The sequence below is a fragment of the Marmota flaviventris genome, chromosome 1, assembly GCF_047511675.1.
Source record: "Marmota flaviventris isolate mMarFla1 chromosome 1, mMarFla1.hap1, whole genome shotgun sequence".
In the NCBI taxonomy this organism is placed as follows: Eukaryota; Metazoa; Chordata; class Mammalia; order Rodentia; family Sciuridae; genus Marmota; species Marmota flaviventris.
In genome coordinates, this window is record NC_092498.1 from 66,036,807 (window position 1) to 66,325,164 (window position 288,358).

At 32.4% G+C, this 288,358-nt stretch overlaps 1 protein-coding gene across 2 annotated transcripts; it reads right to left on the reverse strand.

Moving 5' to 3' along the window:
- Window positions 1–43,352: 43,352 nt before the first annotated feature.
- Sema3a (semaphorin 3A) lies at window positions 43,353–234,958 on the reverse strand. Of its 2 annotated transcripts, XM_071613509.1 has the most exons (18): window positions 234,921–234,958; window positions 234,241–234,434; window positions 184,621–184,778; window positions 179,959–180,021; window positions 164,448–164,567; window positions 128,210–128,303; window positions 119,788–119,907; window positions 88,301–88,443; window positions 86,138–86,252; window positions 85,978–86,047; window positions 81,908–82,052; window positions 78,087–78,306; window positions 75,053–75,144; window positions 66,453–66,494; window positions 61,545–61,702; window positions 57,940–58,007; window positions 46,244–46,386; window positions 43,353–44,853 (listed from the first exon to the last, which is right to left on the reverse strand). In XM_071613509.1, the coding sequence occupies exons 2-18, from the start codon at window positions 234,350–234,352 to the stop codon at window positions 44,398–44,400; spliced, it is 2,319 nt and encodes a 772-aa protein (XP_071469610.1). In that variant the 5' UTR covers window positions 234,353–234,434; window positions 234,921–234,958; the 3' UTR covers window positions 43,353–44,397. The 2 variants fall into 2 exon arrangements, with proteins under 2 accessions (XP_071469610.1, XP_027782223.1); XM_027926422.2 differs by lacking the exon at window positions 234,921–234,958 and having other exon boundaries at window positions 234,241–234,908.
- Window positions 234,959–288,358: the final 53,400 nt, after the last annotated feature.

Consider the following 288,358-nt stretch of genomic DNA (forward strand, 5'->3'; position numbering starts at 1 on the left):
CTTGAATGACAGCTTAGGTTACTACTAGATTCTTTCAAGGTAAGGAATTAAATTATGTAGCATTCACTTTTTATGGCTTTTTAAAATTTAAGTTGTATTTTTAAGTTATTTTACATAACAATAGTCAAATATATAACATCTTATTTGAATAAAAATTATATGATTTTAATGGTTAAATGTTTACTATTCTTAAGGAAATAAAGTTTTGTGATGGTTAAGCTTTCAATATGAATTTTGCTATCATAGTTTCTAATTTCTTAATGTGGAGCAAGACTTTCCATTGCTTATTATTCCTTACTTACATTTAACCAAGTTCAATCATCTTTGTGTGTGTGTGTGTGTAAAACTGCCATATTATTGAGGAAAGAAAGAATAGGAAGACATTGGACAATGTTGAAAAAGTACACATCAATTTCTTTACAAATTCTTAGTTGCCTTATTCATAAGAACAGTATACATGAGTAAACTATGAATCAAATATGCACATAAATTATAAAAGCAGAACACCCTTTTCTGTTAAAATAATTCACATTGTGGCAGCCCTTGTTTATTTCAAATCTTGCTGCTACATAAATATTTATATCGTAAGTGCAAATCAAGAAGAAGGTCTTTTTAAAATTAGTGTTAAGTTTGAGAATAGATGGCAGCTCAGTTTCTGGAAAAAGAACATTCTCTGGTGCTTCCAATCTGATTTCTGAGAATGGCAATCTTCATGTATGCTCACTGAACTTTTTCCAGGAAGGGCTTCTTGAGTAGGGCAGCTGATTAAAAGCTGGCAACACATTTACATTCTTTGGGCTGGCCATCCTTGGGAGGAGGATTATTAAACAGATGTATGGGAAACCTTATATTTACATTTGATGATGGTAATTCATATGGGATGGTAGAGATTAGGCCTTTCTTTCACCTTTATAAGAGCCTAATCTTATTTAACTGAAACAATTTTCTTTTGTTTCAAACAGATAAAACAAAGTTATACCATTATAAATAATTGAAACCAAATAGAAGCTTTCTTAACCCCAGCTAAACAATCTTGTGTGGTTCTCTCTCTCTTTTCATTTCTTCCACTGATGAGATTTGTATTCTCAGAAGGAAGCTTATGGAATGTTAGTTGAGCTCACTGAATCAAGTATTTTGGCTAAAAATACCTCCAAACAAACAAAACCTCAAACCTGTATTTGTGTTTCTATTTTTGCAATAGAAATTATGTTTTTGATTACAATTAAATGACTTAGAAACAACTAATTCATTATCTTGATACTTCTGGATCTTTATAAAATATATTCTTCTGGCAGGAGTATGGTATTTAATAATTTAAAGAAAAATTAAAGTTATATAAATCTGTTGTGTGCTGTAAAAGTACAATTAAATAGAATGTAATGCAAATACATTCCCCATGACCTTCAACTTAAAGGACAACATTGTGTTAGTGTTTGCAGGGCCACATCTAATAGCAGATTTCAGACACTAATCTTTTGAGTGGTCAAGTGCCAGAGCCTATGTTATTGGATAGGAGCTGACATTTAAGTTGAGACTCACTGGATAAGAAATGTATGGCTAAGAAGTATTTCGAGGAAAGGAGCATCAAGTTACATATTCATTGATTCATTTATTCAATGTCTCTTTGCAAAACTTCATATAAAATCCTAATGGGTATTGGGAAGTAAAAAAAAAAAAGGCAAATAAAACAATTCACTTTCCTTTAAGTCATTTGAAATATAAAGAAAGGAATACTTATTTGCATTTAATGCAAAAGAAAAAAAAGAAGTATACAGAGTTGAGGTAGGAGAAACAATTTTAGTAAGGAAATGAGCCTAAAAGTGACAGTCTCATGGTTCCACATTATTATGGTATGAACATATCTGAAATCTCATTTCAGGAGCAATGCTAGAGAGAATGCCAGAAGGTGAGGTGACTCACCATTCCCATCTCAGGGTCAAAGTTGATGACCAAATATAATAGATCTGGAAGAAAGAGGTTAAGCTGGATAGAAAGAGCATTTCTAACATACAAACATGCACTCTCTGTTTTAGAATAACTATAATTCTGCTGTTTCTTTAATAAATCATGACTATTGTGTCTATTTTCCAAGCATAATCTTTAAAAATTAAAAGTATTAATATTGAGAGAACTACCATTGTAGCCTTATGCTAAAAAGAGTTATGAAACTTGATTTGTATATAAAGCATTGTAATATGCTAACTCAATTAATCAAGTGGTAGTAACAGTGATTCTTGATGTTAGTATTAATGACCTTGAATCAAACTCTTCGTTATAAAAATATTCAGAAGATTTTTACCCTCCAAATCCTCATCTTTTCTTGCATGTTTAAAGGCAGTCTCCTCCTTGGTTAGTCTACCATTCTTAGGTAGACCTTTAGATTTATGTTTATTCAAGTCAAAATTCTTTGCAATATCTGTTCCCCTGAAGTGTGTGGTCAAGATATCTGAAGATCCTAAATCAGTGACAATGCATTCATTACTGTGTTCATATGAGAGTTCAAGAAACTTCAAAATTATCAACAAAAGCAATAACAAGGGCTGGGGATATAGCTCAGTTGGTAGAGTGCTTGCCTTGCATGCACAAGGCCCTGGGTTCAATCCCTAGCAACACACACACACACACACACACACACACACACAATAATATGTAAAAAGGTCACAACAATAAAAATAGTAAATTAAAACCAAAATGAAAAAGACATAGTCAACTAATGTTTTACATATATCCATCTGCAATAAGGAATTTAAATCAAGTATACTGAAGGAAGGAAGTAAATTATCTGAGGAGAACTGACACAAGAAGGAATAACAAGCAAAGAAACAGGTAGACATGTAAGTAAATATATTTTCTGTAAGGTAATAGTATAGTGTTGTCTAAATTTTAGATCTAAGAAAACATATTAATGATTTAGATAAAATTTATATAATTTATAAAATTGAGACACTAAATTTTAGAAAATGATTGTTAGTATATAAATAGTAAAATTTCAAAGTATTCTTATTCAAAGGGAAAAGATTAACAAGTAAAAAGTCACATCAAAAAAGTAAAATGTCAGAAAAATATAAAAATACAGAAACAGTGATATACCAAAAATGTGAAATAAAAATGGCAGTAGTAATTCCAGTGGTAGTAGTAAGTAAGTTGGCCAAAATTGACATAGGTTGCAGGTGAAATAATGACATGAAATTAGCTATATTATACAGACAATATGGAGATGTAGAAGCATTCAGTGAAAAAAAAATGTGAAGAAATTAGCCAACATGACGTTCTAGAAACTACTGGGCACCAATCCATGCATGAAATTGGTGGTGGAGTTAAAGTGGGAGAGATCATTTCAACAGTAAAATTCATTTAGTTATGCCTTAAGTTATATATACAAATGAATGAAATATTTGTACTCTGTTTCAAATCTGATTTAAATAACTTAACTCTTAAAAAACCAGACATATCTTAGAAAATAAGGAGAAATTTGAACAGGACAAAAGAAGTAAAATTAGGACAAGCTACGTTTTTAGAACTGCATTACTACAAGTTTACGGATTGTTTCAGAAATTGAAATTATGCATTCAGAGGCAGAGGTGGATACAAGCATGGCAAAGTCATAGACTGGATCTTCAGCAACAGAAAAAGGAATCATAACCCAAGAGGCCAACAGCTTTGTGTAAATGGTGTATGCATGGGGAACACTTTCTTTCTTTCTTTGACCATATGTTTATTTGTCATATTTCAATTAGATTATAACAAGGTTATGTATCTTTGTCTAAACTATATTATGAACCTCCCTGTAGAGATAGCTCTACAGTTAGAGTACTTTTATTACTCTGATGATAAATCTTTTTAAAAAATACTCAGTGTTTCATTTAATATGAAATTGTTGAGTCAATATAATCTATTCAATTCATTTAATATAAAAATTATAGTATTGTTTGCTATTGTATGCAAATTGCCCATATGTATGCCTATATATAAATGTATATATATATATATATATATTTCTTACAACATAGAGGTAATTTAATGTTACATAATATAAATGGAAAGACTGCATTTTGTAAAGTAAAACTCTAACATGGACATATTGTATCCATAAGGGCTCCCTCTTTCTCCACAGAATAAATCACCAACATTCATTACACGGTTTCGTGTTATGGTTTGAATATGAGGTATCTCTCTAAAGCTCCTATGTTAATGCAGGAATATTCAGAAATGGCATGATTAGATTATGAGAGCTATAGACCAATTAGACCATCTAGTTAGAATGGAATAAATGGGTGATAACTATAGGCAGGTGGGGCATGGCTAGAGAAGGTGGATCTCAGGAGGTGTGCCCTGAAAGGATTCACTTTCTCTATGGTTCCTTCTTCTTCTTTGTCTGCTTCTCAGACACCATGTGGTAAGTCGTTTTTCCTCCATTAATACTTTTCATTATGATGTTATGCTTCATCTTGGGACCAGAACAATGAAGCAGGGCAACCATAGACTAATAAATCTCTGAAATCATGAGCCAAAATACTTTCATCCTCTAAGTTATTCTAATCAGTGTTTGTTTTGTTTTGTTTTTGTTTTTGTATTTTTTCTCTTGTTTTAGTCATAGTGACAAAAACCTAACTAAAAAACTACCCAACCTGCATTCAAGGTATATTTCCAGGCTAAATTTCAGCATCCAGTTCATTCCTTCTGTACCTTTATTCATGATGAATCCTATGTCTGAAAGCTTCCCCTGTTTTGTCTGGACCATTCGGGTGACACCTACATTTGTGTCCAAATATCGCTTAATGTTATGTCTGTCTTATAACATATTGTCATCATTTGCTCTATCTCCCACTGAATTGGAAGCCTCTGATACATCTTAATTTTCTTAATGTCTGTTATGGATTCAACATTTAATGTGTCCCTGGTAAATATTTATTGAAAATATGAAAGAATAAAAGACTGAATAAATGATAGAGTGTTTTTGCAATTTATAAATGTATCACTGTTATATATTTTGTTTGTTTTTTAAAATTGTGCTGCCTTGACTTAGTTTAGAGGTCCTAACTGGAGGCCATTCAGTTTCTATTCTTGAGCAAGTGAATAAAATCATATACTCAATCAATTTCCTTGTTAGGCTCTCTCTCACTCTCTGGGCCAATGTGTACCAGCCATGATCATCCCAGGGGCAGATACTAGACAACTGAGAAATCCTGCATGCAAGAACACTCACAAAATCATTCAACTTAGCTAATCTGATGGAGCTGGAGAAAAAAAAAGCTAGCTAAATCCATCCTCATACCTACATAAGCTGCCTCTTACAACTCTAGTTTACCATTATCCTGTGCCAGGTATAAACCCCCCCCCCCACCACCACCATGAGACCCTGCTGGCAGCCTTCTCCTTTGGAGCTGCAAATTAGAAAATGCTTTGCCTCTCATCTTATGGAGGCTTACTGTGTTATGTCCTACCGTCAAAAGAATCTTGAAACCTTATGAAACATATAACAACCCTTACCTGAAACATATGAGCATCACATAAAAATAATTAACTTTATATTCAGGACTCCAAAGAAGAAGGATTCTTTAGGAATTTCAAACAAAAGATATTCATAATAAAAAATCATAAAATTATTTCCCTAGAGAGGACAAAGAAAGTGTAGACAGTTACCATGTTTAACTAGCTTTTGAATTTATTAAAAGATGGAATCATGCTTTAATTCTCATATAATGCCTAGCACATACCTATGATCCATAATAAGAACTTAAAAATGATTACCAATTGATTGAGTTCAGGACATATGATAGATCTTTTTTAGATCTGTCTTTCCAAGAAAACAGTTCTTAGTGTTTCATTCATTGTGTGTGAACAATTTAATACAATATAATTATATTAATTTAGGGTGGGCTTAAAAAACCCTGAGATTAAATAACAGACTGAAATTGTAATTAAATTAAGACTCAAATAGTATTTTATTGTTTTAAACCAACTAAGCTGATTGCAGCTAGTCTTCTTTTCTGCAGTTTCTAGCATCTGCTGAATTTCCTCTGTAGGTTGTATTGTCCTTACATTTTGGCAGAAACATAAGAGAGCATATTTTCCTTACTGCCCCTCACACTCTTTGATTGGAAGGTTCCACTACTTTATTTGGACATTTTCCATTATACTTCTTATAGCATCCATATGCTAGCTTTTTATGCCTATTAATGTTTTCTTAACTCTGGGCTCTCTTCCAAACACACTACTTTGAAATATGGAACTCCTTACTTAGTTATATAGCCAATATCTAAAAACTTCAACCAAGAAAAGATTTTCACCAGAATTTTCGAAGGTGCTGTTAAGATCAATCAATGCAGCCATTCAATGAGTGCAGAAAAGAGTCTTATATCAGCTCAGGAAACCCACCCCATAAAGCCTCTACCAAGGAGAACATATCAGAAGACAGAAAATACAAACCACCATGAGGGAAAACTGTAGCCAAACTCAGCGGCAACAGATGTAGAATAAATGCACTTATTGACTAACTTCGTTGTGAAGCTATATTTATGTTTCTACTTACTGGGTGCAGATTCTACTTTCCTGCCAATGTTAAATGCTATTGATTTAATGCATGTGACAGCTCTATACCGCATTGTAGCCCTGTGAGATGTAGGGGTGGAATAGAAACATTGACTTCTTTTTCTCAGAGAGAGAAGGTAACCCATATAATGCATGAGCACTCTTGATCAAGAAAGGCTTATGGCTAAGAAGTTGTATATTATCTTTTGGGAAAAAGCATAGACATGAAGCAAAAATACATTTTGGATGGGGATACATAATATACTGCTTCATTTCTAGATGTCTGCCTAATATCCTTGCCAGAAATTTCAAAGATTTGTATAAAAATTTTCTTAAAAATATGCTTACCAATGTTCTGTGAAAGAAAAAGCAAGGCACATAATGGCTTCATCATCTCAGAGTGAATCATAATGAACCAGATACTGCATCATTAGTGAGAAAATGAATTCAGAGAAATGAGACATCAGGGGTCTGGCCATTGGCAGAGCCATGCTGGCTAACACAAGCAGAGGCCTTTGATCTGATTGTATATTTGCTCCTTTGTGATGATGACATTCCATCTCCAGCATTTAGGATATAAACATTTTAAAGTAACTGGTTATGTCACTTGGAAACAAAATCCCAGAAATACTGGCTAGAAGCCAAGGAGTTACCCCTAAATGCATAAGAAAGTGGTTGCAGCATATAATTAGGTTAATGCTGGACTACACTCTGTTTTTGATGAGTTGGCATCTCCCAGACTGCTTTGCTTTAAGTGGGCTAGTGCTTGGGAGGAAAATATACCTATGGGACCTAAAGGGAGGCAAGCACCAGAAAGCAAACAAAGGTCTGGGGTTTCACAGACATTTCAAAAAAATGGAATCACAAGACAGAAAGATCATCTGTTTCAGTTCCTGAAACTACCTGGGTTTTAAGACTAAATGATAAAATATGTTCTTCTTTTCACTATGTCTCCATAAAAAAAAGACTCCGTCATGTTCTTTAGTGAAGGTTTAAAGCTATGTTGAAAGTTCTTCCACACGACTCTTTAAACTCTCTTCGTTGTAGTTTAGTCCAGTGAACTATTTTCTCATAATCTCTTTTTCATGCATGCATATTAACTGTTCCAATATCTGTACTATTATAGGTACTTTTCAATGGCTCAAAAATTAATCATGATTTTATATAACAAAAGGGTTGATCTAATTATGATTTGGCAAGTATTATACTCTAATTTGCAAATTTTCTACTAAAGTTCTGATCACTTGCAAAAAATAACATTCTATATTCTTTGGCACTTTGTTCAAGTGAAAGATACTGTAAAGGGCGCCTACTATACAGTTTGCCCAATGTCAAATTGTTGTTAGCTAAAATCAAATTGGTCTGAAAGTGATAATGTAAAAAGTATCAACATGTAGAAAGAATTTCTTACATATAAGAAATTCTGATTTTTAGATAAAATAAAAATTTTATTTAATTTTATTATTAAGTATGTAAAATTATATATATCATGTTTTAACATTTTAGTGTTGGGACATAAAATTTTCAAAAACTTTAATTGGAGTAATATGCTTCAGTTGTTTATTGCTATTAAAATATTAAAAACAGAATCATTTTATTTGAAAATTTTTATGCACTGTGAAATGTCAGGAAAATGCCTTCTAGTAGCATGTTTTTTTAGAAGAAAATTTGGATGAAAGACCCATATTTGAGAAAATCGCAAGAATACATTGACCTGAAATTTTGAAAATGATTAGCAAACTATAGCAATCATTTTGACCAGCTTTTTGGTAAGAGTGTTAGTCTCTATAGACAGAAAATTATGAGAAATTCTCTTAATTATTGTGATTACACTATTTTGAGTTTTGTTGAGAAAGAACAAAAATGTTGTTGTACATTTGTTTCCTTATCCTCTCTTTGTTTCTTTAAACATTAGATTCTTTATTCTATTTGGATCTAAGTTGCTTTGTCAACTATTTTAAATACATAACCTTAGAGTTTTCCTCCTATGGAATTTCATGTCTATGATGACATTCTACTTTTAAATTATTATGAGAACTACTAAATAGATTATGTTTTTTTTAAATAGTTATGGCCTAAATGAAGTGGAATAACAAAATATTAAGAATTTATTAAAATTAAATACTGTTTGATTAGTGCAATGAATTTTAAAATTTAAGACAATTCTATAAAGACTAAAACTAATCTATATAGTCATTCCTCAGCTCACAGAGATTGGTTCCAGGACCCTAATCTCCCTTGGATACCTAAGTCCCTTATAAAAAAATACTATAATACTTGCATATAACACAATACTTGCATATAACCCTTACATGCATTTTCCCATGTACTTCAAGGCATCTCTATATGATGATATTAGGTACAATACATATGCTATGTAAATAGTTTTTACATTGTATTGTTAAAACAACAAAAAAAATCCATACATGTTCAGTATGAATGCAGTCATCAAAGGCCCAACTACATAGGACCAGTCAGTAACATTATCTTGTTTTCTCATTTTTTAAATATTTTCAATCTGTGGTTTGTCAAATCCATGTATTTGGAACCCATGGATATAGAAAGTCAACTATAATTAATTTCTACAGTTTTGGTAATAAAAACTTGTCACCTTAAAAAAGGGATATATTTTTCCTATAATGGCCAAGGTTATACGTTCCACCTTTTAAAGTTTCATGGTATCTTTCATTTTGAAACTTATTACTTTTGTTTTTGCATGTTAATATCTTTCATGGTCATAATGAATTATCGCAGCATTTCATTGTTACAAATTTGTGCCCATGTGTGTATATATTAAAAGAAACATTTATTTCCTAAAAAGAGGTCTTCTTCAATTCTAGCAATGGTTTTTGTTTGTTTGTTTCTTTTGAGGCCCTGGGGGTAGAATCCAGGGCCTCACTCATGCTAGGCAAGCACTCTGCCACAGAGTTAATCCCCAAACTTCAAGCCCCTGTTAAATGGACCTCCCAAGGGCTACACCAGACTTCACTCATTTTTTTTGTAGTAGTCTAGGCAGACCAACTGCAGTGTCCTTGCATTTACAATATTTTTTGTCTGTTTTTCCTTTGGTTTCTTCCTCCCTTCATTTCTTTCTTTCAACTACTTTATTAATGTAATTTCACCCATGTGAATAATCCAATTACTTCATTTAAGCTGTATAATACAATGGAGTTTAGTGTATTTATAGTTATACATCATTTCACAATCAATTTTAGAACATGCCATCCACCCAAACTATCCTTCATATGCCTTGGCAAATTTCCCATTTCCTCCCAACCATCCCAGCCCTGGGCTAATCTACTCTCGGTTTCTACAGCCTTGCCTATTCTGGATATTTCATATAAATGTAACTATACAATATGTGATCTTTTGTGACTGACTTCTTTCACTAAGTGCAGTGTATTCAGGGCTTATCCCTAATGTAACATGTTTAAATGCTTTACCTGTGTACTGCTAAATGACACTTTGCTGTAAGTATATAACACATATTACTTATTCAGTCATCAGTTGGTGGATATTTGTGTTCTTTCTATTCTTTGGCTGTCATGAATAACACTGCTCTGATAATTCATGTAAAAGTTTTCATGTAGACACATGCTTCAATCTCTCTTAGGTATATACCTAGAAGGAGAATTGCTGGGCCATAGGGAAACTCTATGCTTAACATTTTGAATAACTGACAGACTGTTTTAAAAAGCACTGTACCACTTCACATTGCCATCAGCAGTATATAAGGGTTCCATTTTCTCCAATTTCTACACAACACTATTTAGAGATAATTTTAATGTAGCTATTAATGTGTTAAGTGGTATCTCACTGTGGTTCTGTTTGGTATTTTCTAGTTAATCAATGATCAATAATTTGAGTACATTATATGCTTGATAGCCATTCATATATCTTCTCTGAAGAAATATATAAATATACCTCTTGTTCTGTTTTTTAATTTTTTTAACTATTGAGCTATGACAGGCCTTTTTTACATATACTGTATGAAGACCCTTATCAAATATATGATTTGTACATATTTTCTGCTATTCTTTGGCTTATCTTTTCACTTTCTTGGCAATGCTCTTTGATGCACAAAAATAAATTTATTCCCCTTAGTTGATGTCTTATGCAAGGTTTTGCCTAACCCAAAGTCACAAAATATATTCATATATTTTCCTCTAAGAGGTTTATTGTTTTAGCTCTTGTATTTAGGTCTGTGTACCATATTAAGTTAATTTTTGGGTGTGGTATAAAGAAGATTCTTTTACTGTCTCAGCATCATTTTTTTTTAAAGAACTCTTCCTTTCCTGTTGAATTTTCTTGACACCATTGTCATAAATTAATTGACCACAAATGTAATGGTTTACTTCTAGATTCTATATTATATTCCATATTTCTATACTAACATATGCCAGTATCATTCCCATTGCTACCAGCTATTCTGTAAGTAAGTTTGAGATTGGAAAGTGTGACTTTTAATACTTTGTCCTTATTTTTTATAATTTTTTGGCTTCTGGGTCCTTTGCAATTTTATATGGATTTTAGGATAGACATCCATTTGTACAAAGAAGGAAGCTGGGCTTCTGATATGCATTGTTTATTCAGCCATGTAAATAATCAAGAGAACACAGCTTTCACCACAACTCTGAGGAATAAACTTGATAGGGGAGCCCAGCATCCTTGAAGAGCTCTGTGGTCACTTTTCTCTGTAAGTCAGAAATTACAGCAGGACATGCTTCCGCTAATGTGAGATTTTTAAAGTGTAAAGTGGATAACTGGATCCAGGATGGCAGGGGCCAGGTGGTGTCACTTAATTGCCAAAGATAAAGTGATTGTTGTTTCTGTAATGGACAGCTGAGTTCCCTCCTTTAAGTGAAATAGATAAGCAGTTTTTAAGATTCTTATTTGTTCTGTAGAAGTGGAAGAATTATAGTTCAAGAATAAATGTCTAATTTCAGCCATAAAAACAGACGCAGATCCTCAATCAATTTTGAGATTTTGGCCAGTTTAGAGATTCATTTCTCCTTAAATGAATGGGAAGCCAGTTCCCCTTGAAGAAGAAAATGCTACATTATATAAATAATGTATAGACAAATAGTTGTACTTTTAGTCTTTCCCTAGCTTTCCCCAAATGGATCTATATATTTTAACAAGGATGCCCTATCTTTGGAGAAAAGGAAATAATCTCACTTTTAAGGGATTACCAGGTAATGATTCTGAACTGATATTTAATTCCAAATGACCCCAAATGTAACTGAGGTCCCCCAGAATTAGTTTGAGCTTATGAAAGTCAGGAGATAAATAGAATTTTAGCTCAGATGTGTCTCTCAGTAAATTCGTAAGTCTGTGAATCCTTTTTCATCTCATTTCTTGAGTATGTCTATTCCCAGTATGCATACTGGGAATGCATAATGGGAATAGACATACTCAAAAATTGGCAGATTTTCCATTTTTGTTTTCTGACATGTGGAGTAAGAGTGATTATGGTAGGAAAGACTGAGAAGAAGCCACTAAAACTGCCCATATCTAGGAAAATAGCTAATCAAAAGCAATATTGCATTTCTAGAGTGACTGCAGAACCTAGCATCATCATCAGGTACTTGATAATGTAGGGGTGGTGATTCTCAACACGAACCCTTCAACTCACCTATTTTGCCTGTACACAGAAGACATGAATCATGGAGAATGAAAATGACAGTGGATTAATTTTAACAAAGAAGTGACTCCAATTACAGCTTTTGTACCAGACGTGATTTCATTGCTTGAGAAAATGATCCTCAGTATCTGGCAGCTATTGATCTGGCCAAAGGTTTTGTTTAAACTATCTGCTACTAAAGAATACCAGAGCACCTTGAATTCAGTTGGCAAGGCTAGCAATATACCTTTATTGTCCCACCTCAAGTGTATATTAATTCTCTATCCCTAAATCATAGTAAATTCATGGAAATCTTTTTTATTTTGAACCCAGGAACCCTTAACTACTGAGCCACATTCCCAGCCCTTTTTTATATTTTAGTAGAGACAGGTATCGCTGAGTTGCTTAGGGCCTCACTAAATTACTGAGGCTGGCTTTGAACTCACAACCCTCCTGCCGAAGCCTCGCAGGCCACTGAGATTACAGGCATGTATCACTGCATCCTGTTTCATGGGGATCTTGATCACCTTTTCCTACCACATCAATAACCTTATGCTAATTAAACCTGGTGAACAAGAAGTAGTATCTACTCAGACTTAGTAATAAGACATGTGCATGTCAGAGGTTGGGAAGTAATTCCAACAAAAATTGAAGAGTTTTCTACCTTGGTGAAATTTCTAGGAATCCAATGGTGGTGTGGGACCTGATAATATTCTCATTAAGGTGAAGATTTAAATTATTGCGTTAGCCTTTCTTACAATAAAAAAGGTGCAATGTCTCAAGGATCTCTATGGATTTTTAGAGGCAAAATATCCCTCATTTAGTTTTGGTACTCTGGTCCATTTATGAACACAATAAAAGTTGATAATTTCAAGCAAAAGAATAAGAGAAGGTTCTGCAACAGGTCCAGACTGCTATGCAAACTCTTCTACTTCTTAGGCCACATAACCCAGCAGATCCAGTAGTGATCGAGGTGTGAACTGAAGTTAGAGATGCTGTTTGGAAGCTGTAACAGTACACTTGTTTGTGTGTGTGAATCACAGCATAGACACAAAGGATTTCAGATTAATGCCATGCCATTTTTTTTGTGGATGACTCTTCTCCTTTTGATAAACAATTTTTGGCTTACTATTTTTCCTTAGGCAAACCAGACCCACCCACAAACTATGTATGTGTTTCTGTGGGGATGTGCATGCACATACCAAGGTACTTCAGGCTCCACTGACTTTAAGATTAATTATTTCCTTATCTGCAATGTAACTCAAATAAAAAGGCACTGGACCAACTTCTTAAAGCATATGCATTAAAGAACATTAAATTCTATTTTGATCAATGAAAAACATTTCATCTATATATGTTTAGGTGAAATACATTTGCTCTCCATGGGCAAGATGAAAGGAATGTTCTTCAAGTAATGGAAATTTTATGAGTTAGTGAATTAATTGCTGAACATGATCTATCCATTTTTTCCACAAACACTTAGAAAACATCAAAATGAGAAAACTGTATTTGAAAAATTTCTTAAGAAATTTAATTGAAATGATGAATAATGTAAAGGTTAATGATAAATAATCAGAAATCAGTTATTTCCTAGATGTAGATTTTTACATCATGCAATAAATGGCACTGATTGCCTATTACTTAGTCTTGCTCTTACAATGGAAAACCTTATGATGTTTTAAAAATGTCTTATCAATAGGCAATCAGTTATATATAACTTTATCTAACACAGTATGATTGTAGACCACCTTCAAATCATCTTCACAATCTGTTATGTGATAATGCTACATTTAAAGCTGGAATTACAACCTAAAAAACGATGATAAATACCAAACCTATGTGCCATGAGCAGGTCCTAACCTTAATGTCATAAAAGGAAAAGCTACTACAATGGTATCAAAAACACTGCTTTGCTATTTTGCCACAATTATGAGTTTTACTTTTGGATAACCTTTTAAAAAATTTTATTGGCACATTATAGTTATACATGATAGTGGGACTTATTGTTACATATTCATACATGCAACCAACAGAACAACATAATTTATTCAATTTCATTCCCCGATATCTCCCCTTTTCCTCACCATGTCCCTCCCCTGCTCCCTTTCCTCTATTTAGGTCTCCCTTTTATTTGCATGATACCCTTCCCTTTCTTTTTCTTTTTTTTCTCTAGCTCCCACAAAACTTTCTGAGTTTGGCTTATTTTGTTTAACATAGTGTTCTCACATTCCATACATATTCCTGAAAATATCTTAAACACACTTGACAACTTGGGTTTTTCTCTAAAAAGAAAGTTTGCTCTCTATTATAAATCTATAAATATTTTTGAAAGTTTGAAAGTCAACCCAGAACGTAAAGGAAATGTAAAACTGCATTTAAAAGTTGATAAAGCTTAAGTGTTCTGTTTTAATTGCACATAGGGAAGATGGTTAGGAATGTTTAATAAAACAAGGGAGAAATCATCACTGGGGTATGTTTGAAGAATACCTTCTTTGTCATTTTAAAATGTGTTCATTAAAAACAGAAATTTCAGAACAAGAATGGAATATCAAAAGATCACAAACAATAACATTAGTAGGAAGCATTCTAAAATTCAGATGTGAGTTGTAATAGAATCATTTAGATCCATACCATGAGCAGTAATTTAAGAGGAAGAGAAAAATTTTGAGTGTAAGTCATTAATGGGCTCTTTGAGTATGTGATTATCAGGTTATTTAAGAGAAATGTATCACATTAAATTATTTAGAAGACTTTTGGTATAAATAATATAAAGCCCACAACACACTGCTACAGTGAGAATATGGAATATTTAAGAAGCTCTGATAGTCCCTGAAATACTGTGGCTTATATAGAGAAGAAACTTGGTAGATATTACCCCAATTTGGCACCAACCCTGACAAGTATATGATATTAACTGATAGTTATAAAGGTAAAATATGTTTTAAAATGTTAATAATGTGGAGATATTTTCTATTATCTCTATAGTAAATGCTAGTATACATTTTTGCTAAATTAAGGGACAACCAGAAGTATCTAGATAAATATGTAAGGAATAAGTGTTACTGAAGTGTGTCAATCAATTGATTATTAAAACATATTTGTTTACTAGTTAATCAGGCTCTGAACTTCCCAATAGTCCCCTCAACTATTAAAAAGGACACTGCATTTTTCATTTTCCTGACTCAATACAATGTTTCTCTACTTCATTAATTGTTTTCTAAATTATCCTTTGTGAACCATTAAAAATTGATGCTCTCATTCATAGCATATGGGAAAAGAGAAATACTTATCAGGAAATGTGCACAAATACATTACAAATATGCTTAAAAAGTAAAAAGAACAGATTCTTTTGATACAATAATAAATCTCTCCCCATTCATTTTCATGATTCATCAGTTATGTGGTATTTACTAACTTCTCAATCCCGGTTTCTGAGTCATTCATCGGTCTAGGCACTGAGAATATATTTATGAAAATACACAATCAGGTTCAGTAAGTATACCTTAATCAGAGGTATTCCAAGTTGTTCTAGCCTGAATAAAGCCTAGAGACAGTATACTTTTTTTCCCTATTGTATCTGTAGATGGGCATGTCTTCTTTCTTTTCATTAAAAGTAAAGTCTCTGAACCAGCAACACAGGCATCATTTGGAAGCTTGATAGAAATTCAGAATCTCAGACCCCATGCCAGACCATTCTAATCAGAATATGCATTCTAATAATTCCTCAAATTATTTTTGTGCACATTAAAATGAAATAGCACTGGACTGATTCGCTATGACTTTCTGTCTCTTTAGAGCATTTCATTGGTCTGATACATGTGTATCTGACATCCCAGCCAGACAATACTAGAGTTGGTTAAACAGTCACTCCACAGAGAAGCTAGATCCCTTGAGATGTTTCATTGAACTGGGTGATGGTAGGAAACACAAAATACATAAGGAAAGACACTATAATATTGTGAGAGATTGAGGAGGGCATCATTAATACTTTAGTGGCAGAAAGATGCTTTCATGAGATGTCATCTGACCTAGAATTATAAGAATAAAGAGAGGCATAGAAACATTTCTTGGGCAAGGTCTGAGAAACATGGCAAATCATGATGCATCTGGGACAACATTAGTTATTACAACAAGAGTGGATCTTAGTCTGCACGAAAGATTGAGTGGGATGAAGTAACCACAGATAAAACTGATGGGAATGTAGCTTAGAATCATCAGTGTATATCAAGAGAAGGTCATAGAAAAAAGTTATAAATATAGTACTTTCAGATTTGAGTTTTAACTTAAATGCATGGAAGAAGAAACATTATTTCTATGGGTGATTAATGTTGTACAATGTATAGCCAGCATCCTGGATACTCTAATGGCATTGAAAACTCTCCTTCTTAGAAAAGATACACATAAACAAAGTACATAGTTTTGTTTATTCTGAAAGGTGTGTTAGTCCACAGCTCCAGTATCCAGAACAATCTCCCCATTGCTAAACATTCATCATAAGTGAGAACCCAGGATTCCTTGTGTTCAATTTTGATATTTTAACACATCTGATCATTCCTCTACATATCTTCTACTTGAGCAAGGCTCCCACCTATTTAAATGCAGTAGACTTTAAACTATTATCCCATTTGCCTGACCTCAAGTGTGGAATCCCCAAATTCAGTCAGTATTTTGCATTAAAGCTATATGTACAAAATATCCTACTAAAAACATAACTGAGGTAAAACACAGAGATAACAGTAATTTAGTTGATATTTCAAGAATGTAGATTATTTCATCAAACTTTTTTTTAAACTAAGCATTTTGGAGAAAGTTTTGTTAAATTCATTTCCATGTTTCAGGAAAAAGAGATTTGAAGTTCTTCTCTTGCTACTAAATTACAAAGCTAATGGCTGAATATATTCTGAAATGTTATGACAAGGAGGTGTAGCTATTCTCCAGTTCTGTTTCTCTTCCCACCTGAGAATAATGTAGGTCCACAGGTGTGGCATGAGAATGGGTTCTGACCACAGGATGGGAATGGAAATAATACAATTGACTTCTGCAGGCAGCACATAACTTCTTTCTGATTTCCATTCATATTTCCTATTGCTAACTGAATTTTGATGCCCAAATTCATCCAAGAGAGCAGGAGTTGAAGGTGGTAGAACTTTTATCAGCCAAGACACTGTGGCAATTTCATGCAATATACCCCTTCCATATTCCCCCACTCCTGATCAGAGGCACCTGACTGGACTTTGGACAGAAAGTAAAGAAGGGCCTTTCTATTTTATCATGCTACTGAAATATCAGGAGTTATCTCCTACAGCTACTATCAGTTTCCTGACTTGAAATACTTAGAAGAAGACTAGAGGTGGCAAAGTGTAGTTGAAGAGATTAAAATCATCATGGATCAATTTAAAAGCAATAGGTCAAATCTCTTCTTGGAACTAAATTAAAAATTTGAAAGGAGCCAAAGAACACTGATGATGGAGGCAGTGGGATCTTGTAGGCTCTTTAAGAAGTTTGTTTTTCTTTTGTCTGAGAGGATTATATGGGGATTTCCCTGAGCTATTTGTTTCCTTATAGTAATGAGATTATGTTCTTATGTTGAGAGGAAAGCTTTGAATTATTATGTACCTGTGTATAGCTCCTACTTGCAAATACAATAATTTCTTCTTTGTTATTTTGCAAAACCTCAAAAATTTTTGTAAATAATTTTCGATTGATCGTGTATATAAATTAGTTTTCCAAGATATCTCTGGACAAGCAATTGAATTTTGAACTTCCTTTTGGATTTAACATCCTATTTTATACACTTTTAACTGTTGAAAATAAAGTTACAGACCCAACCACCCTTAGTCCAAAAAATAAAAAGTAAAAGATTGATACTTCCTAGAACTACAGGGATAATCAAAGCAATGATTAAAGCAAGTTTGTCCTCACTGATCTCTGTCTCAGAATCCTGGTTTTTTTTTCTTCACCTTATCCACTAAATATGAAATTATTTTGTTTTCTTTATTGAACTTCTCTAACTCTCAGTATAATGCACATTAGAATAGGTCTTGCACCCTTTTTATTCTAGTTGATTGTTTTGAGTCTAGCACAGCATTCAGACTATAATAGGCACTGAAAGATTTTTTTACACAAAGTAATGAGTTTAATGGTTTTAAGATAACTAATTTTATTAAAATATTTACCACTAGAGGGCATTTTCTTTCTATTTTAAAATCCTAGTTGCCCTTTTTTTTTTTACTTTTTAAACTGAAAGTATTGAGTAATCTGCAAAGAAAAATTTCAGATAAGTAAATCATCTGAAATTATTATTAAATTATTCTTTGAGACACATATTACCTTAAAATACATATATTAAGAATTCATATTCTATAGTTATACTAGCTAGAATTTAAAACACTGATTCAGTAAAACACTCAGGCTTTATAATTTAGACTAGTATATGAACACACTAATATATGAACACATGAATACTCACTTACATACACATGTAGAATTGTGCAAAATATTCCAATGACATAAGTGAGGCACAAAGCCCCAGCATTATGCATTTTGTAGTATTTTAGTCATCTGAAAGCATATTATACATTTGATAAGATTTGATAAGAGATAAAGACATTTTGATGAAGTTAAAGAACAAGTGTATTTTCATTAAAAAGGACAAAGGAAAATAAAGTGGTCACAAAAATACTGACTTACAGTTTGAGTTGCTGGCTGGGTTCCCCTGTGAGCAGCCCCTGAGGTGGAATTATTCTGCAAGATGTTCCTCAGAGAGACAGAATGCCACTGGGGTCAACAGGTAGAAGGGAAGGGATGGAAGCAGACTTGGGGCAAGGCAGAGACCAAATTCAAGTTATAGAAGTTGACAGAAGTTGGACTTCCTGATTCTGCCTCTAGCAGTTTTGGATGTGAGTCTCTAAGGAGCTGAGCATCCTTGAGAGAACCAGCACGTTGCAGTGGAGGACTCCCTGAGTACACTGCCAGTTGTAGAATGGGAAAAGAAAAGCTTAGAGGGAGGTTTGGGAAGTGCCTGGCCCATGTCTGTCACAGCTTAATTTTATGAAAAATTTATGTAAACCGCTAGTTAAGTGGAGGTTCTGGAATTAATAGGTATGTTTGGGAACACAGTGCATATTGTAGATTAAGTAGAATTATTTCAATTTAATGGTTTTGAAAAATTAATGCATGAATGATTAAAGTATGATATTAATATTGCAGATCAGAAATTGAGAAAAAAATGTAAAGGTACTTTGAATAAATGAGTGAACATTTAAGTGGAACAAGGAAGTTATCAAAATAATTTAACATTAATAAAGCCATTAAAATTTGTTATATATATGCTTGCTATAATCTAAATGTTGATATTAATGTTCTTGAGTAGAGAACATTATATTTTAACTGTCAAGAATTTCCATGCTACAGCTAATTAACCTGAAAAAAAACTTACAAGAAAATATAAATATCTAGGTAGAAGAGGTGGGAAAAATCTCTCTGACTTGTAAAGTGAGAACTTCATTTTAATTGTTCTTTGTCAAAACATTTTCCTTGTTCTCCTTTTCCCTTCATCCCATTTCACATTTTAGAGTGAATTCTACATAACTTTGTGCAACCTTAAGTGAAGTAAAATCCTGAAAGGGCAATGATAGTTTGAACAATTCTGTAATTCAGCTTCAAAAAAAGGAAAACCCTCTAGGTAATGATTTTCTTCCCTACTAAGTTAAAAAAAAAAAAAAAAAAAAAAAAATTCTGCATGTTCTCCACACTGTTGACCAGCAGATGGCATTCTTGCTCCTCAGAAATGAACCTAGAAAAAGAGAAACTTTTCAAGATTATCAGTCAAATATCTCTTCTTGAAAGTAGTATAATAAAGAAGGTGCCTTTAGCCCATGTATGGAAACCAGTTGAGATTCTTTATGTGCAGGTGCAACTAATCCTTTCAAGATGTAATGAAGCTCAATAAATCCTCCTTCTGCAATATCTTCACTGGTCTTTGAGGAGGATTTTTTTTTGTGTGTGTGTGTGAGACAGTTCAGAATGGCTCAGCACAATGCTATATGTTTAAGCAATAAGGAGAATGACTGCCCCATTGTCTCATTTCGAGCTGGTTGGGATGTAATTTCCTTTTTCCCGTTCTCAAAATTAGCTTATGAGGACAAGTTCCCCAGGTGAGCATAAGTTCTCCAGATTTTTCCCTGCCTCAAAGTAGATGACCAAAAGACCATGCCTTTGCTAGCTGTTTCTCTTCACTTTATGTGCTGGGAAATTCGCTTGAGCATGACATACTGTCCTTCATGTCTCCATTATTGCTTCTGGTTTGTAGAACAAATTATTTATCCCCTGTTATTCATTGCCTTTTAATGATTACATAAATACTAGGGCTCTCCTTTTGAAATTTTCAAAATTATTATAATTAGGATTGACAAGTTTTTTTTTATATACAGCTAAGTTATCTTTTTGTGTAATTGAAAGCAGCTAACCCATAGGACAAGCTCTCTAATAACAATCATTTCAAGATTGCATTTTTAAGCCATTTTTTAGGAAATCTCAAATTCTCAGAGTTAAGAATATTACTGCTAACTATGTTTTTCTGAGAAATAGTATAAATAATAAAATCTCAGAGGTTTTCTAAGTTATTCTTAAAGAAAATTACAATAATGTCAACTGATGAACCATCTAAGCTTTTCACCACACTTTCAGTTTAGAAAACCAGTAGTGCTAGGAAGAAAAGATAAAAGCAAAATTCAGAGGAGGTCTGTTACCCTTGACAGTTACTTGGAGTTTACATCTTCCTTCTTTTATAGCCTTCCATTTTCCTCTTGCCATTTAATTAATAAGAAAACCTGCTAGGAATAAGAATTAGGTCCAGAAATGGCATGTTGTACCTACCCCAAGTCATCCCTCTATGACCATATGCTAGTCATTTAAGGACCAACCACACAAAATACATTCTTTCACAGCAACTAAAGGCAACATTTAAAATCCCAAACGAATTGAGTCTATTTTCTGCTTATTTAAAAAAAATTCTGTATGAAGATATGAATTTGATGTCAACCTACCTTATATACAATCAGAGATATGATAAATTGTGGTATAAAGGTGTATTAAGAATTTTAACACAAAAAAAACATATTTCTCATTCCACAGATCAGAGCTCATGTGGGAACCATGAAATAAACTGGTTATGTTTATATTAATTCTTTTTAACTTAAAAATTGATGTGGAACACATCCTGATGATACCAAGTTTTTATGTGCCTGTTCAAAACTCCCAGTAAAAATTTTGGTAGTTTTCTTAAGTAATTTATTTTGCAACATTGATTCAAGATCTTAAGAAGTCATCATTGATGATTACAATTTTTGTTTATTTTGCCCAAGAGTTTTCATGAAGTCTGATTTTCTCTCTCTGGTCAAATGGTTGTTTTACATTTTTACCCTTAGCAATATTAATCCAGAGTATTACTGCATCTAACATTCTGGCATTTGGAATAAAGAAAAAAAAATCACACTTAAAAAAAAAATTCTGAAAACTCCATGAACATAGACCATTGTTAACACTTAGGTGTTAAATCAACATAAACACAGACCCCCATTTTTATCATCTAGATATTTTAAGTAGGTGCATGTTGTCTCAGGCACCTCTTTTTCACTTAGCATTTTACTATGAATCTCTTTCATTCATAAATATCTGCACACAATTCCACTGTTGAATTGTACTGTAGTTTATCTTACCAAAGTCCTATTTTTTTTGGTATTTAGGTTGTTTTCAATATTTTTTCTTATTAACAATGACTGTGTACTAAAAATTTTTTTTCTATATTTTCAAATTGCAATGAAAATCAACATCTGTATCAATTCCTATGTTTCATACAACTTACATTCCTCTTTAATCTGTCATCTACCTTTCTGCCTTCAGCCGATTGAGCTCTAGACTGATTCTGGTTTCTAAAAGAAACCACAGTTGTTATAGTCTTAGAATCTATGCTGTTGCCATTTCTTCTATTTTGAACGTTCATTCTGCTTATCTTTTTGTGGCTGACTCTTTCTTTTAATTAATATGGCAGGGTAGATGTAATTCTATCATACCATTCTCTTAATTCTTTGTTATAATCAATTTCTGCTACATTAGTTCCTAGGGCAGCCATGACAAAAAAAGTTGTAGAGGCCAGAAGTCTGAAACTAAGCTGCTGATAGTCTATGCTCAGGAGTAAGGCTCTAGGGACAGTCCTTTCTTGTCTCTTCCAGCTTCTCTTGGTTCCTGGTATTCCTTGCCTTGTGGAAGCATAGCTCCAGCCTCTGCCTCTCTCCATCTGCACATAGCCTCTGTGTGTGTTCTGTCTTCTCATCTTAAAACAGGCACTAGTTTAGGGTTCATTCCAATCTCACACAACCTCTACAACATCCCTATCTTCAATTCTGAGGTTCTAGGTAGACATGGACCTTAGAGGAACATTATTCAACATCTGTACTCATTATTTGATATTTTCCTTAATTTATGAGATAAATGACTGATTGTCTTTCTCTCTGTACCCACCATGAGCATGTTGGCTCCCTGAGACAAGAAACATTATCTATACGTTTGTCTCATATGCAGATGCGTAATAGAAACTCAAATCTTTTTTACTTTTAATAAGTGAATGAATACTTGGTGCTTCAAATAATCATAGTCCGGGACTATCAAACATTTCAGTCATATGACTAATTGCCTTTGTTCTGATACCATGTTAAATAAAAACATCCCCTATAGGTTTCTCTCTTTCACAGTGATATTTCTTTTTCTTAATTAATAAATTGTCATATTGTATTTTGTAGGCTGGCGTCAGTGTTCCTGAGTACAGCAGCTCTGGAAATTTGGAAGGTCAAGTTTCTAACATTGGGCCTTGTTGAATACAAGAAGGTAATTCCACTTTGTGTGGCCTTTGTTCGATTAATCTTTAGGATATCCCCTGGAGATACCCGAAACTTACCAGATCCTCTTTTTATTAAAACCTCTGTTTTCCTCCAACAGGGGAAAACCAGCAGAGGATAAGATAATATCAAAAATCCTAGAGGGCTCTTTGAATATCATCCTAGGCATCACCAACTCAAATCTCTTCCTTAACTGGATGAGGGTCAGACAGGTTTTAAATTCCTGTTGTTCACACCCTATCACAGAGGATTTCATACTTGGTTACACATCAAGATCACTTCGGGAACTTGAAAAAATTCTGATCCCAAGCAGCACCCTGGACAAATTATATTATAATTTCTTAAAATACTTCATAAATGTAACTTGTATGTATTGAGTAGCATACCACATGCTGATTGGATATATGTATCCACTGTGCACTGATTACCACAGTCAAATTAACGCATCCATCCACACATACAGTTTCCTTCCTAAAGAGATCTCAGTGCAGCAGTGTTTGATGATTACTGCTCTTTCTGTCTTCCTGGTTTCTGTTCTTCTCATTATTTTTTCTTTTTCATGGGGCTGATATTCTAATGTACTCTGTGATTCTTTTGAAGGGTCCTTATTTGTAGTTCAACTTTCCTTTCAGTTGTTAGGAGGGTATTTAGCATATCAAGTCTGGGAAAGAACAGAAACTACAGCTCGTCCTTTTACTACACACATAACATCAGTGATTCTGGTAGAAGACTAATGTTGCCTTAGGTAGAGTATGTCTGTTGTGCTCTTTTCTTCTGTGTCTTTTCTTTTTCCATCTTCCTCTAGCATTACCAGAGCATTGTCATTTGTCTCCATACATTGGAGGTCTGCCAAGAGACACACAAAAGCTTCAGATCATATTGGCAGAGAGGGATGTGTGGTGTGGGATGGCAGAGGAACAGGAAATGGGCTTGGACTAATGCACATTTATTCCTTTTGTGGTCTCTCAATTAATTCTACTGTGGTTGTATCTGCCCATTCCAGGAGTCTGTCCTAAAATTTCTGTGGCTTTGTTCCTAGGAAGTTTTAAAAAATCGTACTCTTGCAGAAGTATGTTCAGGTGATATTTTTTGTCTTCTTTCTGGCTCTTAGGCATAACTTGGTTTTGATCTTCTGAAAAATTTTTTTTCTATTGCTAACATGGCTGTATATTTATAAAATTTCTAATATATATATATATTTCCTTAGTGATTCTGGGGTTTCATGTGAGGGAAGAAGACTGTAGTATACTCACTATGCCTCTTTGTCCAATGCTGCAGCATAATATCAAATTGTATACACATGATTGCACACACACACACACACACACATTTGTCATTCATCTCAAATATGGCAGTCCGATTTTGACATACTTGTGACTAAAATTTTACGTGTTTCTAGTGGTATTTTCACTACACATCAACCAATTAAATACCCCTTGAGTGCTTACTCTATGTGTCTAGAACTATGCTAACAGTGTAGATTTGATGATATATATATATATATATATATATATTTTTTTCTCTTGAAAACCTACCCTCAGGTTAAGGGGTAAGTCAAATTAAAATATAGAGAATAACTTATATAGATGTATAGTACAAGATTATATATAATCTACAAAAGTGTTAGAAGAGAGGTCTATAGAAAGTTTTCCTGAAGGAGTAAGAACAAAATGAGTATACCTTTGAGGGATCAAGATTTAATATTTTAAATTACTTTTTGGTTTGTGGTCATTGTGGATTTCTTCTGTCTTCATCAGCTGAACTTAGGGAAGCTCTGGGTGGAGAATGGTGCTTTGGTTAAGCACTCAGTGTTTGAGTCATGTGACTTCCTGTGGACATGGTTATCTGAGCACACGAGGCCTTCTGTTGGTTTTTCATTCTTTATACACTTTGACATTGTCTCTTTATCTTGTGAACTATGTGAAGTCTTTGCTTAAAACGTGTCACTCCCTCTTAGCTCAGTGTCAGCCTGACCTGCCTATTGCCACTGGTCCACTGGAGATGTATCTGTGTGTCAAGTTCATTTCCTCAGTGATGTTATTGTGTTTCTTTCTGCTTGGGGGGGGGGGGTAACTGTATTTAATTTTAGAAATTATCCTATGACTGCTACTCTTTTTATACCCTTGACCCAAAGGAGCTGGAGTAAACTTTTCCAACTTGATAGAATTAAATGGTTTGTCCTCAGTCAAATCTTACTACAGAGACTTGTTTGTATTTTCTCACATTTGTTTGGAGAAGAAAAATATATTTCAAAATATTATTACCACTATAATATATGACAATATTAAAATATAATTTTTAATACGTTAGTTAATTTGGGATATTTCATCAACTGTTAATAGATAAATATGGAAATTATTCTACATAATATCCTTATTGATTGATGTATTTTGCTAACATTTTGCATATATTTCTAAAAATTTTAGTTGATAAACAGATTGCTGTGTATTTTTGCACATGTTCAATATCCTGTTTTCTTATTATTTAAGTTTTATGCTTAATGTACTTATGAATATGAATCAAGGTAATAAAACCTACTGAATTTAATTAAAAAGTACTGATAAAATTGAGGGACAATTGAGAAATTGTGAATAGATATGTTAAAATATTTACATATCTAGTTTGATTGCAGGTTCAGCTTTTGTCTATTTCAGTAGTGAATATCTTTATTAGGTAACTTTTTGCAGATGCATAACCAGCCAATTTTAGGAATTGAGTTACCAACGAGTAAGAAGTCTACTCTATTTTAAATGCAACAATGTTTAAATACTTTGGAGAAAATTTCAGCACTTATAAAACAATTTTATTTTATACAATGAATAATTCTCTCTCTTAAAAAATTTGATTTTATTATTTTTAAAGTTACTTCCCTGTTTTAAAGTGTTAGTTGCTATAATAATATGTAACTAAGATTAATAATCTAATTTAAAATGTAGAAGAATTAAAATACTTTTATAAATATACCTCATTTGAAACCACAGTGATTTGGAGAATGTATACAATATCAGTTTTCTCAATTAACAAAGCATTTGGGGAAATCAATCCAAATAAGAAAATATAATAACACTCCTCTGAGATTTCAGAGTTAAGAGATAGTGGCAGAAAAGAGCTGTTGTTAAGAAAATGTTCCCAATAAATAGATTGTCTGCATTTCTCCACATTAATCTTTCCCACTTATTCATTTGATTGTATATTACTTCCATTTCCCTATCCAACTAGGTTTTAGTCTCTAGCTCATGAGCTAGTTATGAAAACAAAGTATACTTTCTCATGATATTGTTTCTCACAAGCAAAGCCTTGGACACCACTGAAATACTACTTAAGTGAAGGTTTATTTTTCAATATTTGCAAGTATAGTTATCCATCTGCTTATTTTAGTTCTCCAACAGTAAAAATTTATAATTTTGTGATTTATAGCACCTACTTACCTTTTAATAAAAATAGGTGAATTTAGAAAATGCACTCAATTCGTGGATGGAATCAACACATGTCAAACACTTTGACTCTATTCATGTAATTACAACCTCAAATAGCATTAGTTCAGTTCTGTCAACTGACCCTGATGGAAACTATCATAGATTTACAATGTGTCAATTTTTTTATCCTGGAGGTTTTTCATTTGAAGAAGGGCAGATGTTGAGATTCAAACTGAATGGGACCAGTTCTTCATTAAGTGGTTTCCACTTGATCCTTTGTTCATGGTATAAAATTTGCAATTGAACACTCTTATACTGTTGAACAACAGGAGGCAATTTAAATGAAAAGGTTTTAAGGGTTAGTTAACTCAGAATGTATATTATGATAAGATACGGAGGTGTTTGTCTCATATTAAAGGATTTCTAGTATGCCAATTTAAAGCATTCACACATTTTTCTGGATCATTAGAAGTACTCCATATTTGTTGGATTAAAGAATTAAGATAAATATTATAATAAAATATAATTTAGTAATAATGATTAAAAGAAAGGGTTACAGCACAAATAGTAAAACTATCAAATAATATAATAATCAGTTTCAGTAACTCTAACATATTTTATCCTCCTACTTGGTATATCAGCCATAGTGAGTATTTTCAAAACTTTAGTTTATATACGGAAGCCACAGGGAAAAGACTAATTTTCAGCCACAGCTGCAGAACTGCTTGGCTAACTATGTTAGCCTTCACACCCATACTCAACCTATTACCCATTTTACAGAGCTATAACTATCACTTGTCAGACTGATTCTAATAATTAGCTCAAATCTCTCTTACTCTTTGATACCTTCTGATTCCAATTGCAAATTGTCAGATACCATTCTCAAAAGTGAAGAAGGAATAACATTCATTTATTTCATCCTTCATAATTTTTTCAACTGCAGCCACCCTATTAGCTGTCTCTAACTAGCCAGAGCATGACCAACTCCTTGCTTTCAATTTACAGAACATTTACAATGTGCTGTGCATAATTTTGTGTTGAAGTGAACTGACAAATTTCACCATTTTCTACATGCTAGGCACTCTGATTTACTCATTAATTGTATTATATTTTTAAATCTTTACAGAAACCCTGGAGATAACAATTTTTTTATTCTCATTTATCAAAGACGATAAGTAGCTTGTGAATAAATAGCAAATCTAGGCTAAAGCTTTTATTCAACAAATAGTTATGAAGCACTTACTGTGTACAAAGCACTTCCCTTTGTGTCAAGTAAACTTGTGGGCAAAACAAATAACAAATATTGACTTGCTTAATGTTTTACTGTCTGTATCACACACTGATACATGAGATTTCAGTGCAGAAAATTTCTTTTTTTTTCACCACTAATTCCTAAGTAATCAGACTCATTCTTGACAAAGACAATAATGTTTATAAAATATTTATTAATAAATGAATGAATGAACTGTGTCCTTTTGAGTGATGACTTATGGGCCAGAGATCTAGATAGCGATCATCTACGGAAACAGTTTCCGGAATCATCTACGGAAACAGGATTGCCAGTCCAATCTAAAAAGAAGACCTAATAATGTCAGAGTAGTAATTTTTATGCTCAGTTATTTAATCTCAGCAATTGGGATTTGTCATAAAGATTACACTGATTTAAAATCCCTCCACATTTTCCCCCAAATCTGTAAATAATGCAACAGTAGGTCTCCAGGGAAGATGGCAGGTGCAGGTTTGCTAAAAACATGAAGACTTTGCTAAATGTCTACACTCATCTGTACTCATGTAATGGTACATTCTTCAAGATAATGATACGTTAACATGTTTTTGAATTGAAAAATAAAATGTCAAAAACAAAAATTGCCAAATAATTCAGACAGGCATTTTATGATGTGAAAATAGCTTTCACAAAATCCCTGGATACTCATATCCTGAGAGGTTTTTACTTGAAAAGTCGACAGCCTGTTGATGTTTTCCCCAGTGCAAGTTCATTCTCAAGAGTGACCTCTTCCTGGGGTATATGTTAGCAACTAACATACTTAGCTAAATATAATCGTGCATAATGTCAGTTATGTGAGAGAAATGAGTGATTTGAACTAGAATATTTCTACATAAATGAAATAATTATCAGGAAGGGATTAATAGGTATGAAGTAGTAGAAGCTACTACTAAGCAAATGGAAAAAGCAAGAACATTAACATTATGAAATAGTTGTTCTTGAAATATAAAAATATTTACACAAAAGCATCTTGTAAAAGTGCATTTGCATAAATATCTCAATTATGATAAAGAAATATTTACTTTAGCTTCTTATATCATAGAGACCATGATATTTACTATGAAAAGCACTCTATAAGGAGCCATGAATCCTAGTATTGGAACATTGCACCAGGTGTCCATTTCTTTGGATAACATGCCTACAAGGGCAGGATTTATCTGAGAAAGGGAACAGCTCCAAAATTACTTTTGAGGCTCTCTTCTAACTATATAAAATGTGAATCCTTATATCCTGTAAGCCTCTTCTTAAGATGCTTACTACTTTCTATTATATAATTCATAATAATTATTTTATCTCAACTAATAGCTTGTGACTTTACAGAAGTCAGGTTTATATTTTCTGTTCCAAGTGCATTGTAAGGATTTGATAATTTTATTTAGTGAATAAATGAAATATATAGATTGCCCTAGTCTTCCTGATCTCATTGATGATAATTATATAATGCATGTGTAATTTATACATATTCTCATCATGTGATAATTGACTATCTGCCATATGCATCTGTTTCTGATTAATAGAGCTAAAATTAACAGAGTCATAGTACAGTAATGCTATGGTTGTATTATAAGGGATAGGATTGTATTGTTTAAAAAAGTGGACTCAGATTCTCATCATAGAATAAATCCATATCCACAATTCTGAGCAGAAATGAACATATCTCCCATAGAAGGAGAGTCTAAAGATATGGTGAGCTTTGCAGGCAGGCAGAGGAGGTAGTAATCTGAATGATAAAATTTAGGAAAGATCCTTCCTGATCCCAAAATACTTCACTCTTAGTACTTCATATTGTCATTAAGATTTTCTGAAATTCCCTTACAGCAAGTATTCAATGTATATTAATACACACATTTCAGAAGTTTGTTAGAATGACATTTTTAATCTGTTTATAACAGTCTTGTGATATTTATAGCATTTCCTAAAAGTTTGCTTGGTTTGTCTTCTTTCCTTTGGAAGCTATGGAAGAGTTTGCAGAAAGGCTTGGGAGTGTGTTTTCAGTTTCTTCTTGTACTTTGGGAGAGAATTAGAGTAATTGTACTTAGGTAGTCTTGCAGAAAAGTCTTTGACACACACCTTTATCTTGCCTAAGGGCTCTTTGTGTCAGATTTCAAATGAATACTTGAAAAAGATTATTAAGGAAAAAAAATTAAAATGTGAGTAGACTTATTGCAACTATCATCCAATTATATGAAAGTGAAGGGTTGTCTCACCTCACTAAATTTGTGAAAGGGAGGTTGATATGCTAGGAATGAGAACATGTCCAGAGTAGCAAAGTTGGGGTAGGAGAAGAATTAGGATGGCACCAATGAGTGGCAGTGGGGTCTGTTGCTAGCTTCCTGAAACAGGTGTTTGGTGCTGATGTGTGAGTACCCACAGAATTGGGCACTAAGTAGTCCAGGTAATAGTGCCACAGTCAGCTGTGGATGAATGCAGGCATGCAGCAGCAGGTGTCAGGCATTGGGTTGGATATAGAACTGCTACAGGATCTGGTGGTCGGCTGCATAGTGGCAACAGGCAGAATTGAAGGTCAAGACTTGTAGAAATAATCTATAACTGTGAGGTTTCATATGGCGTTTTATTGTTCTAAGTGAATTGCCCCCAAATTTGGCAGAAAAGATAGGACTTGTGGCTTTCCCCTGATTGAAGGGTGCATGCCTAGTCAAAGGAGTTATGATGCATCTTATAAGCTAGTGTTCTGTAACCTAGCAAAGAGGACAAAAGTTGCATAGGTACTTGACCCATAAAGGCTGTGATTCCCACAGGCAATTTTATTTTTGAAATTAAATATGCTACAATTGCCTGTTGCAAGCAATGAATAGAGAAAGGTTTTATTATCAGGGCTAAACATGTTTGAATTAGTTACCACATACACACACACACACACACACACACACACACACTTATACACACTTAAACTTGTATGGCTTTCTTAATACCTAGTAAAAACCTTCCAAATTTTGAGAATCTCTTTCCTGTTAAACGTTTGCTCCCAAACCAACCCTTTAAACATTGTTCTTTTTCAGATTCTCCCAAGCTCTAAAATTATCTTTCCTTTGTAATACTTATTTGAAATTCTGATTTCCAATAGAAAGCAAAGTCAGTTTCCTTTCTTTCTACTGTCCTGACTGCTCTCTCAATGTCACTTTCTGGTCATTCCTCTAACCCCTCGACCATGTGCAACTTGTGTGCCTTTATTTGGGGAAGTTTCTCTTCCTCTCTAGGAATGGCCAATGACCTCTGCCCCTGTCTTCTGACCTTCTTGTGTACTGTGTGGTTCTCTCTCAGACCTAAAGTAGAAAGATACTGAGTCTACTAGAAAGTGTAGTTCTTCTACTAGTTTTAAAAATTTTCCAGCATATCTAACAAGTTAAAGCCTAGCCCATTTTACATAACTTTTTTTTTTTTTTTTTTGTCCTGGAGTTTGAACCCAAGAGAGCTTAACCACTGAGCCACATTCCCAGCCCTTTTATTTTATATTCTTCAGTAACTCGCTAAGTTACTGAAGTTGGCTTTGAACTTGGAATTCTCCTGCCTCAGCCTCCCTAACCATAGGGATTACAGGCATGCGCCACTCTGTCAGACAACTTTACATAACCTTTATAAGTCATCAGCTACTGGCCACTACTTTAAAGTGGTCAGCAATGATTTGAACAGTAAAGGAATGTAGGTACTCTACTATATCTGGGCAAGGGAATGTCAAGGTTTTTCAAACTTCAATGAAACTGTCAGGAAAAAAAAACACATTTACAAAAGCAGAATGTGCTCTCAATGGAAATTTGGACTTAAAAATTCTGTAGCATTGAATTTGTGTCTAATGATAAAGCTGTTGATATTATATAAGACTTTTATCTAAAGGTTAACTTTTTTGTGAAAAAATAAAGTAGTAATTTATTAAATCATATTTAAAAACTGAATCTTTAGTGATAGAAATGAACTGCTTATATTTCATGATCCAAAGAGTAAACTAGCACCTCTCTGTTAGGGATTTTCCCCTAACAACTGCACAATTAGTGTATCTGCTTTGTAAACATTCCTGTACCTCCATTTACCCCCAGACTCCCATTCCTATTGCTCCCAATTTATCCTCTCCCCCAACAAAAATTTAAGAGTCTGTGTTACACATTACCTAATCAGCAGTATTTTAAGATGATTTACAGAGGGCTTAAGATAAAACTGCATTTTTCAAACTGCATGACTGGAAACTCCCTTGAGCTTTAATTTAAAGTCCTCGTTTCCTGAAATCTCATTGACATAAAACATCCAGTACTTCAGTTCTTTTTTATTTTTTTGGAAGTGATATTTAATAGGCACATAAGGCTGCTGCAAGTCAATAAACAATTTTCATACAGCAGTAGTGTATGGAACCCCTCCATTTTTAGGACAAATATTCTATTTGATGAGGGTGTGTGGATCTGTTGACAGTTGGTAATCCAGCAAGAAGTGCACAGGCTACTTTAAACAGATAGTGTCTGTCGCTTTGACATGCAACAGTGAGTGCAGCATAAATAAATAATTTCATTCCTCACAGTCAGACTTGAATTTGCCAGGAAAGATTATTGGGGTGAATTTAACATTATGAAAACATTTGTGATTGGACAACTAATGGGAGACATTGGTGCTTTTTGCTGGCAGTGAACTGGCAAACTTACTGAAACCTCTGTAAATATTGTCTGGTACTTGAACACTGCACACATGGATTTTATTTATGATGCTTTTCAAGAACCCTGAACTTGGGATCAGCTGCTTATAGTGTAAAAAGCAGTAGTAGACCACCCAGCATGATTCAAGAAATAAATAAAATCTTAGAAATATAGGACATATACCCATCATGCATTGCTAAGTTGTTTGTATGTTGAAGTATACAAACATTATTAGGTTTTAATGGCACCAAGATATTCTAAGGAAATAGCCTTGATTAATGTTGCATATTTAATTTTAAAACATCTTTCTGATGGTAATCCACGTATTTCTATTTAGAGGAAGTATTTAAATTACTGTATTTCTTCCTTAGGAAAAAAATAAAATTATTTGAAAAATTTTTGAGAAATTTAAACAGCAATTCTCACACTTATGCCAAATTTCAGGAAACCTAATACGTGAATAATCCAGAGAAATCTGTACTTTCATTATCCTAGTAAATAAAAAGAAAATGAGAAGACAGTGTTAGATTAAAAACTATACCCTTCTATTGCATTTCATAACCTAAGAATGTTGTTTATAAACTAGATACAAATATTTCTGTAGGAGAGTTTTCCATATCTGAATTATAATGCAAAATAAACAAAAGATATCTCAGAATAATTTTTTATTCTAAGATATTTAAGGATATCTTAACTGCTGAATAGTAGAAATATCTTCTAAGAGAAATTATACCTCTAATCTAGCTTGTATTATTGCTGGGTAAATATTATTGAAATAAAATAATTTCTATATATTTCTGTTATAATAATTCTCAAACCTATGTAATAGCTTCTCTTCACTAATAGACTAAGTAATTAACCTGGTGTTCTGGGGCCCTTACATCCTTATTTCTTGGTGTCTAATTATCTGATCTCTTCCTTTAGGGTCAGTAGACCTAGGAGGTAGGAGAGCCTTCTTAGGTCTCAGACAGGAGAAAGCCTTTGTGGTGCCATCAGGTCTTAAGCAATCAATCATCAGATACAGTAAGAATGATCCAAATCCATGCACTTTAGAAAAAATTGGATCCAAGCCTACACAAATGAGTCATATAGAGCACTGCTGCTCAAACATGATTGTGTACACAAATTACCTGGGAATTGAGTTAAAATTTTGATTCTGATTCAGTAGGTTTAGGGTGGTTATTATGTATATGCACAACTCATAAATTTTCCAGTGATGCCTGTCTGTAGTCCACACATAGGACATGTGTTTTAAGTAGCCAGGACTTGGTGGATGTTTGACCAAGGTAGACAAGACAGAGATCAATAGGACACAGAGTGGGTTCTTTGGAAGGGTAGAAAGAGGAATGAGACAGGAAGCCAAGCATTTGCACTGTTAATAAAAAAAAAATCTCTTCATTTTATGCTTCACTTCCCAGGAAGATCAATGCACATTTTTCCCTTTTCTCTCTTGGTCTGCTTTCGGCCTTTCTTCCTGAGCTCACAAAATTTGATACTTTTTTGCTCATTATGCACTAACATTTCCAATTTCGAGGAATCTCTAATCCCTTAATGCTCTGTTAAATACTTTATGTCATCATGTGGTTAATAAATGAAAGTTGGATATACAAAGTGAACTGTGTTATATTCTGTGCAAGAAATTTAAGCACAAGACTGATCACAAATACTGAGAAAGGGAACTGAGAAATAATCAGAGGACACATTCATACTTAAGAAAGCCTACTTCAAATTTCCCATGAAAGAGATTTTCAGTGTTATATACTGAATGTTTATACTGCCTATTGAGTTTTAAACTGAATATTTCTTTGACAGGATAAAATATTTGTGCACCATCTTTACTCTTTCCCACCCTCCCAGATTGTCTAATACACACAATAGTCTTTCCTGGGGACCAGCCCAAATGGTCTCTTAAAGTTCCTACGACCAGAATGATTGCACTTCAAAGCGTGCATTGTTGTTTCATCTCTTTATGCTGCTTTTTATCAATTTCCAAGATAGTTAAAGCTGAAAGATGAAAATACTTCAAACAAAAAGCAATTATTTAAAAAAAATTACCAAATAATTGAAGCCGATCAGTGTTCACACTGTTGGAACTTTTATCCTTTCCTACCAGACCTTGAAGTCTGTCAGATTTTGCTGAGACATTCATATTAGTGAACATCTGGATCGTGTCATAGTTGGGTCTGATTTTTGCCTAACAGTTTCTTTGTGGATTTGCCTCCCACAACACATATGGTTTATTTCTTGTGTTTATCCTTAGCTTGGCAGGGTTTTGAGGTGTCATGTCTCTTTTCATCTTTACTTTTTAAGGGGAATGATTTTGCATAAATTATTGTCTTTCTAGGTGTGAATTATGATAGTGCTCTTTTTCATGTGTTCTGTAGAGACTATGAATAAATGCCTGTTCTTACATTTTCTTCTTGTGAATTATATCTCATTACAAGATATGTAGTTTCTTCTATATGTATATTTTTTCACATTTTTTTCTACTTTTGAAAGCTCTTCATCAGCATTTGTAATTGCTTAGACTATGCCCCACGCTTTTTCACAAAAGTGCACTTAACACAATATGGTTTTTATTGAGCCTATATACAAAAAGAATTATTTTGATTTTTGTGAGATAGTTTAAAAATAATGTTGAAAAATGCCTTCATTTTATGCTTGAAAATGCTAACTTCAAAAATTACATATTAAAAATACACCAATTGGGGCTGGGGATGTGGCTCAAGTGGTATGACGCTCGCCTGGCATGCGCGGGGTGCTGCGTTCGATCCTCAGCACCACATAAAAATAAAATAAAGATGTTGTGTCCACTGAAAACTAAAAAATAAATATTAAAAAATTCTCTCTCTCTCTCTCTCTCTCTCTCTCTCTCTCTCTCTTTCTCTCTCTCTCTAAAAAAAAAAATACACCAATTGAGTAATTTACTTTTTACAGTACATCCCTGAGAGTTATGATGGCAGACATAGTCCCAAAATGAGAATTAAAAAATAGTATAGTTGGTATCTTGATTTAATGGAATTTTGATAGGAAGGCTGCAAAGTCAAATATATAATTTAATTGTAATTCTTGTAGAATTTCTTTTTAAAAGTTTAAAAGGCAAAAAGTAAACAAATGAGCAACTGAATTGCAGGGGTAAGGGAAATTATTGCTATTGTTATGATTATTAATTTAGAATGGGAAGAGCAATTACAGGTATAAGAGGCTGAGCAAGCTACCTGTCTAGGGAGTGTGGCAGTAGATGTAATCAAGAGCATTTTCTTTGGAAACAAGGAGGAGCATCTTTTTATCAGGAGTGAATATAGATTAGCATTATTGGGAAGCAACTTTATGGATTAGTTCCTTGTCATTTCTTTTTTACATGTGAAGAACTGAAAATCCACTTTTATAAGTGGGAGAACTTAGGCCAATGAGTATTAAAAATATAAATACCCAAAGACATTACCAGCTAAAGGGGTAGAGCTGCCATCACCACTTACTTGCTGGCCCCTAAACCCCCCTCTCTCAACTGCTCTGATTTGAACTTGGTATTTCCTCAGTGTGGGTGAGGGAGGCACTCCACTTGTTTCAGTCAGCTTTTTCACTGTGGTGACTAAAAGACTCAAGTACAACAATTGTAGAGGGGGAAAAGTTTATTTGGGGTCTGATGGTTTCAGAGGTCTCAGTCCATACATAGATGGCTCCATTCCTTGGCTCAAGGTGAGGCAGATCATGGCAGAAGAGTGTGGCCTAGTGAAAAGGCTGACATGAGATTAGGAAGCAGAATTATACTTCACTCACCAGATACCAAATATATATACCTCAAAGGCACACCCCCATGAACCATCACCTCCAGTCACACCTTACCCACCTTCAGTTACCACTCAGTTAATACCATCAGGGAATTCATTCACTGATTGGGTTAATGCTCTCATAACTCAATCATTACCATTCTGTCTGATAACAGGTAGAAATAGAACAACTGACCATAGAATCAAGATGTTAATAGGTCATTAGTGTGGCAGTTGAATTTTATGTGATAGTTTGCTTCCTGGAGATGGCAAGATCTTCAAGAAACACAAATTTCTTTCCTTTTTTCCTTTTAAAGTTATGATTTTTAGCTCAGAGTTTCCAAAATTAATGTATGGGGTGACAAGGAAGCTTTTTCTCACTGAAGAGAAATATTCTGTTTTAACAATGTGGAAATATCTTTTAGGGCATTACTATGTTGAAGCGATTTTTAAAAATGTATTTATTAGTTCTAATCAGATCAGTAGAAAGCTCTTCCATTTATTGTACACAAATGAAGAATTTTTCACTTCTCTGGCTGTGCATGAAGTAAAGTCACACCATCTGCTTTGCCCTATCCAAAGTTGTTAAAGCAATTTTTAAGAGATACTGGGCCAGGCACTGTGGCGCATGTCTGTAATCCCCATGGCTTGGGAAGCTGAGGCAGAAGGATTGCAAATTCAAAGCCAGCCTCAGCAAAAGTGAGGTGCTAAGTGACCCAGTGAGACCCTGTCTCTAAATAAAAAACAAAATAGGGCTGGGATGTGGCTCAGTGGTTGAGTGCCCCTGAGTTCGATTCCTGGTACCCCAAAAAAATAAAAAAAAGAGAGATACTGTAATTAAATACTACACGGTCGAATGCTATCGAGTACTGCAAAATGACACAATACTGCATTAGAACATGAAAAAGACATCCATATGAAATTGAAAATCCTAATCTATGTTTAATAACTAAATTTATGATTTCAAGATAATCTTAAGAAATATTTCATATGTCCTAATAAATAATAAGAATAATGTGCTTTCTAAGTTGTCATTTTTGATTGAGAGTTGATCAAAACTTGATGTTTAACCCCAAGGGAAGTTATCCCTCCTGATTTCACTTTTACTGGGCAAGTCTGTTGACCAAGGACCCACTCTGGTAGAAGGTTGGACTGAGGAACTTCACACTACAGTGGCAGACTGGAGAACTTGGAATTTCAACAAAATGTTCTCAGTGTATTTTAGAATTTCTAAAACTTTCTGTTATAACCCATTAATTAGCAATTTATAAATTTAGTCATGCACTAAGTAAAAAAAATATTTCACAAGTTACATGTATTGGGATTGAATGAACATACAAAGGTTCTAATTACTGGTTCTGAAGAATGAGAACATACATAGGATTTCCTTCTGAATGTATGTTTATAGATATTGATATTTGTAATATGCTAGGAAGCAGCATCAATGACAAGCATTTTTATAGTTGCTACAGCCACATGCTTACTATTGAATGCTAACAATTTTTAAAGTTTGTTTATGAAATTTTGTCTTTTATGTGTTAAGCTTTTATGAAAGGTTATATTTCTCACAAGAGTAGTATTTCAAATTATTTTTAAATAGATATATTTTTAACAAAAGTATTTACAAAAATAGACACCAAATATGCATTTATATTACAGCCTTTTTTAAAAAAGGGTTCTATTTTAAAAGGTTCTATTCTTTTGTATATTTTGTATAAATTCAAACATTCTTTTTTGTTACACTTAGACAGTTTAAGAAAGATACAGAAAGAAACCATTATTTTTCTTTGATTTTTTTAGAGCAAATAAATTACAGACACCAATTAAAACATTTTATAATGGGCCATGACCCACTTTTCATTGGTTCTTTCATTTTCTATATTGTTGCAAAGTGCCCACATCAATAAATTATTTCCTTGAATGTGCTTTGTGTTTGGGTGAACTAAACTAAAATATTTTTATTGTAGTGGTAGTTTATTAAAACTCTGTGATACAATATGGTGATGGAATATTCTGTTCCAATTGGATCAAGTGAGATCAAATAACAAATTGTAATTTCAGTTTTTAAAACTTGCTAAATGTAGCCAGACATAATTGGGCAAGCCTATAATCTCAGTGACTTGAGAGACTGAAGCAGGAGGATTACAAGTTCAAAGCCCGCCTCAGCTGAATTTGTAAGAATTCAATATACTCATTGACAGAATATTTCTCCATAAAAATACAGGATGTTTTTCTGATGCTATATATTAGTCATTAGATAATAATTTAGCCCACTTTCCAAACCAAATAAGTTATAAGTAGTTTCAACTGACATGTAACTGGGTCAACAATAATGCAAAGAAGAAAATGAGCAATGTTTCTAAACTGGAATAGGGTAGCAATGCCAATGTGATTTATAGATGCACCCTGATCAGTCAGTGGAATTTATTGAAAGGCACAGATACTTAGACTTCAACTCATTGGTATATATTTAGCAGCAATTCAAAACACTGCATGAATAAAATAAAAGTATTTGAGACCTAGTAAAACTGTTATTCTTATTTGAAATTCAAGGAAGCAAACCCCCAGAAAATTGAAGTGCATTTAAAAAAAAAATGCTACCTAAAGTGGAAAAAAAAAAAGTGTTTGATTTTTAGACACAAACTTTGCCTAAAGAGCTTAAACCTTTCTGGATTTAGCTATCAACAAAATAAACAAAGCATTAAGAACTGGGCTACACAAATGGTATGGATTTACAAAATGTATTTACTTGAGGTCTAATGCTCCAGTGAGATATACAGAGAAAAGATGGAAGTTGAGACTTCAAAATTACCCCAGTTGTGATGACTTGAACACATTTATGAGAACTTTTGCTTAGGTACTATATAAATAAACATTGTATCTACAAGTATATTGTTTAGATTAAGAGAAATAAAATACATTCCTTTGTTATATGAGAAAATACTTGACAGTTTAATGTAATGGTGACAGATTCAAGACAAAGCTAGGCCTCATCTCTTTTGTTTTCATTAAAAAAAAAAATAGGAAACTTTGTCAGTCAACTGTGTGTGCTAATCTCACCTGTAGCATTGTTTAGCCACAAGTTACTCCATCTACAGTATTCTTTGAATAAATACAGGCATCATATTTTAATACTATTTTGTGGAATTCTCATTGCTAATTGATAAGGAGATGTTGGAACCCCAGGATGTGTACTCTAACACTAGGTGAGTGAGGTAGGTGAAATGTAACATAAGTTTCTGTTTGAATTGTGTTTAAGCACAGAGAGGTCAACAGATAAGACAGCATCTCCAAGCCATTCATTTGTGTTATTCCAAACTCGAGCTAAGTGTGGTGGGTTGAACTAGAGGAAAAACTGTGGCACAAAGACTAGATGGAAGATGGCTATAGGAACACTGCCCAGTATTTTGGCTACAGCTGAGTAAAGATAAGTGAGGTCAATATTAATAGGAACAATAAGGAGAGTGTGGGTGGGGTAGGAGGTACAATGTATGACATATAACATCACCTGCCTGGGATGAGTATATGGACTATAAGTAAGAAGTGATAAACCACAATCCATGAAAAAAATAAATGAGTACATCATTTTGACTCAAAGTAGTGGGCTGTTTACTTTTCTTTTTGAACCATGTGCTCTATTTATTTAGAGTACTAATTCCCAGATTTTTTTTTAAAGCACTTTTTACACCTCTCTTTCATACTCCTATTTTCTCTACCCAGACTGCCCTTCTCTCTTTCTCCATCTAGGCAAATCTGACTTATGTCTCAATTCACAGTTTAGATATCACCTTTTGTCTGAAGTGCTCCGTGATCTCCCTTCTCACACTAATGCCTCCCTCCTCTTTGAACTCATAGCATGCTTATCATGAACTTCAAGTGGGAACCCTACCACCTTATATGTAACCTAGTTCTTTCCACCAGTGATGCACTGAGCTCCTTTCTGTATTTGCCATCATGCTAGGCTCTAGGGAAGAACTGAGCTGGATACAAACCCTGTTCCCTATTCTCAGGGATCTCACAGTCTGAAAAGGGATTCAAGAATGTGAAAAAAAAAAAAAAATCACACTCATGTGACAAGTGAGTTAATAAAAGAAACATACCAGGCACAAATTTAGCACAGAGAAGGTGGTTAATGTGTTCTAGGGACAGGAAGATCAGAATAAGCTTGCCAGATACAATGGTGGTAATTCATCTCACAGTGAGCTCTTGGAGGATGGGGTTCCTATTTCATGCAGTACCCACATTACTTAATAGGCCACCAGCACAGAATTGGTAGTCAAGCTCTCAGTGACACTTGAGCAGGTAGAAATCTGGTTCCAAAGGACAAAGTGTCTAGAAGTCCATTTTCTTCATATTCAAATTCATCTATTTGTTGCTGTTATTGTACTATTTGATTTGATTTGGTTCCTTTCCCTCTGACTGTGATTTGCCTGTATGTTTGAAATGGTGTTTTCTTTGGTTAGGTTGATTATGAAAATGGTCTTACTACATGAATCCCATTTTTGCATCTTTCTTCTCTATTTCATTTTGGGGTCCTCATAACCTACTAACTTAAAAATATATATTTCTATAATTAACTAGTATAAAGAAATTGTTAGAAATCAAACAAACTAATAGGATTTTGCAATTGCTTTGAAATATAATGCTTTCCTCTTTATGGAAATTTGTATTTTCTAAACATTGACATTGATTTTAAATAATTATTAAGATAAATTAAAATGAAAACACAGTGTCTTTGGCATTGGGCCAGTTTATATCTAACATGTTATTATACAAAAAGGTGATGTTGAATCCTACTTATTAGTGAGTGTGTCTTTGAAGTCATGAAACTGGATAGATGTGGACTAAATGGAAATTGTGCTTAAAAAATGAATTTGTAAGCCAAAGATATCCAAATGTTATACTGATTCCTTCCATATTAATAAAATGCTTGCCTATGAATTTCAGAATAGGCAATATCAATAACAATCACCTGCCATCTTTATAGATCTGGAATGAAACCAAACTGATGATGGTAATGACACATTGTAGAATTTCATCCCCATATTTTTTTAAGTATGACATCAAAAAGAAAAATATTTAATTTAAAGGTCATAAAAGTTCACATCATCATCATAAATATAGAATCTAGTTTACATATGACTACAATGAAGAAATCTGTTAGCTAATTATGTAGCAACCTGACTCTGGTTTTCAGAATTTCCTAAGCTTATGTTCCTTAACACCATATGTTACAGGGAACAGTAAAGACATCTGAATTCAAATATTTTGAAGAAATGTGTATTTAGCAACTGAATACATGCTAAAAGGAATAATTTACAGCAGCAGTTTCATTACATTTTTTTCTCTCCAGTTTTCTAGTTCCCATCTGAAATGCAATGATAAATACAGATATGGAACATATTTACTACCTGGCAAAAAGCATGCTTGTTGAATGGGCACAAACCTTCTGCCCTTAAATATAAGTACATAAACCACCTTGTCACCTGTGTGGGAAAATCTTGCATTTTAAGGTGATGTTCAACACATTGAAATGGAGTACCTATAGAAATTTGTATTTTACACTGTTCTTCCTCTTTGAAATTATTTACATCTCTTTTGCCTAATGTGTAGGTAGCAAAAATATTAAACACATACCATTAAAATCACTAAATAATACATAAAAAGAAGCAATAAGTGTGCATCTACATGCATTTACATTTTACATTTTATTTCAATGGGGCCTTAATTTCTCTGCTGTGATGCATCTTTTTTTTATACTGTAAGGTTGCTGTTATAATTTCCCTAAGGTCACATGAGTCTCTTAACCAAGTTTCATCTCTGATGATACATGCATATGCCAAAGTCTATTAAAGCTGAATTATTAAATGGGACATTAATTCTACTTCGTGCAAACTGCCCCTTCTCAATACACATCAGCAGAAAATGATGACTGTAATGAGTTAATTATCTGCAAGTTATACATATAATTTTTTTTTCAAAAATTTAGATCTGATGGTTTATAAAGTCATGCCAGTAGATTTTTTTCTTTTGATGCTTTTAATTGAAATCTAGACTTTTTTCTATTGATATTTCATAATGCTAACCAGAATGCATTCAGGTTTTGGAAGGCATCCATAAGTTACCATACAATATCCATCCCTTCAAATCCTCTATTTTTAAACACTAAGAAGAAATAAGATACTTTTGTTATTGTGAATAAATTTGTTTCAGCTGCAAATTTAGAACAAAATGATACAACTGAATTTTAGTACCTTTAAGTTACTCTACCAAAATATGACCTATTTTGGAGCACTCTTTGTTCCTTGACTTATATTTCAAACACTTTTTTCCTGTACAGGAGTGTATTCTTCAAAGGGTTTAACAATCCATTTGAGGATGCACATCCAAAAGCAACACCATATTAGTCAATGGAGCCTAAAATTGGATGTAGAATACTTTTAGGCTTTTATTTGAACAAGTGTCAACAAATTATTTATTCAAATAATCATTAAAACTGAAACATGAGCTTCCATCTGGGAAATATTTCAGCTGATGGGGAGTAACAATGCACTGCAGTCTGAGGTGAGAAATTAGTGCTGTTAATTAGAATCCCAAGACAACTGGAGTTAAAACTTCAATGTCACTTCATTAATTAGTAGTAAGATATTTTCTTCCTTTACATTTTTGTGTGTGACAAGGACCTAGGGGAGTGAGGTGCTAAAAGAACAGTGTTATAATGCTGAAAGTCTTAGGCATATTGAAGTCCATGATTCTCAAGTAATCATCTTGGGACAACAAAGTAGGCAAATCCTTAATTAAAAATCGTTTGCCTTATTTTGTGAGGAAACAAAGAGTTTCACATTTTCTTAAGTGTGGGTTGTATTCTGGAAAATAGTTTAAGTCATTCCCATTGATCTGAGAAGAATGATGTATTCTTCATACAGATAATTGTATTTTTAAAAAGTGAGATAAGAGACAGCTGATTTAGACCAAAACAGTTGGGAATTTGTCTTTAGAAAGTTATTCTGGATACTATTGGTCTCTCTTTTCATGAATCATTAAGTGGCTTATACAATTCTTAGTGGAATCATAAGAGAAATTTTATGTCTAAAATATCATGCTGAGATTCAAGCACATAATTAAGAGCATTTTCTATTAACACTATATTAAGAAAAAGCTTATTTTCATGAGCTGTACAGTTCATTTTTCTCCTCGTTGATCCTTTAGATATAATAAAATGCATTTAACAAATCAAGTTGTTTTTTTCCCTTTGTTTTGGCTGGTTAAATGCTCTGTTTTTTGTAGAACATTATGCAAGTTAGAATTAATTTAAATAATACTTTAAAAGAGGAGGTGTCAATAGCTTCCATTTGTTTGATTTCCTCTGAGAAATAAGGCATAATTTACATCCTGTTTTGGACATTAACAGTTAATGATATATATGTTTCTAGAGTAACATCAGCTATCCCTCCTAGAACTGAAAACAAAATGTTAAAAAAAAAAAAACAAGCAGCACACAAATGGAATTTTTAAAACAAACTATATAGCATAATAATTGTAAGACAAAAACCTACTCTAGCTTAGAAAACAGCTAATTTTTACTGCATATTTGTCATGGTACATTTAAATTATAGTTTTAATAAAATACATCTTTAGATCAAAGCTGAAAGAAGACATCAGTAGTAGATCAGTGTATTCCATTTTGCTTCTGGATGATGGATGGCTTATGTTTTTTATATTTCCACAGAACATTTCATTCAGTATCATTTTACTTATTTCACTCCTCCAGTACATACAAACACGAGTGCTGGTAGACAAAAAGTATCCTTGAATCCAACCACATTTTGGAATATTCATCAGCTTAGTAAATCCATGCAGTTTATTTTAAACTTTCAGTTCAATCAAATGGCTTTGCTGATGCAGTTTTTCTCCTTTAGATGGCAATATGGCAAATGACGTTTTTATTTCTCAGGCAAGGAAGAAAGCGAAACCTGTACAATGAAATCTCATAGGAAACATAAAGTCTGCTAAAGTGAACATCTGTGCTCACCTGTGATCTCTGTTAGGTATTGGTATTAGGAAGAAAGCCTGTTAGGAAAGTTATTCATGGACTTAATTTATAATTGGTGGAACTCAGTTGAATTTCCCACCATTGTAAACATCCACATAATGCCATGAAAAAAGTTCATGTATATTGCATTTTTTTCCAGTTATTGTCTAGGCAAGGTTCTACTTGAGGTTTTTAGAGGTAATGCAGCTCAGACACTCCTGGGTGCCCTCTCAAATTCGTGGGTCCTCCTATTTCTACCTTTCTTATTTTCTTGTAAGTGCTTCCATTTATTACTATTCCCTTGAGTATGTCCTGGCCTTTGCCGACGTTGTTTTCGGTCCCTTTTCCAAACTTGTTCACAGAATTCATCCATTGTATTCAGGTTGGGGTGGTTGATGAGCTGCATGAAGTCTCTGTACCACACCTTCTGGCTAGGCGTCATGCTGTTGGACATTTCTTTGGTCTTGGAGCCATCTCCATCATCATCCTTATGAAGAAGTTCTTCTAGATGCTCTGTGTCAATGACTTCTAGGGTCACTTTAAGGAGAGTTTGCATGAATCCATGCTCCACAGCATGACACAGGTAATTTCCAGAATCCTTCCTCTGTAGACTACGGAGCAGAAGTCCTTGTTCTGTCCTGATGATATGATCATCCACCCTGATCTGGGGGAGGGGAGCATAATAGAATAATTATATATGTATACTAAATATAAGATCTAAAAAAGCGCCAGTAAAAATTTGCATTGTTTGTTGAGATACCTTTTAGCATTTAACAAAATTGCAAACTTAATAAAAATGATAGGCTTCTCGCATCAGAAAAACGAGTTATATCCACCAATTGTTTTTAAGATACTTGTGCCACTGTTGCAATAGAATTTCTTATCATAATAATTTAATATGTTGAAAAAAACTTGAGGAAAGAATAAAGATGTATCTTATTTTATAAAGTTGAAAGTAAGTATATACATATAACACATACTTTAGATTGAAAACTGAAATTGGAACAATACAATCATGATACTAGGACAGAAAAGAGTATTAAGTGATTTGAAAAAAAAATGAAATAAAAAAATCAGCAGTTGAGTAGGCAGAAGAATTAAATTTGAGATTTCAAGTTTAGCAATTATTTATTCAATTTATGAGATCTTGGTTGTGAAATAAGTTGGAGGATATGCTGTTGAATATAATATAACCTCACTTTTATTTTGAACACAATTTACAATAGAGATCTCAAAAAGCCTAACCTGGCAATGTATAAGCTCAACTGACATTGGCACAATGTAATTCTATAGTTTAAAATCTGTTTAAAGTGTCAATAAGAAAACAGGAGTATTTTTACCTTTATATATTCATATTTTGTTTGTAAATTTAAAAGCACATTATAAGGTTTAAAAATCAACTAAATACTCTGGTTTCCCCTTTTAAATGCTTTTCAAGCATTTTAAAGGTCCATAAAACTCAATGAAATTTTTGGTAGACATTTTAGTTTCACAAAGGAAAAAATTGATCTATTGAGGAAGATCTGCTTGAGGCTACCTCAACAATTTGTCAAGAGACCTCATATCTTTTGTCTCCTATGTCATAAATCTATTGCCTGCTTCTCCCAACTTTCCCTATTTGAAGAGAAAGTTGTGGAAAAAGGAAAAATAAAATAATAAATGTATTTTCAAATCCAGGAAGGTTCACAGTGCAGACAAATGAAAATTAATTGAAGAAAAGTTAAAAATTAGTATGAAGACTTGATTTTTTTGATGAACAAATATAAATAACATAATAGCTTTCTAGATAACCACAATAAGAAATATGGAGACTTGAAAATATATCTCCATACTGGTTCTGGGGCAGCAACTCTTACCAGGTCACATTTGTTTCACCAGCCTCTAGATTTACAAAGCCTGTTTTTTAATCAGCCTATATAATAATGAATGAACTATTGGTCAATTAAGAAAAGGATAAGTTGTGCAGAGGTGTACTTTTTTTTGCCAAGTAAAATCTGGGGTCACTTAACAGTACATGTGATGTATAAATAATTCAGTCAGTTGTGCCCCTGTACCTCTTCTTTTCGCTCTTCATTTCGTCTTTGGAATTGCCAATAAACCAGTGCTCGCTGTGACTTTGGACTGCATTCCAAAAATGTGCTACTATTTTCTACTCCATAAATGATTCTCTCTTCAAGACTGTGGACATGATGATTATCTGGCCAGTGACAAGAAAATGAAAAGAGACAATGTTAGAAAAGTAATCTCAACTTTTCAAGACATTTACCTGGAAATTCAGTAGATAAATTGTTGTCATGTTGGAACCTGTTTTCAGATTGATTCAAGATGGCAGAAATATCAAGGCTGTAAGGGTTTCGGAATCCAAATGCCTACCTATATAGACTAATCATACTGTTATAGGTTGTACAAAGCATACATAGAGATTTGTCTACCTGCAAATAACATATTAGCAAAATCAGTGATATGTGGAGTATAACTAAATATCTTTATATTACATGATAATACTCTATAAGAAATTATTTTTACTATAAAACTCTTCTCTCTGACTAAATGGAGTCAGTTTGTATTATACTATCATCTAGCAGAAAAATTACTGAACTGGGCTTTTGGAAAGAAAAATCTGTTTTTCAGAAATTATTTTTGTCTCTTTATGTTTGCTTTTCATCTATAAAATTAAATTCACCAACCAATAATATTTATCTAGTATTTTACAGAAGGTAGAGATTGGGAAGTTTATACTCCCCACCAAAAACCCTTAAATAATCCTCAAGTTTTTCCTGGAGATCAATTGGTGTGAAATGTTTGGGATGGCTCAGAAGGAAGATGCATAATTACAATGCAATGTGGTTTCAATCGTCCTTATTTTAAAATGACACATCTTTTATTATTTTCAAGAATTAGGCTGTGGAATATGGCAAGAGTATGTAATAAAATGCAGCAATATGGAAACCTGTTTCCTGATTAAGTTTCTATTATTTTACCCTTTATGTAACCTCTTTCAATGGGGTAACTGAAACATAGCTCAGATCAAAAGTACGACACAGAGAATCTAGGTAAAACTCATTTGGAGAACAAAACTCCATATTATCTTATATAATCCTGTTTCCATTATGACATCCTGTACAATCTGGAACTCATTAAATTAATTTAGAAAATAATAAATGTATTTTCACATCCAGGAAGGTTGACAGAGTAGACAGATGAAAAACTTTTGCTCTCTACTTCAAACTTAGCTAGGTTTTTAATTTAAAAATTATTCTCTCTCCCCCCCTTTTTTGGGGCATCAATTTGACAGTTTTACTCATGTCATAACCAGCTGAGTACTTTTGTCTGTCATAACTGATACAGCTTGCTTTCACTAGATTTCAGGATTTCCCAAACCCTTCTTCTATCCAATCCCTGGGCATGGCCTATGTTCCTTGTCTCCTATCTCACCCTGATGCAGTTGACCTGGGCCTCCACTTGCTATCCCCAGGGATATCAGCCCTCAGTTCCTGTTTCTCAACTGCCCTGAGTGTGAAACAAATCTCTTCCCATATTGGGAAGTATCTGTCCCTTCTTATTGAAAAGATCCACCCCCTGGAAACAAGGCAGAATAAGAAATGACACAAACATAAAGAAACAACAATATTTAACTCATTCCAAGTCACGCTTTTTTCCCTCTGCGTTGTATCTCCTTGTGTGTAATTTCTACAATGAATATGGCATGCTTTTTTTCCCTCTGAAATTATTAGTGCATCTCAAATTGAAGAAATATGGTACATGTTACTGTGCTAGTTTACAAGACATCTGTTCCCTGGATACAGGTGAATTGAATTTCTATGTCCAACAGGATCTGGAAAATCTGTAGTTCAGGAACTATCACCAATAATGAGAATGCCTTGTCACCGAGGCCAATACTATTTATATACAGAATAGATTTTTTTCCCCACTATTTTTTTTTGCAGTGTAAATATGTTTGATCTAGAAATCTTTTTACTCTTAGGAAGAACTTTCCATTTAATCTGTCTGTGAATGAATCATAATGTATTTGGCTTGATAATATGTAGGTAAAAAAACATGTGAAAAGCCATTGTCTTCTCTATTAACAGGATGATGCTCAGAGTAACTTATTTATTTCTTGCCTGTTCTGTTTAAATTACCGTCAAAATCTATCAAAGGCTAAGGTATGAGTAAGTTGTTGCTCTCAAACATAGAATTCTATTTAAATCCCTAAATACATTAGTTGACACAGAGAAGATCAATGTGACTTCTATAATGGGGCAATTAATTTATTTTTTGTTTGTTTTTGCAGTGCTGGGAATGGAATCCAGGCCCTCAAACATACTGAGCAAGTGCTCTACCATAGTGCTATACCTTTAGCCCTAAGACTTACATATTATGAGAGAAAGTGCTTCACTATAAATAGATGCAATATCTTCAAAATTACTGAGCTGTCTTCTTTTCTGTTAATCTATTCATTTCAGTTAATATATTCATATAGTTTAACTTTTCTGATAGCTCTAGGAATACTGTTTGGTTTTTATTTTCTTTTTAATGCATTTTCCAATGGCAGGGAACTGCTCTCAATGTACTAGAAAAAGAAAGAAAGAAAGAAAGAAAGAAAGAAAGAAAGAAAGAAAGAAAGAAATCATCTTAATAGTAAATGCCTTCTTACATTTAAAGTAATTCATCTTATCTGCTACTTTTCTATAGTTTAATCTGATAGATGATGATTTGTGGTTAAACAAAGGATTTATAGCAAGTTGTTTTTAGTTTAATGTGGTAATATTTTATGGCCTTTGCAAAATCATGACTTTTAGGTTTTCTCACCTTGATAAGATAACTACAACTGGGTAATTTGGTTCATTGGCTTGGTGCCTCCAGTTAGTCTGCTTTGATAACTACTCTTACCAATAACTTAGAATCTCATTCTTCCTTATCTCAACCCTTTCTTTCTCTCTTTTCTGCAAGCAACAATAAAAGAGAATTATCTTCTAGCTAGTAACCAGTGAAGTTTAAGATTCTGTCATAATAACTTTGAATCACAGTCTGTACACAGACTTTGTTTTGTTAAGTTCTGCTGCCATCAGCCATAATTATAAAAAAAGTAAATTTCCATTGCATACTGTTGTTCTTTTAATTTTCTATAACAGAATGTTTTGATCATCAGCAACATCTAATTTAAGACCAGAACTTTCATTTAATGTGGTCTCAGCCCAGGACCCATATATTTGGGTGCACAGATATAACCATTAGTAAATCGTAATCTATTAATTTCCCCTCATTTGATAAGTTATAAACAGAAACATAAAAAAAGGTTTAAAAATAATTATAAGGCACTCAAAAAATATCCATTCTGTTCTCTAAGTGTTCTACCCTAACCATTTGCACAAGTTTTGTACAGGTAGGAAAGATTAAAGACCCAATGACAATGTGTTCTTCTCTCTCATTTTTTCTGTCTATTCCCTCCCTCCTTCACCCTCTCCCTCCCTCCCTGCCTCTCCAGAAAGATTTATAAGCAAAGGAAATACTGATATTCTTGTTTTCCTTCCTTATTATATTCTTTACTTTTTCTTGGGACATTGTACTATCAGTTTATTTAAGGCAAACAGATCTATATATGAATGACTGCACAGTGTAGCTGTACTTTTCAGATAATGTATAGGCTTTATAGTTAACCAATGCAAATCAAAAGCTCAATAGTGTTGATTAAAGATTCCCTGAGGATATGAAATCTTACATATTCAGGTTAAGTGTAAGTTAATCTCTCTCTGGATTAAATCAGTTGACCTGAGAGCAGTTGACATGGAACCTACTGTGTTAATGGACATGGACTTTATTGAGTTGTTTGGTGGTATTCCCTGGATTGTGTCAAGGGAGCCCACAGCCAACACATTGAGGTTACTCACTGTATTTCTGTCACATTATTGTTGAGTATGGTGTTTTCTGCATTGTGATGCTTTGGGAGATTTTTCTCTGGCCTAGTTTTTAGGAATGATTAAGATTCTCTTGATCAACGGACTTTTTAAAGATGAATTTTGTGATCATATTCCCACTCTACATTGGCTGAAAATAAAACATTAGCCAAGTTGATGTCATACCCTTCTAACTATTGGTAAATATGTTCTTGCTGCATGACTGGTTTTGTTCTCTGTCAGTGTACCTGCTTTGCCTTTGAAACACTGTTGTTATTGCTATCTTTGATTTTTTTGAATCAAACAATTGTAAACCATTTTTAAATATATTAGATTATTTTTCAAGTGTAGAAAATGCAGTGTTTTATAATGTTTTAAATACCTTTTTGTTATGATTAAAATATGTCTACATAAAATATTAGAACAATGTCTGGGCATAGTACAGTGGCATGTACATTAAGTGACATTATTGTTACTTCTCTTGTGCTAGCTTAAACTGCCAATTCAAAACTTAATCTTTTTCTGAGAATCTCCACTAAGCTAAATAACGAAATATTTTCCCACATCAATCCTATTCCCAAACAAGTATCAAAGAAAATATTTTCTTTTCAATAGTTCCCCAAAATTTCTTTTCACATATCTCTTTAGAGCACATGTAGTCTTACTTGTTATAATTATTACAGAATGGTTATCTTTCCCAATACTGTGTGCTCCATACCTGGCAGAAAGGCAATCTAGAATGCTTAGAGGATGTTTGCTGAACAGTAAATCCAGGCAACTACACTGAATTTAAAAGCTGAAATCTCAGGTAACTTTGACATCCTTAAGACAAAGAGTTATGATTTTGTGAAAGAAATGAATAAAAATTTCATCAATCAAAAAAGGCATAGGGATTATAACTCTGATTATGATAGAATACTTCATTAAACTGCTGGTGGATGTATGCCTAGCAACATTTTTTAAGTTTAATAAGTTATGAAAGTTGATTTGAGATATGCTAGGAGCAGTGATGACTAATCAAGTACATCCCAATATCAACAGTTCCAAATATGGGATAATAAGAAGATAATGTGATTTGAGAACTCCTATGAACATATTCTCACATCCCCAGGGTGACCAATACCACTGAAGATCCATGGGTGATCTTGTAGATTTCCAGAAAGAAAGCAATCTCACTGAAAATTGTTTTTAAATACATCTCACACTTTGAAAGCAACTGTTTTGAATACAAACTTTTGTCATGAAAATTAGAGTAGACAAGAAGAGTAGAGTTTTAAATTGGCATAATAAATTCTCATGGGTTCAACAATCTGAATAGTAGAGCAAAATAATTGAAAACAACAAAACATTAAAATTACTTTAAAAGCACCATAGTGTGTTTGGATAACACAATGTTACAATATGTTGCAGCTGTTAATGACAAGAAATAATGTTTTTAAGGAAGCAATCTTCAATTAATCATTTCCTCTTTTAGTGGGATAATTTATGGAAATGAAATGAGGCTAATAAACCAGAAAGAATGGGAGGAAAGAAAGAAGTTAAATAAATTGCTTCCTTTTGTAACAACAAAAAAGTCATGATATCCATCATTTGGCCAGAAATATCATGTTGCTAAAGGCCTTATTTAGCATTTGATTCTCTTCCAATATAGCAGAAACAGAAGGCATCACGTTTCAGCTTTCCATTTATTTCACTCTCCATTTTAACCCCATAAATGTCTCCCAAGATTGAAATGTGAATAATGTAACAATCTTAGGAAATTTGATGTCATGTAGAAGAGACAGAGATGGATGAAGTAGGGAACCATGTATTAATTCACTCTCTGATTTCTGACATTAATTTTGATGTTCTCCCTCTTTATTAAAAGTTGAATTTCATAAATAATAAATATAAAATAAAACTTTGGAGAGAGGCAAACGGATGCAAATTATTTTCAATGTTTAGGTTATTTAGCAATTAAACTTCATTACTAGACTCCATAAAAATCAAATTCCAGTTGTTTTCTTCACATTGTATTTTTTAATATTTCTCTCACTAATATTCACTAAAGTCTAGCAAAAGAGGAAAAGAAATGTTGCTCATGAACCCTTGCAACAATGCACTACTTAGGTGCAAATTATCTTACTTAGGTTTTCCTTGCTGGATTCTAGGTGATTTTCTCCAGAAATACAAGTGCTTTATCGACAGAAAAGATTTGTTTGACTTCAATGACTGAAAAACATTTTTTTTAAACTAGAAGTACCTTAAAAGTCATTTCAAGGATGAAATAGATCTTAATAGAACTCTTGGAAAGATATAAAATATTTTAAATTTTTAAAAATGAAGAAAATCATTTCATTCATCTTTAACATTCTTGTATATTTCAGATCTGCACAACAGATTTTTAAAGTTTATACACTGTAGTGCACTTTAACAACTCTAATATATTTCTATATATATTAAAGTATATATAGGGATCATGCTTATTTATTTATCAAGATAATGCTCAGTCCTGTTTGTACAGTGTTTAGTGTGGTAATTATACTAACTAGATTATCTGAAAATGTTTGTTGGATGTGTTTTGCTTGCATGCTTGCACCAATCAATGTATGCATGATTCTGTATTAAAGTATATTCATGTGTGTTTAATCTATCTACTAAATTGTGACAGATATTTATGAAGTTTAGAGAATGAAACTTGTCAAAAACAAGTACATTTTGGAACAAATACAAAAAGACTTGATTAATTAAGCCTTATAGAAAATTTAAACTTGTAATTTAACAACTTATTAAAATAAATCTAAATTAAACTATATTGTCTTATGCAGTAAATTAAGATCTTTTCTTGATTTTCTTGGGGCTGGGCAGTAATTTTCAACCATTCTATCATTTAGATGTTAAAATTCAAATAGTTTCCCATCTACCTGGATTCCCTGGATTGCTGTAGATTTGTTCTTAAAATGTGCTAGTATGAATATAGATTGGCAGATGGATAAGCAGAGAGAAAATTTTAACTTTTGTACATAGGTAATTATTTTAATCAGGAGAGTCAATAGTATGTTATTTTTGAAGATTATTATTTTAAAAATATGATAATGAAATTGATGCATTATGAAGTAAAATATGAAGCCTTTTTAATAGTTCCTCACTGTACCTGATAACTTTTGATGGCATAGATTGTGACGCTTCTTAGTATAGAACAAGATGAAACTAGATTACTTAAAAAGTAATACCAATATGAAGATACCTACTATAATATTTGTTTAGTCTACATGGAACATCTGGTATGTTTTATTTTCATGATTTTATAGCAAATGCATTCCCAGAGAAAGCACAAATAATCTACATGCCAGAGCAAAATTACCATAAAGCATTTACTTTAAAAAATCAGGAAACATGAAATTTAATGTTTCACTTACTTTTCCCAAGAGATACCATAAGAGATAGAAAACGCCCTTTGTCTGAAGCAGAAATCTTCCATAACAATAACGAAAATACCATATTGTACTTTAATTATATGTCATCTTTATAACTTTCGGAATTAAAGAAAAATGCATCAAGCTTACAAACCCCTTGTTTATAACAGCTAAACTTTAGTTGTATTACAATTAATCTTTCGTGACATGCTCAAGGAGTTTAATAAGGAACAAAGATAACAGGTAATTCAGACCTCTTCTTTCCTGTTTCATGTAATTTGCACACATTTTATGTGCATGATTGAATTGTTTGTGCAAGGTAACATCAGAAGACAACTATTACTGGTTTTCAGCAGTGACATAGTTTCAAAGGGGTTTATAAAAATCTTAGAATACTATAATGATTTGATTCTAGGATGCATACTCATTTACATTTTAACATCTCTAATAACAGACTGTGTCTCACAATTGTTCTTCATCTGAGTTAAAGTAGCTTTCCTCCAGGAAGAATTCTTTCTGACATCTGCCAGACATGTGAGACCCCACAAACCTTATAGCTTTTTAAATTAAAGCTTCTACCTGAGGTTTTGGGTCTACCCTGCCTATGTGAATTCAGAAAATAAACCTTCATTAGTACCCCCTTGAGGTTCAAGGAGTGCTTTTGCCCCTTTTCCCACAGTCATGATTATGGTGGAAGCAGGCCACCTTCCTTGCTATCTTCATCTGCATGGAGTTTATTTCTCATTTAAACTATTTCTCAGTCACTCTGTGTCCCTGTTCCATGCTGGAATCCTTTAGTAGGTTACCCATTTCGGGCAGTTTTTCTTTCTTAGCAGCACATAAATAGTGCTGCATTTTACATTCATTGTCATCTTAGACTTGATGAAATTTGGTTATTTATTAAAGTTGGGGATTTCTTAATGCTGACATCAGCTCATCTATCAAATCTTAAGGCTCCTCTTTGGGCTAAGTGCTCAGATTCAGAGTTGGAAGAAGCTAAGGAGCAGGCCATAATAGCACTGCTGCAAACTACTAAATTTATGGCTCCATAGACCATAAAGATGGCATTGCCAAAGATACTTTATGAAATTTGGAAATGATTTTGATGCCAACCAAGACATAAATTGAGATGGGCTAGCTGTGGAGATAATTTAGAAGATTAAATTCTGTGGATATTTTACTGTGAGATGCTAAAAAGGAAATGCATATATGCAGACCAGCCAAGAAAACTATTAGGGAGTGAAATTCAATGATGGCATTAAACTACAAGATAGGGCATAAAATATTTCAAAGATCCAGAAATCTAAGATGATGTTATGATTTAAAAAAAAAAAAGTACTGGGACTTATGGTGTATCTTTTTCCTTTCTGGACACATAAATCATAGTAAGGCTCATTTTGGGTTTGTAAGGAAGGAGGAATGGGAGAGAGTTTAGAGGTAAATTGACTTGGCCAGTCATTTTCTTGAATGTAAAGTTGGACAAGCTCCAACTCTGTGCATAGCAATTATTTCAGGGAAGGGAACAGACTGGAAACAACCTGAGACTTCTCTCAAGCATCCTGTTTAAGGTGTGACTGGGAAGACGAGATCTGCCAGCACACATGTATTTTTAGGGTTTGATATTAAGAGCTTTCTGAGTGAGCAGTTAGAAGTGATGGAGAAGTGTGTGCTAGGATTCAAGGGAAGTGGAGCTGGATGTTTTTCTATTTCACTAGGGCTGCTTTGTGTGAAAGGAAGTAGAGTGCCAAATGAGTGTTACAGGTTTCATCTAAAGTGAAATTTCTTTCACCTTAATTCTGAGTTATTTTATGTACAGTTTTTCTATTAAGAACCTCGGGATATGTAAAATATAGAGTGTTACAGAATGTTTACCATTACAGCTGGAAATGATCACACTGAAGTGTGTAATTTGGCTTCATGTTGCTTAGCAGCTTTCTGTGAAAACATCTCATATCTTTATATGTTTCCATATGAGCATATATATTTTATTGAATGTGAGAAGTGACGTTAGCAAGACAACATGCATGATTTAACAGGGTTGGGCTCTGGAATTCTGCCCATTTTACTCTCAAATATTGACATCAACTCTTCCAAGGTAATTCACTGATTCCCAATAGTAAGACAGCCTAGCCAAGTGGGAAGGCCTCACTTAGTTTCCAAACATTTGAAATCCACTGCAATCTATTGTGCATATGTTTTATTTTTGCTCAATTAGCAACGTTAGCTGACAAGAAATAAAAAGAATAAAGAGGCCTTCATAAAGGAATGTTTTATCGCTGCAAAGTTTCTAGGGCTATTTTATCCTTTCCCCCCACGTATCACAAATATCCAAGTAGGGTTGTTTACCACAAAAAAGAAAAGAAAAATGATCCTGTAACATCAACTATAGAAATTCCTTTTTTCTCGTATAGTGTGTATTTTGACTGAAGAACTAGGAGAAAATTTATTCATATTTTCCTTACTTGTTATATATGTACTTTTTTTTCACTTTTCATAGACTCTGCCCATTCTAATTTCACACACACACACAAAAAATCTTTAAAATCTGAAATACTCTCAAAAGCCCATTCAATGATTAACATTATTTTTTATCCATGGTCTCACTTTTATAAACAAAATCGCTTTGGTCAGTTTTTCCTCTTATATATAACAGACACTCATAACTCCAATATAAATAGTATTTTAAAATACTAATTGGCCTAATAAAGATATTGTACTGATAAACATAAGGATGTATCAGTAAGACTATGTATACATATAATTTCTAACAATTTTTGAAACAGCACAGTGCTCTGAACATGATTGTATATAATCATTATTTATTAATTGGATCTTATGATGGTTCTTAAAAGATTTATTTCTTAATATGATGGTGTTGAAGATAATAATGTATGACTCAGAACATTTTTCAATATAAATACTAGATGCTGCTTAGTTCAAATCTCTTACTGGAAAACAATAATAGTAAGGAGCTTATTATAGCTTGAAAACTTAAGAAAACTTATTCATCTAAACTGTATTTACAGAATACTTACAATAACCATGATGCTATCTCTGGGGTAGTATTACAGGTATGATCAAGAGCATAATAACAAAGTTTGTATTGATATGGAGATTAAAGTCTGATTGGAAATGAATTCTAATTTTATTTTTTGTTTGTTTTATTTCCAATTACTATAACTAACTCTCCAACTCTAAGCAAATAGATTATTTACTCTAATAAATTAATATTTTATAATTTTTTATCAATTGAATGATGTTGATCATAATTCAATATTTTCACATGGAAGACCAGTGAATATTATGTTGTCCAATTGATATATGTCATTTGAAAAAAACTCGGGGAGGTGTGTCAATAAACCATAATACTCATGCAGGGACATTCATAATATTTACTTCATTTAGTGGCCTCTTTCTTGTTTATAATGAGGACAATAATAGGAAAGTCCTTGGCAGTAAAGGTTTTAAATAAAAATGGGTCCTAAATATTGGCTCCATTAGTGGTCACCCTACTTGGATATTGTCATCTCCCAAATAACCCTATGTGGAATTGTACACCAGCACATTCAAACTGTGCCAGAGGGATACCTGGAATTCAGATTTTGGAAGGCAGGCTAGGTGCAATGTATGATAGTTTTTTTTTTCTTTTTTAACATTCATTAAACATGACTATTCTACACACCATTAGTAAGTCAAATAAGAGCTAATGAAATTAATGCAAAAGGCACCAAAATAGTTTATTATGTTCAGTTAGTATCACATTTTGCAAGTTAACTATTTTTTACAATGAATTGTTATAGTGATGTCATTGACAGGTTTCCCCAGCAGAGGGAAGCATAACTTCATTATTATGTTCATAAATGATTGAGTTGGGGTGAATGAGTTAGATATTTACAAGAATGGTTGATGTTTCAACATTATATAGGAAACTTTGACACTAAATAGGTCTTGACATCTTTTAGGCAGTCTAAAATGAATTTGGTCAAAAATGCCCAGTTCAAGGGAACATCCAAATATTAATTCAGTGTTGAAGAAAACCACGTCAGTTTACTTGAGCAGAACGATCAAGAATACATTGTGTCTATATCACCAGCATATAAATGAGTAATGTGCATTGCTTATTTTAAGACTATATTTCCTTCTTCAATATACTTAAATGAATCTTTTTGTTGTCCTATTCTCAGGTTGCTTCTCTACATCAAAGTACAAACTTAAATTGGCTTCTTTTTGTTAGTATAAGAAAGCTAAGCTTTGAATCTCATAAGGGTCTAAAATATAGAGTTTATCATGACTGTGATTGTAAAATATAGTTCAATGCTTGTGTTCTTCAATATTTTCTTTCTGCTAGATTTTATTTCCCTTGGAAGACATGGTACCCTGCATGGGTGTGTGTGGATATGCATTATCATATGATTTAGCCTGGTATTTGCAGGTTTAAAGTTGAAAAAGATGACTTACCATGGTGTTGTAAGTCTGAACAGTGAGTCAGTGGGTCTCCATTTCTTATATCTTGTCGTCTTGTGCGTCTAGAACAATTACATTTAAAATGTATTATTGTATTTCTACTTTACCCTCTTAGGAATTTGTCATAAGAATGAAGAAGAAATAAAATCCGCATAAAAGACTCCAGGAACTTATAAGAAGAGATGTATTTACATCCAAACAAAATTTTTAAAAAGCAGTTCAGTATACCTATAAAGAGAAGTCTCCAAGACCAGAGACTTCAAGGTGGGAACAAGTAGACAAATATACCAACATGGTATTAGGTACCTTTTGAATTATCTACAACAAAGAATTTATGGATCTTTGATAACAGGTATTAATAACAGTCAAATATCTAAAAAATCGAAGGGGGGAATATTCCACAAAATTTGGAATCGCAACCCATTATTTCAGGAAACAGAATGAAACTCTGATCATTAATGTGGGAGTGAGGTTGAAAATTAAAATTCCCCTGAATGGTATCTTTTTCTTAATGCTTATACAAAGTTGCTTAAATAGACATCTTTGAAATTTTAAAATATTAAGCCTAGGAATTATTTTTGAAGTTAGTTTTTTTTAGGTTATTTTGTTCACATTTAAAAAATGGTTTATTTAATTATCTTATGGTTACGATTGCAAACCAATTGACCAGCAATGTGAATAAAATGAAAAAGGCAAAAATAAATGTAGAACTTAAGGGCAAGACCTCCTTTTGCCAGAGTAAGTGAGAAAGGAGAGGTGAACTGATTTCTAAGGGAAAAACCAAATTTGTTTTTAAACATCAAAATTAATTTTTTATACTCTATGGCTCAAATTGCATTTCAGGTTCCAAACAGTCTGGGCATCCTTTCTTTATAGTTTGCTAGTGGGTGGAAAGAAGGAGGGGCCTTTAGCTATTACTACAGAGAAAGATGGGAAGTTTGAAGAACAGACTAAGTATGGAGAACAGTGGTGGGGAACAGACTGAAAAGATTGGGCACACTTGACTATTTTCTGCAGCTATTTTAATGGGTATTGTCTGGCTGAAAATTAGTTATCATCCCTGAAAAAAGCTTTCACAAAGGCCATTGAGAATTGCAAATATGGAATTTGTTACTGTATTCATAAATTTAGAAGTCTAAAGTATTTATAGATTTCTATTTGTAGAATTAGTGAGACTATCAAACAGATGTTGCACATTTCAAAATTGAGCCAAGAGAACTTGTGAAACATGAATCAAAAAGCATTTGGGAAGGCATTTTTCACTGCCATTTAACTTTTTGAAAAATGCCATCACAAAGAATATATAAGTTGTAAGGCCTCTAAACATCCTTTTCAAAGACATGTAGTGTCAGACCCATGAAATTGGATTAAGTAAAATCTGTAAGGCATAACAAAATAGTGTTAATGAGAATTCCTTGGATCCTGAAGTGTAAATATAAAATAAACACTTCCAAATATATAATGCACAGGTTTTAACTTAGTATAGAAGTGGTTATGGTTTTCTTTTTATCCCCTTCCTTATTAAGAAAAGCTTAAAATTCAAATGGATTATTACTAAATTAAGCAACGTTATTCACATTCACTTGGAAAGGAAGCAATATTCATTTGCAGTTCAAACATAAATTTCACATTTTTTAACATAAAAGTCCCCTAGAGCTAAATGTTTTTAAGAAAAAAAATCATTCTAATTTTAAATAATTTATTATTATTACTGTAAAGACAGCATGTTGTTATTTATTTTAACTACCCTTGGTACATTCTCAGTATATATTATTTTCACTCTAAGCCTTTTTTAAATTTAAAATTCCAACAAAATCAATATAGATATTAATGTAATACAAATATATCATCAACTCAATTTTGAATATTGAAGGCTTAAGATATTTGCATTTTTAATCCATTCTGAGTTATTACTATATTTGCTTATAGGGTTAACATGATACTGTGTTCTAATCCATACAATTATATGAAAGACTTAGGTTGTAGATGATTTAACACTCAGTCAATGCTACCTAAATTTGGAATAAAAAATTTTATGCAACATGGGGGCCTTTTCCTTTTCCTAACATTTTTCCCACACATTTAAAATGACTCAAAGGTTGCAGAACTTATCTCACTAGCTATGGAAAAAAATCATGTTCATAGCTTATTTGAAACTTTAGCTATAATTTAAAAATAAACAAAACAAATTATATTGCTTCTAAAATGCAGTAACTTGGTGACACTGGTTGCTGCTTCATGTTTCAAAAGGTTGATGTGCCATCAATCATTAGGGCCATATTAACAAGCTGCTGTATATTACTTTCATCTATCATTGCTTGTTTCATAAGCAGTAGATATCAATAGAGAAAGGCAACCATCAGTGAATTGCAGAGGATGTACTGAAGTGGCTTTTTGTCAAATGAAGAAAGTATTTTTATTTTTTAAAGTATAAGTAAACCGATTTGTCAACAACTTCTAGGATTTGTCTATGAGTTCTCTGTAGTAAAATCACATTTCCAGGAAATAAAACTGTCTTTAAAGATCCAATGTCTGTTCCTAATGCATTCAATCTTGTATGCAGTAACCCACAGTTATGTATCATCTCAATGTAGTATTGTAGACAACTCTCTAAGTATATCTTAGTAACATTCAAGTTCAAGCATGCCCCCCTCAAATACTTCCAAGTATCATTAAGAATATATATCATTTATAATATATATACTATATCTGTATATATATATCACTTTATATATATATATATATATATATATATATATATATATATATATATATACACACACACACACACACACACACACACACACACACTACATATATACAGACAGATAGATGGTTGTTTTATTATAGTTTTATGTTTAAAGTTTTAACCTGTAAATACAACATGATACAATAATAATACAGAGGCATTTAGATTTCCTTGAGTTAAATAAAGAGATGCTGGATGCTAGTTAATCAACACTTATACCACACACATACAAATATGACTTTTTCTATTATTAGAAAAAAATTAGCCTTGATTTTTTAATGGTTGAGTCCTGATGTTCTCCCTAAGACTCCAGAGGTGAATGAATTTCTTTCTGTAAGAATTTTCTGTCCATCCAGGGAAATAAATTCTCTTATTAAAATGTAAAAACAGAATAGAATGTTTCTAAGGAGAATAAAAGAAATAAATTTTGTTGAACAAAAAAGCCTCTTGCTCAAAGACACAAGGCCTGTTCTAGATCCTGTTCATAACTTTCTGTGACTTTGACCCTAAATTTCCCACTGTGTAAAATAAAATTGCAAAATTATAATTTCCAACTGTAAAAATTTAGGAAAAGTATTGTACTGTCCTAAACTTTCCCCAGTCATTTAAAAAAGCCAGTTGTTCCATTGCATTTAGTACCCAACTTTCCTACTACACATTTTTTCTGGATGTTTTCACTATTTTAAGGAAAGGGGGAAAAATTTAAAAAAAAAATGGAAAGAAGCAAACCCAGTTCCAGCCCAAACCTCTTTTATTCATCAGAAGAGGGTGGTATTCTTATTTTAAGAAAGCTCTTCTAGAAATGGAATCAAACAAGGAAACTAGCAAACATTTTATTTTTCATTCCTACCTCTTTGCAGTAGGAAAATAGCGAGAGCATGAGGAACCATCCCAGGCACAGTACGGGTCTCGAGCCAGGCAGCACTCTGCACAAGCTTTCCCATAAATATCACATCGGTGCAGAGGGAGTTGGGCCACCCCAGCAGTGGAACCAACATATAGCTGTTGCTGTGAAAAGAGTTTACCAAAACTACTTTGATTTTCAAACCTCCTTTTTCTTAATAGAAAGTTTATTTATTGACATCATCAACACTTAACAACAATAAATGATATCTCTAGGTATAAAAACAAACCACATTGTTAATAGTTTCTTTGAAGGCTTAGCAGATAACAGGAGAGTTTAAAATGGAGCAAGAGCAAATTTTAAGTATTTGATTGAAACAGGTGTTTTTCTAAATATAAAAGGAAGATAAAGTTATCTGTACACCAAGCAAAATGATTTTTCAAACTTTGAGTTTTTATCCTTAACATTTTTTTTTTTATTTTCCCTTACAGTTTATACTTTTGTTTGACCAAAGTATCTCTTTGGCTATGTGCTCCAGATGAGCTGGAGGCAGACATCTGATTCTGACTCCTGGGTGCCCTATTACATCACATGTGATGCACCATTTCCTCCTATGAGAGGGAAAGGAAGATGTTTAGGTATTTACATTTGAAAAGAACTTTGGACTCAACTGTCTTGCTTTTGCACTGCCTCCAGGAAGATTATTTTAAGCAGTACTACTAAATCACTTTCCATTCAAAAGATCATCAAAGGGGAAGAGAGTGAACTCTGATGCAATCTACCAAACTAAAAGCACTGAATTGGGCATTGAAGAGCCTGGGTGCTCAGTCTAGCCTTGATAACTCTGTGTGATCATGGGACATTCACATATTTTTTGTAGGAATTGCCTTCCTTATCTATAAAATAAGCATGTTTCACAGATATTTAAAGTGAGCTTCCAGATGACATTTCACAACCCTATAATCTTCAATGAAAATGGATATATTGAATGAGGCAGAATAGGGACAAGTAAAAAAACCCAAAATTCTAGCAGCTACTATTTCAAGATTTCAGTACAACTTTAAAAATGCCTTGAAAAAAGTTGAGTGAATGTAACATATCAGCTGCAAACTTATATAAACACAAAATGAAACAAAAATAAAATTATTTTGTGATTTATCCAACATGTACTTTAATTAGTACCATGTCTCTTTTTTCCTTGCACTAGAGGATTGATTGATTATAGCAAACCTTAAATAAAAGTTATCTAATTGCTAAAACATGTAGTAAATCACAGGCGAAAGACTTCAAATTTTTATCTTAATTTCTCCAGTATGGAGATGAACAATAAGATTCAGAAAAGTCACACTTTGAACAATGGTGTTCTCTTTTAACATTAGAAAGTATCTAATAGTCATAAATGGACACAATTAAAACTGTATTTCCAAGGACTTTCATTTATGGACTATATATATATATATATATATATATATATATATATATAGATAGATAGATAGATATATATAGATAGATAGATAGATATAGATATAGATAAATTGAATGCAGAGTGAAGTACTATTACAATTTAAGAAATCAGTAAAGTTATAAGGAATGTTTATGTAGAAAATAATTCAGTGCTAAAATCTAAACAACATACTTATATCTTGAGATAAGAAAGGAAAATAAGAGGGAAAAAGTAATACAATTCAACAGTTATGGTTTGGATCTGGAATGTCCCCCAAAGCCTCAAATGTTGGAAGGTTGGGTGCCCAATGTAGCATGTTCAGAGGGAGGGCTTTGGGAAGGTGATTAGGTCAAGAGGGCTCTGACCTCATAAACAGCTTAATCCTCTGATGGATTCATAAATTGACAGCATTATTAGAAGTGGCAGAAACTATAGGAGGTGGGGCCTGGTTGGGGAGGTCACTGGGGTCATGCTCAGGAGGGGTATATCTTGGTCCTGGTCCCTTCTCCCCATGACCCCTACACTGTGTGTTTGTGGGTGTGTGGGGGGGGACTTCCTGGCTGTCATGAGGTGAACAGCTCTGTTCCCACTCTCTCTGCTTCACCACAGTGATGGGAATCAGGTACTATGGACTGAAATCTCTGAAGCTGAGGAAATAAATATCTGCTCCTGTTAGTGTCTTTTCTCAGGTATTCTGCCACAGTGATGAAATGCTGAGTATGAAATGCTGACACAACTATGGAAGCATTTATTCTGGTAAATATTGCTATTTGATTCCACTAAACAGAAAACATAAAAATATCATATGTATTACTATCTGCTCAACTTTGTACTATAATTCAACTTTATTCTTACATTCAATTTTAGTATTATATTGAATGACACTAAAACCCAGGACAAATTAAGAAATGATGGTGAAATCCCTGGGAGGAAATGGCAAATAGTATCTTTACCCTTTTACCCTTTATTTCTTTTTCCAGTAGCCTCCTTATCCTTTTAAAATGAATTTAGAGTCAATGGAATCAAAGAAATTTAAATGTGATTTAAAAATAAATGAATATTTAAACAAACAATGGAATTACTTAAGATTGTTGTAGCAAAGTCCAACAGAATCATGGTTGGCAACAGTGAATACAGACAAGCTAATTCACATATTGTGATCATGACTACTTTAAAATTCTACTAACCAAATTGGTCAGTTAATCAAAAGATCTCTATGTTTGTCCAATAACTTTTAAGAAACATAAGCAAAATAAATACATATAGATGTATGACATTTGAGTAGGAAAATAATTATCTAAATAAAACATCTAAATGTCATATCCCTTTAGAAGAAAAACAGAAATAATGTATGGGAAGAATACACTGTAGTATTTACACATAGTACATGTGACCACTGAAGTTATTGTGTTGAAAATCTAAAGTGTGATTAAATGCTAAAAGTTAAATGCAACTGTCATTTTTATTTTGTCAAAATTCTTCAGGATTATTAATGATCTACTAACATAATTATGCTATCCAAATGAAATATAGGGGAGGCTTGCAGGCCTCACTGAACACAATCCAGTCACTAGCAAGGAAACTGATGTGCTTTTTCTGCCCAATTTAACATCTCCACAGGCGTTTCACTATCCTCCTTAACAAGTTGTGGGCCATAGGCAGGACGTGAGCCTGTTTATCCAGAAAATTAGTGATAACACTACTTGTCACTCTTGAAACAACTGCCTTATTTTAAGAATGCCTGCAAGAATGCATGAAATCAAGTCAGGGCTGAATGAAATCAAACTTCCTTCCAGAAATGAAAAATGTATGTCAGGGACACTTTCTTCTCTCATGATATTTTAAACTGTGAAGTTTTTGGTTTGTTGGTAAAATACTGCATTGGTTTGCACTCTTTTAGGTAGTTTTAACAAATTTAAAAGAGAAAGGAGTATTTTACAAAGCTAGATGTTGAGGTAATGCAGTTAGGATTTGCTGACATAAAGAAATAATTTTAAAAATCATTACAGGAAAGAGGATCCCAGTCTAGCTTCCATCCTGGAAATCCCCGGATTTCCTTGCCAACATGTGACAATTTTTAGATTACAAGAACAGGTGAACACATACTTATGAAGTGTGAGATAACAGTATCAGGTCAATAATATCTGCACTCCGGGTTGTTTTAAATACCTTGGAGATTATCAATCTATTTTGATATGTCTATGTGGAAAGGACATACACTGAATTTCATTGGCTCAGTAATTTAGTGTTTTATTCAAGGGATAAAGCATGGTCATAGACAAGACCTGTAAAAGACTTAGAAATAAGATTAGCCAAGGGAAGGAGTAGGGAGAAGATAAGGGAGAAAGAGTGGAATGAATCTGAGCTAATTTTTAGGTACATATTTGAATATAGTACAATGAATCTCACCATTATGTATTTCCACAAGACATTAATTTTAAAAAAATAAGTGTAAGTAAATAGCAGAATTATTGTTAGAGAAAAGAGAACGGGGGAGGGAACAGGGAATGAGTTGGGCTAAGTACTGTGTGCTGAATTGGAGCAAATCGTATTCCATGTATTTATTTCATATTAACCAAGTGATTCTCATAATTTACATTTTCATGCATGTTTTTACTATAGTAAGGGGCTTCTTATTTCAATCTGGCTTTTTCTGCTTACTTATTTAATAATTAATTTCAACTTAGTATCCAAACCTTTTGTAAATTTATCATTAATGTACTGAATTAAACACTGGTAACATTTATGAGGAAAAGATAATTAGAAGTTAAACCTATACTTATGCTGTTCATATCATTTAGTATTTAGAAGTCTTTTGCTTTTCTTAAGTATCTTGCCAGAGCATTCATTTGATATGAATGGAAACACTATTAACATGCTGCCCTTAACTTTTGAATTCATGCAGTTTTAGAATTTGTTATTTGGTAGTGACAATTTTTCTGTTTAGCCAAATTTAAAGTCACATTTTATTTTCTTGAGCACACTATCCTAGTAAAAAGGAAGAGATCTGCCAAAAATGTATAGCCAGTGCTTAATTTTGTTAGCCTATAAAGTACATTTTGTTTGCATTTTCAAAGTAAAATTAAGTTGTAAACATTATTCTGAAATATCTACTCATATTACTTTTAAAGTATATATATATTCATAAAAATGGGAATCATTACTGAATATTATGTAAATTATATTTTAATGACAAAGAAGAATTGGTATATTTCAACATTTATAACAAATAATGATTCAGGAAATACATTTTAAGACACAGATGAGACTGGTCAAAAACATAAGGACAATGAAAACAACCTTTAATTTTCATTCTACTAGATTATTTTTAGGAATGGTATTTCTTTGCTCTTGGCTCCTTATAAAATTGTTAATCAATCTGTGAAATTTGATGGACAATAGAGAAATCTATACATTTTAAATACAAACTTAACAAAATATAATGTTGATGGTAATACATTATGACTTACCTGCTTAGTGGAAAGCTCCATTGCTGAAATAGTAGTTGGTTCCTAAAGAAGAAAAAATTTAAAATGGTCAATTAGAAAAGTCAGTCATTAATCAACACAAGGCACCAATACATAAGGTTTCAGAGACATAACTTCGGTTCTCACAAGGAGCAATATAATTGGGAAATAAGACCCATGAAAGAAACTGCATAGGTAAATGTCAAATATGTGGAATAGACAGTAAAATTATGTCAATATCATTCAGTCCAGTCAAAGGTCATGAGCAACATACCTGCAATTGACCAAGTTGGGTTTACTGCTCTTTGCAGTAAGAGAGAAAAATGGAAAGGACTTTTTATATGGGTTTGTGTTAGGTGACTGGGGAAGGGTTTTTAAAAAATAGGGCTTTTCTTGACTTTGGTCACTGTCTAAAAGTGGGGGTAATTCTATGGTTAGGTATATTCATAAGTCATTTTGAAGGAGAGAAGAACAGAACAAGGCTAAAGCTATTACTGGTTTACTTGTGTTAGGCAAAATGAGGGATATTTGGTCATTTTTGTGGATTAGATAATGTTCATGTCTTGGTCTGTGTTCAGACATGATTATAGAATGGTCTTGCTTCTATCTTAATTCATCACTTCAGAATGGCCCTTTCTGACAATGGTCTTCTGTGAAAATTTTATGTTCAACTGGAGAACAGTATGGCTTGGCTAAATGTGCTAGGTTGGCTCCTAACAGCACCAATGAGAGCTAACAATAAATACCAGGCAGGGTTCCAGCTGTCAAGGACTGCAAGAGCTCAGTTGAAATGACATGACTTTATTATTATTAAAATGTATGTTTAATGTGCAAAGACCTATACTTCAGGTCTTTGCCACAGAATATAATCTCCTTAATGCCTATCAACAGGCTAGCAAAGAGCAACATAAGTAATAACGGGGAAACTAACAATTACCAATGCACTTGGTAAGTGTTCTAACTGGAATTTATTATGAATGTATATAGACTTGTACAAACAAATCCTGTTCCTTGATGCACGTAGCACCAAAAGCTTGTATGTTCAGGTTGAACATATAACCTTATATTTCTAGACTCACTCTTATTGAACATACCTTCTATCATATCTGCTTCAAGGACTAACACAATGGGAAGAGGAAAATGCTTCTGGGTTTCAAAAGAGACTGATGAGAAAGAGACGTAGTTGGAAAGGATGATCTTAAAAGGCCTCATTGTGTGAGGTAACTGAAGCTAATCCCAGAAGAAAATATATAGAGTTGGACACTGAAACCAAACAGCATGGACTCAAATTGTGACTCATGACTGACCAGAAGTGTGATGTTGGCCAGCAATGTAAATTCTTTGTAATTCAGTTTTCTCCTCTGAAAAATGAGTATGGTGGTATTTTCCTCATAGGGTTCTTGAAGAGACTAATAAGTTCACACATGTAAAGGACTTCATAAATGCATTTGATGAATGGTGTTTTACCAAAACTTTTCTTTCATCTCTGTCTCTATCTCTGTCTCTGTCTCTAACACACACACACCACCACCACCACCACCACCACCACTACCTCCTTGTCTTGCTTTTCTCCTTAATGCTTATCACTATCTGTATATATGTATGCATATGTGTGTGTGTGTGTGTGTGTGCATTTTCCTTTGGATCCTCAATTCCTCCTTCTTGAGCTTACCACGTAGTGTGCTTTGGGGTGGGTTAGAAAAACTCACAATTTCATCCCATCCTAAAGCTAAGTCTGAGGTAAAAGCAAGAGTGTGGGGCTGGGGATTGACAGGAAGATGTAAAAGTCAATAAAGTGTGTGTTGTAGAAATTACCGTTGAGAGGAAATCTGAGTGTAGTAGATGATGATTCACAAAATTGTCCATTGAGATTTGTACCAAGAAAAGTATTTTTCATTTCATTACTTATTGGAGCCTTGCAGAGGTGCAAAATCTCCTACATCCCCAGGTATAAATCTTGCTTACATTTTGGCATTCTGTCAGAAAAGTTCTGCAGCGGAAAGTGAAAGACTCGCAGCAGGAATTAGAGTCAAGGCTGACAGGACATGAGGAGGGCAGCAGCCATCTTCTATCACTTGTTAATTTGAGACAGGGATTTTGGCTGATTAGCTACCATACCCCTAGAACCAAAAATTACACCTAATATTTACAGTTTTCAATAAATATTTGTTGAATGAATGAATGGATTCTCTATCAATTTCCCCCTTTCTCTCCTACTTATTTCTTCAACTTACTCCCCTATATTCTTATCTTTTGGATGCAAATAAAATAAAGGTAGCCATCTTATAAAATGTCTTTCCTTGATTCTTCTACCTTAGCTTGAGTTTCTTTAAAAATAATCTAAGTAGTGTATTCTTGCTGTCTTTACTTGTACTTCGGTCATGCACCTATCAACCTTCTAAAACTGTTCCTCCTCTGGAGAGGCAGTCTACTATCCTCAGAAGCAGAAATCACCAATGAACCCTGTATTGTTGAAGGAACACTTTCGGGACTGCAATGTTATTATTGGAATTCTCTATTTGATGGGCACTATTGATAATTCTTCTCAACTACTACTTCTACTAAATTCCAATATGCCTTAGGATTCTTCATTGGCTATTTCTGTTAGCTCTTGTCACAGTCTTCATCCCATCCTGCAACTATCTCTAAAGTGTTTGCCCTCTGTTTTCCACTCCTTTCTACTCTCCCTTGGATGTTAACCTTCTTTCTTCAAGTACATTAAATGTAGTGGTGCTAAGTACCTCCATGTACTATAGAATTACAAATCTCCACATCAAACTTGATGACTGAACTGAGAACAAAATTTTCTGAACAAATTTAGGATAAACTGCCTAAGATGCAAATGAGACAAATGATTTACAATATTCATTAATTTAATAGAATAATTTAGAGATTCCTGTTAAGCTTCCATTTTCATGACTTAAATGAATAACAGTAATTATTAAATATAATAATTTTCCTTAGGAATTATCAATCATTCTTACCAATTTTATCAATGTGGAGATATGATTTTTAGCAATCAGTAGCATCGCATCACAAAAGTATGAGAAAATTCATCATAAATACTCTGATTTAAAAGATGAAGCTGAAGATATTATTTAAGTTTGTACCATACTGGAATAAATGAACCAAAATGGAAAATTTAGAAGAATTAGGAAAACGTTGCATAGCAATTCCTTCTATTCCAACAGTTTCACATGAAAAATAGTTTTGTGGTTATATAAGCAACTGACTTCATGGAAGAAATTTTACAGTCAAGGTGCAAAGAAAATGATGCTTAGGCAGAGAAAAATTAAGAGTGTAACTGAAGTGAAAGTTAGCTATGTCTAAATTCTTTGCAAAAATGAAGCTGATTAATATTCATATGTTTCATGTTCATTGGCAAACATCTATAAGGCAGATGAAAATGAATTATTTCACATATAAATTGCAAAACATGAAACAAACCCCAACACCCACCAGACTCATGCCATATTATGTTTTAGCATTCTTAAATTAAGATCCTAGAATCCCTTAATTAATAGAACATTATTTATTATTTAGACCAGGAAATAAATTACAATTTGGAATAATATGTGTTATATATTGCTTGTGGTTGAATTTTAATAGACAATACATTAAGATGACATCCATTTAAATAAAATATTTTTTTCTGAGAAATAGCTGTTGGTGAATATGACTTCCATTTAAAACAGATGTAGCTTCATAAGCATTTTTTCATGAAACTGGTTTCAACTGCAAATTTAATTGGTGTTCAAGTAAAAATGAAATTAAAAACTTAGCATCATTTCAAGATTTTCTATGACTACAATTTACCATATTTTTTTCCAGATATTTTAATCTCATTCTTATTAAACTTTTGCACTTGCAAAGCTTTTCAACCTGCTGATCCCAGGAGATTCTAACATAGCTCACTGGATGCTAAGCACGTGGACGGTCTTTTAGAATGAGTTAATAGGCTAGGTTTTGGAAAGCATCAATTATGTTTTACATTTGAATGAAAATTAAACTCTTTCATTTGTTTGCTCAGCTGTTCATGGAATATTGCATAAATTGGGCTTAAAATGCATCTGTTATTGATGTAACCGCCTTGCAATCCTTTGCAGTCAAAAGACTATAAATAAAGTCCATTGTCCTATGTGCTCTGCAATTCCATGTGACACTTCGCTGTCTCAAAAATAAGACTCTCTTGGTCTGAATTAGAAAGAATATCCCACGCTTAAAAATAAGTAAAAATCATCGTAGTTTGGCTTTTGATTCTTCTGAACATTTTTAAAAAATAAGGTACAGATAAGACAATTTCAAGAATTTTACACCTATAACTAGTTCACAATAGCTAACATTTAATATTAAGCTTAATTAAAACAAATTAAAAGTTTTTGTAATCAGAATATTCATTATGAGAGGAAATTGAGGCTAACTTTAACTAGCTTTTTCAGAATGAGTAGTTAATATGATCCAAATTCAGATTTATCATGGCAAATCATATTTAGAATTTGGTGGTGTCTTACTACATTAATTCCATTTCAAATACTTAATTGTGAATCAGTAATTTCTTGACTCCTATACAAATGTCAATTTTATTTCACCTCTTATTACCTGTTAAAATTTTTACTCTAAAATGGAAATTTTTATTACCGAGGATTATTTTTCTTTCTAGAGTCTGAATGGGACTTTATTCACCCAGAATAAAAGTATCTTGAATGTAATAAAAACCATTGGAATGTTCTATGATTAGCTGGGGTATTTTCTTAAAACCAGTCTCAAGATGGCAGTGGGCATGATACTGGTTTTATTCCAAGAATTTGTATGAGGTTTGGTTATTCAGTCTAGTAAGCACACATAATGAACATGGTCTCATGGAACTATAATATGGTAAAATTAACTGGTTGGTTAACATTAAATGTGCTTTTGTGTGTGTGTGTGTGTGTTTAAATCCAAGTGTATCAGGCATAAACATGACCCTCACTCTGTATCTTGTCTATTTATCTTGTCATGCTATCATAATGCTCACATCGACCTTCTTTTACTATATTTCATTTTAAATGGAATGACACAAGACTCAAATGAAACATAGAAAAATGTGATATTTCTCTGCTTGTTTCACTGTACATGGCTATCCCTTTAATGTGTTGTGTTTTTTTTTCCTGCACTGCAAAATTAAACAAAGCTTGACATTGAAATATTCCAATTGCTAGACCACAATATATGTATGAACTTTGCCTGATAGAATAGAATGTTGAAAGTAAATATTTCTCTAAACTCTGCCCAAATATGTTTTGTCTACTTGAGTGCCAAAGTAATAATAATGACAACATGCATAGCAGAGAATGTGGAAGAAACTAGAACATTTTCTATAGAAGGAGACGTGCTCCTAGTTGCAAACAGACTTTAAAAAATTGTGGACAGCTAAATAACTCCTTTATTTTTATTTTTAATTTTTTTTAAAAATTTTTATATTTTGTAGTTGTAGGTGGACAGAATGGCATTATTTTATTTGTTTTATTTTTATGTGGTGCTAAGGGCCAAACCCAGTGCCTCACGCGTGCTAAGCAAGCATTCTGCCGCTGAGCTCCAGCTCCAGCCCAGCTAAACTTTAAACTGTTTCTATGGCAGTACAATATTACCTATTTATGTTCAATTATTAGAGACAAACAAAGAATTTTTTAAAGATATTTGCTAAACAAATAATCTATCAGTTATCACAAATATAAGATGATTGTAGGGCTGGGGATGTGGTTCAAGCTGTAACGCGCTCACAGGGCATGCGCAGGGCGCTGGGTTTGATCCTCAGCACCACATAAAAATAAAATAAAGATGTTGTGTCCACCGAAAAATGAAAAATAAATATTAAAAAATTCTCTCTCTCTCTCTCTCTCTCTCTCTCTCTCTCTCTCTTCTCTCTCTTTTTTTTTAAAAGATAATTGTATATTTCTCTGGAAACAAGAAAATGCTAATAAATTATAATAAATTATTTAATAATTGTATTTGCAAGATCATTGGCTTCGAACATCTCATCTCTGTTTAGTCATTTTAACAGTTCACTTGAAATTAGAATCTTTTTAAGTTGAAAATTTTATTAATATCCAAAATAATATAGGTAATATAAACTTAAAATCCTAGAGATATGAGAAACAAAATTTAGCCAAAATACAGTATCATTGAAAAATTATGCATGCTTTGATTCATATAATCCCAGAAAATAATAAATAATAGGAATAAAGAATAGTATTCTCAAATGTCATGATATCACTTGAGACAATTCTCCAAAATACAATGTAGTTAAAAAGTCAGTCATTGAAATGAAGAGTTATAAAACTTAAAAGCCTGTAAACTGCATGAGCTCAGGGACCATATTAACACAGTTCATCTTTGTACCCCCCAGTTTAGCATTATGCTAGGATCAGGATGGATACCAATAAATATTTATTTGCTGTTGAATTGATAAATGAACTCTATTTTAAGGACATACAACAACTAAAGGGGAATCAGAAAAGGAACATAACTGACTAATACAAGTAAAGGATTCCAGAAATAATTTTAAAGTGCTTAATATATTTTAGTGTCTCCTATACCTTTATTTGCAACTGTGGTGGCAATATAAACCTTCAAATACATAAAATTGGTTAAGGTTTCTTTTGATCAGAGAATAATATGGGACCAGATTACCAGAATAATTTGTTTCTGTTTTTAGTTTAACTTCTTTGTACTCTGGAACCTCACTTTAAGGATGGTCTAAGGTCCTTAAAATCTTAAATTTCTCAAATGTCATTTTCGCATCAATACAGCTTCATTCATTCATTTATAAACATTGATTGGGAATATATTTCAGGCTCTGGAGAAATAACAATGAACACAAAATGGCAGTTTATAAATCCACTTCTTAATGTGCATAATTTATTTGCTAAATCTCAATGGACTCTGCAGTGGAAACACAGTCCATTTGGGTAATTGTATTTTTTAAAATTTGTAGGCTAAAGTATCAATGTTTTTGTTCACTGAGGTAACTTATCTGACATGGTAAATGAGAAGTCAACACTTTATACCTAATATAAAAAGTTAAAGTACTTGATTTTAAAAATCAAAATTTTGATGATTTTTTTTTTATTTTGAAGGTTAGATGGATTAGTAGAAATGGCTATTGGAAATGTCACTTACTTTCAGTTTAGCTCAATGAAAACAATAAAATAATATTAACAATAGCATTTTGTCCACAGTGCTGTAACTGTCCTTGGTACTTTAAATATGCTGTCTCTCATTCTAATCTCCTGGTGAAGTGCATGTTGATCTCATTCGTTTATTGATGGGAAAGCTCAGTGGAACTGTTTTAGTGTTCCCAATAGAATCATCATGTAATATGACGGAGAGGCCTAAACTTTTCCCACTAGAACATTGTTAGTCTAGTACTGAAAAAATGTTTATGTCACAATTTACAAAGCATACATGTTTCAAGGCTAATCATAATTTAACTGATTTAACATATAAAACACTTGCCATGTTTTACTTCATTCTCTTTTGAAAATCTTACTGAATGATAAAAAAAAGCCTGTTGATGTGAGTACACTAGTAAAAAAAAAAATTAATAGGCTAAGAGAGTGTTGGGAATATTTTGCTTTCCGTCAAATATTGAGTCAAATGGAAATTTTAAACCAGCACCTTTATTTTATAGATAAATCATCTGTGCCACCTGGAAATTAAAGAGATCACTTGAATTGTTCAATATTTTGTCATTTTTCTGTTCACCAATTTCCTCCAGTTCATGTTTATTTTGCAATTATAAATATCTTAATATGTGTGTCTTCTATTCTTTTATCAAAAAACTGAAATATCATCTTGTATAGGAATCTGCTTTTCATATATCATAAATAAATCTATCAAAGTGTACTGGATTTAAACTATTCCTATCAGCTAACTTTCTAGAAAGAACTGCACATATAACATACATACTGTACTACCTTGGTTTTCCTCTTTCCCTCACCCCATGTCCTGTGCTTCAACTCTAATTTTCCCAGCCCTATGTAAAATTACCTGAACTTCTATGACTCAGGACAAAGAGACAAATATCTATACATTCCATAAGTATGTAGACTAGAAATCTATAACAAATTTGTTGCTAGTGATATAAAAATATCAAACTTCCTTTAGTTAACAAATTTCTTTTAAAAATCTGATAAAACAATTCATGAATAAGCTAAAAGTGATTAAAATGACTTCATGACTCTGTCATCTTGAATGTATTTCTCCTAGTATTCACGCAAGTTGCATATCATCACTGTTATAGCACAAAGTGTGAAAGAAGAGACTTTAAGAAGGGGAGGAGTTTATTCATTGAGGTAACTTATATAAATAATATAAAATGTAAATTATATATTTTATCATTGAGAAAACAAAATATGAGCCAAGAATGTATTTCTTTACCTCTTTAGATTGAACTAGCCCTGAAAGTTTCAAGGTTTATTTTGACTAGTGTCTGGCTTTCTAATTGACAAGCTAATTAGAAGAGTATGCTAGACTAGTTGTCCTTACCAAGTTCAGTGTGCAGCTGTCCTGAGGGAAAGAAGTACAACTGAACTTGTTGACACTTGAAATTAAGCAGCACTCACCCGAAAAACTGTCATTTCTTCCAGCAGAACTTCTTCTAAATCATGCCAAGTCTCCTTAGGAATTGAGACTACTTTAAGAACGGTCCCAACATCTTAGAAAGAAAAGAAGGGAGTAGATCATAATTTAAATAGACTTGAGCAGAGTTCAGTACTAATGGAGACAATCAGAACTTCTCGAAAAAAAAAAATTGACCTTAATCTCCCTTTTAATTTTTTGGGAAACATCAGCAAATTACACATTAAAATGTATATCATGAAATTATAGACTATAAACCATAAAGATAGCTTTGGAATATTAAAAAATCGAGTTTTTTAGAAGTATATTAATCTTTGAAGAAGGTTTTTTCCCAGAACTGCATGATTTTAAAAAATGTATTAAATCACTACAGAAATTGATTCAGTTGGATTAATTCAGTTTATTTTTTAAAAACAATCACATTATCAGGAGTCTCAAAAAATAAAAACAATTTTTTAGCAGTTTGACAGGACAGGTTTTTCCACATTTATTATGAAATGTGGGTACTACTATGAAGACTGAAGGAAGATACAAGATGTAAGGAATGCTGTCAAGCAACAGAGGTAGTGATATCCTCAGAGTCCTGCCTGTTCCTCCTGTTACCTGATAACTGTCAGTACTCAGAGGCCCTTGAAGAGAGACCAGTGATCATGAAGTTATGAATTGCAGCAACAAATTCTCAAAATAAACCCTTAGACATGTATGATTATGTCAAAATGAATCCTAATATTGTGCATAACTGTAATGCACTAATAAAAAAACATTTAAAAGTAAAAAAGATATCTTATTACAGTAGTTTTCCAACAATGCACACATTAGTTAATGCATTTTAGAACTTTAAAGAAAATTAAAATTCAGAAATATAAATAATAAAAGCAATTATATTGTATACATTTTGTAGATATTTCATACCTTATTTATTTTATTTCATTATCAAAAGAGAAAAGTTGTTTAAATGACAAGTGACAGCACTTTTACTTGAAATTGGTTTAAGGATGATATTGATTTTCAACATATGGTTATGTTCCTATTCCTTGATAAAATCTACAACAGTGTCATCCTAAACTTAAAAAAATCAACTCTTGGACATTTCAATTGTGACTAAACTTGATTGATTCTTTTTAGCTTTACTTGGTCCATTTTAATCAAGTTTAAATGACTATATATGAAGAAAACATGACCAATAAAAATGTTATACCAGAAAAACAATTAAATGTATTTATGCTGTTAATAACCGTTTTCAGAGGACCAACAGGATGCATTACGTATGATTAAGAAAGGCTGCTAGCTTATCCCTTACAAAGTTAAAAAAAAATACTCTTTAAAGAGGATCCTTCTATGTTTATAGGACCTTGGACGACTCACAACACTGAAGATTAAAGGGAAATCAGGTTAATCTACTCACTGCCTCTGATCAGGTCCCCAGTACCCAAATACAACTTTATCTGTGATCCAGATCAAGTTTTACCGAGCAGTATTTCAAACAATTTCACACAAATTGAATCAGATTACTCAACAAGGATCGATACATGATGATGTGCAACTTAGTTAAAAGATACAATTACTGTAATCAATTTACTTTGCTGACAGATGACCCTGGACTGTACTGACCTATAACCATCCACATCATCAGACATTCAACATTCTCATTAAATTGGTGCCTTAAAAACAGTTTGTGTCCAAGAGGAATTAAAAGCCTACAACTGGGTTTTTTTTGGTCAAATGCCCAGAAGCTTCCTTATTTTGAAAGTGAGTGAGGGACTTCCCAAAAGTTTAAGCCAGAGGTGAAGAAGAAGGCAAGTGTGACATTATTGAGTCAATTTAATTATTTTGCAGAGAGATTCAATTATAATTTGACATTAAATGATAAACTAATATTTGCTGGAAAAAAATCCCATTATCTTATGCTTTCTAAAGATTTTTACAACCTGAAATTGGTACGGACTATTCATTGACTCTTTTGGAAGCCTGGATCTCATTGGAATTCTTTTTATTTGATAGAGAAACTACTTTACCCATAAAAGTAGACTTTAACATATTGCTCAGGACCTGACCTTGATACACCTTATAGCATAGCATTTCATAATTTCCATATAAAACTTTAAGTCTTTAAAGCAATTATTGCACAGTTGCCATTCTGCAGGAGTAGTTAATGTGATTTTTCCCCCTATTTCTCACCAAGGGAAAATAAATGTTATTATACAAGGTTTTAGTGGAGCACTCACTCTGTTTTCCATTGATTTATGTCAGTTAACAACATTAATGGAGACTACAAATTTATTACCTTGGAATCTGACCCTAAGTAGCAAGTTTCAGATTTGTAACTGGTACTTTCAAAATAGTATTACTAATAAAAAGAGTAGTGGAAAATAAAATATTGTCATAACAATAATGGAATTAATTCTGAAAATATATCTGCAAACTTTTTGTCTCTAATAATGAAATTAGTAAAAAGCTGTTGGTAAGTTTCTATAGTAAGATATTTGATGATGTTCTGGATCAATTTTGGGGTTTTCTTATGAAGTCCTCTTTCTTTTTTTCTTCTCATTATATAGCAGAAACAATGAATAAAGTTTGATACTAGCATTTATTTGCTGGAAGCTTTTCACTGTATAGTAATTTTAAAGCTCAGTTAATCTTGTATTATTATATTCTGGAAACATTACTGAATGTCCTGGGAATTTCAGGCATGGTTTGGAAAATACATCTTTGTTCTAAAAAGCTACTAACCAGAAATGAGTTATGAGTCAATTATGAACATTGATTATTTACCTAATCATTAGCTTTACATTTATCAACTTTTCTTTGAGAAGGAAATCTCTTTTAAATTAATATGCCTCAACTTATTTTAAAAGATAATATCTTTGTAATGGTAGAATACTTGAGGATTTATTCATTTACTAGAGGTGAACTATACCTTAAAAGTGACAATAAATCTGCCTTCAGTTCTTTATATATTTAACCAGTTAAATACATTGTTTTAGAAGAAAATGTATAGCTAAAGTGAAAAAATTGTACCTGTTCCAATAAACATGACATCATATTGGCCATCTTCTGCATCCACTCGATCTACTACAATTTGTGTAAACTGGTAATTTACATCTGTCTTGATCATTATTGGACGGTTATTAATAGGAAACACTGGATTGTACATGGCTGGATGACTTCGTGCGAAGGTTATAACATCATCAGGAAGGTCCTTTGTAGAGTCAAACCCACCAAATGTTTTACTGGGACACTATCAGGATAAAGAGAAAAATATTTTTTGATTAAAATCTGACAAATAAGATTATAAATTATAACACATATTGCCTTAATGGTCTGGGACTCTAAACTTATGAAAATTGTTCAAAGTCAGATACTTATTTTTTACACTAATAAACTAAATGAGTAATAATTAGTTGTTACCAATTACCAACTACTTAAATTGATATATGCAATATGCTAATTTGAAAGCAGTATATATTTTCTAAATATAGTTTTCTCAATAGGAGTTATGCTATTACTCTTTACCAAATACTTCAAATCCATTTGATGAATTCAGTGTACAGGAGGTATATGATAATTCTATTACTTATGCCATCACATGCTTTATTTATATGATGGATATTTGATATAGTGAATAAAATCTGCAACAACTAATGAAATTAATGCTATGATTACAGAAAGTTAATGATTTTCTTGGATACATTTAATTTTTTTACTATATTATCACCCTAAAGGATAATTTCTTTTCAAGCTAAAAGGCAATATAAATAATTATTGCTTTATTTATAGCATAACCCTAAAAAACTATCATCTATGACTTTAATAAGTACAATTTTCTAAAAATAGGAGAAGTATTATTCAAACTGCTCAGCAACTGGCATGACGGAAAACTGACCACTCAGAATGACATCATGACCAGAAGTCATAAAGGAAGCATCATTGTTCGCTGGCATAGTGCCACCTCCAGCTAGAAAAAACTGTACATAAGGCAATAAATCAAATGAGAAAAATGAAGATTTTACTATGTCTCTTTTCATTGCATTTACTTATGTAGCACAAGTGTTCCTAGAGTACAGTATCTCCAATCTCATACTTCTTGTCTTAGTTTCAATAATTTCTGCCCTTTAATGTAAAAGCTTGGGAGATGAAATATAATTAAGAGACAATCCTGATCTTCCAAAAAGCCTAGAATGAGAAATCAATTGTTTTTGCTATTACCTTGAAGAAACCATTAATAATTCATGAGAAATAAAATAAATCTGTCTTAAAATATGAAGATACATATATGCATATTTATGTATGTATATGCATGTATGCAGACATAAATAGTATAATGATGGATTTAAGAATTTACTCTTTGTTTTGTAAGCAAATTATAAAATTATTTAATTAATGTTATAGAAATATCAAATATCTATATTAAAAACCTGGAAAAAACAGTAAAAAACAAGACACTGAAAATTATTTGTGTGCTTTACTACCATGTAAAATTTTGCAAAAAAGTGTAGAAATGTGTGATTTAAAGTTAATGCAAGGGGTTTATTTATTTTAGTATCTCTTATGATTTGCCTTATTCTTTTGTCTTACTGTCTTACTTATCATACACAACTTAGTTTATAAATTTGTTAAAGATGAAATAAAATGCTGTGGTACTGACATATTAAAGTCATTTAATATTTTGTCTCAGTAGCGTTGATAGAATAATATGTGCTCAGCCAGCACCTTTTGGGATACACTTATCAGGTGAACTTCATTCACAGAGCTAGATGTCACCTCTAGCTCCTAGATCAGGCAATGCTTCCTGCCTCCTGTCTCTAACACTTAGAGTCTACTGCTTGCTGATTTATAACAACTACATATGAATAGTAGGTGAGAACTAAGCTGCCTAGATTGAATACTGGTTCCATTACTTAACATCTCTTGCTTCATAGTTTTCATCTGTGACATGGGAAAAAACACTGGCTATTGAGGTCCATATCTATATACAGATACAGGAGTTATGCTATGTATGTATAAAACCTCCCTTAGACTAGGGTTCAGAATACAATAATTTCCACCTTTTTTTCCTAATTCCTATTTTTATTAATCCCAAATATATTGTACACATATTCAGATAGAAAACTAAGTTCATCTTTGTAGCTCAAAATAGTAGCATAGTATCTAACTCAGGAGTGTCATCATCCCAGTGGTTTGGGAGGCTGAGGCAGAAGGATGGTGAGTTCAAAACCAGACTCAGAAACTAGTAGTGAGTCTCCAAATAAATTATTAAAAAAGAAAAAAAGACATGAGAATGTGGCTCAGAGGTTAAGCACCCCTAGGTTCAATCCCCAGTACCAAATTAAAAAAAAATTTAAAAAGTGCCATCAAATTAATTGCAGTGAACCTGGGAAGAGTTGATTTGTGTTTAAAAGACACTCTTAGCCATAGAAATATAAACTATCACTAACAAATAAAAACAAATTATCATTAAGATACAGAGTAAATAGTTTGTTTTTTGTAAACCCCATTTTATTTTCTATAATCAATAGATATTCCATCTTAGCTATTTATTCTGAAATTCTACTTTAGAATGCTTCAAGATTCATCAGCTAGAATATTTGTAAAATGTAAATTTTTTTATTCTCTCACAAATAATTTATCAACACAGAGAACATAAGAATATTAAAAGTTTGCTACATTTAATAAAATAATTTTAAAAACATAATTTACTTGAATTCAATAGAATATTAAAGCATGACAGTAAAACTAAAGCCTAAACTTCAAATGCATGTTTTTTTCATTATATAAAAGTATTTCCTCAAAGATTTATTAGCATGCCGGGTGCAGTGGTGCATGCCTATAATCCCAGCAGCTTGGGAGGCTGAGGCAGGAGGATCACAAGTTCAAAGCCAAACTCAGAAATTTAGTGAGGCTCTAAGCAACTTAGTGAGACCCTGTCTCTAAACAAAAGATAAAAAGGGGCTGGCAATATGGCTTGGTGGTTGAGTGCCCCTGAGTTTACTCCGTGGTATCAAAAAACAAAAAAATCACTAATATTAGAAAAAGTTACACTCATGAATGGTTCTATCCAGCTATTCTTTACCTCTGACATCATACAGTGAAGTCACCTTCACTGTTTTTCATCTTATTGATATGTTTCTTTACTTGTCCAGTCTCCACTTTCAATTGAATATTGAAAGCTGGTTTTATTTTGGGTTCTATCCAATTTTCCTTTTAGACCTGGTGTGCCCACAATTATGAAGTGAAAGGGAGAGGTAGACAGTTGGATATTTAGCCCTGCTCTTTTTTGATGTATCTTCTTTTAAATATCTTCTTTACCTACTTTGTCCAGTCTCATGAAATGATAATATTGGTTATAATAGTTTTTCTCCAATATAATACACAAGCCGAGTCTTCCCTACAATCTGACATTTAAGATCACATATATCCTATTAGTTTCAACCCTCCATGAAGGTCATTTCCACTGTATCCCATTCAGAGAGAGAGAGAGAGAGAGAGAGAGAGAGAGAGAGAGAATGAGAATGCAATGTTACTATTTTTCAAAAGTTCAAATTAAAAGGGCTGGGGATGTAGCTCAGTGATACAGTGCCCCTGTGTTTAATCTTCAGGACCAAAAACAGAACAAAACAAATTATGCATATTAAATGGTTAAGACTAAATTTAATATTGACATCTGCAATGAATGTAGAATTCTATTGGAATCACACAAAATCCTGCCCATGCTTTCATTTTTAATCTTTGAATCTTTGTTCTATATTATCTGTACTTAGTGTTTGTTTGTAGCTGCATTTGTTTTTTACCTTTGGCAGAAATAAACTCATTTCACATGTTAAAAAATTTAAGCCACTTACAGTTCCTGGCCGTGGGTAGGGAACTCTTCCTTGATAGGGCACCCATTGGTAGTTGGGACCATCCCTGTGAGCATATGGACCAAGGAACACCCTTCTCACATCACTCATGCTGTACATACATACTGCTGATCCCTTGAAGATGTTACTGAAAACAACAACAAAAAAAAGAGAATAAAAACTGATGTTCATCCTTATAAAAAGGCATGTGAATTTGAGAATGAGTTACTAAATTTCATATATTATCTAAACTTGAATATAAATTTTAGCAATAATATTAAGAATATTTTAGTCAGACGAATGTATTTTAACAATGCACAAGAGAACACATTATGATTTCTCAAAAATAGCACAATGAAACCATTTTTTTAGTATTCACAGAATATATGCATTCATATCAAACAGACTGTTAACTTAGAAAAAATACAGAGAAAATCTGTTCTAAATGAGTATTTAACTTTAATGTCATTTGGAAATAAAAATTTACAACATGTTTAAGCCTCAAGCACCATTACTGAAACCAGAAAACTTTTAAACAAGCAAGAATTTTTAAGAATTTACTCAGCCTTAAAGAGGAATAAAATTATGGCATTTGCAGGTAAATGGATGGAGCTAGAGAATATCATGCTAAGTGAAATAAGCCAAACTCAAAGAACCAAAGACCAAATGTTTACTTTAAGTGGATGATGATCCATAATGGGGTGAAAATGGAGATTGAAGGGACTTTGGATTGTGTAGAGGAGAGTGACAGAAGGGGAGTGATGGGAAGGACATTGGACTGAGACAGATGTTATTACCCTATATTCATGTATGATTACACTACTGCTGTTATTCTGCACCATGTTCAGCCAGAGGAAGGAGAAGTTGTGCTTCATTTGTGTACAATGTATCAAAATGCATTCTACTGTCATGTATAACTAATTAGAACAAATTGAAAAAGAAAAAAAAAAAGAATTTATAAGTTGGAACTAGTGCATAATTGAATAGTCAATGGTAAATTATTTGTCTTATATATATGTAAATATATATATAATATTTTCTTTTAAATATGTATTGATGTATTATACATATGTGTGTATTTGTGTGTATATATATATGTATATATATATATACATATATATATATTATGAAAAAAATGCACATGCTATGAATTTTTTTTTTCTTTTCCTTTTTCTTTGAGACTGAGTCTCACTAAGTTTCCCAGGTTGACCTTGAACTTGTGATCCTCCTATTTTAATCTCCTCAGTAGCTGGGATAACAGGCATGAACCACCAGACCTGGTTTACATTATAGTGTTTTTTATACCCCAAACCAAAAGCTATTAGATCTAATAACATAGTTTGATATTTTTGAAAACATTTAAAATAATCTATTTCCAACAGAGAAAGTAGTTTTAAGTAGTAGTTATTTTTCCCAAGTTAAAGCCAAGCATTAAACAATTATTTTCATCATTTTACTGAATAAAATCATGTAATTGAAGTAAAATGGAGATTGGTCACTGAGCTGCCAAAATTTTCCATTTTATTTTGCTTATATAAATATGACTTGCAGAATGTATTTACACAAACATATTATACAGTTGTACACTTTTTACAATAAAAAAAAAATACTTATCTTTAAGTTGGTCTCACCCCACAGAAAATGACATATAAATCAGACTAATGCAAACCTTGTGTTCCTACCAATTTATTTTTGGAAACTGCAAGCTTCATGAGGGAAGGGATTGGCTGGTTCCTTTCCTGCGATATCAGTTACTTACCACATGGCACTTTATTCATGGTAAACATCAATAAGTATATATGAAATTTAATGTTTTTGTGATAGAATAAATAGCTAATTAACACATGTGATGCATCAGAGTTGGTAATGTAGTTTATTGTGTACATCCCTTTTCCATTGCTACAAGTTTTGCTTATTTATTCATGTAATCAGTCAGCATTGAAAGATTTGATGGATATGATTTTCAGCTATCAAGACACACTCACAAACAAATATCTAAGTCATGGAAATTGAGAGGTGAAATTCTATCACTCGTTAAGCTACTGGCAAAGTGAGGTCCCTAGACCAACAACACAGGCATCACCTGGGAACTTGTCAGAAATGTAAATTCTTAGGATCCTCCATCTCATTCCTCCTGTCTCAGGAACTCTGGGAATGGGGCTGGCATTCTCAATTTTAATTATTTGTCATTTATTTTTTTCTATTTAAATTCATTTATTTAATTGGTCACAAAAAAATAGCAACCCAAATTTTAACAAATTCTTTAGTTGATTCTAACACATATGTCTGAGAACTACTGTACTAAGCAGTGAGGAGGAAGCAGAAAAAAGGGATGAATTTTTGGTTGACTTGAGTCTCCTACTACAATCTTCACTTCTTTTGTATTGTTTTTACATCAAAGGGAAGAAATATGTTGGTACAGAAGCTTATATATAAATTTAGTAAAGTAGGTTTCTCCATTTGGACATATTAATGTTTAAAATTAAGTAAATGCATCCAAGAAGTGTGTAACAGCTTTAATATTTGCAGAATAAACTAGTGTTGGACATTGCAGTTAATCTTTCTTTCATGCTATCACAATGACTAACAGAGCTTTTTCTGACTATAGATTTGAATTATTTTTCTTTTAAATATTTTACCAATATGCCAATATATATTCACATTTGTATTCATATAAATATATATGAATTCTTGCAACAACATCCGGTGATGTGAAATTTATAATGAATATAATGATGGAGAGATAATTGTTGCTCAATTGACAGCAAGAGCCTCAGGAAAGAAAGATGAAAAATTGGGAGAAGAGAAATTGTGGAAAGGGAAAGAAAGCAGAAGAAGGGAGGACAGAAAGAACTGAAAGGTGGAGTGGAAGTGAAAGGTGAAGGGGGAAATGAAGGAAATGAAGACTGAATTTTATATTATATATAAAATAGAACATAGGTTTAAACCCAGTACTAATTTAGTGTTCAGGTTTTGTTGTTTGATGTCATTAGAACTTATTATACCATTATTTTAAAAATATGTATTACAGGATGGCCAATAACAAATTAAGTAGACTCTTACAGAGAGAGAGAAGGAGAGAGAGAGAGAGAGAGAGAGAGAGAGAGAGAGAGAGAGAGAGAGAGACTACTACTAAAGCTTTTTTTAAAGTATTTTTTTAGTTGTAGTTGACACAATATCTTTATTTATTTATTTATTTTTATGTGCTGAGGATCAAACCCAGGGCTTTGCATGTGCTAGGTGAGTACTCTACTGCTGAGCCACAACCCCAGCCCCAAGACTACTAAAACTTTAAAGTATAAATAACTGAAGTTTTATTAATGCTTTTTAAAAGTATCCAAGAGCAATTTAGTAGTTTCATTTGTGAGTATTCAGTTTTTCCTAAACCTGTAAATTCTTGCTTTAATTCCAGAGATATACAGAAAAATATAGTGAAGACTAGATAGGTGGAGAAGAGGGTAACCAAAGGACCATGGATACATTGGCATTTCTAGATGCGTTTTCCTCTCAGATTTTCATGCCAACCATCTGATCAGAGAAATTACTCTCATCTCAGTGGAATTGCTGGTACCAAAGAATATCTGAGCTTTTCTTTTACCTAATTTATTTTGCAATTGATTAAAGAGACTAAGACAGAGATTTTAAGTATATATTAATTTATAAATATATGAGTACTAAATTAAGCTATATGTATACATATAATTCATAAGTTATAAATTAAGTTTCTTTACCCTAAGTTTATATTGCTCCAAATACTTTCACAAACTCAGATATCATTTTGATAATAGTCTAGACTTCATTCAAATGTTTAAACTCAAAAGATGAACCTTGGATACAACACAAACTTTTCAAACTGTTTTACCGTTCTGTTTACTATGATGATATTCTTTACTAAAACTCGCTTTTAAAAACAATTACTTTGGTCATAACTTATTTAAGCTACTCAAGAATGTAGCTCAAAAGATTAAAGCAATATGGTTCTTTGAAAAATTATATTTTCAATAGTTAAAGACACTCCAAAAAATTAAAGGACAAGAGGTTTCTTGCATAAAATGGAAATAAAAGTTATTTACCTGGATGTTGTAAACACTCCATATACAATTGGGTTTTTAGGATCTTTAGAGTTCATTAGGAATACATCCTCTGTTTGAAAACAAAATTGGGGAAAGTTGCATTTTTACAGTTATGGAAAAGACTGAACAAATGTCCTCTGCGTGAACACCAACCACTTACGCAGTTCATCAAAATGGGTGTCTATGCCATTTGGGCCTGGCACTGAGCAAATCAGACGAGCCTTAAGGAATGTTGTCCATTTATTCACCAGACTTCTGTGTCCTCCAAAGTCATTCTAAAAGGAGAAATAGCCAGTTTTAGTTCCTGTGCATGCAAACATTAATTTGAAATATTTATTTTTTTGTATATTAAGACCAATACAAAAATTTGTCATCTTTCTTAAAAAAACAGAAGAAAACAAAACAGTTCTTTATGCAACCAAGGGAGTTATTAATTCCTCAATTTTCAAAATTTCCATAAGCATTGTAAATGACCAGACACAAGTAAATATCATTTTTTATTTTTTATTATATCATTGGTCAAATCATTGACTCAAATTTTATTCAAGGAACTTCTCACAATAAATGTCCAATGGTGATAGTAGAAAATAAAAATCTACTATATTCTTTAAAATTGTTAAGAAAGTGGATTCTAAGCATTCTCACTGCAAAGAATTCTTAATATGTGAGGAAATACACATGTTAATTTGCTTGATTTATCTATCTACAATATGTACATATTTTACAGCATCATGTCTTACATGAAAAATACATTCATTTTTTTTTTTTGTACTGGAGATTGAACTCAGGGCCACTTGTTCACTGAGCCACATTCCCAGCTTTATTTTGTATTTTATGTAGAGTCAGGGTCTCAATGAGTTGCGTAGTGCCTCGCTTTTGCTGAGACTGACTTTGAACTAACAGTCCTCCTGTTCCAGTGTCCCTAGTCACTAGGATGCATTCATTTTTTTTGAGATTACAAAACAATTAATCTTTAAAAAGTCACTTCACTTTTCCCATCCTGTTACCACTTGGCCATGGATGAACATTTATTTACTGTTGTGTTTGTTTTGTTTTACTGATGTCTCTTGTTCCTAATTACCGTGTGTATGTTTTTTTTTTGTTGTTGTTGTTGTTGTTGTTTCTTTGTTTTTAATACTGGTTTACAGCCAATACTTGGTATACAATAGGCACAGAGTGAATATTTACTGAATGAATGATAAATTCATGCCTCATAATCTATACTGAAAATATATTCCCCAATAAAAGAAGCTAGCATCAACTACTTTCAAAGCTTAAGGTATTGAAAGAATTTATACTTTACAAATAACACACTGAGAAAATATTTGCATAAACCTTAATAAAGGAAACTCATTCCAGAGAAAATATTTTGAAAGTGTACTCTCACTGTAAATAAAACTGAGTTTTAATCTAAATGTAGCAATAAATTCTATTATAATGTTATATATTTACTATAGTCTTTTAAAATAATATTTATGTGCATACATTGAAGGAACATATAGATTTCTTCCAAAATAGTGCATTGATTTAACTTTTGTTTATATGATTTTCTTAACTATATTTTTTAACCCTTGTAAGTAATACTTTAAAAATTATCTATATTTTGTGGAGAAACGAGTCTTATCAATAATATTTTGTTTGTACATTCCCAGAGAGTTAAAAACTTAATTTTCTAGTAATTGAACATGCCAGAGACAAAGAATTAGATTATTTGAGGATAAAAAAGAGACCATAAAAATATTTCAAATGTTTTGTTATTTTTCCCTAAAAAAGGAAGAATTGAATTTGAAAATTTCTTGGATCTGTTTTTGTGATTTTCTTTTTGAAAGACGCTTTAATATGTGCTAACTTTTTTCCACATTTTTTTCACCCTATACACTGCAGAAGAAAAGAATAGTACTGTTATCATGTCTTCTAGTTGCTGGTACTAATTAACTCATGAGTATTTAATGAGCAATTTTATTCTATATATCTAACTTTATAATGTAATATGAAAATACCAAATTTCTCCTAGATATAATTTATATCTCTATATCTATGAAAATATTTTACATCTTCAGAACTTCAAACCAAGATCATTTAGTGTAATTGTGAAATAACACCAGTTACCTCATAATCTTTATTTGCATATTTGTGATTGTGAAGAGTTACTCAAAAGTAACTAGAATGCATTTGCAATCACTTTCTACCATTTTAATATTTCTTGTATGGAGACACATTTTAGTGACATTTTTCCTTTGAATTTGCAATGAAAATGATGAGAAATAAAAAGAAATAAAACATGAGTAGACAATGACAATTCTTCAGTTTTTCTTTACCTCACCTTGCATATCTGACCTATTCTAGCATGGGTGGCTTTTCCAGAATGTTCTCCATCTATTGCATTTTCACGGAAGAAAAAATATACTTTGTCATCTTCAGGGTTGTCACTCTCTGGGATGAGGTGAGCACTGATGAACCTTGGATCTGAGAGACAAATTACAGCAGATGTATTAATTCACAGTTTAATAAGAATATGATTAAGTCCATTTCACTGTCTCTTAAACCCTTTTTTATATAGTTCAAGAAATTAATATTTCCTTAGCTCAATTTTCAGTACATGAGAACTGTTCTTTATGCATTCCAAAGTATATTACAAATCACATCATATTTCCAGAAAATTTAAAGTCATTTTGTTCAGGTTAGAAGTAGATATACAAATCATCCGTGTGACCATATGCAACGCAAATGAATTACTGGATATTCAAATACTTTGCAGATTTTAAGTGGTATTACCATTTCTAGTCTCCCTTTCAGGCATACAATAACTATTAATTGGTGTGTTCCTGATTCCAGCAAAGCATGGGGGGGGGGGGGGAAGAGAAAGGTGAGTCCTATACAATAAATGACAATGTCATTGTAATAAATACTCAGGCCCAAAACCTTGGCTTCACTTTTGCGTCTTCTCTTGCTGTCCTGTATTCTATCACTATTATTCTCATTCATAACAATTTTTGACCATCCTTTTCTGAATCATTATTGTCAATCTTGTTTAAAATAGATTTCTAACTAGTCTCTCTTTCTACCTTACCAACCTCCATGTCTTTCTCCATATGACAGCCAATGATACTCTGACAGGTCACTTCCTTCCCCCAGCCTCCATTATCTTTCCAACTCACTTATAATAAAATGTAAACTCCTCCCAACAAGATTATATTCTTGTCCATGTTACCTGTCACACCTTTTTTCCTACTTACTTCTCCTTCCTATGTACTCCTACAGAGCAATATCCCCTTCCTGGTCTTCAAACTTGTTAAGAAAGGACTCCTTTGGTCTTGCCCCAGAGTCAGCTTCCCTGTGTAACCCTTTGCCCCCATACACCAGGGCTGGATTCTTATTTTTACTCAGGTCTTTGTTAAAATATTACATTAAATGACTTTATTGACTACTCCATCAAAAGCAATGAAATACTTGTTCTTGGTCATTCTCATTTTATTTTCTTGCATGATGTTTTTCCCCTAACACTGTTCAACATCTGATGCAATCTCTCTTTTTCTCCATTCATCTATCAAATCGTCATTTGTTAGTTGCCTATCACCCTTACCATCTTAATGGAATAAAAAGTCTGAGTGCAAGACTTGGCATATTTTGACAAGGTGTTTAAATGCAGAGTTTAAACGCAGTGAGAAGTCAATAAATATCTGTGCAAGGAGGAAAGAGAAGAGGAAAAAAGAAAGAAGGAGAAGAAGCAGAAGAAAGGGAAAAGGAAAAGAAAGAAGGGGAAGAAGAAAAAAATAGCAACAACTACAACATAAAAACATATGTCTGCTTATACTAGTGAGAACATACATCCGTAATGTTCAGAAACCCACTGCAAAAAATACTTTGTAAATAACTGGGTTGATATGGTTGTGGCTCAGACAGACTATATAAAAATATGAAATGGCTTCAAGACTTTACCATGTAATGTGCTAAAAAGCTGAAAGCACTTAGGACATTGCAGACATTTAAATTCATACAATAATCTACCTTTACTCCATGGTGTATTACATTATTAAGGTAACAATGAAATATATACACACACGGGTCAGCACCATTCTTAAGAGACCAGGAAAGAGATCAGAATCCCTAAACTAGCTTTACCCATTTACAGTCTAGATATTCAATCCTGATCTTCACCTGCGAATAATCATCTCTGTCATGTGTTCTATGCTTATAATCTCCTTTTAATGTTTTCTCTGGGACAATGCACTGAATATATTTCACAGGGCTAAATTTCACTCCTTTTCAGGAAAATTATTTAGACTCTGTAAGTAATATAAAACATATGAAAGATTACCTATTCATATTGAAAGTTCAGTGTACCAGTGAACAAGAATAACCAAATAATGATTTTAAAGTAGAATCAGTACCAGAAGTTTTAAAGATGTATTAAACAAAGCTTGATTCTTAATAATTACCTGAAGCATAGTTTTTTAAATATTTAGACTTGTTCATATGTATACATACATTTATATATACATATTTGTCTCATATGAAATGACAAGAAGAATAATTAAGAGTCATAGATCCTAGACAAAAAACAAATAATTAGTAGTACTGCATTGATGAAGTTAATTTCCTAGAAATGCATATGTGCATGTGTACACAACTAATATATTTGTGCACACAAGTGCGTGTACATGTGTAATGCATACGTGTGTGTACACATTTCCATCATAAACCTATACATGCAAGAACTCAGCTCAGTCACATCACATTTGTGAACTTTGGAAAGCCTCTTCCCTCTCAGATGACTGACTTCAAACTGGTTTTATTTCAAATTGTGTTATTTCAAATTGGGTTCTACTCACCCTGTCTATCATAAATAGTTCATATAAGAACAAATATTTTTAAATTAAGTTATGTAAAACAACTGTGTAAAATGTTAACAGATGTATTATTTTCATTGTGATGATACTGAAAGAAGCCTCCATCATACACTAAACTTGGGAATCTCATTACAATGCAGCTGTAGACAAAGAAATCATACATTCTTCAACTTTACTACTGGAGCAATGGAGAAGAAAGGTGTTCTAAGGTGACCTCTCAAATTGGGGTAGTTGTTCATGCAAGCACTTAAATAAAATAGAATTCCAAGTAAGTAAATCCAACTACCTTTGATTAGTTGGCAAATATGCACAAGACACTGTACAGAAAATAAACGAAAAATATACCTATTCCTGATTCTCAAGAATGTACAATCTAACAAAAGTAATGTTAGAAATAAAAAACAGACAATAAAGAAAGCAACATACTATATGTATTGATATATATTTTTATAACTTGATGTTTGGGCATGGGAGAAGATAACCAAGCATCTTATTTTTGTCTCAAATATTTGTATGGTAATTATTATTTTACAAGAGTCAGCTGTAGTGAGAAATAATCCAAATAAGTTATCAGGCACATTCATTGTCGAAGAGCCTTCAATCCTAACCTTCCTTTATATCTGATCCTATAGGCAAGGAGGTTTTATCAACAGTCCTACACCTAGGATTGGCTAGAGCCAAAAATAAAATTATATAGGAAAAATAAGAACCAAATTTTTCAATATGGGAGAATAGATTATTAGAAAGGAAACACTGTCAATTTAGTGTAATTTATCCAAGGAATTTGAGTTATATTGTAGATTTGGAAAATCATGCATTCCCATTTCAAAATAAAGACTCTATTTTAGTACATCTCCTAAGAATTTTAAAGGAGTCATTCATTTTCTAATATTTTCAATTTAGAAAATCTCCTTTTTAGTCAGAAACCTCTAATCACTACTCATTTCCACTTATTCAGTCTTACACATTCTGCCTTTCCTTTCCTTCTTATGGTTTGTCTTCTCATATGCTATCCATTTAGCCAGTTTCCTCACTGGTCAATCCCTTCTTCATTCAATCTGAACATTCTATCAGTCATTTCGAATATCCTCACTATGATCCCTGACTCTTGGACTCCTGAAGTTGCCCGGTACTTGTTTTATAAAACCCTAGAACTTTTCTTCCCTGCTCTATTTCTCTTCCAAGCAAGGACAAGAAAAACAATATAATTATACTAAATGGATTTGCTATAAAATCAAGCTATTTTTCCTAAACTAAACAAGAACTCATATTGCTAAACAAATAACTATGTGCTTTTAGTGCCTCAATATAGATTTATTATCAGTGACTGTTAAAAAGAATCCTGATTTTCTTCAAATCTGCTAATGTATCATCCCTTATTTTATTCTCTAAAAATGGTCTTGTTTGTTGGAGTGATAAGAAGGCCATATAGTTAGCACAAATTTCTCTTTTCTTCCTTTTCTATGTTTTCTATGGAAGAATGTTCTCCTCCTTTCTAAGTCTAGGGCCCCCATCTATGTACTCTCAAGCCAATATTTAAATAACTTTATTTTTCAAGCATTCACTTACCATTTATATTTTCACTTATCAATGTTTGCTAAGTTCCTACTCCGTGCTCTGGATTGTGGAAGATTACAGGATAATATGGTGAAATGCTTTCTGTCCTAAGAGTGATTACTGTCAGCAAGAAAATTCCAACAATTAAATACCAATTCTTATTTTGATTGTTTGTTTTTTTTTTTCATTTGTTTGTTTTGGTACCTGGGCTTGAACCCAGGGACACTTAACCACTGTCATATCCCCAACCCTTTTTCTCTCTCTCTCTTTCTTTCTTTTTTTTTCTTTAATTTTGAGACAGTTTCATAGAGCCTCTAAGAGTTTCTGAGGCTGGCTTTGAACTGGGATCCTCCTGCCTCAGCCTCCTAAGTCACTGGGATTACAGGCGTGCACCACCATGCCAAGTCTAATTCTTAAACTTCACGCAAAAAAAATTTGAAAATAATGAGTTTGAAAATAATGCAGTTAGAAATAGAAGGGGCAATTGATCTCGTCTTGAAGAAATCAGTGATTTTTTTTCTTAGAAGATATGTCATATACTTCAAGACCTGTAGAATGACCCAGGTGCCTCAGGTAGAAGGAGCACATAAGCAAGATTCCAGAAATGTTCTAATGGCTCTGGAGGGAAATACTGAAGTATTTTAAACTTACTAATGACTTATCAGGGTACTATTTTAGGAGAATCACTTTGGATACTGCAGAGAAAAAAAATTATAGTGAGGCAAGAATGAAGGCAGGAAGACCAATTTAAAGGTTGTGAGAGAAACACAAATGAGAAATGATGTGTTAGGGGCAGTGAACAGAGAAAGGGACAGAGGCAGGGATCATTTGAGAGCAGAATTAATGAAGCATGTTTACCAACAGGCTGCTGAATGTATGGAGTACTAACAAAAACCATGGAAAATAAAGAAACTTCTGATCCAAACTATTTGTTGGAGAAGAGTCACTGAGACAGGGAACACCTGAGGAAGGGCAGGCAGATAGGAGAGTGGGAACTGAGTGAGCTCCGTTCAGTATGTCCAACAGGAGAGCTCTGTGACACTGCCCCATAGATCATGGATAAGAAGAGCTCAGAACTAAACCTGAAGTCATTAAAATTGAGCTGATAGAGTGATTAGGAAGATAACAGAGTAAAAGAAAAAAAAAGAGAGAGAGAGAATGGACCCTATGCCCCAAGAAAAGTGAAGAAATTAGCAAGTGGGGAGATGTAGAAACAAAGGGAAATAGGTATTTCCTGGGTTTTCAGTCTTTCCCAATTTTTCAATGTCTTTATTCTGTAAAAGGAAAATACAAAGAAGTTCCCAGACACCGTGCAGTTTCTTGTATCCACTAAACCACAGAACGGTGGGGCAGGCCCCACGTTCCACGTGGCTCTCTTGTGTCTTTACTACTTAGCCTTTTGTATCATTCACTACTATTTCACTGACAAGCAAGAGAAGCTTTCAAATCATCCTCCTTAGTTGTCTTCAGCGATCAGCACAATAAGGTATTCAGGTCTTCCTGAAATTTTCATTGCTTTTCTGACTTCCTGTGGCTTTCATGATTCTGAACTTAAACTTTCTCAATTTCTCTTTGGGTACTTGTTTTTTCTTCCCAATCCTATATAAAAGAAACCATTTCCTAGTGTTCCTTCCATTATTTCTGTATTCTTAATTTTCCTATATTTCTATTTCTCTGTGAGAATTTGTTCACTTCCACAGCCTCAATTATGGTGAAATAACCTTCTTGTTCTTCCTGTATCTCGTTCTACATTTCAAAATTATGGCTTAAATTCTTTTCCTAGATAATTCACTGCAACTTTAATTCATTATGCCTTAGTAAGGAACGCATCAACTTTTCTTTCAAACCCACTTCTCCTACCTTTCTCATTTTGATTAATGACATCATTAAGGCCTATATGTAAATTGTTGTTTTACCTTAAACTTTCTCCTTCTTCTGTAGTCCATTTTGCACTCTAAGTTTATCAAACTTTTTTCTGCTATTGTTTTCATAGATTTTTTTTCTCTTTTTGACAGCATAATTCATGTTATTATTATTATACATAACTATTTTTAGAATAATCTAACTGGTCTTCAACATGTATCATGTATCATGTATAAGCCATTTATACATTCCTATAGAAATATATGCATTTATAGCATGCATTTTCCAGAACAAATTTCAGGTGTCATAGATATGACAAAGTAGTATAAATTAGCTGAGGCAAGCAAAGAAGACAAGAAGATTGATGTTACTCTGAGCCTGTAATAAGGCTGAAAGTACATATCACATTGATCAATGCATGTACTTGAGCTGGGTCACAATTTTGGCTCCAAATATTCTAGCACAAGAGGGAAATGGAAAAGCTTGTCAGTTTCATTATTCATAGTCAGCCCCACAGAAAATAAACTAAGGGCAATGAGTGTCATCCACAAACTAACCCTGACATATCTTTCCAGTGGAACTGACTGCAGTTTCCCTTCTTTAATCCTTCATTCTAGAACATACTTCCTCCACTATTTTCATAAGAATATTGTTTGAAAATTGAATAGAAGTTTCTGTTCCCATATTAAAAAGAAAGTTTCCAGTATTGAAAGAAAGCTTCCTTCATCTTTGATAATATTCAATTCTTTTTATTTTTTTTCCTCATTTTCATACTTATCTTATGATAGCTACCTATCCTATATCTCTCCTCTCTCCTCTTCAGCATCTATATATAACAGTTTTCCCCCAAGCTTATTTTCATCTTTCCCACTGCAACACCCAAATATATAACTTTATCTTTTCTATCCTGGAATATTCAATCTGTTTTCCCTGCCTCCAGCCTCACCTTCCCCTAACCATGTTGTTCCGTCTATCGCCTTTCAGTATACAAATCATTCACCAGCACCTGTGCATACACTACAATTAGAATCTATTAAACTCTATTTTAATCACTTGTTTTTTTCCTGTCTTTTTGTTAGCTAATCTCACTATTTTTTTTCCTTCCAGTTTAAGCATAGTTTCAAAAACAGTATATAGTTCCAAAATAAATGAATCATTATATGAATGAATGAATGAATCTCCAGAAGTAAAATTCATAGGTTTTTCTTAAAGAAGGAATCACATTTTTCTTGCTTTTTAAAGTATGGTTTATTACAGTTTTCTGGATAGGTCAAGCTCCTCATAGATTAAAAAAGACTCAGGGTCCTGGTTAAAGAAATGCTTAGATGTTGCTTCTTTAAATTTAAAGTATTCCTAAAAGTTACAACACAACAGCAAGTTTTCAAAATGTTTTCTAAAAGTTCATGAATGTCCTTTGAAGCTAGAAGAAGCTTTTCTTTGATCTTATCCTTTTACATTATATAATTAATATGGTAAATTAATTTTCTCTTTGCAATTTTTCAAAATTAGATTTCATCAATAGGATTAAAATAACGGAAAACATGTCCATTTTATGTAGCTAAAAACAACACATATGTTGGAAGTCAGAGATTACCATTATCCTGAGAAACTACAAGCAATTCAATAACTTGTCATCAAAAACTCCCCATGGAAAAAGTTTACCCAAATTCATTCAGTTGACCTACTTTATTAATTCTCCATAGAAAGCTAAGAAAGTTCATGATGTTCACAAAGGAAGCTATTCTATGCTCAGTTATTCCCTCAAATGGGAAGCAGAAATGAAAAATCCAAACCCACCAGTTAGTTTTTTTAAAAATCTGTGTCCTATAAAGTACTGAAGATGAAAATGCCTTTTCAGTCTCCAGATATGAATTCTTTATTTTAATGTGGCCAAGTCCATTGAAAGTAACAGACCCAAATAAATAGATCTTTTAATAATGTAAACAGCTATAACACCCCTAGACCCCTTTCCACATGGAAATGTTCTCTGTGAAGTTTGCAAAATCCAAGATGATGATGGCTTAACAAAATCTGTGAGCTCACACAATTTGAAAAGATTTCTTTCAATGTGAAGCAGGAAGTTGATGATGTGTATTAAAAGCTGAACATCAAAAGAAAGTGGATAGATCCATTTAAACAAGATCAAAGCACTTTAATCTCGCCTGCATAAAAATGCAATGTAAACACTATGAAAGGTAAATAGAGTTAGAAAGGAGTCTCTCATCTGGATAACTTAAATGGTATGCCTTTGGGGAAGAGACTTTGTCTTTACAGACACTGGTACTTTTGCAATGCCCTAAGCACATGGTGGAAGCTAAACAAATAATCCCATTTAATAATCTTGGTCCAATGCTATCATGTGAAGCATGGAATCTTTAGTCATGATAATGGCATTAAACACTGAGTAAATACACCATTCTTTTCTCTTCTCCTTTATCTCCTTTACCACCCCCTTGACATTCTTCTACACCTCATCCCACAGATGGCATTTCTTGCAAAATTCATGTTTGGCACCACCTGCCACTTGTAACAGTACCACTCTGTTGAAATATTTTTAGCAGCTGCAAATTAAACTGTCCTTCAGGTGCAATCTCACACTTAATGAAAATGACACCTTGGCACAGGACATGCGGCTGCCTTTATGATTCACTTGGCAGCTCAAGCTTATTTAAATAATGAACACATTTTGCTGCTCTCAGCATTAGAATCAATCTGAATCTCTACTATAGCAAGAGCATTTGGCTGGACCTATTCCTTCCACCAGTAAGCCCCAAAAGGACAAGGATTAGAAATATTTTTTTTCTAAAAATGAATTAAAGTTATAAAATGATGAATTAAAGCTTTTGGAATATCTATAAATTTAAGTTAGGATAGGTATTGGTTTCTTAAGACATAAATTATACATAGGTCATTTGTAAAAGAGAATGGAATTAATGATTTAATCGCTCTTGCACAAGTGCCACAAAGTCTAGAGAGTTTCATATCATGCATCACTCTTGTAAAGCATGTTAGAGGCTCCAGAGCAGAGTAAGAGAAAATTAATTCTACTGTCAAAAAAACAACCCCAAATTATCTATCTCTCTGAATCAATAGTGACACCATCTATGAGGTAAAAAGAAGGCTTTAGGATAGTACACAAAATAAAAATACACACTCTTATTTTCTTCCACTTAAAAGGTGATTCCACTGACATGACTGGTGGTGTTAGAAAACCCTTGAAAAAACAACAAAGAGGCAAGCTCTTCCTTCATTGAACATCTAAAAATTATTTTGTGATAGAATGCAGAGAAAATGGATGAAAACAGGCTTCTCCCACTCACTAGATATATAATGTCCAAAAAATCAATTAAATGTCAACTAACCTCAGTTTCCTTGTCTCTCGGCAAGTGCATATCTCTGAGAAGTGTTAGAAGAATTAGGAAATAATCTACATCTATTTCCAACATAGCATAGGCTTTCAAAATTACTACCATTATTATTTTATAACACTGTTCAAAAAACTTGGTGAAACAGCCTACAAAGTATATATGTTTAAAAGTTAATGGTAACATAATCTTTTACTGCTAGTGAAAGCAAGTTGAATCAGATGCCTGCTGATAAGGAAGTTGCAAACCTGTTAAAGACAACGGAGGAAAACAAAGACTAATTGTAAATTATGAAAATGTCAAAATGCTATTTAGAACCCAATATCAAGGCCTCGGGCTTCAAAATACTTACAAAGTAACTGTCTAGGAAATTGATAACAGGGAAAAATCATCACCAGAGGAGGGCCAGCATACTAGGATGGCAGCCACAGGGATGGATTCTTCCCTTTCAGCTCTGCCATAACACAAGGGAAAACAAAAGCCCCAAAGAATCAATAGACCATGAATGAGAACTTCCAGCACATTAAGAATGCAAGGAATGTAGTATAAGGTCATCTCACATTCGCAGCCAACAGCTTAAGCAGAGTAGACATATCATTTTTGGCTGTGGAATAGAAAAACCTCTGGCTGCCAGGGAATAGGCCTGGAAAAACTTTTGATGTTTAGCTAGCTGGGAAACTGTGAACAGTCCTTGGAACAGTTTAACCCCCAGAAAGGTTCAAGAGGAATCACATCAAGATGGAGAAAAGGGCTGATTAAAATAGAAGATAAACACAAAAGGTAAATGAAATTAAGAGCTACTGTTCATTGTGCCACTTTGTTGTGCTTTGTATGCATTGTTCTAATCCACACCCAATCTGAAAGAAACCCTTAGATTAAGATGCAGAGAATGCTCAAAGTACAAACTAGTAACTGGCAGAGCCAGGACAAGAGCAAAGGTTGAGTTCTTTCTAGTACTTAAGTTGTGTCAAGTGTCTGCAAACCTGGTTTTACAGTGTCTCTAAGTTGCATGTACTTATACACTATTTGTTTATTTGGTGTATGAGGTTAATGAAGAAATTTGATCTTAACATTAATAAAAAAATTAGTGGAAAAGTTTACTGCTTTCTACCCATGTAAAATAAGGCTATTTGAATCAAATGGTCATATCCAAAGCAAATGTCCACAGCATTCCTCAACTGAAGGCAAATTACTAAAGAGGAAGTAAAAAAGCCTTTGGGATATTGGACTCATAAGGATAAACATATGAAGTTATCACAAACATCACTAGCAGTGCAATGCCTTCAACTCTCAATGTCAAATCAAATTAATTGCTTTATTTCTCTGATGGACCCTGTCATTGACAGAAAACAGTTTTCCACTTTCATCTTTCCAGTTTTATCCCCCATATCATGGAATTGATGACAATTCTTACCTATTCTTTTCTGATATACTTTTGGAATTATTTTTTCCTTAATTCTTTTGTCTTATTTATAAGCTCTTCTCTTTACTAAAGTATCGATCTGTCCTCTCCAACACCACAGCTTCAAGTTGTTCTTCTTCCCCATCAACACTTCACAATGTCGACAGTGTGTATTTCTAAATACAGACTTAATTATTTGATGGTTTTTCTTTGGCTGTGCAATTCAATTCAGACTCCTTCAAGATCTCTACTCCCTGGACCCAATATATAATTCTAGGCTTATACCCTTTTGAACTTGCCCCTGAACCCCTTGTCTCATTACTCTGGATTCCCTAAACTTTCATTTTAAAATATTTATGTAAACCCCTCTACCAAGATCCTTATCAAAAATCTTTTCAAAATACTTCCTTTAAATTCTTTAGGAGGAAATTCTTCTGCATTTCAATAATATTTCATCTCAATTGAGTCACACCTGCTGGACTAAATTATCCCTTACAATGACTCACATCTGTGCTTCTTAAGTTCTTGGAGTCAGGGCATACCATTCCTCTTTGAATCTTCTCTAGCATTTAGGATATTTAAAGATACTTGCTAACTTGAACTCAGAGGACACTATTTTATACAATTGGTTTCCAATTTGTGAACTGCCTTCACTGAGATGATAGTGTAACCCACATGGCCGTAGAGGAACTGTCAGAGTATCCAGGTTAGTTCCATCACTTACTAACTGTGGAACTGGGAAGGTGTCATTTGGTATCTTTGTCTCAAGGTCTCATGCTAAAGTGAGTATGTGGATATGTTTCATCAAATGACCTCATAGATTTCACACAAATGGACTTACAATGATGTTACTGTGAAACATGAAGCATTCTTAACTAACATACTTCTTTTTCATTATTCAACCATGTGCTTTTCATCAGAAATGATTTTGGAAGAGTATCAGTGAAGTCAACAAAAACAAGCATCCTTTTTGAAAATAGAAGTAGAAGATTGACCTCAGGTGGCTATAATGGAAGAGAATATCAAAAAGACTCAGAAATTAGGAAAAGCAGCAGCAACATTGTTCTCTACCCTTAGACAATGACACAACAATTAAAAGAATCAAAAAGAGGTTAAGTTTTACTCTTAATGCTGAGGCTTGAATAGCTGTTAGTCAGGCAAAACTAGGTATGCTACAATACTTATAGGTGTTTCTCTGTATTCACTAGTTAACAAATTAGTTAACTGAAGTATATTCATCAATCACTATTCTTGCACTATTTAAATTCTTTTTAATTACATTGTGAGTAAGAACAATTGAATGGGTATGTATGACCACTACAAAGTAATAAAATAATTTTGGGATTAAATACAAGAATATAAGAAAGTTGAAAAATATGATACTCATTTGAAAAAATACTGTGTAATGATAGAATTGTTGCTTCTTCCCCTTTCCCATAGACACTTTTGATTATTTTAATTCTGATCCATAATTTCCAAGTTATTTTATGACTAATCAAAAATTTTGACTGACATTTGACCATGTCTGTGATGCAGTATTGCATGTTATCTTGTTAAAAAATGACTCACTATCTCCATCTTCTCCCTATCTTCTTCTCTTACATTATTCATCTTGCTCAATGCCATCAAATGTTTTGGAGCTCAGGAGCCTGGAATTAGTCTTGACTTTTTCTTGTCATTAACATCTTATCAATCATCAAGCTTAATTTTAATTTCCCTATCTACCTTTGTCCTTAATGTCCTCATTTAGATCCTAAAATTTTTCCACTTTTTAAATAACTATGTTTTTCTTCTCAGTCTTACCTTCCCACATTCTTCCATATTGATACCGAGTGACTTAATCAATCTTCAAAAATGTTAATGCCAATCCAGTATTCAACATTTTTCTTTATAAATTTTTTAGGGGGGGGATATACTATTGTCTGGCAGTGTTTTATAAAAACAAATATTTACCTGCTCTGTGATTCAGTCATTCCATTCCTAGCTATTTAATCAAAAGACATGAAATGCTATGTTCACACAAAATTTGAACAAGAATATTTTAGCAAGCTTATTAAACATAGGTTACTATCAATAGATGAACAGGGAACACATTGAGGTATTTCTATACAATTGATCACTATTTGGCAATAAAACAAGAACAAATTGTTAATACATGTAATGATGTAAATGAATTTCAAAAGAATTAGAACAAGAGTAACTGTTATATAATTGCATTTACCTGAACTTCTAGAATAGGCAAAAGGAATCTGTTGTGAAACAAAAGCATATCTGATTTATCTAGAGGTCAGGGTGAAGGGATCCACTGATAAGGAGTACACAAGAATTTTCTTGAGCAAATCATTCTTTGATATGGGTTTGTGTTAGAGAAGCGTATCATTTATCAGAACTCCTTGTATATTATACTTAAGGTTTGGGCACCTCATTATATGTAAATTTTAACTCAAAAAACAAAATAATTGAAGGCATATTATTGTTAATCATTATGAAAAAGGTGTACTAATGTTTCAAACTACTTCAATTTCATAAAAAATCATTGGTAAATGGAGAGGAGTGAATGAATAGATACATGATACATTATAATAAATTATTAATTTGCATAGTCTAGGTTATGGACAAAGCTATAGTTCTGTAAGGTCATTTTATCTTTGCTTTATTTGAAAGTTTTAATTTCAAACTATTAGAAAAAAATTTCTATGTCTCCTGAGACAAAAAGTAACATATTTTCTTTTTAGTTTGTAGCAAAGGTGAACTCAAGCAAATATATGGAATAAGATAAAATTAAGAAAATGAATGTGCATATATAATTATTATTATTGGTGGTGGATGATGTAATTTACTTTATTTTACCAATACCTATATTTATGTTCAGTCTTAAACTACAGCAAAATTCAAACAATATAACTGAGCCTGTTTAAAAGTACTAGAGATTTTCAGAGACGCAAGTTTATATGGTAAAATCTCAATTTGTAATTAGTTTTCTATGTCTAGATAACAAAAATGTTCTTTTACTTAAATATTGTGGTCTTTAATATCTTCTATGTAAACAGGAACTTTTGTTGTTGCTGTTATTTGGTACTGGGGATTAAATGCAGGGTTTTGAATGTGCTCTACCATTGAGCTAACAACCCAGACCTCAAAAAGGAACATTTCCATAATGAAATTGTCCATAGGTGGTAAAATTGTTTTGGAAATAAATCAGTGATAAAGTTTGTTTGTTTGTTTTTAAATAAAGCCTGTCATGTTTTAGTTTTATTGTTTCATTGATGAATTTGTACCTATCATATCACTTTAAGATCATTTTTCTATCATGGTGAATACCTTAAATTGCAGGAACATAGTGCTGAGCATAAGATACGTTTTAAGGAGACTGGTTGGCTATAAAAAAGGGAACTTGTTGATATCTAAAAATACAAATGATATAATTAAGCGCCTTATTCTCCATATTTTAGAGGGACTTTTTCCATTGCAAATTGTGGGAATGGTATATGGTATCTTGTTATTTACAAGTGCACTATGTATAATGGTTTAGAAGTCTGTGTCTTGTAATGTTAACTGTGGGTTAGAAATATTTTGATATCCTTAGATTTAATCAATTTACCTGAACTACAATGTTTGCAGACATTTCTATAATTTTTGTTATTTATTATATCTTAACTGTAGGAAACAGCCATATTTATAGATGCTTCCTTGCATTAGATCTCCAATAAATAAACTCATACTGTGAATATACTCAGTTGTCCTTTTCAACTGCCCTTCCATTATTTATATTATTATGCTTTTGAGTGATGCTAAGTATAAAGTGGTGTGTGATTAAATAAGAGTATTTTTGTCATTTGAGAAGATCAGATAGAATTTCATGCAGTAAATAATCTCCAGGAAGAATATTTTATTTATTTATCTCTCAATGGTTTCTCTCTCTCTCTCTCTCTCTCTCTCTCCCCCCCCCTCTCTCTCTCTCTTTTGATATTGATTTTGAGTTCATATAAATACAAGAAAGACTTAAGCAAGTTGTTTTTCCCAAAGAATTTCTATAGAATGGAAAAGGTTTGGAGGAAAGATATTCATATGTCTATATTTTGTCAATGTGGTCATTTCAACCTGAAGGGGATGTTATAAAGTAGATGAGTGAAAAAAAAAAACACAAAACTATTCTCTGAAAAAAAAAAAGTCATGCTGTCAATGGAGTCCATATTCACAAAAATAATTAAAATATTTTTCATAAAATACAATTAGAAATAACTTTGAAACTTTTAAACTTGAATGAAGAAAACCAAGTCAGCAAGACTTCCTTTACTATATTTGAAGAAAATAGTACTTTCTATTTAGAAAAATTGTTGCTCCCAGTAACAAATAATTTATATGGTTTTAGTTAATCAATGACCTCACACTAAAACCTTCTCTTAAAAGGGAAAATTGGTAGAGTTTCAAGAAAAAAGGCATTTCCTAAACTACCTCATTTTAAATTAGAGCACGTTTTTCTTCCCTTTGCCAGAAAGTTCATCAAATTTTTAGACAGTGTGCTTACTGTGCTTTATTAAATGAGATGAAACAAGTGCATTTAAGTGTGTGTGATTTATATTTTAAAAGTTTCAGTGCTTAATCAAAGAGCTTAAAAGAAAAAAGAAAAAAAAATGAAGAAAAAAAATCAACATTCCAAGTAGATATAGTACAGGCATGATTTAAATCTCTCTGAAAAGGAAGAAAAACATAGTAGTACTTCCTTTCAACTTTCTCAAATTCACAGTTATATCTCACTCATTGGTAATGTTTAAATAAGAACTGGATAAGTTTAGGATGCATCTCATGTAAATATTTGTCTAAACTAATGATATAATATTACTTGAATTGATAATGTTCTTCTTGGTAACTATTTGGTATTCAATTATTTCTTTATCATGTTGAGAATATTTTGTTCTACTACTGGTTAACGTGATTTAAACTGATCAGAAGAAATCATTTGATTTTTATCTTATTTTTTAAGCTTGAACAAGAGAAAGCTTGTATTTTATTTTTTAAATATTAAGGTAATGAATTGATTTAATAGATTTTCTATTACAGAATCACCCTTGTAATATTGGAATTGATTTCACAGTATTATTTAGAACTTGAATATTTATATATTCATTTCTAGGTTCTTTTTTTGTCCAATACAGTTATTGTTCTAGCACCACATAACTTGAATAACTTGAAAATCTTTTCTAGTTTTGCCTATGCTCTGAAACATTTCTTAAAGGAATTGTACAAGTTTCTTGCTCATATATTTTATATATACTTCAAAATTAAGTTTATTGATGGAGTAAAATTTGGAAACAAAACCACTAAGCAACACAAAAGCAAAACAATTTCAAAACACTAACTTTCTTCTTTTATTAAAGTCTTAAAATACAAGTGTATACCTGTATTTCTGATTTGTTTTTTAAAACTCAGAATCTACAGAGGACAAAACTAGTATGTTTGAATTCCAGTAGCAATTTTATTAAGAAAAAATAATTATCATAAAATCATAAAACTTCATTGTTAAAATATTTCCTGAATACACAATGACAAAAATATTTTACTCTGTGAAAATATAAAGTCAATTTTATGAGAAATGGGGAATGTTTATTTTTGATATCTGCCCATTTCCTAGGGTATATTAATAGTTCCAGCTCAATAGTGTGACATTGGCAGGGGAGGTTGTCCTCTGAGTTGCCCTGATTAGGCCCTTGGGTTCTAGTAAAAGGGTAGTAGCTGTAAGAATGTGGCCTGATTCCTAAAATAAAATAATGGATTTAGGGACCAGGAAAGATTTAGGTCAATTTTTATTGGGCACAGGCCTTGGCAACATTTTAATAACGTGAGTATTATTATAGATAGAACTTAATTATCCTGATTACAACACTAGAGACACGTTCAGCACTTCTATCATTCTCTGGCCAGAAAATGTTCTCAAAATTACCGGAAATTCAGAATCTCTTCAAAGTAGAAAAACATGTTTAACTGCAATATAATTAGCAGTTTCTGTGGCTTTTGTTCTTAAGAGACAATAATAGTTTAGATTCTTGAAGATGTCTAATTATACGGGGAAGGAAATTCAAGCAAGAAAAGGAGACAATTTATGGCATAATTTTCAAAGTAATTTGATTTTGTTGAAAACAATTCTTATTGCACACCCTGTTTAATCTGCAAGAATTTATTATCCCTTAAGAGGCAATAATTCAAATTTCACATCAAGTTGCATTGTTTTTTTTTTTTGTACTTTCCTATTCTTAATATTGAAATTAAAGTATTATTATCATTTTGGTTTTTAAGGATCATGTCTGTTTAAACTAGTAAGAAAATTGTTATTATAGTTATGAAATTTAGAGAGTGCTTAATATTGGAAATACTCATGAGTGTGTATATATATGATATCATATAACTATAATTTGAAATTTAATATTGCAAATTAAAATGTAATGTTGCCACATAAGACATATAATTTGTGATTTGATATTTGGGTTTTATTCTGGGTTTTGCACTAAAAATTTACCTCATTTTTCTTTACTGAGAATTTGGAAATAAGATATTTAAATGGAAATTACAGACAATTATATACATTTTTATACTATGTCAATGTTATATCACCCAACTTATCACTTAAAATAAAATTAGTTCTAGCCTAATTCCAATGAAAGATGGTTAACTCATATTAATATTTTCTGAAAATATTTTTTAATATTATTTGAGACTACTTTTTAAACCTAGAAGTAACCAGACCTCCCCCATATTTTAAATGTTGCTATTAACATTTTATGGGACATGTAGTTGTGGAAGATTTTATAGGCCATCATAAGGGTGCTTTCAGCTGTTTTAATGTGACACTGTCTCAGTGCATTGTTTCAAGCAGCTTAAAATGGGACTTTACTTACTGTTGCTTGAAAATCCATCTTCCCTGTTCAAAGGATACACTTTTATATTTATATACTCATTTTAAATGAACAGAAGTTAATAATTTAAGAAGGACAATATTAGAACTGCACAGTTTCAATTAGACTCCAGTATGAGCAAGCTGAATCTAAGTATGACCTCTCTCTCTCTCTCTTTCTTTCTCTCTCTCTCTCTCTCTCTCTCTCACACACACACACACACAACACAACACACACATTCTTGAGTGTTAAACATTCAGATATAAGAACATCTGCTGTTGAGGTACAATGGCATAAAAGCCATTGTATCTCCATGTCTCTTTAAAAAAACAAAACAAAATGTCACCTAGCTTGATAGTTTAGACCTTCTCAAATTTTAATTAGAGAACTTAATAAAGTACAGATCTGGATTAATACATTTGGATGGTTACTGAAGTTCTGCATTTTGAGCAAACTCCCAAGGGAAGGCAAGTTGCTAATTACTTCAAGAGTCTCACATTTTGGAGCAAGGGTTTATACAAGCTCAGTTTTCAGTGATTTAAGCTATGCATAAATAATGTAATTCTTTGTTTTGTGAACCACTGTAGATCCTTTGACTTCAGCATATCTTTGTTGTTTAATATCTATGTTCCTCTACTTTATCTTCCAATAATCTTTATGATACTTGTTAAATATTTCCTATATAAATGATATTGGAAAATAGCAGAAATAAGCAATTTTTAAAAAATTATAAATAATAGAATGAATATGCTAGAAAAAGAACACACCTAGAATTCAGTAGACATGGTTTAGTCTTAGTTTTCACTCCATCACAGGTTGCTACTAACCTTAAATGTTAGTAGCAGTTTTCCATTTTATAAGATTTGGAGAGGATGAAGAGATTATATAGGAAGCACTTTAAAGACAACAAAATATTATACTACCAATATAGGATTTCTGTTCATCTTTAAATTACTTATATAGTGATACAAATTTCTTCAAATAATTTCAATTAAATATTAAAGCTTTTGAATAAGCTTTGTTATAGCACTACCTGTCATAGCACCTACAGTTTAGTGAATGCAATTTAAAATAGCTGCTGATATCCATAATCAGTTTTTGTTTTTTGTTCAGGGCAGGCCCTGTATCAGCCTTATTTTTTCCTTCTCTTCCTCCTCTCTCTCCTTCTCACCCCTTTTTTGAGTGCTAATATAGAATTGTTTTCATAGATACCTGATCTTGACTAATAAATGTGTTTTCTAAACCAAATTTATACTTCCAACTTTGATTTGAATAGAAACCAGTTTCTCTCATCCTACTTAAATAATACTAAGAAACAGTATCTAATGTCTATAATAAAGACTAAAATTAAGTTCAGTTTGCATTCTAGTGGTTCTACTATTTCTATATTCTTTCATGAAATGAGTGTTGGAAAATATCTAGAACTATTATCTCTGAGCAATACTCTAGTGAGTTTTATATAATTACACATTAAATAGAATATATTTCTTAGATTATATGACAAGAAATGCAACATATACATATATTCCAAAGAAAGGTTAATTTTAAAAATATTCTTCAACATGTTGAGATCATGAAAAAAGTATTATATGTAAATGAAAAAGCAGTTAAAACTATAACATCAAATAAAATTTATAGATTTGTATGACAAAGCCCAGAGAAATTAATAAATGACTATACTTAATTTCACAGCAATAATTTTGGTTAGTTTATTAAGGTGGGAATGGTTACTTGAAGCCATCTGTTTGGGACATGTTTTTAAGTTTCTATTCAGCCATTGCTTTAAATAATAAAACTAAAAGTTAAAATCTTACAACAAAATAAAATCTTAATACACCTAGAAAAATCTCTGTATCAAGAGCCAAGAATGTTGCTAATAATTAATTCATTATTATTTCATGTGTGAATTTTAAACTCAGATCTTATTTACATTTATAACAGTCTAAGTCATCAATTATCCAACTTCTACTGAAGAGAAAACAATGTTGTTTCCAGTTCTCCCAATTCCTTGACTCTTTCTTTCTAACCACCAAACATTTCTCCTTTCATTATTTTTGCTGACTTTCCTTAAAATTTCCTTATATTTAGAAATATATGTCACTGAAAGAACATAATTTTAAAAAACTATAATCAAATTATCTACAAGTAACATACAGTTTTTCTGATTCCAACTGATTCCCACCTTTATCCTCAAAATTTAAAAAGGAAGAAAGTTTCCATTTTCTTGTCTTTCTGAACTCTCTTCCATATCTATTCACTAAGAAAGGACTGCACGTATTTGGACAAAAGTTAGAATGTCTTATAAATTACTCTATCTTACTATCACTTGATAGTAAAATCTGCAGTTTGTGTTTAGTATAAAAGCCTGAAAATCAAATGGATCAAAAAAATTAGTGTTTCATTAAAAGGGAGATGGATAGCAACTGCTCCCTTACTTCATGAGTTAAATAATGATTTTGAGATATAAAGATATCTTGTAAATATGTGCATATTATGTGTTAAGATTTCCAAGTTTTCTATTTCATAACAAGTTCTCTAGGTATTATCCTGGAGGCCTGGGATCTCTCTATTCAGCTCTGCTCCTTACAACAGTCTTGGTTCCTACTAAGTGCTCATTGCTTATAGAAAATAGAAGTTGTCCAGGTAAGATGATGGTGGCTAGCAAATGTAGCTTATTACCAGTAATAATGGAGAGACTTAGAGCAACCAGGAAATGAAAAAGAGAAAAACAATTTATATACATATTGTGTTGATTGATAAACCTCAGTTACACACAGATAAAAAGAAACACTGAATGAGATGAAAAGAGAATAGACTTGGGGAAATGGAAAATATCCATTAAAAATAGAGTGGAAAAAAAATAAAGCAAGTGGATAAATAGCAACTGAAATGGGTTATTTAATCTCTACCAAAAAAAATCTACTTTTAACTTCCATTAATAATGTAGCTATTTACCTCTATAATATCATATTACATACTATCTTAATTGTTATTAATGACAGCCATATGGTCAGATATAAAATGACAATCTGAGTATTCTCAGCAATTATTATTTGTTCCAATAACATTTTGAAATTCTGTAAACCTGTGGAAAAAAGATCTTAAATATGCATCACATCTAACTTATATTACAAACTTCAGGGTTAAACCTTTAAAGAGATTTTATGGTGTAGTCTGTGGATGTTTATTTCAAATTGTGATGTTATAAATTTTATTATGGCAAGGCATGTTGTTTATTATAGTTGAGTGATAGCAGCAAAAATCGAATCAGGAAGTAACTGTTATACATTAGAAATTTTTCTTTTCTTCTTTTCCTCTTCTTCCTTCCTCCCTTTGCAGATTCTTTCCAAATAGTTGAATTACCTACTAAAAACTATTTTTCTTCTTTATGATTCCTTATGTTTTCCATTCTAGAGAACATTTAATAGTTCCACGTAGTCAATCAGCACGATGACAACTTACTCAGCTTCCTGAGTCACATTAATGAGCTAGAGGAAATTTTCTTTTGCTCTTACTATCAGAATATTCTCTACTGGTGCATGTAGCATTATTTTTTTGCTTATAAAATATGATCATTTTGAGGAGTATGTGACTTGTGAATTCATAAATAGTTTACAACCAGTATGGATACATGGAGTTTGCAGCACATCCACAGAGGCAAAATGACAAAGTTAACTCACACAATGATAAACTTGGTAGAGATTTTGCAAATCTCCATGACATGGCTACTTTGCTCTCTGGTGCTTCCTCTGCTGTGTCACCATCAAATGACATCTGTACCAAGCAGCATCCAAGGGTGGACCTGTTGATTGTCTGACACTGCATATTTCTATTTTCTTTTTGCATACTTCCAACTCCAGACAATCTTTCAATTTACCTTTTGCATGTTACTCTCACTCAGGAATTAGGAAAAAATAAGGCAGAATCAGTTAAAGAGAAAAGAATGTAAAATCACTTCAGACTCTGTGAGTCATAAACACACAATTATCTCAAATTTTCTCAAATGCAATTCAATTATAATTTTATTATATGGGCACCAAGTCTTGATCAAAGTTGCCTGTATTTATCTTGATATCATTTATGAAGAATGTGAGGTTTCTTTCCTGTGATTTTAAAGAAAATAAAGAGAAATAACACTTCAGGAATATCAGTTATTGATGCCTTCACATGGCACTCAGAACTATCCCCCTATGTTTTAATAGTTTCTCTTCATTCAAAATGTTTGATATGATTACTGTGAGCATGTAAATTAATTGAACAAAGATGTTAAGTATCTTCTTGATCCATCTTAGCTCTGTAAAAGGTTCTATCATTTGAATTGTCTATATGACTAAATTACCCTTCAAATTATTCAAAAATTAATAAGGTTTTGTGAAAATCCATGTCTTTCATTTTATATCTTCAGAGTCATTTTTTTTTGGGGGGGGGCGTGCAGTACCAGGGAATAAACTCAAGGGCCCTCAACCACGGAGCCACTTCCCCAGCCCTATTTTTTAGAGACAGAGTCTCACTGAGTTGCTTAGTGCCTCGCTTTTGCTGAGGTTGGCTTTGAACTGAAGATATTCCTTTCAGGCTGAGAGCAGCCACTGGGATTATAGAAGTACGCCACTGCATATGGCAGAGTTCATTTTTTGATGTATAAGATTTTGTTCTTCCTATAACATTTTTTTTCTCACAAATGTATTTTGAAAACACATTTGAAAAATAAACACTGATTCTATAAGTATTAAGCAATTAAAGAACAGTCATTAGTTGAATATCAACCTCGGTATTACTTAACATTTAGGAACAATGAGATTAAAGTTCACTGAACTATAAATGTAACATTTCATATTGTAAGACTAAAACAGAAGTAAGTAACTTAAATCCTATTGTATGGTAAGCTGAAAAGGCTGTGTGGATCACTAAGGGAAAACCAAATCTGCTGTCACCAATTTCCTGTACACATTCTTATTAGAATTTTATAAATGTATACATAAAATAGCTCTCTGATATTGAAGCTCTGGCATCTTTTCAAATTAGTAATTAAAAGAGCAAAGAGATTATTTGGATTCATATGAATTTAGACACATTTATAAGCATATTGAAGAGACACATTTTGATGGGTCCCTTATGCAATCAGCCTACATTACATCTAAAGTAGTTATAATTTAGCAAATCATCAAGCAAAATAATATAAACTCTACTTATAATTTTAAACATTGCCTCTATTTTATTTACAAATTACTATAGATAAATAATAATTCAGCTTAATTCAGAATAAAGAATATCTTTATTCTGAAACTAATATGTTTTAAAATAATCATAATATCGTCTAAAATGCAAAGTGTATATATGATTCAAAGTACCATGGGAAAGAGATACATTGCTGAGAGTCTGGAATGGGAGGCAAGGCTGGAGTGAAGGGGCTTGATTTTCTCTTTGTCTAGTCTCTTAATCTTAAAGTGACCCAAACATCTTTACCTTGAAAATGTTCCTTTTAAGTGCATCTAAATATACTTTAATCTTTCTTACTAACATTATCAGAAAAGCAATTTAAAGACCTTTTTCCTTGGTTGTATTTTATAATTTGTATCTAGTTGATATGTGAAGTTAAGAATCTTTTCAATGTTCTTTTTTGTCATATATATATATATATATATATATATATATATATATATAAATATATAAATAAAACTTGGCAGTAAATATGTCACTAACCTTAGAAAAATTCTTTTTTCTTTATAGGAAAGGAGTAGTGGATTTATTTTCATCAAAATGAGAAAAACTCATTAGGCAAAAATCCTGTACATACAGCCAGGATCCAAAGACAGGGCATGGGTCACTATCACTTCATCTGCTCTTGTTTCCCTTAAACAACTTTCATTGCTTTCCTTGAAATATGTGGTTTCTCAGTTTGTGAGATTGTGCAGTTTACTACATTTTGGGTGATGCAATGTATTTAGGTGTTTTATTGTCCTAATATGAAATTCTCACATATTATGAAACCAGCTAATATCAACTTGAGGTTATATTTTATTTTTAGGTAGTAGAAATCACTTTTCCAAATGTATTACGTGTATTCTCTCGTTCATGGTGCTTCTAACAACCAAATGAGGAAGAAACGACTTTCATTCTTTGTTTGGGAAAAGTAGGACACAGAAATCTTATGCCAGACGCCTACACTTGCCCACCTATACAGTAGTACTCCAGAAAATCCACACACTTTTGTCTCCTCATGAAAAAAAGTTTAGTTTAACTGAATTATTGCAGAAGAGATGATTTTTCTACAGTCATAAATGCCCTCAACTTCTCCTTAACTATTATATCAAAAATTTCATTTTTTTAACTTTATTTTATATATGTGGTGCTAAGGATCCAAGGACAGGGCATGGGTCACTATCATTATCCCAGAACCTAGGACCTTGCACGTGCAAGGTGAGCACTCTACAGCTGAGCCATAACCCCAGTCCTTCAAAAAATATTTTTAACAAGTATTAAACTAATGGTTTCTTTACTTAAATGGTAAGTATTGTATTTACTAGAGCTAAATTAACACAGAAACACATTTACTTGAATTCTAGCCTTGATTATTTCATTTCATTGTTTTTTCTGCTAGTTTTGTTAAATACACTATGATAAGCAATATTTTATATATTATTTTAATACTAAAAATAAATATATCTTCCTAAGGAAATATAGGCCTCATATAGAAGTAGTTATCAATTGAATAAAACAAAGAAAACAAAATGGCTTGAGAGCAGATTAAGCAAAGGAAGGATGATTGAGATTGGTTCATTGCATTAATTTTCCAAATATGCATTAGGTACTATGTCATGGAGGTGGTCTATATAGGACAGCACCAAAATAGTTAAACACCTTTAGTATTTCCCATATTGTCATATGTCTTCTGTATTTTCCATATTGTCAGACACTAGACACTGTTCTAATTACTCTACATACTCTATCTCATGTATCCCCAGAAAAAACCATATGAGTCGTTGGTATTACCCCCTTTTTTTTCACAAAGTATAAACACTGGTGAACACAAATTAAGTAAATGACTTCCTAAGTCACATAAGAAATTGAGAGTAGACCTGGTATACATATCGAGACAGTTTAACTCCAGGGCCTATGAAGCAGAGTCATTAAAAAGTTTCTTATTTCAAACAATACTAAAGCATGAAGTAGGATGTCAGGCCCTGTGAAAAATACAAAAATGCTTCTAAGTGCACTCAGGGTTGGAAGCGGGGAATACTTAAAATCCATTGGGAAAATAGTAAGCTTAAATAAAAGAGAAGAAATTTGAGGACCGCTGACTCCATTTGAATTACTTATGGTAGTGTTTAATATTGGAGAGGTCACTAAGGATTAGATGATAAAGGATTTGATAAACAATAATATTTGCATTCAATTTACTTTGAAATGGAGACACATAAATGATTTTTGAATGAAAAATATTGTGATAGCAATCACTACAGTATTTAGGGAGACATCTATCAGTTGTATCTAAAAAGGAAAAGTATATATGGCTTAAAATGATATGTAATCTTACAAAATTAAGCATAATCAATAACTTTTAAATTTATTTAAATCATCAAACACTGCCATCCAGAATTCTTTGCCCTAAAGTTGAAGTCAAACTTTTTAAGATGTAATTATACTAACTGAATTATGTAAAGATAAATGACAAAATATATATTCTCATGAGTCAACATTTCTTTGACTCGGGATTAATTTTATAGGGCATCTGAAGTTTGTGCCTTATACAATAGTGGGGTAAATATAAAATAATTTTATCAACATGAAAAAACAGGTTACTTTATATTTTTTTTTCCATTTCAATATCATCATGTTACCTTGGGGAGATTATAATTAATACCTTCCATTTTGAAAGCTTATGAAATTTTCCATTTTAAAAGTATTTGTGTCAAGCCTACCTTGAATATTTAATTGAATATTGTAAACCTATCTCTTACACTCAGAATGATTAAAATATAACAAGTGGCTTTTTTGGTCAAAACTATCCATGTCATTAAAATTCAATGGCATCGCTCCCTGTCATTCAGCTTTATCTGGCTAAAATCCTTTAATTCCCCAGCCCCTGCTGTTGGGGATCTCCAGGCTCATCATACTTAACCTCTGCCTAGGCTTCTCAGAATAGAATTTGTTTCACTTCATTCATAGCTTCAATAGTTGAGCAAGCCACACGCAAGTGCACAGTGGTCTTTTACCCTGAGCACACTAATCTGATTGTTTTTCCACTCTACAAACTCTGGGTCAACAATCAAGCTGCCGCCAGAAACTAATTAATTTGCAAACAGGTTTCTGTTTTCACAGAGGGAAAGCTTTTGAGAGCCGTGTCAGGGAGGCCGGTCACACCATGGTTACACGCATTGTCATGGTATCCACTTCTCTGGGTAAATCTCTTGCTTGATGTCAGTGCACACAGGAACCCAGATTACCCAGTCAGCAGTAAATCCCTATTGAGGCCCACTGAGCTCTGAATGTAGTGACTCTGGAAGAGGAAATTGGTATAGACAGGCTCTGTATTCATTAAACTGATGGTGAGACAAGAGAGAGAAAAATGTTAAAAACAAGAAGGGAAAGGTTCTGTCTTCACTTTAAAGAGTTCCCCAAGTTAGTCTCTCATCTTTATAAGTTTTAGCCAATTTTAATTGTAAAAGTAGGCCTACCTTAACTAAATATAATACTTAGGGTTTTTTTTCCTCCTCTCACCATTTTAATTCCTAATAAGCTATTCACACGTTGTGACTAATATGCCACATCTGAGAATTATACTTTTTAGTTCATCAGTCAAAAATATTAAATGCCATATCATAACAATTTTATTCAAAGACATTTTTGTAGAGGCCTGAAAAAAAGATCAGCTTTCTAGAATATTGCTACTAACAAGTTAATTTTTACTCCAAGGTTTTATTCACTATTCCTCATTTCTGCAATGTGATTTCAAATAAAACTGGTTAAAAGTAATGTTTCCTAGACAAAAGTGACAAAAAAAAATTAGGTCTCTGAAAAGAAGATCAACTGGTAACTTTTAGCTTTTTAAGGAAAATAAAGTCATATTTAGTGATTTTATTAACCATTTAGAGGATAGAATAATTTCATGGTACATATTTATTTATTGAAAAGATTTTACTCCTATGGGGAGTGCATTCTTTATTAGGATGAAAATTTTTTGCATAACAGAATTCATGAGAAAACATAACGATGACTGCCAAGTTAATAGTATAGATATAAATACTTATTTTAAAGTATTGCCTTTTCATGTTTTAGCTCAATTTCAGAAAAAAAAATAACCACAAATATTTCCTTTTTTGTTTGTTTGTTTTTTGGTGGTACTGGGAATTCTAGGCAAACTACTACCCCCACTCCCAGCCCAATATGGTCATTTTTATTTGTGAGATTCTATATACTGATACTGCAGAATTGACAACAGTGAGTACAGAGGGAACTCATAGATGTAATTAAAAGCCAAAATATACTACATTCTAGTTATTTCATTCATGATCTTCAAAGACACAAAGAACCCTTGTTGTTTCTACTTTAACTGAATCATCGCTCAGCTTCTGTAAGATTTATCTGCTCATATAAACATAAAGCAAGGCTTACAGAGGGCTTTTTCTCCAAAGATCAGAAAAATATTACTAATTTACTTCAGCTAGAGAAATGACATCATTAAGAAGTCTGACATTAGGCAAAACTGAGTAATTCATTTTACTTATTAAAGAATAAAAAAGTACCTTCAAACAAGGTTGAATTAAAAGAGTTTATTAAAAGAGCTGTATGAGTGATTTGAGACTGGTATCTGATACCACATAATATCAATTTGTACACTCAGAGTTTATCTGCAGTCATGTTTCTTGGTTCTATTTTTCTAAAAACAAATCTTGTGGAGAAATTTGAATCTTAGGAGAACATGCAATATCCTAGTACGTGACCACAGAGGAAATGATGCTGATTCCAGTGAGGGCCAACCAGCATGGTATGAATGTTACAGGGCAGAGGAAGTGGAACCATGACTAGCATACCATTCCAATTACAGAAAAAAAACAAGTGGGTTGGTCTATCCACAGGCATGATCCTTTTAGGAAATTCCGCTAAAAGAAAACAGGTCTTCCTGAAACGAGTGGGAAGGCCTCACACTTCAGGCATTGTAATTAGTTCTGTTTGTGTTCACCGGGCCTTGGCTCTCTCAGGCTTCCATGTGGTTTCATATATTAGACCCAACGCAGGCTGCCCTTTCACCCTGGCTCAACTATAATCACTCACAGAATGAATCTGACAAAGCTTGCCAAGCATGCTCCACCCAGGTGAAGAGAAAAGGATATAGAGATAATTAACATTTATTAAGTGCTTACTAAATGCCAAGCCATTGCTCATTTCTTTTTTTATATTGTTATGTGGTCATTTTAAAAAAATGACTATGCGAGGTAGGTAGTATTATCTTTTCATTATACATAAGGTCAAAAGTCAAGAGAAAATTTTATTACTTTAAAGATTTGAAAGTCATTCTTTCAAATCATATGGCATCCCAACATTATTCCAAGATAAACAATATTGGAAAATAGTCTTCATCAAATAGAAAAATAAATGTGAGCTAGCCCTTCATCTGCTCTAATGAATGGGTAATGAGTACAGTAATTATAGTAGTATTTGCAGACTTAATGTTAAGAAATTCTATCACAGCAGCATAAATTCATTTACTTATATTGCTTATTTTACTATAAATAGACACAGAAAAAATTTACTTTATTTCAAATTAATGTAAGCTGAAATTGTAATTGAAGTTTAAAATCATATCATATCAAGAACATTCAGGTAGCACAAGAAAAACACAGTGAATTTTGGTATATCATGTCAAATTCACACACTAGTATTTTATGAGGTCAAAAGTCATTCTAACCCCTTGCAAACTTAAAATAGGGATTCGTGTACATGATGAGAATTTTTTAAAATATTATTATATATTAATATGTAAAAACTCAGTAAATTCTCCATCTTTTAAAAATGTCTTTCATTCCTTCCCATTTCTTTCCATTAAAACTATAATTGAAACATTATTGGTACTGTTTTAAAAATGCAAAATAAATAATAATTATGGAAGCAGTAAAATTCCATTATTTAAAAAAATTAAGATATTTTAGGCTCCAAATCTAGATGGCTGTTTTTCTCTTTTCTTTTTTGTTTGTTTAGTTTAGTTTAGTTATATTTTGTTTTTCTCTTTTGAGCAGGAAAAAAAAAATTAAGAGCCATCTAAAAGAGATGAACTAATTCTTCCAAAGAGTTGAACCTATTTGAGAAAAGTAAAGTAAAGCATATGCCAAAATTAATTTAATAGCTTCAAAGACCCCTGGAAAAAAATACCTTACAAGGCAATTTATTCCTTCTGGCAACACAGATGATTGTGTAGTCTGTGCTGATTCCTCAAAGCTCATTTATTTTATGCATGAGTGTGTAAACACTGTGTTTCCAATTTCATTCTGAGATGGTATTCGATTTCTCCAGGCCCTTCATTCCATCTCATAGCAGCCTGGTTTCTGCACCCTGTCACATGGAACCTCTGTGCTAATTTGGAGAAATCAGTTCTCACGTTTAGTGCTGAGAGACTGATAACTGAATTCTCAAATGAACTACACGTTTTCAAAGATGAAGTACAGAACTGCGGACAATGACTGTGTTTTCCCACAGTGTAAATTCTTCAGACTCAGCTGTCAACATGCAAGCGTGCAGCATAAAAGCAGCTTTAACTTGATGACTTTTTTCCTCCAAGGCCATAAAAATGAAATGGATACTACACTCGCCTTTATGTTATTCCATCTTCTAATGAGATTTTTTTTCTCATGGACAGTGAAAGCCTTTTTACCCCTCACAGTCCTTAGCAGATCAAAGTCACCTTCTTGTGCATAAAAAACAAACATTCTCTCTTTCACACAAATATTTCCATTTGAGAACAGATCAGACAGTAAAGCTGAATGGAGTTTTTTTTTTCCTGACTCATTTTTGCCTCCATACACATCCCAGGTTTAATAATCAATGGTAAATATTCCAAAGTTGTCCTTTGGGCTCTTGGAGTTTTACACACACCCTTGTTTTCAACTCAGTGTCTTGTTTTTCTCTTGGTGAGGCTTTCAGTTTCTCAGATGGTCACCCAGATAGCACTATACCTCCTTTACTCCAAGGAGGAGCTATTTGACTTCATGCCCACAGTGTTTGTACTCAATCAGGAATGGTCTTAGGGACTATCTATATTTAAAACACCAGTGTGGAACTGGAGCCATGTTTAGAGAAAACAAGAGAAAAGAGTGTTTTGAGAATGGGCTAGTTAGCTGTGGCATATGCTTCAGGAGAGGTTGTCTAAATGGAGATTGATTAAAAAAAAAAAAAAAAAAACTAGACAAAGTCATAGGTGACCTTTGGAGGAAGAGTGGCTCAGGGATAGATTATTGGATAAAATGCATATTGAAAGTGACTAAAGGAAGTGCAAATATTGAGGAAAAAAAATCCTAACCAAGCTACAAATTTAAACATATAGGGACATTGTGACATATGATGATTAAAAGAAGGGTTTCCTGTGGGATAGGGGTGCAAGATTTCAGGTCATTGAAAGAAAGTAATGACAGAGAGAGAGAGAGAGAGAGAGAGAGAGAGAGAGAGAGAGAGAGAGAGAGAGAGAGATAAGGAGAGCAAAAGAAATTTAAATTGGGTAATTTATGAAGAATTCCAATGCAATTAAGAATAAAGGCAGAAGGGACAGATGAGGCATCCGAAGAGTCTTGTCTTTGTCTCTAATGCATGAAAAATAATAGATCAATCAGAAATGTTGGCACAGGAGGAAAGAGATGCTGACTGAGGTAACTTGAGGACTGATTTATGTTTTTGAACAGTCACTTTGAAGCACGGGATAAATCAGAACAAAGATCATCACACACAACTCATGGTTCCCTGAAGTATCACTGAGGTATAGAGGCCAAGTTATGATTTTTTTTTTATAATAGACCAATGAAAGAAAGAAGTGACAAAATAAATTTTGGGCTTCTCAGAAGTAAGGGCAGGAAAACTAACATGACTGAAGTTCCCACTACATAGAAGTAGATATTAGGATCAGTTAGTTAAAAAACCTGAATTAAAGTATTATTTATTTATTACAAGCATATGCATTTTACACATTTTGTTTATGTTAAATTAATATAGAAAAGTTAAAGAATAATTTACAAATAAACAATCTACTAGTTCAAGTAATTAAGCCTGTGCCTAAAGTTCAGGAAACTAGGTTCTTATTACAAATCTTTGACTATTGGGTTAAATAACATTTTGACCCAAATTTTCTCACCTGTAAAAAGAGAGAGGGGATTTTGAGGAAATTAGAGGTGAAATTATGCAAAATAATGATATGAAGTCAGGTGAAATAATGATACAAAAGTCCTTTGGGATTTTAAGAACAGTGTCAGTATAATGTTATTAGAATAGAAAAAAACATGTTTTTGATGTTCAGTACCTTATAGTATGTTCTCAAGGCAATAAGGGGAAATGTGGAGGAAAAAAGAATGCTGTGCTGTGAGAGTCTTTGTGGTGTCCCCATAAGACAGGATCGGTAAACCATCTTATCTTTTTCCATTGCCTCCCTTCCGTAGCTCTAGCTCAGATCTCTTTCCATAGCCAACTACAGAGAAACTTCACATTTGTCACAAAACATGTACTTCCTGAAATTTTAATCTCTCTTTTCTCTTTTTGCCCAACTTTCTCACACCCAGTCATGAAGTCACCACCATGAGCTTAACAACACACTAAATCTCAAGTCATGTTGTATACACTATAAAGGGAAAGTTCCCAGTGATTTAATACAGAGGTTACGTGCCTGAGTTCTTGCACATACCACCTACCATTGAGCCATCTGGAATCATGCTGCTCTGTCCTGATTGGGTGGTGGTGCCCCAGAGTCCGGAATATAGCAAAGTCTCGCCCCATGAAGTCAGCTGCTGTGCCAGAGTATAATTCTCCATCTGTGGTGTGGCAAAATGAAACCACATAGGTATTATTTAATTCAATCAAGGCAAGACAAACAAAACAAAGATAATACAAGTTTCATGTTATGAGCACACTGAAGACGGAAATAGCACATTTATCATTACGCAAAGCTACTCATATTTCATCCTGTGTCTTTATTGAAAGAATATTTTACCAAATGATCATTCAGATATTAAGTACTTGACTATTCAGTTAATACTCAGAAAATTCGAGTAAAAACTGATTCTGTGACTACTACTAATGTACAAAACTACTATTTTCCCACTAAGACCAGTGACAAAATTTACAAAAGGCAAAACTATATTCATTATCATCATATTGCTTTTTTTTCTTTATGTGTGTAAAACTACTATGATCTAATAACCTTATTTAGTGGGGTAAGAGATTATTGTAAAATCTTGCTTATTGCTTATTTTAATGGCAATTAATCTTTTTATGTACTTTTTTTCTAGTAGGATCTGAATTAATGAAATTTTACTATAATTCTGAAAGGACCAATATTTTCTTTGCCAACTTTTTTTTTTATTTTTATTTTTTAATATATCTGGTGGGATAAATGTTTGAAGTTGGTGTAAGCTAACATAGAGACCCCAAATAAGTGCACCAACAAATAGAAATGTATTTGAAGAGGAGGGAATTTTGGCAAACCCAGATCATAATCTCTACAGTTAAAGATTTCACTGCTTTTTGACTTTCTACTATTAAATTGAGTTAATTCTCAATAGGAGTTTAATAACAGAGATATCATTACCGGAAGGTGAAGACTCAAAGGGAAAGGAAGAATAGCAGGAAAAAGAGCAGTTAGGTTCACTGAATACCACTCTGTGCTTGGCAGGCAGTCAGGCACTGGCTGGACACTTTCAAATTATCTCACTTTAATTCTGTCAATGTCCCCATGATGTAAATAATGTTGTCCCTATTTTATAGTTTAAGAAATCCAGGGCTGTTCAGCTAATGCCTAGGCAAGTTGAGCTGAAGTTTCAAACACAGGTCTGTTTAATTCCAAGCCTTTTACGTTAAACCATACCACCTTTCAACAATTCAAGTCTGTAAAAATTGTGTTTTCTTGCTTGAATCAGAAAGTGTCTCTTATTATTTCTTCCAGATAACACATAACTGCCTGCCTACTTACAGTGAATTAATGTACTTGCAAAACAAAACAACAAAAATGAAAAAAATTTTCTTCAAACAATCCACAATAATTATAGTAAACCTTAATTTTATTTTATTGATAACTACTATGCTAATGGTTTTGCTAGAAAATATTCAGAAAGTAGAGAGGGCCTAGATAGATCATAACATAAACATTTGTTTAGTACTATTATTTCCTAGGTAGTTTCATGTTAGATAAATGGAAAACAGTGAATCTTCATATATAAATGTCTTTGGGCAAATCTTTTTAATCTTTTGATTCCTTAGATGATATTCTGTATTTCCATTTTTATTTTTCACGCCTAGACAAGAGCTTTGCAATGTAAAATAGATATTCTCAGTTGTCCAACCTGAAGCATGTTTGTATCATATCCTTTGGCTCACTAATGTGTTTTAATGGACTTGATTTTGAAGAATCTCCAAAACAATGGAAAATAGCTATAAGAGAAAAATCACTAAAAAATAAGTTATTGCTTTAAACTTTCATGTAGGTAGATACCTTATCCTGAAAACTGCTAAAAGTTGTTCTCATATTTTGGATTATTGTGACTGAAGTTAAACAAACATTGTTTAGACAATATATTGATTTCAGATTATTAGCTAAATAGAGAGTATTCATATATCATCTTATGTCAGAGCAAAGTATCTTTGGGTTTCAAAAGCATCTTGCATTTTCTTAATTAAATTTCAAGTGCAAATGTGACTTGCCCACATTGAAATATGAATGATAATGTTTTTTTACCTGACTACAGTTAACGAATACACTTTTCTAAAGCTCAAAAATACTACAAGTCAGCTACCTAATAAACTTCAAAAGGTCCTTTGAAATATTTAAAGGCCTATTGTCTATTTATTGTTAACCCCTATTTTTATGAAAGTTAGTGTTTTATCTTTTTACAAAGATTGATACATAAATGTGATATAATTTTAAACATTAGGTGAATGATTTTTTGTTGTGTGTGCAAATTAGAGGATGTTAGGTAAAAATATCATGTGAAAGTCCTATCGACTTTAAACATTTTCATGTTGGAACACCTGTGGGAGGAAGCTTTGGCTCTTCTTTACCTTGAACAATCAAAAGCTGTGACTCTTTCATTGAGTCTCATTGCCCATGAACCACACAAGATGGTGAAAATCAGGGCAAGTGAAAGCAGAATGACGAAAAGGTGAAGACAGCAATTTAACATCAGACAGGCTCTGCTCAACAGGGGATTTGCCCGGAAATGGTGGAGTCACAAATGCCAATGATTAATCATTCTGTCAGTTAGCTTCTTTAGGGTAAATGAAATTCATAATTGGGTTGTTATTACACACAAACTCTAGTCAAGAGAGAATTGGAATGACAACAACGAAATTATTACTTAGAGGTAGAGCGCTGCTCTTAGCAATTTTTGGTAATATTATAACTTGTTTTACTTGCTTTTATATGAAGATGGCAAAGATCAATAGAAATGAAGAAAAAGGTAGTGAGACTGACTTTATTACTCTTTTTACAGTAGATAGGAAACTTGTTCAAATTAGAAAAGGTGTTCAGTAGAAGAGCTATTCGCTCAACATTCCTAAAACAGTTAAATTAAAATGTTGTCTTATAAATGAAAGGAGGTTCACAGGTTAGGAACCATTTGCCTCCAGTCATAGGAAATTATCTCCCACCCACATAATGCTTTTAGCAATAGCCAGATATTCTTGAGCTGGAGGCAACCAGATGATTAGGTGGCCATGAGGGCACTTTCTCTTACTGTTCTTACTCAATGCAAGTTACTGTTCCTTTGTACCAGGCCTTAGATCAGATTTCCTGTTGAGATTGCTGGAGAGATTTCTGTAGGGACTCTAATCTGGGCTGATTGTTCCAAATAAGTATGATGTCTTTATTGGTTTTGCCCATAAATATAGGTGGTAAAATTTTGCTTATTTCTTGTGAAATAAAAAAATATATCAACCAGCATACATGCCAATTAGTAGACTCGAACATTTTCACTGTGCATTAAAGAGGTGTTATAATCTGTGGCTCTTTGAAATGATCTAAAAATATCTGACTACAAAAAATTTAGCAGACCCTAGTTTGGGCTTACTTTAGGATAACAGATATATCTAGAATGAAAACCTATTGGCCAAACATATTTTGTACATTCTGGGTCACTTAATAAATTATCAAATTATATGTTGATTCTGGAGCACAGTGTTAATTTGACAATTTTATGACCCTAAATATAAGTTTTCTTGAAAATATGAAGTAGTGTATAAGGTTAAGGTTTTTCTGCAATGATTCAAATGGCATTACATTTGTGATACACATTTTTGAGGTTTTCACTAAGTCACTAGTGAAAGGAAATGTGACAGTTGTCCAATTTTATTAAATTGATGATAAAATAACATGTTCAAGGATTTTTAATGTATCTAAGTATAAGACAATTATATATATAACACAAATGCATACACAAACACATATATGGTTTAGCATTCTCTGTCGAATAAGATCTTTAAGACTCTACAAAAAACCACCACATGGGCATTTTGATGTCTCAACAATATTCATATTAGTTTAAGGTAAATTAGTGCTGACAGTTGTAACTAACCATCTGGAAATTGCCAAAGATAAAAATGGCTATTTGAGGGCTGGAGTTGTGGCTCAGTGGTAGAGCCTTTGCCTAGCATGTCTGAGGCACTGGGTTCTATACTCAGCACTGCATATAAATAAATGAATAAAATAAAGGTTCATCTTCACCAAAAAAAAAAAAAAAAAAAGAATTTGAAAGAAAAATGAAATGGCTATTTGAGTATACCTCTATTCTTTCCTAAGTTTTTTGACCTGTCTTTAAGGAAAATATTTTCTAGGAGAAGAACAGAAACTTTTGCAAACTATATTTCCATCATGGTTGAGTTACCTGAGAAGCACGTATTAAAAACAAAGATTTATATGCACTTTAGACTTTCTGTTCATATTCAAAAAGAAGTAGAAAATGTGGCTTAGATTAGTTAATATATCAGATTACCATTCCTAAGAAGGGTGTGGTGAAGGGACAGAGGCGGGAAAACAAAACACAAAAAACAAAAAACATTTCCTGATGAAATTGCAGCCTTACTAACATAGGTAAAGAGTGTGTCATGGAAGTGAGCAAAAATCAAAAAGACTTAAAGACCAAGACTTTCGGTTGTTAACACCTCAAGTAAACTCCACGCACAGGGTAGAAGAGTAATTAGAAACAGAAGGGAAAAAACAGTTTTATCTCCCTCCCTTTCCCTTTCTCTGTCCTTCTCAAGCGCTCTCTCTCTTTCTCTCTCTCTCTCTCATACACACACACACACACACACACACACACACAGCACAGATAAAATTAATTCCCTGGAATGGAAAAATGTGGCAATAATATTACATTTTTACACTTATTGAGCACCTTCCTTCCCTATGCCAATAAATACCACATGCTGGCTCGTTACTTCTGTTGTTCTTTTAAAACTAACATTTTCTGAGTAGTAACATGTGCATATGGCACAGAATTAAAAATACAAAATTTATAATAGACCTAATCAGCTTTCCAGTTTACCCACAGGGGGCCTCTGCTACTAGGTTTGCTGTTGTTGTTATTGTTTGTTTGTTTCTACTTTACACATATTCCAGAGATATGCAAACACCGAAAATGGTAGCACACCATTAAACTGTCTTATTTACTTCTCACAACAAACTAGTAGAATTAGTATGGCAGACAATTTTAAGTGCAAAGAAATTAAGGTTCAGAGAGGTTCAAATAATTTTCTCAATTTCATTTAATTAATTTAGGGAGTGAGTACCTTACTTATTCTAACACCCAGAGAGACCATTTTCTAATGTTAAATTATATTCTTTCCTGAGTCAAGGCAAAATTCCAGCTTAAAGATATAAACCTTAAATGAAAGTCCCAGACCTTTGAAATAGACTTCAATAATATCTCTTAGTGATGGAATATTTCTAAATTATTAGTGCTGCATTGCCTGGAAAAGATTTCAATAAGGAAATAAAATTGCTCTCAAGTTGACTATTCTTTTCACATCATGAAAATGTGAGATGGTACTTAATTAGTGTGGAAAATACTAGGTTTTATTCTTGTGATGTGTTCACACCTGGCATTTATTCTGAGCAGGGGAGCAACTGCTATCTTTAATAAAGAAATTTCAAACAAAGACATAAAAATATTTTGCAGGTGGAAAGAATCAGAAATATTTTAAAAATAAATTCTGGAGCAACTTTATATTGACAAAATGATCATTATTAAAGAAGATTGGCAAAATTAACTTTAATAAGGTGATTTGAAAAACTTAGGACATGTTACAGGATTAACATGAATTAATTAATTAATGCACACTTACTGAATTAAGTAATTCAGTAAGTGTGCATCACTTAGGTGAGAAATCATATTTTCTATGGTTATCAGTTTAAAAATCCGTGACTTTTTGGAAAGAGGTTATACCAAACCTTGATAGTCTGTGTAAACTAAGTTTTTCAGCTGTCATCTGGTTTTAAAGTATACGACTAGTTGAAACTGCTGTATACTGGGATTGGTGGTTTAAAAAATATCTGTTACAAAAATCCACCTGGCCAGCTTACAGATGGTTTGAGCCAAACCTGGAGTTTTATCCCAGTATTGGGGAAGGAAGCAACCTGGAACCACATTCAAATTTTTATTTTACAATGGAAACGTCTCCAGATTAGGAGGGCAAATAGGCTTTCCTAATGACCATTTTCTGATATACAGAGAGTAACCTGTATATTTCAGAGACAGCTGTTACCCTCATTTTAAAAAGAGTTTGGGAAGTGTTGTAGAAAATATTTATTCTATAAACCTCTATTAAGCTAGTGAGCATTCTTTTTAAAGCAGCATTAAAAAATGCCAAGAAAATCTCAACAAGGGCAATTAAATGTACTGTAAGAAGAATTACTAACATAGTTATAAAGGAAACAAACTCCAAAAAGAAAGTTATAGGTCTTGAACCAATGGTATTTTTACCAGATCTAGTAGAGCTTGTTCCTTTTCTGAATCTTGCTGTTTATTTTTTTTTTAATATTTGGTTCAAAAATTAATTTTTTTGGCCTTGTCAATAAGCACTTTCTACCTCTGAAAGTTACTGGGTCATTTTCCCATATTAGGTATTCCATGCCAAGGTTGTTCTTCTGAAATGTCTATTGTTCTTTCTCAACTACACTTCCTCTCTTTGGCTCCTTGACCTTCTCTTATCCTCTTCCTTTTCATAAAACCTATACAGATTTTTCAAAGAAATTGTAATATAAAAACCAAACTTGTGAAGTCTCATATTCTTTGTGAATGTTGCATGGTTTCATACCATGGGAGCTATGTAATACCTACCTGTCATCATCCTGTCTAGATGGAATATTAAAATAAATAATCAAGCAAAATTCTACTGAGAAGCATACCATAAACTAAACCTGCTCTATGCACACTTCTGCATGCTGCTTTTTGGGTGTTCTCAGTGTTCAAATTTAAATAAGTGTTCAAATTTGAATAAGTATAGACTTGCAAGTCAGAACAAAGTATGGCTCCTCCCATTTTTAAGATGAGTTTCAGGTTTCGGCATATGCTCTTGAGGAAGGCATTCACATGTAATCACTAGGCTACCTGCGAATAGGAAAATTATATGTGTGCTACATTCCTCCAGGTCTTAAACTGTTGTTAAAGTACTGCATAAATGGATCAAATGGAATACAATTGTCTAGATCTGAAAAGCAATAGAGATGATTTATGCTGAAGTGGTTTTATTCTTAATAGAATAGGGATTAGTGATAAAGTAAACACCACATAATAGTGGAAAAATTTATCTTCATAGTTAATGTGGTAGGCTACATGACTAGAATTTTATTTTCTTGAGTACAAAGGGAGTTATTTATAAAGGGAAAATGATGAAAAGGTATACAAATTTATGACACATCAGATAATAATTTAATTTTTTAAAATCTATATTTAATATTAAACTAGAAATTTTGTACTTGAAATTTTCACATTATTTGGTTGTGCTATCAAATAATTATATTCCATATTTTATAGCAAAAGGGCAAAAGTACACCATTTCTGTATCACTATGCAGATTCACAACACAGAATATTTCATGTGTTATGCTGTTGGTAGCCTCAAAAAATAAAGAAATAAAAAGCAAAATACAAAGAAAAGGAAGAAGGAAGGAAATACTACTTCAATATTGATCACTGTCTGTGTAATTATTTAATCACAGTATGGAGATGGTTAAAAGGATATACAAAATATTCTTTATCCTTCAATACAGACTAACATTATCTCCTACTTCTACCTAATTCCATCACCCCACTTCTGACCATTGGAAGTACACCTGAACACCCCTGACCCACTAATGCAACCCTGAAGAAAAAGAGGATAAAGGAAAGCTTGAAGAAAACATGGTAAGAGGAAAAGTAGAGGAAATCACAAAATGTTGTGGCACATTTTTTAAAAGAAAGCCTAACATCATAAAAGTGGACACACAATGGCTTCCTTAAGAGTGTTCTAGCAAACAAGATAGTGAGAAAACTTGAGCAACACAAAAGGGCTTTGCCAAAGGTGCTGCCATTTACACTGATTGTGTGGAACAAGTTGTCCAAAATTTCAGGCAGTTATAGATCTTGGACATATTTAACAGGGTAGAATGAATGGCATTGTTTCTTAATAATTTCTCAAGATTCTTCATTTAAGCAACTTTTTATGAGATGAAAATAAATTTTTTTATCAAATTAATACTGAAGTTTAAGTGGGACTGTATATTGATTAAGCAGACTATTTGCATTTCTTCTTTTTAAATTTTTTGCACTACTGGGGATTGAACACAGGGTCTCACACATGCTAGGCTACTGCTAAACTGCATTCCCAGCTGAGCAGGCCGTTTAAAAGATGCTACTAAATCATCACAACAAAAAGAATCCTACTTGAAAGTGCAGTTACCAAAAGAGAATTTAGTGTTGCTTTTTTTTTTCTTTATTTTTAAAATGCTTGAGCATATCACAACTGATGTTCTCCTGCTAAGGTTGTTTATGATTAACAGTGAAATATCTTTGTAGGTAAAAAATAAACAGGCAACATCGTTATTTTTTATGACAGATTCACTGTTAATTGATCCTTTACTACATACCTATTAAAAGAGATGCTGTCAGCAGCTTAGGGTCATAAGGACTCTTCCCACGGCCATTTTCAAAATGTGAGTCCTCCAGTTTAAAAATGTTGTCCTGTAGGTTAAAACAAGAGAAGGGCTTCATTCATAAGGGTTTCATTTCATTTATAAGACAAAGTGTTTTCAACATGTAAGTTTATTATACAGGTTGAAGATTCGCATCCCAAAACAAGGAATGTTTTTATTTGTGTAAACTTCAGAGATGAGAAAATAAATTAAGTGGATAAAAAAGAGCTGGTATTAGCCAAATTTATACTTAGCTGGATTTTTAATAGCAGTTTGCATATTATAAGTAATAACATGTAAATGAACTCTAAAGAACAGAATGTGTCAGGATAGGAAATTCTCGCATAGGTACATCAAGACCTACCCTAATGGCTCTTGAAGAAAGAGTTTTAAATTTAAATAAAATTTAAGTTTCTTCCTGGATTAAAAAAAAAGTAACAATCCATAAGATTATATGTCTAGAATAAATCATACTCTTACTTTTCTGTAGAGCTTACATTACAAAGTGCTAAATAGCCATAGCAATTATTTCCCCACTCTGTTGTTTGTAAACTGTGGTGCATGCATGTTTCTCCTGTATTTTAAACTTGCACATGCAGCACGGGAGGTTCCTGAAACTATCCCTATCTGCCTCTAAGAACGAAACATCAAACTGAATATTAGGCCCAGTGAAACTGGAAATGATGTCATTAGAACAATAAGCACATTTTTATCACAGGGAATTCTGCTCGAGTGGGGCCCAAGTACCCAGAGACAGAAATGAACTTTTGACTACATATAAAAATACGCTCATGTCCCGAGGTAGAATGTGTGTGGGAAAGCATGACAACAAAAACCTCGATACAGAGGTGACTAATGTATGACTGAGACCTGTTGTCAGATGTGTCTAGCTACTGCAACCTATATGTGACAGTGGAGTAAATTTGGAAAAATTTCTGAGCACTCTTTCAGACCAAAGTGCCCTGGGAATTAATTAGGTCAGAATATGTATGCTTTTTCCAGTAGAACATTAACTGAAATAAAATAGCTTTTTTGGCAATTTCTCTACCATTCACACAAAAGTATTTTCTATCTTAGAATAGTAAATGGTGTTCATTTTATGATCAGTAAGGATCACTTTCTTTAATGTTTAATACTTCTGATGGAGCTAATGGCAGGAATTCAAATTATGACTCTTAAAACTCATTTGAATTAAAGAGGAAAATAAAAAAAGGAAGTAAACCAAAAGTACTCTTTGGTTTTATTACTGTATGAGTGAGAATTATCTATTCTATTCTTTCCTTGTATCGATCGTGTATTTGGAAATTAGCTGTCCTTTTGCAATGATGTTTCTTTAGCTTAGTTCTAAAATTTACATTGTGTAATATTATAGGTTTAATCAGAATTGTGCCAAGTTGTAGTGGGAAGGGTAGTGAGTCAGGCACCCAGCCAAGCTAGATAAAAATCAAGTTTGGATCTTGGGTCACCATCCCATATCTCCGAGTTTCTTGTCCCTCAAAATCAATTTAGATTAAGATATTTAGCCTCATAGACTTTTTATATAAATTTTAAAAAATTATACAAAACACTTTAAACCAGTAAGATAAAACTACAGCTCATATTACCACTTTAAAAAAATACTATGAAAATTTAACATGTTGTTACCCTTATTATCAATTTCCTAATGTAATATAAAAGAGGTATTAAAGATAGTTCCTTAACTCAACAAATACTAAACTTGTTCAGAAAAATAATTTATCATAGGCACATAAATATTAATATTATATCTGGAATTAATTGATATATTCTAATAAAAACATAAAAGAACCTCTAAATATTTAGATTACATTTTGATTACAAATTAGGAAATAATAAAAAAGAGATATTCTCAAGAAAAGATCTAAATCCTATTGCCATGGATCATAAAAAACTGTTATTAAAATTTGTGTATGAGATTATTAATTACTTGTTAAAGGAAGCAGCAGGGAGAGGTAGTATGGTGGACAATACTGTTACAAAAATTCTGATCATTTCTTGTGCTTATGATATTTTACTATACTGACAAAGACAGGGAGACTATCCACTCATATGAGGCATTTGATGTCTGGGATCATATGTCCAGATCAATCAGACAATGCCAAGGTAGATGAGAAATACTTCCAATCTCATGTAATACTTGATTTACAAGGTGGAGGATTAAACTTCATAGGAAGAGAAGTTAAGCATATCAGTTATGGTTCAAGAAAAGATGAAAAACTATCCTTCGTCATGGTGTCAGGTAATCTGTACAAACCTTTCCTCCTTTTTATTCAACTCCATAAATAAATGCTAAGTTGAGCACCTCCTTTACTGATATACAATATCTTTCTTGTAAATGTAATTTTTACCCACATTACTGAGTGTCTACCATGTAAATCTCCTATATTCTTATATAGTACTATAGAGGGGCAGAACAAATTGAATTTCCTTTCCAGCTCAGTGAGATGGGGGCTTGAAATAAATGTAATTTGATTTCTGGATAGGGGCGCAAAACAAGATTTCTTGCATATAAATGTTGGTAGTATAAAATTCATACCCATTACATGTAGTAATGGTGTCTAGGGATGTTGAAATTGGACAGAGCTGGGTGTTATCCCTGGCTCTTCCATTTATTAGCTCTGGGCCTCAGGCAAGTCCCTAAACCCTTCTAAAACTCAGATTCCTCATCCGTAATAGGATAAGAAAATCTCATGGCTGATGTGAAGATGCATTATAATGCCATATAAAATATACTTACTATGCCTTCAAAAATGATTTTCTCTTTTCCATTGTTCATAGTTGCTGCAGTAAAATTCTGTCTCATGATGCTGATCAGTCTCTTATACCACAATAGAAATGTCTGCCTATGTTTTCATCAGTAAAAATTAAGACAGCTTCAAAAATTGTCCTTTCCTAAAGTTGAACAAGTGTCTAGTTGAAAAACATTCCTGAACAATGAATCATTTCTGAATGATTTACTTGAATGATTGTCATTTCAGAAATGATATCAGTTCTGTATACCTGAGTTAACGATAGTATACGAGCAATGACTACTGGTTTCAGTCATTATCCAAAGTACATGTATGAAGACATGAATTGGTGTGAACATACTTTATAGATAATCAGAGATATGAAAAATTGTGCTGTATATGTGCAATAAGAATTGTAATGCATTCCCTGTCATTTATTTTTTAAAAATCAATTAAAAAATTAAAAAAGAAAATAAATTAGAAAAAAAATAATGATTTTTAAATATGTGATTTTATTTTGAAATGAACATAACTGCCAATCCTTTAAAATTATTTGTTGGGTATTTATAAAATTATATTATTTAATGGAATTTGTACAAAATATTTAATTAAAATGGACAACCCTCTTTAGTGTATCTGATAACTTTAATATTATTGATATAAAGATATCAATATTGATGTTTCTATTTTCCAATGAGCAAGACCTATTAGATGTATAAATATATTGGCTCACTGTGAAAGAACACTGTTTCGTATAATTGTATGTTGACATCCTATGTTGTTAGTTTGTTGTCTGGCTGGACCTGTAAAGCCTTTTGAAATCTGATTGCTACCCAGTGATTTTCTGTTTTCGAAGAAAATCACAAGTGCAAATAGTAAGACTGAATATCCTAAGGCCAATGTACACAATTTAACTTATAGCCTATATGTCTTACTTGGGCTGAAACAGTTTTCATGTTTGGTAATACATGAACAAAGATCTAGCTGCGTGGACTCTAATTGCTTTAGCAGATACATAAGCGAATCGTGTAAGTTATTGTGCCATATTTTATTACATGATTGCATCAGTTTTCAACGACTATTTTTAGCTTTCAAGACTACTCTTTCCCCTTTGTCTTTTGGATTTCCTGAATGTTATTAGACTGTGGTGAGGTAAGGCATTAAAGGAAATAATAACTGTGTTAATGTCTAATCCAAAGTCTTATAAATTATAAACCATTGGTGACATCATGGTAATAAATTTCCTAAATCTCAATCTTGTCCAAGTAATAAATTTTGGCAATAATGTTGCGATTTTAGTTATTTTACTTAATGATTAAAACATAAATGATGTTTTTAAATGGAAAGAAAATAATACTCTACATATATGTGATAGAATGAACATTTATTTTGTGGAAAATTCCATAAATTACATAAAAAATAGTTCTTGACACTATGAATATTTTTATATTTTTCTAAATTTCTCTTTTTCCTCTTGCTTCTCACAAACACATCTTGTATGCAAACTTATCCTGAATTATCCAGTATTCCCCAAAGAAATCTTGCAGGCAAGTTATTCTGAACTATCCAGTATTTCCTGATTATGGCATACTTTTCTCATCTTGGCCTGAAACTTCTTCCTTCTCCTCTTACCTATCCTTAGCCTTCAACCCCAGGATGACCTTTCTTTCCCTTAATATTAAGTTGAAAAGTCACTTTCTAGAAGAAGTCTTCCAATTCCTGCAGATAAATTTTTTTTAGTTTTCTTTGGTGTATACCTGAATTAACAATAGTATATGGGCAATGACTACATAGGGCAAAACTACTGGTTTCAGTAAAGAAAGAATGTAATAAGATCTCACAGGAAATATTGTGCATATGACACTTTGACCATAGTGGATCTTTTTGTGAATCAAATTCACCAAAATTTACTTTTTCCAAAAGGGTGACTCAAGTTTGCACTGTGCAATACTGTATAACCGTGAGTCACATCCCTTTATTTAATTATAATTAATTAAAATGAAAAAATTCCATTCCTCAGTTGTATTAGTCACATTTCAAATGGCCAATAGTAAGCCACATGTGGCTTGGGGCTACAATACTGACTAGAGGCAAATACAGAGTACTTCAAATGTCACAGAAGTTCCCTTGGATAGCATGGCTCTAAATCCTGAATCCTTTCTGCTTAGCAGCATAGAGCAGAGAGTTGGCACTCAGTGGTCTCTAAGACAGAAAATTGAGCAGCAGATCATAATCATAGTGGAAAAAAACCTCCCTGACATATATAGGCAGAGATCATACTGAAAACATTAGTTAAGCTCATTTTATTTTTTGTTTTAAGGCAGGAATTAGGTAATATTTAATGGCAGTGCAAACAATGCACATCCTTTGTTTTCTTGTAAGTCATTCTACTTAGAATCACTTTTTACTTAACCTATTTAGGTACATTTTTTATTTAAAGTTTAGGCCATGATAAATACTGCATTATATATTAATTGATTTTCCCCAACAAAAGAAAGTGTTTTTTCCTAAAGTTGCTTACCAACCTGTTCACAACTTTCTGTTATCATTTTTTACCTTCAACCTTGGTAAGCAATGATAAATGAATTGTTTTTTCCTATTAAAATCTCTGGAGCTGATGGACAAATATTACCATAGTGCTTTCAAATAATAAGATAAAATTATGCACTGGGCTAATGCTCAATAAAAGAATGAATAAACGAGTGAATAAATGAATAACAGTGACTGTGTTGGAAAGACTCTATGGGAAAATTATATCCAAGTAATTATAACCCAGAGAAATACCCCTGATCTCAAGGCAGTAATAATTTAAGAATATGACACATTTGTGAGAATAATTTTGTAATAGACAATAGCCTACAAAATTCAAATATTAAGTAAAATTATTAGGTAAGAAAATTTCACTGGGCCTTATAATTTTTTTATTGATAAGCTTATATTAAGCTTATCAATAAATATTAGTCTTCTCTAAAGAGCCAACTTTAGTAAGGACTAAAAATGATCAGATTATTTCTTTGCTGATCTTAAAAAACTTTCTGAACAACATAATATTTCTTCTTTTACCATATTTCAGTAAAGGTATTTTACCTTGCTATTTTCACTCAGTAGAAATAATTCCAGGCATATCAATACACAAATCACAAAGCTAACAAATGATGCAGAATTTCATAAGATATGTTTCCAAATACATGTTTTTAATACAGAAATTCAAAATAGGGAAATAAAAATTTCAGTTTTAGAAGATGAAGAAAAGTTTTATTAGATTTATTTCTTGAAAAGCATGTTTTGGTAGTGGCTGTATGTGGGTTAGTGTATGTATGTCTGGGTGTGTGTATGTCTGTGCAGGTGCGCTGGGTATGGCTATGGTTCAGAGAAGTCCATAGAGAGAAGAGACAGTTAAGGCAAATGGAAGGCAGATTTTCTTATCAAGAGGAAACAGCATGAGAACAATCCTCAAAGAAAATAAATATATTTCATATTTGAATAATGATATAAAGCTGAGTTTAGACAATGCAACATACATACATATATTAAGAGATAAAAACTGAAAACTAAATTTGGGGACCACATTGTGCCAGATTTTTGTGCCAGAATAAGCAATTTAATTTCTAGGGAGAAGGTGTCAGTGGTCATTTTAGCTTTAGAACAATAGGCTCAAAGAAGCACACTATTTTGATGAACATAGTGATGTGTGGGAGGACTCAAAGACATCTGAGCCTGATGGCAGGAAAAGAACTACTGCCAGACTCTGGAGAGGGAAGATTTGGGTCTCATCACATATTATGACAGCTTAAAGGACTTCTGCATGCAAGTGGTAACTTGGTCAAATCATTGAGCTTTTTTGTAGCTGGTATTTCTTAACTTTTGTTACCTCAGAACCCTTTGTTGTTCCAGTGGAGCTAGAGAAGTAAAGCATACATATATTTTGTAAGTAACCTTAAGGTTTATGGACTTTATGTGATCATTATAAAGGTTCCAAATTAGTGACTCTGCAAAGATATTTCCATTTGTCACAGTATGATTCTAGGATCCTCTCACTTTAACTACATTTACTCTTTCTGTTGTTCTTTGTCCCACTCCTTTCACATAAATACAGGGATTGTGTAGATTTTAAAAAGTCTACTTTCTTCTTCATTCTTCACTATTATTTGGAATTCACTTATTTTTATAAATTCAGCTATTGAACTTCAGGCCCCATCCTTTGCTAATCAGGTCGTTCAAACTTGGTTTCCTGGCCTCTATGAAATCTCCTTATTTTCCATAGTTATTTCAAAATTGAGAGAGCTATTAAGAGTCCTTGGCTCTTCAAAAGCATATAAGAGCAATTACTAATAATAAGCTTCATAAAAATTAGTCTGTCAGAAATAGTTATTTAACAATATACATTGTAGGAAGATACAAAAGAAATGTAACCCTGGTCTCTGTCACCAAGTGCTGAGAAATTTAAAAAGTAATGCTATGTGAATAAAGCAGGTATAATTTTCTTCACTGATTAGAATGTATTAGTCTTACATTAGATTTAACTGATTTATAGCCATATCACATTTGAATTTCAGTTTTCTCTATAATAAAAAAGCATTAAAATACTGCCAATAAATGACTATTGTTAATTGAAAAAAAGAACCTAAGTGAAAAATAAGCTCAAGAAAAGGTATACTGACTAGGATTTCTAGGTATGAGCATTTTAATTATTTTCATACTAATTAATAGTTTTGAGTAGTTTTAAAAGTAAAATAATTATCACATGTAGTTTTAAATCACAAATGTAATTTTTGAAGCTGAAATATGTTAAATCAATCATTATAATTATTACATAAAATCAATAATTACCACTATTTTTTCAAAAAATATACACCTTGGAAAAGGTATTCTCCTCAGCATGCATAGCTGCAAATCCTGCCATGAGAATTACTTTGACAAAAATGCATTCTACCTATTAAATAATAAAATATGGTCATGTTATATAAACAAACATATTCTCCAACTAAGCATTCATGGATATATGATCAATCTCTAATCTATTTAAACATTATTGAATACAACTTTTGTTTCTGGAGAATTCCTACTAGAATCTAAAATAGAAGGAATGATAATTTTTATTATCGGGGTTGACAACCTTCCCAGAGAATACGTCTACCTGAACTTCATAGGAATGTTTTACGGTGGCCTCCTTGACTTCAGTTCCTATTGTGTCTGTTCAACTGCTGCTTTAGTATAACAGAAATCATACTTCTGACATAGTATTCTAGACATGAGATGGTTTTTACAACCCCAAATTTTCTTGCTATTTGGATTTCAAGGTAGATGTAGTAAAAATATTATTGTTTATGGATTGCAAAATCTAGATTCTATGTTTCCTTAGGCTGATTGTGGCCCAGAACAAGATTTTAAAATCTCTTTGAGGTACCAATATTTTATCTATGAAATGGAAATACTCTATAGAATTGTTTCAAAGGTTGAATAAGATATAATATGTATTATTGACAAAGTATATTTAAACCATATAAAAATTTAGCTAATTATAATTTTATTTGTCATAGATACATTACTGGTGTTTTGTCTTTGCTATGATAGCAAGAACACTCATTGTCTCTGGTAATAATATCTGTATATGTTCAGCAACTATTACTCAAGCACACTCTTCTAAGTGCTTTATAGGTATTTACTTTTCATACTCACAATAACCTTTGAAATATGTAGTATGATTATTCCTCTTTTTGTAGATGGAATAACAGAGACAGAGAGAAAGTGACTTGACTAAAGTCACACAGCTAGCATGTAGCAAAGCTGGTAACTGTCTTCCAGAATTAGTTATAAATGGAGCAACTATAAAAACCTGATGCTTTTTACTTGATTTGTTCTATTATTATTTTATTAATAGACACTACACATAAAGCACTGTTACATATTCTTTAATAACTTTGTAGTTCCTGTAGTTCATACATGTTTGGTTCTGAGTTGATTTTAACTGAATCAAACATGATATATATATCAACCAGTTTTTAATTGAGTTCTCATATTATGCTATTAAAATATTAAAAGCAAGTAAAAGGAATTAACATGTTTTCTCCTTCATTTGCAGAAAATGTATGAAGTCACCTTGTTTCCAAGGTTGTGGAAAGTTAACATCACTCTATTCATTCCCCTCCTAGTAACAATACCTACATGCATACAGTCTTATAGCTGGATTAAATAGGATTTGCCCTCTTAAATTTAAGGGACCTGAATTTATCTGGGTTCCCCACACAAACATCAGGGCCATAATTCATCTGGTTTTTGTCATCATTAAAATTAATGATATAAACCAAGGAAAAGAAAAAACATATGTGTTCATACTTCATGCAGATTATGCTTTTAATAGGAGCTTAATTTGAGTTTATGCAGATATTGCATGCTTGTCATGCTATAATTATTCAACTATGAATGCCTGTTAACTCCCAAGGTATATAACAAGGAAAGGGAAAATTCTATCTTGGCTAGAATGAGGAATTCCAGAACATGAACAATTTACTCTACACTGTTTTGCTCCAGTGAGACCTGGTAAAGTAAGCTCAGTCAAAAAGCAAATCAAATGAAAGAGGGGAACACATATCTTTTCATATGTACATTTTAAGTCTTCCATCTTCAAAATCTAGTTACTTTTTATTTGTGATCTTAGAATTCCATAAAGCATCAGTGTTTTTATTCTAAATTATGAAAGAATAGTTATTAGTTTTTACAACTTCAGTTTATAAATGTATTCATACTTAGACACCACTGGGAAATTTTTATCAACTTAAATGTAAATATGTTAATGGAAAAGAGCCATATGTACTATAAGAAGAATTGGAATCTGTTCTTATGATTTCTTTACATTTCCATTTTTTTTTCATAGATGCCATCTGGGAAGTGATGAGGCTAAAAGGATGAAGATTTTATTTATACCAAGCTTAGTTTCAGCAAAGACTTGTCATTCAAGTGTTGTCATAATGATATGATGTAACTATGACTTTCTTTCATCAAATTAGCAAAGACTTCAAGAGTAAGTATTATTTTGGCAAAGTTATTGTAAGAAACAGACAATTCTGTCAATTCTTGGTGAAAATACAAATTTTGGAGAAAAGTTTGGGAGCTAAAAATATCCCTAAAATATTCAAAGACTTGATCATTTCACGTCTGGAAATAAATTGTAATAAGAAGAAAAAAAGAAGAAGGTTACAATGGTGAGTATTTCAGTATTCACAAGAATACTGAAAAAAAAGTTAATGCCAATAAGGTATGAAGAGTAACTATGGCATATCTATACAATCAATAATGAAAAAGTTGTTAAAATAGTTGTTTATATTAAATGTTTTAATATCTAGAATTCATACTTCCACTATTTCATTTTTGAAGTATTATGGAATAATGCAGAACTATGTAAGATGGATGAGAAATTATTTGAAGGAAATACATTAAATTATCTGGTCTTTAACTTATGAAATTTGGGTATTTTTTCTATTTATATTATTTTACTTTATTTTTAATATTTTGTACAATGATAATGCAAGATAGATATTTTGAAAATAATCTGGGTTTCTATATGCTATGTCTAAATAAAATTTCAAATTCGCATATCATGGACTGAATCCAGCCCAGAAACATTCTTTATTCCCCAGACATAAGATTTTAAAATCTGGAATTTGAATGCCTTTTCTTGGGACTTAGGATTTTTCATGGCAACCGGATGTTCCAATTATTCTTTATTTCCTTCTTTCTCATTTTATGTCACCTGCATGGTCTTTGTGGGTATTTGAGCTTGCAACCCTTGTAAAGCATTGTTGCTCACTTTCCAAAACCACACTGCATTTATCATCTAAAATGTCCCCATTCTTCCTATTTACTTCAAAAAACAAAGTCCACAGAAGGATTGTGGTCAAGCTCTCATATTTCATCATTTAGGTAGCACATGATTTAGCAATTAATCATGGTTGAATACTGAAGTTAGTGAGAAACTAAAAGAGATTCAAAACTCTACTTGTCACCGTGCCATAAATTTCCATAGCTTTTCTATCATTCCTCTTTATATAAGTCAATCTTCACATACATTGCTACTTAACATGCCTCTGTTTTATTTAGAAAAAAAAAAACTTGATTGCTCAAAATATCTATGAACATTTTTACTGCTCAAAATATATTAATTTATGTCTAAATTAATTATCCACATTTTTTAAACATTGAACTGGTTGGCATGATTAACCATGGCAAAATATAGGCAGAAGAGTCCTTAAAAAGTATTCAGATATTATCAGGTTATTATTTTTGCTATGAAATTAGTAACTGGAGATATTCTATATCACCTCTGAGTTAACTTTCAGTCATTATTCATAACCTATTATAACGAACACTTAAATTATTTATCAATGAAAGTCCCTCACTGGTTAAGTGTCAATTTATGCCTAGAGAACAGTATTTTGCATCAATAATGAATGATAATTTCATAATCTAGCATAAATCAAGGTTTTAATTTCATTTATTGATTGCAAGGTTTGATACTGAAAAGTATCCCTAAAATAATCATTCACATAAACTGGACATATGTATCATTCCAAATTGTATTTTTAATTAGAGAAAGCATAATAAATCCTGATTGTGAGTTATTTTGAGTAACTGAAGCTCAATTAACATATTACTAAGCTTATTTATGGTAATTTATAATTCTTTAAAAATGTACATTGTTGTTATTAAGAACTTAAACTTTTCATATGTGGAGATAATAAACATAGATATAGATGGATATAGATTTAGAAGAATGGCTTAAACTATACAATAGACAGATGTTGGAATAATAGAAAAATGTAGGAAAATTTGTTTCTGGACTGTCTAGACACTGTTGAATTAAAAATGTTAATATTTCCCTGGTTCTGTGTTTCATCAGTGACCTAATTATAGTCAGAAAACCTTAAGCAAATATGTATGCAATTATATAAATTGGAAGGAAATATATAGATATAAAAAAATTGTTAGACTACCAATTATATGTATATGTGTGCATGTGTACATACATATGTACACATGCCATCCAAAGTGTGTGTGTCTGTGTGTGTATATGTATGTACACACACACACACACACACACACACACACATATATATATATATATATATATATATATATATAATTTTTTTTTTCACACTCTCACATTTGATGTCAGGTACATTACATATTCCATTAAAATGTGTGTACTTAACATATATTTTTAAATATTTTAAACCATGATATTTTATATATATATATATATATATATATATATATATATACACACACACACACACACACACACACACACACATACTCAAATTATAATACATATCTTAATAGTTAAGAAAACAGAAACACAGAAAATAATTATCAGGTTGACTAAAGGTTTTCTATTTTAATTACTGTCCCTTTCCCATTTTGATTTTCCTTTGTAACACCATTGGTTACCAGACTAAGGTGGCTTGCCCTGTGGCATTAGTAAAACAAAAGACTTAAACACAGCTTCTACCTGTTGAGTACCTTCTGTTTGCCTCATAGTTTTGCCTTAATGCTGGTTCCTTTCATACTGTTTTAACATCTCTTAGTAATACTTTTATACTGCTTTGTGCTTGTGCACTGAGAGACAAGAAGTATATAATTTTGAAAGAGCACAACATTATATATGTTTGCTTCATTTTCAAATTTTGAATTATTTAGATGAACTATGTTCTAACTACAAAGCTTCATAATTAAGATGAGCAGTAAGAGGTAAAAAATGGAATATGTTCAATTTGCTATTATTAACAGATTATAACAAAAGAGTTGAAAATATAACCAAAAAAGTATGGTTATATTTTAGATTAATAAATCCTACAGAATTTAGATAACTTCTAATATTATCATTGAAGACATCCTTTACTACTAAATAAAGCAATGACCAATTTGAAAAATAAATGCATGATCTTTAAGTCATCTTTATTTATAATCCTACATAAATATGGTGATGCTTAAAAAGAAAAGTTACACTATGAAAAACTTGTAAAAAAAAAAAGGGTCCTTATAAAGTGATGTCTAAAACAACTAGGTGTATCTTGAACATATAAAATCCATAGGTGAAGTCAACTATTTTATTAGCTTTCAAGATCAAGAAATTTCTATAAATTACTGTTCTATTAATTCAAACTCAAAGAAATTCAAGTCATCCAAAATCTACACAAGGAAAGAAAAACTAAATTTTGGTTTTGTGGCAAAATTAAAATATTTCAGATTTCATAATCTCAGAGCCATTTTTTGTACCTTAAAAAATACGTATTCAAATTGTGAGCGATTTTCTTGTGATTATTTAAATATGAAACAATACTGATTATTAAAAATATGATACCCATGTCATTTTAATTAAAAGATAAGTTTCATCATCACAATTTTATATTATAATTTGAGCATGTTGAGATTTCTCTTCACAGAAATATATATTAATATTAACATATATTGTAAAAATGCAAATCAAGTTAAATTTTGAGAACTGATCACTTGCAATTATATTGGTAAATAAATCATAAAACATAATATTTTACCTTTAAGCTTATCTTAAAATAGTTTAAATTTTGGGAACTTAGATAGCTTTATATGTACATGTAAATATATTCATATATATAATATTAATTTATTAATTTTACTATTATATGTAATCCATCAAAATACATTGAAATGCTGAAGTTCAGATCTATAAATAAATATCTCAGCTTTAAAATCTTTTCCATTAATAACCTTTACTCCTTGCTAACTTGTATTGCTGTTATATTTAATATACAGTCATAACCAATTATGTAAAAGGCAGTGTTCTATATAAAATACAAGCTATATATCTCAGTGTCTTTACTAATTGTAAATATTTTGTGTTTATTTTTGCTTACCACTTTTGAGTCTTGGTTTCTGATTGACTGAGAATCATGATCATACAGATGGTGAGTGTGTAGTAGTCTTAGAAGCACCAAGCATTTTAACACCATTTTAGCTGATTTTATGTATTTAGTGCCTTTTGATTTTAGAGTTTGATCACAATTTTGGTATCAAAATTGTGATCACAATTTTGTTATAATTTTCTATTTCTTTATTTTCATTTTTCTTTTTTTTTTTAAAGAGAGAGAGAAAGAAGAGAGAGAGATAATTTTTTAAATATTTATTTTTCAGTTTTTGGTGGACACAACATCTTTATTTTATTTTTTTATGTGGTGCTGAGGATTGAACCCAGTGCCCCGCACATGCCAGGTGAGCGCGTTACCACTTGAGCCACATTCCCAGCCTCTCTTTATTTTCTTTTAAGTCTCTAAAACTTATTCATTTATGTAATTTATTTATACAACAATAGTTTTAAAATGATCAAAAAATTAGGTAATGAGTACCTGGTTATTACTTCTGTTGTCTCTGAAAGTATTGCACATGTTTTGAATAGATGATCAAATAGTTATTAGACAAATTATATTTAAAGTTTATTTTAAATTACAATATTAGCTCATGTAATGAAAATTTCCCCATAACAAAACTATGTTCAACTAATGAATTATAATTTGGTAGATATTGTTTTATAAACTTTCATTTAGAAACCTTTGAAAACATGAAGGAGTCCAGTGAATTGAGAATAAACAAAAATTTAAGTGAAGTCACTTATAGCATGATCTGATTATTCCAGTTCTCCAGAACATAAATCATAAAATAATTCCCTAAGCCTATTTTGTTTAAAATTCCTCAGAGCTAATTTGGAATAACAAGTATTTGGGAGCAAAATCCATTTGGTATATTAAATGACTACCAATATAAATGCTGATGCTCTATGATATTCTCAAAAGTCTTCCTAAAAGAGCCAAAACACTTTAGAGAGCTGCTTGTTTTGTGGTTTTCAAAAATCAAAAGAACATTTTTGGAATTTGAGCCTAGTCTCTTGTCAATTAAATTTATGCTTCTGGATATGGAGGTATTAGAGAGCTAGCTCCTCTTTACTTGACAAATTTTGCTGAGTCCAAGCTATTCCATATAAAGGAAAAATGGAAACTTTAGACCATTTTACAGTTGTTGAATAAAAAGATAACAATATCCATTTGCTTAGATATTCTAATACATCAAAGTGCCTGAACTTGAGCAAAATAAGAAAGGGTGTGTGTGTGTGTGTGTGTGTGTGTGAACACAACAGTAGGTGTATTATTTTTTGTCTTTATAGATATGGTTAGAAAGGGATTCCTCTCAAAGACCATCCAATATTCTGAAAAATTATGTGTTCTGTGCTATATGCTGTTATATACTGTCAAAGCTAATGGCATAGGGGGAAAAGGTATAGAACACTGAAACCTGAAAATGCCTATGTAATGGATCCTGTACCTACTCATGTAGGTTTCTCAAGGGATGTTAATAATCAAGGATAAGGATGTGTCAATATTAGTAAGGGAGGATGCTACATTTGGAATGAGATATTTTTTGGCTAACTGCATCAATGGGTTGCATTGAAGTTTAGGAGAAGCAAAGGGAGGATGAGAGGGGGTGTCATAGGAAATGAGAACATAGATGTAGGAGGATATCATGTTACACAGAGCTTTGAAACTGACCATAAAATCTTAGACACTGCTCTGGGAGAAAAAAAGTAACTGGTGGGCTGAGATGAGGGCAGTGAGTGAACACAGATGGAAATGAAAACCTGTGACAAGACCAGAGATGGAGAAAATATGATAAATTGAGGGATATCCTGAATTGTGTGTTAAACTTTAAACTGTAGCACAAATGTGAATTCTGAAATTTAGAATTCTAATTGCAGGTAAAAATGATCATTAACCTTGAGCAGGGAATAAACAATTAGAAAATATGGAATAAATTTGTTGAACTAGTTATGTGATAAAGTTAATTTCATTTTAAACACCTCTCATTTTACTCTAGTTTTTTGTATCCTCCTTAACTTTCCATACTAAATGAAGGTGTCGTTTGCTGTTAATGCTTTGTATTCTCCGAAACTTTTTAAAAATGAAGGAGGCAAAGTGGAAAAGATGCATATGGATGGATTGTCAGGGAGAAAAGACTCTTTGTTAGTCAGAAGCTTAGACAAGTCCACGTTTTAGAAAGAGGAATGTACAACTAAGCCATAAATGTGTGGTCAACCCCAACTGCTTACCTTCCATATAGATTTTGGTTTTGCTGTTGTTGGCATATTATCATTATTTTAGCTCCCAAAGATATGCAACCACAGGGGCTCAGGGAAGGGGCCAGACTAATGCTGTTTTTTTTTTTTTTTTTTTCTGCTTTCCCTACCCCTCTGGCTATTATGAACTCTGTGGTTGCTCTGTGTGATAATTTTGCAGAAGTAGAGTATGCACATGGAAGGCATGATGGCTCCTGCTGTTGATGTGGCCACCACAATCACTACTGCTGCTGTCAGCCTTTGCCAGCATGTTCCCCAGTGCTTGCATTAAATCACAGCAGTGCAAACAGAACAGAGGAAAGTGCCAGGTCTTTGCTGGACAAGATTATAGTCTGTAGAGTCAGCACACTTCTGTTGGAGGCCAGGAACTGATGCTTTGGAGTTGTACGGTTGTGTATTTAACCTCCCTAGCACCTAAGGGTGTTTTCTCGTAGGTGATAAACAGTATACTAACTCTTTGATTTTATTTTATTCTGGTTACTTTTCCTATTGCAACTATTAGCCTCACAAATGATCTATGAGGAAAATATAATTTTCTTCATTTTACAGTGAAGGTGACTGCTTATGCCTCAGGAGGTACAACTGGTAATTAACAGATCTGAAATTTGCAATAATTATATACATGACCAAGGTATTATAATAGAAGACAGTGGGCTTAACTGTTCAAGTTGCTGCTACATGAAACGTGTGATTTTTAAAATTCATGGCAAAAATAAAGATGTGGTTTGTGTTCTCAGGAAATACTCTGGGAACAAGGACCTATTATGTCTAATCTTAATGTGCCACAAATTGTCTTAACTTGTTTCTTCATATGCTCAAAATGATAACCGGGGCCTGTGTAACAAATGATAGACTTGAGAAGCAAAGATAAGTCCTGGTGTTTTGAAGGGATTAATTGGGAAAGATATTTCAGACCCATAAAGTTAAATTTAGCAGGTTGCACAATTTGTTTTTCCTGCTGAACTATACTCTCTCAAATTTGATCCCTTTCACAGCCAGAATTCACATGTAAGTTATTCTGTTTGTCACCTTTCCTCAATTAGGCCTTCCACATGAACATTTTATTTTAAATTCCATTTCCACTTTTCTACTTAAAGGGTGGTACAGGAAAACACTAATGGTTCTTCCTTCAACTCCCCTGGAGTTCTTCCAAGGCTTTTGTTTTGTTTTGTTTTGTTTTGGGGGGGCGGGTATTTTCATTGAATATGGAAATTCTGAATGCCTATTTCTAGGTATAGTGCTCTGTTTTTTTCCTTTATTCTGCTTGTTCTTCCTATCTCTATTTTATTTTCTCCATTTCCTTTAATATCCCTTCTTTTTTCTCCATCTGTATTCCCCTAGCTTCAATAAAAGTATCTTTACTAATATTGAGTCTGGTTCTCTACCGTCTTATTTCTTTTTAAATGTTGAAATTCTCATTCAGAAGTGAAGTCACCACTCTCATTAACACCACTACTTCTTTTTCCCTTTTACCTAAAGTCTTGCCTAATTGACACCTTGCCTACATGTTCCTTCTCCATCCTGACCTCAACAAAATGGAATTCAAGCACTGCACTCCTGCTATGCAATGTGGTGATCCTATTATCAATATAGTTCTCAAATAATGATGCTCCAAATCCTATCAATAAAATCATCATTATTTGGCACCACCATGTCTAAAACATACCTTTGGCTTTTCTGCTTTATTTATTCTTTACTATCAATATCAAATAAATCTCTAGTCCTTCTGCAAAGGAATTCTTCTGTTTTTTTTTTTTTTTTTCAATCTGCCTTTGCCATTTGATTATGTAGACTAGATTTGTGCTAAACTTCCTAGCCAATATCTTTGACCCTTTATTCCTTTTCACCCAATCACACTTTATCACATACTCCACTAGTATTTACGAAATCCGGTTTCCATCATGTTGATTTTCCTACTCGATAATCTTAATACGTCCCTCTTTTTTTTTCAGTACTGGTGAATGAGCCCAGAGGTTTGGGCATGCCAGGCAAGAGCTCTATACTGAGCTACATCCCTTAATTATTATTTTGAGATAGGGTCTTGTTAAATTGCCAAGATTGCTCTTGAACTTGCAATCCTCCTTCTTCAGCCTCCAGTGTAGCTGGGATTATAGTTGTATACCATCATGCCTGTCTCTTTTTTCATATACAAAAATTTCTTTTGAGATTCTTCATAATTTATTCTAATCCTAACTGTTCAACTTCTTTTCTTCCATTTACAGTAGACAAAATATTTGACTTAGAAGAGTTTCTTTACTAAGCAAAAATGCTAGTAGATTCACTATTAATTTCATATCTTTCTTTGTCTGAGGTTTTAATGTAAGTTTATTGTTCTCCTATAAATCCATAATGTTGGTTTCACCCAAAATCATCATAAAAAGTTGTCAATAAGATGTTTATTGCCAGTTTTGTTTTTAAGAAACTCTAAGTATTTTTGTCTCATACAATTCAATTTTATTTACTATTATCATAATGCAGCATAAATGGTATTCTTTGTGTAAGTATGCTGGTTAATTGTGAATACATTTTGACACACATTTAAAGACCATGAGAAATTGTCATTTGATTGTAAAATAGGACATATTTAGAAAAATGATATAAAATGCACAATCCTGTTCTTTTGTATTTTTCCCCTTCCAGGCTAACAAGATAAAACCCACCATAATATGATATACTCATTTGAGAATTCAAAAATATAGGGTGCAATTTGATCTAATTGACACTTAACTCATCCTTTGCTAGAGGACACATTGTTGTTATGAATCTTCTTTCCTGTTAATATTTTTTCCCTCAGGATTTTAAACAACAGGTGAGGCCCTTTTTTTTTTTTTCCAAGCAGCAAAGTTACTTTTTAAAACTTAGGATAGGATAAGAGCAAAAACACATTGAAGTACTAATCCTCCTAAGACCCAATGGTGATGCAATTTGTAGCTGTTAGGAAAAAGAATTCCATTTAGTACAAATGTATATGTTAAGCACTCATCTCAAGCTTTGCAGCCTGCTTTCAGAGAACCAGTATCAAATACTTCCCTTTAGTTAGGAAGAAAATCTTAAGATCTCAGTTCAGCATCATGTTCTATTTGGCATTCCACTTATAAGAGAAAATACACTTTGACATATGCTATACATGTTGATATTAATTATAACTGGTACACATTTTGTCATTTTTAAAATTAGTGAAGTCATCATTAAATGCAATTGTTTCAACAGGAGTAAGTTTTTCAACTTCACGGGTACAAATCTATAAAATTTGTCAATTTTTCATATTTTGACAAATGCCACATTGCAAATATTGTTTCACATATTTAAAAAGACAATGTTGAAATTATGGATTATAGTGCAATTGTAGGTTTCAAGATACCATTTAATAGTCTGTAGATTTCAATTGCTTGATGAAAATGATATATATATATCTAAACCATATATAGCTATACTCTGATTTTAAATTGCATCAACAACTAATAAAAATGTACTTCCTCCCTTAAAGTAGTTATTATCCTTTCGTTTGGTAAATTCATTATAGGGTTCATTTTGCAAAGTTGAATTCTTCTTTTTTAATGATACAATTCAAAAGTGTGTGTGTGTGTATACATATGTATGTATACATTTGGCTTATATATGCATATATTTATACACATACACAAACAATTCATTGGTAACACAGAGTGTATTTACCTTGATTTGTTAACTGTAAATGAAGACTTTTGTGTAATCTAAATTTTAAAAAAGTTATGAAATGTGCTGGTGATGTAATATTCATTTTTGAATTTGAAATATTAAATACATATGTAGAAACTAAAGTAAGACATAATGAAAATTCATTCTTAGGAAAACATATTTGAAAAAAGCATTATTTATTAAACCATGAAAGAGTCAAAGTTAGTCTGTCTTTTATCAAACAGAAACTAGAAATTATTTTTGAGAAGATTTGAAAGTCTGAAGTTTGATGCCATCTATTCTCTGAATAACAAAATATTATGCAAGATTATTTTCATTTTTTTATGCTGCAGTAGAGGCATAAGTGCATGTGGCTCCTAGATTTGAAGTTTAGTTCGGAAATAAGATTGTAAGAACTTAAAAGGAAAACCATGGAATTCAGGGACTAAGTAAGTCAGTTTGAATATGTTATAGGAAAGATAAATGTTGTGTTTTTAATGAAAATATAAGAATTTAAAAATCAGAGAACTAATGCATGCTGAATCATGAAATACTCTCCTTTCTACTTCTAAAATGTATAACCTTCATTATTTTCTCCTTAAAGGATAGAAAGGGAAAACAATGTTTGCAGATGATTTTCCTAAATTCCTGTGACAACAGCCTCCAACTTGGCAAGCATGTTGTTTCTTTAAGGAGGAAAGATTCAGCTCAAATATGAAGACAAGAAAAGCTGCATTAACAATGCAAGATGGAATCAAAGCTTATACCTCTAAGTATAAGGAAGGAAAACAAGTTCAAGTGGGATGAAATGAATGTTTAAATTTTTTCCTCTTAAAACCAAAATATTTTTAAAAACTGAAGCTTTTAAAGTTGTAATAACTATACTGATATGGATGATCATATCATTTACTGAAATTAAAAATATTTTCAAGCATCTAAATTGTATAAGACACCATTCTGTAGAAAATGGCTTGGATTGGTAGAATACACCTTTACACATAATATTTTATATTTCATATCTAACCTAAAAAGCAAACTTCAAACTAAAACAGCGTATACCTTGTCAGCAAAAGAGCTGGGTTGGGAATGTGAGGGAGGAATTAGAATGAGAAATCTCAGTGTTGCAATTCAGAATCTGTTTAGCAGAGTGCTTTACTGGATTATACGCATTTGATTACAATATCCCTTTTAGGTAAAATGATATAATTAAATCTCAATCTAATACTGTGGTTAATCTAAAGTGGTTTCTTGAAACTCAGTCAGGCTTAGATAAAACTGCTTTACTTTCACTCCATTTGTTTAGGCAATGAATTCTTGCTTTTGTAAATATGAATATCCAGATAAAGTAATGACTTATTAATAAGTAGTGAATGAAGAGCTTAAACAGAGGCATTTTGATTGTGTTTGTTTTTCCAACTTACTAAGCTCTATAGAATTCTAAGTTGCTTTATTTAGAATGTAAAGCAATGAGTTTTGAACAAATAGAATTCTTTGATATTAGAGCATCTTTTTCTAATGGACACACAGGTTGTATTTTTTTTTTTTCATTAATCTGTACATTTTCCCATTACTCTGCTATGATTCTAAACTCTAGTTAACTCATGATCTGGTCTCTGAGAGTGTTAGTGAATTAATGTTTTCCACATGCCAAATACATGTTGTTCATATACAGACCAAAAAAAAAAAAAAAAAAAAAATGGTGGAGGTGGGTTGGGGTTGTGGGTGGCATTTAAAGAGAGTCAAGGGAAACTTGCTTCCTTTCAAATTGAAATACCTGATTGTTAAGTGGCTTGTGTCATCTCTTGCCAATTGGAATGCTGATGAGGGGAAGATAAAAGGCAATTCTTTGACCAAAATAAAAATTTCCTTTATCCTCAGAGAGCTTTAATTTGAAACTCAAACAATGGAGCACAGTTTCTTGAAAGCTACCTTTAGTTATTATCTATTGAATGTGTATCCACTACCTTTGCCTTCTGCTGGCCTCCTTTGCCCTCTCACCTTACAACGCCCACTTTCTTAAGCTTCAAAAAATTTGCTGCTGAACATCACATCATTTTTGTAATTTATTGCTTCCTATGTGTTAGTTTTCAGGAATAAAATGTACATTTTATTGTAAACATGCTGAATTTTCTTAATTGTGGTAAATGAGGGAGAAGACTCCCAAAATCTTTGTGTCCTACTTTATACAGAATATTGAAATCTAAGAAGAAAGAGCCTTCTTATTTGAAAAAAAAAAAGTCATGATATATGTCAAATATGGAAAATTACTTGTATTATAATATAGAGATCTCATATTTTCTTTTTTTTAGAAAGACCTGCTAGTGTTTACCTAAGAGTCCAAACTAGATAGGATTTTATTTCATGTCTCATTTCAATTTTCACTTTGTGGAGAAAAAACATCTAAGAGGAATAAGCTCTTGAGAAATGAAGAAATGATTTTCAATAGTTCAGGGAGTTTATGCAATGTGAACACTACCACAAATATCCCTCCTATTTCAGACATAGTCTCTTAAATTTTATTACAGCACTTAGCAGAATATATGTATTTATTGTTGACCTCCACATTTGTGTTGCTATTAAAGTATGTATAATAATTGCATTATTATACAATAAAAAAGAAGTCAAAGAAACTTGCTCTGAGGAAGTAATGCATAAGTCAAGATCATGCATTTATTAAAGCAAACACATAGGATAGATATGCCCAGCTAACAGAAATAATAAGTACAAGGACCTACAAGGATAGAGACTGGGAATGCCAAGGAACCTAAAGAAAAGAAAGAGCTCCCAGTTGTTAGGAGAGGAAAGTGAGTGGTCCATACAAGGATGCAGAGGGAGGAGGGGCCAAGACAAAAAGGCAGATTTCTTTAATTACTAGGATGAAAAGGAGGCAAGGGAATGCTTTAGACAAGGTAATAGTGTACCTTTTGTTTTTTTAGATGATTGCTCTGGCTTTGGTGTGGAGACCTGACTGGATAGGGCAAGTGGAAGCAGGGAGGAATTAAGGAGTGGAGGGAGTATTTTTTCATCAAGTGAAACCATATGTTTTTGTGACCTTTAAGCCTCTGGTCTGGTACTCAGCAGAAGACTCCACTTAGTCTATTATATGCAGGCACCACCTCAGAGGCAAATGTCTCTCTTTTATATTTCCCAAGTATTTTCTCACTACATCTGAGATCATGAATTCTTGCTATTTCTTGCCCATGTTGCACTGTCTCTGACCTTAAACATGGCTTGCTTTCCTGAACTTAAATAGCTTTCTTTTTATCTTACTATTATTTTTAAAGAAATTATGGCCAATTCAAGGTTAAGTCTCTAATGTCATTAATTTACCCACTGGAATTCCAAAACATCATGCATATAATGATGGTCTTGTGCCCATGAAAAATGCCACATGCACACAAGCATGTCATCCACCAGACAGAAGACTGGGAGCTGCTGCTCTTACATTCAGAATCCTAGAAAGTATTAAATTACATGAGAGTGGAATCTATTCTTTAACAGTACAATATGACATCAATTCTAAAAAATAAAAACCCACCATCGGCAACAACACACTTTAGGATACCAAAATTCACAAACTTGAAATTACTATCAAATTCACAAAGTATCCATGCAATATTTTTGCATTGAGTATTTGTAATAGTTGAAAATATATCTGTGTGTATATATATATATATATATATATATATATATATACAGATATATATATATATATTTGTATATAATGCACTATATAATAGAATACATATATGTATATAATATAATCCCAATGAATACATTTGTAGAAAACCCACTAATAGTTTTTAAGTTAAGTACTTTAAATATAGATCAAACTGCTTTTATTTTAATTTCTTCTTCTTAAGTCAAACATTATCTCTTTGGACTATTGTGATAAGTGATGATGAATAATTTTATATCTGCATTTTATCTTTTTATTTTTCTTTTTTCATGCTCTATGTCAACACTCAGCTAGTCTCCACCTTGTTCATTAAACATTTTTACTAACAGATGTTGTTTTAGTTTTCTCCTTTTTCCTCTTTTATGTTATCCATGGGAGATCAAAACATTTAGTCATTCCTGTCCATTGTATGCAGAAGTGTGGGAGTGAAATGTTGCATGATTCTTGTGTTTGGGTTGCTTCTCTAATGTTTTCAAATATTTTCTTTAATAATATTTGATACACGCTGACTGCTTTAACAAATACAAATCATCTTAAATCCAGCTACTTTTATGAGAATAAAAGGTATTAAAACAAATTTTATCTACTTTGTAGAGGCAGTCAACTTATTTCCAATAACTAAATGTTATTGTTGTGAAATAATCATGAAAACTTTCCTCTGAAATTACATGATATGGCTTATAATCACAAAATATATGCCCAGAGAAATAAAGGTTTAAAAAAAAACTGTATTTTAACAATAATTATCTAATGTTACTCACAGAAATATATTTTATTTTAAAAAAACATAAGCAGCTTGAAGCATATAGGTAATTGTGGCTTCCCTTTTCTTTTATGCATTTGGCAGTGAAAGCAAAGCAATGAACTATAATAAAAAGAGCACTGAGTTAGCTGTTGAGAGAACTTAAATCCAGTTTTGCCACTAAGCACCCATAGATTTCAGAACACTAGTTAATCAAATTGAGTTTAAAATTTCTTTATTCTAATGTGAAAAATAGGAATTAGAGGAACTGTAGGGTAGCTATTTGCTATAGGATCTTTTAAAATATGTTTTTAAGCAAGAATTTCATGGAGGTTGTAGACACCATTTATCACTGGACATATATTTTTTTTAAAGGAAGATATCAGATATTGCTGAACTGTATTTTCAATATAGTAATGAACTTAAAACATTGGGACTATTTAAAATTTTTCCACTTAACTTTTCATATTAAAAATTTCCAGATAAATGTATATTTTTAACACAAGTATCATGCTTTTCATTTTGCCTTGAGATTATTAAAAATTTCAGATCTTGATAGAAAGTAGAACAGAAACTGGGATGAAATTTGTTATAATTTATGTGGCAAAACATCATTTAATGTTATCTTTTTACCTCATCTGAAATTGGTTTTTCAATCAAGAGGTTGGAAAACAAAAATTGTGCCTGATAAAATTTATAAACAAGGTTCTTCAGCTCACAACTAGTTTGCTGGATGTTCGTAAATTAAAAATGGCAATATTTTGCTCACTACCCATATAACATTTCCTATTCCTCTGTCTGGTCAGGCTTTATATCTTTCCGGAAAAGAAAAGAGCTTTACATATGCCTAAGATACTGTGAAATTTTAGCATTAATTTAAAAATGTTTCCATATCACTCTTAGTGAAACTGTGACATGGTGACAAGGTGGTAACTAACATCGCTATCTAGCATAACATTATTCAAAGAGTGAGTATTTCTTCTTCAAATCTACATTTGTCCCCAAGATTTAGGCCAACAGAGGGCAAGTAAATGTGGAACACTAAATATTCATCCTTTCCAGGTTAAGCAATTTAAATATGAGGTAAGCTAGCTACTAAATGCCAACAAAATATAAATCAAAAGAAGAAAAAATTGCCAAGGTAAAAGCACTGGAAAGGAGCTTGAACCCTGGCATGTATACAAAACCCCATCTGCATCATTCAGACTTTTAGCCTTTGTATAAAGCTTTGTGATAATCTCAAGTGAGGTAACTGGCTGCAATAGAAGGTAGCCTGTACTTCTTTATCAGTAACCTATCTTCTTAAGTGTGCATGCTTAGTGTGCATCAGATAAGTATTTTTTTAGCAAGAGACAAATACTAAGGGATGAAAATGTTGAGGAGACCAATTTAATGCCATTTCAGTGGCAGCAAAAGTCACACAATGAGTCAATGGCAGACCTGTGAATTGATTTTAGATCCCATTAGACTTCCATTTTAGCCACTCAGCAATTCCTGAGATTACTTTCAGTGACCAAAGATGCACAATTGAATTAGAATGGCAGACTGGAAAATAAAAATAAAATAAAAATGAAAAGTAGTCATTATATATGGTTTGATTTCTTACAATTTGAAATGGTGTTATTGGCTGCCTGTATATGTTCAAATTACAAAGCTATGCTCAGGTAGTAGTACCAAATTTTCTATTACTTATTTGAAAGGATGTTAAATGACCAATATATAATAGCAAAATATATAAAGATGAAGGTGTATGGTATTCAACATTTTAGACAATGATCAAAGGATCATCCTTTACAGAAGTATATATTTCTCCAAATACACTTGTCCTACCTGGAATTTTTAAAGATCTATAAATTTGAAATTGAGTGAAATGTAGCTCTGTTTTCCAAACATGGTAATATTTCAACATCTTTTTCAGTAGAAAAGCTAGATAAATTCATTTACGTTGAGTACAATGGAATAATGAATATGTCCATTATTATGTAATAATACAGATGCCATATGAAATTCAGTATTTTCTGTTTTTAAAACAATCTAGAATTTACTAATTTATGGCAATTTTCCTAGCATATACTGTTGCAAAGGTTTTTCTGTCATTGAAATATGACATGATCAAAATATTAGGAGAAAAATAAATGCATTATTGTTAAACTTACTTTGAACAAGTGTTGGAAAATCTTTTTTTATATTTTAAGGGCTCTATTTTAAGTATACTTTTATTAATGCTACAAATTCTATTTTTACCTCTTTGGTAGAAAAATAATTACAATTCACTTTATAAAGTGTATTACCATTCTATCAAGTGTCTGAGTGGAAGTTAAGGGTAGATTAACTGGGTTTTTGGTTATCTTTGCTCAATCTCCAGGTTATCTATGAAAAGAATTAGTAGTAACAGATGTGGCTGTTTCTGTGGGATATCTTAGCACTTGTTTTATTGAAACAGCATTTACTGGTTATATTATTATCATAATCTTTTAAAGGACTCCGTTGTCATCGGCATTGAATTTTACCAAGTTGACATGTACTATCACATTTTCAGCACAAAGAATTAAATGCTATTTTCAAGAAGGTCCTTGATTATGCAAGTTTTGATGAATTTAACTTAAAATTCAATGTTTTCAGATTGTTTAGACTTGAATATTAATAAACACATGGTACAATATAATCCCAGTTGGGTATAATATTTTTGTCATTAGAAAGACCATATGTTATGATGGTGATAAGAACAGATTTACTAGCTATGTATTGATAGGTAACTTCTTGAACCTTTCAGAACCTTCATTTATATAAATGAAGAGTGAAGATAATATTTAGATCACAGAGCTGTGATAAAGAAATTTTATAATGTTGAGAAAGTCATCAAATATGCCAACAATGATAGCCACGATTACTAACAAACATAATAACCACTATGATAAGAAGTAGTCATAGCAAAAAAGCAATTGGACAGAACAACTAGGGATAAGCTATAAATATCATTTTCATGAAATTTAATATAATTAATAGAAGCTGAAATGTAGTAAAGCATTACAAATAGCATAGCTTTGTGGTTTTTGACAATAAAATTACTATTTGTAAACAGTGTATATTAAATTTTATTCTTTTCTGTTTAGTTTTTCTTGTGTGAAGGATTTTTAATAAAAGTGCTTTTGAATTGCTTTCTCATCTGACTTATACAAAATATCTTTCTCTGAATTTATAAGTTTGGAGAAACTGCCTTTTGTGCTATAGTATGGGTAAGAAATTCACATAACTTTATACACAATAACTTAATGTTTATGTATAAAATAAATGCTGCTTGTTTGTAGGCTCAGGAGTAAAAACTTTGCTAGAGCCACAACGAACTACAAAACATGTTTGCCTAATTATCACAAAAGAATTGGAAGCCCATATTTTCCACTGGAAAGTTTAAACTGTTTCATTTGCTATAGTTTATTTAATAGTTATGAAATCTGAATGTGACTTTGATATCTTGTTGTTTTCTTTTTAAAAAAAATTAGCATTTTATTCTGTATCTTTCACTCAATCTCAATCTAGGGTCTCATTGTGCCACTACCAAATTCAGCCACAGTCTCAAATTGGATATACCTAGATACTTATTCATTTTCTTCCCATATTTATATCAGAAGTATGTTTCAAAACTAATCATGGTAATAGAAGTAGTCTCTTACTTAAAACTTACATAGCTGTTGACTAGCTTTCCTAACTCAACTTGTTCTCAACTTTGCACGGTCTCAGCTCTTTTATAAAGCATCATACTAAATGCACATTGGGTTATCTTCATTTGCTCATTTATTGTCAATGGAGTCAAATGCACCTTAGTTACTTAGACAATGCTATATCTTTATGACTTCTTACAAGTTCATGTGTTTGCTTTCATGACAAGTTTACTAGATCCCCAAGGTTACTTTCTTCCTATAAGAAGCATAAGGACTTTAAGGAGATCTCATGAAGATATTTTCTTTGTCCTATTCACTGCTCCCATATCTTACTTATCTTCCACATCCATCAATTCTTCATCCATTTTTCTAAACCCAGTTGAATGGGACACACGTTATTCCCTTCATCAAGTGATCCTTTACTATTTACTCATCACCTTGTTCATACTGGGTAGGTGAGTTGGGTGCAGTGGTACACGCCTGTAATCCCAGTGGCTCAGGAGGCTGAGGTGGGAGGACTGCAAGTTCAAGGCCAGCCTCAGCAATTTAGTGAGCTCCTTTTCTCAAAATGAAAAATAAAAAAGAGCGGCAAAAACATCCTTGGGTTCAATTCCCAGTACCAAATAAATAAATAAATAAATAAACAAACAAAGTAAGTATGTGTTACGTATATCTGAGATGTAATACAGGAAAAAATGCTTGACTTAATCTCCTAAATCAGAATTCATCTTTTTTTTTTTTTTTCTCTCCTACTGCAGGCTGTTGGTATTGCCTTTGAAGATGCAGGTTCTAGACTTGGACATTAACCATTGAATACAATGATTACCTCAGGTTCATTTCAGAGGACTCTGGAAACCTTAGTTTTCTTATTAGTAAAATGAAATGCCTCATCAGATTTTATGACAATTCAGTGAAATAGTGCATTCAAAGCAGATACTACAGGACATACATTAATTGTCCAAGAAATACTACTTGTTAGAAGCATAATTCTTATGATTGCCGATGCTTGAAGTTAAATTTTTTCGTGCTATGTGAGCTCTTTAAGGGAGGACATTTGTGTTTGTATTCCTCATCATTAATCTTAGGATTTTGCTTAGAAAAATTGCCTCTGTTTTTATTAAAGACGATTTTATTTTTTGAATCATTTACTTGAATACAATTGCTTCCAAGGTAACTTGGATGCTGGTTATAACACTTGAGCATAATTGTAGCTTCAAATTTGAAGAAACCTAGATAAACATGTTATTTCTCATTACTCTGTCAAATGTATTTAATAAATAAAAATCTATCCCAGAAGGTCTGCTTTGCTCGTTATGTCCTTCCTTTTTACCTCACTGCTATTCTCATCGCCACATGCTGATTTTCCTCCCCAGTCTCTGCTATTTCTTCTTCCCCAGCTCTCCAGCTGTCCAAGCTGGCTCACAGTGCAAGACTAAGCTTTAGTCTCACCTCCCCTTCAAGGTTATAACTGACTAATCTGACTGCTCTTCCATGGTACTCCATGATCTCTTTTTTTGTCTCTATATTCCTTTTGCATTTATAGTCAATGCAGTCAAATGCACCTTAGTTACTCAGACAAAGCTATATCTTTATGACTTCTTACAAGTTCATGTGTTTGCTTTCATGACAAGGTTATTAATTAGATCCACGAGGTTAGTTCCTTCCTTTGCATAAGGGCTTTAAGGAGATCTCATGAAGAAAAAGCTGTTTGATACAAAGTTATGACACCAAACTCACCTTTTCAATATTCTAGACAAATAATAATTTCTTCCCTTTTCCCTTGGAAATAAGGGCCCTTTTCACACATTTGTACACTGGGGAATGGCAACTGAAAGCATGCAGTTTGGAACTTTAACCATAAAATTCTCTGAAAAATTATTACCATTTTAAAAATCACTGTGCAATTGTAGAATATGGTTTTCTCTCCTCACCCTCTTGAAGTTCAAATGTGCAATATATTGGACTACACATCTGTTATTTTTAACTTCTAGAGCTCATTAAGTTTTCGAGGCAATGATATTTTAATATTTTAATATGGGGGTTAAAAATATATTAAATTTCTTACACAAACGCTAAGGTCGACATGATGACTGCCAATCATTCTGCACTGTAGCCTTCATTTACCTTCTTAGACCAGGATTTTCTGTAAAGTAGCCACTAGACACATGAGGCTATTGAGCTCTTGCAATTACTAGTCTGAACTAAATTGAACTATAAGTAAACAATATATACTGAATTTCTAAAGAAGTACAAGCCAATGTAAATGTTATTGACAGCATACTGAAATGATATTTTGAATATATTAAATTAAGTAAAATATATTATTAAAATTAATTTCATCTGCCCTTGTATTAGAAAAATAAAAATTATATAAATCTCTTGCATTATATTACTATTAGATAGAAGAGTTCCAGAAAACCCTAATGTACAATATGGAGTAAGCAACATAAAGTGAAGAACCTTCAAACAAGGGTGCTAGTCCAAGCCCGAGCCCTAATAAACTATGTGACTTTGTGTTAGTGAAGTCAACTCAAACTTAATTAGAGATGCTAACACATGGTAAGAGTATCGTTGCATGACGATGAAGGTTAACTTCTTCTCTATTTGTCTATCCTGAAAGAGTTTGTTAGGATGCTTGGTAGCCTTTACCTTTACATTTCTCCTTAAAATTTACTCTAGAAAGAATAAATCAGGGTAGGGTAATGCTTCCATCATGAAATATATGTTCTATTTATTTTTGCAACTCCCTAGTTAACTGGCTCTAGCTTTGGAAGACAGTGATAGATGTACTGTAAATGGATGAGACATTTCTAGAGAAAAAGCAGTGTTAAAATCATGCAGACCACATGTGCCCAGTCTGAAGCAGCTGAGAACCATGAGGACTCATGGACAGAGGCTATTAAACTAGGGCAAAGGCAATGTCCTCTTTGAGGAACGTAAGGAAAGAGTTTACACTATCTTAAAAACCACAGCTAAGTGACTTCCTGGTGTGTTGTCAGGGTAACCTTACTTTGTATATTTTCTAGTAGAAATTTGGTAGAATTACAAAGCTAAGTTATGCTCTTCGTGCTTAAAATTAAGTACCAACAAAATTAGAAAACAAATATTATTAAAATTAGCTATAGAGCACCATGTGACAAAGATGTTGCTGTGTATCCTGAAAAGTAAACATGTATTTGCAATGTCAACATGGTTCTCCTGCCCAGAAACTTGTCAGAGGAACTGTCAGTTCTATCCTTACCTGTGACCTGGGATAATTTAATTCTTTCACTTTTTCTCTCTTTCAACTACAGCAAAATCTCCTTCATAAGTTACACTCTATTTTTCCAATTAACTATTAGAATTCTGAACTCTAAATATTGTCAGTAAGATTACAAATATTGTCAATAAGACAAAAATTTTAAATAAGTGTGTGAGGGATATTGGTTTGGAGTTATTGTCTGTCTGTCTATCTATCTATCTATCTATCTATCTATCTATCTATCTATGTATTTTTACCACTTTTAAATTCCTTTTTTTTAAATCTAGTCTTGTTTCTAATCATAACTTAGACCCCCTTACTTCTTAACTTGATAACTAGCTTTGTTAATTTTTAAGAAATAGTCTTATTGACAATATTTAGAGTTCAGAATTCTAAGTTAATTGGAAAAAATGTTGAGGAAGTTCTCTTTGAATTCATGATCTGTGGAGCTTTGTCTCAAACACAAACAGCAGGTCATTTAAAAATATAACTTGAAATATAAATGATAGCATTGTTTACTACACATAGAAACTTACGCAGGTCAGTCTTCTATCATGATTCAAGTATTCAACTGATTAGGAAAGAAAAACCTAAACATCACAGAACAGTTAGCCTTTACTACATTTGTGAAATTTAATGCACTGCACTAAGTTTCACTAGTGCAAATGAGGGATACCTTGCCTCTGGTGGAGATGATGAACAGCTAAGAAGGAATTGCCTAGGACTACTGATTTTTGTCACCCAGGTTAGCTTGCTACAAAGAAAATACAGAAGACAGTATATGTTGTAAAGGTACCCAAAAGAAAGTTGTAAAGTTGTAAAGGTACCCAAAAGCAATTCCTCATTATTTTACAAACATATTTGAATTTTTCTATGTTAATATCTCTTCTTGGAAATAAATTTCTGCTCCACTCAACTGAATAACATAATAAATTGAGAGAGGCAATTTTCCAGAAGGGGTTAGACTATGTGCATCAGTTAGTTGATAGAACACTCCCTAATACTTAAATAGTATTCTGGCCTAAGGGATTGTTACTAAGAACATTTGATTCAAAGTTTCACATAAGAACAAATTCCTATTTTTGGTAGAAAGGAAAAACCAGACAAACTATTTCAGTTTATATATAGATATGTTGGTTGTCATTGTGGAAATGACCTTAGAGATAGCCATTAAGCCTCATTGCGTTTCTTAATGTCCCTTTGGTTCTGACATAAATTGAGATCATGACATTATGAGAGTATTTATAGACTTAATACTTTCCAGCTCTCATCTGGGTCCATCTTTCTTTAGATTTCCTGCCAGTACATAGAAGAGGCCCATTTGGAATTTGAGAAAACATCCAGAGACTTCTTCGAAAAGCTATACTCTTCTTAAATTCATGCTTTTTTTATGAACAGATGTAAATTTGAAGGGAAATACCATATACTATAAGCCATTTGGGAATAGTCTGCCTCTTAAGGATGACTTACAATTTTCATTTGAATGGCATAGATGCTGAGAGCTTCAGCTCAAAACTCATCTGTGCTCTAGTTCTGAATTATTCCTTCCGTGAACTCTGTACGCATTTTATGATAAACACACACATGTGTACGAAGTATGTGACCTCATTGACAGTTATCTGCAATGTCAAGTGCTATTGGCAGATACCCAAGAATTGATTGACACATATCTTACAGAACTGGAGTTAATTAATATGTCTACCAACTCCCAAATGTACCACAGGAAACAGAAAATCTGTTTAATACAGCAATCAATGACATACTGCGTGTGGTCAAAAGGCATTCACTATACAAGACAAGATTTTGGAATACACTTTAAGAATGTATGTATTGTTACTAACATGCTACAAATAGTAAAATAGAACTACTTTTACAGCTAGAAGACTAAACTTGGAGGTATTTTGTAATTGTTTATCATTAAAACACAAATGTTAATTTCTCCTATAAGATCCAAAGCTATTAAATGATGCCGGGAATCTTGATTTGTTTCAAAAAGATGTCTTTCCTATGTAGCATTCTGCCATTCAGAATGTTAAGTCTATAGTGTTATTTTCTAACAAAGAGGTTTCAGCTAGCTTGGGAACTCAGTGTAAGACAGTGTTAGAAAAGAAACTGCAAAGAAAACAATTGAATGTTAAAATGTTGATGAAAGTCTTGATAAAACCAAAATGTCTTTTTCTCCTAAAATTGTTTGAATTATATAAAGACTGGACCAAATTTTAAAAAGGAAATCGTATTTCATTATTTCATATGGCATGGGGCAGGTATCAGCAGAGTACCCATTCAGTTTTTAAACTAGAATTTAGAAGGCATGTCCTTTTTTTTTTTTTTTTTTTCTGAAAACTCCCTCTTGTAAATAAGAGTTAGGATATTCAAACTTCATGAGCTTTTACGAACTCTCTTCTAAGAATCCCAGCCTTGCTCCTGTTAGCTATTTTATTTCTTACTTTTGCAAGCTTTCCATTACTGTCATTCTTTTTCTAACAGGGTAATATATATATATATTGTATCCTTTTCTCAACTTCAAAAACAGCATAATTGTTTAAAGTCAAGGGTAGTATTTTAAGTACTTGTGTAGATCAATTTAAAGCAGATTGTCTCATAAGGCAGTTTAAGCATTGAAAATTGAATTTGATGTAGTCTAGACAAGATATCTTGATAATATCTTTTCCAGAATTTCCTAGATTGCCTGTCTAGACTGCTCCAAATTCCCCAGGTAATTGCATAATCATCTTCCTACTGACCTCCTAAGCAGTCTGGAACAGTATTTCCCATTTTATTGTATTCATGCAAATCAGAATCACTGTGCTTCTGAAGGGGGATCTTTCTCAAAGTCTCTGGGTTTTAGAGTTTTGAGAAAATACTTGAACCCCAATCTCCCATCTCAGAGGAGCTCATATATAAGCTTTGTTTACTTATTGTTTTCAAGGGAGGAGATCCCAGGCAAATGGCCTGTACCTCTTCATTCACCCACTGGCCCACACCCATAAGACAGCAATGGGCAGTTGAGGAGTTGAAAAGGAAATAGGCTGTCAATGCCATCAAATTGCAAATTCCGAAAAACAAACATTATGGGAAAAATGATAAAAATGCTGTGACATTTTATTGTAAATTATCATTGAGACTGTGTAAGCCTCAAAATTTAAAAAGGGGGAAATTAAGACAAGTACAGAATCACCCAGCCACAGGGGGAGCATGGTGCCATAAATTACAACCTCAGATAAAGTGAGGGATATTTAAGAGGTAAGATGACAATTATTATCAAGAAAAACAGCAATAGCTTTCAGCCTGAGATGTAAATTTATATTTTCCAATATTCATTGCCCCTTTTCCACAGCCTCTACCTATTGAACAATGTTTAACTTTCACAGCAAGTATGGGGACCATTTTGCATGACAGCTTTCTAGATGAGAAACATAGATGCAATGAAAAGAAACATCTTACTGCAGATCAAGCAGTTAGTACTGAATTCAGGATGCACAAAAGCCCTGCAGTCTGAGGCCAAAGGACAGGCTTTCAACAATAAGGGGATTAGAGTTTCTGCAGCAGAAAACATCAAGGAGTCACACCCTGCTAGGAGGGTCAGAAGGCAGTTAGAGGCAATAAGCCAATCTCTCATTTAGAAGACATGGATACTAAGGATCCAAAAGGTTTTGTTTAGTTTATTTTGCATATTGTGAGCCAGAGTTTTGTAGAGATTAAATGATTTCTTCAGTGCTCCATAGCTAGTAGCCTGATGTGACACCAGGATCCAAGTCTTTCCCAATAATCTGTACAAGGAGCTTAAGAGTTCCTGATTCCATTGCCAATCAGGTAATCATGTCCTTCACAATTTTTTGACAGGTGTTAAAAATAAATAAATAAATAAATAAATAAATGGAAGAAAAGAGCAATTTAATGTGAACAGGGTTCTATAGAGCTATCACCACAATACAGAAAAATGGGACAATCACCCTGGGCCCAAGTTTTAGGACACCTGAATGATTATTAGGAAATAGCTTAGAAGGTAGCAAAGAGAGCCTTATTTAATCAGAAGGCATAAAAAAATTCAGTATATAATGTCTTTAGGGCCACATTCCTGAACGCATTGCTAATTTCATCAACATGAAACAAGCAAGTTAAATAGAACTTCCTTTCCTTAAAAATTACTCTTTATTTAAAATTTTTAGCTATGTCAGCAAGGACAGTGAAGAAGAAGGGAGGAAGGATACAGTGGGTGAAGAGGCTGACAGAGGGCCATGGCTTACACTGGTGAGTACTTGTGAAAGTGTCTTATTCTTCCCAGACTCATTGGAAAACATAAATATTCAATTGTGTTAGCCCAGAAAACACAATCTGTAAGGTGCCTTTGTATACAAAGAAAACACAATGCAAACTATCAATTTCTAATTTTTTGAAACTAAAGAGCACCTGAAGATAACTCAAGAAAATTTAGAGAGGAGATCCAGTGTGTAAGTTAAAATGACCTATAAATTAGATCTTAGATTTAGGATTCCAGAAATATTCTGTGAACAAATCCTTTATTGGTTGAGTTTTTCTGAATTCCAATTTGGAAGAAAATTCTGTCAAATACGATTATCTTACCACATGAACACATTTGTTCTTCTTAAGAATTAGTGCCAAAAATTATTAAAAGGTTTATAATTGAAAGCAATGGATAACCTCAATTCACAAACTGCTTTCAACATTTAGCAATGTTTTGTCAATTTTACTTTTTACTTATATTTACCTATGATTTCCTCAATAAATTTTTCCAAACATCTTTTAGAAGCAGTGGACAAAGAAACATTTTTTTTTCTTTTTCATACCAAAATAATAAACCAAAATATAAAAATATTTAGTTGAGCAAGAATACCAGTGTGAATAGTTTGGGCCAAACATGAGATCAGATCATTGTGCACATGTAAGGCATCATTTCTCAATCTCTGGACAGAAGAAAACAACTGGGTGGCAGACACTTCTGGCTGAGGATGGAAATGGAAGGGAGAGCTGGCAATATACAAAGGAAGGAGAAAGCAGTACATATTCAGCCTGCTGACATCTGCTGCACATGCAAAATGGATTGGACTCTGTAATCCAGGGTGAAAACAAATGCTTTCTTCCATCCTTCCTCCTTTTCCAGAGTTATAGTTGAGTGATGGTCTTGTTCTTTTTGTATTCACAGATTAAAATTAATAAAAGCCTCTGAATTTGAAGTAGGTACCACTGAATAGTGAACCAGAAGCTAATTAAGCTGAAGAAATGAGTGATGAAGCATTTAAATAGGAAAGGGTCACAGACTAACACCATTTTGTAAAAGCCAGTTTTACCTCAGGATGATGTCCAATTTCAATATAGGTGCAAATTGGATGAAAAGCCCCCGTTCCACAGGCATATAAGTGAGTCTGATTATAAGCCTTAAGGACCTTGATGAAATTAGCACATTCTTTCTGTAAGACAAAAGGAAAACCAGTGAGTTCTAGCAGTCAGCATGCCTGAGGTATCCTCCTGAGTGCTAGGCATGCTAGAACAGATTTTTTTTCTGCAGCCATTTGACAAACCCTTTTAGGGATTATTTATTATTCAGTTGTTTTGCTCATATTATTACATGCATTGAAATTATAGAATTTCTTTCTTTTTATGGGGACAAATATGACCTTCTATAAATCTTTCATTAAAACTATTTATAATTTATTTATATTATAGTGGAATAGAAGTTTTAGATAACCAATAATCACAGGTGACTTTTCCAGAAGCAAGAACAGCAAATTATTTAAACAATCGATTACATAAACTCAATGATGGTTAAAATTTCCTTGCAAAAAAAAATTAACTTTGAGTTTAATTTTAGAAAAAGAAAAAAAAAAAACAGATAAAATGGCCTATTAAATACGAAGTATATACACCATTAGTAATACATTTTAAAAGTTTTCAAATGAGTACTCATATGTTAAATAATTTAAAAAACTACATTGAAAAAAAATCATTTTTATTGATTATTGCTATACTTTGGATATGAGGTATACCCCCAAAGTGCCTATATGAATGAAGGAATATTCAGGGATGATTGATTAGAATATGAGTGCTGTAACCTGATCAGTCCATCCTAGTTTGAACTGGGTGGTAACTGGAGCAGATGAAAGTGTGATTGGAGGAGGTGGGTCACTGAAGCATGCTCTGAAGGGTACATCTTGGACAGACCCCACCCCACTTCCTGGCCAGGTAAACTGAGCAGCTTCCCTTGGCTGCACCCTTCAGTCATTATGCTCCACCTCACCTCAGGTCCCGAGCAGTGGAACCAGCAGAGCATAGACTGAACCTTTGGAATTGTGAGCCAAAATAAATATTTCCTGTTCTAAGTTGTTCTTGTCAGATATTTTTGTCACAGTGATGAAATGCTGACTAATGCAATCACAAACTTTCTTAGTTTTGTCTATAAACATTTGAAATTAAGAAGCAAATATGTACTATAAAAGCAGATAAAATTCCAACAGACATAGCATAAACAAGGCTGGTGAGCATAATAAAGCACTGGATCTGCCCTTGCGTTTCTAAGTGTGCCTCACCTCCAAAGTCATTCTGTATGACCTGTGACTATTCAAGTGCAAGCTCATAGGGCATTTGAACTTAGTTGGAGTTTATAAGAGAGGTGTTTAATAGTGTGAGTACATTTCCATGTGCCATCTGTATTCTGTATTTGAAGGTTATGATTTTGGTTTTACTTCTTTTGGTCTCACAAAAGAAGGAGCAGACAGTGAAATTTGAACACAATGATGGACATTTAAATTCAAGGAATTGTGGTCTATTGTTGACTTTTCTATTAAGATATGATGCCCTTTGAATATATTCCTAGAGATGAATTAGGTTGACTCAAAGTAAAATATCAGAATTCCAAGTTATGACTCTTTGTATTTTCTTAATATGTGATGAGAAGGTTGGAGTTAACTAGAATAAATATATAACTTCTTCCACTGTTTGATAAATAAATTGATGAACCTTCCTTTTTTTATGGTAAGGCATTACAACATACAACATTGTGCTCTGAAATCAGCTGATTTTGCAAGTTGTTCTGTAACAGGGAAAATTACCTCTCTTAAAGGGTTTCAGCATCTCCTTTATTCACTTTGAACAGGGTACTTCCTAGGTAAAACTGTGAAACAAATAAAACCTAACTTCTGCTACTCTTGGCAACAAACTCTTCATTCTATAACAGTTTTCCTCCTTCCCCCAAAAGGACAGGGCATGAATGCTTAGACAGAGGAAACAGCTTTTGGAAGGGAAAGATCTGATAAACTCATTTACAAATGAGGCATTCATGAGTCTTAACCAAAAGATGTATTTGTACTCTAAAATATTCAGTCATTTGCAAAGAAGCCATTTTCAGGCAGATTTTAATTTGAAAATGTGTAGGTGGCCACACATTCTGCTGTTACATATAGACAACCATTTCTTACTGTGGGCTCAATATTATAGTATTTAAGATGATAAATAATAAATTCCAGCACCATATGTTGAAACCAAGATATTGGCTATGTAGATGTTGGTAAGCAAATGCATCTTCTAATAAATAATAGTGGCAAACCCAGACGGATGTCTTGTTCATTTTAGAAAAAAAGAACAAAAAACAGGATTTCAGTTCTCCTATCATACCTGTAAACACATGTGTGCAATTTTATTCACAAACCCAAATAATCAATGTCCATCAACAACCCCTAAGTGCCTCCTACAATTTTAAGAATAGATCTAAGTACTCTATAACAAAAAAGGGGAAATGTTCTTTGTGCAAACACTGGCCAACACAAAGGAAGGCTTATGCCACCTCTGCAACTGTTACAAATGATAATATCATAGATTTTATGGGCTTTCTATTTCTTATAGATGATATAGCTAATTAGCAAAAGATTATCTTTTCAAGGAAACTAGCAGATTATAATTAATATAAGAAAAAATTCTCCCAGTTCTTGAGAGCCACAGAATTGGACCACACTGAATATCTGTTAAAAAAGAACCTCTACACTACGACAACTATTCTTCTACAGAGCTGCTGGAATGAAATCAATCACGGGACTATAGCTGTGAAACCTGGCAAAGAGTTCTACAGAGAATGCTGATAACCACAGTCTATCTGTGTTACAAAGCAACTAGACCCACCCTGTTGGCCTAAGGCCTGGAGCAGTTTCCTGCATTTCCCAACAGACCTCTCCCATTAGCAGCAAGTTGTAAGGTTGCCATGCCTGGGGGCAACTTCAATAGTCATTTGAAAGTGAAGGTTGATGTGGCTAGAATGGGGAGAATTTTTGAGGGGGAGCTTGAGGGGAAAAGATGATTGAAAGGAAAAAAAGAAATGGAAGGAAATACTTTCAAAACTGGTTAAATATAGCCAAGAAAAGAATCATCAGCAACAGTGGAGGAGAAAAGTGAATTAAAAGAACTGGACAGAGAAGAACGGAAAAACTTGAAAGAGACATGTTAGTAAGGATTTGTTCTTAACATAAAGTCTATATAAAAGAGTATCAATTCTGTCATTCATTTGCCTTCGCTCTTTGGTTTGTTGCTGCCAAGGTTTTTGAGTGTTCCAAAACAGGATATTCATTTTATTTGGAAGTGGCTTGGACATTCCTCTAAAAAAGAAGGAAGCATGGCAGAAAAAGGAAACACACTTCACACATTTCTGCTCTGAGAAGACAGAAGAAGAGTGTTTTTGACCTTTTCTTGAACCATGACGTTTCTTAAAACGCAGAATGTAATGTACTTTTTGGCATTAAACTACTCCACTGCTTTGCTCAGCACCGGCGGATTTACAGCGTAATAAAGACAGTGTAATCAGTTCAAAATGAATCAATTTTTCAAGCCTTGATCCTTTTTGGAATTTAAGTTGATATACGCAGACAAGTTTAGCAACAAGTTGGCTTCCAGGCAACCAGATTGACCCCTTATTTTACTGAAATTTACTCCAGATCAACAGTATTAAAAGTATTAGGTTAGAAATAAAAGCAAAAGTGTTAAAACCAGTAAAATCCAAAGCCACACCTGAGGAGCAATGATTTATCATCTTCAGTGACAAGCCATTTACACTTATATTTAAAGGATTTCTAGTCTTTTCAGATCAAATGTATACAGGAATTATGCATGTAAATATTAGCTTGAAAAAAATAAATTTAAAGAAAATATCTATTCCCAGAAAAAGATATAGGAGCCAAATGCACAGTGATTCAAAAACAAACATTGTAGATATGTAGCACTGATTAGACTGTGTTACACAGACTTTTCCTGGACAGTTACAAAAATAAAGTCCATCCATCTGTCAAAACAACTGCTCCATGCATGAAAATTAAAACAGAACTGAGGTGTTTTTAACTAACTTCCGATAATTATGCTTTCTACAAAAGAATATAATTTACCTCCAATTCCAATTACCTCCTTGCATTCTCTTAAATTATAGATAGAACCGTGAAATTTTATTCTAAATAAGGAAGGGGGGGAAAAGGGAAAGAATACTGTGAACATGAGCAATCTCTATTCAAATATATTCAGTTCATAATTAAATCAAACAACTTGCTCTGGTTCAAATATAAATCAGCCCCAAATGAATGGGTATAGAACTGTATTGCCTCGGGTCAGTGTGAATTCATCTAGAAAAAAAAAAAAAACAAAGTTTCTATCCTACCAGTATTTTATGTAGAAATATTTTAATGTTAAATCTAGCAGCTGGGAAAGCAAAGGAAACCCTTTCTATCATGATGGGTGGAGACATTTCTGCATGAAAATCCATTAATAAGCTTAATTCCTGAAGTTAATCTGTTGACTCTCTTTTTCTCTGGTCAATTTATTTGGCAAGCTAGATGAATACTCTAGTCTTCGTGCCAAAGCAGTAATCCATGAGATTGTTCCTGTCACTCACTTTATCCATCCCTCTATTTAAGTCATTCCATCCTTATCTGACAATAATGTTTTGTCCTTTTTTCTCTTTACATTGTGCTGTTACAGCTGTGATCCGATTATCCATAATCTTGTCTTCTTAATACTTTAGCATTTACTAAAAATATTAGAGCTCTCTACTTCAAAGAGGGAGATCCAATAAAACCAACATAAAAACATGTTCTAATTATCATATTACCCATCATATTTTAAATCTATGACCTGGAATTTTTTAATATCCAGATTTTTTAAAACAGTGAATAGTTTGTTCTGTCCATTTTGGAGACATTTTTGCCTTTGCTATTTAAAAGGATGACTGCATAATCAAACCAATTGACCTTTTTATCTTAATGCTCTTTTTATTAACTTCAGAAATTTAAAAAAAAAATGCTCATTCAACTAAGACAACCAAGTTAGTGTTATATCATAGCTAATTATTGAAGTATGTAAGCATATTCGTATTGATTTAACTAAATCAATATTAAATCTATGGCAATTAAAAAATAAATTTGAAAGTGGCTTAAATGATATGATCAACAAAGGAAGACTCTCTGTAAAAGGTTCTAAAGTCACTAGAAATTTAAAATATGATGCTCATTTCAGTTTGGTGCTCAAATTTTATTTTATTTTCCCCTCTGGATTGGATATTTATTTTGAAGTTCTAGATATGCTGCTTAAGACTCTATAAACATTTTTCTTTCAAATTACTTGAAACTTTCAAATTTGGTCAAAAGACTTATACACATTGGCACTGTAGACATGATATTAGCAAAAGCTGACCAATGTCATTTTCTTCCAATATGTAAAGGAGCTCTGAACAATTTTACTTTGAGATTCCATGTGGACCAGAGTAGTTTATAATATTTATATGTAGATTTTTTTGTTGTACCATCAATGTAATTAGTCATCCCATGAGTGTCATTCATCGCTATGTGATTGTCATACATTATGCATACCTAGCATAAGTTTTCTTTATCTTATATTCTAATGAATGCAGACAACTATAAAAATATTATGTGGAATCTACCTAAATATGTTTTCTGTGATGCCAGGAAGTTTTCAAGTCATCACAATCCTTTCTCTGCTTTCAAAGTGATATTCTTGTGGTTTCTAATTTTAACAAGGTACTGAGTACTTAGTGCTCACACCTTAAAGCCAGAAAGTCATTGATTCAAGTGGGAAGTTACATGGAGAACATTAATTGTAGACAGGACAGTTTTGCATATTTAGTTCAAACATAATATGCCTTTATCATAACAGAATCCATTACCCAAATATGGGAGATGAACTGCATCTTTAATCACATAAGAGAAAGGAGGCTAAGAAATGAAGCCTAGATTTTTGAGGAAGGTTGATGTCACCTGTAACCACCTCCCTTCTTACCATCTGCATTGTTTAATACCAAAATTAAAAGTGGGTTTCCTTAATGTCCAAAGTACTAAAGGCATTATATAATAAATAATAAAAAGTGTTCTTATCACATATCTTTTCATAAATGGAAACATTATCCAGGTTTAGCACTTGTGCCATAGATATGGATATATCTGATTTACTCAAACATAAGTGCCTACAGGATATTTTACATGTTTACTCTTTCTTCTTTTTTTAAGAGCTTAAAGTTCTTGTGTTTTATAAAAATCTTAGAAAGTAAACCATTAAGGAAAAAAAAAAAGAATTTTTACAATATAAAAACTGTGGAAATTAAGTCAAATGCCGATAGCTAATGAATTTTTAAAAGCACAGTTAAAAACACTGTTATGAGCTGAATTACTTCTTAAAATTTATTCTTGGAAGTCCTAATGCCATGTACCTCAGAATGTGACTGTGTCTGGAGATAGGACCTTAAAAAAGTAACTAAGTTAAAATCAGCCTCTTAGGTAGGGTCGTCCTTATTCCAATCTGCCTGGTGCTCTTAGAGGAGGAAATTCGCATACATAAAGAGAGCAGGCATGAGAGCACAGAGGGATGGCCACATGAAGAGCTTGGTGATCTGCAAGCCAAGGAGAGGAGCTTCAGAGGACACCAACCTTGCTGACACAGTGATCTCTTACTTCTAGCCTCTGTAACCATGACAAAATAAGTTTTTATTGTTGAAATTGCTCAGTCTGGATCTTTATTATGGCAACCTTAGAAAAATAGTGTGAACATCATCGAAAGAGTGGTTATTGAAGGACACATGCTGCTTAGTTTATTGTTGCTTAAAATATCATTTTGTCCAAACAGAACATATATAGTGTCATGATTTTGTTGCCAGTTTGCCAAGTTGTAGCCTTCTGCTTTGTATAGAATTAGACACTAAAGAGGAAATTTCACACATTTAATTTGTTCTGGCATATTTCACCAAATATTCCTTCAAATACTATCTTTATATATTAATCTTCCTAAAGATAGATGCATACATACATACATGTGTATATGTGTGTATGCATATGAATATGTATATATGTGTTTGTATATATATATATATATATATATATATATATATATATATATATATATATATATATATATATATATATATATATATAAACTAGTAGAAATAATTTCTGAATGTAATTAAAATGTGGAACTTTGAAGACTTAAATTTCATTTGCATTTATTAGTATTGAGTGAAAATGTTAGTCAAGTATTTACATATGAAATAGATTCTCATCCTTTTGCAGCTTAATGGCAAGAAAGGGCTACAAGTTTCTTTTTTAGATCACCCAAGCTGAAGCAAAGGAGGTTGGAGGCTGGAAGTAGTAGATAACACCTACTAATTCTAGTTTGTCCTTGTTCTTCCCACTTCACATCTAGTTTTTCTTCCCTAATGCCAACTCTTGTTTCCTATAGTAGCTTCAAGCCCACCTGTATCAAATGAAATAGCCTTCATAGATTTCTTCACCACTTCTCACAATTGTACAAGGTCTAATCCTCATAATAAACAAGTTCTGGCCTTTGATCAAACCTTAACCAATGGATATATCTTGCTACAATAAAATACCTATTATAATATGTAGTGTAAGGGAATATGAACTTAGCCTATTTAAAACACACATACATATATACAGATATAGACTATATTTAATACCACATGTAACATATAGTATAGTGAAAGTGTATTCAGTATTTTTAGCACAGAATTTCAATAACAGTAATGAGAAGCTTTAAGAATATTCTGCTCTGAGCTAGGGCGGGAGGGCATGCCTGTAATCCCAGCGACTAGGGAGACTGAAGCAGGAGAATTGCAAGTTCAAGACCAGCCTCAGCATATCAGTGAGGCCTAAGGTCTTGTCTGAAAATAAAACATAAAAAAAGAGCTTGGGATATGGTTCCATGGTTAAGTGACACTGGGTTTGATCTCCAGTACAACAAACAACAAACAAACAAACAAAAAACAACAAAGAATATTCTGCTCTTAAAACACAAAAATTAAAATGAACTTAATATTCTTAGTCCCTGGAAATATGTCAAGTTTTTAGAGGTACCAAAATTTTTGAACTCTATTGTCCTTACCATCTCTAAAAAAGCAATAAATAGATATATATTAAAATTAAAGGATTCAAAACATGAATGTTTTATGATCATCTGGGAACATGAGAAAGATGATATTTTACTGCTACTCTTTTGAATGAATTAAAGAAAAACAGTGCAAAGTTGACCACAGTCTTAGTCATCTTGAGACCAAGTATATCATCTCTAAGGTGAATATTCCCAGAGTCAGGTTAGATCTATGATAGAATGGTCAGTGTACCCTCAGAAGTAAATAGAAATCCATGCATGAAGATTATAAAGCATGTAAAGAAGAGGAATAAGAATGGTGGTTTTAGAAGCTACACATCAGTGGGACTTAGAAGCACTTGTTTTCTATGAAGTTAGAGACATTAGCCAAAACCCTTTTCTCAGAGGAACTATCCAAATTATACTAGAGAGCCTCACAGACATAAAATGCTTACTATATTCTGAAAGTATGTACCCTGATGATGGGTGAATTATGGTATCCAATCAAGTCCAAACAACTTGCTAACCAGTGCCAAATACTTGACCTTAATTTCAGCCATTTAAGAGTGGAATTGAAATTTCTAATAAAAAGGGAACACATGTCAAAAATCTTCAAACCTCTTGAAAACTTCTATTTCAAATGCTAGCCTTACTTTTCAAGTAAAGAATTTAAGTATTTTTAAATTGTCATTGTAAACAAAGCATAATTACAAAATATTAAGTTTATGTAACTATTATAATAATTACATCTCATTTTGCATTAGTAAAATATAGGACTGAAATATAGTGTCTGAAATGAGTTTAATGGCAAAGTTTCATTTGCCATGCATCTTAGCTACCTAACACTCAAAACTGGTGCATTTACTTATTTTGACAAGAAGTATGTGTCTATAACCAAATATTAGTCACTTAAATCAGCTTATAGAAGAAAATGCTTTTAGAACAATATCAGATATGTAGTAAGCTCTCAGTGTTTGCTATCATAATTATTACCTCTGAATACTGAATTTAAACTGTAAGAACCTGACATTTGCTCCCAAAGAGAAATGCACATACACGAGGCATAGGAATGTAAAAATCTGTACTTATTTCTGTGACATTCAATAAGACAAAGTTTTGCTGCCTGTCATCAAGTCAGTTATCTGTATAATTTAAGTATCATCAAATTTCATCATGGAAACATTTAAAAAATAATAAACTGACCATAACCTTTCATTTCTGATATCATCTAGAATGCCTACAAAATTTATACAATTAATATTGTCAAGAACTGTAAAGGGTCTGCAAATTTACCCTATTTGTAAGATAATGGAGTTAGTCTGCCATGGTTTCACAGATACTGGCAAAAGATATGTGGCTCCTGAGCCAAAGATAAAGGACTTCATTACTCACAGAAATAGCAGTAGCCAGGATATCAGCATTTGTTGTGCAATTCCCAATGGGCACTGAGGAGAGGGCCAGATGACATCTGCATATGCAGTGAGCTGCATTATAGAAGAGGAACCATGGTTGAGCAAACCTGATTATTTTTAAATGGGAATGGCATGCTGGCTTTTAGATCTTGAGGGAGATATTGTGTTCTCTGTACTGGACAGTAAGCATACCTGCCCTTTGCTCCTGAGGAAGACACTATCTTTACTTCCCAAGATGATTTGAAGAGCAGCTTTTTGCTTCAGAGGGAGACAGAGTTTTCCAATGTTCCTAATTGTATAATCATCCTTAAAAAACAGTCTGTAACGAAGGCAGTCACTTCTCATAAGATGTGGTAAAGTGTGAGACAACTATACATAAGAATTTTGAGGTTTAAGGAAACCTTAGAATTTTTGCAGACACCCATATTAGAAGGCAGTTCTAACTAATCATTTAATACGTTTTTATTATGACCTAAGGTGCCTAAAATAAAATAAAAAATTAAGTGGATGTTAACTTTGACCTTTGAAAAAGTAATTGAAATTCAAGTGTTGGCACGTGCAGTTTGGAATGTACTGCAATTTAAGATGTTCATGTGTAGCTTCAAATTCTCAATTGCATTACTTGGCAAATATTAGTGCTGCTGAGGTCCTGCAATTTGATCTGTGATAAACTTGATAGACATGTTAAAATATATCATAGCATCAAAACATGTATAACAGCTAAGGAAAAAAAATATATAAATCCTGTGGAATTTCCAAAAAAGTCCTAAAGTTCAGGTGCATGATACTACACTTTGAAATGTATCCAGGAATAGGAATGTTATGAGAATCTGCTTTTTTTTTGGTTCCTCTCAGATGGTTGAAATTTTGATTTCCAATGATGTTCAAAATATTTCTAGCAGTCATACGGTTGCCATTTGGTTTTATTGAAACTTAGTGCAAAGAGAGATGGTTTAGTAGGATAAACAAAGAGGATTCAGAGAGCTATTGATTCAAAACAGATTCTTTTACCAGCTTAGCATGAATTTAGTTTTCATTTGCAAAACAGGGTCAAGAAGTTAATCCATCAATAGAAATGTTATTGTGAATAACTAAGTGGATTTTATGCCCTAGGAACATATCAAAAATGAGAGTAAAGGTGGAGAGCAGCAGTCAGATTTAAATATATGGGTTGCATTTATCTCATTATTCAGGATTTCTTTCCAATAGTATTACATATTACATATTTTTTCAAGTAAATCTTAAGAAACAGAAATGGAAAAGTTCATGAGCATTTTATTCTTCTAATAATAGAAATGCTACAGCAATATTAATGTTTAGAACATACAACAACAGGAAAATAAAGGCATATTAATAGGATATGTTTTCTATCCTGTATATTCACTTCAAAAGAAAAAATATATTTAGATTACTGTTGTTTAAAATGTCATTACTAGTATACACACATCTACACACACGTCTCTGAATATTTGTGTGACTATGTATACATACACACACATACATAATAATAAAAAATGAATGTCATATATGCTATTTACTTTGTGCATTTGTATGTGTGTGCACCATATATATGTGTTTCAAGCTGCAGAAACCATGTCACCACAAAGTTCATTCTTTATGAATAGTTGCCCCAATTGCAGCTGTTGACTTAATGTTGCCCCACTTGCAGTTGCTGACATATGTTTAATGCAAAACTGGGGATGGGTTGGACCTTCCCAGATGGATGGAAGAATGAGGAGAGGGAATACTTTTACATATGATACTGTATGCAGTTACACAGGGACTATGTAGTTTCAGTCCAGTGGCCTCCCCCCACTTCCCCATGACCATGCAATCCTTGTATATGAATAAAACATTCCCTCAACCAAATCTGAGAAAAACTCATTCCCAAGGTGGATAACATTAGCTGGTGTCTTTGCCCAACTTTTCCTGTTGTATCCTTGGTCTAAATTGAGTGCTGAGAAGATACCACTTTCCCTAGAATGATTTATTGAAAGGCACTTTATTTCCAAAGAAGTTTTTGAAGAAACAGCAGGTAAGTGATAAACCCATACTTTAGAAACCAGAGAGAGCACACAAGGAGGTTGTTACTTCACTTTTCTACGAATGTTCAGGTCGGTTCTTATTTTAATTATGATTCTACTTTGGAGTCTCGATGGCTGGAAAACCCACTCAAGCCTCATTCTTGTGGTTTCCAGCATCACAAGGGCTCTTTGAAAGGAATTATTATCCATAAATCCCAGCTGACTGGTATTTACTCAAGATGCAGTGCAGAATTCCCATCAAACTGTCTATCTGTCACTTCACAAATCAGGTGTTGAATGAAAAAAGTTCTTTCCCCTTAATCTATCTTTCAAATTGTTTATATAAATTATTGTTAAAATATTAGTGATATTTACCTTCTATGTTTATCAAAGAAAAATTCTATGAATCCCAGGAAGTCATGTGTTAATAAAATCATATGTAAAGAAAGAAAGAGGAAAAAAATACATCTGTAAATGAAAGTCAAAGAGCAACCAAAGAATGCCATGCATCTTATTTTGAATGCAATGACTATATAAATCAAGGTAATACTTAAATGACGTTGCCTTGTAACTAAAGTGAACTTCAATCAAATGTATTCTGAATGCAGAAAATATATATTCAATAATTTGGAAATGAAAAGCAGTATTAAGGGATCAAAATGAGTTACCAAAAAATAGTATATAGAAATATAATTAAGTGTTAATTAGAACTAGATGAAAATACATTTTTTGAAATAAAATATGTCAAAACTATTTTGTTTTCATTTCATTAAATAAGTATTATGAAGATAATTCCAAATGCACAATTGAACTTATTTAATGCAGAATGTATAAGAATACCAAAAAGCACACATATTTTATAATGCTAATTAGTTTACATTTGAAAAGATTACTTAGGGTAATCATGATTGAACATTTAAAAAATAATCTCTTTCAAAGCACTTATCTCTACTGTAGAGTATGGCATATGACATACTCTACAGTAGAGATAAGTTTTTTGAGAATCTTTGTAATAAGATGCTATGACATGCCCAGTTCACTCTGGCGCATACCTGTAATCCCAGGGGCTCTGGAGGCTGAGGCAGGAGCATAGCGAGTCCAAAGCTAGCCTCAGCAAAAGCTAGGCACAAAGCAACTCAGTGAGAACTTGTCTCTAAATACAAAATAGGGCTGGGGATGTGGCTCAGTGGTTGAGTGTCCCTGAGTTCAATCCATCCCCCGTAAAAAGATGGTATGACATGATCAGATGTCACTTATGCAATGTATCAGATTTACTAAATTCCATGTGTCTTAGTTCCTTTTGATTTAGTTCCCTAAAATCTGTAGGCATTTTCAATAAGCCTGGAAAATACAGTAAAGTTGACCTTCTTTTTAGAGAAGAAATTTCTAAATTCACGATTATGTTAACTGTGGGGCACTGTGAGATCACGAGTTTATTACAGCTGCTGAAATTTCATCAATAATGTTTTTACTTAAACTTTGTGCACATAACTCTATCACATATACCAATAACACTAATTGTTAGTAATTTATCATTGATATTATTAATAGTTAATATCACAGTCTTGAAATAATTTCACTTGTATTTCTTTTATAAGAACTCTGAGAGCTGGTTATTATTAGTATCACACTTTTGATGATCCACAAAGGGAAGATATCTGTTCAGTTCTCTATTATATATCATGTAATAGGCACATTCAAATGAAAATATTCCAACTAACAATAAAAACAACACAAGGGCACAGGAAGTGTGCCTAGTTTTTTATCCTAACTTCTACCATAATACCCAAAATGTACAACATCTTTTAATGAAATGCTAATTTTGAATTATTTTATTTTCCAATCAAGAATATGGGGGTAACTATAACCACCTCATAAAACTGTTGTTAAAATAACATCTGCAAAATCCTTTGTAAATTACTGTAGTGCTTGGTACCAGAAAGCATCTTAATTTTCTCCTTATCTTTTATACATTAATAAAAATCTAGAAGTCTGCATTTTTTAAAAATAACAACTATATACAGGTAAGATAATCATTTCTATTCATCCTCAGTTATTGTACTGAAAAGTTTCAATGTAATTTATTAATGATAAGTGTGGCCTTTTAATGCTAGTAAGTTTTTATTTATGGAGTTATGCATTTTGATCTTACATTTGTGAAGTGTTTTTGTCCGTAATAATTAGTACAATACCTATTAAAACTTGCTCCCATAGTCATATAATGTATCTTGTTCCATTTAATGGATGGGAAATTTAAGCCCAAAGAAAGTTAAAATAATTTCTCAGGACATTTAATGAGTCAGAAAGAGTACTGCAGTAAAATTCTCAGCATTTCTGGACTCCTACTTCTTTGTTTTTTTCTGAGTAGAAAAAAAGTCCTTTACAAAAGTCTCAACATATGCATCAGTTTGGGAGAGTAAAAGTTTGAAAAAAAATTTTTTTTTTGGTCTACATGAATGATCAAGGTATGGAGTGACTTACATTGGTTGACTCTCACTGACTTAACTCTAGTCGGGCTCCCCTAAACTGTTTTCTGTAGGGTTTCTGAATTCATCTCTGCTTAGTTTTGATTTTAGCAAGAATCCTGCTGGTTAATTTAGAAAAAGTCCCCCTCTGTTGATATCTGATCAAATTCACCATTGGCATTACCCAACCCGGTCTGCCTTTAGCAATAATCTTGTCAAATCAGTTTAGCCAGAATTCCCCTTACTCCTGAAGTTTCCTCCCAGTAATTTTCCATCCACTGACCCCACCTTGCTTCATGACTGCACTGCCTATCTTTGTATTCTGCCTATTTTTGTGTTCAGATTGGAGCCCATTTTTACTCTCAACCTACAAAATTCCACTACAGCAGTCCTGAAAAAAGTCTGCTTTACTATTTTAAATTAACATCATGAATCATTTTTAACATATACCTATATTTAATATATAATTTTCAAGGATGACTTTCCCATATTTGTTAACATTTAGGTGGATCAAGGATGGGGACTACCTATGCTTTTTGCTCCTTAATCTACTTTAAGTCACCAGTGGCCAACATTGCTAATAAATTGAGGCATTCTTTTCCTATGAACTCAGATCCTCCCTTTACATCCTTCGAAATCTAAATATCAATTTAGGCAGCTGCTACAAATCAGTCAAGTTGTCCCTTGATAATAATAATATATCTATACAAAACGGAGGTCGGTGTTTCTTAAGGCAACACACAGTATAAGTTCCTTCTAAATGTCAATGCTTTAAAATAGACAAAACTTTAAAACTTATTTCTTTGTGTTTTAGACATTCCAAAGGATTGATTAAAAAAATTATATTTTTCCATTTCTGTAATTTATTTTAATCCATTGAAGTGATTATAACTATTTTCCATGATTTGTGTAGACACTAGGCTAAAGCCCAAGTCAGTGCCCATTTAATTTTACTAACAAAGCTTACCTTTTTACAATGGTAAAACCATCATAGGGGTTGCATATTATTCACCTTTGGCTCTACAGTGTCCAGGAAAAGGCCATTTTGTATGTGAATATTTGTATTTAAATATTGCATGTAAAAAAGTTACATACAATATTTATTTATAAATCAATATTTATTGTAAAAATGAGAGGAAGAAAGAAAAAGAATGGAACACAAAGAAAAAGGGGTAACTAAATCATGATAATTCAGATGTGGAAACAATATCATTTAAGATAAATTATAGAATAACTAACACATGTGAATCAACCTGCAGAAAGAAGTTAACTTATTTAATATAAGTATATCTGCTAAAATTGCATTTTACTAGTATCCTTTGCATATATAAATCATCAAAGGGACAGTAGTTTTCTTTACTAAGGAATGTTGTTATTGTTTACTCATTTTCTTTCAAAAACTATCAATGCTTCCCAAATCATATTCTTTTATTCCTTGAGTGATTAAGCCCATAAGTACAGTATGATGTTTAATAGAACACAGAACAAAAATAGAGTAATACATTACTTAGGAAATTAATGATTTAGTAGATTAATGCTTACCAGGATGTCTTTCCCAGCCCACTTGCATTCATCTCTTCGGGTATAAGATACTGGCCACACAATCTAAGGATAGAGAAAAAACATTATTTTGTGCCAATTAAGTTCTCTGAGAGATCTAACATTGCATAATATTTTGGATGAGGTTGGGGGAACTAAGGTAAAGAAATTTCCACAAAACATTATGTGATAGGAAATTTTCAGTTTAGACATTCTAATATCAGTTAATTGGTTAATCATTTTCTGTCTACCCATTACCTTTGTTATTCATGAAAGTTGAATAAGACAAATGAATGCAGTCAATACATTTGAACAGTACACAGTGGAAAGAATGGTCTCACAGATTGGGAGAGTAAGAAAATCCTAGGGATGTGAGAATCTACAGAAAGGTAAAAATCAACACAGAATATGGCACATACTACTCTAAATCGGTCAGTATTTATCAGGAAATAGTGATTTTAAAATTTTAACATTGGGGTGCCCTGGATCTATTTTTTTGATCCAAATCTCAGGATGACATGTTAGAATGGGAATTCAAAGTGTGTGAAATCCCATTTTACAAAGGAATCTTTTTCTTCTTCTTTTTCTTTTGGAAAGAGAAAATGTTTAAGAGTAGAACTGTATATTTTTGGAATATGAAGTTGGAACTGTAGAAGAAAAAAAAATTACCCTCCCACTATGGGCTAAACTTAGACTAGTTGAGGAATAATTGTATTTTCATCTCTAATATTTGCTTTTTATCTGTTCAAAGTTTACATATTTTGTGAATATGGTCACAGTGGTAGATGAGCCAAATGTTACTGGTGACTTGGACAGTTGGATATATTTTTCTCCATGATAATAACCCGAATGCACTCATCTAAATTTTAATACAGAATTTTCCAGATCCCCTGAGTAATTCCAGTGAATCTATCTGTATTGGGCAGAACAATTTAATATTCGCTTATTCATCTTTCTCTTCTAGTACTATTAGTGAATTGCAAAGAAAAAAATGTCATATGTAAAAGAAAAATCCAGAGACAGTGGCAGTTAATCATTCATGTCTGCTGGAAAGCTTTTAGCCTCAAAATGACTGATTATCATTCATTTGGAAACCTCCAGATAATTCAATTTATATGGTCACACACATGGGCAAAGGTTGTGATATTCAATCTGGGGAATTAAAAACCAAAATACAACACATTTATAAGCAAGAATTTGGGCCATATTGAAACAGAACATGATGACTTGATAAACACATTTCAGTAACATGACACAAATATAAAAGACCTAGAAATTATTGAGTATGCATTCATTTTTACCATTAAGCTCTTAATTTGCATATTCTTTTTATGTACTTTTCACATATGTCTGCATGTCTAAATTAAAACTGTCATCTGACTTGTTCTACAAGATTTTTACAAAGTAGTCATAATAAAAATATTCAGGAACAGTAAATGTATCATCCTTACAATTAGCATTTTTCTGACTCCTGAAATTCTAGAGTGTTTGCTGGACAGTCTCATTACACAGTTCTAATCTTCCAATTGGCTCTGCAGAGGTCAGATGATCTCTTCTTACAGTTTACACAGAGGAGATAAAATATAAATTTCTCTAGGGTACAACAGTAATATTATATCGGAGCTGTCTTTTGACAGATTTACTTTCCAGATAAATTATGTTAAAATCACAGATTATTAAACATATATGTTTATATATGCAAATATATGTATTTATTTAAAAAGACAATCTGTTTTCTCATAATTCCTAGCTTTTGAGTGTTTGTTATTGAGATAATATAGAACTTATTTTGTGATTTCACTGTTATGTCAAATATTAATAAAATAATTTTCATATTCATGCTATGTTCTTTTTGTTCCTTTGCCCCCAAACTTTTAATTTACCTAACATTGTCTAAATTTCTTACCCTTTTAATCAGAATGTTTTGTGATATATTTTGCAGTTGTTCTTTTTTTTTTATGATTCCATGCTTCTATTCATGTCCATCTTTACTCATTATTTTTTTCTTTCTTCTTTTTTCAGTGTTTGAGATTGATCCCCAGGGTCTCATGTATGCCAAGCAAGTACTCTACCACCAAGTTCCAACCTCTGCCCCCTTACTTATGATCTTTAGTAAATATGTATGCCTTAGAGAGATTGTGCTTTTTACTAAGGTAAATAACTTCCATGGCTCTTCCAAAGCTGAGAATGTGTTTTCGCCTCTAAGAGGAGGGATTGGCCCAATATTTACCTTTATGCTCACTCATCTTATCTTTACTATTACCTTGTAAAGTCATCAAGAAGAAGAATTATTTATAACATGCATAGTCATAAATTTACTCTTATAAAGTTTATCACAAGAGTGAATGTTTACAAAAAAGTTGCTAAATATCTATACATAGGTTTAAAAAAGTATTTAAAAAATAAATAAACATACCAAACATAAATAAACAGATATAAACACTTAAGTAAATTGAGTTTATTCTTTTAAACAAAATATAAAAATAAAACAGATTATTAAAATTAATAATCTGTTTTAAATGGGATGTTTTAAAACTAGAAAAATGTCTTCTCTTTTTAGCATGATATTTTTAAACTCAAGGGTAAGAATTATAACAAAAATACTAAGATAATAGGCAATTCACTTAATTTTAAATTAATTCATAACACATACATATTTATTACAATACCAGTTGGTAGGAATTACTATAATATATATGATATATATATATATATATATATATATATGTATATATATAATATTTGTAATATATATGATTGTATAACTATAATATATATGATATATATATATATGTATATATATAATATTTGTAATATGCATGCTAGGTGTACAAGTGACTCTAGGAGTTGTTTCAGTTATAAAATTGTACATTTTTATGATAACTTGGTACCTTTCAGTTTAGAAACATTTAACACATAAGCCAAATTTAGAATATTTATCCAAATAAAAATGTTAAACACATGAAACATATAGTGTAAGGTGATCTGTGCTTATATACTATCCATCCATGTATATATTTAAGTATATCAGTTTTACAAAATAATAGAAACAATACTGACAAGTTTAACGGTTACAATTTCCTAAAATTAAAATGTCAGATTTTTCTTAATCATTCTATGTTTTGATTTCATTTCATAAAGAGCAATTTCTGTTTGATAATACAACAATAAAAAGTATTTTGTGAGGATTTTTGAAAGATTAATGCAAGCATTTTTATCATTTTGGAAAAACAAATGAATAGAAATTTTCTTAGATAATAGATAATCTTAAGTATGTATTACTATCATCTGAGGAGGCTTAGAAATCAATCAACTTGAAAAATCAGAACAAAAATGCCAAGAGTGATTTTTAAATGCCATATCATATGCCCACACACACATTTGTGTGTGTATGTGTGTTTCTTTTTATAAAACTACATATAATGAGTCAAACCTCTTTATGAATATGATCAGAATGTTAATGTTTGGGTAACAGAAGAAAATGGAACAGTCTTAGTTTAACGCTATTTATTAATGAATAGTCACCTAACTCCTAATGAATTTCAAACTAAATTTATATTTGAATATAAGCCTCTATTTTGTACCAAAAGCAGCATTCTCCAATGAGAACATAAACTTTTTACAATTTAGGGACTTTTTGAAAGTTACTGTCCAATCTGTTACAGTTTCTGAGTAGTCAAGGCACACATCTCTAAAGCCCTCCATGTTAAGAAGCAAAACGAATACACATTGATGCTGACATGTATGTATTCCAAAAAGCATGTTGTGTTATGGTTCTCATGAAAAATATTTCATAAAGACCTATGTTCCTAAGGGAAATAAGACTGGAAGAACTGACTACCTAAAAATAGTTAATTTAGAGTGTCACATGTAAATTTAATAGCATAATTTCTACTAGATTATAAATCCATGCTTATTTTTCAACCTGTATAGCTTATATATAAGACAAAAATACTAAAAGAAATAAGTATAAATTAGTTTCTTGCTGATGTATAAATGTTCACATTGGCAAAAATCTGACATCTTGAAGATTGATCTTTTCCTTTCTTTTTCTTTTTCTTTTTCTTTTTTTTTTAAAGACTGATCTTCTAAATCATTTTGTTTAAAATGCCAGATAGTACCTTTAGTATATCTTAGACTTTGCGGGTCAGATTATTTCTGTCACAACTACTCATCTGTGCTGTTTTAGCATGAAAGCTGATATAGAACATATGTAAACTAATGAGAATCCCTGTATTCCAATAAAACTTTATTTTCAAACATTGGTGGCACATATGATTATGCATGTGAGGAATTGTTTGATGAATCTTGCATTTGCTGGTAATATAGAGAAATGTATAAATACAATACATATACATAATGCATGAAATCAGTAATGATGTATTTTTAATCAGTTATTTAATTTATTGCAGGAAAAATATATAATTATTGTTGAATTAGCTAAAGTTAGTATTTTTTATAATGATCTATGCTTTCTTCATTGATGATGTTTATGACTTACTGCATCCATTGATTTGATATTGTCATTAATTTTTTTGCATCTAAAATAATAAAGTATTCATTTAAAACAGTTTTCTATAAGTTGTCATATTTAATAGCTAGAAAATTCTATATATCTTAAGATGTTTCACAAGAACTACAGTGTACATATTAAAATGAAGATACCTTTTGAAAATCCTTGATATTAACCAGGTTGAATGAAAATATGTGATCCTTTGCTCCAACATACAGCCTACTCCGTTCCTCATCCAAAAGGAAGGTATGATAACTGGAGCTGTTGGCCAAGCCATTGAAAGTGATCACATTGTTGGATTCCAACATTTCTGCAAGGTAACAAAGCAAAACATTGGGTGTTAATGTGAGATCCTACATGAGCAGAAGCTATTGGTACATGGTAATCTGACTACTGTCTGCTGTCATGATCAACCAGTGGCTACTCTTCATGGTATTAAGAAATACACAGAAACTAAACTTTTTTCATTTCATTGAAATGTGGTTATGCTCATCAGTTTGCTGATTTCATATTCAAGATGACACACTATTAGTACAAAGAGAGAGAAAGAACTTGTCTATACAAGCTCATTTAGTGGAATCAATTCACAGGTAGTAATGGATCAGAATAGTCAATATTATATATAAACTTCCATAATTTTATGAAGACTTGCTTACATGGTTTTATTTGTCCCAAGATAATAGATTGAAGAGTAAGTATAGGGGCCAACAGGGCAGAGGGAATGTGTGGAAAACATAAAACTTAATCTCCTAGGTTGTTTCAGGTCTCTTTTTATTGAGATATTTTAATATGTCTTTTGGATCATTATGTCATTATTTTCACCATCTATATTTTTCAAAACTATTCCCTGAATTAATACCTCAGGTTTTTCCAGTACATAGTAGGAACCCTTTATCAGAGTTCACAAAATGTAGAATTTCTTTCAAAGAGAGAAAGTAACAATGCAGACCCTTTCTCTGTCCTAGCCCTATACCCAGGAAACATGTGATACATGTTTACATTCATGTGATACATTGCCTTGCTTTATCTCTCTCTCTTAATGACTTCCATCATGTTATCAAAAATATGATTTCAATAGAGGTTAAAGTTCAAGAGAGCTTAAAGTTCCTTAACTTAGTATTGGCAGTCAAGTCAAGGCCATTCCAATTTAGACCTAAGACCAGTGTTTCTTAGCTTCATGTCCTTTGTCAAGCAGGAAAACATACTTTGTAGTTGTACACTTTTTGGCCTTTGTGCCATTACTTTTGACTCCTACAGCAACATGCTACCTGGACAAGATAACTCCTACTCTTAAAAGCTAGTTCAAGTGTAACTTCCAAGAAATTTTTATAGAGCTTCTTGTTATAGCATGTTTGAATTAGTCTTACAACTTTACACACTGTCAAGTACTGCAATTATTCATACAAATGACTTATCTGCCAGAATTAACATTTCCTCATGTCAGGAAACATATAATTAATAGCTCATGATTTACAACTTATTTGCTTCTTTTTTTTTTCATATTATCAGGTCAACAATGAATGTATATCTTTTTATCTACTAATCTATCTTACAGGCAATATTGCAAGAACTGAAAACAAGTAGCTTAAAGATACTTTTCTGATTTCTTCGTGAGATTTCTTTAGTATAATCTTGAGCTGACCTCACTCTCCTGTACTCTTCTCTCCCAAATAAAGGAATGAAAGAGAGAAGCAAAGAAAGAAAGGAACCAAAAAAAAAAAGAGTTTTATTCATATGAGTCATTGCTGAAATGAATGAGAGCTATTAGTCTCCAGAGAAAGAATATACTACATGATATTTGAATTTAAATGGCCTTCTTTTCACTAACATCCAAATAACTGAAAAAGATCAATACTACTCAGAGTCAATATGACTGAAATTTCAAAATTCTGTGTACAGATGGAAAGGCACGGTGCTAAAGGCAGGGGTTACATAATATGTTCAGGCATTGATTAGCCAGTTAAGAAGATATATTTATCAAATAGCTGCCCTTCACACTTCCTTCAAATTGTAAAATCTACAATGGAATCTAGTACTGGAGAAGCCAAATGATATGTAGCCAGACAAACTTAAACAAAAAATGTCAGCGTAGCCTAAATCAAGATATTTTCATAAAGATATTAAGAAATGAAAGGGGCAACTAAGATGCATGAGTGGATTTTAATAGAAATCACAATAAAACCACATATGAGAGCTCTAATCATCAAGTAGACGTTAAATAGAAATAACTACTACAGCAACAGTTTTGGGAGTCAACCCTCTATAAGCCCACACAGGAACATCATCACAGTACTTGTACCCTAGATGTGCACACCAATATGATTTCCTTAAATGCTGGAGCCTCCATTTCTAGAAAATGAGATTAATAATTTATTCATAATATATCTTCCAAGAGATAATGTTAAGGTGACATGTAAAGGGCATATAATAATTTGCATAGTATATACTCAAAGGCTACCTGTTTATATAGCAGAGGGTAAATATGAATTGTGTTTGATCTTCTTGACCAGACAGGAAATTAGGGTCTAAGTGAAGTAGACTCAATACAATATCTTTTACTTACTTTACCAAAGGTGCTTGCATGTTAACATCAATAATTTTGTATAGTAAAAGGATAAATGGAGAGGGCTAGGGTTGAGGCTCACTGGTAGAGTGCTTGCCTAGCATGTGTAAGGCACTGGGTTCGATTCTCAGCACCACATAAAAATAAATTAAGAAAACAAAGGTCCATCAACAACTGAAAACAATAGAGATTTTGTTTGATCTATATCAATTATAAATGTAATGATATATGTTGATGATAAATATAAAAGTCATATAATACTGAATATAATAAGGTATTCTTTTTTGTTTGTTACTTTGTACAACTTCAATTCTAAACAACAAAAAGAATCACTTTTATAGTATAATTTCAAACACTGAAAATACCTTTCCAATTGAAAAATATGTTATATACTGAATTTTTAAGTAAGTTTGGGCAGAATTATTGGTTTCTGTATATAGACAAATTAAATTTTGGATGGCTTATGTATGGAATCACATTAGAAACAAATTACACATTTTAAAATATTACTGCTGAACTATTTCACTAAAAAAAAAAAAAAAACAGATAATACTTTCTGGTTAACAGCTATTTTCCACTGCTTTCAAATGCACTTATTTTTATCTCTTCATTCCTTCCATTCTAATTTCAATCTAATCACAGGAACTTTCTGCACAGTTTTATAACTGAGACAGAAGTCTTTCTGAGACCCTCTTGGCAATGAGCAAGATAAACTCTGGATCGCTTCAACTATCTTACGTTTTCTTGGGCAAAAATGCTTGGGTTAAAATCAGACATCTTTTCTCTAAATCTAGTTCTCATATTCCTCATTATTCTCTTTTCCCTATTTAAATTTGTGATTTTATTTTTCCTATGTGTAGACACGTTCAGCTGCAATCAACATTAAATGGTTTCAAGTTTGAAATGACTCTTAAAAATTTTAGGTATTTCTTTTGGGGTTCTGTTATTTAAACCTTGTGATGACATAAACTTGTGATGAAACTAAAATAAATATTCAGTAATGTGAGATGCTGGTTAACATTCCTCTACCTTCTCAAAATTGCCTGTACTCATATCCAGTCAAAGAACAAAGAACAACAAAATGCTATTAAAAAAAAAATACAAATTCCCATAGAGTCAATTCAGCTATGGTGAATCTGATAAGATTAAAGCTTTTGTAAAGGTGTGAATTCTCTCTGGGTAATATTGTGGCTTTTTTTTTTTTTTCTGGTTGAGACATTACTTCAATTTCTATGTGCTGTGTCAATTGTAAAGTGAAATAAATGTAAGATTATAATCAAAGATGCCATCTTAGAAAGAGCACTCTTTAATGAATAATATGTTCTTAAATTTGAAAAGTGATTAAAGAAGTATTCTGTTTATTTTAGATTTACCAAATAATTTAGAGTCATTGTACTTTATTCAACAACAAAATGGAAGATAAATTGATTGTAAACCCAGGCAAGCAGTTGGAGCTCAATAAGTATCAACCATTACCACAGGGAAAAAAAAAATTGATTCATGTAATTTCAAATAAAAGTGTCATCCATTACAAATAGGTCACCTTCTCTTATGATAAAGTTACAAAAAACAGTCTCCTGAAAATTGTAACTCTTTTAATGATAATAATTTCTATTTAATCTAATAACAAATAGCAAAAGAAAGTATAACTAATAAGTCCTATAATGAGAATATACTACCAAATTATCATAGGAGAAAAGCTGTAATCTTTTATAACAAGTCAATTCTAATTCATTCTATTTATTTATTTATTTATATTTGTGCAGGTTTGCCCTTTCCCCTGAATTCATTATGATCTTTAATGTATATTCATTTGGGGGGGGGGGCAAAGGAAGTCATTAGCAGCAATCACTGTCAGTACATTATTTAAGATATTGAAAATTATTTTATAAACTAATAAAATAATATAAAATAATGTTCTTAGACATTAGAAATTTATAAAAAAAAAGGTAGGAAAATTATATCAAAACCACACATGATGATTCACCTCTACATAATAAAATTGCATAGTTCCTGTGGTGTTCTGATTGTTTTTAGGATAAACAGATATTTACACAAATGATTACAGTGACTGGGTCAGATTCTAGAAAAGACAGTGAAATGAATACTGATTTCTAAGATATCTAAGACTTCTCAGATCCTGGACCTTTTTATAGTAGGATGGAGCACTCCTGTACACTTGACCTTCAAATCCAAACAATGGCCACCCTGTTCTTTATTTTTCTGACTTCCGATACCTCTCTCTATTTTTCTTCCAAGTTTTATAGTAAGAACAGTAATAGGACCTCACCAGTTGCTGGATTCAAATGAATTGTGTGTATTCATTGGTGGCTCTCAGCTTACATTCTTTTTCGATGACTTGAACTTTGTCCTTTTCATAGAACAGCTAAACATCCCTTTTAAAATTTTCAAGGCTAGGTCTATAAGATGCCAAAACATTTTGGCTAAATGATAACCACATCTTGATATTTGTAAATATTGGAAAGTTCAGTAAAGTCCAAAATTTTTTGGATCATATATTTCAGTGCTTCTTTGACCTTTTTAAAAATTTCTCAGGCAAAAAAAAAAAAAAAAAAAAATACAAAAGTAAAACAGGCAGAGGGGCTGGGGTTGTGGCTCAGTGATAGAGTGCTTGCCTAGTATGCATATGGCAATGGATTCGATCCTCAGCGCCACATAAATATAAAATAAAGAAATAGTGTTAACCTAAAACTAAAAAATAAATATTTAAAAAAACAGGCAGAAGCACAACTTTTTGTTGCATTGTAAAAAGAAGACAACAAAATCAAGTGCTATTTACCCTCATTATTATTTTATATAAAAATGAAGCAGTATTTTATTTTACTAGGAAAATTAACAGAGAGGACAAAAAACAAAGGATAATGTTCACAGATGAATGAGTTATACAAAGGGAAAAGTCATAATATCTTCACTTTATTTTTATTTCACCAAGTAGTAATTTTAAATTTTTTTCTGTGCAGTTAGTACCTTTCCACTGGCTGGTGTTTGGCAAGTACTGCCCTAATACAAACTGTGCAATTGACAAATTACACTCTTACCATTTTGGGCCAACGGACCATGTCATGCGTAGATAGAGTCATATGAGTGTTTTTATTTATTTATCTATATGCTTTTATTTATTTAGTCATGCTAAGAATATTCTCTCAATTTCAATTTACAAATTTGGGTAAGTATTGCATGAATATATTTAGAAAGATAATTTATCTTTTGATTTCAATAGAAGTAACCCCTAAAATATGCATAAAGTCCACCCATTCTCAACTGAAGATAACTGACTTATCTTTTTGCATTTGCTGGTGGGCTTATCTCTAATGTCTCTATTCCATCAATCTTATGCCAGGACTCTCTTCCACTATTTTTTTTTTGTAGTTTATGTGAATAATCAACTTTTTGACTTAGACTCCCTAATCTAGGTATGACTTGCCCATACTTGAGCTTTGGCCGAGTACAGGTCCATTCCTAGCCTAACCACAGTTTCTCCACTTTTAGACCTCATACAATATTCAAGCATCCTAAAACACTCTGTCAGGGAGAGAAAGTGCACTCACCCACATGTTCTCGTAATGCATCAAGAGCAAGATATCAGTGATATTAATCTATTTCCTATTCTTTATAATAAGAAAAACATGTACAGAAAATTATTTGTTCACCAATTAATCTGATTAATTCAATTTTTATCATTTAGTGGTCATTCATCTGCTAATTCAACAAACATTAATTCCTTATCATGTACAACACATATACTTTGGTTAAAAGTATGTGGAGTATGGAGAAGAATAAAACTTTGATAGAAAGGTAGACAAATATTCTTGGAGAAACAAACACTAAATCAACAACAATGAAAAGAGGATAACAAGAGCTGTGGAAACTAATAGAAGGGAAAAAATAATGCCACACTGAGAAGCAAATGATCCTCAGAGAAGGTGCTAGGGGATTAAACCTGGCCTTAAAAAAAAAAAAATGTACAGGACTTTCTCCAGAAGAGAGAGGTGTGGCAGAGCCTCACATTCAGAGGACATTAGTAAAGACCAGATGATACAAATAAGGAAGAACACAGGGTACCATATCATAAGTGCCTATTATGTGCCAGAAACTGTGGAATGATGTATGTGAATATATATTTATGCCTCACAATGCTGTGAGGTTGGAATACTTCTTCCCTATTGTTTAATCTCATAAGGAAACTGATTGAGATAGGCTACTGGAAATGCCCTTGGTCATAAAGCAAATATTCTGGGAAGTCAAGATATACATTTCTATCTGAAACGTGAGGTCAGACTCTTCTTGCTTTTCTCTGTAGTATCTTTTTAAAAAAGTACATTTTGCAGAATATTAAGTTCTTATTGTTGAGAACTTTGGTTATCTCTTACTCTCATGTTACTTACTTCAATTAACGGTGTCTTAAATATTTATATTATTTTATTTACTTTCCACTTGGTCTTTTTATACAATAATAACTCTGTGGGCAATCTTATCTACAATTGGAGCTTTCACCACGAACAGTATTTTGACATGTCTCAAATATATGTCTTCTAAGACATATTTTCCTCCACAGGCCAAACAAAGGCTTACTAAAAACCTCTATTTAGATGTTGCACAAACATCTCAGAGTCTGCATGACTTAAGTAGAGTTTACTCCCTTTTTTTCTTTCCATACTGACATCATCAACTTTCTGCATGTTTTATGTTGCTTATAAGTATCACTCATCCATATATCCATGCTAGCCAGAGCCTTTCATCATCCACACAGCCAATCTATCCCTCCAGTTTTGTTCACCACAATAATTTGTCCTATGTTTTCTTTTGCTTACATACTCACTGCCAATAGTTTAACTCCCTGTATCTTTCCTGAATTATTGTAACTATCTTCTAACGGAACTTCCTCTCTAGGTTTATACTAACAAGCCACATGAGGTCCTGCTTCCAGATGAACCTTTCTACAAAAGAAACACACTTTCTACTGGTGAAAGATGATGGAGGAAAGACATTTTTCTTCTATATACTTCCTTTGAATCTCTTGGGGACGAAAAGAAAACAAGAAGAAAAGAGGAAAATATACATGTTAACTGAAGATAGCAAAAACACCAATGGGATATCAAATATTAAAATAATATATCAGAGTGAAGCTTGAAATTTTTTTTACATAGGATGTTATAATCTAGGTAAGAAAGAGTTAGTAAAAAATGAGAGCTGATAACACTATAGTATTATTGAAAAATATCCATAAAAAGTGCATCTGGAGCTAAAGTACAATGCATCATCTTTAACACATGCACATCAGGGACTGTTCTAATCACTCAAACACACACACACACACACACACACACACCATTCATTGTGTGCATTATTTGTCTACCCAAGGATAGCATATAGGTAAAGTGGAGTGAAGGCAGGAGTGAACCCAGATGACATCACAGGGTATCTCTAATGCAGCTTAATGAGAAACATACCAATCATCAAAATATGGGAAAAATGTAGTGGAGTTTGTTCCCACAAGAAAATACGTTAAAGACTTTGGAGTGTGCTTTCGCATAGAAACGGAGGCTTTGAAGTCTTCCACCTTATCCCCTCACTGTGAGAAAGAGGAAAATAGTTCACCAAAATGTGAATAGGAAAGAGGAGGATTAATCTGGTTAGCAAAATTTCAAACAAAGTAATAATAAAATCAAATTTCACTTGAAAGAGATGTTGAGATTAAATGAAAGATATCTATAGACTTAAGTTTAAAATACCCTTGAATCTACAGACTGAAGCATTACCATCTTCTAGTAAAATCTAATCTTACAAAAGGAATAATTATGGAATTCACTAAATCAAGAAAGAATATATTTGGTATCCAAGCAGAAAATCTGAGCCATATAGAAAAAGGAAGAATTCAGGTGGACCTCCTACTTCTTTGAAACAAAATTGCTTCAATCCTAAAATTATGCCTAGAGATTATCAATATCTCTGTGATTTCAGTTCTGCATGTTTTCTACACTTGTTTTTTTTCTCATTTACCAACAAAGTAGGTGTAAGTGTATGTGTGAATGTGTGATTACCTATATATACTACAATATACAAATATATTACATTTACACACACAGGATTATTTCCAATTCACTCAATGATATACCACTTCTTGTTCACAGATTAGAATGTTCTCCCCCCACTCCTCAGAGCTCTGTTTCTTTCACCCTCACCTGCATGGTGAGGAGATTCACTTTTAGTGTTCAGGTTTCGTCTCTACTAGGCACTCTGTGATCTTCCAAGAAATAATGCATCCTGCTTTCTTTGTGAAACAGTGCCCATTACATATGTAGATTGTTCACTGCATTATCTCCAGAGTGCTCCTCATATGTTGGTTTTGGTTATTTTTGTAGGTTTAACCTTAGAAATGGTTGGTTCCTGGCATGATTAATAGTTATGGCACATAGAAGCATGAATCTCAATAAATATTATTTGAAATACATTCTATTTCTTAAGATGCAATAAAACACTCTTAGTAATAAATGTAATATTAAACATTGAAGAAAAATTGAGAATATACATATATTGGTACAATATACATTATATGCCAGGCAACATACTAGCTTTTCCAATTAGCTACACATTAAGCTCAATTGACTCATTAAATCATATCAAAATGTTACAAACTAATTATAAAAATTACAATAATATGGCTAATTTTAATTTCACATGCTGAGCAATGTACATTGTTTTACATATAACAATCACATTGGCAGATTTCATTTGAGTTCTCTTTTGTCAGTAGGGTTGAACACAGAGACTATTGTAACAATAACTTATCTGGTCCTCTATCCATAATTTCTCTCAATTTTATTATGCTCTTCAGTTCATCACCATATAAATTAACCAGAATATATTTCAAAAATTTAATATTTTCTCAAAATAAAACACAGCATACCCACCACCTTTACCTTAATGCCATCCAAAAAAAGCTGCCATGCCTAATCTTTCCTAGCTATCTTATTTTATGCTGCTTTCTATGAGTTTCCACAATTCAAATGGCCAATTAACTCTTCTGTAACCCTTGCCTGCCCTTCCTTATTCTTTCTTGTACTTCAGAGTTCAGTTGGAGCTACCTTTCATGGAAGGATTGAGAATTAGCAGGTATTACTCTCCCCTCTGATGCCCCACTGTGCTTTAATAAAAACACACAGAAGTGAATTAATTGCATGCCAGTCTGCTGCATGAGTATCAGGGAACATGCCCTCAAATACAAAGGTTAGCACAGTGCCATATAAGTCAAATTATGTAGAGGAAATAGCTAACTTGATAATTAATTATTGAATCAAGAGATCAAAAAGGATCTTTAGACCAAAAGTCTGACCACTTGCATGTATAAAAACATAAGTAACCCTACCATTAGTTGCAGAAGTTATACTGAAATCAGATCTAGGTATAAATTCAATGCTCTTCCTAAATAATTTTTTTAAATAGGGCACCTGTGCTTTTCACACATCCTCTTCCTAAATAAATTTTTTTTAAAAAAATTGGCTTTATTTTTTTTCTTATTTTTTGCTGCCTGATCACTGTTATTCATACATAATAGCTTGTGGCACAGGTATATAGAAAAAAATGATAGTTGCTAACAATTTTACAAAATAAGTGGTTTTTACTCATTTATTTACTTTGCTTTGGAAGAATAAAAATAGCTTAAATGGAATTACATAAGGTAACTAAGTATTTTAATGTGGATTAAAACAGCTAATTCAATATGCATTTCTATTGATCACTCATTTCTGTGTAAGATAGTCTGTAAAAATTTAATATTAAAGCATTAAGTACTTCTTTTAACTTTTTTTTTTAGTATTTTGTATTATGGGCTAGTAATCTGGAGATTAAAAACTTTATTTTTGATACTTATGTCTTAATAATTTATGATACTCCTTATCAGTTAGTCCCCCATCAAGTGTTTATTAAATAACAATGAATGGTGATCATTGTATTATCATTAGCAAAGAGGAAAAGAAGAGGCTTGACTGTTTCATACAGTGAAAAATATCTAATTTTTCAGATAATCTTGGCCGATTAGTTACATGTAGCACAGCATATGTTTTAGTGTGTTCTTCACACAACTATATTTCACAGAGTTACAAGAAAGCAGGTTTTTGGACATTTACTAATGGTATAATATAGTAAAACTGTAGAAAATAAATCACATACAGAGAATAAAATAGTGATAAACAACCTTTACCCATTATCTGTTGCATGTCCACTATAAGAATTTTCATTAAAAACCACTTAAGAATAATATATTTGAATTGTTCTAAAACTGAAGAAAATGAGCTTTTATTAAAGAAAAATATTGAATACTCCATCTAGTATATTTCCATTTCAGCACACATTTGTGTTAGGAAGAAAGTTTTCCTTATTCGCTGATAAAAACTGTTCTCTGGTATGTTTACATACAAGCATACTAGAGAACATATTCATTTGCGTGTTCATGGATGCCTCTTTTTGATTTGATATAAGCTTCTATTTAATTCCTATTGTGAGAGTGAGACTTGGTTACAAGAGATCACAGGGACCATATTCCAGGATCAATCAAGTAACCAAATCAGAAAGGCGTGGTTGGTGGTTGTTTTCTTCCATCCTTTATTTGGTGGTATGGTGGGGTAGGGGATTAGGGGTGGGATTAGGGGATTGTAGAGATTATTCAGATGGCATACCTAGCTTGTCCTGCTTCTTTAACTAGAATTTAAAATTTCATTATGAAGATTTCTGGCTTATTGATGAAAGCATTTTGTTAGGATCAGAATTCTCTGCAGAAAGATGAGAAAAAGATGGTAGAAGAGTGTGTTGAAGACCAGTGAATTTAAGAATCTCTATAAGATATATGCAATGTATTCTGGGGACACTGTGGTCTTACTGAGAGTGACGTCCTATATTAAGATGGCATATTATAAATTTTTCTTTAATAATAGTGTGTTTTAATTTTAGAATGGATACATTTCACAATTTTTTAAACAATTAAATCCGATTCCCTAATAAAATTTGTGCACAACAATTTATTGACGTTATATAAGTTGTCTATATTTACAAATAAAAGGAGGAAATATGAAATTGTCATATAGATAAATTTGGTAGGAGAAAGTTCTCCTAAATCCAGCTCTTTGTAAATAATTTTTTGCAAAATTTACCTGATAGGATTTATTCTAGATATATTTTGATGGAACAGGAAAAAATTTAAAAAACAATTTAAGCATTTTTCTCTTATGAAGTAAATGAGATCTATGTAGATTGTTCCATTTATTTTCCAAGTATTTCTGCCATAAATATAATATTCTAAAATTAGTTCATGTTTAGAAATGTTCTGGGATTGAAGTTAAATATAATGTGAGCCAGGTTTGGTTTAAGACCCCTAAGGACAACTCATGATTCCCCAAGAATAAAGCTAAAAATCCAGCTAGTTTGCTGAAAATCCCTGCTCTCTCAGGGCCCATTAAATCAAGCACACCTCTGGGCTAGACAGGACAATAGACAGTAAAGATTCACTAGACCATTGCAGGACACACAGACATTTATTCCCATAAGGACAAAAGCCTAATTCAGAATCAGATTTACTATATCTTCAAGATTGGGGGCAGAGGGAGAGTGGCATAAGCTATTTTCTCATCAAATTTCCTCCTATACTTCACAGAAATGCGATTGTGTCCTTTTTACAAAAACAAAACACTAATAACAATGTTAGAATTACAAGTCATTAACATTGTTTAGAGTGAAATAAGATCTGCTTTAAATCCCTGCTGGTCACTACACTAATTCAAAATGAGACTCCCATTATTCTGAAGGTGGAGAATAACAAGGGTACGATTTTCCCTCATATTTAAGGAAGAACAAATGTGTTCATGCTAGAAAGTTCTAATAAACCCTCCAGTGGTTCAGTGTGAGCAACTGAAAGCATCAAAAACATTATCTAATGTCCCCGATGTCTTAATTCTTTCATTTCCTAGGTAATTATTAATTTTGCATGTAAAAATTAAAATAAGGGTATCTCTGAAAAGTCACTTCTTTATAGTATAGTTTATTAATAAACTTTGGATTAAATTATTGAAAATAATTTTATATGTTCAAAATTGAAACATTTCTTTGATGACACCTGGTAGGTATTATTTTTTAACTTATCTCTCAAATTAATAAATTGTTATGAAAATAACAACATATGTTCTTCTGCCTCACAAAACTTGCATTAAAAGCTGTTGTATGTTTGGTGTGTACCTACCTAAGTGGCAATATATTTTTTATAACATTTCCAAGATTTTTAAAATTTGTTTTATTATATTTTCCTATAAAGAAATTATTTAAAACAGGCATTTGTTTCTTATTAAGCTAAATGTCACTACGGATAAAAGTCAAAAAGTTGTAGAAACTAGTAGAATTGGAGAACTGAGGGAAGAAAAACAAGTCTAGCTTTTCCAATTATAATTCCATTGTTTTATCATTTCCAAGTATTCAAGGTGGAGAAGTCAACTTCAACTTAAAAAAAAAAAATCTAGAAATTAGTTGAAAAGTTCACAGTTGAGTTTGTTTGATGAAGGTAATGACTTCCACCTCATTTAGTAATTCAGAATCTTCAAAAAATGCTGCACCCACCCTTTTGGTAAGCTCTGGAGTTTGTCAGCCTAGCTTTGCCACTTCATTAGCTGTCAAGAACCAGTAAGTGATATTGCTTTGAAAGTCGTGTTTCAGGTAGTTGAAAATGCTCTTGTTGGGAAAGTACCAATTATCAACAGACTCCAGCAAAGTGAGCTTGTCAGGGAAGGCACACCGTCCATACACATACACAGTTGCTTATCATCTTTGTAGACATCAAAGAAAGGGGGAGCATTTGAACTATCTGTAGTTGTAATGTTCAGAAAAAAAACACACACGTTGTTTCCATATACCCTGCAGTGTGGTTATTGTTCACTATAAAATTCTTATAATTGTATGATGCCCCCCGCCCCCCCAAAAAAAAAGAAATAGGAAGAAAAATTTAAGAAGGCTCTTACATTATTCTCCATATTTAAATAGATACTTAAACTTGGATTTAAACTATTTTTGTGGCCTTTTTTTCCCCTAAATGTTTGTTGTTGTCATAGAAACAATTCTACCATAAATTTCACCTTTGAGAAAGGCATATTATTTGAGATTCAAAATGTTACTTTAGTGAATTTGAATCATATAGACTTTTGTGTTCTCTCTCTCTTCTACCATACTTCTAAGGTTATTACACAGACAAGTAAACAGGCAATACATTTTGGCAAAACATCTGAAGTATCCCAAGCAAAAGCTAGAAACTATTTTCTCTGTAAATTATATGATATTTGACATATATATGTAAGTACATATTTTTTAAAGAACTCTGGTTTTTGGCTTGCTGAAAGCAAACATGCATATTAATGAATAAATGATCCTTTACTGGTATGTGTCATCAAACATCAGTTTCCTTTGATGCTTTACAAAGGATAGAAAAATGAATTTATGGAAGTAATGGATATTTCATGATATTATACTTCGAGTTAGCATATTAAAGACTTTGGAGGTCTAGCCATAACACTTTTGTTAAAAAACTTATATTGAATCCTGTGTTTACAAGCTATATAGGACATAGAAGCCCCTCTCCCTTTTTTTTTTTCTTATAACAGAACTCATATTTTCAATGAATGTTTAGGGGGATAGAATTGTATTGATGTAAAATCTTGATTGTTGAAAACATGATGGAATATATGAAAAAAAGTATAGAGGTGTTAAATGTTTTGGGAAAAACACTCTGGTGGAAATTATTTTAGATATGTGAATATTGCCTAATATAATTATTTTGAAAAATGAAGACAAACCAATTTCTTTCTTTGAACTCTAATATTTGCCATTACTATTTTTTGGAGGGTAAGAGTACTATAAAAACAATGCCCTACATTTTTAATATATTCCTTCCTATGAATTTTGTGGGTTTTTAGTACAAATTTCTAAACTAAAGAATAAATAATAAATAGAACCTTGAGAAAGGTGATGAAATGAATACAATAAATATTTAATTTCTAATTTAGTCAAAACTGGTTAATTCACAAAGTCTGAATTTAAATCTTGGATGGTTTCCTAGAATTTCAATCCTATAACTATAACTGAAAATAAAACATAAACCACTTTGAGACAATATTTTTAAAAAATCCATATCAATATATTTCTGGTCAAGTCTTCTGTTATTGATTTATTTCAAGGAAAATTATATTTTTGTGCTGAAGCAGCATGTCTGAAATGCTTGAGTCCAAACGTCCACCTCTCTTTGAGAGTTGTGGAATCTTTAAAATGACAGTAGCTAGTTTAATTCCATTTGTGTGCAAGACATTATTTTACAAAAGCAGCTGTTTTTCATGGAATAAGTCCAGGTTTTCTCCTCAGGATATAAGCCAGTGACCTCATCCTTCCAACTCAAGACCTATCTATCAACACTCTTTCCCATGCAAGATTTTCATTATGCAGGATTCTTCATATGGTTGGATCAGCATATCCAGGACTACATAAAATAGAGTCTCTTTTAATTAGATTCAAATGTGTTCAACTCCCATTAGATTTTTATAGCTATTTTTTATTTACTCCATGCATTCTGGGAGAATTGGGATGAATTTTAGCTTTCATCAAACTCTATACCTTACTAGTCCATAGCTTCCACATTTTAAGAAGTTGCTGTGCTTTGAGCAGGTGTGTTTCATTCTTCCCAAATAACTCAACAAAAACACTTGACCTCAAATAGGCTGTCTTTTGCACTTTGGGGATTTCTGTTGGTCAGATACTAAATTGTGTCAGATTATATCAAGCATTATCTTAGGGGTAACTGAATGCAGACTCCTTGGCCTGCATTATTGGTTTCCTCTCTGCACTACTACCTTATTTTAATCTCATGAGGGAGGATAAGGAAGGTCAAAGTCAAAATGTTTTAATGTATTTCTATTGTAAAATTTCTAATAAATACTTTAAAGGTATGCAATCTATTATTTGCTAATGAAATCTGATATTTTGTTAAAATTATGTTGACAAACTTTTTTCTTATGGTTAAATCAACATGTTATGTATTTTGCTTTCCAATGCATCTAGTTAAACTGCAGGGATAAGAAAGATTCAGGAAACTCAGTTTTTGTTCTAAACACTATATTTAACTCTACAACTGATTTATGACGAGCTACTGGCAAGATCCTACCTCTTTCTCTCTATCAAACCACATACCTGCCTCTAAATATTTCTCAGGCAAACTTAAAAAGAAAAGAATGATGTAATGTCTGAACTTTTTAAGACCTTTTTTTCCCCCCTGAAGATGTTATAATGATTCCAATTTTTCAGTTTAAGACAATTTCTAATTTGGATTTTGCAAATTATAACAAGACATTGTTTTTTTTTTCTTTCTTTGAAATCCTCTTAAATAAAAGCTTAGTGGTTTTTACATGACACATTGGTAAAAAACAAAGAACAAAAGAAAGAATGACAGAACCTACATTTTCTGACTCTTGGGGTATATATCTGACCAAAGTCTGGCATTTTTGGGGTCCTGTATGACAACTACTTGTTTATTTTCACTCAGTTTGAAGTCTTCCTTGGTGAGCCTTATATTACAACTTTAGACTTTAAAAGATTTACCCATGGCAGGTAATCATGAATCTCTGAAAGCCTGACACTTAATAAAATGCTACTGTTCAAGCTATGATAGCATCTTTGACTACTGTACAACTTGAGTTCATTTTCATAGTAAGCCATTAGAAAAAAATAATTTAGATTATTGTTGCATAAACAAGCAGTCCACAAAAAAGTTTTATTACTCAGTATTTATTAACTGGATGGTGTAGGGAGTAATTATTTATAAAAATGCACAGTCCTATGTATGTGGCATGCTTCTGTGGGAAAGTTTGTATGTATGTAAGTCTGTATACATTGAAGATACACATGTCAAAAAGACATAAAATATATGTGGGAAGATTATGTTTTTTAGCAGCTGTGTGTTATAGAAGCAGGATTTTTTTCCTCCATGTTTATTTGAATCGAAGTCATAGACCTCCAACCTGACCCATCAAATGTTAAGCCTTTCTAGAGGATTTCAATTTCTTTTGTTAAAGGAGCTCTGTATAACATTGTCACAAAGCTAGCTTTACAATACATTATTATCAAATTCTTACTGGTAACTAACCTTTTCACCTATAGTATTATTGTCAGACTTGAAATGACTGTTATTCACACCAGCATTTACTTAAACTATATGTATGCAATCTCTTATTTTTATTTAAATTCTTGAAAAATTAGCAATCATCATTATAATTTTGAACCATGATATATTTTGATCCAGTGATTGAATGCTTTCTGTCACAATGCAAGTTTACCCAGAATGTTTACATGGGTAAAAACTGTACTCTTTTGAATGGCAATAGAAACAATGCTGATCATTAAAATTTCTTCAAGTATTAAAATTTGCTAATTTTCTACTTGTCCAAAATTCTTATAATACTTTACAATGCTTATATTTAAAAATGAACCATTTTCCATGTTATAAAATGACACCTTTTGAAATACCACTCTTCATTGTGGAGATATATAATATCTGCAAAGATCTCGAACACTTTGAGTTCAGAGCCCTGTTGAATACTAACTTTAGAATTTCCATGCAAGGATTTGTTGATATTGTTGATGACCACACTCTAATACTTATAAAGATTAAAAGGAATCTGGAGAGCAGATGTTATGAAAAATTAAAAGATGAATTCTACATTCTTCCTTTTTAATTGATTTTATGTGTGTATGAAAATAGCACTCTGAAGACCTACAGTACACAGTTAGCTCAAAAATTTTAATATTCCAAGATATGTTTGAGACTTTAACTATTAGGGAAATTGATAGAAAAGTGCTTAGTTCTTGCAATTATCTAAATTTGGAAATGATAGTTAATTCTACACTTACATCACAAACCTACACACGTCTTTCAATTGCTACCACTACCACGATAGTTCAAGATATTCTTCTCTCTTACCTAGACTAATGCAACAGAATTCTAAATAAGCTTGCTGATTTGACTTCACCATTCAATGGATTCCACACAGAAGATTCAGGGAGGTCCTCTTAAAAATGCGGGTCACATCGTGCAACTGCTCTGCTCAAATTTTGTAGTGTTTCCCATTTAATACAGGAGAGAAAAAAGTCTAACATTTTACCTGTCCTCAAGTCCCTGTCACAACATGACTAATATCGTATTAATTACTCCCTGAACACAGTTAGAGATATAGTACTTTTCTGTCTCAGGTTTTTAGCAGATACAATGACGGTCTGGAAACTTCTAGTCTTCTTCCCCTTTTCACTTTGCTGTCTTGAACTCTAAGCTCATTTAAATGGCACTTTTTCATTTATATCTTGCCTGATGTAACTTTTAAAAGCCCCACTGCTAAATTTTCTCCTGAAGTCCATTTGCTTCATATCATTTCTGATATGTTAGAACTAGATATGTTTATTCTTGCTGTAGTTTGCTTACTATGTCTCTCCCGGCTAGATCATAAGAGTCATTTTGGTAGTGCCATATATGCTTGTGTTTCCTTGTACCTCCTATAGCTAATGTATTACTTGGCACACTTGGAGCTCAAAAAAAAAATGATTGCATGAACTATTAATTTTTTAAAAAACTGAAAAAATTTAATTGGCAATTTTTCTTTCATTGATTATTGCACATGGTCATTGTGCCCTGAATTTTACTTTTTTCCTACAATTTTTTTTACATTACATTTTCTAGAGAATATAAAAAATCTACACAATGAAAGCAAAGAAGAAAATCATACATATTTGTTAATAAATGGTTCCCAAGATTGTATAATGAAACCTAAATTTTTGAATTAATTTCAAAGTTGACCTCTATGGAAAGTAAGCAATAAAAAGAAAGGCCTCATTTGACTTGAGGGACATAATAATTGATGATTTCGTTTTATCATAAATTTACAATATTATTGTTTTCAATTATTTTTTGAATAAATGGATTTAATTTTTTGCCCAGCTTCATCTCTTTACAGCAATGCATCAGAAAAATCAGTTACCATACCAAAATAAATAGAGTGAACATCCACTTCAAATTGTTTACCAAGGTGCTAAATATGCAATATTTGTAAAATTCTAAATATTTTAATGTTTGATATAGTTATGGTGATACTGAACAATTATTTCAATACCTATAGAAATAGTTCATCCCAAACTGCTACATTTTGTAAGGACCATATTTTTAAAAAATTCTTTTTCAGTGCCTTTTTTTTTAATTTTAAAGTAATTTAAAGGAAGTGTGGTGAGGTTTCTGTAAGCACTGGTATTTACAAATGTATTTCTCCACAAGAAATATTACACATAAATCTTGTTAAATAGTAAAACACTTTAGATGCAAAACTCCTACATAAAGCTCTGTCAGTCTACTCTTGCCTTATTTCCAAGGGAGCTGACATAGTAATTGTGGAGGAAATAAAATTAGAACACCACCTCTTCACACCAGTTAGAGAAAAGCATTCCAACATTAAGGCAATTTGCAGTTGGAAAAGTGCGTTACTTAACGATACTATAATTCAATCACAGAATAAACTGTCAAAAAATATGGTTAGGATCTTTTAGCAATGCTTGATGCAATCTAAGCATTAATGCTTCCAATAATTTGAGGGCTAGAAAGACCCAATTTTGCCATTAGCTGTAGATAATGACTTACTTGCTAGCTGGGTATGAACAACGGTGTTCTAATGGGCTTAATAATGTAAGTTTCATAATTTGGACATTTTTCTGTTAGAAAGCTGGAGGGGGTCCCTGAAACCAGTGTGTAGAAGTTCCATATTGGAAAGCAATAATTTTCACACTAGAAAGAATAAAAACAGGCATAAAGATCATAAGTTGATCCTCAAAACATGATCAATTCGTGGTTCAATTTTATTTCAGAAACAGCATACAATTTTTTTAAGCCTTAGGAGGTAACTATGAGTTTTGAATGAAATCTGAGGTACTGTAAACTTAGAATAAACATTTATTCTTAAAGATTACAGTGATTCTGCATTTATTCTCTTTGCCATAATTGAAACAAATATTTGTATTTACATGTTTAACTATAGATAGTTTCACAAGATAAATAAAATGTTAGTATTTATTTAGTTCTACCCTGTTCTCTTTATACATTACCCTCACAATAACTTTATGAGATAGTTTATAGTATTAGTATATTATATAATAGCATACTATACATATATAGTAGAGAGTATTATTCTGATTTTACTGTTGGCAAGACTGATGTTCAAAGATGTAAAGAACATGGCAAAGGCCTTAAATATCCAGTGTCAAGGCTATCTGAATTCAAAGTCCCCAACTGTTCTTCCTGCTTGCTTCAACCGAATTAGTCACCAGATTTAGGATAAAATGTTGTTCTTTTGCATGAGTAGAAGTAGGGAAGGCTTTTTTTTTTCATGAATTTTTTTTTTTTTAAATTTAGTCCAGAAATTAAAATGTGAAAAATACAATCTTAAGTCTACAAACTCTGTCTACAGCACAAATCATCCCAAGCACACTCATGGGACATCAGGAGTCCTGGCTCCTCCACCTTAGGAAAACCAATGTGAGCAGGTTTGTACTCTACCACACTATAAAAGTAGTTGGCAAGCCAATGAAATATGTGTCTTGAAGTGATGTGTGAAATGATTTCATTGTACAGTGTATATACTGCTCTGCTTTGGAGATTACAGAAATACTTTGATTTATGAAGAGAATTGCTGCTAGATCTCTATGGTCTAATTTTGGATCTGGTACCGAGCACACACAGAACAGACATACTCATTCAGGTGTAGAATACTTCAGCCATCTAGACTGTACTAAAGATCAAAACAGATGTAGGTTTAAAATGTTTATAAGCCAATTGTCAAAAGAGAAAATATGAATATTTTTAAAATATTTTTAAATACTCTAGAAGAATTAATATTTGAATTCATGTAATGATATTATTGTTTCATTTTTCTAGCACATTGATACAAGCTTATCAGTAAAAACAACAACAACAACAATATATCAGAAAACTGCTTGGCTTAGTGGTAATTTTAATCCTGACCCTAATTCCCAGTCCTGAGAGTTTAGCCAGCTTCAATATACAGTATGTAACATAGGGTCTTATTGGATTTAGTAGGAATAAAATATTTATATTTTATTGTTAATGTTCCTGGGCAAGAATATACAGCTTCACGTAATAATCTGTTGAATACTATCAGTATATGGTTTTAATAATTCATTAGTGTATTGGTGTGCAGAAACTCTTGCACTTTTGGAATTTGTTCCAAAGTACCATTTTTCCCTATTTTTCTCTAATAAAAGGGAGTCACTATAGAAACAATTGAAGCCTGTTACTATTTGGGCATGGCTAGCAGAGCTGATGCCATATGTAGACATTAGTAGGATTTTACAGCTATAGATACAAGAAAGGGAGAGAAGCAGACTACACAGCCAGAGCCAAACCTGGGTATAGACTTGGTTAAATTCCAGGAATTGAAGCTGGGGATCCCTCACTGCTTTGGGGCCTGAGATGAGGAAGAAAACCAAAAGAAAATTCATAACAATTCTTAAGAGTAATAATTTAGGGATGATTTTAAAAACAGCAAATTTATCATTTGATTTGTTTTTGGTTTGTTTGTTCATTTGGTTTGGCTCATAAAATTTTGAAGTAGCATTGTTTTTGGAATATAAATTCACATGGCAGCCTCCAGGGACTCCCACAATCTTAAGAAGAGTTCTTAGAAGGAGGCTGGGATGTAGCATTAGGAGCTACATTATCAAAGTCAAGGATACATAAGTTATTAACCAGTGGGATTGCTAATAAGTCCTTTAGAAACTTCGGTTCTAAGTACTCCTCAAGATAATGACCACTAAAATTTAATTTATTGGTAGGCACGAAAAGGTTAAAGTAACCTGTCAAAATCCATACAAGTTATTTATTCCAAAATTCAAGCTCTTTCCAGTATTTGTATGCTTGAAGGAGTATTATCCTAGTTTCTACAAACTGGGGTTAGAGGTATAAGTATATAATTTCAAGTGAGATGTTTCTCTGACATGTATATCAAGAGCAAATATATACCAAGAGTCCAAATAAAAAAATCAACTGTCCTTATGTGAATGAGTATAATTTTCAGTTAAAGAAAAATTAAAAAGATGAGATCTGATGACTCAAAATTCAGCTTAAATAATATAAACATTCTTATATCAAAATGCATGGAAATATTTTGAACAAAATGCTTTCATAGTATATGTCAGTGGAAAAATAATACTCTTCAATTACTATATTATTTTACATATAATTTTCACGAATGAAATTTAATTAATAAAACTAATAGTAAAAAGATATTTTTCAATATACCTAAATTTTATACATTCAGGTTGACCAGTATTTGGAAGAAACCTTGCTTATAAACCTGGCTTATAAATTCTCTTTTAATCAAACAATTTTTTTTCTGAATGTTCTATATTTATACTTCTGGAGGAAATAATTTTTGTGTGGAGAAATGCAACTAATTTTACATAATACTGTTTTTAATAGAGATGCTTAATTATAAAACCAATGATGAATATTTTTAAAAGTAATTGAATAACAAGTACTAAGTTATAGGTATATAGGAATAAGATCTGTTGTATTGTTGCATAGTAGGGGAACTTTAGATAGCAATTTTGTATCATGCATTTCAAAAAGCTAAAATAAAGGAATTTGATGCTTTCAACATAAATAAATGACAAATGTTTGAGGAGATAAATATGGTCAATCTGTTTTAAACATTTAAACATATATATACATCACATGATACCCCACTAATATGTTTAATTTTATGTTTTTAAATCTTAGTTAAAAATGAACTAAATATACAAGGTGTTTCTATAGCAGCAGACAATAGCAAATGATTAACGTAAATATTCAAAAACCTAAAATGTCAGTGAAAACCAGGAAATAAATGTCTTAAATGAATAGATTTTTCTTGTTCATGCAAAGATTTGTGATGTGACTTTTTTTTTATATTAGACTATAAGTTTTTAAACAAAATTAAAATTATTTTTATTTAAAAAAACAAATAAGCATTATATAATATACATGTATATTGCAACATCACATAAATATGTATAATTTTTATGCATAATTTAAAAAAATTAGATTAAAAGAATAAATAGTACAAGAAAAGGAAAAATAAATAAATAATACTTGAATGAAGCTTGGGAAACATTTTTTAAATTCTCCTTTATTCATCAATCAATGTAATTGCCATGATGTAGTCTGAATTGCAATTAAAATAGAGAACTTTTCCAATAAAATACTTATAGTAAATTTGAATTTTCATCCCCAAAGGAATTACATAGTCACAAAAATTTGAATTGAATTGAAATAGTACTCACTGGCCAAGAAACATTTTTATTTTTGTGCTTTAGGCTTCTACCTATACCCAAGAACAGATATCTTATATACTTCCTGATAAAAACAACTGCTTCAACGTATATTCTGCTTAAGTAGGCAAAGTACACCTTCATTAGCACTTTTAGTCCTATTAATAATTCTATGGGGTAGATACTACTATTAATCCCAACTTATAGTAAGAAAATTTACATGATACCTAGTATATAGTAAATAATTTGTAAACAGAACATGGGCAACTTGAATTAGCAATGTTCTTGTTCATTATACCATTACTGCTTTTTTGCTCTGAAACAATAAAACCAGAAAATGGTTCTTAATTCTTTACACATTTCTTATTACCATGGTATTAGTCCAAGGTGGCAGTGTATTTGCATTTTAATTACTTTTAACACACTTTGTACTGAAAGTCCACCAAGGATAATTATTAAAATATGTAATATACTCCTGCAAAAGCCTGTGCTATGACAAGACACAGGACTATCTCATCTAGAAATGCTCCCCCTTCATCCTCTCTTAAAAGTTGGCATACTTGGGCTGGGGTTGTAGATCAGTGGTTGAGTGCTGGATTCAATCCTCAGCACCACATTAAAAAATAAATAAAAATTAAAATTTTATGTCCATCTACAACTAAAAAAGTATTTTTAAAAAGTTGGCATACTATTTTCAGACAGAAATTTAGGAAAAAGTTAATGTAAAAATAATAATTATGTAATCATATGGGCCTTTAGTTAACAAATGACATCAGTGAGTCCAATAAACCCCAAAACTTATTGAGTAATTAATAACATTGGAAGAAAAAACCTTTTCTATTTTAGAGAATAAGATGTATTAAATATGGCAGGCAGTTGAGCTCACATGTGGCATAATTGGTTATATAACGGTAACTTCTTGAGTTATAATTCGCAGTAAACAGAAGTAATCTGTGATGTTATAAAAAGGGAGATAAAAAGTAGTAGAATAAGCGAGATGAGCAACTGCAAAGTTGAATAAAGGAATGGACAATGTGTTGTGTGACAATGTTTTTTTGAGCTATTTTGCTATTACTACATCCCAATACATAGAACATTGCCTATCATATAGTAGCTGTTGAATAAATACTCGTGAATGAATAAATTTTGCTAAAGAAATTCAGATTTACTGAATCATGGCTGTAAACGACAAAGCAGAGTGACATAATAATAAAAGGACAGGTAGATGTGAAACATTATGTATCCTGGATGAAGACAAATCAGAGAGGACAAAAAACAAAAATGAAATGTAAGGGCCCTAAACAGAATTGAACCCCCAAAAGTCACATGTGATCCTCAAGCTGCCCATGGAATATATGGTTGTTATGTTCAAGTGACAACTGAATAAGGATTGAAATAATTAAAACTATTAGTCCATACCATACCCATAGCTTCCTTCTCAACACTGGGAACAGTAGTCCATTGCCATGCTTTATAGATTGCAATCGCAATTTATTGGGTCAGTGATCTGTGGATGAGCCAAAATCTGTGCTCTACATGACTCAGACATGGCCTGACACAATAATACTAATTTTTAGTAGGAACATTTCTTATTGAAATTTAATTGAAAAGATTACATTGACTCTCTGGAAATTTGAATACTAAGACACAGAGAGTTGAAAAGGCAAACACCAGATAAATAGAAAGAAGGTTATAAGAACAATTCATGACAGTAAAAGTCATAAAAAGCAGAAATTATGAGGTAGAATGGAATACAGAAGAATTTTTAATGGTGTTAAGAGAATAAGAGAAATGACAATCATCTGCTGCAGTTTTTTCTGCCATTCAGATACACAGTTCGAGAATTTTTAGTGTCCTCATTTATTATTCATAATTTAGTGGCATTCCAAGAGGATATGATAGAAATTACTATAATAAGGACCTCAAATATTGACATTATTTATTGAAATGGCTTAATTTTGAAATGCATTGCAGTGATTATGTCAATGTTCTGAAAAATGAAAATAAATGAAATATACATGTACATTTTAGGCTAAAACAAAGTTCAATCATTTGTTTTAGTTCAATCATTTGTATTTACTATTTGCATTCTCATATATTATATGACCATATCTCACTCTCCAAGTGTATTGCCTAAGAAAAAATAGAGGTGGCATCAATTCAGGTCAAAGAGAAGTCATATGTAAGTGGAACAAAATTCTGAATTTCCACATTCAAGCCTGATATTCAATTAGAAAACACTATTTCTGGAAAAAAACAAGGAAAAATAAATGAATATGTATCAAGACAAAATAATGTGTCTCTTGAGCTATTATTACCTACATTCAGATGCATTGTTTTTGCAGAAATCAAACTAAACCTATAGGTATATTCCGTCCCTTTTTATTCATAGAGATTATGATGTATTTACAAACTCTTGTTCTGTTTGTAACCTACATGCTGATATAACAACATATTTTCTATTATCTTAACTTTTAACACTTTAATATTTTAGATATGCCAAAAAGTAAAGGTACGCAGGTATTTTTATAATAAAATAGCTAAATTTGCATGATATTGTTTGCTTACATAAATAAAAATAACAGCAATATTACATATCTTTATAGAAGTATCAAAAAGAAAGAAAATTTATACCATCTTAACTTGCAAAAGAAATAAATGTATGCTTCTAATAAAAAGATTGCATTTTTTTAATCTAGAGGAAAATAAATGATGACTATCTAGTTATGAAAATTATTAACTTTATTTTAATCAATTTATGTAATTTTATAAGTACATTAGATGATTAATGGAATAGAATTATATTTCAGCATCTGATGAGAACAAGTTGAGATATTTAATATAATACCTAGCAGTTCAGAGTATATATGAGCTTCTCTGTCATTTGTGTTAATATTTTAATCTGAAGATTATCTTCATTATGAGATTAATGGATTTAATTTTATTTTCTTAAGGATTAAGTTGATATTGCCCCATATACTACAAGAGTAGCTAGTGTAGCCATGATCATACATGAATGTCACCTGACAAGCTTCAAAGATGTTTAGGCTAATATAGCACATTCTGCAATAAGATCAGATTGTGAAACTAACATTCATAATGTTAAGACAGAAGGATTTTCCCAGCAGCTAAATCTTTGCTTTTAAAAAAAAAATCATGTCACTGGAATAAACTACAATTAATCAATCACAAAAACAATGATACTTTCTTTGGAAGTATGATTAAATACTGCAGTTAGGAAGCACAATGACATTAATTTATTTATGTACACAATAAAATTGAGATCAATTTAAAAAATAAGATATTATTTATTATGAATGACTAAAACTGGAATAACTTTTTGAAGGTTCTGAGTATAGAAAATATCACCCTTCTTATTAAAGAGTTTCATATTTAACAAATTTTAAGACCTAAAGCTCTGTCCCCACCCCCACTCTGGCCCTATCTTAATATAAAAATAAAGTTTCCTTGATAAATGAGAGTTCCAGCAAGAAAAGAATAAGTGAAAAGAAAGAAAATGATAGATATAAGTGTCACAAGCACACTGCAATTTCAGTTTTCAGGCTGTAAAGATGAATGAGGCTTCAGGTGAAAACAGCTTGGTTAGCACAGCCCTGATCTAACTTACAGAGGGTGAACACTGCTTGGCTCTCAGTTACAATGACTCATTCCCTTGTAATGATAAAGCATTTTTATACATGCATTGATTCACATCTTGCCCATCTTTTTATTTATAAAGGCCTTGACATTACATTTAAGAAATCAAAATGATTTTTGTGCTATATAAAACACACAAAAATAAAATGTACATACAATGCAGCCACTCAATTTCTCAAGACGCTGAATTATACATTCATAGTGACTTTAGAAATGAATTTTGGGAATCTTTTCCTGCCATGTTTTTTAATGCTAATAAGCTGCACAACAGTAAATACTGTGACTACATGGATAATATAGAACGGGTCATTGTACATTTTTTTCCCTGCTATTTGCTGAATTTGATATATGTACAAAAACTTTATATTGAGTTTTTGAATGTAATAAAACAACTAAAATTATTTTAGGGTATTTTCAATAATGTAATTAATTTGATTTCAAATAAATGCTTATCTGTGTATTAAAAACTCTGAGAATATGTTCAGACTTTCCATGCATTTAAAATTAAATTATTGGATCTCCTTGACTGGGTACAATTGATCCTCATGAATTGCTCTTGCTGCATAAAGGGATTTCCAAGCTGGAAACAGACAGTGTGTGGCTTTATGTTTGCCAAGTGTTGCCATCTTACAATCTTGACTGTTGAAACAATAACATTTTGGCTGCTTTTATAACACTCATTTAATGTTTACAGTTTAGTAAATGTGCATTTTTACAAACAGAGGGCTTACCTAATTAAACTGGACCAGTGTAAGAACTAGGTCAATGTATTGTGAACAAAATAATCCCAATATGGTTGGGTTATGGAACAGCTCAATTTTGCTCATTGAGTTCTATCGATTTTTGGCAGAGAGAAAAGAAAGAAAGAACAGATGGTGAAAGAAAGAAATTGAGCTGCCGGTGATGGAATACACTATCACACTGAATTATAAAGAATGGTGCTCCAATCCCCTGAATAGTTATTTCAATTAGAGTACAAAATCAACATACTGCTAATTTTTGAAGTAACAGAATGTTTTCAACATAAATGAACATAGGATTCAGTTTCAAATTATGGTGAACGAGTACTAAAATGTGACATCACTGGAGGGGAAAGATAGTTTTCCGCAGCTGGCTTAATAACACAGACCATGTATTTATTTTCCTATTTGAGAATGGAGAGAAATTTGGACTTCTTCATTCGCAATTTGAATGTTCAAATCTGAGAGACTTTTAATACTTAAAAATAGGTGTTTTATCTGTAAATAAATATCTTTGCCCTGAAAGATGTTAGAGAGGATTCTACCTTCAAATAAACAAAGTCACTAGAAAAAATATCACCCTTTTAAAAATAATAATATAAAGATCTCAATTTAGAATAATATGGAAAAATGATTTTATGACAAATTCAAAATTCAGTCATTGAAATAATTAATAATTTCCCAAAACTTTTTCATGAATCAGAAATGAAAATCTCAAGTTAAGAGACTTGTATTAGGTTTGGAAAAGAATAGGGCAAAATAATTTTATATTGGTACCTAGTCTATAATTTTTTTGTACAACTTTAGATAAAAGTTTGAATAACTAAATAATAGTTGTATGCAAGATTTATAAAAATGTGAAAATTATAAATGAAAACAATATAATTTTTACACTTTGTTTTGATAAGAAAAAAGTATCATACTAATAGAAGAACAAAATATGAAAATTATAAATGAAAACAATATAATTTTTACACCTTGTTTTGATAAGAAAAAAGTATCATACTAATAGAAGAACAAAATATGAAAATTATAAATGAAAACTATTATTTTTACACTTTGTTTTGATAAGAAAAAAGTATCATACTAATAGAAGAACAAAATTTGAGGGGGGGCGTGGTACCAGGGATTAAACTCAGGGGCACTCAAACACTGAGCCACATTCCCAGACCTATTTTGTATTTATTTAGATAAGTTGCTTAGCACTTCACTTTTGTGGAGGCTGGTTTTGAACTCATGATCCTCCTGCCTGAGCCTCCCCAGCCACCAGGATTACAGGCACGTGCCACCACACCCAGCCAAGAAGAACAAAATTTTAATACTAAATATTTAAAAAAAATTAGCCAAACAAATATAGGAGCATAATCAGTTTGCAGGATTTTTTTTTTTTCTTTGCCAAATCATGAGAATAACAATTCAAGCCCATATCAAACTGCTTCACACAAGTGTTAAAACAACAGTCATTAATGTATATGCTCACTGGTGGAGGGAGAGAGCCGAATGATCAAAAGCAAGAGTTCAATGTACTTTTCAAATTTAAAACCCACTCTTTTCAAATTTTGAATCTGAATATGTTTTGTGAGTTACCATTTTGCTTTTATGAAAACTATTTTTTATATATTACCTTTTGCGGTTTCAATAAACTTTGTTATATAATGACATATGATCAGCTGTGCAGTACTGGAAAACTATACATTATAAGCCACTTCAAAAAACAGAGGTTTTCTTTTGTGGAAATTTTATCATATTTTAAATAGAATGAATGAATCTGTAGATTATACTAATCTTCTTACATAATCCTAATTGTTCATTTTTAATACGTAGTTCATGTGTTTAGAAAAGATTTCAATTTTATGAAAGATTTATCAGTTTTAGTGTTAGTGTGTATTGTAGGTGAGGAAAAGAAATCTCTAAATAACTTCTAGGAGCAGGATTCTGTAAGATATTTATTATCTTCAATCTAAATAGCAATAACTTAGACAAAGAATTTTTAAGACTGATTTAGTAATTTTTTTTAAAAAGCAATTTTTTTCCACTGTACTGAGAATGTACAATTGCACAGTTGTAGCCTCTGAACTATGGCCTCTCCTGATCTTGGGGAATTAGCTCTTCAATATGAGCAGTGATCTAAAGTATTCAACAGACGTGAAAATTCTAGCTTTTTTTTTCCACTAATTTTTCAGATTTGGACTTGGTTTCCTTATCAATAACGTCATGGAAAATAAAGTCCACTGTCTGGTGTTGCTGCAACAATTACATGGGGTAATCTAGTCTACACAAAAATCTTAAAACTGTTTCTGGGCAATAGTAACTAGTCATTAAACAATGATTACTGATATTATTTTCATCATTGCCACTATTTACTGTAACAGAAGCAAAGGAATTATTTCTTAAGTACTATTTTTAAAGATAATTATTTCAAACTCCAGTATGTATCAGCAGTAGAGAATTCCAATCTTCCTCAGTAAAAAAAAGAAAAAAAAGTGATTGACCTTTAGCAGATACTTCACTGTTTTACCTAGTCCAGTTGGGCATCCCAACTGCCTGCTTTCCCTTGCTCTGAGGGCAGGAATGTTCATCACTAGAAAGTGTATAGGCAGGGATAGGAACCAATAGACAGTGTCACTTGGTACATTGGTGCAGGGGCCAAAAACTGGACTTCTCTTGTGAACACATTCCATTGCCTTTTTGGAGAGTCATCTGGATGTCTTAAGGCAAACAGATAAATTGCTTTGGTTATCTAAATGATAGCTGACAAATGTTACAACTGTAAGCTTACAGAAACATTTTCATTTATCTTTATATCATTGCATCCATTATTTTGAAGAAAACAATCTGAGAAACACTGCATTAGGTGGATGTGTACTATTAAAAGCTTGATATGTGAAATCCAAATGTCTGGAAGTAGGCATAGGAGCAAACTCTGTTTGAACCTTGCCTGCCCCATGAAAGAATGCTCTGAAGTTTTATAGCAGTTTTTATTTATGGTCACAGTGATTCACCAACACTAACAAGCATTAAATTTTCACAGCACTCCTATCACTTTATTTGGCATGCTACATGGTAAACATACTGCAGCTTAAAAATGCAAATCTGAATTAAACTCCAATATTTTTGTTCTCTAAAAACATTTTTTTGTGTGTTTACTTCTTCCATTTTTAAATAATACAATATATTATTTCTTGGATTTTAGAAATTATTTAGGATGTTGTCCTTATATTTCAGTAGATACAAATCCTGGTACAGAATGCACATTAAGAGGTTGTTTTGTGGTATGTTGTAAATGGTTGGGGCAATTTTACATAAAGGTTCCAATTAGTGCAAATAGTAGGAACTTTGAAGAAAAGGACCAGCCATGTCAAAAAAATATTATCCAGACAGGAATAAAGATCAGAGGGGTGTAAATATGTTTTCTATTGGGATTTCTACCACAAATGGTTCTTTCTTCCTGTATTTAATGCAAAACATACCATGAGTTTGATGTATACCTATCAAAAAGAAAAAAGTCATTTATTATCTACCAAGATATATGATTATAGATTTTTTTTTTTAATGAAAGATGGCATGGGAAACCATTAGGATTCCAGATTAATCCTCTAAGAGTCTGGAACAGTGGCATAAAAGTTGCTTTAAAATCCCCCCAAAATTAATGGTAGAAAAAAATCAGTTCTTGTAGACTAAGTAAACATCTTAAAATTTAAGATGTAAGAGTAATTTGTAAGCAGCTTAAAATATTCCTCTAAATATTTAACAAAACTGTCAGATCTGATGCGAGGGATTCCTAACACCTTCAGTTCAGTCACATTTCCAAACCACTCTGACAACATCAGTTTGTGACTTGGAAGCAAGGACTTTGATTAAAAAAAAATCAGAAAGTTCAGTCTGGAGTCATTTATCTTAGTAACTTGAAATGGAGTTTAGTGTGTGCAACATTCAATTTTAGTAGTGAAAATAAGTGACTCTGAAAATTGGAAGAATGGTGTAATCTAAGCCTTCTTTCATTGTTGCATAATAATGTCTAACCTTAGATGTTCAAATTGGAGTACTTTATTGGTGCTCTCAAGTTTCTTGGAAATATATTTAGAATCATCTGCTATTATTAGGAACACTAAGGGAAAAAGTTGAGAAAATGCTACTTCAAAAAGTAAAAAGGACACAATGCAGCACTTTCATTCACATGAAGTTCATTCTTCTGCATGAGTCACTTAAGTGAAAGTAGTCAAAAGACTAGAACTATAATCCAGGGGAATGCCTTTAGAATTGTGATATCTGAAAACAGAATGAAAGGAGCACCAATGTAGAGCTTTAAGAATCATATTTGGATTCATTGCACATCAGAATATATATGATAATAAATCAATGTAGACGTGAGCTAGCTGTGTTTGATTCTTGTCAGTTGGCCATGCATTATAGTCTCCTAAATGATTGTGATGTAAAGTTACCATCTCAGTCCTTTAGCTACAGCATCTGCATTTCGTTGTCACCTAAACTCTTTTTTATTTTCCTGGGCTAAAAGAAACCATATATCGTTAAGCACAATTTTAGTAAAACATGGAATTTAATGAGATTTGGGGAACAGGTTATCATTTAGTAATGATGATAATTTTATAATAAAAGTTATGATTTATATATAATATGTATACTATATTAGCTTTTTATAAAGTACATTCAGAAAAGACCCCATTTAGTTATGATTGTTATCCAAAAATTTGATATTCTCTACAAACATTTAAATGATTTTGCACTTTAGCTGTTTCCCATCTCAATGAATAGAGACATAAGAAAAAAAAAATAAAGCATATCTTTTCTAGTTTGCATTGAGAATGAATGTCAAAGTTGAGCTTAGATCTCCCTGGTTACTAAAACCATGTTCCTGACTACAATGCTCTAATGTTTTCAATTAGATTGTGGTTCCAAACTTGGTGGCTTGCACCTAAAATGTACTCAAACATGTACATTAAAATAACTATGATGACAATTTTTAAAAATTATTTAATCATTTCCACTGGGAGTGACTGGTGAAAGAGGAAACAGTTATGAAGTGTCTCTTCTGTGTTATGCATTATGAGCTCCAAGAAGTCAAGTTGTTGCCCATGGTTGTTCAATTAGCACCTGAACTGATCTGACACAATTTTGTTAAACATGGCTACACAAAGAAGACTACTAAATATTTCATGAAGTGTTCTCAATACTTTCTCTCCTGCTTTTTATTTATTCCTTCACCTATAATGTTCTTCATCCTCTGATCCCCTCCATGCCTGCCAAAATATTCTTTGATGCCCAACCTCAAATGCTTCATTTCACATAGCACTTTCTTGATCCCTTTTTCTACTATGATGGCTCAGTATTCTGAATTCTCACAGTTCTTTGTTGGGATACATCACTCTTGGAACATTTCCCCAATTATGTGTTTCGACATACTTTACTTCTTCCCCACTGAATGTAAATTCTTTTGAGGATATGTCTTACTGATCTGTGCATGATCCATAATTTATATTGCACTGCATGGCAACTGTATTAGTATTTATTAGAGGAATGATCAAAAATTATAACAGTTATTAATCATTGACAGATTTACAGAATGGTTTCCTATTGCCTCATGGTATGCCGCTCTTTTCCATATAGAGTAAAACTAATTTTCTGTTTCACAAATATGCTATACATATTAATGCCTCATGATTTTAGACAGTGAGCTTCAACTAGAAAGCCCTCCTCCTTTCCATTTTCAATGTTAATGAAAATATTGAAATGTTACATATTTTTATAGGCCCAGGGAAATTTTCACTTCCATGAATCCTACTTTCCTCATGCTTAGCAGCATACCATAGCATAATTAACAAATTAGTGTAACTTCTGGACATCATAACATTTTGTTTTATATCTGCATGGTGGACCAATTTGCTCTATCATATTCCCATGATATATTGTAAAGTTCTTAAGAACAAGGATCAATTCCATGTGTTTTTTGATTCCTAGTAATCATTAGTGTGATTGATTCATAATCATACTTAGTAAATCTTTGTTCATTTAAAGTAGGTTTTAAATTTTTTTTTAAAATCCTAGATGATTAAAAGAATAACCCGAAGCAAGAGTGAAATGAAGTGGAGATATATAGCAAGAGTAATCAAAGCAAAACTAACAAAACTAAGACCCTAGTGTAACTGCTAAATCAACACACCTACACCTCAATTGAATGATTTTTTATTCCTCTTCCAGCACCTTTTTTTTAAAGCATAATTTCATTTTGTGGTAGTGAAGATCAAGTCCAGGGTCTCTCACATGCTAGATAAGCACTTGGCCACTGAGCTACCTTCCTAGCCTTCTAGTACTTTTCACACGTGTAGTTTTCTTGTTCTCTGCTTACCTCCTTTCTTCCTGACCATTTTTTGCCATCACTGTAGGAAAAAAGCTCCAAATCACAGCTGGCATCTGCCTAGTAGGCTATGAAATTATTCTACTTTAAAAATATTATATTTTTTGAAAAATTAACCTAATGACATAAGAAACCTTAAACTGTCTAGGCTGATACTGAAGATTAAGACCCTTCTGCAAAGGGACTGCATCTTTTGCTCCTGTGCCAATTTTTTTTACAGATTCTGGACCAGAATATACTTACTGATTGAAAAAGGCATATCCAGCCAAAGGTTGGATGCTATTTATTTTCTTTATATACTGGCAAATTTTATTTAGAAACTTATAATGACTCATTTCTTCAGTCCTTCAAGCAAATATGTTGGAATTAGTGAGTTTTTGTTTTACTATAGATTTTTTTTGGTACCAGGGATTTAACTAAGGAGCACTCAATCACTGAGTCACATACTCAGCCCTATTTTGTATTTTATTTAGAGACAGGGTCTCACTGAGCTGCTTAGTGCTTTGCTGTTGCTGAGGCTGGCTCTGAACTCATGATTCTTCTGCCTCAGCCTTCTGAGCCACTGGGATTGTAGGCATGCATCAACATGCCCAGCAATACCTATAGATTTTTTAATGAGCACATTCGCAGTACAATGGATCTGAGTTCAACTTAACAAAACATGACTTTGTGCCTTTTCTTCATGGAAAAAATGGTAAGATAATGCTTAAAAATTCACATTTGATTTATTATATTTTGCTCTATTTTCTTTCCCTCCTCAAATGTGTGTGTACCTGTGTCTGTGTGTGTGCGTGTCCAGTAACACTACTTTAAATTTGTGTCATTTTAATATCCAGCTTTACATATAGCAGCTGATAAAAACTATTTTAAAAGAGGCACAACACCATCATATTGAGACCAAAAGTTTCATTGTTATGAATTTAAAGAAAGGAAAACATTTATTTTTATTATATCCATTTCCTTTTCAAGGAGATTTGATTCAGGGTATATGTTCAAAATTTATGAAATGTTATGAAACATATATCTAGAGACATATACATACATATAAGTAGAAAGGGTATATCATAGGCAAAAAACCTAATTTATACCATGTTAAAGGAAAAATGGAAGGAATAATTTATTTCAATGAAAGATAAGTACAGCCACACTAAAACACTACCCTTTGTGAAAGTAGTTTTTTAGAGATAGACGGATGTAATTATGTCTAACTTCAGCTACTTACATTTTAGCAATTACTTAAAGAAAAAAAAATTTGCCTTTGAATATTGTGTCTGAAAAATATAACAGCACAAAGTAGCAGTATATTTTACATTTATTGGATTTTACTAAGAAAACACTAGTAGTTTTATGAATTCATCGCTGATTATTTTTACATTTAAGTTACTATTAAAAGGAAAGTTGCTCTTTGTGATGTGGTTATAATTTATAACCACAGACAGTCTAGTTTTTAAGCTAAAACTGTGCCTCACCTTCACATATCATTTACATACACTGATTGCTTCCACATGTCTGGCATAAGGTAAAATAGTTTATGAGCATTGTAATACAGCTAAAGCCACAATGAAATAAAATTCATCTTTGTCTAAAGTACCTCAGAAATTTATTCATGCTGGTGCATAAGTGTTTTTTAAAAAAATTCTGTCTTCCAGAAAAATCCTTTAAAAGCCGCCTGTAGTTAGTGTCACCTCTTTTCCTGACGTCTAGATTTCCCAGTCTGGTTTCCAAGTGTCTTCTGTTAGACAAAAGCCCCTTTAAGTTACCCTCAACATGTTCTTCATTCTATTTACTAGCTTCAGACTTCAAGTTTATTTTCTTGAGTGACTGAATATCCTCTTTCCTGCAAACGGGTTATTTGCAATCACAGGTGGTTCATGGAATTGGTCAGAAAGACTCAGACTTTGTATCTACAATGCTTCATTCAGACTCAGGGACATATTAAAAAGGAATATTGTGCTAATTCCTATGTGGATTCAATACTCCTTAAGTTGTCATGAAGGATGTTGTGTCTTCATGGACCAAGTCATAACAAAATAATATTCAAGCAGCTATTACACCATTGGAGAGGATATGTTGTAAGTACAGGAGCAAATAAAACTTGTCATTTCCTGGTTATTTCTACTAAATATTAAATGACTGACTTTAGTTCATGTTGAAAACATAAATTGGAACTTACAGTCTGTGAGATGCAGCTAAAACTTTCCTTAAAAAACAGGTGCTTCCTTGCTCCACCTGGCTCCAAAAGAATTCACAGCCAGAAGACCTAAAAATTAGGTCTCCTTTCATCCCCATCTCTAGCTTTAAGGTACATTAATTCTATTAAAATTACACTTTTGAATAAATTCATAAAGCAAGAGGCCTATGATCAGGACACTTAGCTTTACCTAAATGTACGATGAGGGACTGAAAGCCTAATGCTAGAGTCAGCTATTTTATGCCATCAGTTGTTTACTGCAAAGACTATCATTTTACAAAGCTTTCTCATATCTTCCCTGACTAGCTAATGTTGACAAACTTCATGTTTTTAAACATTGATACTGCTATGCCATATCTTTTAAAGAAGCAAGTCACAAATACATGTTATTATTTTCTTTGTATTATCTCTATTCATTTAATTCACAAAAAGTATTAGCTGGAAAATACATACATGTAAATCTACCACAGATGAACTAAACACTGTAATCTAATTATTAATATTCATGGAATTAATAGTTATTGACTATTTCTTTGCATCAATCACTGATTGGGTACCTTACCCAATCATTGTTGCTATAGCCATAACAATTTTCAGGAGATAACTAGTCTATAGTAGAGAAGAAGGACTTAAGGTTGAAAAAAATACCAGTCCAAAGTCCTCACACCTAGGAAGTGCCAGAGAAAGTTCAATGCTTTTAGTACTATGCTAACACTACTCTTATCCTTGTAAAATTTTTGTTTTGATTGTTGAATTTCAAAACTGTATTAATTTTCAAAAGGCTAACAAGTAGATACTTAGATACCATAAGCACAGTACAACTTACCATTCAACAATGATAAGTAACAATAGTGTACTTTATCAAATAATATACATTGAAGTTAAACACATGCAATATCAAAGAACATGCAATTTTATTCTTTTGGAAATATGAAAAGGTGACAAATCTGGTCCAGTAGAAATATTCAGCCATTATCTCCATGCATATATAAAACTAAATTATTTTTAAAAATACACTGAGTTTTGAACAATGAAGGCTCCATATTCTATGGGTATACTCAATATTTAGACTGAGATCTGTCCTAAAGAAAAAAATTACTCTAGCATCACTAATTTTACTTCCTTATATGGAATTTACTTCAAACAGACTCTTTTGAAGTTAATTTCCTGATGTTTATACAGTTGTGAACAGAACTGTCATAGAGTAGGTAGTTCTCTCCAATTTGACAGCTAAAGAGAAAAGCCAATAAGTGTTAATCTTGGTGTGATGAAACAAGAATGGACAAAAAAGACATTGACTCTCACTTGCTGAGTATTTCATGGATGCCAGGGGGTGGGGACACCCAGAACATTCTTTTAATTATTTGCTCTCATTTTGTTGTGTTGAAATGTTTCTCAAGTAGTTGAATGAGGGGGTTAAACGACAGAGAGAGAATGCCTCTGTGTTAGGTCTGTGCAAGGAAAATCTTAATTCTGTGCTGAATAGGCACCTTTGGAAACAAAAGTCAGAGATTCTATTGAACATGAAGATCACGCAGAGAAAGTAAGAGACTCCATGGCTCTGGACAAGTGTGTGAAAGCCTAATAGGGAATTGGAATGTTAGGAGTAGTTGCTTTGTTTAATCACAGATTCCAATTACATCTAGTTAGAATTCAGGATAAAGGAGTGAATCTCTGCATACCAGCCCAGGAGAAGAAAATTATCTATTGAAAGAATTATGAACCCAAATTATATAGTTAGTCAATATAAAGAAAATAGTCACCCACAGTGTCTTGTTTTCCTAACATAAAAATATCCTGATAAATAAAAGTATATGTAGGACTCCTGATCAAAAATTGTAAATGTATGCTCTGCCATGAAGTTAAGAAATTTGAAGGAATTAATGTGATATAGAATATTTTTAGATAGGCAGCTATATACTAATTGTCAATCTTTTGTTGGATTTTAAAATTTTAGGCTAAAGCATAAAACTCTTCAGTTTTTAAAGTGTGACTTGCTTTTCTGTAGACTCACGATATTATGAGTTTTATGTACATGTTACATGTCCATGTGTGAAGTCACTGTATCCCAGATGAATAGGCCATTATCTGACGCCCCCTTCTGATTGGTAGCCATTTGTTTCAGAATCTTGCTTCATCGTCTCAGAAGATGACTTAATAACTCATATATCTCAATACTTGAAGGTAAACTCCTAGTTATCTGGATTCCAAAAGCCTTGCTTGGCTCATTTCATTTAAAAAGTTACTATCATCTATTTGCTTAAGTTTAAACACTATAATCTCTATTTGAAAATTCTCTGCCACTTGTCCATATCTAAACTGGCTTTTCAGCCTTAAATGATATTTATCCTAACTAAACATTTTATTAATCTACTTTATAAATCTTCAAATGAATCTAGTGAGTGCCATGCACTTAAGTCTATCATATGTAGGGTCTCACCTGTGCGTCTTAGTCCTCTGACCTGAAATGATTATCTGCCACCTTCTCACTTATTACTTAAGCTGCTTCATTCAAGAAGTATTTAATGAGGGCCTATTATACACAAGACTCTCTACTTAATTTGACTATAAATACAAAATGTATGCAGAACAGTTGTGATGTTAAATAGCTGACAGTCTGTGTCTTTTCCTCTCCCAGATGCTAAATTTCTTCAGGACAGTTGCTAGACCATGTCTCCTACTCCCTGCCTCTTGGAAAGCCTATCCAGAGGAGATACTCAAGTAATGTTTATTGGAGCTGAGGGCATTAGTAAACCACCAAGAGGCTGGGAAGTGTGTCATCTCATGGAAGTGCTCCCAGGAAGGAAAGGCTGTGGAGAAGAAAGTGCAGTCGTGGGCATGATTGGGGGCATGAGGTGAAGAAATCCTCCTGTTTGGGTTATTATCAGTATTGTCTCATACTTCTGGTTGTGGAAATTTCAAAATTTATAGTTCCCTAATTCTCTGAGTCCTAATCTGTGCTTAATCAATTAATTAACCAAACTAACATGTCTATACTTTCAACAGCTCATCTTCAGCCTTTCTTCTGCATTTCTATTATTATTATCATTATCATTATCATTATTCAGGCTTACTTCCTTATATATGAACAAAGTCAGGGCTTTCAATAGTGCCCTCTACCACCTAGACTCAGGTTAATCACTTTAATAGATCACATGAAGTAGTTTGGGCTTTAATCAGTAGGAATTTTAAATAAGAGAAAAGCATAATTAAATTATGAATTCAAGAAAAAATTATAGCCAGAAATAACAGAAAGAAGAATTAATGATTAGAGGTTGCTGTTGCAGTAAAGGTCAAATGATGACAGGGGCCTGTTCTCACCTGGAAGAGAGAACAGAGAAGATTTGAGTGACAGACTCAAGAGGTAGAATCTATAGGACACTGAGACTGGTTAAATATGGGGTGGACCAGTCAGGAATAAAGGGACACATGTATGAAATTAAATGCCAAGATAACCTCATTAAGTAATTGTCTTTTTTATTTTGCTCTGCTATAGATTGTTTTGCCAAAAATGAAATGGAAAGTTCTTAACCTCCTCTCAAGAGTCACATAAAGTTTTTGTTTGTTTGTTAATTGAGGGCCTAAAACCTTTTGTCATTTCTCCAGGGAATAATTCACAGAATGTTTTTAAAAAGGATAGCATTCAATGGGAGTTATTTCAATAGATCAAGAAAAATACAGACTGAAGATTTGTATTTTCGGGTGTGGGGAGCAGAATCTTTTTTTTTTTTTTTTTTAGGTAATATATTTCAAACCTGGAAAGGCAGAGGGTAATTGAATTGGGGGATTGGTCCTGTTCACACTTTGCACCCTGGAGGTGCAAGGCCCTGAGGGTGGAAACCTCATGCTATGGAGGCAAGACCCTAAGTGCTAGGGCCTGAAGCCAAGTGATGAGGATTCTCAGTGGAAGGAGTTTGAAAGGTACATCCTGGCAATGTCCCAGAGTAGCTATGCCTGAGCAAGACAAAGAATGAGCTGAGAGCAGCACTAGATACAGAAGGTGCTTGGGGAAGGTCCACTGTAAAGGAGAGAAAATAATAATCCTCCTGAATAGCTGGGGATCTGACATCAAGCAAAGTGAGACCCCCTCCTAAGACCTTCCTTACAACCCTGTGATCTGATGGGTGGCATTCCATGTTCTATAATTTCAAATTAAATGTAATATGATTTAGAAAATTGCAACGGCTTTTCTTGTACTTGAGTATTATGAATACACATAATCATACATATATACTAAATATAAACCCATCATATAGGTATTTCTTCATCTAAATTCAATTCTGTAAGTACAAGGAATTCCAGAAGTGACTTTTTTCTTTTTTTGAAGTTTGTGTTGCAAGATACAATGAATCTACAACTTTGTCTAATATAAATACGAAATGTTCCAAGATTTTACTATCCTGTTTGTTATGAAACTAATTTTTTATGAGCTAGAGAAACATATTGAATGATGAAGTACTATGTAGGTAAAAGTATATGTAGTATATTAATTTATATTTAAAGATAGGAATCATATAAAAGGAACACACAATTAAAGGCGCACTTTATTTCTGGATGCCCATTGTATGAATGTTATGGATATCTCATATATATATATATATATGATATATATATATATATATTTATATATTTGCATTTTACATCCTTTTCATTCAAGGCCCACCTTCCTGTTCCCCATTTTAAATGTTATAAATATATATATATATAATAAATAAATAAATAAAATAAAGATGTATTTTATATATATACATCTTTATTTTATTTATTTATTTTTATGTGGGGCTGAGGATCAAACCCAGGGCCTCACACGTGCTAGATGAACGCTCTACCACTGAGCCACAACCCCAGCGCCTGGATATCTTCATATTAAAAGCAAATATGTTTGTAAAATAGGAATTGCTCTTTTCACAACTTGCTGGTGAATTAACAAATTAATAAATTAAAGCAGAATAAATAAGAGTTAACTAGGAAAACAAGGCACCAGCGTTCTATATTACTGTATTTCATAATCTCAATGAAACACAGTGGGAATACTTTCTACATTGAATAAAAAGAATAATTTCCTTTTTTATTTGGTTAGAAATAAGCCAGGTTCGTGTGTTTTGTAGACATCCAAAGAAGAGATAGATAAGCCCAAATGACTCTGACCACTGTGGAAAAGTCCTTCTAAGTGTGTGTCACCTGTACTTCTTGATGTAATTTTTTAGGCAAACTTCTACAACTACATATTAATTATGAAGTTCCTTGTCTTCTGTGCTGCAATTTTAAGTGATATAAATTATGCATATTGCTTTGTGAAAACCAAATCAGAAGGAAAGTTTTCAATAGTGGCAGTCACCACTTTTCTCCACATTTGCCTTCTTACATTCTTCTTTTCATTCAAGGCCCACCTTCCCTGTTCCCCATTTTACATGAGCCCTAAACTCTAAGCAGATATATCTACCTCAGAAGCCCTTTCATATTCATATTATTTATCTAAAAATCTATTCATTTATGAAGAAATGTGAAAAATGACTTATGTGACTTAATGTCATACATATAATATGTATTGGAAATACATAATAACTGATTTTTGTAAATAAAGTCTGTAAAGCTGATAAAATGTAGTTCCATTTAACCTAAGACTTAAAGATGTCTCTTGAGATTTGAAATTCGAAGGGAAAACTTAATGCTTCTGACACAGAAGCATCGGTTTATTCAAAATTATTATAAATTATTATAAATTCTGACACATATCCTGAAGATCCATAAATATATATAGCTTGGATTGACCTAAGGTGTAAACAACTTTATTCTTACTTTGCTTGAATATATGCTTAAGGATTAGGACTAGGCCTACATTACTTTTACTGCCATTTAATAGTTATGATTGGTACACAACAGTGCAATTGATAGCTGTTCTACTGTTCTTTCCTGCTATTTCTAACTTTTGACCAGAATAACAAATATTTTTTAAGAATTTTCCATCCATATTTGTAAATTCCTTAAATTACAAATGTCAGTCTACAGCCCTATAAGTGGCTTAAGGAAATTAGGCTATTATCCTCTTCCATCTTCTTAACAATTTGAGATCAGAATCTAAATCAGAGTTCAACCTGTATTATTGTATAGTCACATTTCAGCCAGACATTTTTTTTTGGCTATTTCCTATCACATTTACTTTTCTGAGAAAGAGCTCTGAGGATGAAAAGGTTGAAGAGGGAAATGGGAGGTGTTACCAGGCTGTGGGGCAGGAAGACAAGGGAAGGAAGAAACTGACTTGGAGATGAGGCAGCAGGCGCTGTGAGCAACTGTTGCCCTTGGTAAGTGTGACAGAAGCAGCAAAGGAAGTTCTGAAATGCTGCATCTTAGCAAGCTGTCAGAGAGCAAAGCCAGGATTCTTGAAGAAGTGGGGACAATGAAAAATAGTCAGCTGAGATTGTTAATTAAGGATATGTTCAACTTCATTTGGGAGGACTGGTTTTGCTACACAAACATTTCAAGTGCTCAGTGTGAGGTTAAGACAGTTTTCTTTATCTTTAGCCACTATTTAGTTTTATAACAGTGTCACTTTCTTTTCCATATGTGAGTACTGCAACATAAGAGAAAAAGGAAATCAAATGTGTCCAAAGAAAGGAAGTAATTCCTCACCTTGTACCTAGAATCTTCCTGTACATGTGTATTGTATATTCCCCATTTCTGAGCTGTAGGCAAGAAAAGATGACCAGGATATTTTCTGATTCAGTCTTGGAATAGCCTTGGTTCAAAATGAGATGTGGCTTGGGGGAGATGCCACTGTTCTCACATCCTTGTGCAGCTGAAGTATCATTGACATACAGCCTCTACCTTGCAGCTAGCAACACTTTTCCTTTCTCAACAGTACTACAATGTACAATTCACTTATAATAAATTGATTTATTATAAATTTGCATTCCTCTTGTTTCCAAAATGAATTGTGTTTTTTAAAAGGCATATTTTAGATTAAAAAAAAAAAAAACAAGATGCACCAACTAAGTCACAAAATCAGTCAACAATGAGTGACTGTACTAGCCTTTGAGAGTATATAGATTAAAATATAATACATAATACATATCCATCTTCATGAACCTCACAATCTGGCACTACAAAGATGATTCATGAAAGTAGTTTTACAGACTTAAAAAAAAGTCATTTGATGTAGTCAATAGAACAGTTTCATTTACTATTCTGATGATAAGCCAAGTGGGTGATGTTTGTTTTACCTAAAGACATATTTATGATTATAGCAGCACATTAATTACTATAAGTTTGGGTCAACATTGCTTCCTGTGCCACATCTCTCCAAGAAAGAGAAACCTAGAAATGCAGGTTTAATGGTTTATTCAAAAGATGACAAGACCTCCTAAATTTGTGGTCCTTCTAAGTTTTAGCCTAAGCTTGCATAAAATACTAAGACCAAATTATTCTTATTTTATCAACAGAATTATATTTTTGCTTATCTTCATTCCCTAGTTCAAGTATAAATTGTATATTTTCTTATCCTGGGTTTGACAGAGTCCAGCTTTGTTACTGTTTAGAAATAGTGTGAGAATTCTCTATTTATACTGATGTTTATGTCTTGGCAATAGAAGGAGATAGTAGCTGGAGACATTCAGACTTATTTATGTCAGATGGGATTTATTGATTCTTCCATATGTTTAATTATGATGATAATTTTGAACAGGTTAAAAATTAAAAGAAGCCATTGTTTTACAGATACAACTTTCTAAACATTATCTTCTCAGCTAGGTACTCTCCAATTATAAATGGTAGCAATAATGTGCCACAGGCAAGCTCACTTCTTCCTATAAGAAAATGATACAGAAAATACATATATATGTAATTTATTACATACCAACATATGTAATTAGTTTTCATACTAATACCGTCCTTCCATCACTCTAATTGTTGGTATCACTATGTCACTAATTAGTTTACTTTCTATCTTAGAGATCAGGCTCACATATAACCTCATTTAAGTTAAAAAATTATTGTTTATATATAACCATTTACTTCTTCCTGGTCAAAAATGTATCAATAAGTGCATGCAAGGAACACATCAAAATCTTTAGCAAATTTCACTTAAGTAATGTATCATTTTCATGCATGTCACATCTCATGACTCTTGCCAGTTTTACCAAGCACAGCCTCTACACTTTGTTCCATGGGTGCTTATCCTAGCAGCCTGTCCTTTTCAGAACCAGTGAAAAAGCTGTGACAAATGGCTAGTGCCACCTATTAGTGGAAACATAGAACTGCAAATCATGATGATTCCTTTAGATAGCACCTTGGAAATCACAAAAAATTAATGGCATCCCAATCCTAATTTATGTTTACAACTGCTGGTCTTCATAAATGAGTTCTAACTCTAACTTTGTTTGGAAGTTGTATGTACAACTTTACTGCAAAGGATCATTTTATCATAAACTAATTCATAATATTTTGATAGGAGTAATGTTTTATTACTTTAATACACAACTTGCCAAGTTATAGTATTAGGACTTTGTAAATATATGAAAAAATAAAATGTAGTGCAATGAAATAGGTGCCTGGAAAAGTCATTCATTTATCCTCTCAATTTATCCCATTCAACACTGGTTGCCTAATTATCAATCCAAAATGTATTTTAATATTGATCATTTTGGAAACTATTAGAAAAATTCAAATATAAATTCTATTTAAGATAGTCCTGATTTTAGATTTAAAAATTCTTCAAACGGTGTGAAAGTATGGTATTTTGATCTTTTGACCACATAGATGTGTGGATGAAGTTTAAGTTTGAGATAATAATTTAAACCACAAAATTGCTCATGGACAAGTAAAAGTTGATGATAACTTTAAAATACAAGTTTCTTAAAGAACACATCTGAAAATATGATGCAAAATTTAATACAGAATGCAATTGTGTATTCACACTAAGGATAATATCTTCTTCAATCAATAGCTTAGCATCTATTTTTGTCAATAGGGACATATATAATCATATTAATTAACCTATTAAATTTATTCCTAAAATATCCTTAAATTAATTCTTAGGTGCAGAATTTAAGTAAAACTGACCCCAAATGATATTTGTTAATTATGTTGTTTATGGGTGATAATTAAGTCAGAAAATGAAGGGAAATTAGATATCACAGTCTACACATCTATTTATTGGGCTAAATATCTTGGTATTTTTTATATAATTTATAATAGTAGACTGTTAATTAACATGAAAAGAAAATACAACACAAAAATTAGAATTAGGAAAATTGTCTATTCAATGTTCAGGTTTATTGAAGTTAATAGTGACTGAATATCATTGTTATAAGTTAATGATCTAGAGGCTTATTTTTTGGTCTCAATTACTTTCCTACATGCTACAGTTTACACTGTATAAATTATTATTTCAAAGTCCAATCTGTTTGGCAGCATTAACAGAGGAGCCACAAATTTGAGACTTCACTAGCCATCATTTAATCTGACCAGAACTGAATTGAATCACAAGATGTGTGACTTTTATATTATTTTTATGTTCATTTTTCATTATTTTGCCAGCATATTCTCGTTGATTAGACAAATTAAAGTTCTACTGTTCTTTTGTGTTTAAATTGAAGATCTTGGAATCAAAATCTGAGGTTAAAGTTAGTAAAATTTGAAAAGATCATGTTAAATAAAGATTAGCTAGTTAAATTCCAGGTGCCAAATGAATAGTGACTGTTTGAGAAAAGAAACTGCAAAGAATTTATGACTTTGTTGCTCTATGCACACACACACACACGTGTGTGTGTGTGTGTGTGTGTGTGAGAAAGAGAGAGAGAGAGAGCGCTTGTATGTGTCATTCTTTCCCCTAACTTTCCTACAAAATTTAATTTTAACTGCAATAGCTAAATTTTTCATGTAAGACACATTCCATTCTATACTATTATATAAATACTTAGGATATTCATCAAAACTTTTCACAGGACTTAAAGGTCACACTCCTTTTATTTTATTTATATATAATAAATATGATATAAAATACGATTGTCATTTTAAGCTAATATATTTATTTGTGAAGGCTTTTTATCATAAGTCACATCCTGTAGATTGCTGAAATTATGATATAAAATATAATTGTCATTTTAAGCTAATATATTTATTTGTGAAGGCTTTTTATCATAAGTCACATCCTGTAGATTGCTGAAATTATTTTCCCAGCCATAAATATCAACATGAAGATATGTATTTTAAATAGAATACATGTATGCATATATCCATATCTATACACATATCCATATCTTTATATATGTAGTATGTATAAATAAACTCTTTCTCTCTCTCTATGTATATATGTGTATATATATACACATATATACTATACATAAAATATATATATATATAATTAAACACTATTTTGGCAAAAAAATTGCTGAACAGAAATAAAGTTCAGTAAATCATTATTTATATTGATTAGTTAACAATAATAATTTGTTGAAGAATAGACTAAGAAGAAAAAAATTTTGAAACTTTTACTTCAGAGATTTTAATTAAATAAAATTTTCTTCTAATATCAGAAAAGTGTACATGAGAATTTTGATTTAATTGGCAATCTCATTCTCACAAGAATTAAACAACAAGACTCTAAGGGGGGAAATGTCATCAAATATGAAAAGAAAGTCTTTAAAATGTCTACCCTTTATTTCAGTCTTATTTACTAAGTCCTCCCTATGAAGGTAAGGTTAAAATTATTGATTTAACCTTTGGATTCACAGGATCACCATCACATTGAGACTTGCATGTGTCTTTGATTTCTACTAAAACTGAAACACACAATGTCATGGGAAAACCCATTACATTGAATGATGGAATATCTGTCATTTATTTAAAACCCGAAACCTATTCATTCTTGTGATTTACATTGATTTTACTGAAACCTTCATTGTATCACATATCCCAAATGAAAGATTAAATTATTTTCTAGTATTTCATAAGAAAAGTAAAATCTGTCTAGTTTTGTAGAGGAAATAAACAGTTATGTGCCATTTTTTAAAGTAGTAGCTTAACTTTTAGTTCTAGTGCATACATTTAAGGAAGGCAAAAGTATCTCTGAGTGAATGTTTCTTGAGGATAATTTCTATGTGACTGCTGAGATTTATGGAGTTCTCACATTTTCTTCCCCCACAAGGATTCTAAATCAGATTGGTTCAGAGGAAAAGCCAGCATACCCCATTTTTCTAATATTATCACTTCTCCAGATGGTCCTGAGCACATCTATTCAAGTCCTTTTTCCTAGAAAGTAAAGAGGTATCTTATTAGATATGGGTGTACATTCCCAACAAAGGCTGCCTTCTTGTTTTTACTTCTTTTTCTTTCTCATTTAATGTATCAAACCTCTTTAATCTCCTACTAGGCAAGTAGAAAATAAGTTCAGTAATTGCATGAAACTTCATCTTAGCCACCTGAGCAATGAGAGGGTTAATGGTGGATCTTTGAAAACAAGTGACCATGGGAAATGAAGGTTGGCAGGGATTTAACTCTTCATGAGTCCTGCTGGAATATTTTTAAGGGTAATGCAGTTGATATTTTAACTATGTTTGACATCTCATTAAGGAGGAAAAAGAAGTAGCTAAAAAAAATCTATCTCCATTATAGTTTAGAAACAAAGTAATTGGCTACCAGGTGTTTGCTTTGGCAAAACAAGCTACATCCAGAGACAAAAAGGTAATGCAGACCAATAAAATGACACAAGAAAAACTGTTTGGACCACTCTGTTTATTCTTGTTGTCCATTTCACAGTTTATTTTTAACCAAACTGCCAAGCTTTTGGTATATCAGTAGAATTGTTATATAGCTGTGAGGCAGTTTTGATTAAAAAAAAAAAAAAAGCATAATAATTCTGATGAATGCCATTGACCAAAAAAAAAAAAAAAAAAAAAAAAGGAAAGGCTTATAATGACAGTGTCTAATATATAGATCTTGTCAAAGTATAGAGCTGCTTCATCAGACAAGGTTAAAATATTTTAATTAAATTCTATCTACCTGACTTGAACGTATAGAAAAAAGAAAAAGGTACCTCTTCTATCATGGAGAATGATAATCTATTCGCCATGAAAATAAGATTATTTCAAAATAAGAAAGTATGGTATTCAATTTTTATTTGATTTTAAAATTGATTTAGCACTTTGACAACTTTCTCTAAATCTTATAGATTTTAGAATGTTTCACTTTTTTTCACATTTATTAATCTAAAATTATAGCATGCAGCCATTCACATCTTTGAGAACTAAAGTTGCATATAAACTTATACTGAATATAAACTTGAATAAAGTGGACTATTAAGAATTATTTGATGGCATCTTCTCAAGGAGAGAAAAGATGTCATAACATTAAATGTTATAGAAACAATACAAAGACAGTTATTAAATAGAAACATAATAGAGATTTAATTGAGTATTTAATGGATGGTATGCTTTAAAAAAAAAACTTGTAAAATAAATAAAATTGCAATTTTTGCTGATGCTTAAAATCTGTTCTTCATTGGACACCCAAGAAATTATTAGACCAAAAATATTTTCTAATTCAATGTATTTTTCACAATGAGTATTAAATTCAAATAAACACATTTAATAGGTGTTTAATTTCTAATCCAGAGTGTGAAAATTACCTCTCTTTTCTACTTGAGATCCTCTTTCACACTAAAGCATTCAGAAAGGGATGTTAGCCATCATGTGAAAATTAAAGATTATATCTTCTGGCATAGAGCAGTGTATAGTAGACAGACATCACCACAGATATCCAATAGTTTTCTTTTACCCCATAGGCTAAAATTGTAGCATAACTGAAGCTTCTCACTGCCCCACCCCCAATTCTAGAAATCTGAGAATCCTAAGAAATCAGCACCTTAGGGAGCAGAACTACTTGAGTGCAAACAGTTTAATCTTCAACTCCATTTCATAATACCTGAGTTATAGAAGTATTTTCTGATATTAAAAAGTATTATCTGGAAGCATTTTAGCATTACTTTATACATCAATCTATAAAATCTGTCTAAACAAATTTTATAATGAATATTTTCTCTTAAATCCTCAATTAAAAACAAGCACATGCATGAAACTGTAACCAAATAAAGTACCATGTAATACAGATGGGTGTTTTTTTCTTTTATCAATCTATACTTTTTTATAAAGAAGTTCACATAAGTAGCTATGCAACTAGAGAGTAATAGCTCTTCAATTCTCACTGAAGTGCATACGGAATTAAATAACATTATATTTGAAAAGCTAGCTTTACACCAATTAGTCAAATACACAGTCTTTTGTACAATCATAACACACTGTGGAAAAACTAGTCTGTTCTCCAGTTTATGTTCCCTTGGCAAACCGTGATCTACTGCTTATGTTAAGCATCTGATTGTCAGATTTGAACAAACTGAATATTCATGATGATGATTAACCATTTAATGTCTAAAACTAAGAAAATACAATTCATCATAACAATTATTATAGGTGAGACATGCACATTTATAAAGAGACCATTTTTTACATTAGTATTGTTTTTAATTTTTTAAGAGAAGTAAAGTCAGAAAAATTAACAGAAGATATGATCAAAAGATATACAGATCAGCATGTACCAGGCATGCAGCTCTTCTCTGCAAATGTGATTAAATGCTCTTTGTTTGCATTTAAATTGTCACATATCAAACAGAAGACGTGCTTTAAAAAAAAAGTGTTCAAATCATCTCAGAAAGGTACATATAATCACATAGGTTTCTCAGGTTAAACTAAAGGTTTGATGGTTTGGGTTGGGAGGGAGTTCAAGGAACGAAGTGTGTGTGGCGGGGGCAAAAAGCTAGCCAAAAAAAAAAAAAAATAGAAAGAAAAAAAAAAGATTTACCTTTGTAGGATAATTTCAGCCTTGGCACATTGTTCTTCCCATTTTGATAGTTTGCTCTTGCTGTAAGTAATACTCCCCAGAAAAGACAGACAATCCCAGTGAACCAGCCCATGCTGCAGACGCTGTAGGTCTCTGTGCTGCTTCAGTCTTCCTTCCTGTATTGTGCGGCCAGAGAAGTTCAAACAATCTGGAAACTGGAGGTAACAGGTGATTTAGGTCAGTTTCATTCATAAATGCAGACAATCAAGACCTCATGGCAACACTAACACCTCTTCTTCTGTAACAGTCACTGAAGCACAGAAACTTCAAACCCTCAAAAAAAAAAAAAAAAAAAATCGAGCCAGGCACCGGATAATGAGGCACAACTGTTGTGTGGAAAGAGAGAGGAAAAAAAAAAAAATTAACAAGGGCTGCGGCAGTGGTGCTTAAGAAGCAGTTCCTTTTATCTATGTTCCTCTGATAGCCGGTGGCCGACTCTAATCCTGCTCCCTGCTTCATTCGGCTCCGGGGAAGCAGAATGAAAGGGAAACAGAGAAAGAGAGAGAGAGAGAGGAGGGGAGAGAGAGAGAGAGGAGAGAGAGAGAGAGAGGAACCGTCAGCAGGAGCAGCGCGGACTTTTCCTGTACACATGTAGGGAGAGATGACACAAGATCCCACAGACAGGTTTTCCCAACACTCACTAGACTGGCTGACAATGGGAGAACAGGCGAGCTCAACCCACTCCCCTTCCCTCCTGTCACACAACACATGCAAAAAACATCTCACAGAGATTAGAGCCGGGAGCAGAACCCTCCAGCGTGCCTGTGAAAGGCATGTAGCTATAAATTTACTTCCCAAGGCAAGCGTTGTTTTATAGCCATTTTTGGGTGCAATTTTGATTAAAAAAATCTGAATACTGTTACCTACATAATTTACAATTCATGCTCATTATACAATCCTGCTGAACTTGAGTGTGCGTGTGTGTGTGTGTGTGTGTGTGTGTGTGTGTTGGAGAGAGAAACCTTCTCATCAATATAACTTTAACCACTGAAGGTTTTAAAGCCTTGTTAGAGATCATTCCCTCCTCCCAACAAACCCCTTAGGCTCAACCACCCCCTTCCCCTGCCCCACTGCAATTTCAGTGAAGAAATTCCTAGTAAAGCCCATTTCAACAATCAGTTCAAGACAAATATAGGTCCACTGAGAATTATAAATTACAACAGGGGATTCTCAAAAGGATACTGAAAATTTAAAAACATCCATGGCTTTCCAGCTTCTGGAATGCTCTACCTAACATTTTTAATGCATCACATCTCATTAATAAAAGCTACTTCCCTAGTTTTGGTTTAAAGGGCAGAGGAAGATGACAAAGTTCAAGAAAGTCCCTGCTGAGTGTCAAGGACCAAAATAAAATGAATATTTCTGTCTCTTCATGAGTTGGTGAAGGGTCACTAAATTTTCTGGGGGGCACATATACATGTATTCAGGGAATCAACCAAACACCATGAGTTCTTTACAAAGCAGGCATGTGGTCTGTGGTGTCTCAATTTCCTCTATTTTCTTTCAGTTTTTCCCAAAGCTGATATCCTTATAGGATTTGGGGGTTGCACAAAAGTTAAAAGGAGAGAACTTTTCTTTTGTTAGTGTCCAACTTTCTCTGCTCTTTCTTTCCTGCCACTGCCACCCCCTCTCAGCACTTGAAGTACAGAACTGAACTTAATAATATGGAAATTTCTTGGCCAGAAAGAGAGGGTGAGTCTCACAATTAAAAACACAAACACTTAGCTGAAAGCAGTTTAGAATCCTTACAAAAAAATGATCTAAGCATTGTCAAGACAGCTTTCATTACCGAACGACTACAGACCAATAGAGAAAGAGCAGTCACTGTGCACTCTCTCTCTCCACCCTCTCTCTCTCTCTTTCAAAATGTGTTTGTGTGAGTGTAGGTGGAGGGGGATAGAAAGGGGGAGGGGTAAAGGGAGGCAGGATTCTTCCTCCACTTCACTAGATTGATTCGTCAAACAGATCCTATTGTATTTGTCAGTTTCCACAAGCCTATTGATCAGTTAGTATTGTTAAGAAAATAAAATCCAAAAATAATGTTGATTTTACTGATTCTCACACTTGTTATCCTTAGCGCTTTTCACGCTCTGGGCAATGGATTAGGGCTACAGATGACAAGAGGCCTGTCTGTCTTTCATGGATTACTCTGTACAGACACTCATTCTGCACAGGAATTCATGTCATTTTGGGATTATTTAGAGGAACAGACTAATTAATCATTCTATTGAAATCTCACACATGATTGTTTCAAATACTTTAGTTTCACCATTTTCATCAATGTATATTTTAAATGTCTTAAAGCATTTTTTTTTAAATTTTTTACTATACTTCTTGTTACATAGTATAGGAGAGTTAGGTTTTGTCAAAACCAAACTGGATAAAGCAAACCTAGCAGTATATCTATTTCACCCATGTAATGTCCTAATCTTGGTACATTTTGATGTGTTCCAGGAAAAAGAAATGGTTGTAGGTAAATTCAGATAAGAGGTTCAGAACTGACTCCACAGGGAAAGAAGACATTCAATCTGGGTTCTGAACCACAAAATCAGGACAAATTTATTTCATTTTGTAAAGCAAAACTTTAAATTAATGTCACTGCCTAGGATTTGATAGTCCACACACCCCCATATTTACAAACACATTCTTAAAAATTTAATATATTTATTTGCATGTGGTATTTTCCAGACCCTTTACATTCTTATCAGCTTTGTATTTTTCAAGATGCTTGAAAGTCAAATAAATCGATGTTTCCATTTTCTTTTTGCGCAAATTTGTTTTAATCTTAAGAAGTAAAAATGGTAAATCCTTCAGGTAGACGTAACTATCATAGCCTGAATAAATTGTAAAATAGTAGAAAAGTTCAGCTACAAAATAGATATTTTACCTGTGATTGTAAAAAATAAAGAAAGAAAAAAGAAACTATATACCTGAAAAATACTTACAAAAACATTAAGAATCTTATAGTTATTGCTTTCTCATTTGACTTTGATAAGCTTAGCTAAGTTGTTTTCTTTTTTAAAATATTTTTCCAAGCACTTGAGAAGTAATCAATTTGGATTTTTTTTTTTTTCTCAACTCAGGTAGAAACAAAGTAGAAGTGGACCTGGTTGAATGTTTGTTAGAATCTACCAAAACATAGCTCCAGGTGTGAAATGTGGATTTGATCCATTCCTCTAGTTTTTTTTCCTTCTTATTCTGAGAATCTGTGGCCTATGTCCAGACATGATAAGCCCTACTGTAAGTGCCACCATAACCACTGACTTTACTGCATCATTTGCTATTTAAAATTCAGAAATATTTTATTGACCTTTTAACATTGAAGTTTATTTAAAGTATGAGTGAAGCATTTATTCCTCTTCCTAAAAGCATACTATTTTGAATTATTTTTCTAAACCACAATCTACATCATGTACTATAATTTATTCTATCTGCAACTGAGTTCCTAATGTCTTCTAACATTTCACATTTTTAAATGTGATTAACTTCTGCCACAGTGTCAAATTTGAGCAGGTGTTTAATATGATGATCAGGCTGTTGTATATATTTCTGTCAAATGAATCAGTAGTTTTCAACATCACCACACTCCATATTGAGATGGATTACTAAGAATGGTATTTTCTGGATGCTGTGTTTGAATATCCAAAGAAACAGCACTTCCAACTTCACAACAGGTTAGCTAACCTGTTGTTTTTACAATAAAGACCTGTGTAGTCATAGGAGATCTGTATTGAAGTATTTTTCCATTGAAAGGGTGTTTCTGAACTTTTTTCTATATTGGATGAAACCAATGTGTATATTTTTAAAATACCCACTCTATGTTTTGTTATTAAGGAAGAATTTGGGATGGTAATAAACATTGTAATTGAAGAGCAGAAATTGTTCTAATTTGTGAAATGATATTTCAAGTAGTTCTTTAGGTTATAAATACCCTGAATCATCTTGGAGTAGAAGGTAAAGACACTTGCTATATTTGAGTATAAAAGAATATAAGGAGAAGGTATGTTTTAGATGTATTTAAAATATTTAATGTATAAAATGTATTTGAAGCTATGATTCTCTTGAAATACATTATATCCATTAAATAAAAAAAATTATCTCTTCCTGAACTCCCATTTAATTGTGACTAGAGAATTCTCCAAAAGTGAGTGCAGCCCACAGAAGCACGTGACCTGTTTAGGGAAAATGACTGAGTCAGGAATTTCAAAATGAGTTGGTTAATCAGTTCTCCTAATAAACAACACCAAGGAGGAAATCAATACTAGAAACAAATTTCAGTGTTCTTCCCAAGGTATTTTAAGATTAAGTCATATAAAAAAAAACATATACTGGTTTCCATTCAACATCTGTTATTTCCTGCTATTTCTTTCTTCAAGGGAATACTTCCTTAGAATTTGAGAAAGGCCTATGAGCAACAGAACTATAGCAAAGGCCATATTCAAACATTTGCCTTGCTCTGATTCTCATGTTGTAGTTCATTTTTAATGAGAGTCTTTCTGGAACCAGGAATTTGAACCCACTTTTTTGTCACAAAAAAGAATTGTGGGGGTGAAAAAATTCTTTAGAAGATCAAAGGACATCCTAATAATTGGGAAAGCTAAATATTTGATGTGTTATTTGTTATAGACAAAAATGATAGTTATTTAAGAACTACTGGAGTCATGGATGGGAACTGGGAGTGGCAGGTTAAAAGCAAGTTTTCAGAAATTAAGTTACACTTTTCATATCTGACCTTTATGAATGCTTTTAGTATAAGCAACATGTGAAAGCATGACTTTAGAAAAGCAATTGGTAAAATGCAAAGGAAATTCAATCTCTAAGGAAGCATTAACTCCTCCTTACATCCATGCCCCTCCTCAACCCCATCAATAGAGATTTCAGTAAAACAAGCTCATTCTTTCTCTGGACTGAATATGTAACATTTTGCAGTTTTGTGTTTTCCTTGCAACATCGAGACTTGTTTTTCAAATGAACCAAAGTGATAAATATTAAATCAATGTGGAAGGAGATAAGAAGCTGGCCAAAGAGTTACATTATTTGTGTCTGTACATTTTATGACAAACCTAGATAATTCAGGATCTCAGAAACTATGAGGAATGTTATCCCTTTTCTTGAGACTTTGATTAGTGGAGGGAGTAGGTGCATATTATTTGGTTAGTACATCTGACTGGGGGATGGAAGACTGGAAAAGTGATGCATAAGTTATAGTTAGTATCTAAGTTGTCACCAGTGGCTAAAATACAGGTCTTAGGAACATGATTTATCATTTCTACAGTTTCTTTTGTGTTTTGTCTTCTTCAATCCATCTCATATAGCAATATTTTAAAAATGTTTAAAAATGCCATTTTCTTTGGGTCATTGCTATGTGCTTAATGAGCTTGTCACCAGTCAGCTTCTTTATTAGATTACCTGATAAATGAATGCAGGTTCCTGAATATTGATTTATTTAAAAACAACAAAACACTGAAAATACCTGTTGTTGTTTTTAAGTGAATGCCTCTACCTCCACTCGGTTGGAACAAGAAAGTTTTCAAGGGAGACAAAAATACCATTGTTAACACTGATCAGTACAGGCCAGGCAGTGAGGAGGAAAAGTGAGGCATCCATGGAATACAAATGAAATGAGCAGGTTGGCCGTTCACTGTTTCAGGATATGAAGTTATTAGTCATCTGCTTTCAGTGAAGACATACTACACACCTTCTCCCCAAATAAATAAATAAGCAGACCTACACAAAATAAACAAAGTGAGCAAACCAACAGCATTGTGTAAGGATTGCTTTACATCTGACTCATGCAAAGCAGATGCAGAGTTGCCTTTTGTCATCCACGGAAAAAAGTGGTGTACCTCAGATGGAGTTTATTACAATCTCTATACTCTAAGAAAAGCCCCCCTCTTTTTTTTCCCTTTATTTGAAATGTGGTTAAGGACTTTGATAATGGAAAGAGGCAGATATACTAAATCCTAGCATTAAAGTTCCTTACAAGAGTGTACTATATAAGGGCAGAACCATCAGTTTAGCAGACAGTGATTCAAAACTAGAGTGCAGTAAGGTTTCTCCAAATCACAAGAGTTATGAAACTTTAGTTTTTCTGTTCTATTCTGTATTGCCTCAAATTTAAAACATGATTGGATCTAGACAATGCCCTTCCCCATTTTTTCTTCTGTAGTGTCGGGGTAGAATTATATTCTGGGTTTCATTTCACTGCCTGGGCTACAAAAGCAGCTGTCACATTATAGAGGAGATTAGGAAATGCCTTGTTTATTAGTTAACAATTTTTTTAAAATTATTAACTATGATTTGTGAAGAAAATTCAATTTGCCATTTTTCCTTAGAGTATATCCATAGAATTAATCTCTTTGAAAAATCAATCAACATAAATTCATTTTCTTTTCCCTGCTGTATCAAAGAAAAGAGAAATAGCAGGCAATGTGTCTAGCTTTGCATCTTCTTAAATTACAGATCTCAGTTGAAAAGGTTTGAGTTGAAGACTTAAATGGCAATGTGATTTCTGTTTTTTTTTGTTTGTTTGTTTGTTTTTTTTAAGTTGATGAGTGACTTTGGTGAATTAAAACGTTTTAAAAACCTTCAACATCTAATTGAATTTTATAATCCTCCTCTTGAGACAAAAATAATATCCACTATATCCACTGTGCTCTCATATAGTTTTTAACTCTATCATCTCAACTAAAACTTTAATAATGAATCAACACAATATGTTAATCAACATGAGGAAAAAAATTAGTTCATCTTTGGACTTGAGATTTAAAAAAATGAGCCTATTTCATATTGTATAATTTTTAGAAGTTATATTTGATATTTTTGTTAGAATTGTGCAATATGATGAATATGATTATTAACATATGTATTTTGAAAAATGCTAAGTGAATGGATATAAAGTACTTTCATCCCCAAACTGATAACTATAGGAGGTAATGCTCATGTCAACTAGCTAGATTTTGTCATTCCATGTTGTATGCATTTTTTATATATTGCACACAGTAAATGCATACAATTTTGCCTGTCAATTAAAAAATTAATAAAAATTAAGCACTTTGGTGGTCTCTTTTTGAATTATGAAATAATCGCTATAGATTTTATGATGCTATGATACCTATTTCAACTCTGTTAAGCCAAAATAACAAAAAATTAGAGAAATAAGAAAACTAAAACTGAATGAATGAAGCTAAATATAGTGGTATATTTCTCAGGCAGTAAATAAATACTTGTCACAATGTTCTATCCAGCACATCAAATTTGATTTCAGAGACACAATTTTATTTTTTTCTTATTTTTTTTTTATTTTTTATTGTTGGCTGTTCAAAACATTACATAGTTCTTGATATATCATATTTCACACTTTGATTCAAGTGGGTTATGAGCTCCCATTTTTACCCCATATACAGATTGCAGAATCACATCAGTTACACATCCATTGATTTATATATTGCCATACTAGTGTCTGTTGTGTTCTGCTGCCTTTCCTATCCTCTACTATCCCCCCTCCCCTCCCCTCCCCTCTTCTCTCTCTGCCCCCTCCACTGACATTCATTTGTCCCCCTTGTATTATTTTTCCCTTTCAGAGACACAATTTTAAATACACTCTTTTCTTTACTCTCATACCCCAAAACCTTTGAAAGCATTTTACTTGTCAAATTTCTTGCATTGTTTCCTTTGTATTTATCCAGTCAACAATATTTTGAGATTTTTCCTACATGCCAGTCATTTGACTTGTAAAACAAATTATATGTTCTTTGAGAATAGTGATATGTATTCCCAGTAATAAGTGGCCCAATTCCAATTTATTTTTCCTGCCACAAGTCACATGGACTATCTACAAATTTTTTTATATAGTGGCTAGGTTGTTGAATTTTTAAATACATGAGTATTGCTATACTCTTTTAATCAATTCCTGCATCTGTTTTTATTCCTTTTAGTAATGTCTTTCCTACTATTGTGGAAGAGTTTAGCTGATGACATATTGTGACATATTGTCCACTTATTTTGTAGAAAGTCTCATGATTACAGGCTATTCTATTTCTCTAAAGCAAATATGCCCTATATCAGGATTTTGAATTAGTAATATATATACACACATATCTTGCTTTAGGAAGATATATATCTATATATATATATAGATAGATAGATAGATATAGATATATATCTATATCTATCGTATATATATACACACGCACATACACACACATATATATTTATGTATATGCATATGTAAATATATATGTACATATATACACACACATACACATATAGCCACATATACACATATACATACATGTTTGTGTGTAAAGTGTATATCTACCTATACTTGTGCAATATTTCAGAATACTTTGCAAGTATTCTGGGAACTTCCCCTTTCCTGTGTTTTTATGGTGCTATATATACCTATTATATATGCCCATTTTAACTATTATATTAGTAAAATATCCTATTATAACTAATTACCTTATATCATATTAAATTTTCTTGGTTGACTGGAATTTCAAAGAGAACAGGAATTCTTTGTTTTCGTTATTTTGTATTCAGTTTTCAGGACAGCATCTATTACAGAATAAAGCTTAACTTATTAATTAATGGATTAATAAATTAACTAAAGAATCTGGGGAAGACTATGCTATATAATGAAAATATTGTGCCTTAGAAATCTCCCAATTTAAATGAATAATTTTGTTCTTTGCAGATATAATTATATTAGCTTTTCATGCTCTTATATAAGAGCATGAATTAGAATGTAGACCAGAGCATTAGGGTTCTAATATGTAACTTTAAAATGCTGCTAAAGTAACTATTATAGAGTCCATAAAACAAAATGTTTGGTCTTTCCTTCAAAGCATAGAAATTTTCATTGTTGCTATTATTACTTTTGTACAATTCTATATTTCTCTAGAAGTGAAAGACCCCTTGCATTTAATATAGATTGCTAAGTGTCATAGTATGTTGCTAATATAGATGTTATATGGGAGATAAAACACCTGATTTTAAATCACAGGATCACAATTTATAACAATATAATATACACCTAAGTTTCTTTGTCTAGAAATGCAGTTGATCATCTCCTTTCTCCACCATGGTTTTCAAATTGCTTCTATTTGTCATTGCCAAATACAAGGACACCCAGATAGCTAGTGTCACTAGGCAGTTTCTGCCTCCACATGTTGTGGAGTTGGACTCTTCAGTCTGACCAAGTCTCTGGGCATCAGAATTTAAGATGGAGATGAGGCAACCATGTAGATCTTAGAGAGAAAAAAACAGTTCTGAAATGTTCTTTTGGAGAAAGAGGAGACAAGTTCTTAGCATCCCTGTAATAGGCACCACAAAAGTTAAATGAAAAAGAAAAAAGGAGAATCTAGGTTGATATTAATTTTATGCTTTGAAAATTTGTCCTTTAACTATTATATGTTAAAGTTTAAGTACACTAAATTTATATATCAAATCTTATAGATTTGACCATAAAAAAAGATTATCTAAATTAAAATTTGAGGAGTCAAGAGGATGGTAGTGAGCAAAGAAACCATGAATTAGACTAACAAGCATGAGGTTGCCTTCGATAATCAGCCCTGCAACTGCAGGCAGCTGCAAATTGAAGGAGAGCAGCATTTTACCACTTAACAAATTGCTGGTGACTTGCTTGGCCAGATGTGTTTTTGAGATCCTCCGCCTTTCACAGTCTGCACAGTATAGAAAGAATGGTATCTTAGATGGTAAATCAAGCCTTAAATTATTCGAAGACCCATTACTAGTACTAAATCCTCAACATGTGAGTGGGTTTTAATAACCTAAGTTGCAAGTTTCATGAGTTAGTATTTATGTTTCAGAGCAAATTATTTTCCCAGAGAAGTGTCATACTTAACTTTAGGAAACAGAGAAGTTAAGGTCAACAGGTGAAACACCTGTACAGTTATTATGGGAATATCTCATGCTACTATTTATATTTTAAGTCATTACATCTCATAGGTCAATGGCACTCTTTAGCATTTTAACTGTTCAACAAGTTTTGTTTCATGCTGTTTTCAGAACACTAGGGAATCCTGATTGGCTGGTAAATAAGTTAATTTTCCATCCTGGTGGAATTTTTACTATAATAGTTTCAACAGGAACATTTTTTTTTTTTTTTTTTTACCTTTAGGATCACTGTTTAAACATATTGGAAAGAATGTGACAATGATTAATATTACACAACTGTCAGCTTCTCATGTTTACAAATGGATACCCACAACATATCATTTATATTTATAGTATAAATTATTATAGGTACTTAATTTACTATTCATATTTGTTTATTTTTCATAATAATTGCCCAAAGTCCTAAAAGAGTACACAATTAAGTGTAAAGATATGATTGCTTTAATCTCGATAGATGTAGAATTTCTATGTATAAGAGTCAGCAAAACTTTCTAACTGTATTGGCCATAATTAGTGGGATTAAGTAGATTTTAAAGAAAGAATCATGTGGAGCTGGGGTTGTAGCTCAGCAGTAGAGTGCTCACCTAGCACGTGTGAGGCTCAGGACCACACAAAAATAAATAAATAAAATAAAGGTATTGTATCCAACTATAAAAAAAAGAATATATTAAAAAACAGAATCATGTTTTATAACCTTATACACAATTCTTAGAGTTCATCCTGTTATGCTTCTTTAAAAATGCTGGATTTCAAACACTTTCAACAGCATTTTCAAATGTGAATTCAATAAATGTGGGAAGCCACTTAGTCTGTCTCTAAATTGACTCTATCAGAAAGTGGTTCAAATGTCACTAATTATTTTATAGGAATAATCATGTTGTAGCTTTAAGCAAACATAAGCTTTCGTCTACTTTAAGACTGGAGTGCCAGGATGAAAATAAAGACTCTTCTGCTGAAATACAGATGATTGAGTTAAGTTTAACAAGATGCAGGATGTGGCACTTCAGCTATCTAACAGTGGTGGGCTGTTTGCCACCCCAGAAGCAAGATCGTGTTTCCTCTGTCTTGTGCAATTTCAGAAAACTTCTTAAAAATTACATGATTGACACTGTGGCATTCTTCCCATTCTCCTGTACTTAAATGTTAATATCTCTACAATAAGCATATACTTTTACAGTATTAGAAAAGCAAAAATAAGCCAACCTTTTACTTTTGAGAGTTTTTAGAAGGTCAAACTAGAATGGTCTTTTATTTTCTCTGAAGATTTATTCCTTACTGCTGTTGCTTCTCTAATTTCTATCTTTCCATCCTATAGATCTTTCTCCTTCAACTGTAAAAATGAGTGACTAGATACAGTAAAGACATAGTAGTATGAATTTTTCTATGTATGACATAGTAAGTATAATATTATAGTAAATAGATCCTTCCAATTTGGTTATCTATTTATTCAGTTCTTTGTGGTTTTGCAAAATCTTTTATCCTAACTGCCAACACCCCAATACTCTATGAACTATGAGTTAAATTTCTATCCACATATACTGTGTTTTGGGTATATTTATATGTGCTGACTCTGTTGGCAAAGTGTATATTTCATGAGCATATTTGTCTTGTGGCACCACTTTAATGAAAGGACCTTTTTCAGTTTTAAGCGTTATATGAACTAATTCCTGTGAGGTTTCTAGGACAATTCCTTTCACACAATGGTCCTCAATAAATGCAACTGAATAACTTCCTGAATATTATTAGGAATTTCCTGGGAGATACAGGAGGGGGGTTGCATCAAGACACAAAACTGGTTGTTAAAACTGTTAAAGTCAGATGAAGAGAAAAAAAAAAAACAGCGGTTGAAAGAAATTCTGAAGATTTTCAGAAAAATTCTATCTTTTCTGTTAAAACCTGGTTTAAAGTATTCTATGTATTCCTGAAATTACTAAGATCACCTTAAAAAACAAATTAGAGAATTCCAAACTCTGGTCAAAGACCATTTGATTACTTAAAAAAAATGGCTATGTTTAAACACTATATTGAACTGAAGAAATTACCATGTTCTACCATGTTCTATTTTGGGATGTATAGAAAAGTCGTTTTTAGTAAGGTGATGAAATATCCTTAAATAATAGAATTTCATTAGGAATAGGTTTGACATAAATGACTTTCATTTTGCCTAATGCTCTGAACCATAAGCTAAAAATCAAGTGTTATAAACTTTAAGAGGTAAGTCATTTTTCTGTCTAAGTAGGTGTGGGAAAAATGTGTCTCCCATTTCCCAGGAGGACAGTGGGGCTGTTGGTATAGAAGGAAGGTTTCCTTCTACTTGCTCTACCATAAAGGAACACTGCAAGGCAAGAATAGGTTGTGTATGTAACAAGGACCTTAAAACACTGCAACAGTGAACAGATTGTAGTTACCTGAATGTTTTTACTCCCAGGATTATAAAACATTTTAGTGTTATATATTTTATATGTGTATGTATGTTTATATATATATGTGTGTGTGTGTGTGTGTGTGTGTGTGTGTGTATGTACGTATTCTTGTAAGGCTGCATATTTATACATGCATATATGTTGTTGTGTGTGTGCATATATACATATATGCACACGCACATACAATTATTGACACATACTGGCAAACATTACATACTCACATATGTATACACTAAATGTGATTTAAAAAGTAATTGTTGAAGATTTCACTGGGTACAAACATAGGTAAAAGACAAATACTATGCTAACAATGTAAGAATTCAAACACAAATAGGATTTGCAATTGAATGGGAGAAGCAAAGTAAGATTAGACTTTTAGAAGTACACAGCAAACATATTTTTAATACCATTCAAATATAAACTTTAAAACACAGACAGCAGAGGCAGATAATTACTCTTGTCTTTCTGCAGTATTTAGTTAAACTGAGGTAGTTTCCAATACTGTGCCATAAAATATTTCTCTCCTCCCTCAAACAATACAAATTCACATGTGATTTTTGGCATCTTAAGTATAAGTGGAACACTTGGCTTTGACCCATTTCCTTTTTCAGAAGAATTACTCTCAGATTTCAGACTTGAAAAAGTGATAAAGGCTATTTTCAGAAATCAGACTCTCAGGATATAGAAAACTGCAGGTTTCTGATTACTGCACTACAAATTCATGTAGAGGTGAACACCATCACTTGAGTCATTATGAGAAATAGATACTATATATTTTAATGCTCTAAAAATAATACAACTAGCTAAAGAGTATATATTTTTACGGCTAATGGGCTAGTAGCCTATTTATGAATTCATTCACTTTTAAGTGTCAAGAAAATTTGTGACTAACATTTGCATTTAAAATTTTTGTTTTCCTTCATCTGTTTAATTTTATCTATACTGGAGATGACACCACTTTTCAGACCTCCATTTTGTTACATAGATAAAATCTGAAATGAAATTGCAAAGCAGAGAAGAACATTCTGTAACAACTTTTTAGTCATTTACTAATTTTTGAGATGAGCTTTTGACACTTAGTAGTCCAAATAAGAGTGATAACAAAAGGATTATACTATTCAACTAGCTCATGTTGTGGGATGTGTGTGTTTGTGTGTGTGTGTGTAGGCTCATGTTTAACCGAAGTGGATAGATTACATTATTAAATAACCAGTACAGAACTGTGTGGTGAAAGACACCCAACTTGAGTGCTATTTGTAGCTTAGCTGTTAATCAGTTTTGTGTTATTAAGTTTCTTGGGGGGTCCCAATATTCTCTGTAGATAAATTAGTTGAACCAGATGAACTTTATCCTTGATTCCCTCTAGTGCTGAAAATATTATATTATAACACATATTTCCCGACCATGCTATAAAACTTATCACTTAAAATATTAGCTACATATTTAATATTTTTGTTAGAAATAATATTCATACCATTCCATGCAAGACAGTAATTTCAGTTGTGGAACAAAATGTTAAGCTCATTTTTAATACTATGCATTCAAAATACTTGATACTCTCTATGACAGCTCTACTATCAAATACCAATTTGTTAAATAAAAATATTTATAATATGCCTTCTATACTAGACTCTGAAGTAGGAACCTGGGATAAAAGTCACATTATATGGTTTGGACATTGAAAGTAACTGGTATGATGGAGAGGAATTTGGGTGAAGTTAAGATTTCTAAGTGTGTTTATCAAACCTGTCATTTTGAGAAGAGTTAAGTTTCCTCTTCTAAGACAGTTAATAGATAATGCATATTTTCAATTTACATTTTTTTTCATTTGATTACAGTAAAATATACATTTGGTGGCAAGGAAAACAAATATTGATAATAATTCAACTTACCACAGTGACTATTATTTTCACACACTGGAATCATATCCAAACACTGAGCTAATTACCATGGGAAGGAAATAAATGAATAAAATGGATTGTTGCTCTTGAGGAAGTCCCAGTCTAGTGAAAGTAAGAGTTAAATAATAAGAAAATATAGCACTCCAGTTGCTTAGATAACACAGATGATAGGCATTCAGCCCAACTGGGGTTTTATAGGAGGCTTCCTGTGGGAGATGGTGCCTGAGCTGGGTTTTAAATGATGAGTAGGAGCAGGCGAAGAAAGATGAGCAGGTCATACCCGGGCTTCAACCAAAGTACAAAGCCAGAAAATAAGAGAGTGTGTGTGAGTGCAGGAAATGGGAGCAATCTTGTCAATAAAAGGGTGTAAATTGCAAAGAGAAGAAAGAAAGGAGAGATCAGCAGGAGCCAAATCATAAAGCATCTATAAGGTCATGCTTGTAATTCTAATATAGGTGATGAAACACCACGGAAGGATTTTAAAGAGGAGAATACCACAAGAAGATTTGCTTTTGTGATAAATGAGTCCTGTTACAGTGTGGAGGGAAAAAGCATGGAGCTAGGGAGGCCAGCCAGGCTTTATTTTAATGATCTGGAACAGAGATAACTAAAGCCCCAATCATGGTAGTGAAATAAGAAAAGACATAAAGATATATTTGAGAATTATGAAAGAGACAAAATCTACTACTTTTGGGGAAAGGTCAGATAAAGAGAAGAATGGAAAAGTAGGATTTTATAGTATTTCTCTCATGATCATGGCACAGATGGATAGATTCATTAACTGATGCCAACAAGAGAAGATGAGGAGCAGATAAGCCTCATCAGAGAAAGGAGTTCAATTTTGAACTTGTTTATTTTGAAAAGACTACCAAGTAGTACTTTAGGTACAAGTAAGCAGTTCAGTAAATTAGTTAAAAGCTCAAATGCCAGAGGCAGAAATAGGAATGTATGTGGGAGTTAAGATTAATAGAGAAAAAGTTGGCTGATGAGAGAACTCTGGATCGCAGTGAAGAACAGGTAGAAGAAGAGAACCCTAAACAGGAATATGAGACGAGTCAGGTAAGGACTGGAGGAAGTAACCTCACAGACAAGGGGTTAGAAACTTTTAAAGAGGTCTGTCAAATGGGAGGACACAGGGCTGCACTTATGATTTGAAGTAGGAGGATCTCTATGTAAGATAGAGTCCATGGTGGGAAGAAAAGCCAAATTGTAGTGAGTTAGGGAGACCAGATATGTGATTTTAAAAAATTAATTATTAGCTGATATTGGCTAATCAGCTCTATCCCATTTTTCAAATATGAAATGAGAATGGGGTTTAAAATCAATTTCATCTTAGATGTTTGAATTACAGGAAAAATTGAGGGATTTACTCTGAAAATGGTTACCATCTACAACATATAACAGATTTTACATCTATCATTACCACACTGGAGAAATTAATTATTTTTTTCCAAATGATTGGATTTAATTTATTTCTCTTTTTTTTCTCCAAGTGTTTCCAAGACTCCTTGCAAAAATTGATTCACTGATCACAATGTAATATTATACCCTTAGCTTTTTCAGTGGGTTGATGTAACAAATGATCTTTTGGAAAATATTCACCACGTCTGCAAAACTACTATTCATTATAGTAGTCAACATCTCAAATAATGATACACATGGTGAATTCCTCATAGAATTTAGTGACAGGAAAGATTTTCTGTAATGTTGAACTGATAAACTCCATTTTATCAGTTAATGGAAGTGCATTTCTTTTTTAACCTTGGCAGAGGAGAAATTTAAAATGAAATCTAATGCTCATGTGTGGAAACCACCTTTATAAATTTCCTAGTTTGTACCTACCAGTTATATTTTCCTTTCTTGTATGAGTTTTCTCATTCTACAGTATTTTCCTTATGGGTGTATGCTCACATGCATGTGTGTTTACCAAAGTAACCATCAAATTCTATTAAGAATATGAAGTTCAATTAACAGTAGCAATAAAAAATAGTAATAAAGTGTTTGATCAATATTGTATTTCATTTACCCTTCATTGCTTTTGAAGCTCTCTTTTTCCTCTCACACAAACCTAGTCATGTACTATTTAGGGGAAAAAAGTGATAATTTCTGTGGAATAACTTTTAAGGTAATTTTTTTATATTTAAATTTTCTCATCAGCTATTATATTCTTTCTCCACACATTTAATTCCAAGGAAAGAGATGCAGTAGAATTTAATGCAGCTTGAAAAGCATTTATAATTTATTATGTTTTTGCTAATATTTAAATATAATTCTGAGTCTAGTACTAATTAATGTATACATTGGTGATAATTTTTTAATAGGACATTTAGCTGCCTTGAGGACTACTTAAGATTGTATCCTAATTCAGACTGATTCTATGACATTATCTTTTAATAACATGCTTTTTGTGCATGCTGCCCTTAAATCTTCATATTCCTTAAACAGAAATTCTGAAGAGCACTGTGAAAAGTGGCATGTGCAAATAAAGGATTACAAATTTCATCCAATGTAATGGAAAGTTTACAGTTGAATATAGGTATAACAATTATAGAAGTGATTTGATTTGGGGAACTAGCAAAACCTGCTTCATTTTACAGATCCTAAGATATTCTTCTTAAATACACTCCTTCCCATCTTTAATAACTCATTTCAAATGTTACTTTCTCTTTGAATCCTTCCCCCAAACTCTAGGCAGTTATGCCCCTTTATGGATTCCTGACCATCAGTCTTTAGCAATTATAGTGGAATCTCAAAATATATTGCAATAGTGTTTGAAGATCAGCTTCTTTCCTCTTTTCACCAGGAAAACTTGTACCTTCCTTGTCTTTTTAATGTAAGGAATAAGCATAACACTAGACATACAATAGGAATAATGGGACATCACTCTGGATTTTAGATATTTCACTTTTTAAATATTCAAGATGATTATAAAATTGGCAGTGACATTTCTAATGATGGCATCAGGTAGCAAGAAAGAGTCCTAGCAAAAATTTGAAAAGTTGGGAAATAAAACTGGTACAAACCCAGTATTAAATCAATAAACTGTTCTGGAGTAGTGATATCAAATCCCTCCAGTAGATCAAATTTATCCCAGAAGAAAAAGACTTGAATTGAATCTGCCCGGCTATATGAACATAGTGAACATAAATATGTGTAAATCACAAGGAGATAGTGCAGATAGTGCAGCAATGGTGGTGGCACCAAGAGAAAAGACCCAGGGCCAGCTCTTGGCAAGACATAGGCCCTAGATCTCTCCTTGATTTTCATTTCTCAAAAGGGGAGTTTGTTCCAATCCATGAAAGAAATAGGGGAATTAGGCTTTGTGCTTTGACATGATGCTATTCAACATCCAAGGATGTTATTTATATTGTTTTGGCTCTAAGTAGTCTGCTTAAAAGTTTAGAATGTGATTGTCATGAAAATAGGCATATTATGGGTTATGTAGCATTTAAGTTTTACATTGCACCTTAATAATAAACATTTCAATTCATTATACAATAATAATAGTTTCCAGTGCCTATGATAAACCAGACACTAGACCAGGTACTTTTTCATACAGTTACCTCAATCCTCACAGTACTTTGCAAACCAGAATGTTCCTCCCCATTTTGCCAATAAAGAAACTAAGACCTGAGTAATGTATTAATTTTATATCTGCTGATGAAGCTCATATTGCATTTCTAATCTTTCCTCTGTATTGTTACAACTTGATTGGACTTATATTGGTACAGTCAGATAACATGATGTCAATATTAGAGACATATATAGGACTATGTTTTTAAAAATTCAATCTCATTGTGAAACTGAGTCAAATATGCCACCAGCACACTGTCATTCTTCCAAACATATTTACTAAACTAAAATGATAGTTACTGATAAAACTCAAATGGTGAGAGAACATTTTATTCAAATGGAACAGGTGAACATATTTCCTCTTTTCAGCTCTAAAGCATTTCTGGGTAGAAACTCTAAGCCCTGCACATTTGGATTTTAATAGTCAAAGGCCAAGAATTGCTATTTCTCCTGCTCGACCTGTTCTTAACCCAGAGAGCTCTTATTGCTCACTACCTTAGCTCTTTTATGAATCTACACAAAGGTTGAATGAGGTTATATTCCTACTAACAACACAATTTAAAACTTTATCCATTATTTTTTTTCTTTAACTGTATTTTTCCTCATAGTCCTTTTTACTATAGGCCATATTATACATCTTATTTATGTGGGATCTGCTTTCCCCCATTAGAAAGCTTTTCCTATACTTAGTCTGCTTTATTTTGTATCACCAGTACTTGGAATTGTGCCCAGTACATAGGATGCATCAATAAATATTTATCAAATGAATGAATTCATAGCATAACAGAGGTACAACTGAAAAATTAATGGATCCATTTTATGGACTCTGAAATAAATTTATTTTTCTAATGTTATATAGAAAACATGCAATCTTTTTAATAAGGCCAGTTCCACATGTAGTACACACAGATATACAGATGAACAATTAAGTATTAGTATAAATTCATTAAAAAATATTTATGAAGGATGATCCTTTTTGACCTTTATTTACAAGTGAATCATCTGGTATTGAAACAAACAAACAAACAAACAAACAAAATCCAACCTTGAGATTTGTTTTCTAGATATTAGAGCAGTTGGAAAAATAGCTCTTTGCATTTAAGTATCAAGACCTTTAGGAAATACATTTTTAAAATATTTCTTCAAAGCCTGCTCTTTTCTCCAACTGGAATTATACTGACATGTTTTTGTTGTCATTGCTTTTGTTGTTTAGACAAAGCAGCACAATAGGAGACTAACTGCAAGTTATGTCACTCAGAATGAGAAAGAAACTGTGCCACAGTCATGCCTCTGAGTCATGCTAGGCAGAATGACAAATGGACGATGATGTACATAATGACATGGGAGTCTTTGGCTTTGCACAGAGGTCCATAAATATTTTGCACATGCTTGGAATACATGGACGTCCAGTTGACAGACTCTCCAAGAAAATTCTAAAATTAGATACCAGATCTAAATTGGTATGAGGAATTTAATGAAAAGGGATGTCCTTTGAGGCTTTTAGGTCATCACACAAAGTGGTCTTCGTTGTGTTTTATTTAGCAGTGACTTGCAAGCCATTTGGGAAGAATAATGTACAAAGAACGAAACATTAAGACATTGATTCACTTTCCCCCATATTGCAATCAGTTTGAATAACAGCGGATATGCGATTCATGCTAATTGTGCCAAAACAGCAGCAGCATGAATGCTAAATTATTCATCATGTTCACAAACTGTCAAATGGGGCAAATAGCCAACTATTCAAAATAATTGCAAAAAGATTGGCACAGCTGTAATGTGTTTTCAGAGTGTATTCCATATCCTCCTGAAACCAATGTTCAATGCAAAAAGGAAAGCCTCTCTTTGATAGACTCAGGGAATTTAGAATTCATTCATAAGTATTTCAAGCAAAAACTAATTAATTCATTTGTACTGTAATTTCCTCCTCTCCAATAAATTAAAAATATCAAAATATTTCCAGATTAGGAGAAATCAGTAATAAAAATGAATGCCCAAATATATGTTGATGATGCGTTGAGATGTGCTTTGCAAAGTCATTTCTAAATTGCAGTCCTGTCTATTTTTAAACTAATGAATACACTTGACCTTATATAAAACATCTTGAAACTTCTACTAGCTGCAAAAATTTCATAGAAATAACTTTAAATTAGTTCTTATCCATTTGTGCTATGCAAATAGTTTACATTACAAATACTCAATACATTTATAAAATTAGCTAAATTTTGTTATAATATGGCTTGCTAAATCTACCATGTGCTACAGTGTTTAAATGGGCTACATTTTTAAAGATGAGGGGGAGAATAGGGAGATGAAAAGAGAGAAGCACAGAAGGGAAGGAGGGAGGAAATAAAGTCAACTCAAAGTTTAAAATTTCTGTTTAAAAATATCTTTCTCTGGAACATTGCATATATCTTTTAACCTTTTAAAGCACCCATTCTTCAGTAAGAACAGAATTATGAATAAATCCACACCTAGTCTTACAATTTAAAACAAACTTCTATTAGCTGCAAAAATTTCATAGAAATAACTTCAAATTAGTTCTTATCCATTTATGCTATGCAAATAGTTTACATTACAAATACTCAATACACTTATAAAATTAGCCATATAAAGTTCTTTTGAAATTTTCTGAAGATTTCATAGGATAATAAAGGAATATTTAATTAATGATAACAGAAAACCAAGAAAATATAATTAATATAATTTTTATGTAGTATATTGGTAGATCGCAAAAAGAAATTTAGGTTTAAAAGTTAGAAATATGCTTGGGGCTGGGGTAGGGGCTCAGCAGTAGAGCACTCGTCTTGCATGTGTGAGGCCCTGGGTTCGATCCTTAGCACCACAAAAATAAAATAAAATAAAAAGGTATTGTGTCCACCTACTACTAAGAAAATATTTTAGAAAAGGTTAAAAATATGCAAATGATGGAAATATGATAATTTTGTATAAACAGAACAAAGGGTTTGTTTAGAGGGAAATTTTGCCCTCACCCAAACTCTGAGGTTCTTAGGAGTTTTTATTGAAGGTTATGCTTCCAATCATTATTATTAAAGAAACTTATCCAATGCCATGACAATAATTGTACATTTTCCAGTAGCAATATATCAGGTTTCTATCTTTGTCTTAATATTAATAAATAAGATAAGCATAGTTCATCATTAAAATAAGTTTAGATAGTTGTATATATGTTCATAAAGTTGGGAAATAGGCAATGTTTTGTCATATATCAAGTTAGAAAAAACATTTTTCTGACAACATATTGTCTTTTATTTCTACTTCAAAAATTCCAGGTATTATTTTTATTTGTTCTAATAGTTATACATGACAGTAGAATGCATTTTGACTCATCATACATAAATGGAATATAACTTTCCATTCTTCTGGTTGTACATGTCGTATTTGACAAAAATTTTACTTGATGGTAAAAACTTCTGAAATATTGCACTTGTGTAATAGACTTTCAGGTGAAATACATATTTCATTTGTAAATTCTTTACATTTGAAATCCTTATAATTTGAAAAAGTTCTGATATGATTCCTTGATCTGTAAGTAACATCTTTTGTTTGTACTGAGAAGAGTTTTTAATACTAAAAGTGAGTAGTAAATTTACGATGTTTATCCCAACAACTAAATTATGAACTTCAATCTAGACAGCTATGTGAAGAGAATTAGAATTCATGTGAGATTATGTTATCAAAATTCATACAGAATTGGTCATCCCTTCTATATTCAGATAAGCTAAGAATTATTCTAAAGGAATTTTCTAGTTTCCTTTCTCTAATACCAAATCATTTTTCAAGAGATAGCATCAGGAAAATTGCTTAACATGAAAGAGAAATCATTTAACACTTTATAACTTTGAGACTATATAATTTCTAGATATTTTTAGAAACATCAAAATGAATATTGAAAACTCCAAATCTTCTAATTATTTTGTGGTCTTAGTAATGATATTCAACTTAAATGTATGCTATTCAGTTGAACTTCATTAAATAATAAATGAGTTTTTATAGAGAAATAAGGCATTGATAATGTATATGGGGAACTCAACAGTGTATGAAATAGAAATGTCACATTTAGCTGTGCCTTCCTTCCTCTGACTTGTACCTCTACTTTTTCCTCAGAGGAACCAACTGTATTCTTAAGAGGCAAAGGCATATTTTATATTTAACCTCCCTATCACATTACTTTGTGCCTACCTATCTTCAGTTATGTTAAGGTCATGCCTATCTGCCTTATTCAGGGTCCCCTACAAGAAATTGAACTAAATATTGACCAAAGTAGGCTAATTTGAATAGGATTTATTTACATACTCAGTATTTACAAAAATATATTGGTATGGAGGATCTACCAAGCGCTCATTTTCCTTCTCAAGGAGACTGAATCTTTATAATCCCTTCCCTTTTGGATTTTAGTAATGACTCCATATTGCTAACAGAAGATTAATCATCAAGTGAGAGTAATATCTGATTAAAATCATCTTCAACAAAAACATAAAGGATCTTTTCTAAAAATATTTAAATCATTATTTATCTGTAGTCTCTACATAGTTAATCATTTTATAAGTGAAGTAAGAAGGGATGGGATCAAAGAAGGGATGTCATGGGCCTGGGGGCTGTGGCTCAGTGTTAGTGCACTTGCCTGGCATGTGTGAGGAACTGAGTTCAACTCTCAATACCATATAAAAATAAATAAATAAAATTAAGGTCCATCAACAACTAAAAAAATATTTAAAAAAATAAAAGATGGAATGTCTTCATGGATGTCTGACACAGGTGCCCAAAACTAGTTCTCAGTATGGTATATAGAATGGATAAGGAGTTATATAGATACTCAAAAAACTCTAAGCATGATAATCACAGCACATACATAAGCCTGTGAGGAACTGACTTAAACTTCCTGAGAAACATTGCTTCAATATGTGTACCAATGCCATAAAGCTCTGCTATTATGATATAATTCTCTATAGCATTACTTACTAATGCAATCCAGTCAATGCTGTCAAAATTCACTTTTCCACCTCTGAAAAACTCTCAAGATATCAAGACTTACATGTAGAAAAATGAGATTTTCATTATCATTGGTTTTGATCTTATGTCCCATGTTATTCAATGATAAAGTAATCAAACAATACTTAAAGTTTATAAATAGAGATAGTTTTCAAGTTTTATACCTGTGATACTAACTTCTAAGCTATAAATATCATATCCTATCTTCAGATTTTCTTACACCTATGGGTAAAGAAGGGCATGGACACCAACAATAAATACCTAGATGAATGTAAGGTTATCAAGATTTTTCTTTTATATACCAAAGTAAAGGTGTGGAAAACAGAACACAGAACATATCAAAGCATGTCAATCCATTAGTATTAAGATAATGAGCAAATAAGATCAGAACTTACAAAAAACCACAAACAGCATTTACAGTCGATATTGACGGGTAAATTTGGCATAACAGGGAGAGAGATGAAAATCACAGTTTCTGACAAAGAATCTTAAGGAATTAGTTATATATTTTGTTTTAAAACTTAATATAAACTATGAATGTAGTATACATTTTCCAAAAGAATAATACATAAGTTTTATATAAGCAGTAGTGATTTTTAAGTGCATTATTTTTTCTCAGAATAAACAGATTTGTTGATCCTAAATTAAAATTGTTGTTTATTCATTTGTCCATGTCTAAGACACGCAACACCTGTAGTAGAGTAATGGTCCTCAAAATTGGTGGAGTTAGTATCACCGGGGAAGCTTGTTCAAAATACAAATATATAGAAATTACTCCATTTTTCTGATTCAGCATTCAAAGGTGTGGGGCACAATTAACATTGTTTGTGGTAAGTTCTTCAAATAATTTTTATGCCAGAGACAAATGTTTAGTCAATTAAGAATGCTTCTGAATATATCTTCTAATTATAAAAAAAATTTCTAAACATATTATAAAACAAGTTTTTATACATGAACCTGTTGTGTCTGTATATATGTTAGTCAATTGCTTTCTTTTCTACTCACCCATATAACACAGGCTCTTTGAAGGCTAATACTTTATAAGTATGTGAAAAACTAAGGCTTTAACATATGAAACCAATATGGAGCTAAAGGTAATAAAATTAACATGCCATCTAGGGAATTTCAGCTATCATGAACTTTAGGAAAGATAAGATGATATGAGAGTCTAGGAATAAAATATAAATCTTATCTTAACTGAACCCAGTTGTGATCTCACCAGCAGAAAATGGTGAGACTTGTATTATTTGCTCCAGTTGAAATAAATATCCAGGTATACATAAGGCTAATTACAAAGTAAAATTTTTTCAAAAGCAAGGACTAATGTATGTGTATAAAAGTTCATGATTTAAAAAGCCTTAAAAAGTGTAGGTAGAAATATATTAAAAATAAAATGAGATATAGAATAATCTCCCCAAAATATACATTGTTCAAATGTTAAGGAGAAATAAAATGGATTACCATTTTTTTTTCACACAGTTCTCCCCATCTTTAACTCACTCATTTACTCAACATTTATTTTTTTATTCTTCATGTTCTGTTTGACATTAATTTTAAAGAGAAAAACTCATATTAAATATATTATTGTAATTTTATAATTTAATACTTGTGTTAAATTTATATTAAAATAGAGACAAGATCATTAATTTGATCTATGAATTAGGTCCCTAAATCAGATATTTCTTTCTTTCTTCAAATTCTGATGGCTTAACTAAAAAAACATGGATTCTATGTATAATTAATTTATAGAAAAAACTTAAATATTGCAGTACTAATCTTGTCCTATGACAGAAAGAAATTTTTGGTAATTTTCACAACTCCTAAAATACTCTGGATTTAGGGATTTGTAAGAAATTATCTGGTAAATATATGAAAGGGTAAGAGATCAGTTAATCTTTGCTCTATTTAGGTTTAAAAAATAAACAACACCATGATGAATGAGCATTGACACAGAGCTAAAACATTCCCATGAAAATATACATTATGAAAGTATACATATGCACAGTCCCTTAAAAAAGACCAAGTCCATTCTCCCCAACCCCTTCTACGATGGTATAGCAAGAGACAGATATTCAGGGCACCTTGAACACACTTTCAAATATCACTAATGAAATAATACTATTGTAACCTCATCCACTGGGAGGTGGGTGTAACTTTAGGCATCTTCATTTGTCACTCTCCAATTGACTAATGCTCCTTTAGTACACAGATCATTCCCCCACAGCTGGTAGCTATGCTCCTAGAAGTTAATTGAGACATTGGTTCCCCTTGAACCTATGAGTGTTTGGGATTGTGAACCATCAACACTGCATGTACTAAGGGGGCAGTCCAAATCCATTATGAAAATAAGTTTAAGCTGTTTTCTAGTCTACTTACCCATTTGTAATGGAACTTTAATTCTTTAAAAGGAACAATGTTGAGGGAAGAAATAAATCACATTGTATAGAATGAGAATAAGTTTCTTGTAGGCCTAATAGGAAATACTTTAAAACAGTGCACATTGTGTTTCAAAGAGTAGTTTGAATTAATTTTTCTGATTAATAGTCACTGATTTACAGTCAGGGACTTCTAACTATATCTTGTGAATTCTCAGTTTCAGATTTAATACAGTTCTAGAAACTCTTTGTACACATTTTGAAGAGAAATTGACAATGATCAAGAGATCTGAGTTTAGGGTCACAGTTCTGCACAGTAGAAACGGCATGTGATTAAGTCATTGACCATTTTACCACGTTTCATCTTGGGATACCCCAGGTTTTTCTCAGAATGATGCATTCAGAGTTGTGGAAGGAAACTAAACATCCCCAAACAACCTGTATCCAGTTGGAGAGAGCAAGGTTATTCCTTCTGAGTAGCCTATAAGAAAGTAAGGAAGAAGGTTTTGAAGGTTTGTTGTTCTATGATTGGTAAATTATCCCCTTCACAATTGAAAAGAATGAAGGCCAAAGAGACACCGGGGCTTCTACAAAAAGTCATGTGGTTCTGTTATCAATAAAGAGATTGTTTTTAATGTCCTAGAGTTCATGCATTGTATCCAGTGTGCTTAATGCTCCAAACACACACCTTAGCATCTAAACAGAACCCTGAGTGCCAGGGTAAACATCCTAGATGCACAGTGACATTTGAGCAGTGAGTAGGCTCCACTGTGTGAAGAGCTTCAGATACTTCCTGTAGGACACAGACATAATAGTGTAGACAACTTTGAAGCAGCTGGAGTGGGATAATTGAAAAAAGTGGGAAAAATAAGATAACCTGCTGTCTACTTTACAAGCAGTTGCATGAAGATTAATGGGCTAATTTCTGACAAGCACTTAAATAGTCATGGATACCAAGTTTAAACATTATTATTTATTAGTTGGCTATGTGGTAAATTTCCCCTGAGAGCATGACTGAAAGCCATATAAAAATGTATCTTCTTATTCAATTTCAATATGCATATTATCCATAAGGTAGGTTTTAATTGTGTGAGATCATTTAGAGTGCTAGTAAATCATCTTGAAGTTATCCCAACAGAAAAAAAATGTATCTCCAAATATTGAAGAGTGTTCAGCATTCAAAGGATGAAGAATCAGAATTAACCAATAAACAAGAGATTCTGACAGAGTTGTCTCTGTCCCTAGAGAACAAGATTCAGGAGAGGGAACATAAATTCAGAATGGTGCTGTTGGGAACAGAAAAGGTGTCAGAAATCACACATTTTTCCATGGACTCCCCTATAAGAAAGTCTTTAAAGAAAATGTCTTTAAATGTACAAGCAGAGACCATAAAGTTTTACAAAAAACAGAAGTTGGGAGAACCCAGACTTGCAAACTTACACAGAAATTTTGAAGCACTTTAAAAATTTGTCTACAATAAAGTTACAAGGCATAGCACATGCAGATATGTGTTTTTATAGTAAAAATCACATCTATAATTTTTTTCAGTGTAGCCTGTTACCCACTAAAAGCCAAGATTTTTCAATATTTTTGCTATTTAAAATAAATGCAACTTTTTAAATGTCACACAGTAGTTGGACAAAGATTTATAGCCAACACTGTGGTGGTTAAAATCATGTTAAAAAAAAAATCAAAGAGCCAAACATTTAAAATCATTCTGCATAGTGTACACATAGGTATGTTCTATGATGAACATCTGATACCTGCTCTTTAATAACCAATATTTGAAGCTAAAAGAAAGCAAGATGATATTGACATAAGGTTTTTAAAAAAGATCCACTACAAATTATTTATCATTCTATTCTTAATGGCTGTGACATTTAGGAAATGAAGATTTATAGTCAGTTACCATTGTCTATAATTGTAGAGATGCCATTAAAATCCCTCTTTGCATTAAGTATGCCTCACTGATTCAACCCTCATTATTTGTTTAATGCTTGAGGTTTATTCTTTGTCAGATAGAGGGACAATGGAAGTGAGAGCAGCTATCCTGTACAAGGTTAATTTGTGAATGATAAATGAGTGCTTTAGAATGAACTGCACAGGCTACAATTTAAACAAGTTTTGGCTAACGACCAGTTTTCTCTGTCAGTTGGGATTTTATATTAAAAAAAGAAAGGAGAAAACGCAACAGCACAGAAGAAAATACCAGTGATTACAAAGTCTTTTTCCAAGAACCTGCAGAGTTCTTTGGGATTATTTTTGGTTGCAGAGCACTCAGGATTTGTGATACTAACTTGGACCCAACGAGCATTTATTTGCTCCCTCATTTCTTGAAACAACAGCAGAACCCAAAATACACTCTTTGCTTTAAGTATGTCTTATATGATGGTTGAAAAATGAAATGCACTTCAGTTAAATAGGTGCCTGGAAAAGTCATTCAGTCATCCTCTCAGTTTATCCCATTGAAATCAAGGCTACTTTACCATTAAATTATTTTTACCCTTAAAAGTAGGACTTCTAAATTCATTATTGTTTTTCCAATAACTCTAAGAAAACATCATAACATGCATTCTATTTAAAGGCATTAGTTCTGATGCTTGGAGGATGGTGGTGAGTTACTTTTTTACTGCATAAGACCACCTGTGTGATGTGATTTGAATGGAATCTAAAGACCCGCTTATGCAAATAATTCTACCACAGACTGCCATAGAAACTTGCCTTCTTTTTCAGTTTGAAGTTCTCCTCACAAAGTAATTTTTCTCTTTCTGCTAGTGCACACTGGTATGTGTGTTTGAGAAGGGTTCTCCTTCTATAAGGCGTGTAGCTGAAAGCTTCAATGGGATTTATTTAAAAAACAAAAGTGGGGGGAAAAGGTATTGAGAGGTAAGAAAAACTCAGTTAAAATGTAAAAATTGCCTTTAGTGCTTCAATAAGGTCTTTTACTCTACCTGTATGGAAGGCAAGATATGGCTGGTATGTCTGGATGCAGATATGCCACAGGTGTGTGCTCTGAAATGAGTCAGTGAAGAAACCAGAGAACAGTGGTCTAGCATGAGCTCACTGAACCTGGAATAAATGGAAGCCCAAATTATGGGCAGATTGGAAAATGCAGACTACAGTGAACATCTCACTAACGAGAAAATGGAAATAATTCTAACCATCATTGGACCAAGATTTGGAGACCTTAAAGAGGCTCAAATACCATATACCATTAAACTTATATTGTTTATTATTGATTGATTGTGGCTACTAAGAAACTGAATTCATTTTCAGAAAATGCTATCATTGTTTATTTTAAAATCAACTATATATATGCTGAAGATTTTCTATTTGCTCCTCCAAATATCCTCTTCTTCTTGTCTACTCTTCTTTGTTTCCATATCCAGACTCCAGTGTCCTCTGGCTTCTATTTGGGATGTGTTAATGGGGGTTAACAGCAGGAAATCAGAGCAGGTGAAAAAAGGAGGATTTAATGGGCTGATGGCATTCTTCCTGTCTCTTTTTCTAAGTTCTGTAAACAATTCCTCTCCTTCACCCACTTAAGTCCCATGGTTGGAAACGATATCTTTTAGTGGAGACCTAAAATTCAGCACTGTCTCTTGTAGTTTTCCTAGTGCCTGTCCCAGTTTCGTAGAGTCCTTTTAGTGAAACTTCCTCAAGGTACCCATTGTAAATGTGCCAGCTGCCTCCAGGACCTTGACTCTTAAGATATAGTTCATGTGCAGGAGATAGCTTACTTTTATACTCACTGGATATATTCTCTTCATATCAGTTTTTAAAATCTCATTTTTAACTAGCAGCATAGGCACTCATACTAAGTGGTGGATAAAATGTGAATTTAGTTACAAAAGTTGCTTTTAGATTCCGGATTAAATTTAGCCAAAACAAAACAAAACAAAAAACCGAAAAGGTCTTTATATTTGTCTCAAGTTTCCTTTTGAGCAGTCTTATTTTCACTAGATAGTAAAGGCAATAAATAAGTAAATAAATAATAAGCTATATATTAGCCATGGACAATTGTAAATCATTTTTTTAAAGGAAGAAATTCACACAAAGGATTTCCTCTTGGTAATTTTTTTTTATAAAGAATAAAATATCATATAGCAGAATTTAATTTCTCAAATGGACTCTCCTAAAAATATTTTACTTTTTGGTGACTACCACAATGGAATCTTGTGTCTTTAATAAATTTTCAGTGTCTTCTAGTCTTATATTTCTATGTTAATGTCAGTTCTTAGATGAAGATTTCCTGTGAATAGAAATCATTATAAAATTTTTCCCTGAGTTTTATAATATAAACTATCAGTTCCTGGCTCCTATAATGTATCTATGTAAACATTTTGAAATTTAAAATTTTTTCTTTATATTAATTTCTGGTATACCTCTTGATTCTTTTCTTTTGAGTCAAAAACCTGTCCAATGTCCTGATCTAAAGGAAAGATAAAGAAAGACAAACTCAGTGAAAAGCATTTTCCTTGCCCTCATGAATCCCCCGTTTTTTATGAAATAATTTCTGTTATTTCCTTAAAGAAGGAATTCACTGGGACTCTCTTCAATCTTATCCTAACTTAATGCTTAACCCAGTTCTAGGCAATCAGGAGAATGATCGAATCAGGTCATTAAGGTCTCCTCATTTTTTTCATTTGTCATCTTATTTCAAATCTCTGGCATTTGAAATTTGGCCAATTGAAATTTCTACTTGAAGCTTCCCCTCTGTTATGGCATGCAGCTGCAACCAAACTCTTCATTTCCCAGATGGGTACCTTACCATCAGCTTGGTTAACAGTCACTTTCTCTTAAATCGTCTTTCTTTATCAAGGGTTTATCCCTTTATCTCTTCTCTTTTCAGCCTACCATTAAAAAAACAAAATCACTTCATTTTCATGGCTTCAATTATTAAATATATTCAGATATTTTTCATATCTATATTTCTGGCCCATAATTTTCCTTCAACCTTCTATCTTTTTTTGCAGTCATATCTTTGTAAACACTCTCTGTGGAACTCAGATCTAACAAGGGCAAAGTTAGTTGTTATTACCCCCAATAAACCATCCCTCCTTGATTTGTACTTTTCACCAATGAACATAATAGTCTTGAAATCTCAAAGTCAATCATTTCCTTTCATTTATCTTCCCTCATATATCTCCTAGCTTTATATGCTTATTTGTTGTTTTTTTAAATCTAATCAATTACCCTATTTTCCTGATTCATGCATCTCCTAGTTTTATTTGCTTATGTTTTTTTTTTAAATCTAATCAATTACCATATTTTTCTGATTCCACTGTCTACACATGAATTGTCTAGTCCTATTTCTATTCCTACTGCCATTTGCTTGGTTTGCTGTCTTCATTTCTTTTGATTACAGTTTTACAATAACCTCTCAAAACTTATAACCTTGAGTACACAGTGACCTAGTTAAAATGAAAACCACCCATGTCATTCACTTACTCAGTCTTTTGATGTCTTCCTTGACATTGTAAAAAGGCTTTCAATAATACAGTTCCTGTGTTTTTAAATTTATCACTTAGCACCTCCCAGTTAACTGTATATCTGGTATTCTAACACTTACAATTTATTCAAAATCTTACAACATATATATGCACACTCAAATCATTTTAGCTGGAGTACTGTACCATTCTATATCTGAGGAAGCTCTAATTATCATAGGTCAAAATTCTCTTCAGTTGATCCTGCTTCCTTGAACCCACCCCTGAGTCTCACAAACATAGTAAATATTGGCAACTTTATTGCACTCACATACACTTTTTTTCCAAATATCTTATTATAGTAAAATGGTTAATTTGCACATCTGTGTTTTAAATTATCCTATGACCTTCTTAACCACAGGGAATGTGCCTTAGTTGCCTTAATTCCTCAGTTCCTAGCATAGTATCTGAATCATACAGAGTGGTCAATAAATATATGTGTCCACCCACAAGGAATGAGTCTTGGAAAGAGAAAGACCTAGATGACAGTCTCATAATAGCACACCATGTAGGCCAGGAATAAGAGTCCATGAGGCTAAACAGACAGAGACTGAGTCACCACTGAAAGGGAAAAAAAAAGATCAGAAGGGAGAGAAGAAGCTCTTTGAAGATAAATATTCTAAAAGTAGAAGCTATAAACAAGGTGTTAACCATATCTTAAAACTCCAAAGTAAGGTAAGACTATACTTTCCTATTTATTTTATTTTTGAGAGAGAGAGAGAGAGAGAGAGAGAGAGAGAGAGAGAGAGAGAGAGAGGGGGGGGGAGAGAATTTTTAAATATTTATTTTTCAGTTTTTGGTGGACACAACATCTTTATTTTATTTTTATGTGGTGCTGAGGATAGAACCCAGCGCTCTGTGCATGCCAGGCAAGCATGTTACCTCTTGTACCACATCCCCAGCCCTTTCTTTCCTATTTAATTTTTAAGAAGAAACCTAGCACACTATTAAAGAGATAATTCACTTGGTGCACCAGCCATTCTGGAGAAGACTCTGAGGTGGAACAGCTATAGGTTTTTCTGTCTTGGGAAGTACAAACAGATGACTGGAAAGCATGAATCCTGTGCAACAGGTTAGCACCAGAGGACTGATACTTGCTCAGTAGGAACACATTTTAATGAATTGGATATAAAGGGATAGGAGACAAAGTCAAGAATCATGTCAGGTCAGGAAGGAAACCACCTCAAAGCTTGAAAAGTGACTCTTTCACTTAGAGAAATGGGGGAGGGGGGCATACCCTCCCCACACAGGCTGTAGTGGAATTCTTGGCCTTAGTTCATTGGTTCTTAAACTTAGTTCTTAGTAGAGTAGAAGGCGAGACTAACAGAAAGAATGAAAACAAAGGACATAAAAAACTTTACATGCAAATAAATAAATATATTGATATACATATAAAATAATGGTTCAAAGAAAGCTCACAGAGCTTTATGACAAAATTGTCTTTAAGTTAAAAGGTACTGCTTAAGAGGCTCATCAAATATGACAAAATATTTAGTTCAATAGACATAATATTTTAAAACTTGTCTGTAACTACAAATATCTTATGAATTTGAAGAGCAAATATGTACAGTTTTTCAAACATAAATTGAAAATACTATGGCCAAAATAGCAGATTTTAAAGCATTTTTCGATGATAGATTATTCAATCACTCTCACACACACACATATATACAAACACATTCACACACCAATGAAAATAAAGACTATTTGATCAACAAAAGTAACAAGCTAGTACTCAACAACCAAAGAACACAACTATCCTTTTGTAAATAAAAGCAATGCTATCCTTTGGTTCTTAATTGTGTTTCTTTTAATATAATCTTCTCTTCATTCTAAACCCAGCACCTAAATAAACACTGTATTCAACCTCAAAGAACTTTGACTTGTTCCTACTAATTTTCTTACAAAACTAACTTGGCATGTCTATTTTCATCAATTTCTTTGAAATGCCTCCAAGTTCTCTCTAAATGAAAAAGAATGCTTTACACAAACAGATTCTTATTTCACTGATATTCAGAAATCTTCACTCTTCTAGGTGCTTTCCCTTTAGCACATTTTAGTCAGCTTTTTCATTGCTGCAACCAAAAGACTCAACAAGAACAAGTTAGGAAGAAGTTTATTTGGGGGCTCATGGTTTCAAAGGTCTCAGTCCATATACAGTGGATTCCATTCCTCAAGGCCTGAGATGAGGTAGGACATCAGAAAGAAAGTGGCTCAGAAACCCCAAAGTCACACTCCCAATGACTTACCTCCTGTAGCTACAACCTACCTGCCTACAGTTACCACGCAATTAATTCCAATCAAAGGATTAATGCACTGATTGGGTTATGCCTCTCATAACCCAACAATTTCACCTCCAAACTCTCTCACATTGCCTCACACATGAACTTTTGGGGAACACCTAATATCTAAACCATAAAAGAGCCCCACCTCTCAGATTCTTTCTACCAGTCCAGCTAAGTGTCAGTTTTCTTAGTAGACAGATGATGTGGCATTTGGTATAATCAAGGCCCTTCTTTATGGGTACTGAGAAACAAACCATTAATTTAATAAAGAATATCATCTTAGCCCTGAGAAAATAACAAGTAGGTAAAATGGAATTGGTCTTTGGAGCTACTCTATTCCTTTTTCAGTTATTTCAGTAACTTTGTAGGTTTTCCATATCCCATTTGCTAACCAAGAGAAGTATTATGACCAAAGATAATAATCAATGTGACTTGGAATTTCTCAATCATGCCAAAGTACTTTCTATTGTTTTTTTTCCTAGCATGCTAATACATTCATTGGCCAAAACCAAATACCTTCTTGAATATTTTATTATCTTGAGTAAAACTTACGTTCTGATAAATATTCTTGCAAGAAGAAACACTTAACCCCATGTCCACAATCTACTTGTGATTTGACTAATTTTAACCTCTCTCTTCTTTATTTTTTCATCTCCTAAATGAACAAAGACCAAACCAAATGAAGAAAATGGTAGTGTATTCAATGGAATATTACTCAGCTTAAAAGAAGAATGAAATTATGGCATTTGCCGGTAAATGGATGGAGTTGGAGAATATCATGATAAGCAGAATAAACGAATCCCCCCAAATCAAAGGCTAAATGTTTTCTCTAATATGCAGATGCTAATTCACAATGGGGGGCACTAGATTAGATGGAGGGAAGTGAAAAAAAGAGAGAGGAAGGGTTGTGGTAAGTGTGACAGAAGCAGCAAGGGAAGTTCTGAAATGTTGCATCTTAGCAAGCTGTCAGAGAGCAAAGCCAGGATTCTCCAGAAGATTAGATGGAGGGAAGTGAAGAAAGGGAGGTGATGAGAATAGAAAGGATCGTAGAATGAAACAGACATCATTGCTTTATGTATATATGTGACTGCATGACCAATGTGATTCTACAACATGTATACTCAGAAAAAAGAGAAATTATATCCCATCTATATATGATTTATCAAAGTGCATAAATGCAATCTACTGTCATGTAGAACCAATTAAAACAAAATTTAAAAAAGAAAGAAAATGGTATTAACTTCATAGAGTTGTTGTGCAGATTAATGCATGTAGAATAGTTACCATAAAATATTCTGTGTGGTAAATTTCATGAAAAATTCACAAGTATGTAGTTTTTGCACATAAAGAGAAATAAAAACTATATTTTAATCAATGAATATAAATTAATAAGAACTTTTTCATTTCAAAGTTATGCAAAAGTGAATTATAGATATCTTTAAAAAGTCTTGAGAAAGATTTCAATACTAGAACAATATATTTAATAATACATTATACTGTCTCATTCCCTGAACACTAAGAGAAAACTGAGTATTTTTCTTATATTTTCTCTGAAATTCATTTATATTACAATAAATCAAATGACAGAATACTTTAAAAATAATACCTTTTGCTGTATTTATTATGTATCCAGACAGTATGTCTGCCAAATTCTGCCAATACAAAGATGACTATACATTTAGTGAAGCCCGGGTCCCTGGAAGGAACTAAACATTAAGTGGTTATTCATATACATGAGATATATTTAATTAATCATAAATTTTAAAATATTGTGACTATTATGGTTTAGATGAGGGGTCCCCAAAAAGCTCATATGTGAGGCAATTCAAGAAAATTCAGATGTGAAATGATTGGGTTAAGACAGCCTTAACCTAATCAGTGCATTGATCCACTTTAAAATGTGTATCCTTTGAAACATGAATCATATTATTAGCAATTTATGCAAAGATAATTAGTATACCAGTATATATATATATTTTTAATTGTAAATAATGAATTTGTTATACAAATTACATAAGTATAGTGTACTAGAAATGCAGGCACTAATTTTATATTTATATTGATTAATATTATAAAACTATATTACTGGGTGAAATGGAAGATAATAAATTGTTGTATTATATTCAATTATAAAAATGCAAGTATATATCTAATATTATGTGCATAATTTATATGTGTTCTATGTTGTAGGTAAAAAACTGCATATATTTTGTAGCCTGGAAAATGTTCACTAAATTATTATTATTTAATGATTTCTGATATTACATTTTTGAATAATTTAAAAAAATTTTCCTACAACATTTTTAGTTTTTATGTTTTTATTAGTGCTTATAGTTATATATATAATAGTGGGGTTACATATATAATAGTGAGGTTCTTGTTAATATATTTATACATGCATAGAATATATTTACTTCATTCAATTCCTAGTATTTCCCCTTTCCCTTTCATCTCCCCTAATCCCCTTCCTCTACTCTATTGATATTTCTTCTATTAATGTATTGTTCTTTTTAAAATTGGTACATTACAGGAATACATAAAAGTGGAGTTCATTGTGTTAATATACATACATAGCATAGTTTGATACACTTCGTTCTGCAGTCCCTTCCTCTACTGTCCTGTTCTCCTTTGTATTTACATGAAATTCATCTTCTTAAAATAATCCTCATTTCTCTCTAGCTTCCACGTATGAGAGTAAATATTCAACTTTGATTTTCTGAGTGGCTTATTTTGCTTAGCATGATGTTTTCAGTTCCACCCATTTAGCAGCAAATTACTTAATTTTGTTTTTCCTTATGGCTGAGTAAAACCCCATTGTGTATATATACTAAATATTTACCACATTTTCTTTATCTGTTCATCTATTGAAATACACCTGAATTGGTTTTTATAACTTGGCTATTGTAAATTGCTCTGCTATAAACACCAATGTGCTTGTATAACTATATTTTGCTGAATTTAGTTACTTTAGATAAATACTAAGGAGTGGGATAGCTGGGTTTTATGGTGGTTCCATTTTGAGGAATCTCCATATTGCCTTGAAACGTGATTGTACTAACTTACATTCTTACCCAAAATGTATAAGTGTACCATTTTCCCCACATCCTCACCAGTATTTATTATTGTTTATATTCTTGATGATTGGAGTGAGCTGAAATCTCAGTATAGTTTGGATTTGTATTTCCCTGATTCCTAAAGATATTCAACATTTTTTCATGTATTTTTTTGCCACTTAAATATTGAGAAGTGTCTGCTTAGTTCATTTGCCCACTTATTGGGTTGGGTTGTTGTTGTCATTTTGGTATTAAGTTTTTAGAATTTTTTATATATTCTGGGTATCAGTACCCTGTTAGAATAGCTAACTGTCAAAGATACTCTCCCATTCTGTAGGCTGTATATTCATGTGCTTAATTTTTTTCTTTGCTGTGTGAAACCTTTATAATTTGAAGCTATCCCATTTATTGATTCTTGGTTTTATTTCTTGAGCTTTGACAATCTTATTAAGAAAGTCAGTGTCCATACTGATATTTTGGAGTGTAAATACTATGTTTTCTTCTAAACATTTTAGTGTTTTGTGTCTAATTCTTAAGTCTTTAAATTATTTTGAGTTGATTTTTGTGTAGACTGAGAGATCTAATTTCATTCTACTACATTTAGATACCCGGTTTTCCTAGTGCCATTTGTTAAAAAGGTTATTTTTTCCCACAACATATGTTTTTGGATCCTTTGTCAAGGATCAGATGACTGTCTAAGTGGATTTATTCCTGTGTCTGCCACTCTATTCCATTGGTCTTCATGTCTGTTTTTTTTTTTTTTTTAAATGTCAATACCATGCTGTTTTTGTTACCATAGCTCTGTAGTATAATTGGAGATCAGGGATTGTGATGATTCCAGCAATATTCTTATTGCTCCATACTTTCTAATATAAATTAAAGTCTCTGTATGAATATATGTTAATATAATAGAAAAGTAATAAAATTAAACTATATTAAGTTTGAGGAAAATAACAGAGTAGATATAATTGTTTTACTTTTTATTTTCCATTTTGTTTCCAAATAAATTAAAATCTAGTTTCCTGACTCCAATTATTCTACTTAAATATTATCAGAAAAGAAAAAGATTCATATCAATAGTTTCTTTTCAAATACAAGGACACCCTATTACAGGATAGCTCTGAGGAATCGGTTTAGCCAAATATAATTTCGGTATTAAAACAAAACTACTTTTAACTATAGTTTATACTGTTGCATGTTAAGCTACGTCACCAGTTTATTTTCTTTATTTGTCCGCTAAGTACTGACATTTTCTAAGGTCTCACATTCAGCATATATTCCATTTCACTCTACACATTCTTCACTAATCTATTTCCCTCCCATAACTTCAAATATCACCCTTCCTGGATGGTTCCCAAATTCTTAACTCAACATCAAAGATACACAACAAACTTACTTACTTCACAGAGAAGCCTGAAGTCCACTTGAACTTTGTTGGTGCCAATAAGAATTCCTTAGTTTCTCCTACAGGCATTCTTTCTCCTATGCCTTCAATTTTAAGTGTGCTGCTATCCTGTCCTTTACTTGGATTTTAAAACACACACTTCTTGAACTTCCTCCCTAGCGCCTGATAACTAGTCACTACATCTCTATTGATGATGTGCCTATCACGTATCTGTCAGTGGGCAAACTAACTGAAGCCCTGGATGAGGTGTTATTTCCTTTTTTGCTCCCCATTGTACTGAATTAATTTGGACATTAATCACCTATATCCTACATGTCCAAAATAGTTTTCTATGAGAGCTTTCTAACTCCTTTTGCTTTCAGTCCCAAAGTCATCAGCATTAAATTGCTAAGGTCTTGATTATGAGTAGTCTATATTTGCAAGAGAAAAAGCTTATTACTAAGACATTAGGATGATGTTTCACATCTTTACTTCTCATTTCAAGCTTTCTTTGAAACTTCATTTTGCATATGCAATATATCTTCATATCCAAAATACTCTATTGGTCACAAATAACTAAGCTCATTCTCCTAAAATTTCAATACATACAGTTAATTTGTCCTAGAGAAAGAGATTGCAATTCACTTAGAGTATAGGTAGTTATTTATTTTACCCAATTCTCAATTGTTTTACTCAGCTTATCAAAAGAGAAGAAGTATGTTCTTTTCTTGTACCTGAAAAGAATCTCTTTACCTTTTTACCTCAATTTTTGTTATAATGGAGTACATGCCAGAGTTGCTGTGTATTGCAGTTAATTCCATAAGTGAGTCATCCTCATATGACTGAAAGCTTGTTTAAAGCAGAGGCCTCTTAAAAAAATAGAGTTTATTAATTATATTCAAGAAATGGCAGTAACTTATATGCTTAAAGATATAAGTACATACACACATATGTATTTTTTATTTAAAATTAATTTTACAACATTAGAAAGGAGGACAAGGAAAATGAATTTAGATACTTAAATTTATAGTAGCAGGATACATAAATCAAGTAAAGCAATAACCAGCAGTGAGATCATAGTTTTAAAGTAATTAACACCTGAATGATAATTAGCAGCTAAATGTATGAAGAAACTGACTAGGCTAAAAACAAAGTGTCTACTTTATTTAAGAAAAAGACAAACGTGTGTAGTTAGGGATAATTAAATTAAGGGATTCATGACCAAGATTTGAGATAGACTATAACAACTGGTGAAGTCCCTTACCATTCAAATTAACCATTCATTCTCTCACTGAAATTTATTTCTTTTTGAGTTAATACAATATACATGGTATTATATTGGGGAAAATATCTTCACGAAGTTCATAATCATGAAACATGGAGGATAAACAGGAGGAGCAGAGAAGATGGGTAGGAAAAGAAGTCGAAAAAGGGAGAGGTGGAAGAGGAGGAAAGAAAAGGAGGAGGAGGAGGAAAAATGAAAGCTGAGGGAAAGAAGAGGTAAATGTAAGAAGAATGAGAAGAAGAGGAAGCTTATTTCATATATAACATATAATGCTTACAACCTCCCATACATTTTTCTAAGTGGTTTACGTTTAATAACTCTTACAATCCTGGCAAAGGAGCTATTCTAACTACCTATATTATCTACATAAGAGAATTGAGACATAACATAGTCAGACAATTTCTTATCAAGATCATTGAATGACAAAGGATCTGATCTGGGCTTCACTCCAGTAGATAATCCATAGCAGGAATAGTGAAGATCTACACCATTTCATTTTTACTTCTGTATTTAAATCAATTGCCTTCAATATTTTGGTTTGGCCAAAGAATAAATTACTGGTAACCACTCATTGATAATATTAAATAATTTTATAGAAGTAAATATAGAGATGGAAGCCTTTATGCCCTACTCTGTTTTCAAGATCAATTTTGATTATTTCACTTCATGTATAAAACCTCTTTGCAAAAATGCTTATACAGGAATCTTATTTTTATCTATGAAAATTAATTTAAAGCCAACTGTCTAATCTAAGAGATTTAAGAATATAGACCAAACATATTATAAAGGTAATACCAAAATAAAATATTTTTTTCTCAATTTAAGCAATAGATTACATATTTCAAAGTAGTCTGCAAGATTCCATGGTTGTACAACTGTGTATATTTAAGACAAAACAAAGAATTTAAAAACTAACAGTTTATTAAGTACATACTCCATTAGAGGTTTAATTATGAAAAAGTTTCTTTTCAGAACATTATGTATTTATAATACATTCAACATTTTATCTAAAAAATTGAAGCAATTTTTTTCTGCAAATAAATCGAATCCATTGCTTATAGGCAATTTGCACCCAAAATACACTTTGTAAGTAATCAATTTTATGTAACTTTGATATTGCATCCAAATACCAAAGAGAATTATAAGAAATGAGTAATAAGTAATACTTCTAAAATATTGGAACTGTTACAGAAAGGAAAAATTACAGACAATTTTTGAGAATCTTAATGCATTCATTTAAAAAGGCATCTGATTATCTTTTTGACTAAAAATACAATACCAATTCTATTTTATAGGTGGTCATTTTACTTTACAGTTTAAAATTGGGCCATAAAAAACAACTGGGGTTAGAAGTTGTTTTCACACATTTCATAGAATATAATGAGATTGGGAGCTAAGTCAGAGAATTTTGTATTAAAGACAAAACCCTATTATTGACTTTCACCATTGTTAGATACTATTTTTGGATGCTTTTTGAATGATGTAGATGTATACATGACCACTACTTCCATTATTGTAATGATTATAGTTAGTGAATATTCTGATGAAAAAGAGATCAGTCTTAAAAATTTACTTTCTCCTAATGAATATCAAATCTTGATATAGTGTTGTAGAATAATTTTTCCTATAATTTTGTAGGTAGAAAAACTTGCATTTTTTTTCTACTCCTGTTAGTCTGAAGAATTTTAGCCAGGTGTTTTAACTAAGCTAACAGTAAGCAGTATATTTAATTTTAATAGAACACTATCACACAGATTCTCAGGTGCTTCAAATCACCACTTTATACCCTCACTGATAAGTCAATCTCCAGGATCCCAATGTAAGTAGTAATACTTGCTATAAACATTACAAAATAAACACCAAAACCAGCCTAGATATAGCAGATTCAAATGGTGAGATGGAATAAGGAGTGTAAAATATTTAAATTATAAATGGGTTTTAAAAGAAAATTTCATAAATTCAATAATGGCCACCCAAAGATAACAATCCCCAATGCCTGGAATAAGTGAATTTAACTTCAAGAGGTCTAAGTTTCGTAGGTGTGATTAAGTTAAGGCTCTCGAGGAGAGGTCTTGAGTTATCCCAGAGGAACCCTAATTGACATTACAAGCATCATTAGAAGAGAGAGGAAGAGAGGGATTAGACACATTCCCATAATGTACAAGAAAGTGGTAAAAACACTACACTGCTGACTTTGAAGATAGAGAAAAGTGCCATGAGCCAGGGAATGTAGAAGTGGGAAGAACCACACAAAGGAGCGTGCTCTTGCCACTTATTTTGACCAGCAATGCTAATGTTAGACTTCTGGCTTCCAGAACTGTGAGAAAATAATTTTTTGTTGTTTTACATCACCATGCTTGTGGTAATTTTTTACCACAGACTTAGGAAATTAAAAACAAGAATTTTCAATCACAAACACAATGGATAAATGATTGGGAAAAAAAAAGAATTTGACAGCATAAAATCTCAAACTTATACATACTGAAAATGAAATTCAAAAAAATATAAACTACAAAGATTATTTAGCTACACATGTAAAAAAGCACTAATATTTTCCATGCATAAAAAATTATTAGCACTAAGACAAAACTCATTGCAAGTCAACCTTTGGAATAAGAAAAACAAGAGGCAATAATATATACATTACCTCTTTTATATAAAACCTGAAAAGCAATCAAATAAATGCAAATAAAATCAAATATATATTTTTTACTCATAAATTGGCATAACCCCAAACTCTATATTTTCTCAGTTTCGTTTGGAATATGATGTATTAAGCTCTAGCATTATCTTCTCATAGGAAGACAAACTGTAACCTCTTAGAGAAGAGTTTGATGTATATATATGTATAAACAGTGACAAGTTGGTGTGTATTTAACCCTATGATTGAACTTCTAAAAATTAGTCTTAACAAAGTTACCATTATGTTTCATACAAAATTATTTTTCAAGTGCTATTTATAGTAGTGATTAAAAAAACAAATGATTTAAATGATAATAGAATAGATTTATAATTATTGTAAATGATACAATGAAAAAGATGATATGCTTATAAAAAATATATGATTATAAAAAAGCTTACTCTTTTCTAGGACATCAGAAATGTGTGTCTTTTTAAGAGAGAGAGAATTTTTTTAGTATTTATTTCTTTAGTTTTTGGGGACACAACATCTTTATTTTATTTTTATGTGGTGCTGAGGATCAAACCCAGCGCCCTGCGCATGCCAGGCGAGCACGCTACCGCTTGAGCCACATCCCCAGCCCTCAGAAGTGCTTTGATGGTAAAATTTAGTGAAATATGAAAGTTTACAAAAAAGTAAAAATATCAAATATTTGGCTTATGAAAAAATTGTGGAAAGTAAAACCATCCATTCAAAATTTATGAGACTGAATATTAAAAATTAAGCATATAAGGACAGTCTCAGATTTTTAGAGTAGTTAATTTTCAGTGATAGCTATGTAGGTGAGTTTCATTTTTAATATCTAATTGTTATGTTAGAGGTTTATTAGTCTTACTAGATTTCAAATTAAAATATAAGTATCTAAACCTTACAGATAAAAATATAGCTTTTCCCATATATTATTTAGCATCACAATTAACATATTATCATATTTGCTTCTGATCTATCAGATTTTCTAGGTTTTATACAATGGGAAAAGTAATGATATAAAAAAGTAGCAACACCTCTCTCTCTCTCTATTTCTATAGTTAACAGATATCCAAAAATTGGCATGGATAACATTTGTAATCAGAAACTAAGGCATTATATTTTAAAGCACAATAAAATGAAACCATTGGTTAAAATGAGGTAAGTCAATACACAGTGATCAATATTTCTAATATTTATAACAAAATATTTTGATTGACCAGTCAACAGAGGAAGGAGGAAAGAAAAATTATCAGCAAGATGGAGAATAAATAGCTGTTTCTGATTCCAAAAGTCTTTGAATAAACTTAATGAGCCACCAAGCACCTGTGAACCACAGTTCTGCATCACCCACACATAACCCACACTTGACCCACATGTGACTGTCCAGAGGAGAAGGCTGCTGTCCAGAAAGAATTTTAGAAGAACTTATGAACTGCAAATGTGATGGCTCAGTGTTCACAAGATAAGATGTGCTATTTTAAAATTCCATCTTAAGGATCCTTTAGACACAATTTACTTTGGGGATTGAATCAAATGAACTGCCTAGCTAAGCTCTTTTATAAAGTCAGGGAAAGGGTACTTGCGCACTACTTCTTCTTCTTCTTCTTTTTTTTTTTTTTTTACCTTTTTTTCCTGCTTCATGTTGGACAGTATGAAGTCATGATTTTCTTGTCACCATCAAATAAGTAAATAAATAAGTAAATACCAACCATTCATATTATCTACCTATTTCACTTTATTACTTTAAAAAGGAAATATGGCATTTGTGATCTATTTTCTGGTGCATTACTGACATAGTGAATACTTAATGAATAAAAATAATCCTACTTTTTTAATGTTCATGGTTTCCCTTCAATCCTCTGCTTTCTCTTCAAATAACTTGTAGCCTTTCCTTTAAAATGGCTGTTATTATTTCCTCTGAGGAAAAATTATTAAAATGGAATTTAAAAGTACTTCAACTGCTTGACCACACCATTCTGACAAACAAAACAACCACAAGTACCGTCTGTGCCCCTCGTATGTCATGTCAAATGCCCCAGCAAGCAAATACTTCAGAGCAAAAGTTGACCATAGGAAGAGTAGCTTTTTCCTTAGACTTTGTGGCATGTGGTCAGGCAAATAAGTTCACATGAACTACCCACTTGTCTTTTGTGAGAGTCAGCAGATGTACATTTAGCTTCCACTAGAATGTGTCTCACTTATTCTGCCTAACAATAAAAAGCTGCATTCTTTAGCCCAGTTATCTGTAAGTGTTAAAATATTTTTTCAGACATGTGTTTCAATAAACAGCATGCCAATGATTGTTTATAGTGCTAAAATGTTTTCTCTAAGCATTCCACCTAGTGAAAAAAAAAAAAAAAAAAAAAAAACAACTCCACTCTTTGATCTCTCTCTTTCTCTTTCTTAAATACACACTGATACTGTGTTTTGGGAAGGTACCCACCTAGAATAGATTACAAAAAGTTCCTTAAGACTTTTAATAGCCCAATGTTCCCACTAGAAGAGAATGTAAGGCTTCAAGGGAAAAAAAAAAAAAAAAAAAGAAAACCTGTTCCTCAGGGTGATTGGTTCTTCCCTTGTAGAATGATCTGGGTCAGTGGAAGGCCATATTTGGCTGGACATCTGTGATACAAGCTCTAACCTCATATGGAATAGGAGACCTGCATGTTCCCTTGGCAAACTACATGTAATATTTTATGTGGTTCAGTTGGGAATGCCGTGTTTCTCTGCACCTTGTGCATGCCAGTCCTCTGATTCCTGAAGGAGACCATGTTCCTACCCCAGCTACTATATCTGAACATTGCATAGAATATAAAGCATCTATAATGGGGCCAGTTTTCAATTCCACCCTTCCTCTTTTATTGACCTTTTGTACAAAAATCTTAGATTAACTTCAGGCTGGGAGTATTTGTTCTTCGAATAGCTACTAAGACCAAAATAGGAAAGAAGGATCTTGAGTTGGTCACAGTCCAATATATATTACTTCTTTTTGCCAGTACATGCAGGTTTAATAAACACTTGCAGCTATCCCATTGTCCATGGTGGTGAGTTATTTTATTTTTAGGCACACAAGATTCAGTTAACAGTACTTTAACGCTTACTTATAGGGCTAAAATGTAATTCTTTAAAGACTACCACCTAATATTCTGATTAGAGATAAAACCAAAAATTCAATGAAACTGAAAAAAAAAAGATAATTCCAGGTATTTTATCATATTATGTGGTAGAATTGGCACAGAAATCAAGTCTGGTTTCTGTTCTTATTAAGTATGTCCTCTTGGGCAAATAATGTCTTGATTTTCCTTTTCCCCCCAACTTGTTTCCCTCTCCTTTATGTAATTGTTTTAGAAATAGGTGAGATAATATGTGAAATTTTTTTGTATAAAATAGATTATGCTTTCACATTGCTATGAGGAAGGAAGAATAGTAATGTCTAGATCTTCTGAGTCTGTGACTAGTTTTCTTTGTAATTTACTTTAATCAAACAGAAGTAATGTTATTATCTCATTTCAATAAGCTTGATTCTTTTCCTACTTATAAAAAAATAGAGACTTCAAAATTCCTCAGACAACCTATTACAAAGGGATAAACCATAATTAGTTACTGGTTGGAGACATACATACTATTCTTGTGTGATTTTTATTGAAAAATAGGATATAATTAAGCATAAAAGTTAATTTCTTATGAATCATTTTGTTACTCAGAGGTAGAAAATTTACATTTTGATTATATTAATACTTTTTTCCTTTTTGGTCTCTGGGTTAAAAGCAAGAAAAGTGACATTATTTTAACTGTTTAATTGCTTCCATTTTGTTTGGGAAACTTAACCTCAATTTAACCTCTGTGGCTACTGTGTGAGTCAAAATCAAATGACTTTGACCATCTCAGTCCCAGAATAATAAACTCTTTGGGGGCTTTAAGACTCTTTACCTTTAACGGGGGAACTGAGCAGTCTTCAGCTTGTTTGTGTTCGTTGATTGATAATGAGCAGTTTCTCTGTCTGCATCTGTGTGGGACTATGTGAGGTCTGCTTTAGCCTGCTGGGAGTTGAGATGAGGGAGAGGCAATCACAGTGGGTTTAAAAAATTGTTCTAAAGATGACATTTGGGAGGAAAATATTTTGGCCACAGGCCAATGTGATTTTTTTTTTAATGCTAAAACAAGCTTGGCACTTTACATTTTCATTTTAATCTGTTTTCACAATTCAATGTAAGTTGACAGTTCAGTATGTCTATGTAATAGAAAGTTTCTCCAAGTGGTAACTTCTATCAATAAGAATTTTTTTAAAAAATACATAGTGAAGGAAAAATTCCAGAGTTAAAAAACAATTATTTTATATTGATTTCATCATATTCTGCAAAATTCAGTAGGAATATCTGATCCCTACCTTTGTTGTCAATTTAATTTGAAAAAATAAGGCCCATTTTCAATATGCAAATAATTTCCTGACGAATGAAATAATTCTTAATAAGTGTAGAAGACATAATAGGGATAAAATTCATGGAGCTTACTCTTTTTTCTTAAGAATTGCACAGTAAATAAGTTCAAATATAACCTGTATCCTTAGTGGCTTATTCAGCAAAAGAAATATGTGTTAGATTTTAACATGTCTACGGCTTTAATAACATTATTGGCTTCTTTATTCTTTGCTACTGGTCATCTTTAATTCTACTAATATTGTGGTTCTTTGGGTTGTCAGGAGCATTGATTAAAATGAAAAATGTCATTTGCTGATCCAAGGTGCTGTGCTTTGGAAATGATCAGGACAGCAGCTGGGCTGGACTTTCTGACTGAGAACAGCAGGTTAGAAGCCAGGAGAAGCTGGTTTATGTGACTGGAGCCAAGAGCCTGCTTCCAAGTGGACAGGAGGACTTGAAGCCAGTACACATGGTCAGAAGAACCGACTCCAGCATGAGCAGTGTGTTCTCATTTATCCTTAAGTGAAGACATCTATGTTAAGTGAAGACAGGGATATTTCATTTAACCAGAAGGCTGACTCAAGAAAAGTGTATTTCTTTATTGCTTGAAAGTCTATCCATGGAGAGTATGTCCCACAGAAACCATACTGACATTCAGTGACCACCACACTCTTTACATAAAACTTATTATTATGTGACTCATCTAGCCTCACCACATACTGAGCAGCAAAAGCAGTTTGTTTCGTCTTGATAGCAACTTGTAGAATTTCCTGGGTCATTGAATCTATAGGATTCTCTCAAGAATTAGGACCTCTCTTCTGATTAACCTAAGAGCAACAGGCAAACCCAGACCTTCTTTTCCCAGTCTTATGAGCTGCTGATTAGACAAGGAGGATTAATACAATCAAGAATGGGATTCAGAGTCCATAAAATAAAAATAAATCATTCACAGAGAATGTGTATTTATTCAGACTGGAGAAATCTTTAATTAAGAGTCCTGAGGGGCTGGGAATGTGGCTCAGTGGTAGAGTGCTCACCTAGCACATGCAAGGCCCTGGGTTCCATCCTCAGCAACACATAAAAATAAATAAAATGAAGTTATAAAAAAAAGAGTCCTGAGAACTTTGATGCCATGCAATCATGATTAATATATAATGTAATCATGCACGTTTTAAAATAATATTCTATAATTCAAAAAATACTTCTATTAGAAGTCAAAATGATACATAACTGTGAATATTCCGCTGAACCCAGCAACAGATTCTTGTGAGGATCTGCTAGAGTGGATGGAAAGGAAATGCTCCAAGCAGTCCTCTGCCCTCAATGTCACTGTTCCCTGGGGAGATTTTGGTAAGTATTGAGCAGGAGGAGTAAGATCCTTGTTAGACCACTTGCCTGATCCTCTGGTGTTGCTAAAGTGTAGCTTCATACACTTTGTCAGTCATAGGGAAAGGATTGATAATCAAAGTTGAAAAATGGAAAAATACATTCTATCTAGAAGAGTACTAACCTCCATGTAAAGGTAAACCACAACACTACAAGGAGGAATGAGATTTTTTTCGAGATGTGATATTGATTCTCCAATAATACGTATACTGCAATGGGCTATACAGAAAAGATACATGATTGAAAGTGAAGTCTCCTTTATTGTTACAAATCTGTCAGAAAAATTACCACTTTCTTGAGATTTTTTTTAATGTTTGAAGGACATATTTTGTTCATTGAAAACTAAAGTTTCCCATTTATATAAATTATGAAAATAAGCTCTCATCTAAACAGTGATTCAGAATGACACACAAATATGAAGAACATCTGATAAACAGTGAAGAATCAAAATATATTGGATGATATAAAATACATTACTTACTCGCCTATCCATTTACAGAAATTGCATTATGTAAGATCATAAGTTAAATTGTTACAAGTGTGAATTTAAATTAAATTTAGAAAACTTGACTTGAAAAGTTTTATGGAGTGTTTTCTTTGTGCTTTAGTAACTCAGAATTATACTTTCTGCAAAGGCCAGTGTTCTTCTAAATGTAAATCCTGATAAAGAGTTATATAAAGTTTTAGAACATTAAGTCACACAGAAAATATTGACTGAGTATTTACTGCTAGAGTTTAGAAATACAAGAGACAGATATAGCTCTAGTTCTTACAGAGTTTCTATTGTGACGAAAAGAGAGTTTAAATGAACAAAAAGTATGACAAAGGTCATAAGGGTCACAATGTGTCTATTAGATTAAGGAACCTAGTTATCAGTTACATGTAACTTTAGTGGCTAGTTTTGTAGAGATAACGTGTGTGCAAGATACGTGTGTGTATAACTTACGAATTGTATGTGCAAGTTTATATAAAAGTTCTCATATATTCATATTTATACAGTACACATTTAATTAAATATAGATGTATAATATATGTATGTTTATGTTATGTTTGCCTTATATAAGATACATGATGTATATATATATGTATATAATATATAAATATTTCACTGTTTAAGAAAGAAAGCAAAAAGGTGAGTAGTGATTAGAGGGAGAGGCAGGACATAGAGAAGCCTTCTATAAAAATTGTCATAAGATGAAAATAAGAATTACCTATCATAGAAAAAAGGGTTCAAGAAATAGGAGGGAAGAAATATAAGATTACATGGGATCTCCAAAAAAAGGATGAGAAAAGGAGGTTCAGAACACAAGTTGAACAGGAGGACTAAAATATTTTCTGTTGTACAAAGAAGAAATTTAAACAAGTAATGAAATCTCCATACTACTTTTCATATTTGCTGCACCAATTTGCAGTCCCACTAGCAGTGTATGAGTGTACCTTTTTCCCCACATTTTTTGTTTGTATGCACAATAGCTGCCATTCTGACTGGAGTGAGATGAAATCTTAAAGTAGTTTTGATTTGTATTTTTCTAATTGATAGCGATGATGAACATTTTTTCATATATTTGTTGATTCACTGTATATAACCTGAGAAGTGTCTGTTCAGGTCCTTGGCCCATTTATTGATAGGGTTATTTTATTTTATTTCATTTTGGTGTTTAGCTTTTTGAGTTCTTTATATACCCTAGAGATTAGTACTCTCTCTGATGTGTGAGGGGTAAAGATTTGCTCCCAAGATGTAAGCTCTCTATTCACCTCACAGATTATTTCTTTTGATGTAAAGAAACTTTTTAGTTTGTATCCATCCCATTTATTGATTCTTGATTTTTATTCTTGCACCAAAGGAGTCTTATTAAGGAAGTTGGGGCCTAATCCCACATGATGGAGATTAGGGCCTACTTTTTCTTCAATTTGATGCAGGGTCTCTGGTTTTATTCCTAAGTCCTTGATCTATTTTGAGTTGAGATTTCTTGGAAAATTGGGAATGGAAATCTATTGTATGAAATATGATATGTCAATAGCTTTATAATGTTTTGAACAACCAATAAAAAAATAAATTAAAAAAAAATTGGGAATGGAACCACCATTTGACCCAGCTATCCCTCTCCTTGGTCTATACTCAAAGGACTTAAAAACAGCATACTACAGGGACACTGCCACATCAATGTTTATAGCAGCACAATTCACAATAGCTAAACTGTGGAACTAACATGGATGCCCTTCAATAGATAAATAGATTAAAAAATGTGGCATATATATACAATGGAATAATACTCAGAAATAAAAGAGAATAAGATCATAGCATTTGCAGGTAAATGGATGGTGTTAGAGAAGATAATGCTAAGTGAAGTTAGCCAATGCCAAAAAACCGAATGCTGAATGATTTCTCTGATATAAGGAGGCTGATTCATAATGGGGTAGGGAGGGGGAGCATGGGAGGAATAGAGGAACTCCAGATAGGGCAGAGGGGTGGGAGGGGGCATAGCATTATTAATGATGGTGGAATGTGATGATCATTATTATCCAAAGTACATGTATAAAGATATGAATTGGTGTGAATATACTTTGTATACAACCAGAGATATGAAAAATTGTGCCCTATATATGTAATAAAAATCAAAGTGCATCCCACTGTCATATATAAATTTTAAAATACTAATTAAAAAACAAGTAATGAAACCGTTATATTTATCCATTTGGTGGCAGAATATTGGTATGATTTTTGTTTAAGGGTTATTATTTTCTCCATTGCCATAGGAAGCTAAATTACTTTGAGAGAGAGAGATGGAGGAGGTTGTATGTGCAATTGATAAAGACAATTCAAATGAGTGCTGTGGATAACTCCAGAGAGAATTTGCAAAGACTAAGAACCACCAGGAAGCATCAAGGCTGATCAATACTGGTCATCATGAATGGGTGTGTTACCAACTTTTATTGTTTTGTGATTTTTCTCTAGCAGCTCTAGTGGGAGAATGGAGATGATAGGTTACTTTAAATGATCTAAGATTGGAGCTTGGCAAAGATATGCAAAGGAAGTCCAACTGAGTTGGAGAAATTAGTTATTAATATGATAGTAATTTGTAAGCTAAATAAGGAACATGGTAAAGAAATGAGAAAATTAACAGTTGAGAAAACAGATCAGGTTCCAGAAGTGTGTGGATTAGACAAAGAACAGAACTCTTCTACTCATAATGGAATGAGAGAGCTGGAAGAATGGAGACTGCCATAGATCTAGACATCTAAATCTGGGATGCCAAACCTTTCACACCAATGACAAGGCCCAGGTAGGACTATTGAAAGTGAAGTTGAAACACACGGGGATAAGACCAAGAATAGAAAATGACAAGATGTCATTTGTGCAAGAACAGATGTTATATTTTTCCAAGAGTGCAATAGGATTTATTTTTTTCAATAGAACTTTGATGAAAAATGAAACAAAACTAAGACTTGAGTTGAGTGCTAAAGTTTTCAAAAAATTATTGGAAATGATTTGAATATGAGCAAAATTATCCAGAAAAAATAATAAAGGGCAATAGATTTGAGTGTCATAATTTATAATTAAGAAGAGGTGCAGAGGTTTAGAGGCTTCCCTGAATTTGAAATCAAAGTGCAAATGACCCATAATATTCCAATGTGAATTCTATATAATGGGCACTTCATGAAATCCTTAATTCTAGGTAACTACTTAATTATAATATGGTGATTACAAAGTACAACACTGTAAGTGCCAGTGGACAAATCCTTACAAAATGTACATACCATGTAACTACCACCCAGCTAAGATGGAAAAGATCACCAGTACCCCAGAAGCTTGCTTCCTTCTTCTCACAGTCATTACCTACCCATGTAAACACGTACTTACTAATCTGACTTCTTCATCATGGAATAGTTTTGTCTATTTTTGTGTGCTTCTATAAATAGTTTGACCACATTGTTGGCCTATAAACATGTATCAAAAGACACTTATTTTTAATATTTCAAATTTTAACCAAATCAAGCTTGGCAGGCACTTTATCTGGAAAGCATGTATGTTTTGTTAAGTTCAATGTTTGAACTAAGTCCAATGAAAGGTAGTCAGAATTAAGATGAGGCTGTGAAGCTTTAACCCCAAACACAGATCACCATTATGGAGCAAAGAACTTGGGAACATTTAGTATCTGGTTATATCTCTGAGTCCTTGTCCATGGACAGGCCTTGGCTCAAAGATGAATTAATCAATAATAACATGACTAATAGAAATCAAGTTATTTTGAGGCATACATAACAATAAAAGCATTATTTTAATAACTGCATATATATTATCTTCATTATTGTTACCATTCATTTTGTAAGTTTGCTATTACTCTATCATCATTTTATAGATGCCCAAACTGAGTCATAAAGAAGAACCATCATGGAAAACAGATGCCCATCTCCTCCCAGGATTTGTAGCCAGAATCTCTACTCCACTGGCAAGCTTTCTGACAGATTCCTTCCACACCAAACTTTGACCTCCTTGCAAAGATTGTAGAATTCCAACTACAAATGCACAGGAACACATCTGCCACTCTCCAGCAATATAGAAGAAATTTGAAACCTGAACTATTCAAATGTATAGTCTTTGGTGAATATTTCTCAGGTCCACATTTTCCCTTCTCCTTGGTCTAACTAATCTAGAAAACTTCAGAGGTTGATCTTCACTGTGTTCTTGTGTTATTTACAGTGACTGCAAAATCAGTATATGATTTTTATCCTAAACTCACATTCAACACCAGTTTTATTACAAGGAGTTGATGCTGCTAATGAGTGGAGAAAAGATGATGTATAGATTAGTAGCCATATCAAAACCACTTCCAAAAATAAAAACAGAAACCCTGTAACATTGCATTGATGTTTTCTATCCTTTAAACAATTGCCAACTGGTAAAATAGGCAAGACTTTTAAATTTTTAATGTCCCCTTTATGGTGATGGCAGATGAAACCATCTTACTTGTATCACTTCTTAATTCAGATTTATTGGGTATCTAGAGATTTATATCCCTTTCCCATAGTATAAGAATAAATTGTAATATGCAATTAGCTACCTTTTGAAGATGATGTAGTTGTGGGCGTGACAAAGATGTTATGATATCAGTAACACTCAAGTTCCTGTATGTTTGATTGTGCACATTTGAAGCTTCAATATTTGTTTAAATGTACACAAAATGTGGAGAAAAATATGAATGTGATATTCTTTTATAAGAAATAGCATGTTACAGTAGGTGGAAAACTATGACATTATTACATTTAATACTCAATAAGTGACATGTTAATTTGTGAAGTGAAGGTAAATGCATTATGTCTTATAACCAGTAAAAGATACATCCTTATCCAAAAGTAATGATTTACCTCTAATTCACTTTGAATGATGAAATGCAAACTTTGTTAAAATTCAATATAACTGATTATCACTCTTGAGATTCAGAGATATTTTGGATATTTTTAAGTCATGGTTTTCCATCATTATTTGATGTAAAAATATTGTTTCAAAAAAGGGATTTAAGGAAAACAAAAGCTTAGTGAACTTAAGCATCTGTTTGAAAGTATTCTCATTAACTACAGTAATAAAAATGATATGACGTATTATGTTTGCTGAACAGAGGGAGACCACAGCACAAGTCAGTGCAGAAATGAAGGGGTTACTGTTTATCAGTGTACAAGAGATGGAAAATGCACACTGGCTCTCAAGTTCAAAGGGCTTGAGGGAACTCTGGTAACTTTATCCCCTTTAGTCACAAACTCTGAGGCGGCATATGGTTAACATCCTTTTTTGGTGTTATTTTTAAACTTGTTTATAAGACATAAATGAAAAGTATTCTAAACCCCATAATGATTTTTTTTTCTATGAACAGAAACTTGATGGTGATGGCAGTAACTATCCAACCACTTTTCTCTGAGGAGGCAGGAATATGTACTGGAGAAGCCAACATCTAAAAACATAAAATAGTACATTGTTACTCTTCTTTTTTTTTTCCCCTGAGTTTTCCAAAGCATAGGTATTACAGACCTAGACAGTTAAGATAGTTGAAAAGGGGATTTAGAGAACTGTCAAAAATCATTTGGAGAAAGAAAGTGTCTCCACATTTTCCATGAATCAAATGGTAACGAGGGAATATCATTTTCTGACTAACTTAATTTCTGACTCTACAGCAGCTAGAAGCTTGGTTCTCCTAAATCACAAAAGATATTTATTAAGGGGGAAAAAAAAGCCAAAGGAAGTAATAAATGTCAAACACTCATCAAAAACAGGCTGGCCACTTTATTTATTTATTTATTTATTTTATTTTCGTCTCTACTGGAGTTCTTTGAACTTATAATAAGTAACCCATCTGTAGTTCAAATCTACTGTAAAGCTGCTTTACCATGCTACTTGTTTTAAAACTTACATCTTTCCCCAGGAAATTAGGAAACTAGGACCATAATGCACTGCTAAATACAGCCCTCTACTCCTTTTAATTTTCCTTGGGATATATTTAGAATTCCACACAATGAAAATGGGTAACATTTAAAGTAAGAAGAAGCTGTAACATGCAAGTCATTTGTTCTAGGACAAGAATATGAACCTGCTCTGAAATATGGCTCCTCTTAGGGGCTCACCAGGGTCTCTCACTAGAAATTAAATGGTGCCTGCTGTGGTTTTCCCTGCTCTCTCATTTACTGTGTGTGCATTGGCTCTCCTTAAATGAAACTGAAAAGCAGTGCAGACAAATTGCATAATATTTTAAAAGGCACTAGGTTTTGCTTGTGCTTATTTGTGACAAAAGTTGGTATGTGTATATTGCTAAAATATAAAGAAAATGGTCTATATGGAATGAATATTGTGACTCAAATAACTTAACCAATGAAAGGAAAAAAAACTGTGGACAGAAATACAATAAAGTTTATCTTTCTATTTTAGATAAATT

Bases quoted from the DNA above. Each gene is read 5' to 3' on its own strand.
- Sema3a (XM_071613509.1), bottom strand. From the start codon at position 234,352: ATGGGCTGGTTCACTGGGATTGTCTGTCTTTTCTGGGGAGTATTACTT. The intron at 86,253-88,300 runs GTGAGGTAAAGA...TTCTCCTTTTAG, and splicing joins GAATAGGTCAGATATGCAAG to AATGACTTTGGAGGACACAG. The intron at 66,495-75,052 runs GTGAGTGCTGCT...TTTCTTCTTTAG, and splicing joins AAGAAATGACAGTTTTTCGG to GAACCAACTACTATTTCAGC.